This window comes from Orcinus orca, chromosome 7 (assembly GCF_937001465.1).
Source record: "Orcinus orca chromosome 7, mOrcOrc1.1, whole genome shotgun sequence".
In the NCBI taxonomy this organism is placed as follows: domain Eukaryota; kingdom Metazoa; phylum Chordata; class Mammalia; order Artiodactyla; family Delphinidae; genus Orcinus; species Orcinus orca.
In genome coordinates, this window is record NC_064565.1 from 92075799 (window position 1) to 92325345 (window position 249547).

Below are 249547 nucleotides of genomic sequence, written 5' to 3' on the forward strand. Positions count from 1 at the left end.
GTGAATTTATTTACAACTTGTGTTCTCTTCCTCGTGTGTGAACTTTTAGATCGATAAAGGTATGGTAAAGTGTTTTCAATAACCAAAAAATCCTTTCTAAACTCCTGTTTAATCTTGTCATACTTCTTTTCTACCAGTGCACAAAAATATTTTGGAAATGTCTTATCCACATTATACTCTGGTCCTGGTAGGGGTAAAACACAATGGTTGACAGGTCTATGTCCATATTTACAATTGTTAGGGATTCCTGCTGTAATATCGACATTCTCAGCCCTGACTACGGTAGACTATTGCTAGAGACAGACACAATAATTCCCCTCAACTGCATGCTCGTTTTCAATGTGACTCCGCTACTCCTTCCATCAATAAGTGGAGTCTATTTCCTCTCCCTTTGAATCTGGGCTGGCTTTGTGACTTGCTTGACTCACAGAATTTGGCAGAAGGGACTCAGTGTGATTTCTAGGCATCCTCGTGGAGCCCCAAGCCTCCATGTAAGGAAGTCCAAGCTGTACTGCTAGACAGAGTCTCTTAGAGGAGCCCCATGGTGCCCAGCTGACAGCCATCCCCAGACATGTGAGTGAGGCCCTGTTGCATCCTCCAGCCCGAGTCATGACCAGCCAACACATGTAGAGCAGAGGCAAGCCTTTTCCACTGAGTCCTGCTCAAATTGCAGGCCTATAGAATTATAAGCAAATTTCTGCTTTAAGCTACTGTGTTTTGGGGTAATTTGTTACCTACCAGTAGATAACCAAAATACTGACCTTATACAAAAATGACTGAATTGTGTACAGCTACCCAGATTTGGTACACCAGAGATGAAATACTTGGCCTCAGAAAGCATCATCTGTCTCAATACAAAAGTGTAAATGATCAAAGTCCAAATTATGCTCCGAATCAGAAACCACCCTCCCAATATCCATGCTCCGCTTCTTCTACAGCAGTGGCCCTCAAAGTGTGGTCCTGGACCAGCAGTATCAACAACACATGAGAACTTGTTAGAAATGCAGATTCTTGGCCTCCTTCTGAAAGAGAAACTCTGGGGGTGGGGCCCAGCAAGCTGTATTTCAACAAGTCTTACAGGTTGAGTCTGATGCACGCTGAAGTTTGAGAACCACTGTTCTATGGCAATAACACTTCTGATGCTTAACTGGTATACCTGGCCACCTGGATAAAGACTAGGTAAGGAGGCTAGGTAAGGCCACGACTAAGTTCTGACCAGCAAAAAGTAAGCAGAAATGGGAAAGTGGGTGTTCCCTTCTCTGCCTCTTTCACCTTCATGCTAGTTGGAATTCAGATATGATGGCTGCAGCCCTGGAAAATATCTTAGATCATGAGGTGATCCTGGGAAATGAATCCATGCACAGCAGAGAAACAATATGGAAGGAGCCCAGGACCCTGATACTATGCAGCTGCCACATTAGTTCTAGACTGATTCCCTGACTTCCTGAACATGAGAGAGAAATTCCTATCTTAAGCTTCTGTTTTTAAAGTTTTCTGCCCCTCACAGTTAAATCTGCTCCTAACTAATATATAATTCGAATAAAGTAGTCCCCCTTCCCCTCACCAGCTGAGATGTTCTTTAATATAAGAATATTTTTTCTTCACTTGTCACAAGTTATTCTTTAGATTGTTCAATTTTTTAGTTGCCTATTAGCTGTCTCCTTATTTGACTAGAAGCTCCGTGAGGGCAGTTTTGCTTTGTTCATCATTGACTCCCCAGCATCCAACATACTTCTACCCTCACAACAGGGACTTGGTGAATATTTACTGAATCAAATGGACAGATGAAAGAATGGATGTAGGAAAACCACATTTTTTCCAGAGAGCCTTTAAGCACTGATAAAATGACCAAGCCTCAAATAATCTTTCTTTTACGTCCAGCAAAACTATCTCCCCATCACATCCTACCTCTGTTCCACAACATAATCTAAATATGAAGCAACAATAACAATAACTAACACTTTTACATACCTTAAAATGCACCAAAGACAAATTCCAATAGAGGAGCATCCTACAATATAATACCTGAAGTACCTGAATATACTAAAGTACCTTTAGTACTCCTAAAACCTGTCAAAATCATCAAAAACAGGAAAGTCTGAGAAACTGTCACAGGGAACGTAAGAAGACCCAACCAGTAAATGTGACCTAGTATCCTGGATGGGATCCTGGAACAGAAAAGGACATTAGGTAAATGAGACTAAGGAAATCTGAATAAACTACAGACTTTAATTAATAATAAGATGTCAGTATTGGCTCGATAATTGTAACAAATATACCACACTGATGTAAGATGTTAATAATAGGGAAACCAGGCTTGGGATGGGGTGAGGGGAGGAGATGTAGGTATATATTCTCTGTACTATCTGCTCACTTCGGTAAATCTAAACTGTTCTAAAAAATAAAGTCTATTAATAAAAGAAATATGCCAAATACTTACATATATTAACTCTTATTACGTATATTAGTTCTCATGAAGACTCAGATGGGAAGTATGATGAGCCTTATTTTACAGATACAAAAGAGTACATTAAGTTCAGTTTCCCCAAGTCCCTAAGGCTTAGAGTATATGTTTCTTCTGGATCAAAATATATTTGATTCAGTCATTCAAATAATGCATATTGATTACTGTGTGCCACCCAGAGACTGAGCTTAGGTGATTCTATGAAAAGAGTCAAAATTAGGAAGGGAGAAAGAGCTTTGTATCTGTCTACTGAAATTTAAAGGGCACAAGCAAACATTTTAAAGCGTGCACAACTCTAAAATGTGTTATATTTACATGTTGACAGCACATATACTCCTCCAACAGCTAGAAACAACTGAGCTTGACATCTAATTATCAAGAATAATTATTTAAATATGAAGCCACTAGCTGGCATAAATTTTTAAGAACACATAAGTCATACATCAGAAATTACAAAGCTGATTGAGAGTGAATTTGTATCTTAACCCCATGTACCAAAATAGATAAGGCTCTATCTCTGAGGACAATGCCTGGTCTATGCTGAAAGAACACCTCAAATGAGAAAAATCTCTATGTCACTGCATTCCTTTCTAAAGACTGTAAACTTCCTTAACTACTATTTTGGTTAGCAGAACCCTAACATTTTCATTACTGATTACTCTGTTGATCAAAACAAAGATCTGGCAGCTCGATTGATCTAATTCCTGACCCATGCAGTCTGACCATGAAATGTTATCCATGCTCACTATGATAACGTGGTACACCGAGATGAAAATAAGCTTTGTTGAAATTTTTTTGCAAAATGTATTACCTATGGGGATTGACTTTCATGCCCAGAACTGTAATCAACAGGTAGAGTCCAATCTAAATATCCACCTGAAACAATACCTAAAGGAGTATTTTGCATCTGTAACTTCATTGTTTCTCATGATTCCTTTAGCTGCCTCACTGTATTTATCCTTAAAAGTTCAGCTGAGGCATTAGGTCCTTCACAAAGTTTTAGCCTGCTCATGGTGGGCCATGGCACCTTGCATGGACCTCAGTAATAGGATTTATCACCATTCAGTAAAATTCAACAAGCATTGAATGAATGCAGATGAGGTACCATTCTGAGCACCTGGGAAACATCAGTGAACAAATCAAAGTTGCCTACCCTTGTGAGGAGAAATAGATGATACATAAACTATAATACGTAAGTAAATTTTATAGTATGTTATAATGATAAGTGCTATGGAAAAAGAAAACATGGAGTGGGTTAAGGGGTCTGGGGTGGACTAGGGTACAGAGGAAGGTTCAGGTTATAGTATTAATTAGGGTGGCAAGGTAGGCTTCTGTGAGAACAGGAGATTTGAGCGAAGACTCAAAGGAAGTGAGGGAATTATCTCTGTAGATCCCAAAAGAGGAGGCTTCCAGGTAGGGGAAAGAATTAGAGCAAAAACCCTCAGGCAGCTATATGCTTGGTGAGTTTGAGAAAAAGCCTGGAGGCCAGTGAGTCTGGAGCAAAATGCCCCAGAAGGGAGTAGGAGGGGAAGAGAGAAGTGAAGCAGGGAGCATCAATCATGGGGGTTTTGGGGGCCATTACAAACACTGGCTTTTACTCTATGTGAAATGGTGAGCTATTGCTGGGTTTTGAGTAGTGGAGAGACATGATCTGACTTATTTTGCAAGATTCATTCAGGCCATTATGTAGAGAATAAAACTGTAATGGAGCCAAGACAGAAGCAGAAAAACCTATTAGGAGGTAATTATAAGTGAGAGAGGATGATGCCCCAGGCCAGAGAAGTAATGTAGAGAGGGGTAGATGAGACCCAGAGTTTGGATTTAGCGTCATGGTAAAACAGATGTGGGGCATAACAAACAGAGGAGAGCCAAAGATGACTCCAGGGATTTTGTCCTGAGCAACTACTACAATGGAGGTGTCATGAACTAACGTGGGAAGACCATGCTTCCATGGAATTCACGAATAGGAATTTGGTTGTTATCTGAAAATGTGCTGTTGATACTTTCTGGTAAGACGGAATAAGCACAAGAAGAGTGGGTGTCAGTGGTTTGAAAGAAAATCTGGGATTCAGCAGAGGGGCACATTTTAGAAGTGCTCCATTTCAAATTCCCAATACTTGATATCACAGACAACATTGTGAGGAAAAACACAGAAATTAATGTCTCTGAGTCTTAAAGTGATTCTGAAGAGTTAGACTCTGAACATGAAAAAGTTCTAGAAATATCTCAAATAATTTATTTACATTTACCTTTTCATGTATGACCTGAGAGTAAAATATTATTTTAAAAATCCATCTAGATAGACCTAAATTTTCAAGAAATAGAAAATAATTTTGGTGATAAGAAATCACCATGTAACAGTTTAACGGGGAGTGTTTTTCTTAGTGACACAAAAAATATCTTTTAATTGGATACAATGAAATATTATGATAAAAATAACTAATATTTACTAGCCACAATGAGCCAGCGACAGTGCTAAGTGCTATATATGGAAATTTTTATTTCACTTCTCACAACAATCCTATGAAGTCGCTACCAATTTCACCCCGTTTAAGAGAAAGCTCAAAATAGTGAAGAAAACTTACGTGTCTTCTGTATGTCCCATATGATCTTTGTGCTTTGCTGTTTTTTTCCCCTTGGAAAAAATATTATCAGCCTCTTATTTAATAATTCCTCACCTTTAAGAATTTTAAGAATGAAATCTTTAGCATGGGTCTTCCACACATGCTCCACATGTTACCCCAAGCATGGCTGCTCTCTCTGCTACACATAGACCTCTAATTCCAGTCTTTTCTGTCCTGGGTTTTGTGTTTTGTGTTTTGTTTGGTTCCCTCTGATCAGGTCAAAAAACAGGCATAGAAGGAGGTGCAGGGCTAAAGGGATGAGTAAAATTTTGTCCCTGGGCTTGAGGCACTTACAGTCTAAAGGGTGACAATACATGAATGGGTGATTTACTTCCTTTCACGTGCCAGGTGCTCTGCCTCTGTGTGTGCAGCAAGCTCTGACAGTGAAGCTACAACTTAGGGCAAGCCCTAACAGAAAGAAAGAGAGGGTGTTTTCTCAACTCCTTCGGCTTCACGCTGTATTACGGGTAATTCCCATAAACATTCCTGGGCTGCAGTGAGCCACTCAGGGAGTGTTTTGATTATAGCTCTCTCATACCTTGTATCACGTAGGCCACAAGAGCATACGCTGTTTGTTTAACCTTGGACTAAAGATGACACACTAGGTTATACAAAAGTCCTGAAAATGATTCAGTTCCGGCTTCCCAGAAAAAATACGAGAAACTCTGACACACAATTACAAAAGCATTCTACTGGTTGGGCTCAAAATCCACAGTTACAAAAACCATTTAGCAATGTACCATAGAACAGATGTTAGCGACATTTACAGAGTATTAGACAATAATATATTAAACAGTAACATCTGCAGATTCATTATATGAATCTACACAGGGTAACTGTACTGGAGGGTAGGGAGTGGGGGGAAAAGGGATGTAGTCCATCCTGGAAAAGGATCAGTCTAGTTGGGGAGACTCTGTGAACCTAGAATAAGAACCAGGGCTGTAAGCACACCAAATTCTAGTAAATTCAATTCCGTTTCACTGATGTTTATAACCCTCATTCATAGTTTGAGAATACATGTACTAAGGGAGCTCTTAAGAGGATCTCAGAACTGTGACAGTATCTGCTCAAACCAATGGATTACGATGAAACAAAGTTTTTCTTCCTGATCTACAAATGCAAGACCCTAATGATATAAAATCTGCTTGTGCAAGGAGGCATGAGCAAGTGCATCCTCTAAATTCAGTTGGCAAGAAGATATTTCCTGGGAAGAAGTAACACTGTCGTTAATGCAGTTTACAGAAACATAGACCAAATCACTGTCATTTTTGACAGGTCCCTTAAAAAAAAGTGTGTCAAATACTAAAATATAAGAATTTAGCTGACAGGACTAGATTCTTTGCTAAGAACTGTCTACACAAAGAAGGGACACTGGCAATCATGACACTGAGATTTTTAAGGGTTCTTATTCTCATCTGCAGCCTTGGGATGTATACAGATGAAAAGATTTATTCTCTCCTTCCCCACCATCCTTACATATTCAAACAAGTAACTTCTTTCTAAATTCCTTGCAGAAGGAGGGGGGTAAAAGTCTAGCTGGGAGGAACTTTTGAAAATAGACAGTGTCCCTTCTCCCACTCCATCTTTGGATGCTGATGGAAATGTACTGTGTGTGAAAAAGATAGAAAACTTGAGAATCACTCATTAAGTATCTGAACACAAAAATCAGATACCTTGATGCAGTCTTAGGAGATACAGTAACTCCTACCTCACAAGCGAACCTCCAATAGCCTTTCACTATGCAGAGATGGGATGCTTCTTAGAGTGCAGTCTGAACCCCTGTATCCTGTACCTGAGTTAGGAGTAGCAATTCCTGTTAGGGTATGAATCAGCTGTGTTGTTTTCCAGTGTCACCAAGGCAACATACATGACTGAACCACAACTAATACAGAGATCAGAAAAGTTTTATCAAGGTGAACATCAGCATTAAGATTGATAGAATTAATGACCACTTCATTCTTTTTATCCATGTATTGAAAGAAATGTTACTCTTCTGGAGAAGAAATGTGCTCTGGTACTTCTGAAGTACATCCTATGATAAATTATATTTTACTTCAGCACAGTAAGCATCAGTTTTTAAGCCCCAAAAGACATTTAGTGTGGATGTTTTCCTTGCTTTCTTTGAATAAGCATCAGGTAGCAAAGGCATAAATCCTGAAGGGAAAGGACCTAAGAACCTAGTAAGACAGTTAAAAAGGCAAGAGAAACCCTATCTTTTTATGTTATTATTACTAATGCCTTAGATATTTGACTATTAACACTAGTATGAGAGTACTGCAGTCAAAACTGCGGAATTTGGATAGGACTACAAAAAAGAAAGCAGTTGTCCTTAGAAAGTCAAATGTCTCCACCTTCTCGGGGTTACTAATGCTGTTTCCCATGGCTTCTTGGAAAATACCACTGTTTTCTCTGGTCTCTTTCCAGGTGCTTTATTGAGAGAGTAAGATGAAGGAAGAGGAAAATATCATAAACAACTTTATTGTGGAAGGACAGCAAATGCTGACCTCAATATGCTTCTGTTCTTTCTACATAACATTCTCATATTTGTAATTGTGGAGGAAGAAGGATGGTCAGAAAATGTGGCATTGGTCATTTGCGGATTGTTCTAGCACAATAATTCTCAAATATATTCATCCTCAATCCTTCCCTTTATACTCTAAATCAGTGCTTCTAAAACTATCTGTGGTGAAGGACCAAATTTTAAAAATTCCAATCTACTGCAAACTTTTGTAAATTACAATAGAAATGAGTTACTAGAAAAGTAAGTTAAAAAAACCCAAAATATACAAAACATAAACCCCCAAATTTTGTATGATTGATTTCAACAGACACAAAATACTCTGCCGAACTGCTATTAAAGTTTATAAATGCTTATTCTCAACTTCTATACTCACCTTGTGGCAGATGGGTAACAAACTATTCCCAACTACAGTCTGCAAAGGACCATCTTAATCACACACATATCCACAAACACAGGACACATACATCCCAGAAGCACACACAAACACATCAAAGTAAAGCTAAATTTCCATCCATTTAAAAAATAATTCAAATTTATATTAAATTATTATATTACATATTTCTTTAGATCTCACTTCATACAAAAAAAGCCGATGAGAAAACAGCAGTCTCCTACCCCAACTCTGTCTTCCAGTGCCTTCTCAGAGTGGCAGCTATCTAACAATCAAACCTGTCGGAAAAGCTGTTAATGCCAATCTCCCCTCCCCCCAGTCTGACCTTCCTCCTGGGGCTCTCTTCTTCTCACAGCTGCTGACCTGGGTATTCCCTCTGCCTCCTTCTATGCAGGGGTTCCCTTTGAGAAAGACTGTACTACTGTTTGAAATATTTGCAGCTCCTGCCTTGGGGTCGATTATATCAATATGTGCCCCATTGATGTCAGGCTTGGTTATGACTTGTGAGGTTCCATCCTATGGAAGGATTTGACATTTTTGCCTTGTTAAACTCAGAAGTGACCATGTGACTTGTTTGGCCAATGACATGTGACATTCCAAGGTGGAAGCTTAAGAGATCTATCATCTCTTTTCCCTCTGCCACAAGACTAGCAATTTCCCAGATAAAGGATGCTCCATCGGGCTGGGTCCCATTATGAAGGTGACAAGGAGCAGAACTACACGATGGACACATTGGGTGAAAAGAAATAAACCTGTATTGTAAGCCATGGAGAGTTCGGTCTTGTTTGTTACTGCAACATAGCCTAAGCTGACAGGTAACACTCTTGATCCCTAGATCTTCTTGTTTTGGTTTTACCACCTCATTTTGGTAATGAGTATCTTCTAGTAGTTTCCTGAGAAAGTGTTCATGACAAGAAAGATCTAATATGTCTGAAGATAATAGAATACTGAATTTGAAATAATTTTCCCACAGAATCACAAAGCATTAAGACATTGTCTTCTAGTTTCCAATGATGCTGTTGAGAAGACCACTGTTGTTTTTATTTCTAGTCCTTTGTATGTACCTTCATCCCCTGCCAGAGGCTTTTAATAGGTTGTGGTCGTGTGCTCTGATATGGGCCTTTTTCAAGAGATTTGAATATCTTTTTCAATCTTAATTCTCATGTTTTTCAAATCTAGGAAAGAATCTTCAATATTTATTCCCCTTAAGATCATCTTTTAAATAAGAATTTAGTTGTATCAAAGTTATACATGCTCAAAGTTTGCAGAGTCAAAGCTCTCTCAATGAATATTTACCGTTCCCCAGAGACAACCACTGTGAATTTTTTTAGCTAATTCTTTGGAATTCACCTCCACGTCTCTACACACATGTTTTAATTGTGGTAACTTGATATTTCTGTTGTAGGCATTACTTACTGATTTTCACTATGGAAATGAGGATTTACTCTCCTCCTTCTTTGCATGCCCACCATATACGTGCTCCTTTCACTATATATCATAAATTTAATTAGATTAATAATGAGTATTTACATTATTGGGACCTTGTATTCTAGTTAGATTTGAGCCATATGATAACTGTGAATACTTTTCCTCTCCTGCCAAACCTTTTGTTTTCCCTGGAGTTAATAATTGTATTGTTCTCTTCGTTTACTTAGTTTCCTAAGTGCATATCACCAATTCAAAATTCTCTACTACTTGTTTAAATCTCATCTCAATACATTCATACATATCAGACTTTCTGTTTAGTGGTTAGTTGGTTTCTCTCTTTCATGCAGAACAATTTCCTTAAATTCACAGGAGTACCCCCAAATGGAGGTCCTTTCTCCGCATTTCTCAAGATGGAAGGATTGAATATATTTTAGTTAGCAGTTTGTTCGCTGGATTTATAACTTTTAAATATTTGGACAAATGTTCTGTAGGCCTCTCTTGGTACTCTTTTCCCAGGCTCTGCAAATGGGATAAAGCAGGCATGGCCTCTAATTCCTGAACCCTTCTGGATTTCTGTCAGGCAAATTGGCTTCCTTCTCACCGGTCTCTCTTCTGCAGACACTTGGGTACCAGCTTCTCCCACTCTGCCAAGTCAGCTACCCTTCCTCCATCTATCCTGTCTTCTAAGCATGTGCTGAATTCTCTCAACTGCCATTGTCTGCTTTTCTGTTCTTTTTGTCCTTGAGGGCTTGTATAAGTACCTTATTGCTACTGTAACAAATTGCCCCAAACCTACTGTCTTAAAAAGACACAAATTTATTATCTTATAGTTCTGGAGATCTGAAGCCCAAAATCAGCCTCAGTGGGCTAAAATCAAGGTGTTGGCCAGGCCGCATTCCTCGAGGAAACTCTAAGGGAGAATCTGTTTGTCTTTTCTAGTTCCTACAAGATGTCTGCATTTCTTGGCTAGTGATCCCATCCTCCATCATCAAAGCCAGCAGCTGAGCATCTTCCAATTTCTCTCTCTCTAACTCTAACTCTCCTGTCTCCCTCTTTCCTTTATAAGCAGCTTTGTGATTACATTGGCCCACTCACATAATCCAGGATAATCTTCGCAGCTCAAAATCCTTAACTTAATTACGCCTGCAAAGCCCTTTTTTTCAAGTAAGATAACACACTCATAGGTTCCAGGAACTAATACATGAGTATTTATGAGAGGACCATTATTCTATCTATCATAAGGGTTTATACTTTCCTTCCTCCTTTACTGTGGGGTGCCAGGAATAAGCAAAGCAAAAAGTATGTGTTCAATCACCTTGTTTGATCAGGAGCCCAAGTAGTATGTGTCCTGTTTCCAATTCCTGGGATTCTTCTCGTATCTTTTTCTCAAATAGATAATAATAATAGTATAGGAATAATAATAGAAATAACCAAATATCACTAAAGCCCTTAATCCATACATGAGATTAGGACAGGCCCCAGAAATGTTTTCATAAACCCTGAGTGCCACTGTTTGGGAGAGAATTTGGCAGAGTGGGAATGGGAAGAAAATAAATAAAATTGGAAAACAGAACAAAGGAGTGGGGAAAAATATTTTTGAAGGAGGTGCTTATAAGATTATCAAATATGCTTGTCGCTCAGTAATATGGGTGCTAACCAAAGACTAGTAGACAAGAATCAGAGATAGGAACAGAAAGGCAACATCACATATGAAAAAAAGGAAGCTAAATTTAGAATTGGAAGTTCTAAATTCAAACCCCAATTCTCAAACTTACAGTCTGATCTTGCACAAGTCAATCAGGTATCTTGGCTGTGTAGCTGAAGAAGCTGAAACCCAAAGAAATTGTCTTAATTTAAATTAGCAGACATATATGAAAGACCTCAGAGAGACATCTGCTACATTACAGTTGACCGTTAGTTGAATCTGAAGCAGAAACAGTCACTAATTGAAAACTAGCATTATGGCATAAGAAATGCTAACATAAAAACCCAACAGCTGGAAGGCAGACTGAAAGAAAATTATCTTTCGCATTTCTAAAAAGATGGACTAGTCTGGCCATAAGAAAATTCACCTTAATGCATGGGTATGATTGCAGATATTCTATAGAAATATCACTTTTATTCATTAAAAAAACATTTTATTGAACTCCTCCAACATGCCAAACGCCATGCTAGGTATTAAGGATATAGCAGGGAATAAGGCAGATGCAATCTCTGCCCTCACCGAAGTTACAGTCTAGCACAGAACTAGTCATTTAAACAAATAATGACAAGTAGTGTGATAGGTACTTTTTAAAAAAATTTTTTCCTCCACATTTGTTACTTTTTTTTTTTTTTTTTTTTTTGGCCATGCCATGTGGCATGCAGGATCTTAGTTCCCTGACCAGGTATTGAACCCTTGCCCCCTACATTGGGAGCACGGAGTCCTAACCACTGGACTGCCAGGGAAGTGCCAACATTTTTGTAATTTATTTTTTTGGCTGTGCTGCACAGCATGTGGAATCTTAGCTCCCCGACCAGCAATCGAACCCTTGCCCCGTGCAGTGGAAGCACGGAGTCTTAACCACTGGACTGCCAGGGAAGTCCCAAGTGTGATGGGTGCTTTGACAGAAACAAAAATATGGAATTCAGGCACCTAAATCAGACTAGAGTGTTGGTTTGGGGTAGGGAGTTAGGTAGGGTACTCAGAGTTCATGACACACCCTTCAGAGCTCAGCTAAAGACTAGGAATTAGTGAAGCAAAAATGAAAGGGGGTGGCTAGGCAGAGTGTTTCAAGGAGCCTACTCATTCGCTAAGGTATCGTGGAAGCTTTTTAGCCTAATTCTTGTATCATGCATGAAAATGGCGATAGAACTGACGTGAGAAGAAAGTGCTTGTGTTACAATGATGCTTTCAGAATGACAGACTCACATCGATGGAATTATAATTTGCTTTCTTCTCAAAGCAAATTCCCTCTCCCACTTTTCATTCTACAACCAGGCAGTAGAGCACAGTGGCTAAGAGCGCAGGCTCTGGAGCCAGGCTGCCTGTCTGGGTTCACATTCTGACTCTGCCACTTGCTAGCTCTAAGACCTCGGAGACGTTTATCTCATCACCCCTCCATGCTTCAGCTTACTCATCTATAAAATGTTCCTAATGTTAATATTTTCCTCATTGAGTTATTATGGGGATTAAGTTAGTTAATAAATCAAAAGTGTTTAAAACAGTGCCTGGCACAAAGTAAGAGCTCAATAAATCTTCACTTGTTGCTGCTACCAGTTTTATTTGCCAACCACTGGCCTTTTGTAAATTTCCAAGAGGATAAGAGGCCATCTGACTTTGTTTACATGGCACTGCTTTCAGTCACAAGGAAGACAAGAATGCAGCAGTACTAGTAGCTAACCACCTGGTCCTCAGAATAGAAATAAGAAGCAACCAGAATCTTCCCGATCAGTTCTGACTCTGAGACATGGGAAGATCAGAAAGCTTCAAAGAGGTCTTCATCTCTTTCAAGTTCTATGGAACTGAGACAGAGATGGCAGAGAGCGTGGCCATGATGAAATCAAGCCCCACAAGAAGGCAAAACTTTGGTGGACCCACCATGATTCAGGCTGCAATACAGAAACAATATTTATAGATGCATACAGAGATGATCAAACTGAGAGAGACCTGTTTACACAAACCAATGCCGGGAGATTAAGTCCAGAATTTCAACTTCGTTCACGCAACAAACATTTGAGTGCCAGCTATGTACAAGACACTGTTCTAGATGTTAAGAATATAGCAGTGAAAAAAGAGACAAAAGTACCTGCAAACACAATAAATGAGCTAAGTAGATAACATACCAGAAAGTGACAGGTGCTATGGAGGAAAACTAAGTAGCAAAAGGAGATACGCAGAGCAAAAGATCAAAGAGAGAGGTGGGGTGTAGGGTGAACAGTTTTCATCAGGGTAGTAAGGGAAGGCCTCACAGAAATGCGGACGTTTGAGCAAAGACCTAAGGAGATGAAGAGGACATGGAAACGTCTGGAAAGAGCATCCCGAGCAGAGAGAGCAGCAAATGCAAAGTCCCTGAGGGGAGTGGGTCCAAAGTGTTTGAGGAACAGCAAGATGGTCAACAGGCCTCTGAGCAGAGAAAGGTAGGGTAGGAAGAGCAGAAAGTAAAATCAGAGAGGAAATGGGGTCTTGTAGGCCTAACTGTAAGAATCACAGCTTTTTCTGAGTGAGATGGGGAGCTACTGGATAGTTTTGAACAGAATCATGGTGTGGTCAGCTTTAAAGTTTAAAAGGATCACTCTGGCTGCTGGGCTGAGAAAGGAATGAAGGTTAAGGGTGGCTGATGTAGAATCCTAATCAAAGGTAACAGCGGCTTGGACCAAGGTGGTATCAGTGGAGATTGGAAGAGCGGTCACATATTTTGAAGAGATAACAAGAGGATTTGATGACAGATTGGATGTGGGGTGTAAAAGAGCTGCTGAGTCGCCCTCAGCAATGGGAATGATGGAGGTGCCATTAACTGAGATAGAGAAGGTTGTAGGCAGAGGTGGTTTCTGAGGGGAGGCGAGATCTGGAGTTTGGTTTTGGGTTTAGTAAAATGGACAGGTCTATTAAATACCCAAGTAGAGATGCGGAGTTTCTTGGATATACAAGGCTGAATCTGAGACTAGGGAGCTGTGAGCATATTTATCATATCCAATGCCATAAGAATGAATAAGACACTGAGGGAGAGAGTATAGTAACAGAAGAGGTCCAAGGACAGAGACCTGGGACACTCCAATATTGAGAGGTCAGTGAGCAAAGGAGATTGAGAACAATGACCAGGAGTGCACGATGAAAATCAGGAGAGTGAAGTGCCCTGTAACACTGAAGAAACAAGTGTAACAAGAGAAGAAAGTGTTACAGGGAGGAAGTTGCGATCAACTGTGTCAAGTGCTGCTAAGTGAGACCACTGAGAACAGGCCATTGGATTAAGAAATGTGGAAAGCAGTTTTGGTGGAATGCTGAGGGCAAGAGCTAGCTGGAGTGGATTTAACAGAAAATGAGAGAAAAGAAATTGGGACAGTAAATATATAACTCTTTCAGAGATACTTACTGTAAAGAGAGCAAAAAAATGGGACAGTAGCTAGAGGAGAAAGTAGAAATGGAGAGTTTTGTTGTTGCTGTTGTTGAAGATTAATTTTAAGAAGCAACATATTAATTTACATAGGGAACTATAACTGGTAAACAGAACAGAAATAGATGTAACAGATCAGTGCTTTCTCCTCTCTGTTGGAAAACTATTGGGAAAGTACAATTAAAGTCACAGGATTACATCATGCGTGCTGACAACAGCTCCACCTTGCGCTCTTTCCAATTATGAAGACTCTCAAGCATCCATCTACACTGCAGGGGAAGAACTGCTAAGTAGATCAGATGTTTGAATCACTTGGGCAGGGTACCGCTCCCTTGACCAGTGCTGGAAAAACTCTAACCATTCATTCTTTCTTTCATTCAAGAAACATTACTGAGCACCTATTATATGTCAGTTACTAGGGATGCAAGTTCAACAAAACACAACTTTGCCTTTAGGGAGCTCATGGTTCAATAAAGGATGCAGACAAACAAATGAATAGTTCCCATGTAATGTTAAAAGACGTATGAGTACATATAAGGGACAAAAGTTGAATTAAATAGTTAACTGTTTAGTATGGGGACATTTGGGTCATTCCTTGTTTTTTTTTTTTTTTTTTTGCTGTTATAGATAGAGAGGTGTTTGGGATTTCAATTGTTTCCAGGAATTCTTATTGATAACTGTTACATCAAGATTATAGGAAATCTTACCAAATAAGAAGGAAAACTATTATATTCCTGCTCATTACAAAAGCAACCAAGAAAATAAATCTGAACAGTATAAACCACCTGAACACAAGCAAGTTGGGAATTCATTCAACAAACATATATTGAGCACCTATTATATGTCAGGGCATGGTTCCAAGTGTTTGAGATACATCAGTGAACAAAAGAAAGATAATGCTTTTCAGAACGTGTATTTTAGCAAGGGAGCCAGTCAACAATAAACATAAATAGTAGTAAAACAGGGCTTCCCTGGTGGCTCAGTGGTTAAGAATCCGCCTGCCAATGCAGGGGACACGGGTTCGAGGCCTGGTCCAGGAAGATCCCACATGCCGCGGAGCAACTAAGCCTGTGCGCCACAACTACTGAGCCTGCGCTCTAGAGCCCGTGAGCCACAACTACTGAGCCCACGCACCACAACTACTGAGCCCACGTGCCACAACTACTGAAGCCTGCACACCTAGAGCCCGTGCTCCACAATAAGAGAAGCCACTGCAATGAGAAGCCTGCACACCGCAACGAAGAGTAGCCCCTGCTCACCGCAACCAGAGAAAGCCTGCGTGCAGCAACGAAGACCCATCGTAGCCAAAAAATAAATAAATTTATAAAAAAAAAAGTAGTAAAACAGACAGTATATTTGAAGGTAATAAGTGCCATAAGAAAAAATAGGGGTGATTGAGGTGGGTGTCAAATTGTAATTTTAAGTACTATTGTCAAGGCCTCAGTGAGAAAGTGACATTTCAGCAAAGACCTGAAGGAGTGAGGGAGTTAGCTCTCTTGATATTTGGAAAGAGAGCATTTTAAGCACTGAAACAGCCCCCAGGTGCTAAGGCAGAAGAGTGGCTGGTGTACGGCAACGGAAGTAGGGGGAAGTTCTTAAGAAGCAATTGCAGTAATCTAGGTAAGAGATGAAAGTATTATACATCCAGCTCACTTGCGGTGGAGGTGGTAAGTAGTCAGTTTTTGGATATATTTTGAAGGTACAGCCAATAAGATTTCCTACGGGAATAGATGTGGGATGTGAGAGAAAGGAAGGTATTAAGAGTCATTCCAAGATTTCTAACCTCAGCAATTAAGATGGGAAAGACTGCAGGTGCAGATGTGAGGGGGAAAATCAGTTCAGTTTTGGACATACTGAGTTTGAGATGTCTATTAGACACCTCTGTATCACCTAGGATCCTCTTGGCCTCCTTGCCTGTAGGGTCTTCTACCACTTATTTTGTCTTCATTGCCATGGCCAACCAACCTCAGGCAGTAACCACCCAATAGTGCTTTGCCTCATGCTCAGGCCACACATCTCACACAGGGGTCTGTTTGGTGCCCACATGAAACGGAAGTATGTGTATGTTGCAGAGGAGGGTAGTGTTAGCATCCTCTGACTGAATCTCAACCTCCTGTCCTGACTCACTACTTTTCCCTACCCTCACTTCCCCAAGATTGTACTCCCTAATAAAATAAGAGCACAGAAGACTGCCTCAGATTCTGCTTTCTGGGAGAACCAAGGCTAAGACAACATCCAAGTGGAGGTGTGAGTAGGCAGTTGTTTAAATGAGTCTAAACTTTGGGAGAGTGATTTGGGAAGATATAATTTTGAGGGTTGTCAGCATGGGCATTGTATTTACAACCATGACGCTAGATGAGGGCACAAAGGAGTGAACAAAAAAGAGAAATGTCAGAAAGAGGAGAAGTTGAAGATTTTATGCTAGTACCTTTGAGAGCAGAAACAATGTTTTATTTACTGCGATAGCCCCAGTTTTGTAGTACATAGCACAAAATAGGTGCTCAACAGGTATTTTTAGAATAAACAAAATAGGTCACCATGGCCTTGGGGTTAGGTAGAAAAACAAATTAAGTCCTGAGAGGTGATGAACTAGAATAGGCAGTGTTCATGGAACTTGAGTTCACAGTGAGGGTGAAAATTAGGTTCAACAGCGGAAGCAAGAGAGAAAAATAACAGGAAAAGGAAGCCGTGGTTAGAAAAAAGCTCTCAGATACCACTTTCTCCTTGAAGCCTTTTATAATCATCTCTTGAGACCTTCCCCCTTTGCCATCTTATCTACCTTATACTATGTCAACTTACATCCATGTGTTCTTCCCTACTTTCATCTCCCCAATATTGACCCTGTTTTCCAATTGAAAAATTGAGTCAAAAGTGGGAGTAGCTTTCAAGTCCCAGAGATAAAAACGGATGCTAAAGTTTGACATTTCTAGTTCATTTCTATGGTTTATGGAGATGCCAGAGCACATATATGAAACTGGGAGACTACATTTCAAATCTAAAGTATATCCAAAGCATTTAGTAAAATAACTTGCACTTGAATGACTGGATGACTGAATGAGTGAATGAACAAAATTAGGTGAAAACAGAGGCCAGGAGAGCGTAAGTCAAGGAGAAAGTATGACTTAATAACTGTTTGAGGCCCACTGGTCTGAGAGTAGGGCACAAGTGAATAGGAGAAGTGGGCCTGCAGTCCCACTAGCACCTAGGAAGCACCCAGGAAGTCAGCAAAGTAACTAAGGCATGAAGAGGTAGGCCCTAAATGAAGATCAGTGTGAACAGAAAAGAAGAATATACGGAAATTTTTAAATAAAAAATTACTGTATTTGGTGAATGAGAAGCATTGGTTATGAGCAAATAATTCTAATATTTTGATATCATGTATAGGGCCAGGGTAAGAAGAGCAGGAAGATAATAAGCTCAATTTTGCAAATGTATTTGACACAAGGGTGAGATATACAAATAAATCTAGTAATAGGCAACATTTAAATAGACACTTATTACATGTCACTGTGCCAAGTACACTTTCCATGAATGATCTCATTTAATTACCACAGTAACACTATGATATAGGTGCTATTATCATCTTCTCATTTCACAGATGGGAAAACTGAGGCGCAAGAATGAAAAATATGCCCAAGTCACACAGCTAGTAAGTGGCTGAACCAGGATTTGAACCCCAAAATATTAAGGATTTTTTTTCCCAGGACCATAGAGATATTCATTATTTGTTCAATATTTACTGAGCACCACTACATTCTAGACATTGTGCTGGGGATGGGAGGAGAGAAATTCTGGTGGTGAACAAGACAGACATGGTCCCTACCTGCACAGACCACACATGGACATTAAACAAATAATTACAAGTATGATGAATCAGAAAAGAATCTCAGGGGAAGGGAATAGCATGTATAAATTCCTTGAGGTGAGAGTTTACAGTAGGGAACAAGAGAAAAGAGCCTGGAAAAAATAAGAAGACTAACATGGCTGGAGTGCAGAGAGCTAGAGGGACTGCTGGGGAGGCTGGGAAGAAGACGAGCCCAGATAATGGAGGGCCTGGCCTTAATGACAAGGACTTAAGATTGTGTTCAGTAAGCAAAGGGAAGGACTGAAGGAATTCAAGCAGGGTAGTGACTTGATCAGATTTGTATTTGTTAAAATTTGCTCTGGCTGCAGTATGGCAAATGGATTGGAATGAGCCAAGAGCAGTTTTGTAGGACCTCGATGGTAGTTAGTGCAGAACTTCAAGCAAGAGATGAATGTAGCTTAGACTAGAGTGGGATGAGAAGCCACAAATCCTATTTTTTTAAGGCAGGTCTAGGTGATTCTGATGTGTGTCGGAGGTGTCTTAGGTTTCTGAACTGAGTAGATGGACAGGCTGTACTTTACTGATCCGAGGTCTACGGGAAGAGGCTTTTGGAGGGAAGAGGTTGAGTTTGACATCAAGTCATCCAGATGAAAGTGTAGCACAGGCAGTTAGAAATATGAATCTAGAGTTCAAAAGCAAGATCTAGGCTTGAGTTTTGAGCTGGACAGTCTTTGGCAAAGGGTATTTGAAGCCACCGGAAAGAGGATGAGACCACCTAGGAAAATGCACATGGTGGGACTCGAGAAGAGGATGAAGCTCAACAGGATTCCAATATTTAACAGTTGGCTAAAGGAGGAGAAGCTGGTTGTTAAAGAACAACCAGAGAGGTAAAGGAAAACAAGAGCAGAGGGCAGAGAATATTTGGATGAGGCTGTGGGCAATGGTGTAAAATGCCAGAATGAGGTCTTGTAAATGAGGCCTGAAGCTTGTCTGTGACAATTCAGAGCTGATTCAGGTGTGTGGTAAGAACAGAAACTAGACTGGAGAGGGCTGAGGAGACTGGGACATGAACGTCCACGGGGTAAGAGACAATCGCGGTTGGAGAGGGATTTAAAGAGAAAAATGTTTTCCAAAAAATGAGAGACTTAAGAATGTTCAAATACTGGACAGAAACGCCGGTTGAGAAGGAAAGGTTGAAAATAACAGAAGGAAAGAGGGATATTCTTCAGCCCAAAGAGAAAGGACGAGGGGATCTACAGGACCAGGCTAGGGAACTCTTTCTTTTTCAACAGTAAGTCAATAAGGGACGGAGCTCTGTTTTGGACCCTCTCGGCTTCCTAAAACATGTTTGCTTTAAGGGACTGAAAGTGAATTACAATAGACATGAAAGCCTAGGAGAGGACTGTCGAGTTCAATAAAAAGGATAATGGTAAAGTCGGTATCGTGTCTCGGGTGACCTCTGAAAGGGCAGTTTCAGTAGCTTCGAGGCAACGGAAGTCACACTGCGGGTTCACAGGGGGAGCGGGTGGTGAAGAAAAGGGTGCAGCCGCTGCAACCCTATGCTGCAGAAAACGGGCTGTGAAAAGAAACCGACACAGGATGGTGCAAAAAAAAAAAAAAAAAAAGGCGGGCAGGTGGAGGAGGAAGGTAAGACATTTCGAAAGTGTAGAAGAGCAACCTCGGATAGGGCAGGTCACGGCTCGGAGGCCGAAGATGTGCCCCCCAGGCCTGGCCGTCCTCGCTGTTGTACTGAACCCCGCCAAGGTGACCGGAGTCCCAGAGCCTCCGTCCCCCGAAACAGAACGGCCCCGCCGGCGGGCGCCAGGTTTCTCAGCGGATTCTCGAAGCAGAGCCGCCCAGCCCGCCCAGAGGGGCGGAAGACCCTCCCCACAGGGGCCAACGACGCCCCCGGGCCGCGCCGGCGCAGCGCCGCGGCCTACCGTCCCAGAGTCCAGCCCAGGCCCCAGGCCTCGGGGGCGACCGCAGAGCCGCTGCAGGCCTTCCTCCCCAGCTCGCAGTACTCTCGCACTCAGGCGCGGCCCCGACCCAGTGGCGCGTCTCCCCCGTCCCGGCAGCGTTTGAAACTTCCCGGGGCTGGCGGCGCTCGGGGACCCAGACCCGGCACGCCGCAGCCGCCCTAGAGCCCGCCGCTTACCGCCGCAAGGGCAGCCCGCGCGGGGGTTTCCATCGAGCAGTCGACACCCCTCGGGAATTCCCCAACCCGCCACACACAAACCCTAACTCTTCCTGCAAATTTCCGCCGCCGGTTTTATCCGTCGATAAGCGGCAGGGCGGGGGAGGGAGGAGGGGAGGGGGAGGGGGGGCTTAGATCATTCCTCCCCACCCCTGGCCCCAGACCACCTCCGCCTTCCCTCTCCCCGCGGAAGCCCTCCGCCGTGCCCGAAGGAACTCGAAGATCTTCGGCAAGTTCCGCCTCCAGCGCTGAGGGCGGGGCCGCTCGAGCTCCTCCGGGCCGAGCTCGGCTGTTTCCGTGCGCGGCCGCTGCGCACTCGGCACTGGGCGGCGCTGGCTGGCTCCCTGGCTGCGAGTCCTCAGTCGGCGGCGGCTGCTGCTGCCTGTGGCCCGGGCGGCTGGGAGAAGCGGAGTGTTGGTGAGTGACGCGGCGGAGGTGTAGTTTGACGCGGTGTGTTACGTGGGGGAGAGAATAAAACTCCAGCGAGATCCGGGCCGCGAACGAAAGCAGTGACGGAGGAGCTTGTACCACCGGTAAGAGGAGCAGGAGGAGGAGGCAGGAGCCGGAGAGAGCCGGGGGGACGGAGGGGGGACGGGGAGGCGCCGGACACCAGCGCTCGGGGCCTTCCCCTCGCAGGAGGGGCCGTGGTAAAGATGGAGCCTCCGCCCGAGCCCCACACCATCGCCGCCGCTCGCAGCGAACAAAGAATAATGGCGGCGGACTGGAGCCAGCGGCGGCCGGGGCGGCAGCGACTCTGCCTGCAGCCAGCGGCGGCGCTCATGGCGGGGGGCGGCGGGCGGGGTGGGAGCCGGCGGCCGGGGGTGTGTGCGGGCGGCCGGCCGCGGCGAGCTGGCGCCCGCGTTCCCGCCGCCGCCGCCGCCGGGCCGAGCGGGGCCCGGCGCGGAGCCGGGAGCCCAGAGCCCGAAGCCACCCCGGGAGAGGCCGCCCGCCGGCCTGGCCCTGCCGGGCGCTGCCCCCCGCTCCACCCGCCCGGCCCCCGCCGCCCGCCTCGCCCCCGACCCGGCCCGCCGTCCGCCCGGGCAGCGCCGCCGGGGTGCCCGCGGGGGGTGGAGGAGGAAGAAGGCGACAGCTGAGGGCAGAGGAGGTGAAGGTGCCTGCCTTCCCGGTAGCCTCCTTGTCTGCATGCCCGCTTCGCGAGGGGAAGCGCTGCTCCGGCTGACCTACTCTCCTCTCCACTCTCTCTTTGTGCAATAAAGTTCGAAACCCAAGGTTTCCTTTCGTACTGTATTTTATTCACGCCCTTTTCCCCTGCTCCCACCCCGCTGGAAAGATGTTTTCTGTGTTTTTCTACTTACATGAAGGAATGAGAACTCTCGCTTTTTAAAATAATTTTTGACTCTTATCCTCACCCTCTTTTTTTAAAATCAGTAGTCATGGAAATGCATTCTTTCGGGGAGGAAGGGGGTGCTAAGAAAAACATATTGGTAGTAACTTTTTAAAAACTGTTGGGATCTTGTAAAAGGGAAGCTGATGTTTGAAAACAGTTTCGGTTTTAACCCTTTTCAATAAGGGAATAATCACTTGAGAGATTTTGAAACACTTCGTTGAAACATATTAGCCGATGTACTTTTGTTTTACATCACCTTTTTTGGGGGGGGCGGGCAACCGTGGTGTTGGGTCTTCTGGATCTCCCCATGTACCCCCTGCCATGTTTCGCACATCTTTCTGTCTAAATGTAAACAAGAGATTGGTTAATACTAATTCTAAAAATAGGCATTTAAAAGTATCCATTATTAGTCTAGCGTGCGGTAGGTAACCCCAGCCCCAGAGCGACAATAATTTAAGCCGCAAGGTTTATTTTTTCTTTCCCTGTTGGGGAAGAGGGACAGCAGAAAAGTCATTGACACATCAAAGATTAAAAGACAATTTTTAAAGGACCTGGGATATGACCTATTTAAGTTTGTCTTGCTTTCTTCAGAAGTTAGAATTTCATGCTAGCCTTAGCTTGCAACAGTTTTGCCTTCTAAAGGTTTAAGTTAGTATAAAAGATACTTTTGGTTGCCAGCTATTGAAATCTTTTACACTCATTTCCTGAATTAAAAAATAAAGCCAAAATGGTTATTCTAAGTGATGCAAAAGATGAACAGGTTATTTGTTTTTAAAATACTTACCTGTCTCAGGGTGTGATAGAATTGTGATTGATACAGGGTTTCTTGTTAGGAATAAATATTGTTAGTAGAAGCACTGTCTTCTGATTTTCTGTTTGCAAGTCACTTTTCCAAAACCTACTTTGCTGTATTGCAAGTCTTTAAAAAACCACCTTAGCAATTTGTCATTACCAAGAAACAATTAAGAAGATGTAATAAAGAGTTTTTCCATAAGAATTGGGAAGATGATTTTATTTCCAAACACTGAGGAAATTATGGTCTTGATGATACTATAGATTACTGGTTTTCCTTAAGGATTTTCTGCAAACCAGCATAAGTTTAGAATTTTTTTGCCTTACAGACTATATGACAATGACTCTTCCTTTGTTGAATTAGAAAAAAAAGTTTTCTGTTAGGATTTTTCTTCAGTCTTATCCAAAAGATTTTTTAGAAAATTTTATTTATAAATTCATAATCTAATTCTTTTAGTAATCTCAGGTGAAACTTTTTAAACTTTTATATTCATTAATATTTGAATATTCATTTAGAGCTTGTTACTAAATTATACTTTTGCTCCCTCCCAGGGATCAGCAGAAATTACAGTTAAATCTGCTTGAACCTTTTTTTAATGGACATGTATTCAGAAAGCCAATGAGTCTTTGACACAAATTGACTGAAGAATATTAAAAGGACACTTTTTATGGAATTTAAGACTTTAGTGTTACACTTTTCGAATGATTTTTTTTTCCACATAAGGACCTAAGGAAACTTAGAAACCTGATTCATAAAATGGCACCTTCCTTTTTCTGCTTTCTGAAATTCATTTTCATGATTAGATCTGATTAATAGACTTTTTGTTTCTTCATAGAGAAGTAGCTTTATTTTGTTTTTCATTCTAAGACATTGGGTTTTGTTTTGGGGGGTATAATATGGTTGCAGTAAAACCAACTATATATCTCCCACTTCACCTCATTTTAAAAATCTTTTTCCTTTTTTTACACAGTAGAAAAAAATTATTTACTTGTAACCTAATGCTTACAATGTATCACTGAAATTTATAATTTCATTTCAGTATCTTATCAGGAATGGTTATGTAGACTTGTCTATAGCCAGCCTGTGACATAATCTTGTAAGCATATCTTTCTTCATGTTACAGTGTCACCTCCAGTGATGGCTTCTTTATTGAATAGTTAGAGCTCAAATCTGAATTTAAGGATATAGGGAATGGAAAAAATGAAAAGATTGGTTTTTTTCTTACTCATGTATGAACTCATCTCTACATTACCACTTGAGAAACAGTTTGTGGTACTTCAAATATTTAGCATTTACTGTGACAGAGAATGTAGTTAATGGAAAGAGCATGGGGTTTGGGAATCACATGCCAGTTTGAATCCTCCTGTTGCCACTACTATCATGTGCCTACCCTCAAGGAATTTTGTGACCTACAAGAAGTTTCTTGATCTTTCTCAGCCTTAGTTTCCTTATCTGATAAAGCTACTTTATAGCATTGTGAGATAATTATAAAGTACTTCCTTAAGGATTCAATTAATGACAGCTATTTATTTTTAAGGTTTATTTTAACTTCCTAGCTTGGAACCTTGGGCAAGTTTCTTCTCCATACCTCAATTTGCTTGGTCATAAGTGTACAATATCTAGCTCACACAAATGTGGGAATTAAATAAGTTAATGCATATTAAACATGAGGCATGTCACAAGTGCTCAACAAGTGTTTCCTATTATGTTTTAAATTATTCATCATAATTGTTACTGTGTTTTAATACACTGGGCCAGAAGCTGCAGTGAATCCAAAGATGAATTACATTGTCATATCTCTACCCTCAAGGAACTTTTGGGGACATGATGACTAACAATGCAGAGTATATGTCATCAGAAAGCAGTCAAAGGAAAGAGAGATCACACCTGAAGATGGAAGAAAGGATTATGTTTTGTATTTCCAGTTTTATTTTTTTAATAAATAATTCATTCAGATAGTCCGTAATTCAAAACACATAGGATGTAATACAGCAGGGAGTCATGTGTTTTGCCCTCCAGTCACCCAAGTGGCACCAATTTCTTGTTTGTCCTTTCAGAGGTGTTCTGTCCATACACAAGCAAATATGTATGTACTCTCCTCCCCGCCCATCCCTTTTGTACAAATGATAGTATACTATGTACACTCATATATCTTGCTATTTTCACTTAACATGGTTTAGCAGTTGGTTTGTGTCAGGACATAAAGAGCTTCATTCTTTTAATTATGAGGCACCTCATCATCTGGATATACCTGTGTTTGTTAACCGGTTGGTGAGCTGATTTTATTTTTAGCTCTTTTGTGACCATTTAAAGTAAGGAATGCTGTCATTATGCCTTTATTTCTTTAAATGAAAGATTTCGTTTGAATGAGAGATGCCAATTTGGAAATTATTTGAACTGCCTTAATTACCTTTTTAGTTTCAGGGTTTTTTTTTAAGTTTTATTAAAATGATCGCGATGTACATGAAGAGGAAAGCAAGCTGTAGAAGATTTAAGTCTCAAAGTGAATTTAATCTGAATTTAACTCTTGTTGTGGTTCTTATAGCCCTGAACAAACTACTTCCTTCTGTTATTTCAACCAAAAATAGTCTATAGTTTTCTCTCTGAATGAGAAAGAACATCTCATGTAGTCCAGACCTTTTATTAAACAGACTATTCTCATGGACTATTACTACCCAGTAATCCTGATTAGTGTACTAGCTTTCTCTGAGTTAATTTTTTATATACTCATTAACTTATTTTTTGATGATTTTCTAATGTTTCTTAGTGTCATTATCAGTGAGTTTTATATTTGATATCTAAATAAATGGTGAGTTTCTTCTGTATGATTGTCTACTGAGACTTTACTGCTGAGATAATTTTTTTTTTCTTTTTTTTACTGTGAAAGTCCTTGGTCAACCAGTTGACCCAAGTAATACCCATTTCAACTAGAAAACAAAACAAGTTTCTGTACCTCTCTTTCTTTTTTGGACCTTCTAAGCAGCATTTAACTATAGTTCATTTTAAATATACATGCTGTTAGTGTATTTATCTTTAAAATACACATGCTGTAAGTTTTTTAAGTTGATTAAGCTTAGAAAATGATAACTAATACTCTAGCAGCAGGGACACAAAAAAGTCCCTTATCTTTCAAAAAAAATCATTAAATGAAGCTGTTATGGTGTATCTCATTCTTTGTATGCTTACGTTGACAGTTACATATGTTAAAGCTTTTAATGAAAGAATATTGTCTTACGATTATTTTGAGGATTTACTAGTATTTTTATATAAAATACTAATACATGCTATTTTTGCCCACTCAGTGACTAAAATGTTTACAAAGCACTTATCTTTCTAGATTTGGTTGGGGGTTGGGGGGGGGAGTGGATAATTGAAATCTGTAAAGGCAGAAAAGTTTTCTTCTGGAACATATCTGGAGGCTACCAGGGAATTAAATGATTTCTCACAGTGTCATTGTATCAGTGAATTGCCTTTTGGGGTAGAGGTAAAGGTCTAGAACTAGAACAATGGCTACTTGTTTTCCTCTGCCAATTTAATACGTATGCTAACTCAGTCATTATATGTGCTTAGTCTGGTTAAACTTTTTGGAGTTGTAAGAAGAAAGTATGGTTTTAAATTTATTTTGTACTATCAATCTGTAAATGTAGGTTTTTGAGACATATTTGAAACACAGATAAGAATAGCCATTTGTTTCTTTTCTCACCCAGCATGCCCCTCTTTCCTTAGTATATACAAAGTCTTATCTTGCGTCCTGTTTGTTTTATTTTATTTTGTTTTGCATTCTTCTCTTAGCTCTGCCAGTCCTGGCCCTGGAAAGATATGTTTTGTTATTTTACCTAGTTTTGTTCACCTGTCTCCTAGGTTACCAATAAGAAGGGAGGGAGGGGAAGATTTATCATTCATACTTTGGTGTTAATTCCAGCAGATAAGTAGAAGACAGTATTTTACATATCCAGTGATGAAAAATTTACCTTTATGTATTTAATCAATTCTTGAGGCTAGTTACATGAATCTCAACTTAACAATAGTACCCCTTGTTAAACTTTGAAATGCCTGAGTTGCTTTTTCTCAGGGTTGAAGTAAAGTAATAAAAGTTTACCATAAATGAGATGGACTGTCTGAACAAAGTCTTCCTGGCTGGATTAATCTAGACTCTGAATAGTCTATCAACAGTCAAGGTTTGGAGAGTAAGAGGTCTGAGGGATCGATGGTAAGTTTTTTCCTAAAGGAGAGAAGTAATGACTGACATTTGGTTGGAGAAGAGAGAATTAAGTGAGAAGTTAAAATAACTAATGACCTTGGTGTCAGAGTAGAGGGTATGTCTGAGAATTTATTTATACCAATGGTAATAGAAAATGTCTTTCCCAAAGATTAGTGAATCTTGGAAACTAAGATTTCTTCAATTTTTTTTTTTTTTTTTTTTTTGTGGTACGCGGGCCTCTCACTGTTGTGGCCTCTCCCGTTGCGGAGCACAGGCTCCGGACGTGCAGGCTCAGCGGCTGTGGCTCACGGGCCCAGCCGCTCCGCGGCATATGGGATCTTCACGGACCGGGGCACGAACCCGTGTCCCCTGCATCGGAAGGCGGACTCTCAATCACTGCGCTACTGGTGAAGCCCTCTTTCTTCAATTTTAACTCTTTTCCTAATGAGCTGGTTATCTGCATGTGAGTTTCTGGTTATAATTATATGACAGCATAGATGTAACTAAAAGTGTTTGTTATCTAAACAAAGCTGAATAACAATTTTTAGAGTTGTTATCCCTATTTGTGTAAGCGATTAGCAGTAGGAGACTCAGAAATATCTTGTTTTTCATCACTGAAGTGAAAATTATTGCTTGTTCTGAATTCTGTACTCTTAAAGGGGTATCATTTCCTTAAAAGTGTCAGTAGCAGCTTTATTGTTTGCTGTTACGGTTTTACTTCCTGCCATTTATCAATCTAGTCATTTATTCAGTGAATGTTTATTGACCATTAGCTTTTTTGTATTTGGTGGAATAATCACGAGAAAATTTATTAATTTAGGTATTTTTATAGATATTAAATGAAGTATTGTTCTAGTTGCTATAAACAGTAAAGCCTTTGTATGTGGCTTTACTGCCCTCATGGAACTCACAGTATAGTGGAGGTGACAAAAATATAAGAAAGTATGATTTATGTGTGGCAGAGTATCAGTTTTTGCTATCTTGAAGGACTGTTGAGTTTAGAAGAGAAGGCATTCAGTGAGGAAATGTTTTGTGAGAAAGATAGTATTCAAATTGCATATGGAAGAACTTGGAAGGTAGAAGTAAAGGGGAGTATATTGTAAGCAGTGGCATGGACAACAAAAATGAAGACATGGAAGTAGAGTGAACTTGATATGTTCACAAGTTGGTGAGGTGAAGAAAGTGTCACATTAACTATAAATCCACACTACGAGAAACCCTGAGTGTGAGGCAGGAAGCTTTAAGTTATTCATGTAAGAGGAGGAACGACATAAACAGGAATGGTGTGATATTTTGGGCTAAAATATAGATATCCTGACTCTTAATCCTTTCTCCTTCATGATAGATTATATTGCAGTTTAAAAATTGGACATCATTGATTCATTTTTAGCAGCACTGTTGAACTACAGTTGACGTACCATACAGTCTACCCATTTCCAGTGTACAGTTCTGTAGTTATTTAGCATGTTCACAAGGTTGTGCACCTATCACCACAGTCAGTTTTAGGACATTTTTGTTAATCAAAAAAGAAACTCCACATCCCTTAACCATCACGCCTCAATCTGTCCATACCCCGAGCCCTAGGCAACTACTAATGCACTTTCTGTCTCTGGATTTGCCTATTCTGAACATTGCATATCAAAGGACTCTATTGTGATGAGCTTCTTTTACTTAGCATATTAATACTTTCAGGGTTCATCCATGTTGAATCTGTCAGGACTTCATTCCTTTTTATTGCTAAATAATACTCCATTTTATGGATATGCAGTATTTTATTCATGAATTCATGTATATTTGGACTTTGGGGCTGTTGTGAATAATGCTGCCATGAACATTCATTTATTGCACATGTTTTCATTTCTCTTAGGTTTATACCTAGGAGTGGAATTGCTGGATTATATAGTAACTACTTTTAACTATTTGAGGAACTGCCAGACTGTTTGTCAGACCTATGGTGGTATCTTTTTACATTCTCACCAGCAATATATAAGGGTTCTGATTTCTCTGTATCCTCACCAACACTTGTTTTTATTTTTCATTGTAGCCATTTAGTGGGTGTGAAGTAGTATCTCATTGTGATTTAGATTTGCATTTGCCTAATGACTAATGCTGTCTGGCATCTTATTGTGTACTTATTGGCCATTTATATATCTTGGAAGAAGTGTCTGTTCAGATCCTTTGCTCATTTTTAAATTGGGTTATTTGTCTTATTGAGTTGTAATAGTTCTTTATTATTCTAGATACAAACTTCTTAGCAGATATATATGATTTATAAAAATTTCTTTCATTCTGTGGATTGTCTTCACTTTCTTGGCACGAAAGTTTTTAATTTTGACAATTTCCAGTTCTGTTTTTTTCTTCCGTTGCTTGTGCTTTTTGGTGTTATATCATGGACATCATAAATTCTTATTTAATTATAACATTTTCTAAATATCTCTGAAAGCCCAGGCAAACAGGACACCACTATTTAACTAAAAACTAAAATCTAGTTTTAGTTTTTAGTTAGAAAAATAACTAAATCTGCTAATGCATATTTGGAGTTACACCCCACCTGCTCTGGTCTTCTCTTTTATCCTGTGTCCAGATCCCTTAGTTGAGTGACTGACCAAAAGAAGCAAAGATAAAAATCAAGAAATAACAACTTTGAGTGAAACATTTTAGTTCAATATACTATATTTTGCGAATTATTTGTTATGAGAGAATTTATTATGTTTGTGTGGGTGTAGTATATTACTCATAAATTCTGCTATTTGGGGGGGAATTCACACTTAGCAAACTTTTACCATGAAGGCAGTAGTAACTCCTTCATTTTTTGCAGATGACTAAACTGAGCTCTGGAGAATTTAAATTTACATACTGGTAGAGCCTTTTCCCTGGGCAAGAAATAACAGTGAAGCATAGTCTTCATCACTCTGAATATTAACAGCATTATCTCTTTGTGGAGAAAGTTTCCAAGGTTCTAGCTTTATTGATGATTACTAGAAATTTTTGTTCCTCAATAATAGTTAAGTTTTGGTTTATAAAAGTTCACTTGAAGGAAGTAGCCACGGTCTTGAAAAAATATATTGATTTCATTATCTTATTAATTAGGTCAGCATCAACAGAAAGATTACCATAAATAGCCAGCTCTTGCTTTCCTTTTTTCCATAATTCATTGTTTTCCTATCATTTCAAAATAGAAGTTTATGGTTTGAAGTCATTGTTAACTAAATACTTGTTTGGAGGGACTTTATAGGTAAACTGATGGTAGTTTATACTTGCCTAGCTCTTTTATATGTATATAATACATTTTTTCATCTCTTACTATTAGCTTGTGAGCTCTTTGAGAGAAAGGTTCTTGCCTGCTTTAAACTATAGTCCTCATAGTTTTTGGCAGAACACTTATTATGTAATGTGCACAGAAAACTTACTTATAATGAATGAGTCCCTCTTGGAGGGTCACAGATTTAAAAGGCAAGATTAAAACCAATCCCCCTTTAGAGTTGCACAGGTTAAAGGAAGCAGACATAAATGCTTATTAGACAATTAAAACACTGAAATTACAGATTTGTTTTTTAAAAGCCAAGGAAATTAGGTTCGTTTTTCATAGCTTAAAAAGAAAGTTTTCTCCTTTGAGTTTTAGTTAATTCTGATGCTTTACTAATACTTCCCACCTCTGAAACATGAAAAATAGCATGAGATTGTATTAATCAAAGTGATTACCAGAAAAAACTGCCTGATTGGTAAAGAAGTACATTTACCTGGAATGTTGGACTTGATTCAGCATTGATTCTTTCAGGATTAGAGATAAAGATACCTAAACCTGAAGTGAGTCTTTATCAAAACTGTACGTAAAGTCTTTGCTCATCTGCATGTCATTTTTCAACTTTGTAGATTAACCGTGGCTAATTTTTAAGATATAGTTCAATATACCCTTGGTGCTTTGAGTGCTTGGGATTTTTCTGGTAAGCAAGACATAATTAAAATGATTAGCATGTTGCTTAATAGTTCATGCAGTTCTGCTGTCAAATATTTCTTCACTTTTTATAATATTTGAGGCTAGGTGGTATAGCCCTGAACAGTCTTGTGAAGTTCTTACAAATCTCTTAACATCTTTAGTTCTCCATCTGTGAAGTCACAGCTAAAACCAGAATTCCTGTCTTATGACTCCCACCATATAACATGTGCTGTCTCACTTCAGGAAAACTGATTTTCACTCTTTGATGTCTAATTTGTAAATAATTCACCAAGAATAGCATTTTAAAATTTAGCTCAAAACAGAACTGTTAAAATGATAAACGTTAACTTTATAAACTTATTTTTGAAAACACTTGGACATTCATTTTCCATTTCAATGTAAGTTATTTTCACATAGTCCCTGGGGTTTTATTGAGTAAATGGAATAGTAGGCTATAAATTTTTAACTTCAAGGCATAACTTTTGTAGGTCCTTACAGTATTAACCTTGAGCTAGTTTATGAAGCAGAACTTAAAATTTGAAGACAGTTTCACTCTTTAGACAACACGGAAATTGCTTTTCTAAAAGTAACTGTATGTAGGAGGTGCATAATGCCTTTTTCCTTAAAAAATCAGCTTCAAAAATCTATTTAGTAGAACTTCATATATAGAAATTTATATAGGGTCACTTCTTTGAAAGGCTCAAGGTGTGAAAATGGTATCAGATGTGTGTTTGCAAGGAAGGGTTGGGATAAAATGTTATTATCTAAAATAATGCATAGTCATAGTTGCTGCTTTGCTAAGCAACACTGTTTGTCTCTTGGTGACCAGATACGTGAAGGCTCCTTTCAGAGCCATGAGTAGTCTTACCTGAAGGAAAACAAGGCAAATACATTTTGCCAGTACTTAAAAAAATAATAGTAACTTTGATTTGAGAAATCACTAAAGCTTTCTTACTGAAAGATACTGTAGAATTAGTTGCACTAGGATATGAGGATGGCTATATCATAAATCATGCAATACATTTCTATAAATCCTAATTCACTTCTGTTAAGTACTTCCTTTGAGGACAGTATCTTTCTTATAGAGCATGCTACACATTTTTAAATAACTTTACCTATTAAAAATAGCATTAAAATTAAAAATAGCATTTAAATGCTCTGCAAAACTGCAATAAATCATAACATACAAATCTTGAACTTAATTAAAGCAGTTTCTCTGAGTTCAGTCCAATAAACAAATCAGGGAAATAGTCTTATTAAATAACATTGAAAAGATTCCCCATTGTTGTATGCCTTCTTTTTAGGTAGTGGTAGTTGAGTACTGGCATTTACTATTAATACAAAGAATTTATTAAAACATACAAATTTTCAAGCTTTTATTTTTGTCTCATAAATGATTAAATCTCACCAAATTCAGATCACACAAAATTAATTTCATATACAACTTACCTTGCCTTCCTCTAATATCTAGACTGTAGGCTAAAGTATGGATTTGTATTCTAGTTAAGGGAGAAAGACCTTAGTAGGAGCATAGAGGAAACTTTCTGAAAATTATGTCAGAATTTACTTAGCTTTATAAAGATACCAGTTTATTTTAGTTTATCACATTGGCTGTTCTCTTTCCCTAAAAATGTATGTATATAACCTTATTTTGCTAGGGTGTGATCAGTCTAATCTAATAAGGTTCTTACAGTTGAAGTTGATATGTGTGTTGAGAGGGGAGTGTGAATGTGTACATATATACGTACCTACACACATGTATATGTACACATGCAGCATTTGAATATGCTATTTTCCTAGCTGGTTTCAGTGAAAGTATGGTGTATTTAATAGCAAAAGACTATTATTAGCATCAGAAACCTGGACCATTAAATTTCCAGTATTGATTGCATACATCTCAGTTCTGCTAGATAAGACATACGAGATAAAGATAAATGAAGTATTTCAAGGTTAACAACCAAAAAACATACAGGGGAAAAAAAAGTAGAGGAAAAGAGGCAGTGCAACATAGTCATTGAGTGCTGGAAACCTAGAGTCCTTTATGTAGCAGCTGAACATTTTGCCACTCTATTTAGTAAATTAATCATAACACTTATAGAATATTAATCAAGACATGTTGAAGGTGTGAGAATGTGCTAGCAAGGCTTTCAAGCAGTTGTAAAATACTAAAAACAGGTACAAAATAACTGTAGAAAGTATTGTACATCACCCCTAGACGTTTTTAGGTATACTTCTGCAAAATGTTTTTAGTAGTATATCTGCCTATGACAACATACTAGTCATTTAGTTTTAAAATCATGTGCCCAAATGTGACTTTTGCTGTGATCACCCTGGAGACGTTAGACTTCTGCTTATGTGATTTCCTTAAATCCCTGGACTTCCAGATTGATGGGAGAGTTCAGGAGGAGTCGCCCACTTGCTAGGTGCAGGGGAAGTTTTTCTTCTTGCTTATAATTAAGGTCATTTGCATTTTAAAAACCACAGCATATGTTCTATTAATTATGAATATATTATTTCTTCTTCACAGTGCATTTCTCTGAATACTTACCTCTCATCCTAGACTGGATTAAATTTGTCATAGATTTAAGGGATTAAAAAGTAAACTAAGTTGTAAGGGAGATGGATTTATTTTTCATAAACTTGAACTAGAATGTTTAGGACCATAAGGACTTGGGCACTTCTTAAAGGTCAAAATATTTTAGGAAAAAGAACAAAGTGAAGATTTACAGCATTCTCTCCTTTTGCTTAATGGTTGTTAGCAAAAGTGATGATATGGGCTTGCTTTCTTTTTTGATGATGACCTTCAGTTGACTTGACTTGGTAGAGGCAGAAAATACAGAATTAGTGCTGCCAGCAGTTTATCCCTGATTTGGTATAGTTCTATACAGGTGCTGGGTAAGTGAATTTAAATGCTACCTTATCAGTGAGGGCTTTACTGGTCTCCTTTTATAATACTGAAAATCCCTCCAATATCCTTCCTAGCTTTATTTTTTACCCAACACATCTTACCTTCTGATTTGTTACACATTTTACTTGTTTACTTTCTCTCTGCTATTTCCACACATTAGAATATAAATTCCACAATGACAGAGTTCTTTAAAATTTTATTTCTTCATCCCCAGTAACTTGAACAGTTCCTGACATATAAATGCTCAGATATGATACTGTAATACAAGTATAATGTATATAATATAAATTGTTAAAATTGAAGATAGTGTTGGTTTTGGAAAAGTGAGTTATTCACTTGTGGTGAATTACCTCAGGATATATTGCTTTACAAAGTAGAAGTAAAATACATTGCAACATAAAAATTCTACCAATGACTTACTTTAAGAGACATCATTCTCATATTCTCATTTTGCCCAGGTAGTTGCTGATTGGCTTGGGATGACCATTTTTTCTTTATCTTTTATCCTTGCTTCTATGCAAGATCACGCACCAGGCACTGACTCACACATGTCTCTAAAGGCCTACTATAATTTAAGCCTTTGCTTATACCATTTTTCTTATCAGAAAATAAATCCCCAAATTTATCAATACTGTATTTGTCTCTAGTGTTTCTTTGGCGTTCCAGCACTCTTGACTATTGCAGCATACTCTCCTTTTAAATATCATGGAAGCAGTCATTTGACACTTTATTGGGATGTTTATCTAAACTATGTTTTAAACTTTTAAATATCTACTGTCTTTATAAAGGTACAAAAGTGATACAGTCTTAGATAAATTTCTTGAAGCTTTCTAGGATGGAAAGAAAAAGCTGCTTTATCCTCTTTGAAAATTAAGAAAAGGGACTATTAAACTGTTTGATAAATTTTATATATTGTAATATATGTGAATGGTAATATTTTTATATTTGCCCAAGATTGAGAGGCTAGGTGACCTATTCTTAGTCTGTTTTCTTTACTATGAACTATGTACTAAAAGGAAATAATATATAATTTTATTAAGTGGTCTGCATAATTATGTGTGTGTGTGCATATATCTTGTGTTGTCAGTTCCTAAGATCAGAGCACTTAAAAATTGAGAGAGATCTTTTAATTCATCTCTCTTGTTTTCAGATGAGGAAACTGGAACACAAAAAGCTTAATTTCTCCAACGACCACTTGGTGACAGATCCAGCTTTCCACCAAATGTTAGGGTCTTTCCCAACTACTTAGAACAGCATTCTTCGTTTTGCTCAAGATAGGGTGCATAATACTGCAGGATCACTCCCTTTTTATTTTTCATGTTATGAGTTAGAACTCTGAAGACCATTGTAGCAAAATGGCATGTATCTTTTTGTAGCAAAATGGCATGTATCTTTTGGCTGCGTTGGGTCTTTGTTGCTGCGCGGGCTTTCTCTAGTTTCAGCGAGCAGGGGCTCCTCTTCGTTGTGTTGCAGAGCATGGGCTCTAGGTGCACAGGCTTCAGTAGTTGTGACACATGGGCTCAGTAGTTATGGCTTGCGCGCTCTAGAGCGCAGGGTCAGTAGTTGTGGCGCATGGGCTTAGCTGCTCTACAGCATGTGGGATCTTCCCGCACCAGGGCTCAAACCCATGTCACCTGCATTGGCAGGCGGATTCTTAACCACTGTACCACCAGGGAAGTCCCAAAATGGCATGTATCTTTGTGAATTTATTTTTTAAAATTTGTTTTTTTTTAGGAGTGACACTTTTGAAATTTGCTTTAAGTTCATAGTTTTCAAAGAATTACGTAAATTTTTAGGGATAAATTCATTAAAATACCTAAATCTTAAATATCAATCCCAAATAAATTTTGGAATTCAGAATTATTGGAAGAACTCTTAAGAATTCTTCACAAAACTGTCAAGACTAGATCTTTCATGATTTCTAAGATTCATTGTTTCTAATATTCCAGGTCCAATATTTGTACAACATTCCCTCTGAGTTCATATGTACCTGATCTTTTTTTAATTTTACAGTAGTATTCAGTCTTTCTTTGTTTTTGCACTCTCAGAAAGCATTCATTTGTGTAATGAATTAGGAGTCTCCTTTCTTGAGTAATTTTGGAAACCTACATATTGGGTCTAGTAACTGATCCTGTGTCTGAAGTACTGCTCTGCTGGCTAAGACTGCTCCTGGGTTAATAGAAAAATTGAAGACTGTACACATTATACCATAGCATCTCTTCTCTCTCCACCTGAAGATACAAACAAAAAAAGAGTAAAAGCTTTCAAAGTCATAATTAAGGTGCTCATGTTAAATGCTAGTTTAGTTGGAGACTGCTATTTCAGTACTCTCAAGGTGAAAACCAAAAGAATGGTTTCTGTTTTAGTTGAGTCCTTTGAATTTCTTATCTAAAACAAATTGTTTTTCTGTAAGTAATTCTCACCTGTACTTTGAGGAAGGCCTGAATTATCTGATGAGAGACAGTAATTATACTGTTGCCCAAGTGGTTGATATCTACTCAAACTAATTAAGAAGGCTGTACCCCACCTTGAAAAAGGATTGGCAGTCTGCCTGAATGAAATGATAATAAAACACTGGCAGTTTATTCACATGGGGGATGCTAACCATTGGAAATACCACACTTTGTTTTTAGAAGAAAGTAAAAAATAAGTAAAAAGAATATTATCTAGTTGGGGAGGGAAGAAGGATGCAAATCACATTCCTATTTTGAATGTGTCCTTGTAGCTGTAATTACTTATGTTAGCTAATGGTTTTATTCTTTTATTATTATAGAGTCATAAATATTTTAATTTTTGAAACAAAAAGTTGTAATGATACCCTATACCTTAAATGTCAGAAAAAAAGAATTAAGTAGCCCTGACATACTGAAAAGTAAACAAAAACAAAAGAAATATGATCTGTGCTTTGGATTACTTTTAATCAAATGGTGGAGTGAAACTATATGGATGACAGCATAGGTTAAAAAAAATGTGGCTTCGACTAAAGTCTTTCAAAAATGGTTGCATGTTCTCTCTCTACAAAGGAAGTATTATGATGATAAATTTGTATTTATCTTCTCATTCTCATTAAATTGATGACTTAGGGGAGAAGATAGAGAAAAGTTTGCGGGTTTCTGCTCTTATTTAGCTTGACTCAGTACTGTCCTCAAATGGATTCATTTACTTATTTTATTGTTACTAGGATTAGATTTTTTGCTTTCATGTGCCATTTTCTTCCAGAGCAAAAATATGGACAGTATTTAGTATACATAAACTATTTTGCTATTGATGTTGCTTTCTGTTATTTTTGATGTCTTTCTTAAATTTTTTAGTTTAAACGAGCACAGGTTTTAAGTGTACAATTCAGGGAATTATCACAGAGGGTAATAAAGTTATTTGATAATTTTTTTAAATAGTTATTTTTACTCTTTGGAAATGTAGGGTAAACAGTTTAGGTGAATCTTAAACAAAAATACTAATTTCATATAAAAAGTATCAGATTTGAAAAATTTTAGCAGATATCTCAAAATCATGACTGAAGTAAAGCTTTTGGTTCAGAGTTTCAAAATGTTATCTGTCATTTCTGGTATTAAAATTTCTTTAATCGTGCAAGTAATCCTGAATCCATGCTTATGGAAAGAAAGAAAAATAAAAGTAAAGTACTAAAATATGTAAAAAGTAAAAGGTGAAAATCATCCTATACAGTTCTATCAAATCTTTCTCTCTTCAGAGCCACCACTTACTACGATTCAGTTATAACTTCCCATACCTCTTTTCATGCATACACCTTTACAACAATTTGTTTCACTTGTTTTTAACATAAATGGGCTTCTACTTTATAGTATATTCATAACTTGCCATTTCACTCAGTCTGTCTTGGAAAGCTTTATGTGTCTTTACATTATAGATAGACTTCATTATTTTTTATTGCTTTAATTTTTTAATGGTCGTCCTTAATGATGGATACTTGTTTCCAGTTTTCTGCTATTATAAAAAAAAATTCCATCCTTGAAACATATATCTTTGTGAACTAGCCAATAAGAGTTTCTTACTGAATTAGTAGTTTCTCTGTATTCTAGATGTTATTGTGTTGATTTTATGTAGCAGATATTTTCTCCTTGTGTACTTGTCTTGGTGGCTTTTGTCATATTAATGTTTTAAATAATTATGTAGTCGTCTGTTGATCTTTTCCTTTGTCATCTGTTTGGTGGCTTCTGTATTTCTACATTATTTATATTCATTTCTACAGAGATATTTTCATTTTTAACTGTCACTTGTAAAAACACTTTCTTTTTATAGAATCCTGTGAATGATGGCAAAATGTTAGCATGTGAAACATTCTGATGGCATGTAATAATCACATAAGGATCAGTGACTATTTTGATGTCGGAGTTATGAAATAAATGTAATAAATTCTGGAAAAGCATTGAAGTTCTTGTGTTGTTTATGGAATCACCATAGGTAGTCCTCACTATTAAATTTATTTTTGACAGGTAATATGCTAGGTACTGAATGGTAACAGTAGTCCACAAATAAGAAGTAATCCCTTTTATTGTGACTCCTTTAGACACAGTTGCTTTCCCAGTTATATCTGCTATATATAATCAATTTCCCTAACCTCAAGGTAGCAGCTACTGCTGCTAGGAATTTCTCTTCCCTTTTGCTGTCATCCAGTGCCAGATCTAAGAAATATAGTAAACTCTTAGCAAAGCAGGTTCCAAAAAGTAAGAAAGATCAGCCTTGATTAACTTATCCAGAATTTTGCAGTTAAAATTTTAAAAGGTGTTTTATTGTGTGTGTGTGTGTGTGTGTGTGCGCGCGCGCAATGTTGCACACTATATATAGGGTAAGGAGTCAGAACACAAAGTAACCTTTTAAGTTGTTTGAGGTCTGACTCTGTCTATTAATCCCACCTTTCTACCTTGATACCCAATAACTTGGGCTGTTGAAACCTGGGCTATTTTGTCCTACCACCAATAATTTCCCAAGGAAGTAGCTTATAATTCTTCTCTTTCTTCCCTGTAATAGGAGGGAATACCCATATAGGCGGTACCTTGAAGCCAGTATCTCATAGACCCTGTCATCAACTCACTTCTACTCTCTACCCTCCCTCCTTACCTGATTGATACATTTTTGAAAAAATTATAATTATGCTGCTGCCCTTCCTCCCCTTGTTAGTTGGGAAGATTCATGGAAGAGAGGAATCCCGTCTTCTATAATAGATGGAGTAATATCCCATTGGGAAGAAATGGCAAAGGAAAAAGTTCTTTCTTTTTTGAAAAGACTAGAACTTTTTAGCTCAGCATATTTGGACAAGTCTGACAATAATTCAACTACATTATAGTTTAACTAGATTTCTGAGTGCATCTGCTAACCTAACCACCACATATACTTATTTACAACTTGAAAATTGCCTTTAAAACCACAAAAGCACAAAGCACTGTAGTGCTTGTAACACTCTTCCATATTATTGTAGGTAACTAAATGACCATGGAATCTGGAGCAGAGAACCAGCAGAGTGGAGATGCAGCTGTAACAGAAGCTGAAAGCCAGCAAATGACAGTTCAAGCCCAGCCACAGATTGCCACATTAGCCCAGGTATAAAATACATGGAGAGATTCCAAGTTGTCTCTTCTAAGAGGAATATGTTTTAAACAAGAGAACTTAGTTTTTATTACAGAGATATACATAAAATGAGCAGAAACATTCTTAGAATATCAAAATTCCTATTTACTTAGTATTAGCCTAATTTTAGAAATAATAGTATTGATTCAGTAACATAACAGAAAAATGTATTGTTAAACACTAACACACTATTTGTAGTGACATGATTCAGAAATAATTACATTTAAACTGATGGGTAGATTGTCTCTTAAAGGAAGAAAACCTAATATGATAACTGCTTTTTTTCATGTCATATAGATTTATTTGGGAGCATGGGAATGCAGATAATCTGAAAGGCTAAATTTACATGTGCTTAAACTAAAAAATAGGATAAGCAAATAAATTGACACACAAGTAAATTTCAAGGATGATAGTTTTTGTCCCTGTATATTTTAAATATGATTCATGATTCTTTCATTTTGTCTTTGTCTTAAGCATTCTAAGGTTATATTCTCATTTTTGTTCTTGTGTATTTTTTCTTAGATGTTTTATTTTATTAATAATTGTTGGCATATATATGAGTGAGAAAGGTGGTTAATATAAAAACCAAGTAGCAAACAATAACCTGCTAGGTAAGAAAATGTGACATTGCCTCTTTCAGATGAAAGCTCCCAAAAGAAAATAATCCTAGCCAAGGCTCTGGTATGTTGAGCTTCAGCTTCACAGAGTTTAAAAGCTCTCTTAGAGGAGTCATGAGCAACAGTGGGTCTTGGGATATAGAGGGCTAACCACAGGTGGTTACCACACTGAGCTAAAATATGGGCCAAATACTAGACCTCCAGCAGGAATGTAGTCAGAAGCGGTGGGCTGCTTTGTGTTTTCTCCTAAGATCACCTGGACCCACCTCCAGCCCTCAGGTGTAAGGCAAAGCAGAATACATTTAGGGATGAAGTAAAAGTACTCAAGATGAAGCAGGTGCGGGAACGAAGGTAAGAGCATCAGGACTTCATTAGCACATGGTCAAGGCAAATGTGCACAGATAAGAATATGGGCTCATCCAAACATTCAGCGCTGTGGTAAAAAGAAGATATAATACCAGCAGGGATCTTGGTGGTGACAACCTTCAACATATCTATCTCTTGGGACATCATTTTCTGGTCTGGTTGTCCTCCACGTCCACTAAATAATGCCATCCTGGAAATCCCTTTCTTCCTACTGTCTTTCTCTTACGGAGTTTTTGTTTCCAGTGGTCCCTTGAGCAAGTTTGACTGGGTAAAGAAATCATTTTTCTTTCAAATTTTGAAGGCATTGACCACAGTCAACTTCTAGTGTTGCTGTTTGAAAAGACTAAATCCATTTCTTACTTTGTATCTCTGTTATCTTGTAAAAATTTCTCTGTTAGCAGTGCTTCACTATTTCATCATCAAGGCCTTGGTTTGTAGCAGTTTTCATCCATTGTGCAGTTGTATTCAGTGGGCTTTTTTTTTTTTTAGTGGAATCTCGGGTCTTCAATTCTGGGCAGCTTCTTTATTTGGTTGATGATTTTTTTTCTTTCTCCTTTCTCTCTAGGATTCTTGTGATCCAGATATTTCACCTATAGGACTGTTGCTCTGATTTTCTCATCTTTTCTCTCCTGTTTTCTGTCTCTGTCTTTCTGGGAGATTTTCTCAACTTCACATTTCAACCCATCTGTCAGATTTTTTTAATTTCTGCTGTCATGTTTCCAAGAGTTCCCTTTGTTTCTGAATAGTCCTTTTGTGTTTTAATAGCATCCTCTTTATGTTTCACAAAGGCAGTATTTTCTCTTACCTCTGATAATATTCATTAAGTTTTAAGTTTCCTTTCCACATAGATTTTCTTCTGTGTACCTTTTCTCCCTTCTATCTGTTTTGGTCACCATCTTTCCTATCAGAAAATTTCCTTGAGTATTTCATAACTCGAGGTTTTCTGCCTACATTTAAAAGTAGGGAACCAAAAACCTGTATTGGTAGTTCTGTGGCTCTTTTTGCGGCCTAACATCTGAGTTGTGAGCTTCACGGTAGGATGATTGTGGCATCCCACTGTCATTATCTCTTTTTTTTTTTTACCATCTTTATTGTGTCATTATCTCTTAAGTCTTTCTTCTCCCTTTAGTGTTGGTCACATTTGCAGAGAAAAGCTTTACTAATCTTCTGCTTATAGGTAAAGACCTTTGAGCCAGACGAGGGAAGAGGACTGGGACTTAGTACCCACCTCAGCAGTGCCTGGTGTTAGGCAGTCAAGAAACCTTCTATCCAGAAAATAAACCTCCATTTCTCTGTCAGCATAGGGTATAGATTATTCTTCCACAGAGAGTTGAAGAGGGGATCCAATTGCTTTTCAAAGACCTTCGATCAGCCTTCCTTATTTTCAGCCTTTCCTTTCACTCTGCCTTCTGGGGTGCCTTAGATCCTGAGCCTCTTAAGGACTTTGTGGCAGAAATCAGTCTGTCCCTGCCTCTGCCTCATGAGTTGGCCTTCTGAGGTTTTCCAAGTTCATTACCATTCATCCATTTCCAGCCTCCAAAACTCTTACTGTTATCTCCTTTCCCATTCTTCTCTGCTGGTGTGATTATGCCTATAAAAACAAAATCAGTGTCATGAAGCTTAATTGGAAATTCAAGAAAGAACAAAATTATATGCACATGTTCAATTTGCATATAATCACTGATAAGTGGAATGACATGATATTTGAATTTTAGGAAAGCTAGTGTCTGTTCCCATTTATATTTTTTGTTGTTCTTTTTAATACCTAATTACAGAGTTTTTTTTACTTGCTCATCCAAGTTCTTAACACATATATTATACATTTTTGACATTATTTCTCTCAATTCTGATACCAGTTATTTTTTGGTTGTCAGTCTTTAATACTAGAAATATATAATAAAATTTTCAAGTCCAAGACCATTGGGATTTGATCAATGAACAGTAAAAACACAAATTCAGCCTAACTAGTAAAGGAAGAAAGTCGATCTAAAACAATAATGAAATGCCTTATTTTACTTTTAGAATTTACAGAGATTTTTTTTTTAAGTGGAAAAAAAAACAATGTTGGTTTTGAGTATGGGAATGTTAATTTTTATGGATGGTTTTAAGTAAAGAGTTGGGTAAAAGGATGATCGTTGCAATTTTGTTGTAAAATAACTTTCTTGTAATAGGCAAATTTGAAAACCTAAATATTCAATAATAATTTTTTGTATATTCAGTAATTTAATATTTAATAATATTAAGTTAGTGATTTTATTATTGTTTAATTAATTATTACTAATAATTTAATTCCAATAATTTGTTGGGATTTATTAAACAAATTATGTAATTCTTACCATTATACCATTCTTTACCATTAAAGAATACTATTAATGGTATGAAGAGATATTTAGAATGGATTTGAAAGATAAAGTAGATTCTGTGATAGTGTTATGAAAATTGAGTGTATATATGCATCTTTAAAAACACCTATATCTACAGCAGAAATATTAAGTGATTAGCTCCGAGTGGTAGGGATATAAGCAATTTTTTCTTTTTTGGTATATCTGTATTTTATAAACTTACAATGAGAGTAGCCATTATGTAGAATAATTAGGGTAGAAAAGGGATTATTTGTTGAGTGAGCTTGTTATGTTTACCCTAGAGAATACTCAGAGAAGAGGACGTACTAATTGCTTCAAATATTAGAAGAGCTTTCCATTGAGATGGGATACTCTAAATAAATTATGGTTTTGGTTCTCAAACTTTGGCATAGGCGAAAGTGTCCTTGGGTTCATCAGAGATTCTGACTTTATAAACAGGCACCCTATATAACTCTAATGGCGGTCGTCCATGGACCACATTTTGAAAACAAGGTAAAACTAAGATGTATAGTAGCCAGAAAAACGATTGATAAGGAAGGCCTTCCTAACTGTCCAAAGGAGAAGCTCATGGTTTTAGCCTCTACCTTCAGTAGGTATCTCCCCCAAGCTTCATAGTCAAATATTTAACTGCCTGCTAAACATCTCTACAAATTCAGATATCATATCAGTTCCATCATCTTCCACCACTGCCCCAACCACCCATAAGCTTCTTTTTGTGTTCTCTCTCTTTATGGCATAGTCTACTAATTCTCACCCAAACATGAAATATGTGGGTCGTCTTTGATTTCTGTCTCACCTCCTTCAATCAGTCATTCATAAAGCCCTTTCTGGTTTGCCTCCTGAATTTTCATTAAATCACTTCTCTCATTCCCATCCCTACCACAACTCATGCCTAATTTCTGGCCTTTATCATCTCACCCTTACTACTATATATAGACTTTCTCAGTTGGTCTCACCTCCACTTTTTTCTTCCTCTGAGATAAGTGTCTTTCACACTGCCACTAAATTAAAGTGATCTATCTGAAATGCAAGCCTCACCATGATATTCAGGAGTTCAAAAGCCCTTCAGTGCTTTTCCCAATCTCACGGTAAAATGCAAGTTCTTTAACGTAACATATGTAAGATTTTTCATGACTAGCCCATCTGGCCTCTGCCTACCTCTGTTATTCCATCTTTCCACACTTCCTACATCATATAGTAACACACTTATGTGCTCCAGTAGTACTGGCTGCTGGTCATCCCTCTTTGCCATTTACAGACACTGCTGTTTCTCTTTGCTTTTGCCATTGCTACCCTCTGCCTGGAATTCTGTGCCTCCCCCCTGCAAATCATAATAACGTGCCTTACTTGTATTCTTTATTTCAAATTCACATGCTTCCCTGGTAGCCTCCCCTCCTCTTGGGTGGGGCGGGGTAGCTTTCCTCAGTGTGTCCATTCTTCCCTTTGCAAACCTCATTACTTCACTGAATTATATTTATTTGTGTTCTTTTCCCCATTCCTTCATACACATGCCTTAATAATTTCGTTTAGGGCAGGGACCTATGTCTTTCTCATTTCTGTAGTTTCAGTTCTAACATTGTTTCTGACACACATATCCGCAATAACTTTACCAAATGAACAAATAAAATTGCTACCCCCAAACGCATTCAAGCACAGGAACAGTAAATACCATCTGATAGACATGTATGACTTAAGAACCCTTCTAACCTGGGTATTGAGTCGTTAAATCTGCCGCCTTTGTGCCTCAGGAGAAAACTGGTTTCTCATATTCTTTCAGTTCTGCTCCCTTATTTCTTCAAGAGGAAAATAAATCCTTGAAATATCAATTATTATCAGTTCAGTGGGTGGGGTGAGGATAGAAATTTTCAGTTTATAATATCTATTAACACTTTCTCATTAATGAAAGGCATACTTGTAATTAGTTTACAAGAGATAAATATGCTGTATACTGTAAGATATGTATTTGTTCTAGATTTAGTAGCTAAGTTTTGCCCAAGTTTGGGAACAGTTATGTTTTAGAACATGGGTTATTTAACACATGATATTCTGAAGACTTATGTTTCTTCAAAGCTAGCATATCTCTTGACCTTGGGTAAGTGACTTAATCTCTTGGAGCACTTCATATTTCTGTCTCTAAAATGGAGATAACCCTTATTCTAACCAGTCTGATTTCTTCGAAGGGCAAAATGAGAAACTGAATATGAAAGCAGGTGGGAAAATGTAAGGCACTATACAAATAAAGTGGTATTTAGTGTTCAAAGGAAGTCTGTGTTATATATTTTGATGTTACATTAAAATAGTTTTTTGGTTTTTGTCATTTGGGAGGAGTTTAAAAGTAGGGGGCATGGGAAGCATTTGTAGTCTTTCTTCAAAAAGAATATTAAGTTTAATGATTAGTTTCTTTCACACCAATGGAATACTTAACCTAGCAGGAGGGTCATCCTTTTGCTGCCAAAGAGTTGTTTCTTACTAAACATGAGTACTCCCCAGGAGGTATCTGTGATGGTAATTTTTTTCCATGTTCAACACCATAGGTATCTATGCCAGCAGCTCATGCAACATCATCTGCTCCCACCGTAACTTTAGTACAGCTACCCAATGGGCAGACAGTTCAAGTCCATGGAGTTATTCAGGCGGCCCAGCCATCAGTTATTCAGTCTCCACAAGTCCAGACAGTTCAGGTATGTGTATAAAAAGTTCTGCATCTACTTTCATAACTGTTGTTTATAGCCATATCTCTCTCCTTTCATTATGAAAATAGGAACATATCTAGTTCAGAGTTTATTTTACTTTACAGTAATTATGGAATATGCTGCATCTGTAGTCACCTTAAGTATAGGAACATATATACACAAGAACAGACATATAAGAAAAAAATTTTCTTAAACTAAAAAAGGAAAACAATTGAATGGGAAAAATCATAAAGTATATGGGATAAAGTGGAAATGTTGGGAGAGACTATAAGGCTGATGTACCTCAGTTAGGGAAAATTAAGATACAAAAATAATAACTTTGTAATTATTTTCTAAACATGCAATTGGAAAAAATAACCCTTGTCAAAAAGTAATAACCTTACCTAAGATATTATTTGAATGTAGAGAAAACCAGCTATGTTTAGGATTCTAAGTTAGAGTATATAACTTTGAAATGATATATTCAGAAAGTGCACTTTAAGAATCAGGGGTTTTTTCCATGCATGTTATCTTATTCTTTGGAAAGATTGTTCCTTTGGTTTGGATCCAAAGGGAATAAAGGTGTGTAAACCTCTACTTAACTGTAGGGAACCTAGGGCAGTATACATCTTTTCGATGAGCTTATTGGGGAAAAAAAAAGACTTGAACGTTCATTCAAGTAGGCCATAACCCCAGCCTCCCATTTCATATTTTTTGCTTCACAGTCTTCCTGTAAGGACTTAAAAAGACTTTTCTCCGGAACTCAGGTGAGTCCTAGGTCCTAGATTTGGAGAGAACTATTTTTAGAAAGGAAGGTGAGAAATTGTTCTTTATATCTTTGTCCCTCTCTATAAACATAGAACTCAAGGTTTGAATAAAAATCTTAAGAGATCTTCTAGGTCTAGGCCAAACTTGTTACCTACCCAGCCCTTAGTCTGTTGCTTAATTTCCCTATATAATATCCTTCTCTCCTCCTCCAAATGGCAGTCCAGCTTTACTTGAACACTTTCAGAGAAAGGATGCTCTATCTCCAGAGGTAACTGATTTATAATTGGGGGTAATTGCTAAAATATTCTTCCCTGTGGTGAACCAGAATATCTTTCTAAAACTTTTACCTAGTGGTCCCAATTCTATTCTCAGAAACTAGTTAAGCAAATTTAACTTCTTTTTCTATTGGGCTGCTTCCTTTTCCCCATCTTCCACATCCTTCCCATTTAAAAAAAATGTCCAGACTAAGTAAATGCCTGTTTTTCTTCAGCCATTTATATATGACATAGCTTTGATTCCTCTTCACCATCCTTGTTGTCTTCTTGTGGGTGAGAACTGTTGTGTTTTCCTTGAGTTTAGTAGCCAGATTGATTGATACTTGGAGAGGGGAGAAGTCCCTCCTTTGTCCTAGAAGCATTCTATCAGTGTCATCAAAGGATATACCAGATTTTGTCAGCCATATCATACTATTGAGTCATTGAGCCACTGTTAACCCACCTCTGCTTCATTCTGTCCCTGTGCCTTTGGTTTGCTTGGACATTTAAGGCAGGGCGGTGTGGGGGGGTGGAGAAAAAAGAAAGAATATTTTGATATAAAATCATCAAGTTCTGTGCATTTCCATACTGAAAGATACTGGGAATGGAATTTGTTGTTACTGAGTAGGAGACAGTATAGTCCAGGTAAAGACTGAAGAATTTGATTTTTCTGTGGAACCACACTGACTGAACAATAGTCTCCTGTCCTGTGCCTCAGTCTTTATTTCATTGAATGCTTCCTAACTGTTTTTCATACTATGTATGCCATTACTAATTCCCTGCTCTTATCTTCCTCTTGATAATAGTGGAAAGAACCTGACCTGCTAGTCAGGAGACCTAGATTCCAGACCCCACATTAACCTTTACTTTTTCTTTTTCACTTACAGTGGGAGATCTTTCTATAAAGAACACACAAAAATTATCACAAAATTTGCTAAGATTACAAACATTGGTTTTAATATATGATGCCTAATTGTTGATTATATTCTTAATTTTAATCTTTACTTTGTGGTAAGAGTAATAATAATAATTTCGACCTGGAGTTATATGACCATTAACTTTATAGAAATGTGTATTCATCTTTTCAAAAATAGATTTTTTCCGTCAAAGTGAGCTGTGCTTATAATTAAAAGCCTGAATTCTACAAACAGAAACATAAACAGTATTTTTTTCTTTAAAGGCCCTAAACAATGGAGAAGCTATTAAACTTTAATGGTAATGTTAGCTGGTTAACAGTGATTAGCATTAATAAGTAGGAAGTGGTTTATATCAGAAGAGGTGATCAAACAAGGAGAGAGGTGATTCCTCAAACTTCTCGATGGGAGAATATTAGTATTCTAGAACAGCATTTCCAAAATATACAAGGTACATTTCTCTTGATGTGAGAATAAGACTTCTGTTTATCTTTTTTCATCTCAGAGTATTAGAAACTAAACTACTAATATTTCATGTATGGCTTGACATTTGTGCCCTAGCATTATCCTTATGTATATATGTACATCAAATCTCACAGATTATGTAAGAATTCCCACAAAAATAATGGGAGTTACACAAATGTATAGAAGTTAACAGTGGCATCCTCACTTGTTAGTTTTGGATGCATTTTTAATACATTCATTTCCTCAGTAAATTTTTATTGGTCACATGCTATGTGCCAGTCACTGTTCTAGGTGATATGAAAGACAGCAGTGAACAAATAATACTTCTCTATTCTCATGAAGATCACATTTGAGCGAAGAGAGACAATGAAAAAATAAAATGTGTCAGGTGAGGATTAAGTGCTGGGAAGATGATTAAAGCAGGAGAAAGGGATAGAGAATGATGTGGAGGGAAGGGTGTTTTTTTTAGGTAGGGTGGTCAGGGAACACGATGAGCAGTGAAACTATAAACTAGTGAAGGAGGCTAAGCCATACAAATAATGAAAGCAAGTCCAAAGGCTCAGAAGTGAGAGTATGCTTTATGTACCAAAGAATAGCAAGAAGTGGCCTGAATAGAGTGAGCAAGAGGGATAGCGGTTGGAGATGAACTTTCTGATACAGTCTTTACAGTACTTCATGATGTGATGGGAACAACAATAAAAATCTTTTGTGCAAGATAGAGATTCAGTGATTATCATATAGCAAAGTACTTGAGTTGCTTAACATAAGGATGAGTTTACTTGTTTGCTTTTTACATAAGACAAATATTCCAAAGTTTCCGATCTTTTTAACAATGGCAAGCAAGGGATGACTTGCAAGGGATATGTTACCTAACAGATATTTTTGAAAGAAACAAATTCCTTTCAACTGTCCTTTCTGAGAGAAAGTGGCATTTTAACAATGCATGAGAGAATAACTGTATTTTGAAAGAAACTTGTGCTGTGGACAGAGTATTTTGAATATAGAAGTTTGGAAATGTTCCCATACTTTTTTTTTTTTTTTTACCTGCAAACAGTGTAAATTTGTCACCTAAAAACTCAAATCTATATACTTTCAAAACTCTGGAAATAGAGTTTCTAAACTATTCAGAAGTCTTCTAGAGTTTCAGTAGGTGTTGAACTTATTTGTTAAAATATAAAACCTTTTATTAGCATATAATAACTGACCAAGAGCCAGGGAGATGAAAATATACTAGTAAATCTCATCAGAAGTTTGTGTAATTGACAGATGAAAATGAAAAATGATTGTTTTAAACAATAGCAGATGTTAAATCACATTTCAGAAAGTCCAAGCTTAGAATCAGATTTTTGAGTCACTGTTATAAAATACTAAATGATTTTTAATTAATCATATTAAAACACATCATTCTCACTGTTATGAAATATTAAATGATTTATCTTTAAGAAATTAACAGATGTATTTTAATATTTATACCTATCCTCTTTAAAAATTAATTTGTTTTATGATATAGATAAAACTTGTAAATAAATATATATGTTTATATAAAATTTTCTTATAATTAATTTATAATCTTATAATTAATTTATAAGGGAGATCTGCAGATCAGAAGAGTTTGGAGATTATTGCTCTAGACTTTTATTAAACTTCTTGATCCAGTGAGTAAAAACTGTACCTAAACCTGAGTCTGAACTCTACCCAAGAAAAGTGCTTAAGTTTCCAGGGTACCATGTATAGTTTGAGAAAACATCTAATACAACCATTTTTTAAATTTTGTTCTAGTCACTGTATATTTTATTTTGAAATTTCAAATAGCATCAGAATAGGACTTTCCCCCCCTTATAAACAGAATATATGGGTTTTTAACAAACGAAGAGAAAATAGAGAAATATAGATGTAAAACTTTACATGTACAGGTGGTGGTTTGGCTTTTTGAAAATTTCTTAACATATAAGTGGCCATGGTTAAAGACCTATTTAAGGAGCTCAGGAAGGGGTTAATAAGAGGTGACAGGAGGTGAGGACCAGAGGAAGGGTATCTATCGTTGAAATGTCATGGTAGACTGTGATACTTAAAATTGGGATATAATTTTTCATGTGGGTATTTTTAATAACCTATTACATATAAACTATTATTTATTATCAAAGGATTTTTGGCATGATTTTTAATGGTCTTAGAAATGTGGGTTCAGTGGTTTTGGGGTTTTCTTGTTTTTTGATTTGTTTTTGGTTTTGGGGGTGTGGGGTTGGGTTTTTTTTGCTTTTTGGTAGATAGACCATAAGAGTTGACTTCCTAATTCTAAGTTCTCTCTGGATAGTATTCCCCCAAAGAGGAAATGTTACATTCATTATGTAGTACTGAATAGTTCTGAATTCCCTTTACATTTAACAAGTTGCAGAACATAATCACTTATATGTGGAATCTTAAAAATACAAGAAACTAGTGAATATAAAGAAAAAGACTCACAGAGAACAAACTAGTGGTTACCTGCGGGGAGGGGCAATGTAGGAGTAGGGGACTAAGAGGTACAAACTATTATGTATAAAATAAGCTACAAGAATACATTGTACAACACAGGGAATATAGCCAATATTTTTTTTTGCCAATATTTTATAATAACTGTAAGTGGAATATAGCCTTTAAAAATTGCGACTCACTGTACTGTACAACTGTAACTTATATAATATTGTACAGCAATCATACTTCAATTTTTTTTTAAGTTGCAGTCACGACAGTGATAAGTTAATTCCTTTTGTATGAATTGACAAATTCTTTCAGATGAGAGGAATGGGGGGCTTTTCGTTTTACTGGGAGCAATAGATCCATTGAGTTTGGGGGAAAAATTAAGGGCCATATATTTAATAAGCAATGATAATTTATTTCATTTCAAAATTGTCCTATGGGTGGTTTATGTAGCGTGCTTTAAAATTGTTGTTTTAATGACTTTCAACTTGGGAAAGTGTGCCTAAGTCATTATGTATCCTTAAAAGAAGGTTGTAAGAATGAGGGTTAAACAAAAAAAAAGGCAGAAAGAACAATAGAGAAACTAAGGTTCTGAGAAGCATTAATGAGGGTAAACACTTGTCAGGATACTATCCACTTTGAGTTCAGTCTTCTTGTTATTCCTCGAAATTCTGACTCTCTGCTAAGGCTGTTTCACAACTCATCACTCTACATCTATGAGAAAGTATGTGCAGAGACTATGCTGAGTGGGCTAGTTAACAGCAGCTACAGAAGTAGGAAATTGTTCTGGGTGCTCCTTTGGCAGTAACTATAGCATTATTACTCTATAGAGAATCACAGACTAAATTCAGCCTTGTCCATCTTTTTATCAGTCATTTCTGGATTCATTCAGTGTTACCTGTTAATTTTTAGGTCTATAAGACTATACCATTTATACTTTAAAGTGTTTGGAGGGGCACATACATTACTTTATTATAGACATATTTTGTAAAGCATTACTAGATTTAGCAAATTTCATTTTAAAGTGAGTGTCTATCACAAAGCTCTGTGAAAATGAGTACCTGCTGTCCAGAACCCTTAGGCTCAGACCACATACTTGATTTCTCAAGTTCCTCTAAATGTGTTCATTCTTATTGCCATTGCCATAAATTTTGTTCAGGGAGCTAACCTACACAGACCCTTTTGCCTTGGCTAAATCTAATTCTCACTCTTACAGCATGATGCTCACCTAGTTCAGGAAAGAGCAGGAGGCTCCTGCTGATTAGACTAGAGAAACTTGGCAGTATAAATTTGACAGACAAGCTTGCCTAGATGAGTGAACTTCTAGTTTAAAAATGGTCTAAAGACGTTCCTGGGTTGCTGCTTCTGACAAAACTGGTTTGAGATTGGAACCAACAGGATTTTGATGCTGGTAAGGCTGTCTAGGATTGAGATGTCAAGTGTGACAGTGACTCCACTACTTCGTAGCTTTGTGACTTGGGTGAGTTACTTAAACTCTTTGTGCCTCAGTTCTTCCATCTGTAAAGTGGACATAATAATTGTACTTATCTAGCACGTAAAGTTCCTGTAAGTATTAGTGAGTACTAAGTAATGTAATATATGTATATGCTTTAGCGTAGCACCTGGCACATAGTAAGTTCTCAATAAATGCTAGTTGCTGTTATTATCCCATGTAAAATCTGTATTCAACTTACCTTTACTACTTCTCAATCCAAGGATACTTTCCAGAAATGCACAGTCCTTTACCTTGAAGTTTTGCTTAATAAAAATTGTAGAATGCCAACTTTGAAACGTGTCTATATGTAGCAGAGGGCTTCTTCCAAAATTGTTAGGAACAACCATCTGGAACACGGTTGAAGGATCACCGATCTTACTTGTACAATTGTAAATATATTCAAAACTATTTACTCAGTAGTTAAAGGAAAATATTTGTATAGTCACTAGACTTAATGGCCAAATATTTAGTCGTTTATTCTTTCTTTCATGTCAGAAACTTTATTTTACTTGGTAGTTTTGTTCTAACAACTGTAAGAAAACAACTGACAAGTAATATTGATACATTCTGGGCTGATTACAAGAAGTCCTGAAAGAGATTAGGCTGGTTTTGACGAAAAAATTTTAGGTCCTCTGACTTCTGTAGGATGAGTAAAGGGGAGAGGAAAGGGATGGTATGGTTGTCTCCCATAAAAACTGATTTTTTTTCTACCGAATCACATATAAGGTTTATATATGTCCCTTTGTATTTCACTTTTTCTTAAAATTCATAGAAGTTTTATGAGAACTAAATTTGATTATCAAGATAAAGTTCTTCTTTATTTTCAGATTTCAACTATTGCAGAAAGTGAAGATTCACAGGAGTCAGTGGATAGTGTAACCGATTCCCAAAAACGAAGAGAAATTCTTTCAAGGAGGCCTTCCTACAGGTATGGAAAATTAATAGTTAAATGAACTTAGAATCAGAAGTATAAAGGTACCCTTATGTAGTTGCAGATGAAGAGATGTCGGAAGGCCAATGAACTGCTGGATTCAGGACCATACAGAATACTTCTCTTCATCTTGAGTTGCATCTCTCAAATAAGTAGAACCTTACTGTACAGAATAAGAGGACTTCTTACTCTGAACAGTCCTGGATAAACACTGGTTTTTTTTTTTTCTTCTGTTTTTGTAGACTTTGCTGGCTGCTGCTTTTCTGTTAAAAAGATTGGAATACATTTGATAAGGTTATAGCATTTTCTAGCTATATGTCAATTCTGAGGCTACACTACCTACTTCACAACACATTTCTTATGCCATGGTACTTAGCATGATAGCTGCTTGTTAATTTAATAGTTGTTCAGGGTGATGTTTTGCTGTTGTTCCCTAATTTTAGGGGCATCTTACTGTAGTTTTGTGTTCAGCTACAAAAGTTGTGTAAATCCATGCCTTGCCTCCAAGATGGACCAAAACTGTTTCTAATACTACGTAGAAATTGGCTCCATATTAAATATCTCCAGGAAGAGCAGTTCCACAAATCTTCATAAGCTTACTTCAGAGTTTAATGAACTTCAAACTTATTCTTCCCTGCTTTAGCCTGAATTATTTCTATTAATATATATTTCTGTTTTTCAAAGGGATGTTGAAATTTTTTTTCCCACTTTCTCGGCTGCTAAGCTAGCCCTTTTCTCTATCCTTACAAATAAATTAAGGACCCTAAATAAATACCTGTAAATTGACTTTGAGGTCTTAAGAAATTCTTTGTTACCAAGTATGTGTTACCTTTATTTATACTCATAATTTTTTCAAAATATAGCTAGTTTTATCTTTTAACTTCGAAATGTATCTCATGTTAGTATATAAGATATTTGATCCTGAAGCAGATTCAACCTGGTACTAAGAAACAAGCTACATGGCTTCTCTATATATAAATTCTAGGCAAATCTTAGCTGTAGACCTTATATGAGTTTTATGTTGAAAAAAAATCTTTTATTTGCCTTTAATTGGCTTATAGTGTATATCCCAGCAAAAATCATTATATAGCACTTCAGTTACGAATCAAATAAAAGATGCCTGAGACCACACATGTGTAGAGAAAGCGTTACTTTTATGAAAGATGATAATATCTTCCCTTATAATCAAACCTCCATTGTGGAGTATACCATTATTTTGCTTTTGGTTTATGAACTCTTGAAACCTAGCCTCTATGTCTTGATTATAACAAGATCTTTAACAAAATTCTTAGGATGTTTTTGTGAAGTTGGAGAAATGGGAATTAAATAATACACACTGGTTTTTATTGGAACAGCCCAGCTTTATAGTGATCAGTTTTTACCCAGAGGAAATCCTTGAAGGGTTCTCACTTGCTCTCATCTGGCTTGCTATTTTTACCAGCAATTTAGCTGAAAACATAGAGGCCATGCTTATCAGATTTGCAAATGACAGAAACTAAAGGGCTAAGTACCCTAATAGGTGGTAGAATAAGAACCTTGAAAGATCATAGCAGCCAAGGGAAATAGATTGAAACAAATAGGATGAAATGTTGGCGATAACTGTAAAATTTCTGAGCTTGAGTTTAAAATAAAATCGATTATTCAAGTATAGGATTCTGGATTAAGAATTCATCTAAAAAATATAATTATGCTCTTTTAATTATCATTGATTAGATGTGGTTGCCAAAAAAGCCAATATGCTGTAAGGCTACGTTGGTTTAAAAAAAAAAAAAAACCTAGTGTCTAGATTAAGGGAGGGAATTAATCCCACTGCTCAGACCACATTTGGAATACACTTTAAGAGAAAGTGAACTTTCTTGAGCGGAGAATGTCGAGGATGGTCTGGAGCAACAATTTGAAAAACTGGAAAAAAAGACTGAGAATGATTGCTGGCTTCATGCAGAAGAGAAGTAGATTTATTTGTAGGTCTAGAAAAGTAGCTTTTAAACTTTTTTTAAACCACAATAAGGAATATATCTTTACAGTTCTCTCTTTCTTCATTTTATATATAGGTGTGTATGTACACACACACGTATATACCTATATATAGGGATCTGAAGCAAAAATTAATACAAAGCAATACTCATCCTTATCATGTGTGATGCTTAGCTGTTTTTTATTTATTGTTTATGTTGGTTGCAACATGCTTAATTGTTTTCATGGCCCACATAGGGGTTATGACTTGAGTTTGAAAAACATTGCTCTAAAGACCAATACTACTGAAAATATGGTCCACAGCCCAGACTGGTAAATCAGCATCTGGTTAGAAATGCAAATTCTCAGGCCCTTACCCCATATCTAATGAATTAGAATCTCTAGGGAGGGGACCCAGGAATCTGTGTTTTAACATGCTCTTCAAGAGCTTCTTTTGTATACTGAAGTTTGAAAAACAAGTGTTCTAGAACAGTGATACCCAAATCATGATGTATTGACCAGCTGTCAGTTTCCAAGCTGTTTAAAATAGTTTTGTATCTTGTTTGCAAAGAGAGAAAACCATCCTTACAGTAAAAATAGAAGTTTACTAAATAGGAACAGGCAGATGTGGAAAAGAATGAGTAAGAAATCTTACAAATGAGAAATACAATCAGGGGAATTATTTTTTTAAAAAAAAACTGTAAGAATATTTTCTACAGTACCAATAAAGGTAATTACATACATAAATATATAAAAGCCAGTATTATTATAGTTTTACTTTGTAACTCCTCTTTTCTCCCATGATTTGAAAGGCAAATGCATAAAACAATAATTATAAATCTGTTAATGAACACACAAGGCATGAAGATGTAATTTGTTACAATAACTACATAAGGGGGAAATTTTTGGTAGATGGTTAAGGCTAAGTTTCAAACTGGTTTGTTAGAAATTTAAGATTTCAAAAATTACTTGGGTTAGTATTTTTTTCCCCTCTTCTGTGATTATGTTATTCATTTGAAATGTGGTAAGATTCATTTGTTTTTGTTTGTTTTCCATTTTAGAATTCTTCTGCCATCCTTGTTGATAATTAATTTCTTTCTTTGAATATGTAAAACATTAACATGGTTCCAAAAGTCAGAATTGTACATATACACACACACACACTCAGAAGTGTCCCTCCACCCATCCTTTTTTACTTCTTTCCCACCCACCCCCAGTAGATAACTAATCAAATTGAACTCCATCTAGTTTATCCTTTCTGACTTCTTTTCTTGAGCAGATGAACAGATACACAAATATTTTCTTATTTCACCTTCATTCGTATACAAAAGGTACCATGCTATATCCATTATTTGAATGAGCCATAGCTTATTCAACCATTCTAGTATATGTGAGCATGGAGATTGTTTCTAGTCTTTTGCAGTTGCAGTCGGTGCTGCCATGATTAATCCTATGCATATTTATTTTGTACTGTTGGAAGTATATTTTAAGGGTAAATTCCTGGAAGTAAGATTGCTGTGTAAACACATTTGGTTTCCCAAATTCCCTCCGTAAGGGTTGTGCCAGTTTTATACTTCTAACAGCAATATACAAGAGCATGTATTTTCTCACAGCTTTGCTAACAGACTGTATTGTTATACTTTTTTTTATTTTTACCAATCTGAGAGTTGAGAAGTTAAAAATCAGGTTTTTGGTCTTTTTTTCCCCTCAGTTTTCAGGAGTTATTTGTATGTTAGGGATATTGGACCTTTATCTGTAATATATGTGAACATTTTCTCCTAGTATGTTTGATCATCTTTGACTTTATTTTTGGTGTTCTTTGCCATAAAAAAGCGTTTTTTTCCTGTAGTCAGTTTTATTAATCTCTTCTTTAATTGTACCTGGATTTTGAATCATAGTCTTTCTTTATGTTCATTTTAAAGAGAAATGCATCTGTTTTTTCTAGTCCTCATATGGTTTTGACATGTGCATCCCTGATCCATTTTTAGTTTATTGTTGCAAATTTTATTGTTTATTATTGTAAATTTTTTAACTGTAAAATTTAAAAATTCTCTCTTAAGCACTATCAGCTTTCTGCCAGTTTTCTGATCTTTTCCTCTTCTTTGTATTTAGCCAGTAAATGTTACTTTTGTTTTAATTGATATAGTTCTCTATTTTTCTAGGAAAATTTTGAATGACTTATCTTCTGATGCACCAGGAGTGCCAAGGATTGAAGAAGAGAAGTCTGAAGAGGAGACTTCAGCACCTGCCATCACCACTGTAACGGTGCCAACTCCGATTTACCAAACTAGCAGTGGACAGTATAGTGAGTAATAGATATTTCTGTTTTGGAAAGTGCGATGAAAAACTAATGACTGCATTTTCCTTAAAGTAATCTTGTAAGCGCCAGCTCTTTTCTAAATCTTGGTTGTCATTATATTTCCTTTACTTATATGCAAAGTTTTGTAACAGAAGTATTTTCTTTCCTTCAGGGTTTAGTTAGGATTGCTTAGGTATGTAAGACCTTTAAATGGCCCTTTGTTTTGTGCAGATGCATGGAGAGTCTTACAAGTTTTTCAAACCACTGCTTGAAACTCTGTATTTCAGTCCTCATATAGCATATGATGTTAATAGAAAACATGAGTTTTTCAGATAATCATTCTTTGATTATGTTTAAGGCCAAAAATGGTCTCATTATCCATCTATTTTAATAATTCATCTTTCTTTCTAAAAGTAGCATTTTTAAATCATATTGACGTTTCACGGTGGGGTGGAGAGGCTTGTTTGCAGTCTACCAGCACATTTAATTATTATTCCTTTTAAGATAAAAGGTAGTGTAGTGAATTGTAATAATGTGAGCATAAGGACTGCTGAAATTAAGAGGGCACTTTGCTTTTTGTCGCACAGAAAGCAAAGATTTCTTTTGCAGAATTATCAAAGTTTCCATTTCTCTGATGTCTCTGACACTTAGGTCTCTCTTCTTATCTTTCACCTAAATCTGTTATAAAGAACTTTTGAGTTCTGCTTTTGTTTGATCAAAGGCATTTGTGTGAATGGTACCTTTTTCCTCTTTTCCCAATATCTTTCTGCCTCCCAAAGTGCCTCACACATTGATGTCTTCATTTTGATTTGTTCATTAAATCCAGTGCTACCCATTATATAGTTTTCCTCCCTGTCTTCCTTAATTACAAATTAAATGTACACATTGAAACTCTTGCTGCATTGGTTTTCTAATGCCCTGGGGTAGTCTGTGTCAGAAATATGTGTAAAAGTTTGACTCCCAAGTTCATAGTTTTCCATTTACAGCTCAGCCTTGGTTTGTATAACTAATTGCATTCCAACTGAATTAAAAACAAGTAGCAGACTTTTTAGCTCAACCAAAGCTGAAACTTTTAATAGTAAGTAGAAGGCAGGCATTTCTGACTAAGCTTCTTGTCCATTCTGTAAGCTCATTAGAGTTCACTCATTCTTTTCCTTCTTAAGGTTCTTTGTTGGTAGAAATAGATACTATCTATATATATGTGTATGTATGTATTTTTTAGCCTTATATCCAAATAATTTGAGTTATTCAAGGTGTGTGTTCTAAGACCTTGATACGTGAACTTTTTTTTTCTTCAACTTCACCACGCTTGAGGGATACAGCATACTCCTGTTAGTAACAGATTCACTCACCACAGCAATTCTCACTTGAACTAGAAATAGAAAGCATGCTCTTTAGGAAAGAGGCATATCAAAATCTCAAATAGGGAAGTGAAGTTGAGGGAGGTGAAGCTGAGAAAAATAGATGTTTAATTTGGCAACTGACAGTTGCTAGTTTTAAAGGTTAATACTTTGAGATTTTAAAAGCTTTATACATTATCTTTATCCCTTATTCTCTCTGTATGTGCACATAGGAGCTTGATGGAACTGATTTAACATTATGTTCTTGATTGTCGTTAAGAATCAGTATAACGACCACTTACATATACATATTTATTTGTTTCTTAACTTACAAAAGAAATATATGGTTGTAAAAATTCAAATGGTAGAGGTTTTTAGTGTTAATAAAAAGTAAAAACCCTTTCCATCCCTCCCCATTAGAGTTTGGTATATATCCTTCCATTCTTTTTCATTCTGTTTATACATACATGTGTCATGTATTTTTATACAAGTGAGACCTACATTATTTATATACCATAGACAAATATATGCATATATAGTTATGTATGTAGTTTCTTTTAATAGCTACATTGTGTTTCACATTGTGAAACATTGTGTTTAACAATCACACACTGATGAATATTTAGGACATTTCTACTGTTTCAAACAATGCTACCTGAACATTCTTTTATATATGTAGTATCCTGTCCTGTCAGTGGGGATAGCATCTAAAGAGTGGAATTGTTGAAGCCAAGCCAGCCTGCCCAATTACCCTTCCCAGTGGCTATACCAATTTGTACTCCTTCAATAAATTGTTTTTTTTTTTTAACTAATACTATTATTAGTTTTGTCCATTACTTGGTTCACAGTCCCTGATAATAAAGTCTTGTTTGAGAGATTTTATTCTTAGTTAGAAAAACATATTTTACTAACTGAAACTGTTTTCATTGTGGCTCCTCAGAATCTCAGCTGGGTTTGTTTAATTATACTCTTTTCCTTCTAGATTTTGTGGTAGAATCATTATACACACCTAAAGATATATCAGTTGCTTGATTTCTATCTTTTTCTTCTTGTTTTAATGAATTTAGTTTTATTGAAAGCTATCTTAAGTCCTTTTGGAATATGAAGTATATAACTATTAAGAGAAAAACAATGTTTGATAGGCTCAGACTTGAGTTATTCAGAGTACTTTCATATATACATGATCTCATTTGATTTTTATAACAATTGTACTTAGTGGCTAGAACCAGATATTTTTATTTTTACAGAAGAGATAACAGATTCAAATAACAGTTTAGTGATGGAACTTGGACTAGAGCCCAGATCTCCTGATTTCTAGTTTCCTTCTTTCCTCCCACCTTGAGTTCATTGGTATGTAGTCAAGAAGAAAGTTGTGTGCATTGAATACAGTGGAATTTGCTTATTAACTCTATTTGAGAAATTGTGGTTTGATTCTGTTAACCTGATTCTTTCAAGTTATCCTGAAGTATTAATCTCAGAATAGTTTTTACATATTCCTTTTTTTCTCCTTGTCTAAGATAAGTAAAATTTATGGGATTAGCTAATGTGGGTAGATTGTATATGCCAGTATCTTAATTTCCACAAGTATTATTTACTAAACCAAATCACAGCCATTAACTGTTATTTCTTGATTGAACAGTAAATAATCCAGTTTTTCATACATAGATGACTCAGGATATTAGTTACCCAGAGCTAGCTGACAGTTGATCCCAAACTAATTTCCTTCTAACAGACAAAAAGTAACATGCTCAAATCAGACATGTTGACTTAGTTAAAATCCATTATGCAATTTTATATGTAATATTGTGATTTTTAGTCCTTCTCTTTTTGGAAAACTTTTAACAGGGAAAGTATCTTATTAACTTTTTACATGTACTGTAACATAAAGGTTAATTGAGGTTTTTTATAAAGTGAAATGTCTACTAGTATGAGCCAAAGTTGATTCCTTTGTAAAAGATAAACGACAAGTATGATTAATTTGTGAATAATCAACGGATCCTACATGAGAATGCTTGAACTTAGAAATAGCAGTAAAATATTTTTTTCTAAATGATGATCTTGGGCTCTAATTTTAAACTCCACGAGAGGTCTGTGATAATTAAGTTCCATAGGACATTTCCGTTGTTCCATTGAGTGGACTTTTGTTACACTTCATGCATTGCTAACCGAGTTAGAGAATAGAATGCACTACTGAACTGCTTTATTAATTATGAATTAAATAATCATTTATTGGGTGCCTATTAAATGCCCATATCTGTGCTAATAAGTACATGAACGTAGAGAAGGAAAATATTATGTAGTTAATGCCAGAATAAAGGAAGTGTGGGTCACAGAGTGGTACTTCTTGTGAACCAAGTAACTTCAAGTGGAATTTAACATTTTCTCATTTTTTATTTGTTAACTGACATTACTGTAAATTATAATGTTCATAGAGTACGTTTGTGTTCTTGAAATTGGATATAGGTTTCCTGAGCAGAAAGTTACTTGAGTATACAAAATCCTTCTTGGTGATGTTATTTGCTGTAATAATTTCTCCTAGATTATGCCTTGCAAATTACTCTGCTTTGAATTTAGTGTGTGTATAAGACTTACATGGTATTAATTAAACTTGTAATAATAAAATCCATTGGGTTTTAGTTGCCATTACCCAGGGAGGAGCAATACAGCTGGCTAACAATGGTACCGATGGGGTACAGGGCCTGCAGACATTAACCATGACCAATGCAGCTGCCACTCAGCCGGGTACTACCATCCTACAGTATGCACAGACCACTGATGGACAGCAGATCTTAGTGCCCAGCAACCAAGTTGTTGTTCAAGGTAAGAGAATTCAGAATTCACAGGTGTGGTAAATTCTTTGAAAAGTTAAAATTTTATAGACTCAGAAAAAGTAAGTATGATAATGCAAAGCACTATTAAAATATAGTTTATTTTTCTTCATTATAGATACTGTTTTCCATGAACTCTTCTTCCATTATTCCAATTGGACCAAAATGTCATGGCATAAAAACAACTATTTTCAGTTTTAAAAATATAACATCTATCTTTATTGGATATAGGAGAAATGAGGTAGGTTAGAGGGAAAGACAATAAAATTAGGAGTTAAAAAAAGATAGATTCTAAATCTAAATATATATACATTCACTTTGTGACCTTTGTGAGTAAGACCCAGCCTCCCTGGGCCTCATTTTTTTTCATGTGTCAAATGAAAAGTTGTACTAAATCACTGATAAGAATCTTTGGAGGTTCAAAATTCTGTTCCTCTGCTTTTAAGTCAAAAGAAATTTACATCTTCATTTCTAAGATCATCATTTTTTTATTTCAAAGGATAGCATTATATTCTGAAAAATCTTATACCAGTGTGTAAGTCTCCTGGTCTATGAGCAAAAGTAGTTAAATCCATGGTGAATTATAGAAATAGCTTTTTTCTGTTTTGTTTTGTTTTAATTTTTTTGTTTTCTTCCTATTTGTTTCAGAAATCTTTATGGATGGGAGTTGACCATTTTTCTTTGAATTCACTTGAATATTTTAAGAATATGATTTATGCCACATTTAAAATTTGCATATTAAGGAAATAATAATAAATCTGTTTCTAAAATATTTTTATTAAAAATATGTTTTGCCTCTGTTAGGTAATGACAGATGTTCCCCTTCACCATGGATGATTAATTTTGAATAATTCTAAAACACCAACTAGAGAGTCATAATTTATTTAAAGGGCCCTAATGTATTTACAGAATATTTTCTGTTACTAAACAAATAATATTTGAAGAAGATAATATTTTGCTTATTAATGGGAGTAAAACAACTTTTCACTTTACATGCAGGTACTCAAAAATTGTAAAGCAGGATGTCAGTGAATTTGAATTCTGAACGTCAGTTTGAAGATGGTAACATGTTTAGTATATAAATCTTTTCCACTCAAACTACACATTTTAATTGATATTAATAACAAATATGGATGATTTTATAAAGAGCTTCAAATTCTCTCAGATAATGTTAGGTTTCTTATTCCTAGGAGGGCATATTATTAAGCTGTTTTTAGAAGCGATTTGACAAATAGAGACTTTTTCTTTTCACAAATGATGGATCATTTAGTTAGAAAAGTAAAACTTCAATTTGTTCAGCCGTTATCATTTACATTAAAACAATGCTTACAAGTAATATAATTGGCATCAAATGGTACACTTTTTCATACTTTGTTTTGTTACAATTAGGAATTTATAATAGTTGACCATTATGCTTTATTTTCTCTTCCATTTTGCTATTTTATGAAAAATCATGGTCGTTTTTATGTCGTGGCAAGAGTCTACTTGAAATTTTTTAATATGAATTTACCAATATCAAAGGAAGACATTGAGGACTATACTCTATCTAGGAAGATCATCCAGGCTGTGCCCCACTTACCTTTTAGACTTAAGGTTGGTAAGCATGTTAACAACAGAATAGAACTACATTCCAATGAAAGATAAATATAAGACCCAGCAGACATAAGTTAAGACCTCTTTCATCCAAGTGACTATACTAGTAAATACATTAAATTGGGAATTAATTTCTGAGTAATGTCCCAAAGAGTGCTGATTCTTTCAACATTTTAGTCAGAATCATCTGTTCCTTTTTTTCCTTTTAATCCAAAATATATGTTTAGATTGATGATTGACACGTAGTTTTACCAAGTCACAGTGGTTCAGTGTCTTACACCATGCTCACTGTTTTTCTTTTCAGCTGCCTCTGGAGATGTACAAACATACCAGATTCGCACAGCACCCACTAGCACCATTGCCCCTGGAGTTGTTATGGCGTCCTCCCCAGCACTTCCTACACAACCTGCTGAAGAAGCAGCACGAAAGAGAGAGGTTCGCCTCATGAAGAACAGGTACATACATTGCATTTACTTATATTGTTGTAGGTCATGCATATTTTCAGATTCTGCCAGATGTGTGTCTTTAACATCTGCTGACAATAGGATCTTTGCATTGAGATATTTTTCTGGTAAAATTGATGGATCTTGCTAAAACTTCTTTATTTAGCTTCTCATAAGCTGCACTTATGAGATGGCTAATGGGATTATGGGTCCATCTTTGATGATAGAGTAGTTTTCTTTCATGCAATTTCCCCATGGGAGATTTAACACACAACTTTGCTATGTTTTCACTATTGCTTCAACCAACTAACTAGGTTATTTAAAATTGTTTCTTTTCATGAGTAGTATTGTTAAGATTAAGAGTTTTATGTATATATATATTAAAATTAAGTGTTAAGTTTTATTTATATTAAATGTATTTGTAATAGGTAAATGTATGATGGCCAGTCTGTATTATCTTTACTCAAAATAATAACAATTTAACACCTAAAGATTCTTCAAAAATAGATTAATGCCGAGAATATCTTATTATTGACAAAAATCTTAAAATAGAACTAGTCTTCAGCAATGAAAATGCTACATATCAAAAATTTATTAAATGTGAGAAAGTTATTCCCATAAAGTAAATTCATAGCTGTAAATGGCTTTGTCATCAAAAAAACGTAATAAAAAATTTTTTACTTATATTTACCTTAGTATTTTTATTTATTTAGTTTAGGATTTAAATATTTAGCTTAAGATATAGAAATGACCTAAGACAAAACAAAGAAAATGAAAATATTAAAAGTTTGAAACAGTGAAAATATTCCACTGCTTTTCACCTCAAGATTCTTCAACTGCTGTGATAAAGTGAAAGAAACATAGAGGTTGAACTTAGAGGATGTGGATTCAAGTCCTAGATCTACCCCTTTTGCTGTGACTTTAGAAGAACATAACCTTCTAAACTTCAGTTTTCTCCTTTGTAAAACAGGATCCCACTACACACCCAGAGGGTTGCTCTGGGGGTCAAATATGTGGGTCAAGTAAGATAATTCCTTTGAAAGCACTTTGTAACTGCAGTGCTCTGTTGAAGTGTCTGTTTTTGTGCAATTTCATGTTTCAGCTTAGATCAACCTCTTTCATTCCTAAAATATTCCTAGCTGTTATAGAATGTTGGTGAATTACACCTAGGCAGAAGTGGCACAGTTTTTTCCAGATTATTAGGAAAAGAGTTGGAAACAAGCTGAGTAACTTATTTCATTTGTGCTCCATCAATCTGTGATTTTAAGTAAGCTACAATAATAAACAGAAGCATAAAAGCTGTGTTCATATTTAAATGTATTTTAAAATATAAATTAAACTGTGTTTTAAACTTTTTTAATGTTTGTAAGGAAATGTGTAAGTAACCCTTTTGAAAATTAGAAGCAAGTCTGATTAGAAGTCTCAAGTAAAGGCTAGGTTATAAAGTTTAAGACGAGAACATTTACTGAAGAAACCAGTTCTCAGCAGACACAACAGAGCAGTCAGGTAAAAAATACATCTCTTGATTATGAAAGCAACAAAGGACTTCAGATTATGTCTGTGTAGTTTGGCTCTATGGAACAGAAACCTTTCCCCTTACACAGAAATCACTTAAGAAGCAGCTTAATTATAGTGGGTGAGGAGGCAGCACTGCAGCTTCTTGTCTGCTCTGCTGTATAGAGGGCTGCCCATTTATGAAAGCACATTAATTTGACAGGCATACCAAATTCTCCTTTTCCTCTTCGTGCGATTTATGATTCCCCCACACACACACACACCAGCCACATGCACGCCAAGCTGGGGACAGGGAACACATAGCTACAATTCCTAACAACCTCTGCTTGCTTGAGATATTCAGGGAAGCCACCTGACTTACTGTGAACTCTTTAATAAAATACTTTGGCTTGGATTTAATTTCACTATAAGGAAACTTCCCATTGACTCTGGTATAGTTCCTTTTCCCTTTATTCCCAGATATCTGCTGCTTCTACTTTTTCAACTTCCATTCACTAGAATCTGGCTTCTGTGCCCACCATACCACTCCAGTGTCTATAAAAAGGTACAGATACCTTCCCATTTGGCAAATCTAGTATTCTCTTTTCATTTTATTTTACCTTTACTGGGAGTATTTGACACTTTTGACTGCTCATTTCTCTAAACTCTTCTTCGGCTTACTCACCTGGTTTTCTGACTACTTTTCAAATTTTCCCTTGAAACTTTCATCCATACCTATGTATTTCAGGCATCACCTATATGTTGATACCACCTAATATATATTCTGACTTTGACCTTCCCCTTGAGATATTATTTATTTAGGTCCTGGTATGTGCTGGACACGATACCTCATTTCTTTACATATTTTATTAGTTCTGCCCACAATGAGAGAGAAGCTTATGTCCACTTTACAGAGGAGATACGGTTCAGAAAGAAGGTAAATATTTTGCCAAAGGTCACACCTTTTAAAAAATGGGTAGAACTGAGATATGAGCCTTGCTCTGGCACCAAAGCCTGTGCACCTGCTACCTGTCAGATTCAACCATCATCTCCTGCTCTGCCTCTCAGACAAGAACACATGGCAGTGTGCTGGAGGTACGTAGCACCAAGAGGCGAACATGGAATGCTTTCCTTGAATATTAATTTGGCTCAAAAATTTGAGAGAAAAAACATTTTTAAGGTAAACTTAAAGATATAATTCACAACAGCAGCAGTTGCTTTGGACTGTGCTCCCATATTTAGTTTCCTCTGCCATTATGGTTACTTAGGTGGAAAAGTTAGAGAAGCACTCTCCTCCTGAACATATTCACTAGGATAAATGTACCTATGTGCCTCAAACACAGCCTGTCTTCTAAACTTGATAAGAAAAAGTTGTGATTCCCCAAATTCTATAACATTCAAATTGCCATTTACTCAAAAATGAAGATAGGGCTTCCCTGGTGGCGCAGTGGTTGAGAGTCCGCCTGCCGGGCTTCCCTTGTGGCGCGGTGGTTGAGAGTCTGCCTGCTAATGCAGGGGACACGGGTTCGAGCCCTGGTCTGGAGGATCCCACATGCCACGGAGCAACTGGGCCCGTGAGCCACAGCTACTGAGCCTGCGCGTCTGGAGCCTGTGCTCTGCAAAGAGAGGCCGCAATAGTGAGAGGCCCGCGCACCACGATGAAGAGTGGCCCCCGCTTGCACAGCTGGAGAAAGTCCTCACAGAGAAACGAAGACGCAACACAGCAAAAATTAATTAATTAACTCCTACCCCCAACATCTTCTTTAAAAAAAAAAAGAATCCACCTGCCAATGCAAGGGACACGGGTTTGATCCCTGGTCCAGGAAGATCCCACGTGCCGCAGAGCAACTAAGCCCATGTGCCACAGCTACTGGAGCCCGTGCCGTGCAACAAGAGAAGCCACTGCAATGAGAAGCCCGCGTACCTCAACAAAGAGTAGCCCCCGCTCGCCGCAACTAGAGAAAGCCCGCGTGCAGCAACAAAGACCCAATGCAGCCATAAATAAATTTATTTATTTATTTTAAAAAAACCAACAACAACAAAAATTTCTTCCTCACTTATGTTACATTTTGGCAGCTGCAAGTCATGGTATGGCTCTCCTCCACATGCTCCCAGCCAAAGGAGGAGCACCTCTTTGAGTCCTGTCATTATTGTAGCAAAGGGAAAGGGGAAATACTTTTTGAAGCACCTGCTTGATTGTGGTGAACATCTTGTCCACTCGGGTACCATAGGCCAAAGCACAGGCTAGGACAAGCCCAACATCAGTGAAATGGGAATGGTGTGCTCTTCCCACAGGGAGGGAGGAGTAAAAAATTATGGAAGCAATACAACCCAGCACCTCTGTCTTACAATTTTAGAGTGCAGGAAGAATTTAATAGGTTTCCTAAGAGCAGAAGTAATGAAGAAAAAGGTTAAGTAGGCTTGACCATCTAAAAATATGAAACCTCTGATTAGCCACGGAAAAGGTAAAGTAGCAAAGCAAACAATAAACTAGAAACATTTTAACAAAGTCAGGAGACTGATAAGGATATAAATAAGTAGATTCAAAGAAAATGAATTAGAAATGGGGTAAAAAAACCTGAAAATTCAAACCAGTTAAAGTGTATGCTATATAAATTAAGGTACATCCTTTCAACTGTATAAAACCAACTGTTAATAATGCAGATGTGTTTTTATTGAGATGGGAAGATGTTCATAGTGGAAAAGAGCAGGTTACCAAAGAATATGTATTATCCCATTTTTATTTATTTTTATTACAGGAGTAAAACATGCTCATTATAAGCACATTAGAAAACATAAGCTAAAATATTTACTCAACACTAATTGTGCCACCCAAAATGTTAACATTCTGGAGTATAATTTTTTTCCCCTAATATATATGTGCAAAGATAAATAATACGTTTTTAGTATACAGTTTTTATTTTTTTATTTTGAAATAATTTTAGCTTATGGGAACAGTTATAAAAATAGAACAGAGTTCCAGATACTCTCTATCCACCTTTCTATAAGTTTAGCATATTACATAACCAGGCTGTGTTTGTCAAAACTTAAGAAATTAACATTCTGTCATATACTATGTATAGTAATTAACATAGTATTTTTTATAGTGGTATAGTAATATTAACTGCACTGTCCATTTTATTTGAATTTCCTCAGTTATTCCACTTCTATTCCTTTTCTCTTCCAGAATCCAGTACAGGGTACCACATTGCATTTAGTCATCGTGGCTCCTCATCTCCTCCAATCTGTGACAGTTCTTTCCTTGTCTTTCATGGGCTTGCCACTTTTGAAGAGTAGTAGTTAAGTTTCTTTCAGAATATCCCTCACTTTGGGCCTGTGTGATGTTTTTATTATGATTAGATGAAGGTAATGGATTTGGGGGAAGAATACCACAGAGATGTAGTCTGCCCTTCTTGTCACTTCATATCAGGGAGCACATACCAGCATGACTCATTACTGGCAATGTTAACTTTGATCACTTGGTTAAAGTGCTGTCCAAGTGTTCCCGCTGCAGTTATCATTTTTCTCTTTTTACACACTATTCCTTAGAAGCAAGTCACAGATTTAGAAAGGGAGGAGAATTAAACTCCACCTCCTGGAAAGGAGAGTATCAAAGAACTTGTGGTCATAGGTGAAAACCAACATGGTAATTGGTGTTACTTTCGCAGAGTTGCTTGGAGACTATGCAAATATTTTATTTCTCTCTTTCAAGTTTTCCCCACTAATTTTAGTATTCACAGGGGAATCTTTCCTGCAGTAATTATTACTGTGATATTCTAATGAGGATTTTCTATTTCCCCATCCCTTCTACATTTACTAACTGGAATTCTTCTATAAGGAAAATTTGTCCCTTCCCCACATATTTATTTATATCGGTACGGTCTTATAGATACTTACCTTATATTCTTTGGGCTATAATTCAATATTATTATGATAAGATTATTCCAGTTTTGGCCATCGGGAGCTCTTACAAGTTGGTTCCTGTGTCCTTTAGATGGCATCTTATTTTTCTTCAAGCACATCTTTACTTTCTGGCCCTACAAGATCATCTGGGTTCAATTTCTCATCTTGTGTTTTCCCTGCTTTAGCCTTGAAATCAGCCATTTATTCAGTGAGTCCTAGTTTCTTTCATTGGAAAATGGTATTTAGAAATCAGTTAGGCAGTAGTTGTGCTCTTTGCTACTGAGGTTTCACAGGCCCTCTCAAAGGACAGAGCTAGGAAATATACACGTGGGTGTGTGTGTGTGTGTACGTGTACACTGGCCCATGTATGCACACAACTGTATTTCTGTACGTGTACATTACTATAATAAATATGTTGGTACTGATCCCTCTGACTCTATTCTGTAGCCACAGGGCTTATTTTAGCCTTCCCTTCCCCCCTTTGCTTATTTGAACTTCGTTCTCTGACAGAAACTTGGCTTCCCACTAAAGATGGTTTATTTATGTATTTGTTAAACTCTAGTATATAAAATAGTTCCATAATTGCCAACTTGTACCCCTATGAGAAACAAATTTATAATATAGCATTTATGTACAGTTCTTTCTGTTTTTAGCCTTAAAGTACCAGTGAAAGCACTGTTTTCAAAGTTACTTAGCTCTGCTTCTTTTTTCTCCACCCTCTTATGTCATATACATAAACATTTATAGTAAAGTTAGATTTCTCAACATCTACATTCAATTCTGGGATTCCCCGATATCCTGTTTTTTATTTTAAATTTTCATTACTTTTTGTGCTGTATATTTCTGTGGGGTTTAACAGACATAAAATGTTATGTGTCTACCACCACAGTGCCATACAGACATTTACACCACTCTAAAAAGAATCCCTTGTGATACCTCTTGGTAGTCAGCCTCTACCCCCTCCCCCAGCCCCTGGAAACCACTGAACTGTTTTCCATCTTCTTGTTTTGTATTTTCCAGAATCTCATATAAAAACAGTATGTAACCTTTTGGATCTGGCTTCTTTCACTTAGCACAGTGCATTTAAGATTCATTGATAGTGTTGCATGAATCAGGAATTAGTTTTATCCCTGGTATTGTATGGATGTGGTTTATTTATCCATTCACCTTGAAGTTCATCTTAGTTTCCAGTTTTGGAGGATTATGAATAAATTTACTATAAATACTTACATACAGGTTTTTATATGAACTTTCAATTCACTTGAGTAAATATCTAGGAGTGGCCTGGATGGATGGAGTGGTAAGTGTATATTTAACTTTATAAGAAACTGCCAAACTGTTTTCCGGAGTGGCTGTACCATTTTGCATTTCTACCAGCAATGTATGAAAGTTCCAGTTGCTCTGTATCAAATGTTATAGTTTTATGTTTTACATTTAGGTCTGTGATCCCTTTTGAATTAACTTTTTTATAAGGTGTGAAATGTGTAAAAGGTTCACTTTTCTGTATGAACACCTGTTTGTTCCAGCACCATTTGTTAAAAAGACTATCCTTTCTCTGTGGAATTGCCCTGGTACTTTTGTCAAAATCTAATTGACTGTATTTGTATAGGTTTGTTTCTGGGGTGTCTAGCATGCTTCATTGTTCTGTGTATCTGTCCTTTCGCCCATACAGTCCACTAGGAGAATCTTTTCATTCTATCTAAAAATATTTAGATCGAAATTTTTGAGAAACTTTAAGAGGCACTCTCCAAGCTAAAGAGTTCTTTTTATTTTTTATTTAAAGCTCATTTCAATTTTGTATTCTACTCCAAAATATAGTAATTCTTAATTTAGTATGAAAATGCTTGCCACCCTTATGCCCCATCAATTAAAACTGGTGCTTTGAATTTTTTTTTTAATCAACTTTCTATCGTATGTTAAAATTTTACATTAGACAATTTCCAAGTCATTCTGTTTATTTTTCTCAAATGCCTAATCTATAATATATTAAAACATTTGTTGCTTTGAGCTAAATCTTTTATTTTTAATGTAGTCTATCTAATGCAAAATAAATGATACAGAAATGTTGCATAAGTTTTCCTGTCCTTTTTTGCTTGTAGGGAAGCAGCACGAGAGTGTCGTAGAAAGAAGAAAGAATATGTGAAATGTCTAGAAAACAGAGTGGCAGTGCTTGAAAACCAAAACAAGACACTGATTGAGGAGCTAAAAGCACTTAAGGACCTTTACTGCCACAAATCAGATTAATTTGGGATTTAAATTTTCACCTATTATGGTGGAAAAAGGACTGGCTTGGCCATAACCAGAAAGACGAAATAAACATTTATTTTCTAAACATTTCTTTTTTTCTATGCGCAAAACTGCCTGAAAGCAACTACAGAATTTTCATTCATTTGTGCTTTTGCATTAAACTGTGAATGCTCCAACACCTGCCTCCACTTCTCCCCTCAAGAAATTTTCAGCACCACGAATCATGAAGAGACTTCTGCTTTTTATCCCCCGCCCTCTTCAAGAAGTAATAATTTGTTTACTTGTAAATTGATGGGGGAAATGAGGAAAAGAAAATCTTTTTTTAAATGATTTCAAGGTTTGTGCTGAGCTCCTTGATTGCCTTAGGGACAGAATTACCCCAGCCTCTTGAGCTGAAGTAATGTGTGGGCCGCATGCATAAAGTAAGTAGGTGCAATGAAGACGTGTTGATTGCCAAATTGACGTGTTTTCACATTTTCATTGTGAATTATGTAAGATTGTTAAGAGACATACCCTCTAAAAAAAGAATTTTAGGATGGTGTTGAAGAAATTAAGAATGAATTTGGAGTGCTTTCTATGTACATTCTCTTCAATACTGAAAACTTGTCCTTGGTTCTTAAAAATATTCTGTATTAACTACAGCTCTTCCATAGGGCAGTTTGTTGCTTCTTAATTCAATTCTGTATGTGTTCAACATTTTGAATACATTAAAAGAAGTAACCAACTGAATGAAAAAGCATGGTATTTGATTTTAAATTAAATCAAAGTAAGTAAAAGTACAAAGCTTGTTCTAGTTTAGTACTAAATTCTTAGTAAAAAGATGCTCATTAGTAAACCAATCCCTTGAGTTATATAACAAGGTTTTTAAATAAATGTTTTTGTCATCGCCTTCAAAAATATTTATATTGTCACTCATTTACTTTAAAAGGTTTTTCTAATTAAACTGTTCCCCTTTGCACTTATATTATACCACCAACAGGAAAGCCTTCAAGATGTTAAAGCAAAGTGCTGTATTTGTTATAAAGTGTTAACGTGTTGTAGAAAAATACTGATTTTAAATCTTTTCCGTATTAACATACTTTAACAGAGTAGTGAATTTTTTAATGAAAGAAGTTATAAGGATATAGTTCTTTTAAAGTACAGTATTAGATATGCACAAGGAAAATAATTTTCTTCAGACATATTTGAATGACTGCTGTACTACAATATTTGGATTGTCATTCTTGCAAAACATATCTTTGTTGTTTTCTTCTATTGATAAAAAGGATAGCTATGCTTTAGCTTTCCAATATGCTATATATACCCTTTGTTATTCTGTAAAGGAGCTACCTGTTTTAATTCCTTACCTATAACAGTCTGTATTTGTATGTATCACACATTGTTTCCAGTACTACTTTTAATTACCAATACTCATTTTATTCACTAAGCTTGATAAATTTAAAAGTTACCCTTTAAAAAAAAATAAGACTGAGGTGGATTTGAAAAATTGGAGATTGACATAATGTTAGATTATAATTTCTCATTTGAGAAGGTATTCCTTTTTTAAAAGAGAGTCTAGAATTTAATGTTTTATATTTAGTCATGGGTTGTTTTTAAAAGTTAAGTTTGTTAATGTGTTAACAAAATATGCAGATATGGGTGTTAATTATTGAGTCCATTTTGAAAAGTAAGATTTTTAATTAATATTTGTAAATGGTATATTTTTATTTGTAACAAACCGTTGTCTTTTTTCAAGGATGAACAGAGTTTATGAAGGAGCACCATTCTAAGAATTGAGTGATGTAGTCTTATATCTGGACAGTTCGCCAGATTCTCAAGAAGGCTTTCAAACGACTGTAAATTTTGTTGTTTATCCTGCTGAGCTAATGGGGAAAGTTATAGTGTAAAAATTATTTGTATACCTGCATAGATGTGTCATTTTCCAAAACTGGTTTAATAGAAACCAAGCAAAATCACAAATCTGTTCACAAACTAGAAGTCTTTCTTTGAGGCAGAATGTCACACCTGAACATTTTAAAAGTCATAAGCTTTATAAATGAAAATTGCCTAGTATTTAGCAAGTTAAATGTTTTCAAAAGTTGAGGCTTTCTATTTAATTAGAAAGTTGGTGGTCCTCTTAGTCCCTGATAAATCAAGGCAAGTCACATCCATATTAGCTGGCTGAATTTATAAGTTATAAGAGACTGATTGCACTGGTTTGAAGTCAGTTACTTAATGGTGAGGTAAGAAATGTATTCTGTTGCTAAATCTGTTTAGACCCTTGGAGAGATTTGAAGATTTCAGTTTATACAGATAGAAATTAAGCATATTTTGAGCAAACTTTTTTTAAGAGAATTGGGAAAAAGGTGTTTGTTTTTAAGCATGCAACTTTGAGAATCTTTGTTAAGAAAACAGCATAATTTTTAAAAATCTTATAGCCAATAACATGTGGCCACATTATGTTTTTTCTCTTCATTGGCCAAAAGGGAATAAAAATGTCATCATAGGAATCTGTACATATGCTACTGATTTGCCTAGAAAATAGCAAGTTTGGTATTGCTCACTTTGCAAATATAGGGCCATGTGGCACTTTTATCTATAGGACAGATTAACTCTAATAAAAATGAAGTGGGAGGGGTTTATTTTTTATATATTGCTCTTATGAGTTTTCAAGCTTTGATAGTGTTTAACTGAAAAGTGGTTTAGAAAGGGCTAGATCCAATGTGTTCACATTATTAAAAATTGATATCAGATGTAATTTTTAAGTTCATTTTTCAAACTCAAGTACCATATTGGCAACCATAATATTGTCATAGGTGCTCTGTTGATTTAGATATTCCTGGCGGGGGGGGGAATGGCATTTGTATAATATATGTGTACATATATATATATATACATACAGTATATAATCTGAAGCTCTGAGAGCTCTTAAGTCAGGAATGCTGAGTATTATAGTATACTGAGGTCAGATGAAATTTTACATTTTTGTATATTTTATTGCATCACTTTTGGTAGTTTCTTGGACTGAATTACCCCAGCACTCATGATTGATGTTTTTTAATCTCCTGGTTTTTTTTAATTGTCAGTTTTCTTTGGCTTGATACTTTTAAATATGTTACCAGTCACTTGAACCACCACCACCCCCACCCCCCCACAAAAAAGTATTTGGTTTTTGTGCTTTGTCTCTGGCAGCTATAACAGTGGTAAGAACATTTTGAAGATAGCTTCTAAAAGGTACCACTGATTTTTCAAAAATCATCCTGGGGGAGAATTTTTGGTGTTTTCATTGGAGCAGGGATTTTTGTCAGAAAATGTATCTTGATGGCAAGTCAGCAGCAGTGCTAGTATCTGAAAGCACAATGCCAGTCAGGCAGGCTGTCCGATCAGAAGTCATCTGGCTGAAGTTTATCTCTGTCTCTCAGGCCTAATCCCTGATCCTTTTGACCATTTGGGGTGACATGTGGAATCATACAAAGGCTTAGGAAGAAACAAGTTTGTTTAAACCAGGATGCTTTTACTTACTTTAAGTGACTTCAATCTAGATTTCATTTTTAATGTTTTTAGTTCTGTGATCAGCTGTAGTCAGCTATCAGCATATATTGTTCTCTTTATTTTGAAGATCAGAAGCCTGCTTAATTTTGCAGGATTAAAATAAGGCTAATATCTTAAAGTTAAGATTTTGAATCAAAGTGGGTTTTAGAGACAACTGTTAACACACCTTTTCAGTTTTTCCAAGAGGCTTTATTTGTTGCCATTGTAACCCTGAAAGCTGTTGGTAATTGTTTCCCATTGACTTAATACAAAAGTTGTATATTTATTTGGATTATTTTTACATTATATTCTTTGTAAATGTTTGGTGTAACATGCACTTTTAAAAATGACCCTGTTTGGGTATTAGCAAACTTGAGAAATTCCCTCATCAATTAATTGTCATCTGACTTTTTATGTCTTTCTCCTCTCTTCAAATCATGTGGCTTTTTTTATGGCAGCTTTTTTCATTGATTAAAATATTTTAACACCTAAAGGCTAGCCTTATAAATGCTGTAAAAGAAAAATATCAGGAAATTAGATTAGACTAGCCCAGTTAATTAAAAGATGGGTTCAAACCCTATCTTACTGTCTTTCATCATGGATAAAGATAGAAGGAAAAGCAACTCAAGTGAATAAATATTTATTTCCAATTTTAAGACTGTCCACACCCCAACATTAATACTGTTTATAGAATCCCAAGATATCCTTGAATTTACCTAGAACAGTAAAAGACTTCTCAAGGCAATTAATCATTATTATCATGGAGAACACATGTATTAATTTGATTAAATTTTTTCACTTTAAATTGTCTTTGTTAACATCACATTTGACTGATTTCAGATGAGGAGGGGAAAAGTGAGGTATGCTTAAGTAAGCCTGTAGGTGAAGAATTGTGGTACAAATTTGTTCACTCAGTTGTACAAAGCACAACTAGAACTTTTTGTTGGATGGCTTACATACATTTTGAATACTTTTAATGTTGATATGTTGACTTTTTTAAGTTGACTGCACAGTCACTGTATGTACTAGGAACTGGTTTCCTTGACTTTCTAAAATCAACGGCTAAGAGAGGCACTAATCCCTGAGGGGTCGAACATATCATGAAGCTGAGTCAGTATGGAAGAATTTCAAATAAATCAAACAGGGTGCTGAAGTTCCATCTGTCTCATCTGCTTATGATAAGTTCTTATTGATTAGTGAATGTAACTTAAGCCTTTGTATGTGTCCTCGGGGCAAACTTTAAGAGGGACCAGATAACGTTTGAATGGAGGGATTATATTTCAGGTGTTTTAGCTTGAAATTTATTTTTTAAAAAAATTAAAATAGGAAAAAAAATAGAACAAAGCCTGTGAAGCAATTTGATATTATAAACAGGCTGAGTTGTTTAGCACAGAGAGAAAATATTGACCTGTCTGCATTCTGGTACTGTGCACACAGGTCCTAGCTGGGTAAAACACGATCCATTTTGAGTTATTCTGACCAGCAAGTAAAAGGAAAATGAACAGTCTTCAGGAAATGTCTTTTTGAAAGGGTCATACAGTAGGAAATTCAAATTTTACCTACTTTATAGAGGCATTATTTAATACTTGCCTACAGAAGTATGGCATTTCTAAGCTTGTGTCTGAGGAGCATCTCAGAGATGTGAGAGTAAATCTAAAGTAGTTAAAAAATTGGTAGGGAAGGAAGACAATCCCTGCAGATAATGATCTTACGTTAGTTGGCTGAGTGAAATGATCTATCGTTGTGTTTGGGAGGTTTTATTTTCTTATTTTTTTAAAATTGAATTGGTATATGCTTTATAGACATTGTATTTTTATCCAGGTGCCACTCCAATTTGTGTATGTAATAAAATTATTTATATTAAAAGTGGGAAATAATTTGTCAACATTTTTCTGTGAGTATAGGTTAGGATGGCAAAGAAGAGTGCTAGTTTGCCGTTTTCCATGTAAAATCCCTGACTGATTTGTCACGTCAGTTGTCATCCCCCCCAAGAAGAGGAATTATTTCTAACCTAGCTGTATCACTTGAAACTTTAGAAGCAAAATAATCAGGGAAGTTTCTAGAGAGAAAGATGTTTGTTTGGGTTTTTGGTTTTGGTTTTGTTTTTATTTTATTTTTTTGGTTTTTGCTTGAGGATTGGGGTAAAGAATACCTCCCCCCAGAACTATCAGCACAAAACAGGGTATTGATTTTTAACTCTGATGTTGCTATTGGAGTTGAATACTAAATAAGTAACTATAGTGAGGGAAATACATTTCTAATAAAATTCCCTACAATCTAGAAACATCCCTGTTTTAATTTTTTTTTACCTAAATCTTTTTGTGCTTTATCTGTGTAAAAAGAAAAATGTACTGAGCTATAATGGATTTTATTAACACTATGTACATATTAGCTGCTTTGTGTTCAGAATGGTAGCAATTGCTTTGTATATTAAAGTGATCCTTGTGAATTTGTGAAATATTGTCATAAAGTGCTTTTTCTTACTGTAATCTTTGTGGTATCAACTGTCATAATACCCTTTTTACACAAACATTTATGTGCAGTCACATAAACATGCTTTTAAAAACTCCGGAAGTCTCTTTTTTGGGATGGGATCTCTACATTGTGGTTTTCGCTAGTTGTGTCAAGCTGTATTTTGTGGACTTGGTTTATTACTTTTGTTAAAGGGCAAAAGTTATGCTAGAATATATCACAAGCTTGTGGTGCACAGCAACAGAAAACTAACTCAAGCAACAAGAACATATCTTTAGTTACTTAATTTCACTGTATTCCTAGTTTTTAGCACAAGATTTCTTTTTTCAATAAGATTAAACAGTGCCTATCTGAAGATCTGGAGATGTTACTCCCCTGTTGAGACGACCAATGGGAGGAGACATATGGCCAGCTGTCTCTAGTGTCATAAAACGCATCTTTGCATTGGAAGAACTGATAAGGACAGATGACTTCCTGGCTCCCCTTGTAATTCTCAAGTTCTGTGACCATAAAATGGAAGGAAAGGAGAGGAGATATGGTTAATCTGCTCTTTGCTTAAAGCACAAGAATAAAAGATTCTCTCCTGTACTATTGATTCAATTTCTGAAAATAAGCAGTTGCGTTCTAAAGGAATTTTTTTAATTGCGATGTTTATTAAGCCTGTTATCTCTGCCATTGTATTGAAGGAATTACATGAATTGTATTCCTTTTTTTTTCTTCTACAAAGAGTAACACGTAATTTATTGTACAAATAGACATTTTTGAGAGTGAAAGTGTGAGGTGTAAACCAGGATTGTGCTGAGCAAACTGGGACCTGTGTTGACCCTCCTTGCAAACCATGTTCAGGTGCTTGGACCGCCAGTAAAAGCAAAGAGTGCCTATCTTCTCTCCATCCATATCTTTGCTGTCACTTGCTCATTTCACAAATACGTACCTGTTGAGAACGTACTTCTGGGCACAGAAGTTCCTGTCCTCAAGACGCTTTAAGACACACAGCCAAGGAAACAATTCAACACGTTTATACAATTTTCGCCTTGAATTCCAGACTCATATTTGTCATCTCTACTCTTGATTGCAAAACAATAGGTCCAAACTGAACTTTTAATTACTCCTGTAAATCTGTTCTTCCTTTGGCTGGTTCTTCTCCGTCTTGCAGATGCTGCCATTATCCACTAAACGCAAAAACCCAGAAAAGCCCTGCCTTAATCAGTATTATCCTTCCCCTCACTGCATTTTAATTTCTCGACAACTTTCTTAAGTATATTGACCAAACTGGGGCTTAGGATTCTAATGAGGGCCTAACAAGTGAAGAGGAAAGGTAATTTCCAGGCATTTGAATGTAATTTTTATGATCGAGGTGCAATTCACATAACAAAATTTATCATTTTAAAGTGAACAATTAGTGGCGTTTAGTGCATTCGTAATGTTGTATTACTACCACCTATATCTAGTTCCAAAACATTTTCATCACTCCGAAATGAAACGCTGTACTCGGTAAAGAGTCACTCTCAATTTTCTCCTCCAGCCCTTGGCAACCACCAGTCTTTCTGTAGACTCAACCAATTCTGGATATTACACATAATCATGCATTTATCAGTACTTCATTCCTTTTTATGTCTGAATAGTATTCCAGTGTAGGTATATGCCACAATTTATCTGTTCATCTGTTATACGTTGCAGTTATTTCCATGAACATTCATGTGCAAGTTTTTTGCTCTGGGTCTCTGTTTTCAATTCTTTGGGGTATACATCTAGGAGTGGAATTGCTGGGTCATATGATAATTCTGTTTAACTTTTTGAGGAACTGCCAAACTGCCTCATTGGCTGTACCATTTTACATTCCCACCAGTGATGTATGAGTGTTCCAATTTCTCTACATCCTGGCCAACACTTGTTATTTTGCTTTTTTAAAGAAAAATAGTAAAGCCATCCTCATGGATGTGAAGTGGTATCTCATTGGGGTTTTGATTTGTAATTCCTTAATGACTAATGATATTGAGCATCTTTTCATGTGTTTGTTGGCAATTTGTATACTTTGGAGAAGTGTCCAAGTTCATTGCTCAGTTTTTAATGGTTTTTTTGTTGTTGAGTCTTATGAGTTCCGCATATACTCGGCTTATTAGACCCTTAACAGATAATATGATTTGCAAATATTTTCTCCCATCCTGTAAGTTTTCTTTTCACTTTCTTGATAATGTCCTCATATTTTTTAACTTAGTTTTTTTAAGTAATATGTATATTTGGAAAAAAACTAAACAGTACAAATGGGTGAGTTTGTGTATCCTTTTAGTGACAATCTGTGCATATACACACAAATGTAAATGTCTTTTCTCTCCTCCCTCTCCCTTTTTTATATAAATGGTGCTTTTTTTCCACTGAATGTATCTTGGCAATAGTTGTATTTCACTATATGTATATCTACCTCAGTTTAACAGGTGTGAAGTATTCCATTGTATAGATACAGCATAGTTTATTTAACCAATACCCTCTTTTGTGGACATTCAGGTTGCTTGAAACTGCTGACTGTTAATATATGTACAAGTTAGTATAGATATATACAAGTTAGTATATCTCCAGGATAGATGCTGAAAAGTGGAAACTTATTAAGTATGGTTTTCTTCATATTTGGAGATGGTTTCCTAAGCAGTATTAATCTGCTAAATTAATAAAAATGTCATGTTGGTTAGTTTTTTTTATGTTAAACTTCATAGTCTCTCTCTTCATATATATATTATATGAAAAAAAATAGAAGTAGCAGAACCAGCCTTACACAAAGTTATAAAAAAGAAAGCTGGCCCTTCCTTTTCTCAACTCTGTTATACTGTTTTCCCTTCTAATCTCCCTGAGTAACAGTTGTTCTCAGCTAGGAAACAATTTGTCAGTATGCCATACTTTCTAGTGTTAAATTTTAACCCTTCTCTGGTTGTAGAAAGAAAAGCATAACATGATTTTTAGAGCAGAAACTTTTGAGCTAACAAATCCTCAATTTTTAAAGTGCAAAAAAAAGACCCTGAGGACTGCCCTGCTTTTTCTGCAGTTCACGTCAGTGCTAAGAGAGCCCAAGTCTCTAGTTTCCCACAACAGGGAAATAATACTCACTGTAGTGTCTCACCTCATTCTTGTGAAAGAACTTGAAAATGCTACTTCTGTCTTGGTAGAGGTTCTGGGGAGCAGAAAAATTACGACTTTCTCTGACACTAAAATAAATCACACGTCTGTTTCACCAACTATATCTAGGACCTCTAACCAATACTGGTACATGAAAAAGTGATTTTTAAAAGTATCTTAAATTGCTGGAATTCCCCGGCGGTCCAGTGGTTTAAGACTGCACTTTCATTGCTGAGGGTGGGGGTTCGATTCCTGGTCAGGGAACTAAGATCCCACAAGCCGGTGGTGCAGCCAAAACAATAAAAAAAGAGTGCTTGAATTTTTTTAAAGGCATCTTAAACTGTTATTTTTGTTTCTTGATTTCAAAAATGACTGAAAATGCTTCTATCAACCACTATAAAAGCATAGAGATTAAACAAATGATGTTGGAAGTGAATCTTTTATATAAGTTCATAACAATTTTGTTACTGAGAATATGCTTTACATTTTGATATCCCTGAGAATAGGCAATTTAATAAGGTAACTGATCTGTAAAGGAATCTGTATTTTTCATGAGTATATGTTTATTGAACTCCCTTTATGAAGAGGTCACTGTTAACACTTGAAATATAAATATGAGGTACGGTCCTTGTCTTATTGGAGCATAAACTGGTAAGATGAAACATTTCAGACAATGTTACTCTGCCCTCAGTTTTCAATCTAGTGTTCAGTTCACTTAGATAAAGTATTTTGATTGATTATAATTCTGATCCTTTAGTATAAAAGAATAAATGTACCGCTAGAAACTATCTGAAGGTGGTACCATGGATTCAGATGGTTCTATCATGAACTAAAGCAAGATACCCTTAAGAGGTAACTACTTAGAAGACAACGGCGTACTTTGTAGTTTTAGTTCTAAGACTCTGATGTATATTTTAACTTAGCATCTTGGCCATGGTATTTGATTTTAACTGGGAAGAAAGTTACTGATACCCACTGGCTAAGTTAACTGCGTAACAGTTTGAAGAAACTGAGCAATGTGAGGATCAAGGCTTAGTACAGTAGGTCCAGAGACTAGATTTCTATCCTTAACTTGAAGACAAAACAAGCACACTTAAAATGCACATTTATGGGATAAATTAATCCTTTTCTCCTAAGTAACAAGTGTCACAACTTCGTTGACATCTATAGTGGACAATGCGCTACAATATCCAGATATAGTCTCACGTCCCCATCCCCACACACACATCCCTGAAGCACTCATCTCCCAGCTTCTGGGAATGTTCGTGGCTGATGGCTCTCAGCTGAGTCTCTCAGGTGTTGTCTTCACCCCAAGGTTCAGCTCCTTGCATCCAATGACTGACGACACAAGGATGTAAGTTCCACCCCCTGTCTCAATACCCGGCTTCCGGCCACCTCAGCTCTGAATTCCGCTGAGGACTTTCCTGACCGCATCCCAACCCAATATCTTCCTCTTTCCCAGTCCTGCTACTTTTACTCCGTCAGAGGTGTCGCTCTCGAAAGCATTCTCATTTAAACGTTCTGCACCTTAACCTTCACCTCTGAGTCTATTTCCCTAGGGAACTGGACCTGTGGCCACATTTTGAACTCAAAGCCAGGAAAACATCATTTGATTTTCACTTAGACAACCAAGCTATTCCTGCTGAATTTTTCTCACCTCTTCTTCTATTTGTAGGCCAAGGGGAAAGAATTACCTTCAACCTTTTCTGAGTCTTACTGTTTTATGAAAATGTAAAAGAAGCCGATCACTGCTTCCTTCACTTGGTAAAGCATCCAGGCTCCCCGCCCACTCCATGGACACCCCAAGACATTCTAATACCTCTCTCCAAAGTCAGGGATGTTAAAGGAAAGCAGCTGAATTCCAATTAGTATCTTCATTTCTAGTATCATACCTAGATGGGATTAGTCTTTCATTATAGTGTTGTTGATATTGCAGGGCCTTCATTTTACTTTTGTTGAAAGACCTTCCATGCCTATGGTGCAGTACTGGCATTTTATGGATTCAGTAAGCTGTGGGTATTTCAATTTCATGTGCATTTATCAGAATTGGGTTGAACTGGTACATCACAATCTCAGAACTTTAAATTCATCTTTATTAAAGCCAAACCTCTATTTAAAATATGTGTAGAAAACAAAGTATTTGGTGTTTCCACATCCAAAATATTCACTAAAAGGTTAAGAGGGAGGAGGTCTTGTTTCTAAGGGTTTACGAAGGAAATCTATCTCTAGTACCAAATACCATACTGAGGTTATAATATTCTTTGGATCTCAATCTGTTTAAGCTGTTGTTTAAGCTTTTACATTGTGAAAAAAGGGCAGGGTATGTGTGTGACTTCACAAAGTCTATCAAAGATAATCATAAAACAATGTAGCAATCAATTAACCCAGAGATCAATACCCTCTAAATGTAATGTATCTTTTTCAATCAACAAATATTTGGTTATGATATACTAGATACTGGGGAGGCTATAATGAAAGGGGCAGAAGCATTCTGGCCCTCAAGAAGCTCACAGTCTTCTGGGGAGCACAGACACTGAATAAGCAATTACCAGTACAATACAGATGGAGCTTATACTTGGGGAGCTAACCTCCCATGGCGGGATGAGGTTTAAAACTTTTTTTTATTGTAATCCTATGCAGTATAAGGAGGCAGGGAAAGGCTAGGAAAGAAATACAAAAGCAACATTTGACAAAGGGTAAAGCTGAAGGGAGAAACTATAGCTTTTGATTTGAAGATAACCTATTCCCAGCACACAGAGGTCCAAGATTTTAGGTGCTATCAAAAAGTAACTAAAATTTTATTTTGACTTACACCTTTGTTTATATACCTAAATCCGAAATTACGCCAGAAAGCATGTGAGACTTTAGAAAACACATCCTAATCTCAAACAAGCAAAAGTATTTAAGACCTAAATGCAGTAGACAAAAGATTTCAAGAGTATTAACAGCTCAGGGAATGTCCATTAAATCTCGTTTGTTTTTTTGGTTTTTTGTGTTTTTTTTTTCTTGCGGTATGCAGGCCTCTCACTGTTGTGGGCTCTCCTGTTGCAGAGCACAGGCTCCAGACACGCAGGCCCAGCAGCCATGGCTCACGGGCCCAGCCGCTCCGCAGCATGTGGGATCTTCCCGGACCGGGGCACGAACCCGTGTCCCCTGCATCAGCAGGCGGACTCTCAATCACTGTGCCACCAGGGAAGCCCAAACCTCTTGTTTTATACTCAGAAAATTAGAAAACTGGGCTAAACGTATGTCTTACAATGTGTTTTAAATGATTTGCAGGATCTAACCTCACCAAAACAAACTCACTGCTTTGAAGATGCCTTTATACCAACCCTTCATCACAGCATCAGTGAAAATTGTTTATTGAGAGGGAGCATTATGGGATACAGAAACAACATAAACCAAAATCGCACACTTTAATGTTAATTGAATTTCAGAGTGAGTAAAACGTAACTAAAAAGTCACAGCAATGGGACAAAGTGCTTTGTTTTAAAACTGCACATTTGCTTTGCCTTTTGAGAACCTTTGGTTAGACTCTTTGTACAGTAAGCCATTTCATTACATATGGTTATATTCCCAGTCTAAGACCTTAATTGACACACTCAGTGACAACATTCTTATAAATTATAGCCAACTATAAGTCCTCCCTCAGGCTTCTCCTCTGTGCTTTGTAAATATGTACATCTTTTTCAGGATCATAGTGAACCTTCCTCACAGTAAATTGCCTCTCAAGCATCGCTAAGAAGTTGTGATCCCGTTCATAGCGAATTCGGCAAGCTAAAAGAATCACAGAGTGGTTGCTACAGAGATGTTCCAATGTTTGAAGAAGATCTGTGAATGTTTCTTCTAAATATATGATATCAGCTCCAAGTATCAGGTCAAATTCTCCAGGTGAAAAACTCCCCAAATTCTGTCCCCAAGTCAGCTCCTTAACAACAGCTCTGGGCTGGATATGGGGAGGTAAGTTGGCTTGAACGTTTGATTTAAGAAACTCTAATGCTACTTTTCGATCCGTGATAGTCACATGAGCACCTAGAACATGGGACAGAAAGTAATGCACACATCAGTACAACTAATAGGTAGAGGGATCAAGTTAAACAGCGGGGTGAGTGTCTCTAAATATTCCACCTCATAGACACAATATGATGCCTTTGTGGAGAGCTGTGACACGTCAGAACCATGGCCAGATGCTCCTTCTCTACTGCCTGTAGGTAAAAGTGAAACTTGGTTTGCCTCTATGACACACTTGCTGTTTGCTGAAGTTAGGCCTATTAAATACAGGTGATAAGCTAGCTGATGCTTCTGAACTGTGCAGACAGAAGTGGCCCACCCTTCACAGGTATCTACCATTATACTTCATTCATTAGGTCACCATCTTTAAGTCAGTAGGCCTCAGGGTAAAATGGAGTCCAAAGATGAAAAATCTGGGAGCCAACGATTATGAGGATGACAAGATACCATAAACCGGGAAAGGTTCCTTTCTGGGGCTGAAGCTTTAAAAAGAATCAAGGAAAAGATTAACTGGCTACTAAGAAATCTCAGTCTTCCTCTCCTTATGCTGTCATGAAGCAGACCATCTATATGTATTCATGCAATTCATATATAATTATTGAAAAATAGTAGTTAGAAATTACTAGACTGTATTAAAGTACTGTAGGTTAAAATGTGAGGTAATGTTCTCTATGTGCTAAGTTTCTATGTGCAACGTGTAAAATGAATGAGGCAATATTTTATTAATCTGTTTCTTGAGGGTTGTTTACCATGAACCAAGAGATCCAACTCTTTGAACCAATATGACCGAGAGAAGTCTGAACTGGTAGGTATCCTTCAGGAGAAGCCACCACATAAGGTCAGCCCTGAAATACCTCATCTACATTGTAGTAACACTATAGTACACGTAATCCTGCTTGGTTTTGACCCCATAAATTCTGAAACTTAAAAATTATGTTTCACTCTTTCCTAAAATTATTTCTCATCTGCATCCTTCAGTCTGTAATCTTCATGGGTAATCCCCAAGAGGATCCCAGACCATTTCAGTGGCAGCTTATACTGAATGTTTCTTATCTTGACATGTAACATTAGGACAGTATGTAATTCAGTTTGACATCTGACTCAGTCCTGAGTGTGATACTATGAAAATGTGCAAGTTGTTAGATGCATGCACCTACCACTCTGACCGTTTGTTGCTAGACAGAGTGCTGCCCAATGAGCAAAATTCAGTGATACTTTTCATCTCTCCTGATAACAGAAATCACAGACAGCCTTTTCCTGGTTTAACTTAGAACTTTACCTCTGGATTTCCTGACAGTCTACAGAGCACTCTGTTGGGAATACCGGAGTGATCTGGTCTTGTGCATGTCACCTCAGTGTTCCTGTTAATAGCTCTTAGATGGAGACCTCCTCTAACTCCTGTCTCAGGGATTTCTGAGACTACTTCTAACCTGCCAGGTGTTCCAGGAGTTTCAGTAGGATCTTAATGTCAGTTGACCATTCCCCATAATGTCCATCAATTCTACAAACATCCAAGTGTCTACCAGCAGCATGGGAGAAAAACCCCTACCCTCATAGAACTTACATTCAAGTGAGGAGATAGGCAGCAAGAGGTGTTTTTAAAAGTAGGATATCTAGTATGTTAGTTGGAGATACACACTAAGGAAAAAAATAAAGTAGGAAAGAGAGACATAAAACATCAGGAAGTAAGAGAGTTGGGTAGAAAGGGAAGCCCTCACTGAGAAGGTGACTTAGGTGAGGGAATAACCGAATACATATCAGGGGGAAGAACATTCCTAGCAAGTAGAAGAGCAAGTGCAAAGGCCTATAGGGGCAGGCAAGGAGGAGGCCAGAGGGGCTGGAAGGAGGGATAAAGCAGGAGGAGACAAATGAGAGAAGTAACAGGTTAAAGAAGTAACCGGAGGGAGGCAGAGCAGCTGGGGTTCACAGGTTAAGTTCCAAAAAGGCTCTGGCTTTTTCTGAGTGAGATGGGAAGCCATTGGAGAGTGCTGAGCAGAAGTAGTAGTGATCTGACTTAGGTTTTTGTTTTGTTTGTTTTTTTTAACGCGGGCCTCTCACTGTTGTGGCCTCTCCCGTTGCGGAGCACAGGGTCCGGACGCGCAGGCTCAGCAGCCATGGCTCACGGGCCCAGCCGCTCCGCAGCATGTGGGATCTTCCCAGACCGGGGCACGAACCCGTGTCCCCTGCATCGGCAGGCGGACTCTCAACCACTGCGCCACCAGGGAAGCCCCTGACTTAGGTTTTAACAGAATTCCTAGCAGTGGGGCAAGGCCAGAAGCAAGAAGACCTGTGAGGAGGTGGCCACAGTGATGCAGGTGGGCGAGCTGCAGGCTCCCTCCTTGCTGTCACGGCTCCCAGACTCCCACCACAGGCCAAGTCCCAAACACAGGCCACCCAGCAGTAACCACTCTCCTGACTCTGGCAATCACTCCCTCAACCAGTTACTCAATTTTTTTTTTGGCGGTATGTGGACCTCTCCCATTGCGGAGCACAGGCTCCAGACGTGCAGGCTCAGCGGCCATGGCTCACGGGCCCAGCCGCTCCGCAGCACGTGGGATCTTCCCAGACCGCGGCACGAACCCATGTCCCCTGCATCGGCAGGCGGACTCTCAACCACTGCACCACAAGGGAAGCCCTAGTTACTCGATTTTTATCACCCAAATATTCAGCTCACAGAATATTATCATCTTGCCTGTGGTTTTGTTTTGGGAGTTTTTGTTTGTTTATTTGGGTGAAGGGTATGCAGGATGTGTTAAGTTTCTTTTAATCTATCAGTTTCCTGTATTTATTTATTTTTTTTTTTTTCTCCTGCAATTTAGGGAAGAAGCAAATCATCTGTCCTGTAGTTTCCCACAATTTAGATTTGGCTGATTATGCCATTTGTATAGTTTGACATGTTCCTCTGTGCTCTGTATCTCCTGTAAATTTGTTTGACTTGAGTCTGATTTTTTGAACAAGAGTATTTCAGAGGTGGTGGTGGTATTTTTCATCAAGAGGATGTAATATCTGGTAGGCTCTATTTTTGTGATGTGAGCAACCACAAATACTCAATGCCCAGATCCTTAATTTATTAGATTCGTTTTGCATTTATTTGTTGAGTCAGCTTCTTTCCATTACTACTTGGTTATTCATTTTGTAGAGGAATTGTTTGAATAGGAAAGGCGGGATAAATTTTGCTCTCTCCCCTTTTATAACCCAGATTTCAAAGAGTTGGTTTCTAAGTATCCTCCAAAGATGACAGATTGGGTTTACTTTAGTGTTGTTGTATCATGAACTATGCATTAAACATATCTGATGTATTTAAACCCATGCCATCATCATTATCGATGTTCAAATTGTCTATCTTTTGCCAATGGACTTTTGACACAAACCCAGTCATCCTCGATAGCTTCCTTGCTATCTGGTACGACAAGATATTCCAGGGTCAACTTATACATTTCCTGCTACAGAACTATAATCAGCCACTTATTAAGTTTTATTTTTTACTTTTTGGATGGGAGGAATAACAGCAAGTTTGTATGCTGATTAGAATGATCAGGTAGAAAGAGGGAAAAGTGATAATGCAGGAAAGAGAACCACCAGAACAACACCCTTGAACAGGCAAGAGAGGGCTGGCCCTGGGGAGGAGACACAGTCCACCTGCATACAGCATCAGGAACAAAGGCAGACGGTGGATGCAGACGCAGGGGGTGGTTAGAGACAGTGCCGGGATGTTACAGAAGTTCTCTTGATTGCTTCAATCTTCTCAGTAAAATAAGGAGAAATGTCATCAGCTCAGAGTGAAAGTGGAGAAAGGAGGACTGGAGGTCAGCAGAGAGGGAGCAGAGCTGGACTCCTCAGCAGCACGAAGAGCCCCCCAGAGGGTCCTGACCAGGAATTTAAAATGAGACCCAGAAGTAATCTGTTTCCTCCAGCCACATTCAGCTACCTGGGTGCAGGCCTGGAACAAGTGGAGAGCTGCACGTAACCTTGTTTTGAGCCCAGTGAAGAGGATGAAGCAAGGAAGTGCAGGGTATTGATGGTACGTGAAGATGGTAATAAAATGACTGCCCGTGAGATTTATGCTGGGTAAGGAGGGAGATGAGACAATATTTAGTTCATGAAAAACTAATGGAAACTGACCCAATAAGACAACATAGCCTACTGTCACTCACTTGGTAATGGAAAAAGAACATGTAAACATTTGTCATTACTTTTAGTTTTTAGTTTTGTAAGCAACGCCTTAATTTATTCAAATGTTGGAGCACAGAGCGTGCGCTAAAGATACAGAGATGGGTAAGAAAGTCCTTGCCCTCTAGGAACTGAGAGTCTCATGAGAGAGATAAATGTAATTATGAAGCAGTGTAGGGAGTAAAATATAGGAACATGGGTGTGCTAGGAAATTATGTGGTCACAAAGGAAAAATGCTTCGAGAGGAGCAGAGGTCGAAGAAAGATTTCGGAAGGAAAGGAAATCTGAGTTTACACTTGAAAGATGCGGCATTAACCAGAGGAAAGAGGTGAAGAGGGGAATTCAAGGCAGAAGGGACAGGCCAGAGGCAGGGTGTGTGTCACTGGAACTTCACTCAGTGCAATTGTGCTGAGAAAGTCAGCAAAGTGAGATTACAGAGCCTCACTAAGAAGCCTGGGATTTGGCCTGCAGGCAATGGGAAGGCACAGGGTCACCCCATCACTTCTGCGTTTTACATGGGCCACCCTGACAGCTGTTGGGAAAAGTGGGTTTGATAAGACAGAGGTAGAAAGGTTAGGTGGGAATGTGGATAGAATCTTGCAAGAGATGATGAGCACTCCAGCCAGACAGTGGGCATGGAAAGGGAGAAATGGAATCAAGAAATAGTTAAAAGACCCAGCAGGGCTCAAGGGCCGGGTGGGCAGCAGGGAGGGCAGGTCAAGGAGTTGGCCTGAGTGACTACTTGGATAGTGATGCTAACTCAGAACAAAAGAGAAAGGACAAGTTTGGAAAGGGAATTAGAGTTCAAGTTTAAACACGTGCTGACAAATAGCCACGTAGAGACATCAACAGCTTTCATTTAAACGTACACGTTGAAAGTTCAGTGGAGACTTGCACTGGAATTACCAGGGCACGAACCCGTGTCCCCAGGCGGACTCTCAACCACTGCGCCACCAGGGAAGCCCCTAAAAGACAATTTCTTGCTGAGCATTATATTTAAGACAGCGGTCCTTAGACTTGGTTGGGCATCAAATCGCCTGGGAAGCTTTTAAAATCCAGATTCCTGACCCCAACCCAACTTACAGAACCCTGTCTTAAAGATGTGATTTTTTTTTTCTTAAGAATAGTTTTCAAGTAGTATAAAGGCTGAAGAGGTTTTTAAACGAAGAACCAGGATTTGAGAGTCAGAATTGGATTCAAATTCTAACTCCACAATCCATTAGCTTGTGACCTTGGGCAAGTTACTTGACATCTATTAAGCCTCCATTTCGCCACTTTGAAAAGAGCTCCAAGTAGACCTACTATGCCGGGTTGTGGTGAGGATGAAGGCCATAAAGACACAACACCCAGAACACAGGAACCGCCCAGGAATTAGCAGCTGTTTTTTCTTTTAACAAGAAAATCTCATCACCCTAGATTAACAGTCTGCATATCACTGACCATTTGAGGGGGAGGCTTTTTATTTTATTTTATTTTTTTAAATTTTTTTGCGGTATGTGGGCCTCTCACTGTTGTGGCCTCTCCTGTCGCGCAGCACAGGCTCTGGACACACAGGCTCAGTGGCCATGGCTCACGGGCCCAGCCACTCCGTGGCATGTGGGATCTTCCCGAACTGGGGCACGAACCCGTGTCCCCTGCATCCGCAGGCAGACTCTCAACCACTGCGCCACCAGGGAAGCCCAGGGGGAGGCTTTTTAATGTAATTTGTCTTTTCCCCCCTCTCGCTCCAGTTAGAGTCAGAATGGATGCTTCCTGAGAGCAGTGACCTGCTGCTCTAAAACCATGACAGGCACGCCGTGGGTGTTCCCCAGAGTCGGGAATCAATGAGTAAGGTTACAAAAAATGAAAATAGCTTAAAAAGGGGAACAATCAGGGCTTCCCTGGTGGGTTTTGGTGGGTTTTTCCTTTTTTTTAGACTGCTTCTAGGGCTATTTTTGTAATAGAGTTTTATCATTTTTATAACAGAAACAATAATTTTCATGATTTTCTAGTTCATCTCTTATTCCAGAACTATTTGGGTATCTACTGTGTGCCAGCTGCTGTACTAGGGCCAAGGACACACAGAATGAGACATGGCCCCATTCCTCAGGAGCCTCAGCCTGCCAGGAGAGACAGACACATGAAACAACTGCCTAAAGTGAAATGTGACAGAGCTGGGGCGGAGAACACCGAGCGCTGTGGGGAAGAGAAATAAGGGAGCAATTAATTCTGCTTTGGGGCAACCACAAGAACACCGTCTGCCATTCTGCTGTTCTCGCCCCTCCCAAAGTCCCCATCTTTTGTGGCAACAATTAACTAGTCCTTCGCTCTGTGATGGTCTTTGAAGAACCTTATGCTGGCTTTCCCAAGCCCACAGATCCAGATTTCTAGATCAGAAATGAAAATGCAGAGAACACTTGCTGAGCATTTACTTTGGGCCAGTCAGTGAGCTAACAGATTTCTATGCATGCTCTCATTTGATCCTTGTTGGTCAGTCACTATGGTTATTATCCCCAGTTTATTGGGAAACTGAAGTTTAGAGATTCAGCAACTTGCCCAAGGTGACATAGCTAGTAAGAATTAAAGGTGGTCAGAGCCTGCGGAGAGTGGACTTGTGGTTGGGGGATTTGAGGGCGTGGTGGTGGGGAAGAAAGTATTGGGAGTTTGGGATTGGCAGATGTCAAACTATTGTATGTGGAATGGATGGACAGCAGAGTCCTACTGTGTAGCACAGGGAGCTAACTGTATTCAGCATCCTGTGATGGACCATAACAGAAAATGCGTGTATGCATGGCTGGGTCGCCTTGCTATGCAGCAGAAGTGGGCACGGCACTGCGAACCAACTATGCTTTGATAAAATTAAATTGAAACAAAAAAGGTCAGAGCCAAGTGGGCCTCTAACCCTTTGCAGGTCACCACGCTCTGCTGTCTCGACAGCAGTGAGGAGACCCTGTTCTCGGGGGAGACAGAAGAAACCTCATTTCCCCTTCCAGCTAAGTCCTCTCAAACGTCACAGAGACGGGACTTAGTGCCATGGAAAGAAAAGAACCTGGGCCTCTGTGTCTGACAAGCCTGGTTTGAGTCTCAGGTCACCATTGACCAGGACTTCAGAAAGTGGCTTAATCTCCCGGAATCCCAGCTTCACTGGAAAAATGAAAATTAAAAATATACCTAACATACACAGGGACGATATAAGGTCAACCTGAGGAGATCAAAAGGTGGTGTATCGGCTAGGGCCTCCTCAGTGGCTGAAAGTGCTGTGGTGTCAGACAGATGGACCTGCATCAGTTTCTATGTTCACACGTCCACCCATCGCTCCTGCCCATGTTCCCCATCAAATCCCAGGAGGCACAATCTAAACAGAGAAAGGAATACTGAAAAAGATATGTTACCAGAAAAAGGACAGGACAAAAGTGGGGCTTTAGTGGGTGCTCAAGTACCTGTACACACTTCATGGAACTCTAGATCCTGACCACCCAAGTGTGGTCTGAGGACCAGCAGTTACGGCATCATCATCATCACCTGGGAGCTTGTTAGAAATGCAGGCTCTCAGGCCCCACCCCAGACCTACAGAAGCAGAAACTGCATTTTAACAAGAGCTCCAGGTGACAACACTGAAGTGGGGAATATTATACATTGTATCTCAGAGGCTGGTCTATCCAATCAAGGCACAGCTTGAAATGTATGAGCAGGAAGCTGTAGAAAAGAGTCATCAATGAATTATAAAATAGAAATGAAGCTTAAAAATACTCTAGGCCTAAACTAATGTCTGTATGCCAAGCAAAAAACGACAGACCTTGGTATCATTTCAGAACTGCACACTGTTTAATAGATGTCAGTACAAACTGCAGGGGGGGCCAGCCCTCCCTAAAAGAAAAAAACTAGCAAAGCTTCCTCAGCAATGAAGTAACAGACTATCTGCTCTCCCGACCTCCTAGGGTTAAATCCAAGAGTACAGAGACAGCACCTAAACAGTAAAAAGCTATGTACACAAATAAGATAATTCTCTTTGAACTCAGTTGCCTTAAGCTCATATTATGGGCATCACAGAAGTGAAGTGGGCAAAGCACTCTCCCGTGAGAAGTATAAATAATAGGATGAGAGAGGGAGAAGGAATTAGCCTTCCTGGAGTTGAGAGCACTGCAGTTGGCCTGTGACTCATAATAAGTACAGGGGAAAAAAAGTAACACAGTAAGAGGGAAACTAACAATGAGCTCTGAGTCAGGAAAAGGTGCCCCTCCATGAGTTCCACTCACACAGGAGTGAGCCATGAGTCACACTCACCCAGCAGGGCAGCCACCATGCCCACCAGCCCCGTGCCAGCACCCAGCTCCACGGCAGAGCAGCCCCTGAGCTCCACAGCTCCCATCTCCAGATATGTGGCCAGAATGATAGCCTGAGTCAAAACACAGCATGACAATTTAGGTCAACAAGCGCTTTAGGGCCTGAAGGGTTTCAAGCAGGCTACATACTCCAAGAAGACATCACATACCCCCCTCCCACCGCAAGGTTCATTCCCAGTGTAACAGCTCACACAGGAACTCAGCTGCTGCTGGGAGGTCACCTGGAGCAAGCACAGACACCGAGCTCCCCAGAACAGCTGCCCCAGGCCCCACCAGAGGCCCTTACGGGGGACAGCAGTGGTCAGTGATACTGACCACCCAGGATAGGATCCTGCTGAATCTGGGAAGGCTAATTTCTTACTGTGTCACAGCATTTTTACACTCAAGGTTTATAAAATCACTCTGGTAGAGCTGACATGAACAGTCTCTGTGATTCTGCTTAAAGGAATGTCTAGTTCCTAAACCAAGTTCAAGTCAGCAAGGCCACAACCAAAGGGAAAAAGCAGAGCAGCACCAAGGCTCCTGGAGTTTCCTCCCTCTCTCCTACTCTCCTGCGTCCCTAACGCTCGTCACCCCAGAGGAGCTGGGCATCAAAAGGGAAGTTTGAGCCAAAGGTTTGGACTTGATGTGTGAGTTAGCATTTGCATATAACTCTATAAATCACTGTATACTGTTAACGTGATTTTAAAATATAATTTGTTCTTTATGGCCACATACTATTAGCATACTTAGCAATTCCTCTTCTTGGTGAGAATGTAGGAGATTTGCCCATTTCTCACTGTTATGTATCTTTATTACTCTTTCTGAGAAAACTTTTCTTGTAGTTACCCTGGACTAGATTCCTAGAAGTGGTATTACTGGGTTACGATATATCAAGACTTTTATTCCTAAGTGTTTCTCTAACACCCCTGATACAATATTAAGATTGTAAAATTGTATCTACACCAATCATTTATCCAACATTCACTGAGCTCCCACCGAATCCCAGGTGTGGCTAGATGCTTAGGGCAAGTCTCTGGCACAAGCAGCTGAAAAAACAGTGCTGGGAGAGAAAAAAGTAAAGCAGCAATTATAGTATAATTTTTGATCATTACAACTATGGAAAACTTAAAGAAAACACATGATCTTCATTTTTGGCTTTGTCAGTTTACAATATTCTTTGTGCAATGTTAAACTTAAAAACTAACTGAATAATTGTCCAAAACAGCTAGGGGCCCCAGTCCTCCCTCTTCCGTGCTGGGTAAATGACTGGTAAGTCATTTAATTTCTTTCAGTTTTCTTCATTCACCCTTAAAATGCAATCTATTTGGTGGCGAGGGAGCAGGGAAGTGATTCTAATGGGTAGGACTTTTTTTTTGGAAGGGGTGGAGTGATGCAATGTATTAAAATTGAGTAGTGATAGACAGTTGCACCACTCTGAACTTACTTAAAAAACACACACACACACTTTAAATAGGTGAAATGTACGGTATATGAATTACAACCCAATAAAGCTGTTACTTTTTTAAAATAGAGACCAGTCTTATAATCAATGGCTGATGCTAAGAGGCCCCCGGGGCTTACTTACCGCGTCCCAAACCACCGCTGCGACTCCCAGTTGCTTCCAGTCCTGCCGGATCTGTATCGTGTGGTTTGCCAAGGAGAAGGTGGCAAGAGGCTTGTGAAATCTCTGCAGCCCCTTTTCCGCGGTCTCTTCATAGGGCACCAGGGCCATCTCGCCCGCGCCCAGCTCTCTGCTCGCTCAAAGCTGTGAGGCAAAAGAATCCTGAGTGAGGTTCTAGCCAGAAAATGCATTATCTCTCTAGTAGCTCCAAATGCTTCTTAAGGCCGTTTTACAAGTTCAAAACAAACGGTTGCGGGAAGCCTTTGTCTAATTCCTTTTGCCTGGCTCTCCTGGGAAGTGAGATTTCGCTGGGAATTCATGCCAAAGGTGCGGGATGGCTATGCACTCAGCTGTAACCACTCAGGGAATTTGCAGCGTGGTAAGAGTGAGCGAGGCGGAGGTGACAGCCCGGGGCCGCAGAGAAAGTACCGCTTCCTAAACTGCCCGGGCCCGCGTGGACTGAGGCTGCAACCCGCTGCGGTCTGCAGGGCATTTTTTCGTGTTTTGTTCTTCCCTCACTCCCTCTAAATCGGTGCGTTCAATTGCGACCACCACGGACTCGAACCTAAACTTAAACTGGGGGTTAACTGTATGATTATCCTGCTTTACGACACCGGCTGGAGATACACGGTCGACGCAGTTCCATTTCCTGGAGACTGAAAGTGAAAGACACTCGTGGATTCCGAGTCGCTCGCGGGTAGCGAGACCCCGGGTCCGCGTGGACTCGGGCATCCGCGGCTCGGAGGCCTCCCCAGAGTCGCCCAACCTGCCCCCCCCCCGCCTGCCCCACTGAAGGGCCGACAGGTACGCACGTCCTTCCCGCGGGCCCGCAGCTGCGGGAACAGGCGAGGTAGGGGCGGGAGCTTGGAGAGGAGCCCCCCCTCCAGCGGCGCTGGCCCGCCACACCCTACGGTCCGCGGCACTGCGTCGCCTCCACTTACGGCTCGGGAGACGGCCCCCGCCTGGTGCGCGCGACGCTTTCCCCGCCCCCAGGTCGACGGCGGAAAAATCCGCCTTAAAGGGCCAGAGAGCCGGTAGACCGGCGTGCGTGCGGGCGTGCGGGCGGCCCGCGCCGGGGTCACGCGTTTCCGGTCCCCCGCCTTCCCACGACAAGCGCTCCCTGAGCGCCGGGGGCACGGAGTGGCGGATGTGGGGCAGGGCCCCGGAACGGGGATGCCGCGGTGGGGCGGAGGCGGTGTTCCCTCCGCGTGTGTCCCCAAGGTATTTGGGCCCCCAAGTCAGTTTCTCTGGCTGCCGAGGGCAGAGCTGGCCGGGAGAGCTAGGTGCGGAGGCGCGGGGGGTGGGTGGTGAGCGGAGGCCGTGGGTGCCATGGCGACCGGGAACCCGGAAGCCACCTGCCTGGCGTTGGACAGGCGCTGGGTCCACTTGTATGTGTGCTCGTTCTCGCGCGCGCGCCTTTTTTGTGTGTGTTTTTCACTGTGTGTGCTTGCTTGTTTTTAGTTTTAACGGTGGTCAGTTAGGAGGTATAGGAGAAAACTCCCGCCGAAGAATACGTGGTCACACCCATCTGTATTCGTGTCACCAAAGTGAAGTCCGAATTGGTGTAATCGCGCGCTCCGCGCCAATAGAGTGGGAAACGTGACCAAGCCCTTCGCGGAGCCCGCACGTGGCTCCCGGGACTGGATTGTTATACGGGGCGGGGCGCGCTGTCGGCCCCAGTCACGGACTGGGTCTCCCGCCTCCCGGGGCAGAAGGTGAGCGCACCTGCCCTGGGGACACCTGTTCTTGAGGTGAGAGCTGCTGAGAGTGTGGCATCTGGCCGCAGGCCCCTGGGAAGCGCGCGGCTGGAGTGAACATCCAAGAATGTGACCGCGCTTGGGGACGGGGCGGGGGGCTCATCCTTCTCCCAGGAAGGTTTCTTTTTCCTCTCGGACCTTGACCCGCGACCCCACCGGCCGCCGCTCTCTCATGGCGATTCTCAGCTCCGCCTGCACGTTAGGATGAACTGGAGCGCTTTTCAACTCCGCAGAGCTGGACGCTGCCACCGGAAAGGCTCAGCTGGTGCGCTGTGGGGCCCGAGCATTCCTGTTTTTCAGAGCTTCGCGGGTGATTCCCGCCAGCCACCGGTAAGAGGCTCAGGCCAGGCCTAGACCACCCCCTCTCCTCGCCTCTCGCATCCCGCTGGGGGCGTGCCCCGCTCTCTGTCCAGGTCTTAGAAGACTGGGACCTGGGGCTGCAAAGATGGTTTGAAGTGAACTTTGAAGGTCACCAGTGAAGGTCTTTTACTTTTTTTTTCTTTCTTTGCTTTACTCAATTATTCATTTTTAAGTTTTTTTTAATGTATTTTTGAGAGCAGTTTTAAGTTCACAGCAAAATTGGCAGAGATTTGTACAGAGATTTCCCAAACACTCCCTGCCCCATACACAGCCTCCCCCTTCTCAACATCTCCCACCAGAATGGTACATTTATTACCATTGATGAACCTACACTGACACATTATTAGAACCCAAAGGCCACAGTTTACACATGGGGGTTCACTGTTGGTGGTGTACACCTTATGAGCTTGGACAAACGCAGAAGATATGTATCCAGCATTATAGTATCATACAGAGTAGTTGCACTTCCTACAAATCCTCGGTCCTCTACACATCCGTCCTTCCTCCATAACCTTTGGCAACCACTGACTTTTTTTTTTTAACTCTCCATAGTTTTGCCTTTTACAGAATGTGATGTAGTTAGAATGATACAGTATGTAGCCTTTTCAGATTGGCTTCCTTTGCTTAGTGTGCATTTAAGATTCTTCCACGTCTTTTCATTGTTTGGTAGTCATTTCTTTTTAGTGCTGAATGACAAACATTCCATTGTATAGATTTAGTACAGTTTATCCATTTACCCAGTAAAGGACGTCTTGGTTGCTTCCAGGTTTTGGCAATTATGAATAAAGCTGCTATAAACATTCCTGTACGGGCTTCTTTGTGGACATAAGTTTTCAGCTCCTTTGGGTAGATACCAAGGAGCATCATTGCTGAGTCATATGGTAAGAGTGTGTTTAGTTTTATAAGAAACTGCCAACTGTCTTCCAAAGTGACTGTACGATTTTGCAGTCCCACCAGAAATGAGAGTTCCTGTTGCTTCACACCCTTACCAGCATTTGGTGTCGTCAGTGTTTTGGATTTTGGCTATTCTAATGGGCTTGTAGTGGTACCTTGCTGTTGTTTTAATCTGCAGTTCCCTAATGACATATGATGTAGAGCATCTTTTTTTTCCAGTTCTGTTGAGATGTAATTGATATACAACATTGTATTAGTTTATGGTATACAACATAATGACTTGATATATGTAAATACTGCAAAATGATTACCACAATAAGCTTAGTTAATATCCCTCATCTTACATAGTTACAATTTATTTCCTTGTGATGAGAACTTTTAAGATCTACTCTCTTATCAAATTTCAAATATACAAAACAGTATTGTTAACTACAGTTACCATTCTGTACATTACATCCCCAGAACTTATAACTGGAAGTTCGTGCCTTTTGATCACCTACACCCATTTCCCCCCCCTCCCATCCTCTGCTTCTGGCCACCACCAATCTGTTCTGTATCTCTATGAGTCCTTTTTTTTTTTTTTAGATTCCACATTTAAGTGAGTATTTGTATCATATAGTATTTGTCTGTCTGACTTATTTCACTTACCATAATACCCCCGGGGTCATCCATGTTGTTGAAAATGGCAGGATTTCCTTCTTTTTTATGGCCAAATAATATTCCCTGTGGGGAGGTGTGTGTATACACACACACCACATTTTCTTCATTCATTCATCTGATGATGAAACTTACGTGGCTCCCACGTCTTGGCTATTGTGAATAATGCTGCATTGAAAACGAGAATGCTGATATCTCTTGAAGACAGTGATTTCATTTCCTTCAGAGATATATGTACCCAGAAGTGAGATTGCTGCATTATATGGTAATTCTGTTCTACTTTTTAATTTTTAGAGGAACATCCATACTGTTTTTCATAGTGGTTGTACCAATTTACATTCCTGCCAACATTGCACAAGGGTTTCCTTTTCTCCACATTCTCACCAACACTTATTATCTCTTACCTTTTTGATAATAGCCATTCAGCAGGTATGAGGTGATATCTCATTGTGGCATTGATTTGCATTCCTGTGATGATTAGTGATGCTGAGCACATTTTCATGTACCTGTTATTTGGACATTTTAAAATATGATTGTTTTCTTATTGTTCAGTTTTAAGAGTTCTTTGTATATTTTAGATAACAGTCCTTTATTAGATGTGTCTTTTGCAAATATTTTCTCCCAGTCTGTGGCTTGTCTTCTTATTCTCTTGACAGTTTCTTTCACAGAGCAGAGGTGTTTAATTTTGTTTCACTTCTTCTCATTTTTGTGTCTCATTAGGCTTCCAGCCCTGATTTATTTTATTTATTTTTTTGGCCACACCACATGGCATGTGGGATCTTAGTTACCCCACCAGGGATCAAACCACGCCCCCTGCAGTGGAAGCGCAGGGTCTTAACCACTGGACTACCAGGGAAGTCCCCAGAAATGTTTAATTTTAATGGAAGTTCAGCTTATCAGTTATTTCTTTCATGGATCATGCCTTTGGTATTATACCTAAAACAGCATCACTTTACGCAAGGTCATCTAGGTTTTCTCCTATGTTATCTTCTAGGAGTTTTATAGTTTTACATTTTGATTTAAGTCTGTGATCCATAGCCAGTTAACTTTTGTGAAGGGTGTAGGTCTGTGTCTAGATTTATTTTTTGCATGTGAATGTCCAGTTGTTCCAGCACCGTTTGTTGAAAAGACTATCTTTTTCTCCCTTGCATTGCCTTTGCCACTTTGTCAAAAATCTCTTGACTGTATTTATATGAGTCAATTCCTGGGCTCTCTATTCTCCTCCATCTATTTGTCTGTTCCTTCACCCCAATACTACACTGTCTTCATTACTACATTTTTACAGTAAGTCTGAAGTCAGATGGTATCAGTCCTCCAACTTTATTCTTCTCCTTCAATATTATTATTCATTTTTTCCTTTTTTATTTTGTATTTTTTTGGTCTTCTCTCCCTCTCCTTTCTTCTCTCCTAGTATCTCCTTTCTTTCTTACCTCCTCTACCTCTCTGTGTTGCTTCTCCCTCTCAACTTTCCTTTTTTTAAACCTCCCGTCTCCTTATTTTCTCTTTTCCTCTTTGTTCCTTTCCTTTGGGGAGCCATCACTGGGCACAAGAAAAAGGATGTGCTTTGGAGCCAGAGGAACTATGAAAATTTAAATTCTGCCTCTGACAGTTTAATTGGTATGACCTTGAGTAATTACAATTGACCCTTGAACAGCATGGGTTTGTACCATGCCAGTCCACTTATAGTCAGATTTTTTCCAATAGTAAATACTTCAGTACTACGTGACCTGCAGTTTGTTGAACCTGAGAATACAGGGGAACTGTGGATAGGAAGGGCTGACTATAAGTTATATGCAGATTTTTGATTGCACAGAGGGTCAGCACCCCTAACCCTCTTGTTGCTTAAGGGTTACCTGTACTATAAACATCCCAAGATCCCAGGTTCCTCATCCATAAAGCCTGTCACAGATTGTGCCCCTTCCCCATTCCTTCTCCCCGCTCTCCATGGTTTCTGCTGAAATCATACATAGGACTTTACGAAACAAAACCAAACCTCCCAACCTCTCCAGCACTCCACTAAACTGACATAGGACATCTGCCTCATTATATTTACTCACAGTTTATCTAGAAAGTTTTCATTTGCTTTTCCTTGTTAGTATTAGACAAGAGTGTCCTTTAGCCCAGCCAGTGTTCTGATTGGTAGCATTTGGCTCAGGGAGCACCAGAAAGAATGTTTAGGAACATATGCAACTCATGTAGACACTTAGTGTCTACTTGTTCCGTAAACATTAAGTGCAGCTCTATTTTTCTTTTAATTTATTTGTTTTATTTATTTATTTTTGGCTGCATTGGGTCTTTGTTGCTGGGTGCGGGCTTTCTCTAGTTGTGGCGAGCGGGGGCTACTCTTCGTTGCGGTGTGCGGGCTTCTCATTGCGGTGGCTTCTCTTGTTGCAGAGCACGGGCTCTAGGCACATGGTTCAGTAGTTGTGGCTCACGGCCTCAGTAGTTGTGGCTCACAGGCTCAGTAGTTGTGGCTCACGGGCTCTAGAGCGCAGGCTCAGTAGTTGTGGCGCATGGGCCCCGTTGCTCCGCAGCATGTGGTATCTTCCTGGACCAGGGCTCGAACCCGTTTCCCCTGCATTAGCAGGCGGGTTCTTAACCACTGCACCACCAGGGAAGCCCTCTATTTTTTTTTTAATGCAGCTCTGTTTTTATCAGAATAAACCAAAACAGCCAGTGGTTCCCCGTGAATACTTGCAAATAAATTTTTAATCCTTGAAAACAAATTGGGCATGTGGTAGACTGCATTATTTTTAATACCCAGTCTGCCTTCTACAGACCTGTCCTAGTTGACCCTTCCCAAAGGAGGGATGTCTCCCCACCCTGTTGAAGTCAGGCTTGGCCACATGACTTGCTTTGGCCAATAGAAAGTGGGCGGAAATGACATTTGCCACCTATGAGCCACAGCAGGATTGCGCCTTTTCCCTTTGCTAAAGACCTGCAGGCCCCAGATGGGGGCACTCCCTAACCCCATCCCCAGGTGGAGCAGAACCACAAACGACCCATAAAATATGTGAGCCACGAATGAGAAATAAACCTTTGTTGAGCTAACCATTGAGACTGGGGTTTGTTACGTAGTATAACTCAGCAGAAGCTGTCAGAACACAGGTGTGAAAGGGACGGAAATTTCAAAACAGGTAGGAGCATTTAATGCGGGTGACTTAGTTTCAGTAAAGTCATCCTTTTTTGGAGCTCCCCCCTAGCTCATGATGACACCTTAATTGCCCCACACCTGTCCCCCTCCCCCTTGTCAGCATCACCTGAAACTACTGACCGCCTTTATCCAACTGTGATTCTAAGGCTTGAAGAATGTTTTCCCACTTAGGACAGTCTTGTGGGAGATGTGCAAACAAGTCTTGCGGGAATTGTTTGTTAAAGACGGTAAGCTGAGTCTTGTGGGGCTTTTGTGTCACTTTGGATTATCTGTAAATCCACAACGTGGCTCAATCATAATATAACAATCTGTAAATCTATGTGCTTTTTCTTTTTTTTTTTTTTTTGGCGGTACGCGGGCCTCTCACTGTTGTGGCCTCTCCTGTTGTGGAGCACAGGCTCCGGACACGGAGGCTCAGCGGCCATGGCTCACGGGCCCAGCCGCTCCGCGGCATGTGGGATCTTCCTGGACCGGGGCACGAACCCGTGTCCCCTGCATCGGAGGTGGACTCTCAACCACTGCGCCACCAGGGAACCCTATGTGCTTTTTCTTTATAGCAGTCGGGACTGGGCTTCATTCCCTGGTCCTCTCCTGCACCCAGACAACTGAAACGGACCATGCTTGGGCATCCCCTCCAGCTCCACAGTTCCCCCAGGTACCTGCAGGCTTTTGGACCCTTCTTACCCACTCACCCGTTGCGGGGAGCAGAATTTAGGGGTAGAATAACTATGCCCAGGGTCTTTTAGTTGATAGCTTTTTATTTTTATCCCTGTGACTACAATTGCCTTTCCCCAATCATATGACACCTTACTAGAGAATGGTAGTGGTAGAAGGGAGCTTATTCTTTTATCCCTCCTGTTTTCTGGAACTAGTCCATGTACAAGGTCACAGTAAATGCAGCCACCTTGGTACAGTGTGATCCTGCCCTGGGCCAAGGTGGATACCCAACTCGGGCTGGACAAATAATTCCCTCTGCAGAGCTAGAGTTCAGGGTGGCTATTGGACATCTCTTGTTATTATCTCTGTTAGCTCAATATCAATTTCCCATTTTGTTGGTAGCAGTCCCCTTTTGCTAATGGTCAAGAGCCCAGCTTCTGGGGCCCAAGAGTCTGGGTCAAATCCCAGCTCTGCGTCTTAGCTGCAACTAGCTGTGAGACCTTGGCTAAGACACGTTCACCTGCACCTCAATTTCCCCAGCTATAAAAAGGGGGATAATGTGCTGATTAAATTAGTAAACAAAGACGGTAAGCTGAGGTTGAAATGAGTTATCTAAAGCACTTAAAACCGTGCCCAGCAAAACAGTGAACTTCCTGTAGCGTTTGCTCTTACTGTTCTGTGTCTGGGGTGGGACTGACCTCAGCTGTGGCTCTAGGACCAGGCACGTGTCCCAGGTCTGGCCAATGAACATTTCCTTCCATCTGGACATGAGTGGGTCAGAAGTGGGCATGTGACCAACGCTGGGCTTACCCACAGTCCATCCTGAGACTTGCTGGGACTCTCGGAGAACCAGAGTTCCTGTTAGTCATCTGGTCCCAAGAGGGCTGAGCCAGCAGAGATTGGAGCCAGTACAGGTACCAGTGGAGGGAGAGGTGCCTCCTGTGGTGCCGTGTGACCTCCTGGATCCAGTGGGCCGGGAATTGTTTGTTATTTGAGCCGCTAAATTCCCTAATTACCTGAAGCCAGTTTGAACTGCTTTTTTCTTTTTTGTTCCCTGAAGAAGAAAAACAATACTGATACTTTCAGTCTGGGCTGGTTCCTTGAACAAAAGAGAGTAAAGTCGTGCCCGTGCAGGGTCCTTCTCAGTGTGCTATGTGTGGAGAAGTTTCTCCTGTCATGCCCAGGACAGGAGAACCATCATGTCTGGTTCCTGGCTGCACTTGGGCTCCCAGGGCCTATAGATGCCGGTGTAACCTGAAAATAAATTTCCCTTTTTCACTTTAGCTGGTATATTTTCTGTTGTGTGTTTTTAGGAAGTAATGTAAACAGAATATAAACGTTCTATAAGGTCCTCATATATAATAACTTGCTGTTGTATTTGCCAAACAACAACTGTGATCCTAATCTTTAAATGAACTTGTGTTTGAAAGACAAAAATGTCCTCTCTACACTCACAGTCAGCAGGTGACTTGATAAATGTTCGCGAAAGAGAAGCGTGATCTCTGGCTGCACCTTTCTTGTCCATCCTACGATGAAAAGGTGTCCGCTCCCCACCCGGCCCTAAGAATTCTGTCACCTCTCCAGTTCTGGGGAGCCTTGCTCCCCAACTTGTTCCACCAACGGCCTATCCTTTTTGCCTTCAAACAAGTCCAAGAGTCCCATTATCTAAAAATTCAAGATTATAAGAGCGATGCAGGCTTGCCCTTGCCCTTGGCTGCTCTCCGCGCCCAACCGACATGTTCTGTTCTCTCTGAGCGACGCTGGCCAGCGCCAGATTGTTGCCTTTCTCCTGGACACCAGACTTCACTGGGCATTGGACTTAAATAGGCCTTTCTGTCTGGGCCACCAGGGCACCAGTCTCTGGTCTCGCCCCTTCCCCACCACCTCCACTCAGCCACCAGGCTCCCAGGCTGCTGCAGCTTCTCAGAAAACTGGCCTTTCTTTCTTCCTATGCTCTTGCCTACTTAACAGCTTTACTGCAACTTCGGGTTCAGTTTACTCGAAAGTACCACTTCTGCACAAGCCCAGTGTTCTGCTCTGCAGCACGGCGGGGCAGGGGAAGAGTGGGGTGTTGGGGTTGCAGGATGTGGACTCGAGTCCCAGTTGCACTAGTCCCCAGTCACGGGGCCTTGGGCAAGTCACTGCCATGCCTTGAGCTTCGGTTTCCTCATCTGTAAATGGGGTTGATGACAATGCCCACCGCACAGGGCTGCCGTGGGCACCAAAGGAGGAGATGTATGGAGGAGCTCACTGAACACTGCAATGGATATTACTGAGTATCCTTAGAGCGAAGAATTAAGAAAACAGGCTTGGAGTCAAAGGTCTGGATTTAACTCCTGACTGTGTCCTTTCTAGCTGCATGACCTTGACCAATGAACTAGCATTTTTGTGCCTCATTTTCCTCATCTGCAAAATGGGCATCTTACCATGACCCTGCCCACTTGATATGAGGAGGAAGGTGGTTACCCCATACTCAGGGCTTAGACCAGTACTTTGCACACAGGAAGCATTTACTAACTTTGCTATTACCTATTTCCTCACTGTTGTCCCCTCCCAGAGAGGGGAAGGAACACTGCTCACTGGCCTGGCCCTCAGGGCACTGAGGCTGAGGAAGGCTGGAGGAAGGAGGTTTCCAGAACATGCCTGGCCAGGAACACCCGTCTCCTCCAGTGGTTGTGGTGATTTCTTCAAGGGGCTTTTAGCTCTAGGTAAATAAATATGGTAACATTCAGCAAAGATGGAAACAAAGTATCTAGAAAGGAAGAAGCAGAAACCACTGTCTACTGGTGTCAATTGGAATGAATCAACTGGGTCAAACTGGAATCAAAGCAGCTGGCGTGAGGGACTTCCCTGGTGGTCCAGTGCAGGCGATGCAGGTTCAATTCGATCCCTGATCCCTGGTCGGGGAACTAAGATCCCACATGCCGCGGGGCAACTAAGCCTGCGCGCAGCAACTACTGAGATCACGTGCTCCGAAACCCGCGCGCCACAACTAGAGAGAAGCCTGCGTGCTGCAACGAAAGATCCCATGTGCCACAACTAAGACCAGATGTAGCCAAATAAATAAATTAATCATAGGGACTTCCCTGGTGGCACAGTGGTTAAGACTCTATGCTCCCAATGCAGGGGGCCCGGGTTCGCTCCCTGGTCAGGGAACTAGATCCCACATGCATGCCGCAACTCAGAGTTCGAATATGACAACTAAGGACCCTGCCTGCCGTGACCAAGACCTGGTGCAACCAAATAAATAAGTAAATAAATATTTTAAAAATTAATTAATCATAAATTTTAAAAAGCAACTGGAATGAAAAGAACTGAAAATGAAGGCAAAAGAATAAAGACAAAGGACTGAAAGGGAATCCAAGATGTGCTGATGAGATAGGTGTCGAGCAAGTTTATAGGCACCATTTTTCCAACAGCATTTGCTCACTGTCTCTGTGTCACGCTTCGGTAATTCTTGCAATATTTCACACTTTTTCATTATTATTATACTTGTTATAGTGATCTGTGCTATTTGATGTTATTATTATAATAGTTTTGGGGCACCACGAACCTCAACCGTATAAGACAGCAAACTTAATCCATAAGTATTGTGTGTGTTCTGACTGCTCCACTGACCAGCCATTCCCCCATCTCTCTCCCTCTCTTGGGGCCTCCCTATTCCCTGAGAAATAACTATATTGAAATTAGGCCAATTAATAACCCTACAGTGGCCTCTAAGTTTTCAAGTTAAAGGAAGAGTCGCCATCTCTCACTTTAAATCAAAAGCTAGAAACAAGCTTAGTGAGGAAGGCATGTCAAAAGCTGAGAGAGGCCAAGAAGCTAGGCCTCTTGCACCAGTTAGCCCGGTTATACAGGCAAAGGAAAAGTTCTTGAAGGAAGTGAAAAGTGCTACTCCAGTGAGCACCTGGGTGGTAAGAAAATGAAACAGCCTTATTGCTGGTGTAGAGAAAGTTTGAATGGTCTGGATAGAGGATCAAAGCAGCCACAACATTCCTTAAACCAAAGCCTAATCCAGAGCATGGCCCTAACTCTCTTCAATTCTGTGAATGCTGAGAGAGGTGAGGGAGCTGCGGAGGTTGTTCGTGAGGTTTAAGGAAAGAAACTGTCTGCATGACATAAAAGTGCAAGGTGAAGCAGCAAGTGCTGATGTAGAAGCTGCAGCAAGTCATCCAGGAGATCTAGCTACGATTACGAAGGTGGCTACACTAAACCACAGATTTTCTGTGTGTATGGAAGGAACAGCCATATATTGGAAGAAGATGCCGTCTAGAAGTTTCATACCTAGAGAGAAGTCAATATCTGGCTTCAAAGGACAGACTGACACTCTTGTTAGGGGCTACTGCAGCTGATGACTTGAAGTTGAAGCCAATGCTCATTTACCATTTCGAAAATCCTATAAGCTCATTTACCATTTCGAAAATCCTATAAGCCAATGCTCATTTACCATTTCGAAAATCTATAAGAATGATGCTAAATCTACTCTGTGCTCTGTAAATGGAAAAACAAAGCCTGGATGACAGCACATCTGTTTACAACATGGTTTACTAAATATTTTAAGCCCACTGTCGAGGCCTACTGCTCAGAAAAAAAGATTCCTTTCAAATTATTATTGCTCATTGACAAAGTACCTGGTCACCCAAGAGCTCTGATGGGGATGTACAATGAGATTAATGATGTTTTCATGCCTGCTAACATAGCAGCCACTCTGCAGCCCATGGATCAAGGAGCAATTTCAACTTTCAGGTCTTATTTAAGAAATTTCCTAAGGCTACAGCTGCCAGAGGTAGTGATTCCTCTGATGGATCTTGGCAAAGTCAATTGAAAACCTTTTGGAAAGGCTTCACCATTCTAGAGGCCATGAAGGACGTTAGTGATTCATAGGAAGAGGCCAAGATATCAACATCAGCAGGAGTCAGGAAGAAGTTGATTCCAGCCCTCCTGGATGACTTTGAGGGGTTCAAGACTTCAGTGGAGGAAGTAACCGCAGATGTGGTGGAAATAGCGAGAGAACTAGAATTAGAAGTGCGGCCTGAGGATGATACTGAATTGCTGCAATCTCCTGATAAAACTTTAACGGCTGAGGAGTTGCTTCTGATGGATGAGCAAAGAAAGTGATTTCTTGAAGTGGAGTCAACTCCTGGTGAAGATGCTGTGAAGATTGTTGAAATGACAACAAAAGATTTAGAATATTACATGAACTCAGTTGATAAAGCAGTGGTAGGGTTTGAGAGGATTGACTCAAATGTTGAAGTTCTACTGTGGGTAAAATGCCATCAGACAGCACCGCGTGCTACAGAGAAATCGTTCATGAAAGGAAGTCAGTCGATGTGTCAAACATCCCTGTTTTATCTAAGAAACGTCCACAGCCAGCCCAGCCTTCAGCAACCATCACCCTGATCCGTCAGCAGCCATCAGCACAAGGCAAGACCCTCCACAGGCAAAAAGATTACAACTTGCTGAAGGCTCAGATGATGGGTATCCTTTTTCTTTAGCAATAAAGGTTTGTTTTTTTTTGGGGGGGGGGGCGAACTATGCACAGCATGCGGGATTTTAGTTCCTGGACCAGGGAGATCAACCGTACCCCCTGCAGTGGAAGAACGAAGCCCTAACCACTGAAGCACCAGGGAAGTCCAGCAATAAAGTTTTTTTAAATTAAGGTATGTACATTGTTTTTTCAGACATAATGCTATTGCACATCCATAGACTCCAGTGTCATGTAAACATAACTTTTATATGCACTGGGAAACCGAAAAAATTCACGCGAGTTGCTTTATTGCAGTACACGCGTACCTTGGAGATATTACGGGTTCAGTGCCAGACCACCGCAGTAGAGCACATATGAGTCATGCACTGTATGCTCTTTAGAGATGAGGAAACCAAGGCCCAGAGTGATTCCAAAGGCCCAGTGGAAGGACTCCAAGGCTAGTCTCAGCGGCTTCAAAACCCTTCCCCTCGCTCCTCCTGTCCTTTAGGCCAAGCGTAAATGGTTGCCCTGAGAACAGACAGCCAGGGTCATCTCCCTTAGAGGACCTCAGTCTGGAGTCAGGGCCCAGACTGGGAAGTCCCTGCCCACCCTGAACCTGGGCAGGTAGGCATGCTGGCCTCTCCCTGCCAATAGGTTGGCTACCTCTCGTCTGTGGTGCTGGGACTCCACCTTTCCCATCCTCTGGCTGTCCACTCACCCTCCCCACAGAGTGGAGAACATGGGCAAAGGGAAGTGACACTGACCCCGCACACACCGTGTTTGACCCTCTCTGGTCATCAGCAGTAAGTTTTCCGGAAAAACGGGAGAGCTGTGGGCCAGAACTTTCCCTGAGGGGCTTCCTTGATTCATGGTTTGGTCGGGATGCCACCTGCGGACAAACCTCACTCACACCTACCCCGGGTCATGTTCACTCAGTAGTTCTCCAAGAGATCAGCCATTGAAAAGTCCTTAATAGGAAATGTTTTTAGAAGGAACATATGGAGAATCAAAAGGGGGCTAAATATAAACCTGTATTTGCAGAACTGAAGAAGGAACACAGAAAAGCTGAACAGAAAGAGCTGGGTGGAGAAGCACTCTCCTAAAACAGGGGTTTTTCAGTGGGTGTGGGTGTGCGTTTTGCTGGATATGTGAATTTCTAGAACACTAGAGTTACCTATAATTAAAAAAAGAAAAAAAATCAGCTTATGAGGCTAAAAGTAATTCTGATGCCAATTGCATTATGGAAGTAGCTGAGTGCAGATGCACTAACTTTCATCAGAATAAACCCACGTGTTTGCATTTTACAGACTTAGAAATGGTCAAATAGAACAGAGACGTTTAAAATAGAAGTTTCAAATTTAAGACATTTTTAAAGTAGTTAAAGCAGCTCTAGGAAAAATGTGCTACATCATTAATGCTGAAATAAAAAAGAGGCAAACTTTGAAGTTAGGGCATAAGCAGGCATGAAAGAAATTTCCATGGTCTAAAAAAGGTGAGGAGGGGCTTCCCTGGTGGCACAGTGGTTGGGAGTCCGCCTGCCGATGCAGGGGACACGGGTTCTTGCCCTGGTCTGGGAAGAGCCCACATGCCGCGGAGCGGCTGGGCCTGTGAGCCATGGCTGCTGAGCCTGTGCGTCTGGAGCCTGTGCTCCGCAACGGGAGGGGCCACAACAGTGAGAGGCCCGCGTACCACAAAAAAAAAAGAAAAAACAATAAAAAAGGTGAGGAAAGAATAAACAAGCAGGGACTTGCCTGGTGGTCCAGCGGTTAAGACTCCGTGCTTTCTGTGCTTCCACTGCAGGGGATGTGGGTTTGATCCCTGGTCAGGGAACTATCCCACATTCTGCATGGTCTGGCAAAAAAAAACAAAAAACAAAAAAAAACACCAAAATTTATCGAGCAATACCATAAGCAAAATGGTTGGTGGACATTCTCTCATTTAATTTTCATAATATTGCAAGGTAAGGGGATTATTATCTCCTCTTATTAAAAGAAAAATCTCAATGTCAAAGGTCACACTGTAACCCACAGCAAGCTTGGGGTCTAGACCTAGTTCAAATCCAGTTGTCCGTCTCCAGAGCTCCTTGGTCTTTCAAATACATCAGCCTTCTCGCTGCACTGCTCCGCGCCCCACACCAAAGTTTTCAACTAAAGTCTATTAGAGGATTTTTCTTCTTTCTTTGGGGAAAGGTACTTCCATGAAAGCATTTGGTGGTAAATTTTACTACAAAGAAATTGTCTCATAATATTTATTTGCATATTGTTTCCTTTATTAGTTCAGTTGAATTTTTTTTGCATGTGTATTTCTCTGTACAGAGACATTACATGTTTACACAGTATGATGTGATATAAATATTTTGCTCAGTTCCATCACTGTAATGCAAAATCTAACAGCAAAGCGTAGGTCCTGACTAGGCTCCCGCTGCTGCCTTCCTTTACTCAAATGTCATGGTCTTCTTTGAATAAGCAGATTAGCTGCTGATTGCAAGGCAGCCAGATAATGAGGAGAGTGGGAAAGACAGCCAGTACTGTCACTTGGCCCTCATAAAATGTTTGCATCAGAGGGCACTGGGCAGTTGACGGAACAGTAATTAAAGTGCCCTTCTACAGCACCCCATAAAAAGTGCTGGTCTATATAGCCAACTGGACAGTGGCGAAGGAAGTCTAGCTCCCTAAGAATTGTGTAAGCAACTCACCTGCTCAGACAGGAGACAACCCACCTTCCCACAAATACCCCAGAGCACTGGACTCCAGAGTCGGGGAGCCCAAAGGGAAATATCACTGAGCAAGAAGGAACATTGGAACTGCTGGTTCTATAGATCTTTTTAATCTCACCCTTTAAAATGTTAAGTTTCATGTGATAGCTTTATATGTATTTAATACATTAACATTACTGGACATATATAGACTTTATTAGTTAACAGACATATATTGGAAAGGCATGCTTAAAAATTGTTTGCCAACATGGGTGCCAAACCCAAAAAGCTTGGAGACTGTCTGCCCAGAGGAAGGTGAACGTCAGTGGAGGTGGTGGCAGTGAGAGCCCTCCCCCTAAGTTCCTAAGATCCAAAAGGTAAACCAGAATTGCCCAGGTCGTGGTGCCAGAAGCAAGGTACAATGAGACCTCTCCCTGCTTTTCTTCCTATCAATGAGGATGACACCCTATGAGATTGCCTGAGAAGCAAGTGGGTTGGGATGGTCACAGAACAGCCTTCTCATTCCCTGAGCAGCCCAGGTTGTGGCCCCCATGACTCAAAGAGACCAGCCTTCCTCCCAGAGTGATGAGCTCTGCTGGTTAAAGGAGCAAATGGCGAAAGACATTAAAAAGTTCAACATCACTTGTCCTAAAAGAAGTGCACATTAAAACTGTTAAGAATACCTTGTTCTTCAACCATCAGTTGCATAGATTTAAACAAACGAGTAGTTGGCCAGAGTAGAGAAACAGGTGTTCTCTTATATACCAATGGGTGTGTAAATTGGCAAAATCTTTTCTGTAGGCAATTTGAAAACATTGGCTAAGGGCTTAAAAACTATAGATCTACCCACCCATCAATTTCTCCTCTGGGTTATTTTTTTGAAGGAAATAATCACATTTGTATTGTTACATATAATACATACATAAGAGCTTGTTATTCAACCACTTATTCATTCTACACACACTTATTAGTGTCTTTTATAAGGCAGACTCTGTGCTAGATGCTGCAACACAGCAAAGAATAAAATAGACAGGGCTCCAGCTCGCCTGGAGGTTACTGATAATCATTGCTGTGTTATTTATTACAGGGAAGAATCAGAAACTAACAAAACGAGCAATATTAGTGTTTCTTTTTGCAGTTATGAATGACTGTAGCCATTATAAATTGTAGAATTCACTGGAAAATATTCACATGAGGTGGTTGAGTGGGAAAAAAGCAGTTAACAAAACTGTGTTTATAATATAAGCCTCCTCGTGGCCTTGAGGGCTCAGAGAAAGGCCACAGCTCTGCCTAGCATTTGAGAGAGATGTAATTTAGAACAAATAGACTTCTCTTTAGTGAGAAATAAAACTAGACAGAACAAAAAAGCATTGGGAAATATGCCCATCATTTCTTCTTCATGAATGTTTTCTGAGGATGATTCTAGAAGGAACTAGAAATAATAGCACCATTGATAAAAAGATTCTGAGAGGCAGTAAGATACAGCTAAGGAACTACAGCCCAACTGAAAATAAGCACCTCATCCAATAATTTTAAAAAACCTCCAATCAATAAAACGTCCCTAAGAGAAATGGGCTTGCTCATACGTTGCTGATATACAGTGCCTTGTTATAAACTTTTGAGAAGGCAAATAGTGATAGCTATCAAAGTTCTTAATGTCACTACCATAACGTAGCAGTTTCACCTACAGGAGTATACCTATAGGAGTACTTATGCCTGCATTTAAAAATCTGAATAAGGAAATGAAAATTAACCAGAACATGCATAATGGGAGTCCCATAAGGAGAAAAGAGAGAAAAGAGGCAGAAAGACTATTTGGAGAAATAATGGCCAAAAATTTCCCAAACTTGATGGAAAAGATCAATCTGCACATCCTAGAAACTCAGCAAACTCCAGTGGGATCAACTCGAAGAGATCCACACTGAAATACATATAGTCAAGCTGTCTAAAGCCAAAGATGAAGAGAGAATCTTGAAAGTAGCAAGAGAACAATGACACATCATGTGCAAGAGATCCTTGGTGAAATTAATGGCTGACTTCTCATCTGAAATTATGGAGTCCAGCAGTCAGTGGGATAACTTATTTCAAGTGCTGAAACAAAAAAACAGAATTGCACATCCAGCAAAATATCCTTTCAAAATGGAGAAGACATTCAAATAAATATAAGCAAAACCTGAGAGAATCTGTCACTAGTAGATCTGCCCCACAAGAAATAATAAAGGGCTTCAGACTACATGAAAAGACACTAGACAGTAATTGAATCCACATAAAAAGATAAAGATCTCACCTTTGACCATACTGAGTACCAAGAATATGGAGTAAAAGGCCAGACATACCACACATTTAGGGAAGCTCTACCAAGGACTTTCTACTTCTGCCTTCTAGATCAATAGCACGGTATAGGGAGGAACATTTGGTTTTTCTTATTGGTTCTCACTTCTGGGCTTCCCCTATTTTCTCAGGAATGCATCTACTCACAAAAAAAAAAAAAAGAGAGGGATGAAGAACACAAGTAAATACAGCATAGGTGAATATAAATAACAGTATAAATGGGAGTTGTGTGTGTGTGTAACTTTTCCTATATTATTTAAATGACAGCTGCATAAAGCAACAATTATAAAACTATGTTCATGAGCTTATAAAATATAAAGATGTCATTTATATGACCATAATAATACAAAAGAAGATGGAGTGAACAAAGCTATATTGGAACAAAGTTTCTGTATACTATTGAAATTAAGCTGGTATTAATCGAAACTAGATCGTTTCCAGTCAAGATGTTAATTATAATCCCAAGGACAATCACTGAGGAAATAACTGAAAAATATATAGTAAAAGAAATGACAGGGGAATAAAACTGGTACACTAGAAAATATCTAACACAAAAGCAGGCAATAATTGAAGAATAGAGAAATAAAGATATGAACTATATGAAAAACAAATAGTAAACATAGAATAAATGAAACAGAGAATAGAAAAACACAGAAAATCAATGAAGCCAAAAATTGCTCTTCAGAAAGATCAAATTGATCAAAAGATCAAATTGATCAAAAGATCAATTGACAAACTTTTAGTTAGACTGACCAAGAAAAAAAAAAGAGAAGATGCAAATGAAGAAGGGGATATCACCACCAACCTTATAGAAATAAAAAGGATTATAAGGGAATACTATGAATAGCCAACAAACTAGATAACTTAGATGAATTCCTAAGAAGACACAAACTACCTAAACTGACTTAAGAAGAAATAGAAAACCTGAATAAACCTATAACAACTAAAGACTTTGAATTAGTAATTTAAAAATTTCCCACAAAGAAAATCCCAGGCCCAGATTACTTCACTGGTAATTTAAAGAAGAATTAATACCAACCATTCACAAACTCTTTAAAAATGTAGAATAGGAGGGAATACTTCCTCTTCATTCTTTGAGGCCAGAATTACCTTCATACCAAAACCAGACATCTTAAGAAGAGAAAACCACAGATTAATACCCCTCATAAATATAGATGCAAAAATTCTCAATGAAATAAAAGATAAACAATTCCAGAAATGCATAAGAAGAATTACACACTATGACAAAGTGGGATTTATACCAAGAATGCAAAGTTGGTTTAACATCCAAAAATAAATCAACTTAATACACCATATTAATAGAATAAAGGGAAAAAATATGATCCTCTCAATACACACAGAAAAAGCATTTGACAAAATTCAACACCTTTCTGTGATATCAAAAAAAAAAAAAACAACAAACTAGAATAGAAGGGAAACTCTTCACCTAATACAGGGCATTTAAGAAAAAACCACAGGTAACACCATACTTAATGGTCAGAGACAACGCTTTCTCCCTTAGAGCAAAACAAGGATGTCTGCTCTCACTACTTCTGTTCTATATTGTACTGGAGATTCCAGTCAAGACAAGAAAAAGAAAAGGCATTCAGATTGAAAAGAAAAACAAAACTATTTGCAGAAGACATGATCTTGTATATAGAAAATTCTAAAGAATCACACACACACTATTAGAACTAATAAATTCAGCAAGATCGCAGGATACAAAGACATTATACAAAAGACAAATGTATTTCTATACACTATCAATGAACAATCCAAAATGAAATTAAGAAAACTATTGTATTTACAATAGCATCAAAAAGAATAAAATACTTCTGGATAAATTTAACAAAAGAAGTGTAAAATTTGTACACTGAAAACTACAAAATAGTATTTTGTACAAAACTACAAAATAGTATTTTGTACAAAGCTACAAAATAGTATTAGAAAGAAATTTAAAACTTAGGGAATTCCCTGGTGGTTCAGTGGTTAGGACTCCACTCGGTGCTCTCACTGCCGGGGGCCTGGGGAACTAAAATTCCATGAGCCGCAAAGAGCAGCCCAAAAAAGAGAAATTTAGAACTTAAATAAATGGAAAGACATCCAACGTTTGTGGCTCACAAGACAGTATTATTAAAATGGCAATACTTCTCAAATCGATCTACAGATTCAATGCAATACCTATCAAAAATCCAAGCTGGGCTGTTTGGAGAAATTGGCAAGTTGATTCTAAAATTCAAAAGGAAATGGAAGACATCTGTAATAGCTGAAACAATCTTGAAAAAGAACAAAGTTGGAGGACTCACAATCCTCAATATCAAAACTTACTACAAAGCTAGAGTAATCAAGACTTGGTGGTAGTGACACAAAGAGAGTGATATATACCAATGGAATAGAATTGAAATTCCAGAAATGAACACTTATATTTATGGTAAACAGACTGTTGGCAAGAGTGCCAAGATAACTGGATGGGTGAATTAATAGTCTTTTCAACAAATGGTGCCAGAACAACTGGATATCCACATGCAAAAGAATGAAGTTGGATCTTTATCTTACAGCATACACAAAGATTAGCTCAAAATAGATCATAGACCAAAATGTAAGAGCTAAAACTATAAAAATTTTAGAAGAAAACTTAGGAATAAATCTTTGTAAACTTGGGTTAGGCAATGCCTTTTTAGATACAGCGTCAAAAGCGCAAGTAACAAAAGAAAAAACAGAAAATTGGAATTTTTCAAAATTAAAAAGGTTTGTGCTTCAAATGACACCACCAAGAAGTAAACAGGCAATCCATAGGAGAAAATATTTGCAAATCATTTGTGGTAAGAAAATTGTATTCAAAATATATCAAGAGCACTTACAATTTAACAATGAAAAAGATAACCCAATTAAAAAATGTGCCAAGGATTTAAATAGATATTTGTCCAAAGATATACAAATGGCCAATAAGCACAAGAAACTATGCTCAGTATAATTGATCATTAGGGAATTGCAAATCAAAACCATAATATGATGCCATTTCATATCCACTAGGATAGCTATAATAAAAATACAGACAATGACAAGAGTTGGAGAGGATGTGGAGAAACTGGGATCCTCATAAGTTGCTGAGGAATGTAAAATGGTGCAGCCACTTTGGAAGACAGTTTGGTCGTTCCTCAAAATATTAAATATAGAGTTTCTGTATGACTCATTCCACTCCTAGGTATATACCCAAGAGAAATGAAAACATATATCTACACAAAACTTGTACACAAATATTTATAATAGCATTATCGACGACAGCCAAAAGGTGGAAACAACTCAGATGTCCATCAACTGATGAATAGATAAAGAAAATGTGGTATATCTGTACAATGGAATATTATTCAACCATAAAAAAGAATGAAATACTGACACATGTTGCAACATGGATGAGCCTTGAAAACATGCTTGGTGAAAGAAGCCAGCCCCCAAAGACAGTAAGAATGTATGTATATGTGACTGCATGTGTTGTATGGTACCATTTACAGTTGACCCTTGAACAACAGGGGTTTAAACTGTGTGGGTCCACTTATACATGGATTTTTTTCAATAAATTCGTACTACAGTAATACACAATTTGCAATTGATTGAATCCAGGGTTGCGGAAACTTAGATATAGGGAGGGTTGGCTGCAAAGTTATACACGGATTTTCTACTGCAAGGAACGTAGGTGTCCCCAATCCCTACATTGTTCAAGAGTCAACTGTATATGAAATGACCAAAGCAGGCAAATGTATAGAGACAGAAAATAGAATAGTGGCTTCTTAGAGCTGGGGAGGGTGGGGAATTGGGAGTTATTGCTAATGGGTTTGGGCTTTCTTTGGGTGATGATGAAAATATTCTAAAGTTAGGTTGTAGTAATGACTGCACAATTCTTTGAACATACTAAAAACTACTGAGTTGTACACTTTAGTGGGTAAATTTTATAGTATGTGAATTATATCTCAAGAAAGCTGTTTTTAAAAAGTGAGTTCACCTTTAAAGCTAATAATTAAGCAAATTAATGTATTAGTGTAATTTTAGGACAATGTGATCATTTCCTTATGAATTTTATGGATGTTGTAGGAACTAGGCTTCAAAGTTTTTCATTGTAAAAAGAATTACTGAAGTTTTTATTCTATTTCTTCATTGAGGAGTTATCTCTACTTCTTCATTTTACCTTAAGGAGCAATACTAATTATTAAAATCTTGATCCTTCCAGTTTTCCCTCCTCCCTAAGAAACCACAATAATAGGTAGCTAAATTATTAAGACAATAATAACCAGAAAAATATCTGCTAAAGCAATAGGTTTCAGACATTTTTTACTATAGCTCACATTGAGAAATATTTTATCTTGCCTCCTAGTACATGCCAGTATATAAGTAACTTAAATAGAATTTTCATGAATCAGTATTTACCGACTACCATGTATAACACCCTCTAATAGTTTTTCCTATTCTATTTTATTTCATTTTTGGAAATGCTGGTTGTGACTCAGTAAATTGATTTTTATGAACCACTAATGGGCCCCCAAAAGTGGGTCTGAATCATAATTAGTCCACTTGCTATCAGAAAGTGTGGATTCAGCTCTTTGTTTTAGGAAAAAACAAAATTTTGGAAAAAAATTATCAAAAATAAGTGTATATATGTTCATTAATGTTTTTATGGAAAACAATCTGATGGTACAGTAGGCTGGCCAGGCAAATTAAATGGTCTAGGAATACAGATAGATCATAAGAAAATGTATCTGAACAGAGGCAGGAATAGGGCTCCATGTGGATGCTTGTTTATTGAGATAGATGAGAAGGGTGAAGAAGGTTAAAAAAAAAAAGAAGCAGCAGCACACTGTGGGGACTTACCTGGCAGTTCAGTGGTTAAGACTCCACGCTTCCACTGCAGGGGGCGCAGGTTCCATGCCTGGTCGGGGAACTAAGATCCTGCAAGCCACAGCCAAAAACAAAAAAGAAGCACACTGAGAAGAGATTAGAGTAACTCCAAGAAAAGCCATATAGCTGTATGCCAAATTTCTGATTACCTTATCACCTTCCTCTTAGTCAGTCAAGCTTTACATGCTGATTTTCTAATGCAATAATTCAGTCACACTGGATTAGCCTGAAGTTTGATTTGGAGGGCTGACAACCCAATCTTGGTTTTTTTGTTTTATTTTGTTTTGTTTTTGTTTCAGCTGTCACTTTATTTGCAAGATGGTTGAATTAATTCAAATTTAAACTATAACTTGATAATTTTTAGTCAGGTACCAAATTTTATTCAAAGCGAACTGCTTATTCAAAAGTGATCATGGAACAACTCAAAATGCAGAGCAAGAAGGATGAGAGAAACATCTTACTGGCCCATAGATTGTTTTAATTCTCTCATTATATGAAACTCAAACTTTTCATTTTTAGGAAAGGGAAGCTAACTTCAGTAGAGAGCAATATAGAAAGACTTTGTCACATAGACTAATTTCCATTTAGTCAGTCAACTGTTTCTAGCTGTCTCAATTGGGACAGATGCATTTACAGAACTGGCTGTGCTTGAGCCTTCTTTGCAAGCAGCTTTAGGTCTGCAATGCACTTGGCAATTGTCTCCTTCTCCTGCTACACAGAGATGCTCTGTACCACATTCTTCTCCACCCAGTTTATCATGTGCCCTTGTTCCTTTAGACGCATCATATTCTGCACAGAGATGTGGTAGTCCAGGCGATTCTTTACCTCCTTGTATGCACTATGCAGCCGTTCCCAGTAAGTAACCTCCAAGGCCATGGCAATGTTATTCCTCTGGACATCAAAAAGGTAATGGCACTTTTGAACCAGTGCCTGCTGTGACTTCTCCAGATCAACTGCATCCTGGATTTGTTTGATGGAAGCCTGTTTCACTTCTTCGAGTTGGGCAGTTTTTTGCTCATTGAGTTTATCAGCAAATTCCCCAATAGAGGCAGCATATATTTTAATTACATAGACAAGAACCCCTATTGTTGATATGGCAGAGAAGGTCTCTGCAGTTATCACATATATTTCTTTGGAGAGTAAATATAAGATAAGCCCAGTTCCGAGCACGTAGGGTCCTGTTAACACCAGTTTTAGGATAAAGGAACTGGAAAAATTCCTCAGGGATCAGCCCCAAACAAACTTTTCCTCCATATTCAGGAAGAGGTGGTACAGGGGCAAGACTTGGCTGCCCTTTGTGAAAGATCCTTGTTGCCTGCAATACCCCTGGACCAAGGAGGGCTGCATTCTTCAGAGAGGGGGCAGCTGCGGTGGCGGCAGAAAGCACCACCCGGGACAGCATTGTCAGGTAGCGTCCACACAACAGTCCACACTGGGTCTTCACGCCCCAGTGACCGCGACAGGAGATTCTGTGAGGGGCAGAAACAAGGTGGTCCCAATCTCGTTTTGATGATATTTTGGACTTGAAGCCAGTAGAGATCTCTCTTTTGTATAACTTAGCTCAGCCTTGAAAAATTATACCAGCAATAATAGCATCATCATTTTACAATGAAAGTCGAATTGGAATGTGAATAAAAGTGCCACTGGCCAAGGGCCCCTATGCACTAATTATGTCTTATTTGAAAATCTGACCCAAGTATCTGACAATCAAAGAGGATATCTTTCATCTTGCCATTATTTTTCAGTTATGCCATCTGGCTCATATAACCAGAAGAAAACTTGGCACCTATATCCAATGAGAATGACTGTCGGTTCTCAAAACATCTTATTTTCTCTTCCTGAGAATAAGTGACAACTGATCTCAATGTATAAGTACTTATGTAAAACAAGGGACTTGGGGTAAGGGGATTTTTTTTTAAGAAAATAGGGTTGTTGGGGCTTCCCTGGTGGCGCAGTGGTTGAGAGTCCGCCTGCCGATGCAGGGGACGCGGGTTCGTGCCCCGGTCCGGGAGGATCCCACATGCCGTGGAGCGGCTGGGCCCTTGAGCCATGGCCGCTGAGCCTGCGCATCTGGAGCCTGTGCTCCGCAACAGGAGAGGCCACAACAGTGAGAGGTCCGCGTACCGCCAAAAAAAAAAAAAAAATAGAAAATAGGGTTGGAAGAGCATTTTGGTGTCAACAGTAACTATGTTCTAGCAGTATAACCTAATTTATATTTCTTTGTGTTTGTCTCTGAATTTTCAGTTCGGTTTAACAAACACTTTTTGAGCACCTGCTATATGAGATGGAATGAGCCAAGCACTAAATGAATATACCAAGTTGTATTAGTCAGCGAAATGGCTCTAGCTCTGTAAGAAAGAAAACATTGGATTTCAGTGGCTTAATCCCATGGAAGTTAATTTTACCCTCGCTTAATAACTCAGTGATGCTGCTTTAGGTCAGCAGGCAACTTTCTTCCACCTGATGATCCAGGGATTTGGGTTTCACCTATCTTGAGTTCCTGGTATGCTCTAGGGTAACAAAATCTTTGGCTTCAAGCTGCCTAAGAGGAGGAAGAGTGAAGAAGGCAGGCACACTTCTTTTTTTTTAAATTCTTTTCTAAAAATTCTTTTCCATAATGGTTTATCGTAGGATACTGAATACATTTCTCTGTGCTATACAGTAGGACCTTGTTGGTATCCATTGTATATATGTAAAAGCTTACACCTCTTAACCCCAACCTCCCACTCCATCCCTCCCCCAACCCCTCCCCGTTGGCAACCAGCAGTCTGTTCTCTGTGTCCGTGATTCTGTTTCTGTTTCATAGATAGGTTCATTTGTGTCATATTTTAGATTCCACATATAAGTGATATCATATAGTATTTGTCTTTCTCTTTCTGACTTACTTCACTTAGTATGATAATCTCTAGTTGCATGCATGTTGCTGCAAATGGCATTATTTTGTTCTTTTTTATGGCTATTCCATTGTGTGTATATATATATGTACCACATCTTCTTTATCCATTCATCTGTCGATGGATGTTTAGGTTGTTTCTTTGTCTTGACTGTTGTGAATAGTGCTGCTGTGAACATAAGGGTGCATGCATCTTTTTGAATTATACCTCTATTTTTAGTTTTCTGAGGAACCTCCATACTGTTTTCCATAGTGGCTGCACCAACTTACATTCCCACCAACAGTGTAGGGAGATTCGCTTTTCCCCACGCCCTCTCCAGCATTTGTCATCTGTAGACTTTTTTGATGATGGCCATTCTGACCAGTGTGAGGTGGTACCTCACTGTAGCTTTGATTTGCATTTCTCTGATAGTTAGCGACGTTAAGCATCTTTTCACGCAGGCACACTTAAAACTCCCAGCCCAGAAGTGACACCTGTCACTTCCACTTACATTCAACCAGTAAGAACAAGTCATTCAGGCACCCCTGGCTGTACAATACTGACCACTGTAGTTCCTGGTTGGGTAGCCACTTTCCTGCAACAAGTTTACACTCAAGAAGGAAGGGAACAAGTTAAAGGTCTCCGTCATTCAGATTGTGTAAGATGTAGCTTCTTCTACCTTCAAAGAACCTTCCTCGGAGTAGAGAAAAAGGTCAACAAGGGAAATATCGTGGAGGTGATGTTTGAGAAGATGATTCTTGATTGACAGACAGAACTGCCAGATAGCGTTGGTAAGAGGGGCATTCTAGGTGGAGCGACTGACACTAAGAAAGCATGGAGGTGGGGAGAGAATGTTGAGTAACTAGTTTTCCTGGAACAAAGCTTAGCAAAGGAGAGAGATAAGCTTAAAATGTTGGTTAGGTCAACGTTATGTCAGGCCTTGAATGTTGGGAGAAAGAGTTTGAATTCTGTGCTTCCATTATCATGATTATCATGCATTTTTAACACAAGGGCCCCAGAACAATGATAGCATTAATCCCTGATGAATAACAGTCACAGTCCAGACAATACATTCAGTATGAAGGGATTTCGTTTTTTCAGATGGTAACACTAATGACAGCATTGTATTGCATTCACAGGCTATAATAGATTCCAACATTTTGCATTTGTTTCCACGTGTCTTGGTGTTTACGAAATACAATCCAAACATTTCCACTTCACTCTTACTCCTTCTCCCAGGCTTATCTTACATAGTTATCTAGCGATGCCAGGGTAGCCTTACACACTGATAGCACACACTGGCCGTGCCTCCCCACAGGTATGGCAGAGGACCTTCCCAGGGCTGTGAACGCTGAATGCCGACACCAAACACTGCACGTTCCAAAAATGTGGCTGCCCCTCCCCTCCCACCAATGGCTCAGTTACAATATTAAGGTCAACAGTGGTGTGTAATTTATACTGAACATTTAATGGGCATAAATGTTTGTTTTTAAAAATTCAGGTGCAAAGAGACGGGAGGGGCACGTACAACAGCATTGGGGAGCCTTAGGAAAGTAGTAACTGGACTAGAAATTAAACGTTTTCTGAAAGCATTTAGGTTTCTGACTCTAGCGTTCCGTGAATTGTGACTCTGATGTACAGCCCTCCAAATCAACAGTGGCTTCAAAATATACCCAAGTTGAACATTTTAAAAATTCTGATTGCAGGTTGGATCTGACTGTCTGCATTGTGCTGCGTATATCAGTGTATTTGTTGTCTTCCCTCTTTGAAATAGGGTAGGAAGGAAAGAGACGAATTAACAAATAGGTTACAGAGAGATGCTGCCTTCGTCTCTCCCACGGAAGTCTTATTTGAGGCTGTTTGACCTGCCTTACCAGATACTTTCTGGTTCTTTCAATTCCATTTAATATAATGCAGTTTTGCAAACAGGTTTTAAGCCACCGTTACCTTGGTTTAAAATAGTCTAAATAAGTAAGATATAAACTAGAGTTTAGTTGTATAGAGCTCTTAATATTATGTACTTAATCTTTTTTGCTTCATAAAATGAGACAGTTATAAGCAATTGTTTTCACAACCATCAATATTTTTAAAATTCACATTCATAACCATTTTCCCCCACTATAAAATTAGCCACAAAATTTAAAAGATAATATTAGAAGTTGGTGAGGATACTGTGAGATGAACATTTTCATTCACTGATGCTGTTAATTTAAATAAGAACAAACTTTCTGGAAAGTAATTTGGCACAAATGTATCAAGGGCTGAAAATGTCTGTTCCATTTGTCTCTATTATATACACATTCATAAACAGCAAAAAGACACTCTCCCCTCAAATAAAACAAAACCCAGAAAACCCAAAGTGTTAATGGTGGTTATCTCTTGGTGATAGGATAGTAGGTAGTTTTACTTTGGAATTATATATATTTTTTAAATGTCTCCCCAGTGAAAAAATATTATTATTATTATTTATTTATTTATTTATTTATTTTGCGGTACGCGGGCCTCTCAGTGTTGTGGCCTCTCCCGTTGCGGAGCACAGGCTCCGGACGCGCAGGCCCAGCGGCCATGGCCCATGGGCCCAGCCGCTGCGCAGCATGTGGGATCCTCCCGGACCGGGGCACGAACCCGTGTCCCCTGCATCGGCAGGCAGACTCTCAACCACTGCGCCACCAGGGAAGCCCCAGAAATATTATTTTTATGATTATGGTAAAAAATCCTTTCCATCATTTAACAATATTTATAAAGAATTTTAATAAAATCAGAAGCTATTCATAATATTCAGTGAGAATACCATATTTTATAAAGAATATAATATCAACTAATGCTATATGTACGTGTGCATATATGTACAAATATATAACCATTCGCCAAATAAATACATCTGTTTTCTAAGGCCTAAAATGAGATACAAATGAACTAAGTCTAAAACCATGTTTATTAATCTGTTAGGATTGTTGGGATATGAATCATGGATTATTTTTTATTAATTTTATTAATTTTCTGAGCTTGTATTGCTTTCATATTCAGAAAAAAATACTTAAAAATCAAATAGAAAAACTTTACAGAGAATGATTATATCACTCTATTCACTGTATGGTTTATAAATCACGTCAAGTTGTCAGCTTCCTCATTTGTAAATTAAGGAGATTAGACTCGGTGTTTTCTAAGATATCTGCAGGGCCTAAAAGACTCAGTCTATGAAGTATACAGCCCCAATACCTAATATGAAAGCAATGGACCGCGTCTATTGTAAATCTGAAAGGACTCCGACCTTGGGTGTCATGATATAATAATCAGAGCACAGCCTTAGCATTAAAGAAACTTGATTACAATCCTGGTTGGGTCTCATTTTCCTCACTTGAAAAGTGGGGATAATAACAAAGTCCCCAAAGGGTTAAAAAGGGGTTGAAATGTGTGAAATGTGGTAACAAATCTGAAGGCCTTCGCATGTTGGCTAGCATGGAGTAGGTGCTTCCTAGATGATAGTTTTCTCAATAATCCGAGACCTGATCAGTATATTTGCCAGATGGCACGGGACTGCCGTGTGCAGTCCCTGGATCTAAACTCCCATTTTGAACCCTGCAGCTGGAAGTGGAGGGTGACCTTTGTGAGGACTAAGCCATTTCAGCTTGGGGAAGTTGAGACGGGGGTGCGGGTGGGACCTGAGTGCACAGCCCGGGTGACCAGGTCTTCGGGGTTCTCTAGTCCTGGGCGAGGAAAACTGGGCAGCACAGGGCACAGAGGCAAAGCCTGGCCCTGTGTTTCCCTTTGCTCCTGCTTGCTCACCTGCCCACCAGTCTTTCTTCCTCCTCCCCTCCCTTTCTTCAGAAAAAATGTAACATTATAGATTCCGTGGCAGTCTCCCTGCTTGGCACCAGAGCTTGAATATTAAGTAAGATTGGTGCTGACCTTAAAGGAGCTTATCATCTCATCTGGGAGCAGAAAATAATAAAAAAATTGCCAGCCCACATGATCAGCCCTGAACACAGGGTAGACTGATGGTGACAACAGAAGCGGGCTGGTTTCTAGCAGGCCTTGCCTGAGGCCTCTGAGCTCCACTTCAGCCTGAGCAGCACCTAGGGTTTCAACATGGCACCAAAATTCAAGCAGCCTTCTAATTGGTCTTATACATTCCGTGATAGACCATGATAACAAAATCTATCTTTGTGGCAGGAAAGAATTTCAGAAATTCTTTGACAGAATTTACATTGCAGAGACATTTTTTGGAAATGCTATGTGGACTATTATTCTGTCACAATGGTCCATATCAATGACATTTTAAAAAGTATGCTCATGGGCTTCCCTGGTGGCGCAGTGGTTGAGAGTCCGCCTGCCGATGCAGGGGACGCGGGTTCTTGCCCCGGTCCGGGAAGATCCCACATGTCATGGAGCAGCTAGGCCCGTGAGCCATGGCCGCTGAGCCTGCGCGTCCGGAGCCTGTGCTCCGCAACGGGAGAGGTCACAACAGTGAGAGGCCCGCGTACCGCAAAAAAAAAAAAAAAAAAAAAAAAAAAGTATGCTCACCTGTTAACTAGATTGGTTTCCATTTCTGGATATATTCCAGAATGCCTCAGATAAAATTCCTGTGTATAATTACTGCTGACCTTATCAAGTATGATAGGTTTAGTCACTCCATGGGAAGTGCAAAGAGAAAATACAACAGACATCAACAAAAAGCCTTTGCTATGAAGAGTATTCACTGCTTTTAGTATCTGTTTAGTAGTGGAAATGTTTTATTAGATCCACCATAAAAATTTGGAAGGGATAGTAGGTGGGCTACAGGACATGGTGAGAGAAGACTTCTCAAAGGTAATTCCCCCTAGGTAATTTTTCTTTCTGACAGAAGTAGATTTTGCTCCAGCGGTCAAAATGCGTTTGGGGTAGAGAGGGGGGCACCCCATCAGGAACTACACGTGGAGATATCAATAGCCTGGCTCCTCCAGTAAAGAACTTCTAGGAACCAAGCTTGCCAATGAGAAGTGTGTGAGGTAAGGAGAGGACGGAAATGAGGCTTACGACCAGGTCAGGAAGGGTGTAGACCATGCTTAAGAATTAGGAACAGCAACTTGACAACAGAAAAACAAAACAAACAAAAAAAGCAGATTAAAAACAAAGGACTTGACATTTCTCCAAAAAAAGATGTACAAATGGCCAACAAACATGAAAAGATGCTCAATTTCACTAATCACCAGGGGATGGCCACTGTAAAATAATAATAATAATACAATAGTCTCTGCCAGCATCACTACTCTTACACTTTGGGGCCATTATTAAGTAAAATAAAGGTTACTTGAGCACAGACACTGAGATATCATGACAGATGAGCTGATAACCAAGACGGCTGCTAAGTGACGAAGGGGTGGATTCGCTGGACAAAGGGAGGATACACATCCTGTGTGGGTTGGAGTGTGATGGCTTGAGATTTCATCACGCTACTCAGAATGGCCCGCAATCTAAAACTTATGAATTGTTTATTTCTAGAATTTTTCCATGTAATATTTTTGGACCGCAGCTAACTGAAACCACAGAAAGTGAAACCACAGATAAGGGGTGGGGGGAACTAATGCAATAAGTATCAGCGAAGATGTGGAAAAATTAGAACCCTTGTGCACTGTTGGGAATGTGAAATAGTATAGCCACTATGGAAGACAGTATGGAAGTTTCTCAAAAATAGAATCATCATGTGATCCAGTAATCCCACTTCTTGGTATTTATCCAAAAGAACAGAAAGCAGGATCTCGAAGAGGTATTTGTACACTTTTGCTCAAAGCAGCATTATTCACAATAGCCAAGAGATGGCAGCAACCCAAATGCCCATCAATGGATGAATGGAGGAACAAAATGTGGTGATATATACATGCAGTGGAATATTATTCAGTCTTAAAAAGGAAGTCCTGTCACCTGCTACAGCATGGATGAACCTTGAGGACATTATGCTAAGTGAAATAAGCCCGTCACAAGAGGACAAATGCTGCATGATTCCACTTACATGAGGTATCTAAAGTTGCTAACTCATAGACACAAAGTAGAAGAGTGATTATCAAGGACTGGGGGCAGGGGAAATGGGGAGTTGTTCAATGGGTATAGGGTTTCAGTTCTGCAAGATGAAAAACTTCAAGAGATCCATTGCACAACAATGTGCTTATAGTTAATTAACACTCCAGTTGTAAATTTTGTGTTATTTTTATTTAATTAATAAAACTTTATTATAAAGGAATATCACACGAAGTGTGGTGTAATAAAAAAAAAACCTGGAAATTTTCCCAAAAGACTGGTAAATGTGAGTTCAGACATGTGATTAAAAGCTGCATTTGAAAATTCATAAAACTCTTCCTGACTAATTTCAAATGACTTATTGACACATCCAAGGCAAACAATAACTACGATTTGCCACTTTTAAACCACAATAAAAAAAAAAAAAGAAAAGAAAGAACTGGGAAGTCTCTTGAAGGCAATGGGCCATTCCCTGAAGCATTTTAAAGCTGGGGGGGACAAGCCACACTTGCATTTGTCATAGCAACCTCTTGGGAATGTGTTTGATGCATTGGTCATGGAACGGGCTGGAGCCTGGAGAGACCAGCTGCGGGCCTGCCATGTTCCAGATATGGGTTAATGATAGTGTGACCAGCTCAGAGAGAAACAGGAAGGAGATGTGACAGCACGCAGGAATGCAGGTGTGGCTGGGAACCGCTATTGTCGTTCCTGAGGTGTGTAACCTTCAACGCTGTTCACCTGGGCACTGTTCACTGTTCACTGTTCACACTGTTAACCTGTGTTGTTAATATTGCCTGGAGAGATCATTTGATTCAAGAGGGCTCGCTGTCAGAAATCACATTAACTTCTTGTGATTGTTGTTCTGCGTGACTGGGACAAGGGTCCTTAGTGTGTGTGTCTTTTTTTTTTCTTCTTTTTCCTTTCTTTTTTTTTAACAGTAACATTAATTGATTCACTTGAATACTGTCATTCATATTCAAAGTTGCAATTTTCCTAAAGCCAATTAGAGAGAGCCCTGATTCAGGCAGTAATCTCTAGAAATTCAGCAACTTTCCATTGATCTTTCTGTTATCTCCATTCTATGGAATTTCCCAGCAATGATATCATTCTCCAGAAATGTATCCTAAGTGAAACCTTTTTGAATCTCCACATTTGAGAAAAACCGTTTCAGTGAATGCAATGGTTCCTTTGTGCAAATACATGTGACTTCTGGAGAGAAGTGTGTCACACACAACAAGCAGGTGAGAAGGACAACGTCACCTTGCAATTCAGGTACTGGGGGTCAGATAGGGTACTTTCAAGTAAGGGACTCTGTCAGGCATACCACGCTCTTGGCATAATTCAAATTTTGACTCAAAGTAACATAGTTCTCCATATCACTGGCTTTTGGGATTACTTGTGGACATCACTGAATGCCAGAGGCCAAGAATAATTTCTTCTAAATTAATCATGAACGACCTTTGGTAAAATAATGCTGCTTGTTAAAATCATCTTTAATATTACAAGTTACAAATCATCAAATCTCTTGTGTTTGTCCTTTGATATTTCATTTACCATTTCCAAGCTTGGATAAGTTATAATTCCTCTAAAGATATCATAACTGTTCGTTTCTGTTTTCTGCTACTTTGGTATGACTTGATTTATATGTTTAATTGTTAAATCTATCTAAAGACTTTTCTGTATAATGTAAATTAAATTATTTTTCAATATTGCTAGCATCAAGAAATAAATCCAGAAGGGGTTTTACTTTTCCATAAAGCAGACGATTTGCATGTTTTGTAAAGTGCTTAGCACAGTGTAAATGTGAGGTAATCTAAGCCAGAGGAAACAATTTTTTTCACTCCACCTCTCCCCTGGAAAATATTTGAAGTGCAGTAGTCACATATCTAATTTTCTTTGAAGGTACTTTTGGAGAGAATCCAGGAAAAACACCCTTTGTGTAACAGCTGAATGTTTCATCTGAAAACTTGGTCCACTTAAAAACAAATTAACTACCAAGCATGTTTAAGTGTCTATGTTAGTTACTGTGGTACAAATTATATTCAATAGAAGTTTCCTGCTGAGAAAAACCATGAAGTACATAAGATGAATGACTTCACTGGGATTATTCTCTTCAGGAGCTAGAAAATAACTACTTAGAAAGATTATACATGAGGGTAATTGCTGTTGAATGGAGAAAAACTGAGGAAAATAATTATAAGAGTGAGAAGATATTTCCTAACCATCTGCCATTTAAAAATAAGAAACAAAAAAGAAGACATAGTATGTTTTTCAGAAAGACTTGGAATTGATGCCAAAAGGCGATACACTAGTGGGATACACACAAAAGAACTTTCCACGAAGGAATCTGAGATTACTATGTGTAAAAGGTCTTTGCAGAGCCATCACTATAACATTCAGTCACCTTTATTTGACATCTTTCCATAGCTGAGGTGGAAGAACACACCCAACTGAGATGTCAGTCATTGGAAGCAGGAGGTCCGAGTAGAAAGATATTTCCTCCCACCAGGGGGGAAAAAAACAGGTGGCCATGGAGAAAAGCAATCTTTTAGTCTCCTGTTCAGTGCATTGAAGAAATATTAGTAAGCTAATAAAGGCCTAAGTTTCTGAGCATGTATGTAGACTTTATTCAGATAGCATCTCATTGATGTTCTCTTCTGTTGGAGCCGCCATATTAGCCCCTGCAACATGCCTGTCAGAGTTCTCCAGCCCTGCCTCGGAGGAGCTCATGATCTGGATGCAGAGGAAGGAGCAGCCCCGTGAATTATTCAGTGTGACTGGTTTGCTGTTGTTCAACAATGTAGGAGTTAATAACCAGACAAGACAACAGTACAAGAGATGTGAGGCAGTATGTGATTAAGGGCGCAGCTGGAAGTTATCTCCCTCTCCTCTAAACTTCCAGAGCACTTTATCTGTGCCTCTTATGGCATCTCCTCTTTTGTCTCTGATGTTACTGTTGTTCCTCAGTTATCCCCCTACTCCAGAGAGGACAACTGGTGGGCAAGCTCCGGGGCTGATTCTTCTTTGATCCCCAGCGCAGAGCCTAGCCTAGGCCTGCCTAGCATTGCTGCAGGCAAACATTTGTTATCTGAATAAAAGGAGAGACACAGACAATAAGTTTGGGTGTAAAAGGGAGGGAGGGGCATGGGTTTGTGTGAAGATTCTCACGCTGGACAAAAATAGGTTTAAAACAAATGTCTGAAGCGGACATTGTTTTCACCTGTGTAGCACCCAGTCATCTTTTTTTGTAGTAAGGACTACATGATTTTCTTTTGGGGAGCTACGACTCCCCTCTTGCATGTCCCCTTGGCCTAGACAGTCACACTCTCATGGAGACAGAACTCAGGCAGAACAAGGACAAAAATTGCCAGTGATTCATCCCAGTGGATTCATCCCAGTGGTAGCCTGACTGGGATAATGGAGATTATCCATTTGGTTGGCCATCCTTTGGCAGATTAAAGATGGCTACCCATTCTTGGTCACGCCTCCCTTCAAATTAGGAATTTGGGAGTAACACATACACACTACTATAGACAAAATAGATAAACAACAAGAACCTACTGTACAGCACAGGGAACTATACCCAATATTTTGTAATAACCTAAATGGGGAAAGAACCTGAAAAAGAATATATGTGTGAACTTGAAAAAGAATGTACCGAATCACCTTGCTGTACATCTGAAACTAACACAATGTTGTAAATCAACTATACTTCAATTTTAAATTAATTAATTAATTTAAAAAAGAAGTGGAGCCTATGACCCTTCCTTTCAGTCTGGGTAGGTTCTGCAACTGCCTTGATCAATAGAATAAAGGAGGGTGACTGTGCCAGTTTCAGTGCACAGCTCTTCATAGACTGGCCTCTTCCACTTCTTGTCTCTTGGAGCCCTGAGACACAATTTAAGTCAACTACCCTGAGGCCACCATGCTGTAAGGAAGCCAAAGCTAGCCACGTGGAAAGGTCCTGTGGAGAAACACATACCCAACCAACACCCAGCATTTCCAGCCATCCTGACCCTATGAATGTGTTTGTAAAATGAGGATAGGCCAAGATGTTTTTAAATATTATCTTAAAAAAAATTCTTTCTACGGCAAGTTCTGATTTAAATTACTTAGCTCTCCTTTGCAATCTTACTTTTCTGTGTGGTCTCCATCAGTTTTTTTTGTTGTTGGGTTTTTTACCCCTGCAGAACTAGGATTGCCGTCTTTTTAGACAGGGAGTCTGTTTTAAGGGATTCTGTACTCTTCCCGTAACTAAAATCCTTCTAGGGTCCTTTGACTTGCTGCTTTGTCCTAAATTATTGGAGCTATTCAACTTTCACATTTCATCCCAAGGGGGGCTGTAGTTACCCTCATCTACAATGGCACAATATGACTTCAAAGATGCTCTGTCTTCCATGTGAGTGTGTTCTGTCTCCCCTCTCCCCTCTCCCCTCCCAGTTCAGAGTGAGCCTGGCTGTCACCTTGGAGCTGACTTTCCCTCCAAGCCAAGACCTCAACCTAATCTACTGACATGAGAACACCGTGGGACAAAAGAAGGAACCTGTGTTTTCTTTGGGGTTCTACTGGGTGCCTCCCTGGTCCAAAAGGGAGAGAGACCAGTTTATAACATATTTAACAATCTGCCAATCCGTCATCACCTAGGGAAGATGCAGGAACATTAAAGCAGTTTGTGTAAAGGTTATTATTAAAGTAATAGAAACACAAAGAAAAATTAGAGAATAAGAATAATAGAAAGAAAAATCACCTATGGTCTCACCATCGAGAAAATAATCAGGTTTAACATTTTGATGTAGTTCCTGCAAAGCTTTTTTCTTACAAATTCTAGCAATCATAGTGAATAATTTTGAATTTTGGTCTTTTCACTTGACATGCCCTGGCAAGCATTTTCCCCTGTTACCTATCCTTTGTAATGGCTACAAGATTTTTCAAGAGAATATATCATAATTTGGGGAATTATTTTCTTAATAACTGTACATTTAATTTGTTTTCAATCTTTTTTTATAAAATAAATAACATGCTATGAACATCATTGTACATAAAGTTTTTCATATACTTAGGATCATATCCATATGCTAGATCCTTAGAAATGGAATTACTGAGTCAAAAAACATGGAAAATTTTATGATTTTTGATGGATATTATTAAATTGATTTCCAAAATGTTTTAAACAATTTAGACTGCCACCCCAAAGGGAAGGAATGTGTTATCTCCTTACCAACCATGGGTACAATCAGGTTTTTAAATCTTAAATTGGTAAGCATGGTATTTCACAATTTTGACTCTACTCAGAATGAATGTTCTTCTATTTGTAAAGTACTTGTTTTTTCTTTATGTTGGATGTCATTCAATGTCTTTTGTGTACTTACGTATTAACATTTTAGTGTTTTTCTTATCTTTCATTCTGGGCTTTTTATATAAAGTGACATTAATTGGCAGTTATCTTTGTTGGAAATATATTTTTTCAGGTGGTTCAAATTCTAAAAAATATTATTAGTATTTTGCAAACATAAAGAAACATTTAGAGAATAATATAGCAAACACTCATGAACCTACATCCAGCTTTATCAAATAATGTTTTGCCATAATTTCAAAAATCTTTCAAGAAGAAAAAGTTACAAATTACAAAAAATATATATAATCTGAATGATACTGATTGCTTGAAATTTGGTGAGACTTACTTTGTGACCTCGTATGGTATCAGTTTTTATAATTGTTTTATGTGTTTGTGAAAAGAAAAAACATTGTTACAACTTGCAGGATTCTCTATATCTCTATTAGATCAAACTAGTTAGTTTTGGGGGTTTTGTTTGTTTGTTTTTTAATATTTATTTATGTATTTATTTGGCTGTATCCGGTCTTAGTTGCAGCATGCGGGATCTTTCCTTGCGGTGCGCAGCTTCTCTCTACTTGTGGCACACAGGCTCTCAAGTTGTGGTGAGCAGGCTCTGGAGCGCTCAGACTTAGTTGCTCCGCGGCTTGTGGGATCTTAGTTCCCCGACCAGGGATCAAACCCACATCTCCTGCATTGGAAGGCGGATTCTTAACCACTGGACCACCAGGGAAGCCTCCAAACTACTTAGTTTTACTTTCTAAATATTCTATATCTTTCTTAAAGTTTTTTTGTCTTCTTGATCTAATAGTTTCTAATAAAGGTGTTAAAAATTTCTCACCATGATTTTGAATTTGTAAGTATCTCCTTGTCATTCTGTCAGTTTTTGCCTCATATATTTTGTAACTGTGGTTTTGGTACATACGAATTCATGATCGTATATGATTCTTCCCTTGATTATTATGTAGCATCTCTTGTTATCTAAGTTTTCTGCTTTACATTATATTTTGTCTAATACGATAACAACTACACTGGCTTTTTGGGACAGTATTACCTCTGTTTCTGTATTTGCCTTATACCTCTCTTTCCAAACACTCTTTCCCATCCTCTTTTCTTTTTTTTTTCTTTCAGATTTCATATGGTTTTCTTTTAGGCATAAGTCAGTGGTTTTCACCTTGGCTGCACATTAGAAATCATCTGGGGAAAAAATTAAAATAAAATAAAAATCAACTGGGAAGTTTAAGAAAATACCTTCTGCCTGTGCTCCATGCATTTTGCTGCCCCTACAGAGAAATTAATGTGGCATTGCTGGGAGCCTGAGCGTGATATTTTTTTTCCATTGTGGTAAGAAACATATAACATAAAAGTTACCATTCTAATCGTTTTAAAGTACACAGTGAAGTAGTGTTAAGTATATTCACACTGTTGTGTAATGGAGCTCCACTCTGCTTACACCACCAGTGTCACAGTGGGTAAGTATCAGCCACAGTCTGTAGGTGGCTAAACTCTTGGTCTTATGCTCTGCTATTTGAAAATGGATTCATTTTGCATCTACATTGCAAAAGTTTCGCAGTGTAGATATCTATTTTTCCCTCAGCATTTTGAAGACATTACTTCACTGGCTTCTTTGTAGCATCTAATATTTCTGATGGGAAGACTGTTGCTTAGCTGCACATAATCTGTCTTTTATCTATGATAGCTCTTAAGATTTTCTTTTGATTCTTGATGTTTTGCACTCACCCTGTAATGATTTAACTTTGTATCCTTTTGGTATGTAGAACACATTTGATATGAGGATTCAACTTTTTCTCTTCATTTTCTTCTTTTGGGATCCTCACCATCTAACCTTAGTAGCCTTTAGTTATTTACCCATATTTTTCTTTCCTTTGACCATGAACTGGGTGAATTTCTCCCTCCAGTTCAGTACGCCTCTCTTCAAATATTTCCAGCCTAAAGTTCATTCTGTCTATTGATTTTTAAATTTTAATGTCTATTTTTTTTATTTATATTTGTTTCTTTTTCAGATCCACCTGTTTTTTGTTTCACTGTTGATTTTTTTGGCTTCATTTTTTTTGTTCTTTTTTAATGGAAGTGTTATATTCATTGATTTCTTTGAGCATCATCAGAACATTTACTTTCCAGTTCCTTATCAAACAGTTCCAGAAAATTAATTTTATCTGAAGTGAATTCATGTTCCAACTGGAGAGGTGGGGTTCAAACTCTTTTTTGTTGTTGTTGTTAGATATTTTAATGTGGTATTGGAATTCTATTTTGCAGAAGGCTCATTTTTAGTAGAAAGTTTTTTAGTCTTTTAATTATTTCTTCTCTTTGCCTTTCCCTCCATGTTCACCCCTTCCCAACAACGTATGTTTTTGGCACATAGCACCCACTGGAGTCCCCAGTTTAGAACTGGATACGTAGTAGTATTTTGGTATTCCTGACTTACTTTGATATTGTGGGTATCAGTCTATGGCCATACCACCCTGAACACGCCTGATCTCGTCTGATCTCGGACGCTAAGCAGGGTCGGGTCTGGTTAGCACTTGGATGGGAGGCATTGTAGACATCACAGATTTCTTCACTGCCTCATGTTGTGTCTTTGAATTCCTGCTTCCCAACATGTGCAATTTTCTGTGAACCCATACCTCTCAGCAATGGGTGAGCCAACTTTTTCTATCAGTTTCCTATGACTAGAGAGAGCCCCAGCCCTAATCCTTGTCCTCAGTGTTCCCTGTATGAAGCTGTACCTAAGGGAGCTGAAGCCTTGGACATAGGAATGGAAGACCGGTAGGTATACAGCTGCAATTCTGCTCTCTTCACTGTGGCATTTTTTGTTTGTTTCAGTTCCATGGTGGTATTTATATTTATGTTTTTTAAATTTGTTTATTGAGGTATAGTTACATTATATTAGTTTCAGGTGTACAACATAGTGATTCAAAACTTTTATAGATTATACTCCATTTAAAGTTTTTATATAATACTGGCTATATTCCTTGTGCTGTACACTATATCTTTGTACCTCATTTATTTTATACATAATAATTGTACTCCTTAATCCCCTACGTCTATCTTGCTACAAACCCTTCCCCTCTCCCCACTAGTAACCACTAGTTTGTTCTTTATAACTGGGAGTCTTTTTCTGTTTTGCTCTATATGTTTCTTTTATTTTTAGATTCCACATATCAGTGATAACATAAAATATTTGTCTTTCTTTGTGTGACTTATTTCACTAAGCATAATACCCTCCAGGCCCGTCCATGTTATTGCAAAAGGCAAAATTTCATTCTTCTTTATGGCTGAGTAGTATTCCATTGTTTATATATACCACATCTTCATTATTCATTCATCTGTTGGTGGACCTTAGGTTGCTTCCATGTCTTAGCTATTATAAATAATGCTGCTATGAACACTGGGGTGCATGTATCTTTTCAAATTAGAGTTTTTGTTTTTTTCAGATGTATTCCCAGGAGTGGAATTGCTGGGTCAAATGGTAGTTCTATTTTTAGTTTTTTGAGGAACCTCCATACTCTTTTCCACAGTGGCTATACTAATTTACATTCCCACCAACAGTGTACAGGAGTTCCCTTTTCTTCAGATCCTCGCCAAAATTTATTTGTGGTCTTTTTGATGATAGACTTTCTGACAGGTGTGAGGTGATATCTCATTGTGGTTTTGACTCACATTTCTCTGATGACTAGCAATGTTGAACATCTTTTCATGTGCCTGTTGACCATCTGTATGTCTTCTTTGGAAAAATGTCTAGTCAGGTCTTCTGCCCTTTTTAAAATTGGGTTGTTTGGGTTTTTTTATATTGAGTTGCATGAGCTGTTTATATATTTTGGCTGTTAACTCCTTATCAGTCATATCATTTGCAAATATTTTCTCCCATTCAGTAGATTGCCTTTTTTAATTTTTTCAACAGTTTTCTTTGCTGTACAAAAAAGATTTTGAGTTTAATTAGGTCCCATTTGTTTATTTTTTGCTTTTGTTTCCTTTTTTGAACTCAGTTATATCGTTTTGATTTTCCCTTTTCATATCCTATTTATTATTACTGTGTTTGGGACAGGTGTGGGCACTAAAGGTGGGAGGGTTTTATCAGAACCTGAAGCTGCTTCACCACTTGACCAGACATCAGTCGTTTACTTCTTTGGGACTTATGTGATCAAATATTACTTCATTCCTCTTTTGATTCCTCTTCATACTTCAAACCTCAAAGAACTCTCTCCTCCAGACATTGAATAAATATTCTACTTTGTCTGAAGATTTTACTCTTTTATTTTAATCATTTGTTTTAAAATTCTACTTAGAACACATTTTATTATAAAGTATGGAACGAGGAACTTCTTAAAGAGCTAAAATCTTCTCAAAACCATTTATTGGAAAGTCCCTTCTTTTCTCATTATCATTTCCTAAAGTATTATATATAAGATTTATTTCTAAACTATCTTTTCTGTTCCATTAATTTACCTCTCTAGTCATCTTCCAATAGCATTCTGATTTAATTATTGCAGCTTTTATATGTTTTAGTATATCAGACAGACCTAATCCCACTGCATTATTCTTTCTTTTTACAAAATATGTTTTAATTCATGTCTCAATAAACTTTACTTCCTTTTTTTTTTTTTTTTTGCTCCGCGGCACACGGGATCCTCCCGGACCGGGGCAGGAGACCACGTCCCCGGCATCAGCAGGCGGACTCCCAACCACTGCGCCACCAGGGAAGCCCTACTTCCTTTTTTTAATTAAAAAATCACATTGGAGGGGCTTCCCTGGTGGCGCAGTGGTTGAGAGTCCGCCTGCCGATGCAGGGCACACAGGTTCGTGCCCCGGTCCAGGAGGATCCTGCCGCGGAGCGGCTGGGCCCGTGAAAAAAATCACATTGGAATTTTTAATTAGTATTTGCATTAAACCCACATATTAATTTGAAGAAATTTTGCAGAAGTATGCATGCATTAATTTATCATTTTTTAAATCTCCCATTAAAATGTTTTTTCATGTCATATTCATTTTTTAAGGTAATTCTAGTTTTTTAATTGCTTTCTCTCCCTTTTCCATTATTTTTAAAAATAGTAATTCGTGGTCCATAGGACAACTCTATCTTGTTGCTGCTTCCTATGTTGGCTGGCATTTCTATCTCTTTTTTCTTACTAGTGAACGCATTTACAGGCATGAATGTAACTGATTCTGAAAGAGTTCCTTGCCCTTTTCAAAAAACTGTGTTCAAGTTTTATTTGATAAGCTGTTAATAGTTTTTAGTTAAGTAGTTTTTAAGTTTTTATTCCTCATTACAAAAGCTGTAACCCTTAATTACAGGAAATTATGAAAACCCAAGAGAGGGAAATTTCAACTTGGAGATTATGTACAGGTTGCTTTATAGATGCCTTTTCTTTGAAGATGTACCTTGAAAAATAGATAATTTGACAGTGGGACTGGGAGAAGAGGAAAGATAGAAGGGCAGTCTAGAGGGCAAAAAAGGTTTGGAGATAAAAACCTTCAGCATGGTTCACAGGACATTGCTGGGTTCATGGAGTAAGGATGGACATAGATAAGACTGGAGGTGAGCTGGGATGAGATTTTGGAGATCTTGAATGTTAGGCTAAGGAGTTTGGCATTTATATTCTGCAGGAAGTGAAAAAAATCCAAGTCCCACCTTTGTCCTTAAAAAATCTCAACTTCCGGAACACAAAATTCCTGTAAAGCTCTTTTTGTACTACAGCACATAGAAGTACAATGTTATATTTGAGAATCACTATTTGTTCATTTCCTGCAAGACATGTTTGAATGTAAAATGGGAGGAAAAGCCTTGTATTTAAGTTCCTTCCTGATTTTTTTTCCCCAAAGGGAACGGGGAAAGTTACAAATTCATCCTCTACGATTGAACACAAGCAAAACTCCACCTCTGTGCCCAGCTGTAAAACACAGTCACAGAAATGGCACAATAACTATGAAGTCAGAAAAAGTAGTATATTGCTGGGAGAGCAAATTTCTAATCAGTAAAGATTCTTTGTAATGTTATCTGAAACCTGAGAGGTCTGCAGTTTTGGCTGTTTGCCCAGTAAATTGAAAGGACTTTTTTTTTTTTTTAATCTGGGGTTTAATTTTTCTTGGTCTAAGGCCCTCTCTGTCACTAGTGGTGAGTCAGAAGGAATGCCTGAAATAGTTCATGTGCAGCTTTTTACGTTCATGTCTGATCTTCCTTGGATGGCCAGAACTGTTTATTGTTCATCTATTTATTTCACAAAAACCAGCAAAGTGTTCATATATTAATAGTTTGCTGAATTGTATAAAAAGATTTCAACTCATCTGTCAAAAATGTGAGACAACAAATAGCATTGTGTGATGTGTATTTTGATGTGAACTTTAGTCTGGTAGTTAGAATCGTAAGTACAAAAGTAACCAAGAAGTTTTCTTATCCCTTTTCCTTGACTGGGAAGAACTGCCCAGTGATTGCTATTAGCCAATGAAGAAAGTTCTGATAAAGATATTTTTTCAAAATAGTAATAGAAAGTAAAAACACTTACTTACAGAAAGTGGTCATCATAAACTAAAAAGACAGAATTACACATGGAATAGTGATATCCATCTTTGGGCATAAGATAGAATAACAGAAGCCCCGTCTCCAAAACTCTTAAAAGAATGAAAAATGTCAGGCAGTAAATAATGCGCTAGTGGTGTGCAAACTAAGGCAGATCACAGATTCTGAAGAATATCCTGAGGTAGAATGAGAGGGTTTTCCCACTTCTCACTTCTACCCTACCCTCTGTAGACCATTGTGGCCTCTGGAGCACTCCTCAGAGGTGCCGTTTGTGTTTCTGGAAGAGCTTCTATTGTCCATACACACAGGTACCAAATCAAGAGAGCATGAGAAGCTGGGCAGAAAGAGTCCAGGAAAAAATGTTGCTAAAGTTATCATTGACACCAGCCCAAAGAGAATACGTAAAGACCCCTTGCCCTAGATGTGTTTGTAGGAAGTAAGTTGGTATTGCTCTAAACTAAAGAAACAGATGGGGCTCTGGAACATTTCCTCCCTGGAGCTCCTGGACATGCTTTATCTTTTCATCATTGCCATATATCTCGCCTCAACCATTGTTCAGTGCTGGATTAGAAAGTAGCTTAAGACACAGTTCTTAAAGTTAGATTGGTGATTGCCAGGGGCTGGGGGGTGGGGGAAATGGGGAGATGTTGGTCAAAGGATACAAACTTCCAGTTATAGGTGAATAAGTTCTGGGGAACTAATGTCCCAGTTAGCAATACTGTATTGTGTACTTGAAAATTGCTAAGAGAGTAGATCTTAAATGTTTGCACACCAAATAAATGGTAATCATGTTAGACGATGGATGTGTTAATTAACCTTATTATGGTGATCATTTTGCAATATATATATATATATGTATATCATATAATCATATTGTACACAAACTAACACAATGTTATATGTTAATTATATCTCAATAAAGCTAAAAAAAATGACATGGCTGTCAATTTCTTATGGTCTTGTGGCGATTCATTTATTCATTCAATGTATATGCAGCACCTGTGTGCCATGAATGTATGACCAGAAGGCAGAGTGTTTGCCAAATGAGAGGCGCAGCTACTATATGCAATGGGATTTAGGAAGCTATCTTTATAAGCCGATGGCCTGGGAAGGCTTTACCAAAGGACTCATGATTTGACTGGGACTTGTGGAATGGGTAGGGTTTGAACTGGAAGAGAAGGAGAAAGTTATAGCTGGAAGTGTGGAGGCATGAGTAGGAGACCTGAGAGAACTCAAGCAAGGAAGTGAGGTTTAGGCCAGGTTGGGAATACCTGGGAGTTAAGAAATAAGGGAGGAAAGGGAAAGTGTGGTAGGCAGAATAATGCATGCTGACCCCAGAGATATCCATGACCAAGTATGTCAACTTACACGGCAAAAGGGACTTTGCAGATGTGAGTTACGGAACTTGAGATGGGGAGTTTATCCTGGATTATGTGGGTGGGCACAATGGAATCACAAGGGTCCTTAGATATAAGAGGAAGGCAAGAGGGTCAAAGAAGGAGATGTGACCACGGAAGCAGAGCTTGGAGGGATGGAAAGAAGGGGGCCACGAGCCGTGGACGGCAGGTAGCCTCCAGAAGCTGAAAAGGCAAGGAAATTGATTCTCCCCTGGAGCCTCCAGAGGGAATACAGTCCTGCCAACACCTTGATCTTAGCCCAGTGAGACCCATGTTAGACTCCTAACCTTCACAACTGTAAGCTATCACAGTGTGTTGTTTCAGACCACTGTGTGTGGTAATTTGTTACAGCAATGACAGGAAACTAATACAAAAGAAAAGTAACGTTAAAGAATTAATGTAAAGCACTTCATATTAATCCTTTAAAAAATATTCACAGGGGCTTCCCTGGTGGCACAGTGGTTGGGAGTCCGCCTGCCGATGCAGGGGACAAGGGTTCGCGCCCCGGTCCGGGGCGGGGGTCGGGGTCGGGGTCGGGGTCGGGGTCGGGGAGGGGGCGGTCCCGGGGTCCCACATGCCGCGGAGCGGCTGGGCCCGTGAGCCATGGCCGCTGAGCCTGAGCGTCCGGAACCTGTGCTCCGCAACGGGAGAGGCCACAACAGTGAGAGGCCCGCGTACCGCAAAAAAAAAAAAAAAAAGAAAAAAAATTCACAATATCGTAACAAAGCTGGAACTACTCTTACAGCCATTTTACCAGGAAGAAAGTGAGGCTTGGAGAAGTTGTGAAATTGCCCATGGCCTCACACATAGTAAACTGCAACTTCTCCCTGTAGTGGATCCTGAGTGGGGAAAGGGAGTTTGTCCAGAGGTAGGGCAAAAAGAAGTGAGGGGGGAAAAGTGCCAAAGAGAGAGAGAAGGACAAAGAAAAGTGTGTGTGTGTGTGTGTGTGTGTGTGTGTGTGTGTGTTGCGAGGGTGACAATAAGGATAAACTTTGTTTACTTCTATCAATACTTCGGCTACGATGTCCAGGCTCAGTTGAGTCCCCACCTTGGTTGTTTTTAATGAAGGGGCCAGTCAAACGTTTTTCCCATTGATTTGATCTAATCACTTTTCTTTCCAAATGTTAAAATTTGAATTTCCATTTCTTTTAAACAAATCTGTAGAATAATTTAAAACGAAAATTCTTTTTTCACTGTGGATTTCCTGCACCATGTTAAAAATGGATCATTAAAACAAAAATTTTATGCTATGTGAATTATATCTCAATTTTTAAAAAATTTAGACTATGTAGTTAAGATCCCTAGAAGGAATTAAAGTAAATGTTAAAATTTAACCTAAGGTCAAAGCTAGAGTCACTTTTTAACCAAAGGTTACCTCCTACACAGCATGTCAAGTGAAAATTATCCTGGAAAAGGTGTTGAATTGCCCAGAGTACAGCAATAATCAAGATTAGTCTAGTCTTTACCATTTCTTAGTGAATTCAGTGCAGCCAGTTCTTCCTACAGCATTGGAGTCCATCACCGTTTCTATTGTTAGGCAACAGATGAGGTTGTTGGGCTTGCATTTCAGCTCTAGGTTGTAGGAAAAATACAATTTGAGTGTGCACAGTTGACTTGGCAGAAATTAAAGACATATATGTGCAATTTCTCTGTATGATTCAATTCTACTATCTACTTCATACAATTTCATCTAATCCCTTTCCTCACTTCTATTTACTTTATAATTAAATTTTACTATCTAGTCCTAGTGAACCATAACATTCCTTCTGTACATAATACATGCCCCTGCAAAAACACAAAATCATAGTTCTTCCACATAGATAATACATAACCTTAACATTTTCATATATTTCTTTATAATCATTTTTCCATATTTTAAAACACACTTGAGATCATCATGTACAAATTGTTACACATTTTCAAAGTTTTTAGTTTTCTGATATTATAGCTAATGCTGCAGTGGACATATATGAACACACTTCTTGGCCTTTCTGACTGTACTTGTTCATTTTTTAAAATTTTGAAATAACAGGTTTAAATTTTGAAACAATTACAGAAAGGTTGAAAGTACAATTCAAAGAATTTTATTTTCTTTAGTCATTTGAGAGTAAGTTATCAATGCCACACCAGCCCTGAATATTTCTCTGTGTGCTTTCCTACAAATAACACTCTCCCACTTAACCATAGAATAACAGCCCGAATCCAGAACTTAACATTGATACACTACTACCGTCTAATAATTTATAGTCTCCATTCAAGTTTGGCCAATTGTTCCAATAATTCCTTTATAGCAAAAGCATCCAATTCAGAGTCAGGTATTATATGCAGTTGTCATGTCTCTGTATAGTTTTCCTATATATTGGAACATTGGTTCAGTCTTTTCTTGATCTCATGGTCTTGACACTCTGGAAGAGTACAGGCCTGTTATTTTTTTATTTTATCAATTTGGGTTTAATTTATATTTCCTCATGATTAAGTCGAAATTTATTATGAACATTTGGCAAGAAAAACAGAACTAATGCTGAGTTTTCCTCTTTGCAGTCTACCAGGTCGTATGTGATTTACATTTGTCCCATACTGATGATGTTCACTTTGACCATTTGATCAAGGTGGTATCTGCCAGGCTTCTTCACTGTAAAATTATTCTTTTCCCCTTTGTAATTAATAAATACTTTGTGGGGAGGTACTTTGGAACTATGAAAATATTCTGTTTCTCATCAAACTTTTAATTTACTCACTCATTCATTTAGATCAGTATGGACTCATAGATTCATGTTTTATTCATGGATTATAATCCATTGTTATCATTATTTATGTCCACGTTCAGTTTGTCCCCGATTTGGCAACTGGGAGCCTGTTCAAGTTGGTTTGTGTCCTTTTGACATGTCTTCTTTATTTTTTGAAAACCTCTTTGTTTTCTGGTACAACAAAATATTCTAGGATTGCCTTGTACTTTTCTTGCACCGGCCCTGGAATCAGCCTCTTCTCCAAGGAAACTTGATTCCCTTTAGTGGAAAATGGTATTTAGAAGCCAAGACCTGGGTGCTAGATGTATTCATTGCTATTGGGATGTTGCTGGCCAGTAGACAGCATACAGGTATACACACAGGCAGACATTTCCATCTAGAATTATTTCTCTAGTTATATATTAAAAAGTATAAGTTCGCACTGACACACCTAATTCCAATCCAATATCTTTTTATATTGTTCTCCACTAGGAAAAACCAGGCTTCTATTATCTTTAAAACATTTGCTTATTTGATCAATTTTCTATATATAACTATAAGTGGATTGAATGGTGGTCCCCAAAATTATATGTCCACATCCTAGCCCCTGGAACCTATGAATGTGACCTTACTTGAAAAAGGGGTCTTTGCACATGTAATTAAGATCTTAAGGTGGGATCATCTTGGATTATCTGGGTGGAACTTAAATCCAATGGCAGGTGTCTTTATGAAAAACACACACAGAGAAGAGAGACACACAGGGAGAAGAGGGGAAGGCCATACAAGGACAGAGGCAGAGATTGGACTTCTGCAGCCACAAGCCATCTGACGCTGGAAGGATTCTCCCCTAGAGCCTTTGGAGCTAGCACCGCCCTGCAGACACCTTGATTTTCTAAGAACCTCACGCCTCCTCTGCTGCCCCATCTCCCGTGCTAGTGCCCTCTTTCTCTGCTCCAGCTCTGACTCCCCAGCTCAAGCCACTTCCCACCTTCTTCATGGATGCCCTTCTCACCCACTGGAACTCCACACCCAACAGCAGGCCACCCTCTGTGTGGAAGCCCTCCTCGTAATGTTGCCAGATAAAATACAGGATGTCCAGTTAAATTTGAATTTCAGATAAACTACAAACAATTCATGCAAGATTTGAGACATATTTATACTAAAAAATTATTCATTGTTTATCTTAAATTCAAATTTAATAGGGTGTCAAGTTTTGTTTTATTGTTTTTTTTTTCCCCTTGGCTAAATCTGGCAACCCTACCTCCTTACCCTAAGACTTCCACCTCCAATGGAATGGCCTCTATACTCCACTGGGACTCTGCATTTGCACAGGGCTGCCCCTCTGATGGGCACCCTTTCCCCTGTGCTCCGACTCTGGTGCCCCATGCCGGACCATCATGGCTCCCCACACTCCACCCCTACTACCACAGACACATGCCTTGCTTTGTCCCACCTAATAGCTTTAGGACTGAATTGTTTAGGAAGAGAAGAGAAAGGAAGGGAAGGGAATGGAATAGAAGAGGAAGAGAAGTCTGATTATACTTTTCAGTCTGCTTCATATTCTCCCTATAACAGAATACTTTTTATGTGAAGAAATGGGCTGTATTAGGGTTCTCCAAAGAGAGAGAACCAATAGGATGGATGGATGGATTGATAGATGGATGGTTAGATAGATAGATAGATGATAGATATACTGAAGATATTTATTATATGAATTGGCTCACACAGTTTTGGTGGCTGAGAAGTCCCGCAGTCTGTCCTCTGCAAGCTGGAGAACCAGGAAAGCTGGTGGAATAATTCAGTTTGAGTCCAAAGGCCTGCAAAGTGGAAGGGGGTGTGGGTGGGATGGAAGGGTAGGAGTGGGCACTGCTGTAAGTCCTGGAATGTGAAGGCCCAAGAAGCAGGAGCTTTAATGTCTGGGGTCAGGAGAAGACGGGCATTCAAGCTCAAAAAGAGAAAGCTGAGATTTTGCCCTTCCTTTGCCTTTTTTATCCTGTTCGGACCCTCAGTGGATTGGATGATGCCCACCCACAATGGTGAGGGCAGATCTTTACTCAGTCTACTCAACCAAATGCTAATCTCTTTCGGAGACATTCTCACAGACACACCCAGAAATAGTGTTTTACCAGCTACCTGGGCATCCATTAGCCCAGTCTAACATTTCATGATCTAACATAAAATTAATCATCACATTGCCTACGTGAAGAATTGATAGCCCTTTGTCAGTCACTAAATGGAAAATAAACTGTGTTTTTTAAGGATTACTTGAGGACAGTGAGATTTTAAAAGACTCAAATGCTAGGAGAAATAGCATTTGAAGGGTGTCCAGTGTCTTGTCTTTTGATCTCCTCATCATTTTTCAGATGCTGTCTTTGTTGATGCCTCTCATCTCTTTATATTGTGTCTACTCTGGATTTTTATGAGATTTCTGAATAAGAACCCATAAGCACCAAACTCTAAAGTTCCCACTTTTTCTCACAACTGTCATTGCCTCAGCCTCAACCAATCCTTTGATTTTAAACAAAAAGTGGGGAAGATTTAAAAGAGTTCTAGCAAGCAAAATAAAAATAAATAAGGAAACACAAGCTTTAAATGATACATTAAACAAGATGGACTTAATTGATACTAATAGACATTCCATCCAAAAACAACAGAATACACTTTCTCCTCAAGTGCTCATGGAACATTCTCCAGGATAGATCATATCTTGGGTCACAAATCAAGCCTTGCTAAATTTAAGAAAATTGCATTCGTACCAAGTATCTTTTCCGACCACAACGCTATGAGACTAGATGTCAATTACAGGAAAAAATCTGTAAAAAATACAAACACGGGCTTCCCTGGTGGCGCAGTGGTTGAGAGTCCGCCTGCCGATGCAGGGGACACGGGTTCGTGCCCCAGTCTGGGAAGAACCCACATGCCATGGAGCTGCTGGGCCTGTGAGCCATGGCCACTGAGGCTGCGTGTCCGGAGCCTGTGCTCCGCAACAGGAGAGGCCACAACAGTGAGAGGCCTGTGTACCGAAAAAATAAATAAATAAATTTAAAAAATACAAACACATGGAAGCTAAACAATACACTACTAAATAACCAAGAGATCACTGAAGAAATCAAAAAGGAAATCAAAAAATACCTAGAAACAAATTACAATGAAAACAAGACAACCCAAAACCTATGGGATGCAGCAAAAGCAGTTCTAAGAGGGAAGTATATAGCAATACAATCCTACCTCAAGAAACAAGAGACATCTCAAATAAACAACCTAAACTTACACCTAAAGCAATTAGAGAAAGAAGAACAAAAATCCCCCAAAGTTAGCAGAAGAAAAGAAATCATAAAGATCAGATCAGAAATAAATGGAAAAGAAATGAAGGAAAAAAAATAGCAAAGATCAATAAAACTAAAGGTGGTTCTTTGAGAAGATAAACAAAATTGATAAACCATTAATTAGCCAGAGTCATCAAGAAAAAAGGGGAGAAGACTCACATCAATAGAATTAGAAATGAAAAAGGAGAAGTAACAACTGACACTGCAGAAATACAAAGGATCATGAGAGATTACTACAAGCAACTATATGCCAATCAAATGGACAAGCTGGAAGAAACGGACAAATTCTTAGAAAAGCACAGCCTTCTGAGACTGAACCAGGAAGAAATAGAAAATATAAATAGACCAATATGAAATTGAAACTGTGATTAAAAATCTTCCAACAGACAAAAGCCCAGGACCAGATGGCTTCACAGGCGAATTCTATCAAACATTTAGGGAAGAGCTAACACCTATCCTCCTCAAACTCTTCCAAAATATAGCAGAGGGAGGAAAACTCCCAAACTCATTCTACGAGGCCACCATCACCCTGATACCAAAAGCAGACAAAGATGTCACAAAGAAAGAAAACTACAGGCCAATATCACTGATGAACATAGATGCAAAAATCCTCAACAAAACACTAGCAAACAAAATCCAACAACACATTAAAAGGATCATACACCATGATCAAGTGGGGTTTATCCCAGGAATGCAAGGATTCTTCAATATACGCAAATCAATCAATGTGATACACCATATTAACAAATTGAAGAATAAAAACCATATGATCATCTCAATAGATGCAGAAAAAGCTTTCGACAAAATTCAACACCCATTTATGAAAAAACTCTCCAGAAAGTAGGCATAGAGGGAACTTACCTCAACATAATAAAGGCCATAGATGACAAACCCACAGCCAACATTGTTCTCAATGGTGAAAAACTGAAACCATTTCATCTAAGATCAGGAAAAAGACAAGGTTGTCCACTCTCACCACTATTAATCAACATTGTTTTGGAAGTTTTAGCCACAGCAGTCAGAGAAGAGAAAGAAAAAATAGGAATACAAATCGGAAAAGAAGTAAAGCTGTCACTGTTTGCAGATGACATGATCCTATGCATAGAGAATCCTAAAGATGCTACCAGAAAACTACTAGAGCTAATCAATGAATTTGGAAAAGTAGCAGGATACAAAATTAATGCACAGAAATCTCTTGCATTCCTATACACTAATGGTGAAAAATCTGAAAGAGAAATTAAGGAAACACTCCCATTTACCACTGCAACAAAAAGAATAAAATATCTAGGAATAAACCTACCTAAGGAGACAAAAGACCTGTATGTAGAAAACTATAAGACACTGATGAAAGAAATTAAAGATGATGCAAACAGATGGAGAGATATACCATGTTCTTGGATTGGAAGAATCAATATTGTGAAAATGACTATACTACCCAAAGCAATCTACACATTCAATGCAATCCCTATCAAACTACCAATGGCATTTTTCACAGAACTAGAACAAAAAATTTCACAATTTGTATGGAAACACAAAAGACCCTGAATAGCCAAAGCAATCTTGAGAAAGAGAAACAGAGCTGGAGGAATCAGGCTCCCGGACTTCAGACTATACTACAAAAGCTACAGTAATCGAGACAGTATGGTACGGGCACATAAACAGAAATATAGATCAATGGAACGGGTAGAAAGCCCAGAGATAAACCCATGCACATATGGTCACCTTATTTTTGATAAAGGAGGCAAGAATATACAATGGAGAAAAGACAGCCTCTTCAATAAGTGGTGCTGGGAAAACTGGACAGCTATATGTAAAAGAATGAAATTAGAACACTCCCTAACACCATACACAAAAATAAACTCAAAACGGATTAAAGACCTAAATGTAAGGCCAGACATTAAAAACTCTTAGAGGAAAACATAGGCAGAACACTCTATGACATACATCACAGCAAGATCCTTTTGACCCACTTCCTAGAGAAAGGGAAATAAAAACAAAAATAAACAAATGGGACCTAGTGAAACTTAAAAGCTTTTGCACAGCAAAGGAAACTATAAACAAAAGGAAAAGGCAACCCTCAGAATGGGAGAAAATATTTGCAAATGAAGCAACTGACAAAGGATTAATCTCCAAAATTTACAAGCAGCTCATGCAGGTCAATATCGAAAAAGCAGACAACCCAATCCCAAAGTGGGCAGAAGACCTAAATAGACATTTCTCACAAGAAGAAATACAGATTGCCAACAAACACGTGAAAGGATGCTCAACATCACTAATCATTAGAGAAATGCAGATCAAAACTACAATGAGGTATCACCTCACACCAGTCAGAATGGCCATCATCAAAAAGTCTACAAACAATAAATGTTGGAGAGGGTGTGGAGAAAAGGGAACCCTCTTGCACTGTTGGTGGGAATGTAAATTGATACAGCCACTATGGAGAACAGTATGGAGGTTCCTTAAAAAACTACAAATAGAACTACCATATGACCCAGCAATCTCACTACTGGGCATATACCCTGAGAAAACCATAATTCAAAAAGAGTCATGTACCACAATGTTCATTGCAGCTCTGTTTACAATAGCCAGGACATGGAAGCAACCTAAGTGTCCATTGACAGATGAATGGATAAAGAAGATGTGGCACATATATACAATGGAATATTACTCAGCCATAAAAAGAAATGAAATTGAATTATTTGTAGTGAGGTGGATGAACCTAGAGTCTGTCATACAGAGTGAAGTAAGTCAGAAAGAGAAAACAAATACCGTATGCTAACACATATATATGGAATCTAAAAAAAAAAAAATGGTTCTGAAGAACCTAGGGGCAGGACAGGTATAAAGACGCAGACGTAGAGAATGGACTTCAGGACACAGAGGGGGGAAGGGTAAGCTGGGACGAAGTGAGAGAGTGGCATGGACATATATACACTACCAAATGTAAAACAGATAGCTAGTGGGAAGCAGCCATATAGCACAGGGAGATCAGCTCGGTGCTTTGTGATCACCTAGAGGGGTGGGATAGGGAGGGTGGGAGGGAGACGCAAGAGGGAGGAGATATGGGGATATATGTATATGTATAGCTGATTCACTTTGTTATAAAGCAGAAACTAACACACCATTGTAAAGCAATTATACTCCAATAAAGACGTTAAAAATAAAATAAAAATTAAAAGATAAAAGAGATCCAGTATATCTGCTAAATACTGAAAATAAATCAATAATCCCACCCACAGTTATTCTTTCTGGCAAGTTCAGGTGTTCTCTTCTTTAGTCTACCCCAGACCATCCTTATCAACATTATATGCCAGCCACTCATCAGAGTCATGACCTTGGAGATCTGCTTTTCTATTTTTTTTTTAAAATTTATTTTATTGGGGAGCAGCTGATGAGGAGAGAGCCGGCCGGCGATGTGTGACGGTAAGAGAACCCCTGGGGGCATGGCATCGGGCCCCCAAGTGTGGCGGGAGCCTTGAAGAAGCCTGGTTCCACGCCTCTGAAGCGACTCTTTCGCGACTGCCGCAAGTCCCAAGTGCCAAAGAGATGGATGAAACTGTTTCCGAGTTTTTCAGGAGGACCATCTTGAAAATCCTAATGACTGAAATGATGACAATACTAAAACTTGGAATTTTTTGTCTGAAAATCAACTGCAGACTGAAAACTTCCGGCAGAGAAAGGAATCTCTTGTTCAGGACTTGGTTCTGCCTTGTGAGGAGAATCGTGCAAGTCTCAATGATGCAGCCCTTTTAGACATCATTTATACTCAATTTCATCGGCATCAGAAAGTTTGGGATGTTTTTCAGATGAGTAAAGGACCAGGTGAAGACATTGACCTTTTTGATATGGAACAATTCAAAATTCTTAAGAAAAATTCTTAAGAGAGCATTAAAAAATGTGACAGTCAGCTTCAGAGGTGCCGAGGAGAATGCAGTATGGATTCGAATTGCCTGAGGAACACAGTATAGAAAGCCAAACCAGTACAAACCTGCTTACGTGGTGTATTATTCCCAAACTCCATATGCCTTCACTTCTTCCTCCCAACTGAAAAGCAATCTACCCTTTCTGGGTCAGGCACTGACAATTGCTAGCAAACACCATCAGACTGTGAAAATGGACCTCAGAAGCCAGTATCTGGACGCTTTTAAGGCTAATGTTTTTAAACAGTATAATCAGACCTTTGAAACTCAACTCTACTACACCTCTACAAGATAGAAGCCTTGAGCTAGATATAAATACGGATTCAAGGATCATTCATGAAAGCAAAATAGAAAAAGAGAGAGTCCAGAGAGTGACTCAAGAAATTTTTGGAGACCATCCACAACCAAGACTAGAATTTGCACAATACAAGCTTGAAACGAAATTCAAAAGTGACTAAATGGGGGCATCCTGGCTGAGAGAGAAGAACCCCTCCAGTGCCTGGTTAAGTTCTCTAGCCCCCATCTTCTGGAAGCACTGAAATCCTTAGCGCCAGCCAGTATCGCAGATGCACAACTTTCTCCAATGCTCACTTGCATACCCAATAAGACAATGAATTATTTTAAAATTAGAGATAAATAAGATGTATGTGGTTCTGTAAGCACAGCATCCTTGACTGTATTGCATATGCATTTTAGTTCATGACTAGCTGGAGAGCTTCTATCTGCAAACTTGTTTTAGAGATTCATCCTTGATATTGATGTTTGAGAAATGTTCAGTATAATTCTTGGGACTGATTCTTTCCTCCTCTTGCAAAGCATAGCAGTTGTAGGACTTTAAGATGTGACAGGATGTCTTTTTTTCTCACTCCTGTCTCTCCTCAGTCCTGGAGAGGCCTGGTTCCAGTTGCTGGTTTCCAGGGATTTTCTCTTAAGCCTTGGATCACAGAAAGAAGCACCAAGAAACTATACCCAACTCAAAACTTTCTAGGAGAATCGTAAAATTGGTCCATTCGAAAGGTAGAATTGGACCCATTAAGTTATTATTGCAGGAGGTAGCCTATCAGTTGGTTCAGCTATATAAAGTAATGATTTCATTGTAAATATGATACTTCTTATAATCTATTTTATCATACATATGGCATTTGAACTGACCAATAATAACAGGTTTGTGAATAAAGATATTTGAAAACGAGTAACAAAAAAAATAAACAAACAAAAAATTTATTTTATTGAAATATAGTTGATTTATAAAGCTGTGCTAATTTCTACTGTACAGCAAAGTGATTCAGTTATACATGTATATATTCCTTTCCATATTCTTTTCCATTATGGTTTATCACAGGATATTGACTATAGTTCCCTGTGCTCCACAGTAGGACCTTGTTGTTTATCCATTCTATATATAATAGTTTGCATCCGCTAATCCCAAACTCCCAATCCATTTCTTCCCCACTCCCCCTCCCCTTCGGCAACCACAAGTCTGTTCTCTGTGTCTGTGAGTCTGTTTCTGGGAGATCTGTTTTTCTTACGTCCTCTGCACACTAATGCTGCACCACTGTTTCTGTGCCCAGGCACGGGGCAGAGCCGAGCACCAGGCCTCTCTCCTCTCTGTTCACGTTCTGTCCCTGCCACAGGTGTTTTCATCTTTGCACCACAGACTTGTAGCTCCCAGCACTTCCCTTTCATCTCCCTGCTGTTTCCTGCTCCTCACATACAAAAGTGTGACACTGGACAGACAGATCTCCCTCTTCAGGCTGAAGCAATGTAAGGAGACTTCACGGCCTTGTCATCACCTAGTTAGCCCTTCTGACTTATCCATATCACTTTTATAAATTTACGGGGCAAAAATCAGAACTCAAGCAGCGTTGGGGCCTAAAATGATGACCAAATTAGAAACTGTAATTTACGATTTCCTAAGTGCTCTCTACTTATGTTTTTTCATCTACTGTCCAACCAACTGCAACCATAAATTGAAGTGCTGTGGTTAGAGAGCACATTTCTGATCAAATAAATCACAAATCTAAGTCAGCCGGTCAAGGCATAACATGCTCTTTTCTCTTTTTACAGTCATAGGAAGCAATAAACGACAAAGGCTTGCATGCAATAAAGCTGTTATCAGACTGTGAGAAAAAAAAAATCCCATACATTAGTGGTTACATTATAGCTACACCAAGCTAATAAATTCAGATGCCTTTTACATGCTAGAGTATTTTCCCATCACAAATGACGTACCAAGTCATGTTTGTCTTTCCAAAGATTTGTCACAGTCATTCCTACCATTCCTGCGTGAATCATCCGGGCTCATCTGTTACGACTTAGAAGATTGTGGCCAATGGTCAATACAATTGAAGTGATAAATGTACAGTTGGCTCATGTGAAAGCCCCGGGGGAAGATTTATGGTGGGAGGGCAGTGATATGCGTGGGAATTTCAGTAAGTGGTGGAGCTGAGATACAGAGGGATCAGAATGAGAGGGTGAGACCCAACTGTTGAGCTAAGAGAAGCAAAGTTTAGAAAGAACCACTGAATCAAGATCATGGCTGCAAAGGGAAACTTGACTCAAGGAAGGTTTCAGGTCAGTGCTAACCCAGATGCCCCAGGTTTGCCCAGGGGACACCTGAGAGCCTTTAGCACTGACAGCTTCTGCTGTGAGATGAGTAATAATTCCCTCTCCTTTTCTTAGAGGACTCTCTTAAAGCCAATGAGATGACGGGTGACAAAAAAGCTTACAAAAATCTTGGTGATGTCCTACATGACTGGAAACAAATGTCGCTCCGCGGCACGTGGGATCCTCCCGGACCGGGGCACGAACCCACGTCCCCTGCATCAGCAGGCGGACTCCCAACCACTGCGCCACCAGGGAAGCCCGATGTTATGTCTTTTTAAAAAAGATAATTCCTACCATTACTCTCTTTTGATGCATCATATAATTAAGGAACACTCATTTTAGTGGTGTAGCTAAAAATCGAACCTACCAATCAATTGCCTTTGGGTTCTGCTTATCTGTATCCAGACCTCTCCTTAAATTTTTCATCAACAGTAGGGAGAAAGTGGGTGCAAATGGCAGAGATCTCAGGAGCAAGAGTGGCCACTGGCATGGACAAGAGGCAAAAGGTGAGAGGTGCCGCATTAAGGTAGCTTTCATTTTTCCTCTATTGAGCTCTTTGCCTAAGTTCAGGACTGGACTTGCTGTGGGGGGAAAAGCCCACATCATTTCCCTATTATGGTAACTGAGCAACTACAGCACATACTTTATCAATTATGTTTCATTTGGGTGAAACTTCACTTTGGAATTTATCATAAGAAAAATCTTGGGAAAGATGCAGAAAGTAAATCTAGTTTTCTTCTTGTCGTTATGTTTATTTTTAAAGAATTAATTTGATCATGGTTTGGTGTTGAGGATGTCTTCAGATGATGCCTAAAAGGGTGGTGAACACAGTCCAGAGTAACTTCTTAGCTTTTTTGCCTACCTCAACGTACACAAAAGATGACATTCTTAGAGCATTTCTACCTACTAAAGAATTTAAGGAAATGAAGGTCATTGTTATCATACAGGAAGAGTCTTGAATTTGTTTTAAAAGGTGAAAAATTGAAAGAGTTAGATGCTCTAACTGTTGTTAATGACTAATCTCTTGTGACTCCCTCAAAATGGATGGCAACACCCGAGGTGTGCTAATAATATAGTCTGAGATGCTCTTGTCCACAAACCCTCTTGAGGACTCGAGATCCAGCTGAGACAACTCTTCCCACTCCAGAGTTCCAAGAATTCCACAGAACTCCTCTCACTCCAAACCATAGGATTTCTGGATAAGATGCAAAAACTTTTAAAATATATGTATAGCTTGAAAGGAAATACCTAGGCACCAGAACAGAAGATGGAACTCAAAACTAGAGCAATATGTGTATGAGATGACATCAAAGTCCTGGGGACACTGGGCCCAGTCACAGGCTGTGTATGGCTGTGTATCCATATAGGGATGAAGGCCATGACTGAGGGCTCACACCAGGTGGGGAACTAGAACCAAGACCTCTGCTTAAGAGCAGAGTCCTGGAGGTCTGGCCTACTGTGAAGAGAGCATCAGACACACCACACTGGTTGCATAAAGGAAGCTTGTGCCCTTGGCACTTTGTGCATAAGAAGGAGTCTCCTCTGAGAACTTAAAACTCCATGCAGGGGTTTCCCTGATGATGCAGTGGTTGAGAATCCACCTGCCAATGCAGGGGACACGGGTTCGATCCCTGGTCCGGGAAGATCCCACATGCCGTGGAGCACCTAAGTCCGTGTGCTACAACTACTGAGCCTGTGCTCTAGAGCCCGTGCTCCACAACAAGAGAAGCCACCGCAATGAGAAGCCCACGCACTGCAACGAAGAGTAGCCCCCACTCGCCACAACTAGAGAAAGCCCACGTGCAGCAATGAAGACCCAACACAGCCAAAATTAAATAAATAAAATAAATTTCTAAAAACAAAAACCTATGCAGAGGTATAAGATCTGAATTAATACCATCCACATGGTATGAGAATCCCAAGCCCAGAAGTTAGTATGAAAATGGGTCCTGAACGGGGTGGAATCCCCGAGAGCTGGGCTGGAAGCAAACACAAAATCTTTTTTTGAGGACACTTTTATAATGCAAAGCACCTGGAATATCTAAAGAAACAATGTACCTGCTAAAGATATGCTCACAATTAAAACTTACGGACTACATGAGGAAATGATCCACCATGAGGGAGAGTCGGGAGACAATAAATGAGAGAATTAGCACCCCAGGAACTTGAGATAATACAGAATAAAATAAAACAATTAAGAGACAATAAGGGCTTCCCTGGTGGCGCAGTGGTTGAGAGTCTGCCTGCCGATGCAGGGGACACGGGTTCATGCCCCGGTCCGGGAAGATCCCACATGCTGCAGAGCGGCTGGGCCCGTGAGCCATGGCCACTGAGCCTGCGCGTCCGGAGCCTGTGCTCCGCAACGGGAGAGGCCACAACAGTGAGAGGTCCACATACCCCCCCAAAAAAAAAAAAAAAAGAGAGACAATAAAATAAGAAAATGCAAGGAAGAGAAGATGAAACGAATAGATTATTTAGTAAAAGAAAGATGTTAGAATGTGATATAAGCGCACATATTCCCACAAAATCACTGAGTCATAATGGATCCAAATAGAAACGAAAGAATTGAAGGTAAACTTGACATTTTTTGATTGTTATACTTTGGAACAGATTACCTGCAGGGATAATGGAAACTCAATTATGTGACTCTCATAGCATTATAATTAAAACCATCTGATGGTTTTAGTTTATATTATAAATGCATAAACTTTTCATTGATTTTGAGCTGCTACATGAAAAAATTCTCTTCCATAGAAACATTTTTCTAGTTTTTAACTCTTTTATCATCATCAGAATAATGCATCTTTATTATTTGAGACAAATTCTGAAATATGGTAAAGAGGCAAAAAAAACTCAATAGTCTCACTACCCTGAAACACTATTAACATTTTAGTATATTCCCTTCCAGTTCTTCTTTCTGTGCACTGTGTCCTTACAGAGCTAAACTTGTACTGAAATGCAACTTAGTAGGCCCTTGATTTTATAAATTTAACATTATGTCATGAGTAGTTACCCATGTCCTTTAAAGTTGTTATAAATATAGCTTAAAGGATTGCATAATATTTCCTCATGGATATAGCATTTATCTCATAATTCTTTTATTATTGCCTATTCAGATTGCTTCCATTTTTTTCATTTCTATAACTCTGAAATAAATATTTGTGCATAAATCTTTGTTCACAGGGTTGATTATGCCCTGAGACTGTATCTATGATTTTTTAAATAAATTTATTTATTTATTTATTTTTGGCTGTGTTGGGCCTTCATTGCTGCTCATGGGCTTTCTTAGTTGCGGTAAGCGGGGGCTACTCTTCATTGCAGTGTGAAGGCTTCTCATTGTGGTGGCTTCTCTTGTTGCAGAGCACAGGCCCTAGGTGCGTGGGCTTCAGTAGTTGTGGCTCGCAGCCTTCTGTAGTTGTGGCTTACAGGCTTCCTTAGTCGTGGTGCACAGGCCTAGTTGCTCCAGGGCATGTGGGATCTTCCTGAACCAGGGCTCAAACCCATGTCCCCTGCATTGGTAGGCAGATTCTCAACCACTGCGCCACCAGGGAAGCCCATAGAATTTTTTTTAAATCAAGGGACAAGACTTGATTTTATAATTCATGTTTTCAAATGTATTTTTTCACATTCAACAAAATTTATTGAGTATGTACTATGTGCTATATACACTTATTATTGTGTGTTTTTTTCCTCTGATTGTCAAAATCACATGCACTGTAGAAAATCTGGCAACCATACACACATGTGCAAGTGTGTGTGTGTGTGTGTGTGTGTGTAAAAGGAAAAAGTAAGAAAGAAGAAGCATGAGGGAATTCACCTACCTTCTTTGTATAGGATCTAAGTCAGTAAAGAGAAAACTCGAGTTTATTTCATTTGATCTTTAGAATATATCTGCACTAAAACAGGTGAATTAGATTACTTCCTTCCCAGACTTTCTTCCATTATAATTCTAGGATTTGATGACAACTTTTGTAGCTACATTCAAAAATGGTGTTAATAGGGAGGGTGGGAGGGAGGGAGACGCAAGAGGGAAGAGATAGGGGAACGTATGTATATGTATAACTGATTCACTTTGTTATAAAGCAGTAACTAACACACGATTGTAAAGCAATTATACTCTAATAAAGATGTAAAAGAAAAAATGGTGTTAGCTTACCAAAATGTCCATTCAACTAGAGCTTGTACCCATTGGAGCCACGTTTATAAACTCTAGCTCTTCATTTTGTTTCATCTAAGAGAAGTAACACTAACCCGATGTGGTCAACTGTATCAAATTTACCCCACAATAACAACTTCCTAAAAAATCCAAATTAAAAAAAATTAAGTTGAACCTATTTCAAGTAGGCCAACAACTGATTTTCTGTCTTACACACTAGATATGTTGTTTTGCTTGTCTATTTAGGTTCTGCATTTCAGAGAAAAGAATTTAAAAGTCATAATGCTAAAATCTGGAAATAATATACAGCGGGGGGAAAAAAATCAAAGGACAGCAAATTCCTGTTGAATTCTCTGCTCTAAGTGCTGGATTCTTCTAGCACAGAGCTCTTAACTTCAAGGGCACTGTGTGTGGTTATGCGTTTATACACTGACTAGTCCTAGAGGGTGACATTCACAGTGAGCCCTGGTTGAGGACTCAAGCTTTGTAAGTCAGTTTGTGAATATATATATATATATATGTTTATTTATTTATATATAAAATAAGATAGACTGAGATGACTTCAGAAAGAAGAAATGACGATTTATTGTATGAAGGGACTCATTTCTGAAGCAACAAAGAAAAGTGACAATCCTGTACACAGTTCAGGAAAATGAAACACCATTTTGCAGAGGAAATGTCTTTTGCACAGGGTGCCAGGCTGGGATAGCACCATCACCAAATTTTTGAAAGGTGGCTGTCAAATGCTGAAGCTATGTATCAAAATATGGATTTTGTATCTTTATGTGTGTGATTTTGTGTACTGGGATTGTAGTTACTTGCCCTTTAGGATAGTTTTAGGTGCTATCATTAAGTGCCAAATATACTGCCTATGAAGTTGATTAATTTACCAAATATTTCGCAAACACCCACGTTATGCAATATAAGATGTGAGGTCCTATAAGGATTAAAAAGATGAGTAAGATATAGCCCTTGACTTCATGTAGCTTGGACTTAATTTGGAATATAAGCATATAAGAATACATACGGTAGAGAAATACAAGATTTAAAATAAAAAGCTGAGGCTACAAGTGTATGTCAGAAAGAAATTTAAGAAAATAGAAATTTAAGGAAATAGAAATTACTGTAATTTAGTACTGAAATAATTCCTTAAACAATGTTCAGTGGTAAGGAAGAGGAAGCTCAAAATGAATAACAGGAAAAACTACAAGCTGGTTTTCACTCTGCAAGAATAGTTTCTCTTGTGCTTATACTCCCCGTCTGTGACTTTTTCAAACCACTGGCCTAAACAAATGACTCAAAAATCTAAGAAACGGGTGGACCCAGGCGGATAGATTCTGACTCTCCCAGCCTGAGCAAGCCCATAAAGTCAGGCTTGCCACAAGACTGATAATGGGTGCTGTCTAGAACTGGCTTTTGAAGACGGCAGCTTCTTGACTTTCTGTCTCTGTGGCCAGCACTTTCCTCGGGAGTCAGGTAAGACTGGGTTTAGAACCCGGAGCAAGTGGCCTGTGCCTTCCTTTTCCTCATCTGAAAAATGGGAAAACAGTGAGCTCCTCAAGGAGGGATAATTAACATATGAAGACCATTTGCTACAGTGCCTGGCACACAGAAATTTCAAAGAAAATATAGCAGGTGTTGAGCAGCTGTTTAGTAAGGAAAGATTGAGCTTGGAGCCAGACAGATGGAGTTTGGGTGTTGGCTATGTCACTTACAGCTTAGTAGCCCTGGGCGGGTCACTTCAACTCTGTACCTCAGTTTCCTCATGCCTAAAATGGGAATAACGAGAGCACCTGCTTTGTGGAGAGTTGTGAGGAATGAATGAGTTAATACATGTACAGTGCCTGACACACAGAAAATTCTCAATAAAAGTCTTAGCCATTCATTAGAATAGGAAATAGCAAATTATTTTACCTATCTCACAAGGTTGTTGGGAGGTTAATATAAAACAATCCATAAAGGTACTTAGTGAAGCTTCTAGCTCATATTAAGTACTCAGTCAGAGTTACATATTACTTTGGTGATTATTATTACTATGATTATTGGTATTTTACTATATTGAATAGTTCTGTAGTATAAAACAGATTTCTACATTTGTAACGATGATTTATTATTCATAATTAATTAGATGCTATCATAAGTTGGTAAAAAACAGGTTTTCACATATGGCTGAGAAAAGATGTGAATTAAAAAGGGTTCCAATAATATAATTAAAGAAAACACTAAATTGATTAGCCTTTCTGGAAATGTCTTACTTTACTACTTTCCAGCTCTTTGTAATACAGATTTTCTGAGTTTTCAACATTTTGCCATCTGAGTTAGTTAAAGATATATTTATTTCTCCTGCAGTCATTTGAGTCAGTCCCCTGGTATTCAGCTAAATTGAACTCCGGTATTTTGGAACAGTATCTGTTGACACAAATACATTTGGCATCACTAGGGAATTTAAAACTACATACAGACAGTGTCATGATCCCTCACACTCAAGATGACCCAGTATTATTATGAAGTACAAGGAGTTGCTAAAAAGTTTCATGCCATCATTTCTATACTGAGCATATGGGCATGTTAGTGTCTGGTTAGCAATGGCAGTTACAAAGATTAAATTATAGTATTGCAAACATACTTAATGACCTATATTAGGTGCTTTGCTATTTTGCTCAAAAAAAAAAAAATAGAAATGGGAATCTGGTAAGATATGCAGCAAGATGTGTAACTATTTAACTCACCCTGTATCTGATTTTGCGGTGATTGTGTGGGGTGAGAACAGTTCCCTCACTCACTTCCTCGCAGAGGCATATCTGATTCTAACTCACCTGGAAGAGACAGATGCCCACTTAAGATTTTGTTTTGGTCTTGCCTAGATATTTCCAGTCTACACAATTCCCTGATGGCTAAATTAAACTAAAAATCTAAGAATTCTGGAAACTGATTCACTTGGGAAGAACATTTGTGGCTCTGGGTCTTCTGCAACAACATTTTATTTTTCTAAGTAAAGAAGTAACATGAGGAGGCCCTTAGTGCTGAAGGACCAGACTTTGTCACCTTGCCTCGGTTTCAGGTTTTCATGGGGCCTGTCAGAGGTCAAGAGAGGCCCAGGCCAGTCCTATATTAAACCAAAACAAAATAAAAAAGAAAGAAAAAGAAGGAAAAGAAGTGCAAAATAGAAATGAAAGTTACAAAATATGCGGTATATTTTCAATGTCAATATCTAAGGAGTAAACTGTTTCAACCTACACATGTACACGTGTATTTATCCAGTTCAATATAATTATGCCATTCCCAAAATGATTAAAGGAGTCATTAGGGGATTTATTAAAAATATTGGTACATCATACACAACAGATGTGGCCCAGTAATGAGACCCAGAATTAAGTTGGGTGGTGATATCTTCTTTCTTCAAACCTGCCAATGCTTCTCTGTAATTATAGGTATAACCTGATGGCCTTGAGGCCCTTTGTGACAGAGGACCGGGGCCAGTGGCCCTCGTGGTGTTCCCCTTTGTAGGCCCAGGGCATCTGCACATGGGAATATCCAGCTTATATAGGTACCACTGCCTGTTTCTTTTAATGTCAACTCTCTCCTGCGGTCAAAGAGTGGATTAGCCTGTTAGTCTGGGCTGAACTGGCACACTTACTAATGGAATCCATTTGTTTTTTTCTGCTTCTATGTGTTTATTGCTCTTTGAGAAAGAAGATCAGTTTGATCCCTTGTTTTCAGTGAATAACAGTCAAAGTGCAGCCTAGGAGCTTCCCTGGTGGCGCAGTGATTGAGAGTCCACCTGCCGATGCAGGGGACACGGGTTCATGCCCTGGTCCGGGAAGATCCCACATGCCGCGGAGCGGTTGGGCCCGTGAGCCATGGCCGCTGAGCCTGCGCGTCCGGAGCCTGTGCTCTGCACCGGGAGAGGCCACAACAGTGAGAGGCCCGCGTACCGCAAAAAGAAACAAAAACAAACAAAAATAAAAGTACAGCCTAGAATAGAATGACAAGTGTACAGTGATAGAATCAATAGGCCTTGGGTGGGAGGCAATGGAGGACAGATTTTGAGCAGGAGACAAAAATAAGCGCACACATTCTTAAAGGAGGCTACTGATGAGGGCTCTTTCTACAAGAGAGGACCTCTCAGTAGCCTAAGAGGAGCCTGGAAACTAATGAAAGCCTCCTAACAGGAGCACGCTGGTCAAAGCTCGGTCCAGCCCTGGGCTGTTATTGCCCTTGCAGCCATTATCTCTGACTTGTTAGGAAGGCATGAGGTTTCCAACTGGGCTGAGTAACCGTGAGTTCACATGGGGATTGTCCACTTCCGTGAAATGTCATTTTCAGATATCAGAGGAGGCTTCCATGTCTCCATTTCCTAGGAAAAGCTAGGAATGAGGGAAAGGAGGAGGGACAGAGGGAGAGAGAAGAGTAAGATGGAATCTTGGCAGATGGCAGTCGGTGCCAGTGAGTTAAGAAGGCTTGAGCTGGGTGGAGGGAACCTGAGGATTGGGAACCTTGGTGTGAGACCCAGGGAGAGGGAACAGACATAAGCGAAGGGAGGGATAACAACCAGCTGGCCTCAGCCTGGGGGAGGAGAGGTCCCACTGTATGACCCTGTGGAGAAGGACTCATGAAAAAGTCTGAAGCTGGTTTAAAATGACAGTTTATACAGTTTGTCAGATCGGGGAGTGGGATGGCCAGTTGGGATGGTGGGGATACAAAGAAGGCTTAAGGCTTGGGGCCAGTGTCCCAGAAACCCCTCTCCCTGCTTCTCATTCCTTTCACTAAGATGCACTGCTAAATAATTTAATTGATGAATAAAAGGGTTACAAACTTTTTGATACATCTTATCTGGCTGCCATGCAGAAGCTGAGGGCCTTTGTTAAAGTATGTCAGGTCCAACTGTTCTCCAGTGGTTTCCTGTCTCCCCAGAGTACAATCTGAAGTTCTTTCCAAGGCCTGCAGGGTGCTTGAGGACCCAGCGGTGCCCTGCTGCCTCTTCTGACTTCTCTGCTTCCTTTCTCCCCTCAGCCACCCTTCCAGGCCCCAGACCCCTTTGCTTTCCTCTAATGCAAACGACCAAGCCTTGGCCCTCCCTGGTCCCCAGACTCCATAGGGCTGGTACCTTCTCACTTCATAAAGACCTCTTTCTCTGAATTTATTAGTTTCCTGGGGCAGCCATAACAAAGTACTATAGACTGGGTAGGCTTAAACAATGGAAATTAATTTTCTCACCGCTCTGGAGGCTGAAAGCCTAAGATCAAGGTGCTAGTAAGGTTGGTTTCCTCTGAGAGGTGTGAGGGAAGGATCAGTTCCAGGTCTCTCTCCTTGGGTTACAGGTGGCCGACTTCTCCCTGTGTCTTCGCATGGTCTTCCTTCTATGTGTCTGTGTCCAAATTTCCTCTTCTTAAAAGGATCCCAGTCATAATAGATTAGGGGTTATCCTAATGATCTCACTGTAGCTTATTACCACTTTAAAGACCCTATCTCCAAATATGGTCACATTTTGAGGTACTGGGGGTTAGGACTTCAACATATAAATTTTAAGGGGGACAGTTTTATGGGACAGTTAAGCCCGTGTTAGCCTCTTATCAAAGAAGACTCCCTGACACATCCAAAGTAGTGTCCCTGTTAACTGACACACATTTATTCTTTTTGTGTGTGTGTGTGTGTGTGTGTGTGTGTGTGTGTGTGTGGTACACGGGCCTCTCACTGTTGTGGCCTCTCCCGTTGCGGACCACAGGCTCCGGACGCACAGGCTCAGCGACCATGGCTCATGGGCCCAGCCACTCCGCGGCATGTGGGATCTTCCCAGACCGGGGCACAAACCCGCGTCCCCTGCATCGGCAGGCGGACTCTCAATCACTGCACCACCAGGGAAGCCCTATTTATTCATTTTTGAAGGTCTCCTACTTCAGTGTCAACCCTAGAGGGCCAAATTCTTTGTTTTGTTAACCAATGTATCTCTAGTGCCTAGCTGATGCCTGGAAAGTAGCAGGCGCTCAATAAATATTCATGAAAGGGTGAATGCATATTATGAAACCATTACAAATTACTCTGCAAAAAGCAATGACAGAGAAAGATGTTCAAGGTATACTGTTAGGTGAAGAAAGCACATTTAAAAAAACTGCATGTGTAGCATAGTTTCATTTTAAAGTCATATACATATAATTTATCTTTATTAAAATACGACTTAGAGAACAAAACAAAAAATAAAATACAGCTTGGAGAGATATGCAAAAAAATGGTAATAGTGGGTGGCTCTGGGGGTGGGATTTTGATTTCTCATTTATGTGTATTTTCTAATTTCTCTTTAGTGAATATATATTACTTCTGTAAGAGTAAAAAGACAATAAATTTATTAAAAGTTAATAGAAGATATTTACTCATAACTCGTAACTGGCTGTTACGTTAAGAGAGAAAAAATACGTTATTTGTCTTTTTCACTGGGGAACGGTAGGAAACAGTACATGGGCAGTCCCTTGGAGCCCAGTGGCTGAGAACACAGCCCACGGAATCCACGTAGCCTGGATTCAAGTCTTCATGTTCCACCTTCTAGATTTGTCATCTAGGTATACCTGTCAATTGTACTGAGTCTCAGTTTCTCATCTATAAAATGGGGTAATAGTGGTACACTCAAGACTTGGGGCTGCCTTCCATCTCTGGCCCAGACTGGAATTTGATTCTTTTGAGCTCAATGATTTAGAAATTTTAGGACACAGAAAGTCAGGGGTTTGAGTCTCCCTTTATTCTCTGTCAAGGGCAGACCAAGCAATATCAAAAGTACCCCTCGGGCTTCCCTGGTGGCGCAGTGGTTGAGAGTCCGCCTGCCGATGCAGGAGACACGGGTTCGTGCCCCCGTCCGGGAAGATCCCACGTGCCGCGGAGCGGTTGGGCCCGTGAGCCATGGCCGCTGAGCCTGCGCGTCCGGAGCCTGTGCTCCGCAACGGGAGAGGCCGCAGCAGTGAGAGGCCCGCGTACCGCAAAAAAAAAAAAAAAAAAGTACCCCTCACATTGCTTCCGGGTACAGGGCCTGGGATGAGGGGAATAATGAGGCACTTGCTGCCAGTGCCAAGTTTTTAAGGGGACAGCAAAACAATGATCAAGATAAACAATATTTTAATGGAATATTTTTAATGAAAATATGTTTAAAAATCTATAATGAACAAAATATCAGCAATTTTAATAGAGCCAGATAAGTATCACTAATTTCTCCTTTGTTTCAGGCTCCATTATGGCTCAGCGTGGCACTGCTCCCAGCCCACAGACTGAAGGTGGGGAACTTTCAATTATTCAAATCATTATTAATAGCTACTTAATTATAATTAATTATCCAAATTATCCTGAGCCTCAGAAGTGGCATTGCTCTCTCTGTGATGATTTGGCCCTCAGTCAAGGCCCTGTAAGGATACCTGTAGGGAATGTATATTTTTCTGATCCGGTTTATGTCTTTCTCCTCAGCAGACACCTAATCACAATTGCTACCTAACCACGACCTTCTTATCTCATTGAGGACTCTGAGAGGCAAGTTTCTCCCTATTCTTTTATAGAAACATAAAATGCCAGCAAAGCATGATTTCTACCCAAAAGAGCGCTAAACAGAGTTTGCAGATGTTTCAGGCCTCTCCCCTGATACTTCAGGGGAGAAGGGCACACAGACCTTGGCATACCTTGCTTCAAAAACAGGCAATAGCAAACAGCGTGTTCATTCCACCTACTTCCCAGAAGGGAAGATCCTTATGTAATGGGTCAGATGGGCCTTTGGTCCCATGTGGAGAGTCTCCCTGAGGGACTTTTATATTACTGTATCATGGGGGTTTTGTGGGTATTCGTTTCTGCATGTCAAGCACTTCACAGTACACATTCACATGGAAATTACTAATTAAAAGTAGCAGTGATAATAACATTTAGAGTGCTGTTTTCATCAATGGTTTCATTTTACATAGGACACCTCCTTTGCTGAAACCATAGATTCTAATTTGCTCTGTCAAAGTTATCACTAGAAAAATAAGATATTCTTAGCATGTAAACTATAGGAAATTTCCTCTATTACTCTTCTCCATTTGATTTAATGGACTATATGTTACTTTCAACATATAAGTTGGGACATCACAAAATAAACTGAACCTATGGCAAATTTGTTTCTGCAGAAATCTGTATTCTTTCTAGTTACCAAAAAACTCAAGAGACCAAGGGGGGAAAGGAATTATTTGAATGGTGGATAGTGCATAAGACTTAGATATGGTTGCAGTAATTTAGCATAATCCATTGTAAGGTGATGGTCTGGACGAACTTCATAACAGTGAAAAAGTTAGCTTTGAGGTTTTTCCTCTAATTGAAGGAATGCTGCTTACTACACCTCCCCCATATTGTTATTTATTTATTTATTTTAATTTTTAATTTTTTGGCCTCACCGTGCGGCATGTGGGATCTTAGTTCCCCATCCAGGGATCGAACCTGCGCCCCCTGCATTGGAAGCACAGAGTCTTAACCACTGGACTACCAGGGAAGTCCCTTCCCCATATTTTTAGATTAATGTCTTTACCAGAGAAGTGAAACACACTGGGATTACATATCCTTGTCTAGTAAGAAGTCTGACTACTCCAAGACCACCATGTGGTGAGGGATGTCTAGCCAGACCCAGATGTTCCAGCCTTTGCAGACCAGGCACCTGACATAGGAGTGAAGAAGCCACTGTGGACATTCCAGCCTCAGGAGACGTGACATGGAGAGGAGCCCATCCAGCAGCCAGGACAGACACTCCAGCTGTGTGGCCCTGTGTGAGCCATCTTGGCCATGTCCAGTTGCTAGATCCACTCCCGCTGAGGCCCCAGCTGTCCTGGAAAAGGGATGAGCAGTCCCCACTGTGCCCTGCCTCACCCATAAAATTGTGAGTGTTAGAAAATGACTGTTGTTGTTTAAAAATGCTGCAGGGGAACAGAAACTAGAAGCAGAGGCATAAAAGAGAATAGAGAAGACTGAAAAATAAAAAATAATTATAACAGTTTTCAAATTGTGATTGTTGGTGCTCTCAATTCAACTTTTTCATTCATTTATCTGTTCATTCAAGAAAAGTGTATCGAGACCGCCACAAGCTAGGTATTATACTTAGTGCCAGGGATACCAAAAAGCTGAATAAAATAGCTCTGTCCTCAGGGGAGTGGCTAGCTTAATGAGGGTGTCAAACAATCGCCACACAATGTGATACAAGGCTGCTTTACAGAAGGAACTCATGCACTGAAGATGTAGGATCTCACAGCCTTGAGGGAGTCAGAGAATCAGTGCCCAGGAGGACATGCTTGAGTTAAGCCTCAAAGAATGAGTAGAGGTTTACCAGAGGGCCAAGGTGGGACAGAGCAAACCGGTTGCAAAGAACAGGGTAGACTCATTTTGGACATTGGCTTCAGCTGCTTCTGTGGTCTCAGCTTTTCTTTGCCTCTCCTGGGCAAAGCATTGATTGCATAAACAAAGTATTATTTTCAGAGGAGTATTTGATTTTATCTACGTAGTAAGTACAACTGGAATGAAACAACTCATGGGGTGTATGGCATTACTCAACCTAGGCTCATCAAATGAGCACCCTACAGAGGCCAGGTCTAGTCGCTAGAAGGGACAAGGCCTTACCCGCCCCCCAAATGTAACCTAAGTCGTTGGGTTTTTCTCCAAGTGTTCTTTCTATTCAAATATAACTCTTAAGGCAAGTTCCCTGGCCCCTACCTCCATCCAGTTTGCTGTCCTAATCCCTTCTGATAGAAAAGTTCTAGAGGTACTTCAGGGTGGATGCCATGCTATGTGTATAAAAATCGATTTGTCTCCAGAACAGGATAATAGGGCCATCATGAGAAAAAATTCATGTCCTAAAGTCTATGATCTTTGTTTCTAGGAGGCAAACCTGGTTAAAAAGACATTTTCAAACTTTTCCGTGCTGTCAAGTTTAATGAAACTCCTCCTTCTAATATCAACTTCATTTGAGGAAGCTGCTGTCAAAAAGGCTACTAGGAGATACTGAGGGGAACACGTTAAATCATTGCAAGAAAATGGTTCTAACTTCAGTAAGGCAACTTTAAGAGAATAAAACTGAAATATCTTAAATGTACCAAGATGTCACACAAGGGAAACAAATGGAAATATGGAAATGCTGGGAGGAAAGGCACATTGGCATGATTAAGAAAAATACAATTGAAAGCATCTAATGTGTTTTTTTTTAAACACTCTGCCTTGTTCTGAGTGGATTTGGCAGTGAGTTATTTCCTGGGCAAGTGTAGAGGGGAGCTCTCTTATGAAACTAGTTAAGTGCAGACCACATGCTTTTACAGTCTTTGGAGCTGGGAGTAGAGCTGGCATCTGCTTTAGAAAACCAGGAGAGAAAGGCACTTCCACCCCCACTTGGAGGTGATTGAAGGAAGCACTAACAGTGGGCTGAGAAAGATTTTAGATTTCCTGTAACACTTAGACAAATGGAAGTAAATAAACCATTAAATGGCAGAGAAAAATAACCGTCCCAAGAAGGCAAAAGGAAACCCCTAGTCTCTCTTAAAACTGCAGCCTTTTTCCTAGAACTTGTCTCAGAAAGTTTGTCTCTGATGTTTGCTTTGGAATTGTAGCCACAGGGGACGTTTGGGGCCAGAACTGACCTGTCCAGTGAGCATTAATTGCCCTGATGGTATGGTAAATTAACACCTTTTCAGGTTTTTTTTAGAGCATTATTTCAACTAAATTCGCATTCTCATCTCAACGGACTTACTTGGCAGAAAGAAACCTAGATGTTGTGAGAAGAGAGAAGATGGGAGAAGAGTTCAGAAGGAGTAGAAAAAGACACATAGAAGAGACACTGGGTAGTTTACTACAATGGTACTGACTATACCAGTACCATTGAATGCTCTACTTACTAAAAAAATCCGGATTATAATGTTCTGAAGTTGGGAATGAGAGAAGTCAAGTTGTTCCACATCAAATCAGGTATAATAGTTATTCTTAACTTTTTTTGTTTACATACATCATTGAGAATATGATGATAAGGGTAGACTCTATGTCCAGAAAAAATGTACATATTACTTACACACAGAATCCTCTTCTATAAGAACTAGTCGTAATACTCAAGATAGAATCCAATTAGTTACAACACACAAATATATGATCCTGTTCACTTGACCATCATAGACTTTCTTGTATCTAACCTAGTTTCATTCTAGAGTTTAAGCCTCTCTCCACTTTTTCTGTCCTCTTAGCTTAAGACAAGATCATTACAGAACTCCTTGTATAAAATTTTCATACGTGCTCGCAAAGGGCTATGAAATTTTATCATGATCATTCTTGAAGTTGAAACTTCTCTAATCTTTTCTTACAGATTGTTCGTTACAGAGAGTGCTTTCAATATCCAGTTTCAATATCTAGTTCTTCCTTCTGCATTAGTCACTCAGCTATACGATTACATTTTCTGAGCCTCCCTTGCAGCTCTGTGTGGCCATGTGACTAAGCTTTAAACCAATGATATGTAAGCACTGTACTATGTGGATCTTCTGAAAAATCTCCCTTCTCCTCCTTCACCCTACTGTCTGGAATGAAGTCACAATAGCTGGAGACCAATAACCATCCTGGGCCGTGAGTTTGAGATGTGATGGAGAAGACTGTCTGTTGACTCCCCTATTAGAAGATAAATTTCATGAGAACAGGGACCTTGTTTTTCTTGGTCAAAGCAACATTCTCTGAACCTAAAAAGTGTGGCCTGTGGTAAGGGCTCGGGTATTGAACAGCTACTGAATGAATAAGATGAATGAATGAAGTTTACTCCAGATCCGTGTAAAACACTAATCATAAAGTTCTCCCAGGGAATGTTCAGCCATCAGTAGGCATATGCAAGGTGTCAGATTCTATCACAGAATCAAACTCTTGCTTAATTCAAACCACATTACTTCTCTTTGCTTCCTTTTGCTCTCCCAGACTTGCCACTGTCATAAAAGGATAGTTTTTTCTTACTGCCTTCCAGTGTTCTATTAAAACAAAATATTTTCAAATCTGTTTTCATAACGATGCTTCCTAGTATTTTTTTCTGCTTAGCAAGTTAAAAATTCTTTAATTTTCAAGGTCACACCTACCTATTTTTGTATGCGTCTGCCGTTAAATGCAGACACTATTTTGAAACGATCTTAGGCGTTGTCTCAAGTCTACAAGAATCATCCAAAATGGCATCTAATGACATTCCTAGGACTTCAGACAATATTATTATTGTCATGGAATGTAGTCACTACGTCCTAAGGATTTAACAAGATGTTGTTTACTGAAACTGAACTTCATTGAATCCTTTCCCCTTCCACCGTGGTTTCCCACATTTCAATCTGTTGCCTGTTTTTGTCCCCAAACCTTACTTACATCTTTTAAACAACTAAATTAATCATCCTTGCTTCCCTGATATTCGAGGTGACCTTTTCCTCCTGGTATCCTTTTAATAAAGAAGAGTATTCCCTGTGGTCTTTTTTTGGTCCCTTATGTGCTTAAAGCGTTTGTAGAGTTCCCACTTTTTGCAATTACATGTCATTTTCTCTTAATTTTTTAAACTCCTCCCCCCAAAGTTGTTGCTGTGTCTTTTAACTATTTGGAGGAGCACAGAGTTCACACCCTCCGCTTTTGCGACACACCTATTTATACCTGAGCTCCTTGCTTTTTGCTCAGATTTCTTTGCAATTTTCCAACTTTGAGGGAAGATACTGTTTCTTTTTTTGTTAGGTGTATTGAGCTTTTCTGATGTTAGGTGTATTAAACTTCTCTACACATTATCCTCTCTTTCCCAGAGTAGCTTTCCAAACAGAAGCCTATTATAATAGAGAAGAGTAGAGGTCGTCAGATGAGCTCTTCCTAAACCTGTCCTCTATCAGTAATGTCTCAATTCTGACAGACCCAGAATGGAGGTCTGTCACCCAGGTCCTCTCTCCTCGCTTTTCTCTCAGGCCAAAGCTAATCTATGCCTGCCCTGGAATGCATCCAGTGCTGCCTTCTTGGGGACCTCGCTCTGACAATTCTGCCGTCTCCTCTAACCTCAAACTCCTTTTTTCTCTATCAGCTCTCACCCTTTAACATATAAATATACTCACATTTTTTCCCATCTTAAAAAAAAAAAGCATTCTTAACTGTATATCTCCTTCTAATGACTACCACATCTCTCTTCTCAACCAAATGTTTGGGAAGAGAATCCTTGTCTCCATTTTCTCACCTCCTATTCATTTCTCCTTTTTTTTTTAGAGGGGATCACATAAAGTTCTTTATTACAGACCTACAAAAAATGAGGGAATTATGTATATTACTCTCACTTGTTTGGGTTTCGTTTTTCCTTTTTTTTTTTTTTTTTTTTACAAAACAGCAGCAGGAAAGAAAAATGCAGGAGGCAGATGAGCCAGGCACTGGGGTTCAGATCACAAGGGAGCAGGGAGACCAAGCTGTTACTGCAGGCTGGCCCCAGGACTCTGTCCCAGCATCCTGGGAGCACGGCGACAAGCCCTAGAGGGAGCAGAGAGTGGGTGGGGCGACGGCTGTCCCGGCTCGGAGGTGGCACCGCCCCTTGGGCGGCCACCCTGGCGGTCAGCCAGGTTGGGAGCACTTGAGGCTCCTGTGTTTGGAGGCCTGGTCTCCAAAGCACAGACCCACAGGGGCCAGGCAGAGGGAGGAGGTGGAAAGGGCCAGGACAGAAGGGCTGTGGGTTCTATCTGGGTCCCCCGGGACCACGGGGTCCAGGTGGGCGGGGGCAGTCAGGACGCTTCCCTGCTTGTCAGACAATCAGCTTCTTCAGGAAGGGCTCCAGCTGGTCCTCATCCTTGATGCCCACAAACTTGTCCACCACATCCCCATTCTTTTGTCCACCACATCCCCATTCTTTTTTTTTTTTTTTTTTTTTTTTTTTTTTTTTTTTGCGGTACGTGGGCCTCTCACTGCTGTGGCCTCTCCCGTTGCGGAGCACAGGCTCCAGACGCGCAGGCTCAGCAGCCATGGCTCACGGGCCCAGCCGCTCCGCGGCATGTGGGATCTTCCCGGACCGGGGCACGAACCCGTGTCCCCTACATCGGCAGGCGGACTCTCAACCACTGCGCCACCAGGGAAGCCCCACATCCCCATTCTTGACGGCCGGCACGGTGGGCACAGCTGACACCTCAGACTCTATGGCGAGGTCTGTGTGGTCATCAGTATCCGGCTTGGCCATCACCACCTTTCCATGCTGCTTGGCCACCACCTTCTCTAACCTTGGCCCCAGGATCTTGCAGGGACCACACCACTGTGCATGGAGATCCACAACCACTGGTGTCTCACTGTTGACAACTCAGTCTTGAAAGTCTGGTCCATCCTGGATGTTAAAGGTCGTTGTACAGACTCCGGTGGTGTATATTGACTGGGCTTGGCTGGGTGTTACTGTCAGGTTGTTAGGACTGTGGGGTCTGCAGGGCCCTGGAGGCAAGGGGCGCCCACTGACTCTGAGAGGGCTTCCTGCAGATTATGGAGGCCAGGAAGCTCCTCAGGAGAAGTTGCTGAGCCATCTCCCTGCAGCGAGAGCAGAGGGATGCACGGCACGGCCCTCCCCACCGGTCAAGGGCACTTCTGTTCCCTATTCATTTCTTTACTCACTGCCTGCCATCCAACTTGCACACATCCCCAGTCACCCAGTTGCGACAGCCAATGGTATTTGTAGCTTTCCTGCCCCACGGACAACACTGGACAATTACGAATGGAGCATCTACTGGCCAGGCACTGTGCCAGGTGCTCTGCTCCAGAAATGAGAAGCAGATGTGATCCCTACCCTCATGGGACTCACGTGATCAGTCGTTCCTGATTAATACTCAGGTCCCTTGATTGCCACTGCGCCCTTTGGCAGGTTTACTTAGATGCCACTTAAATCTCCCTATTTTCGAAGACCCCTTCTTTCCTTCCCTTCCTTCTCTTCCTTCCTTCTCGCTTTCCTTCCTTTCTTCCTTTCCTTATTATACATGTCTTCTCAAGGCAATCACTTCTATACCTACAGCTTCAATTACTTTGTGCATACTCTAATGACAACACAATTTTAAATGTTGTTTTCATTTACGTTTTATTTACATAGGATGCCTCATTTACTAAAACCATAGATTCCAAGTTGCTCCATGAAAAATGTGATATTCTTAGCTGTCAACATTAGGGAATTTCCCCAATCACATTTTTTAATTGATTTAATGTGTTATTTTTGAAAACATAAGCTGGGATATCACAAAATGGACGTAGCCTGCAGAGCTTTACTTTCAACCAGAGAGCTCCATTTCCATGCTCCACTTAACAGAACCTAAAATGATCTTCCTTCCCAAACCTCTTCCTTTTCCTGCACTATCTAAGAAAAAGTAACCACACCCTACGTAGTTCCCTAAGCCAGAATCGTAGCAGCCATTTTTGCTTCTCTTTTCCCCTTCTCGCTCTGTATCTAGCCCCTAAGCACTTCTATTCTACCTCCCAAATGACCTCAGATCCTTTCCCTCCACTCCAATCTCTGCCACTGCCTTTAGTTTGAACCCTCACTCCTCTCTTGGATGAATATAAAGTCTCTTATTGGGTCTTGTTGCTTCCATCAGTTCCTACTTATTGTCGAGTGACCGCACTACAAACCACCTGACAGTGACTCCTTAACTTCACAACATTCAATGGCTCTCATGTTTCTGGGAAAAAAAACCAAGCTCTTTACCCCAGCATCTACTTGGGGTTAATAGACCTAGGTTTGAATTTCAGGTTTAAGTACTTTGCAGCAGTGTGACCTCAGACAATTGGGCTTTCTAAGCCTTTGTCTTCTCACCGTGCCTGAGGTCATTGAGGGCAGGACTATTTCCCACAGACGGTAGGCATGTAGGCCTGGCATGTAGGAGGGACTAATCAATGTTGAATGGAGGGAAAGTATTTTAAAATCCACATCAAAAAATTGTTCCTCCTTAAAAAAAGAAAATCCTGATACACTATGCCACTTCCAACCAAATTTGACTTCTACCTTTATTTTCTGATAATCACAATAAGGTGCCTTTGGGGATCCACACAATCAGGGATCAAATCCTGGCCACACCCCTGATCAATCGTGTGCCCTTGGGAACGTTACTTAGTTTCTGTAAAATCTGTAAAATGAAGGTTTCTGAGGATTTTGTTCCCGAGGGTTAAATGAGTACCTCACTTGGAACGGGGTCGGGCGCATAGTGTTTGCCAAACGTTAACTATCGTTATAATCTTCATCAAATCAAGACCGTGGTACTCCACTTTGTGACTCTCAAGTTTGTATGAGAAAATCGAGCTTTAATGCGTTGTTGTTGGCTAAAGTAGGGAAACCTGGAAACTCCTGCCGTGGAAGAGAGAAACGGGCGAGAAAAGCGAATTGCTGAATCCCAGCGTCTCAGAGGTGGGAGGGAGGAGTTCGGTACCTAATTTACCGATAAGGAAGTGGAGGGGTGACGTGTCCTCGAGTCTCATTCAACACACAGCCACAGCTCTTTATTGAGAGTAGGACCAGGGCCCCGGTGGTTGCTATGGTTAAACTGCAGGCGGAAACTAACACTCTTTGGAAGGCAAGACAGGAGGAGCATTCAGTTACAAAAAACGGTCAAAAATTGGGGTGTAACTAAGTTCGTTGAGCAATACATCAAATGAGTCAATTGTCCAGCCGGTGAAACCGAGTTGCTAACTGAACTGGCATTTTACGAACAGGGGCTTTCTACAGAGCCCACTCACTGACTCAGGACGGCTTCGATTAACAAACTCCCGCGGCGCTTCCCGCAGGATCGGAAAGCTCGGAGCGCGAGAGATGAATGGAAACCGGAGTCCGGGGCGCGCCGCTCGGGGGGCGGAGCAGCCGCGGGCGGGGGCGGGGCATTGTGAGTCACATGCCTGCGCGCTGAGGGGGGCGCGTGGAGGGAACTCTGGTCGTGATTGGTCCGTCGTAACCAGGTGACCGAAGGACACGTTCCGGTAGGCAAGGGCCGGCCAGGCTAGCTACTTTCAGTCGGGAGGCGGCGGCGGAAGGAGGAGGAGCTCCGGCTGCGCTCTCTCCCGGCAGTGGCTGTGCGTCTCAGCGCTTGTCTGGTCCCCACCCCTTTTAAATAAGCCGGTCTGGTCGCCGCCCTCACAGACTAGTTGGCTGCGGGGAGGCGGGGGCGGCGGGGGTGCGGCCGGGGCCGGAGCCCTGCCCGGGGCCCGGCGGCTGGGCGGACTGGCGAGCGGCGGGCGAGGTCGCGCCTGCATGCGTGGCGCAGCCCCGGCATAGCCCGGGGCTGCCAGTGCCCGCCGCGCCATTGTTGGGGGAGGGGGCGGCTGCTGAGCGCGGCGGAGTCGGGGGGCGAGCGGAGGCGGAGGCGGCGAGGAGTGGAGGCGCCCCATGGGGAACTCGCTGTCTTGTTGCGTGTCCCCTAATGCCAGCCCCAAGTTGGGCCGGCGCACGGGGTCAGCGGAGCCGGACTACGAGTCTGAGGTCTACGAGGCGGCGGCCGGGGACGCGGTGGCAGTAGCTCCGGCGCCGGCTGCCGTGGAACCCGCCGAGTTGGATTTCGGAGGTGGCGAAGGCCACCACCTGCAGCACATCAGCGACCGGGAGATGCCCGAAGGTAAGAAGCAGCGGGCGCGCCTCGCTCCTCGCGGGGTCGGCGCCGTCTGCTCTCGGGCTTACATCTGGCTTCCGCCGCCCCCAGGGTCCCCCGGGAGGGAGCCGCCGCCTAGGGCTCCTTCTTGCCCGGAGTTGGCTCTCCCAGGGCTGGACACCGGGCACGAAGGCTGGCTCTGCCTGGTGTCCCCACCCCTTATTCTTTACCCGTCGCGTCCGGCCAGTCTCCTTTCCTCTTCCCTACCCGAATGCCCAATTCTTTCCCCCGTTCCCATTTCCCAGCCCGGCCTGAGACCCTCCAGTCCGCGGCCCTTCCTGTTCGTGGTTCTATTTAACATCTCGTGGGACTTAGCAAAGACTTTCTGGTGTATTCTCTCTTTTCTTAATGAAAACTTAAATACTCTAACTTCGGCGTATCCATCCCGTCTCCCTATCCAGATGGCACCTAACCGAAGGAACTAGGTAAGGGCCTGATGATAGACTTCATTCGTTAAGGTAGTTGATACTCGAGACAATTAAGACAAACATTATAGGATTTGTCATTTAAATTCAAAATAGATCTGGACAGAGTCAATGTGGTGTTCTTAAGTAAAATTCTTTGGATTTTAATGTTTTCAGTCGCCCTGATAGAAGCTATTTTATCCCTTGTAACTATAATTTGAACACGATAGGAAAGAAAATGGTGGGAGGGGGCTTAAAATAACTGTGAACGGTGTGAAACGTTAATGCCACGGCTGCAGAGAATAGATTTGTTTTTTTTTTTTCTTTACCAAAGGAGACCCCATGGAGTTCTGATTACTTTAAAATTCCCACTTTGACACAAGTATGTCTTCAGCTGCACAACCTTAACCGACTTCATTTACCCGTTCTAAGGGGGGGGCGACGTGGTTCCTGAGACTGCTGGACAAAAGTTTCAAAGGAGAAAAAACATTCAGATTGTAATTTGTAATGTACAGGTTTGGGAGTTAACATGCCACATCCATTAAGCAGAAAAGTGTCTCCATGGCTCCCTCCCCCGCTCCCCCCACCAGTAGAATCCTATTCAACTTAAGAATACTCAGGTAAAATTCTGAAGACTAAATGGCTGGGGGGGGTGTTGTCGGGGAGGAGAGGAGAGAAAGAAGAGAGGAAATGTTTGATTTTTGCCTCTAGAATTTCGGAAAGGGATGGCTCTAGGTTAAAAAAAAATTTCTGGGTAGCATAGTGGCACTTTAATAAAGATTGTGTTCTTTGAAGTATAAAACATTGTATCATAAAGGTGTTAAAGCCCCACTGGCCCATTTGTTTCATTTAAATGCCAGAGATTATTTCATTATTTCATAGACGAAATGTCTTACAGCTCTTCTGTTTAAATTTTAGTTGGGTTTACTTAATTTCCTTAGAAGTTAGAATAATTAAGCCTGTGGATTCACCCTTATGATGGACGTGGCTTTGTAAGTGGAAACTACTCCCTTTTCAGAATAGTTAGATATTGTGAAAAAATGAACAAATTATGTGAATTAATTGTAGCTTTAAACACAAAGCATGTAAGTACTTGTGAAAACTGCTCTGCTTGTTGCTGTAAGGTAAGCCTCTAAAAGATTTTAAAAAGCAGTGAGTAGTTGGCTAGTGTAGGATGAGAGACGAAAATTGGACCTTTATAGAATTCTTTTAAGATTTACAACGCATTTTCATGTGTATTTCACTTGGCCCTTCCATCTACAAATAAGGCCCATGTATATTCTCCCTCTATTGCCGATGAAGAAGCCAAGACTTAGAGATCTGAAATGACTGTGTAACACAGCTACTGAACAAAAGAGACAGACTTGGGAGGTGGTAGATATGCCAAATTCAGTTCTTGGGATGCTTAAGAAACTGTTTAGAGCGCACCTTATATTTTATAATTTATCCATAAGTTAGGCCTATCTCAGCATACTCCAGTTTTGATTATTGCCATTCCAGTTTACTGTACACAACTCAGAAGCAACATTTACCTCTCCATTCTATGTCTGTACATTCATTGCAATGGATATGAATAAAAGTAGAAGTCATGAAGTAGCCTAAATTTACCAGTCAGGTAAACACGTTGATATATTTTAAAGAGTTTGTTTTGGTGAAATCCAATTGAAGCCGAGAATGCCCTGGACAGAGGGACATAAGGGAAGCTGGTAAGCGGGCAGGTAAGGTACTAAGCATTTAGCATACGACTATGTATGATAAGGAAGGAGTGCTAAATCAGGAACTGGAAAAATAGAGTTCAGAGTACAGAATTTACCTTTTTATGTTTAACATGATTGTTAAAATTTCATTTCAATTTGTCTTTTTTGGGGGGGCATTCAATAAAGTGATAAGAGAAACCTCAATTTCAGCATTTGCCTATTAATTAAGTTTCCATAGAAACAAGGTCAGAACGCCAAATATAAAGTACAGGCACATTGGAAGTTTGCTCTTAATGTCTTTATTTCAGACAATTTTATATCAGTTTCCCTGGAAACTGAGAAATACCTACTCAGATATGAAACATTTTGGCTTTTCTATAGTGGAGAATTATTTGGTTACTTAGAGAAAATCGTACATAAATGATGCTCTGTCTTGTTCTTCAGAAACATTGGAGAAGAACAACATTTCTTCAAGCCATTTCAAAAAAGTAACTCCTAAGAACGTAGTATAGATTTCAGATAGTCTCAAAAGAATTTTTTTTACTTCTTTGTCTTTAACAGTATATCTAATATAACTGATGGTAGTGTCATAATAGAAAATAAGATGCTACGGTCGTATTATCTGATTTTATTTTTATTCATCAACTTTTCATACAGCCTTTATGTTGTGACCTTAGGAGCTTTGCTAATTTTCTGGTGAAAGGTGCTCTCTCAAGTGACCCCTCCCTCCCATTCCCCTGAAGAGTGGGTAGGGAAGGAATTGGCAATACGACGTGGAAAAACCTCTGAGCAACAGATCTTTCCTCTCTCCAGTAGCTATTTTAAACACTTTTTTTTTTTTTTACTTTTTTTGGTGACAGTATTAATAAACATTTGATGTAAAAGATTTAGAAAACACAGAAAAGTCCTTCACTCACACTCAGAATATCCAGAATTTTTATGAATATTTTGGTGTTGATTCTTCCTGAACCTTTTGTATGCATATAAACATAACACTGTGTTTATTTTACAAAGATGAGATTGTTCTTTATGTGCCACTTTGTAATGAAAAGTAATGACATGAAGCTCCTGGAACTGTGCTGACACCTAGAGAGTGCTCCAGGATGATGTATTTCCATGCAGCTGCACATAGCTCTACAGCCTGCCTTTTACCAACTGTTTACTGGGCCATCGAATGGTTGGAGCATAATTCATTTACCCAGCCTTTATGGTTGAGCATCTTTTATAATCCCATTATAATGCTTTATTCAGGGGACACAGATAAAAACTGACGCATTGTATTGATACTTCCCTATAGCATTCTGATTGTACACTTTGTCTTACGACTTAATTAAATTCATAGGGTGAGTCATTTTGTAGTTAAAGTATTTTAACATTAAATGTTCTTTTCCCAAATTAAAGTTACCATTGGTTTTTCACTGAACATTAGATTTCCTCTTTTAGGTTTTGGTGGTTCTTGGTAACCTGTCTTGTGTCTTTGATTCTGAGTAACTAAACTACTACTCTAAGAGATCTGAAAATAACTCTGGTCTTAGGTGACAGACACATCAAAAGACAGCATTAGAAGAAATCTTAGATGATGTGGGAAAATTGGGAGAAACTTAATTGGTTTTGGATACACTGAAACATGATTATTAGGCACCAGTCCAGAGGCAGGACAGACAGTGGTTAGACAAGACAAAGCCTGTACCCTAACTCAGGTCCTTACTTTCTAGAGATGCCTGGGGGCTGACAACACAAGAATAATGTCAGGTAGTGAGACACTGAGAAGAAAGAAAATGAAGGTAATGGGCTGGGGAGGAGGACAGTTTTACAAGGGGTGGTTAAAGACAGCTTCTCTCCTTAAGCAACCCATGAGCAGTCCTGAGAGAGCCATGTGAGGATGTGGGAGAAGAGGCTTCTGTGCAGTTCCTAAGAAGGGAATATGTTTGATGCGTGCAAAGGACAGAAGGATGGGTGGCTGCAGCTGAGTGAATGAATGCCAGGAGGAATATAGGGGATTAAGACCTTGTATGCCTAGTGGGCCTTGACAAAAAAATATGAATTTTAGTCTAATTGTAATGGGAAACCATTGAAGGGTTATATGCAAGGGAATGATGTTAATTCTTAGAAAAAGGGAAGGGGGGTAGAGAGGGTGGAGGGAGATGAGACCAGCTACTGTGTGAGAATAGACTGTAAGGGCGGAAGGAAGCAGGGAGGGAGACCAGTTAGGAGGCTGGTGCAGTAGCTCAGGTGAGAGCCAACAGTGGCTCGAACAAAAAAGCGATATTAATCAGGGCCTAAAATAGGCTGTAGTATATAGATTGCTCTTGCATTTCATTTGATTCTCACCATGTTCTGAGTTAGGTAGTGTAGTAATTTTTCTCTTAGGTATAAATTGAGTTGTCCAAGGTTTTAAAAATGAATATTGTTAGTAGGACTGTAAATTCCAAATGCATGGCATATAGGAACAGAATTTATTGATGACATTATGTGAGCTTCTTTAGAATACTACCTTTTTTTTTTTTTTTTTTTTGCTGTACGCGGGCCTCTCACTGTTGTGGCCTCTCCCGTTGCGGAGCACAGGCTCCGGTCGCGCAGGCTCAGCGGCCATGGCTCATGGGCCCAGCCGCTCCGCAGCATGTGGGATCTTCCCGGACCGGGGCACGAACCCATGTCCCCTGCATCAGCAGGCGGACTCTCAACCGCTGCGCCACCAGGGAAGCCCAATACTGCCTTTTTTCTCACCCTTTTGTTGTTGTTGTTTTAGCGTATTAAAGTAATAAAACCTTAGAGTTAAAACAGTAACACTGCATAATGTGAAATGAAATGAAGGTAACTTGCAACCCAGAAAGTTTCTTAAAAGTCCAAGAAACTGAGTAAAGTACTCTTTAGCAATATATAAAGCCAGGTGTACCTACCTATATGTCACCTCTCAGTCATGATCACTGTAAAACTGATTGAGGATTAAAATAAGGCAAAACTGAGAACCAAGGTAGAGGCAGGTACAGAAGCAGTTGGAAACCAGAGTTGGGAAGTTTGGAAGCCAGGATTGTCAGAAGCTAGGAAAGCAGGATCAAGGCTTGGGTGAGCAGTAGACTGGCAGGTGCAGAGCCTGCTGTGTACCCTCTGGTGAGGCAGCCCAGCTCAGGGCTGGCTGGCAGGGACTCCCTGACTGGGGTGGAAAGTGTGGACTCAAGGAGATGAAATCATCAGTTTACATGGTAATTGTAAGAATTGTAATATTTGTGTTATGAGCCATAAAACTAATACACTGTACAGTATAGGGATGCTAGGGCAGTTCAGTAAATGCAGTGGTTACCTTTAAGTAAACTGGTGCTCAGCAGTTAGCCCAGAAGCTGCTGACATCTCCTGTTTATTTGGAATATATCGAAATCAATATGTTGATATTAATCTTTCTGAAATATGCTGCTTCTGTTAGATGCTTTCTTGGTCACTTCCCTCTCCCTCTAATATTTTAACAAGGAAAAATCATTTATTGACAGTTTGATAGCATAGCTTTAACACTTTTAGCCTTCAGTAATGCATTTCATTTGTTCTAAGTTGCCTATATTTTCACATTTTTAACAACTGCAATTGAGATGGATCTTAACAACTGGTAGAATCTTAGATTGGAGGAAAAACAGTATTCAGTGTCGGTGGTGTTTTACAGGTTTCCTCTGAGGAATGTTTACATTAAGACCTGAATTTAATTTCTTTTTAATCATACTTTTTCTACATCGACCTATCATGCTGTCAAATAAGTTGCAATTTAAATTGATAATACTAAAGTGATGGGTCTTAAAATACAATTTTAATCATAACCCCTAATCATGAGCTCAAGAATATTTCTCCTGGGTAAAACATTCTCAGAGGTTTCTAAAGAAATAACTTTAGGAAGAATCCATGTAATTTCCTGAATGCACAGTAATTTCCTGAAGTCTCTAAGTTACTGTGTGTGCATGTGGTGGGGAGAGGGATGAGTGGGGTGGTGGGCGGTAAAGCTTTGCTTAATAGTTGGCAGTCTTACCTTTGTGATGGTGAAGAGTGTGGTAGGTTTTAACGTAGTCTCCTTAGGCTCTTGGGAAGACAGTTAATGGAAAGTGCAGAAATATTGTGTGTATGTATGAGTTTACTGTCTAATGGCTCACAAGTCCATTCTATAAAATAGTGATGTGGTATTTTTCATTAGCAAAAAGTGCAAGTTATATAGAAAATTGTTAGTTATATAGGCTATAAACAGAAGATTAATATTTTCTGAAAACCTCATGCAAACTGACAGCAGTAGGGCCCTGGTGTTTACAGTACATTCAAATGATAGGCCAGTTCACCAAAGTGGAAATAACACTGATAACTGTGGGAACATGGTCAAACTGTGTAACCAAAGAAATACAAATTAGATCTACGGTGAGTTTCCTCATTCATATCAGTAGGAATTTTTTTTTTTCAAGTATCCAAAGCAAGGGTAGGAACTCAAAATGTCATGATTGGTAGCATTATACCCTAATGTGCCCCCCACCTTCTTAGGAAGCAATTTAGCATCGTACATGGAGCCGTGAAAGTGATCTAACCTTTTGGCTTGGTCATCCCACTTCCAAAGATCTTTGCTAAGGAGATAAAACCATTATTTTAAAAAACTATATACATGAAGATTTTCCTCATAATATTTTAAGAATAGAACTTTGTAAGCAATAGGGGATTGGCTAAGTCCAGTATAGGAATAACACTTGATGGGCCAGTGTGTATTCATTAAACAATAAATATGCAACAGTGGGGTGGAGAGCGCTTGTTAGTAACAAGAAGACATAAATTGTACACTAATTAGAGCTTTTTTTAACGTATAAGAAAAGCAACTAAAAGTAATGGTTGTGAATCACTGTGTTAATGATTGTGAATAATTTTTAAACAGAGCATTGTTTTGGCTCATGCAGATTTTTATTCATGATATTTGTTAAAGGAATGAGCAAGTGACTTTTACCTTTCCCCACCTTTAGTGTGATCATCAATACTGCTGATAAACCAGGTCTCCTTCAGTTGCAATTAAATTAAAAGAAATTCACAGAGTTAAGCACTACTTGACCCAGGAGTTAAATGATCTCCTCAGTTCTGCTCTCCTCTGTTGATGTCTCCTGAAAAGCCTTTCCCCTCATGATAGCAAGAGGAGTGTCCAGCAGCTGAAGACAAGCTAAGGATCCTAGAGTACAGTTCTGCCTTTCTCTTTTCTTGGGAAGTCCCAGGACAGCTGTGATTGACTGGCCAGTCCTAGGTCCTGTGCCCACCTTTGAATCCCCTAGGACAGAGTAGGGAGAGTGCCAGCTTTTTTCTGGTCACTTGGGCTGAGTTTACTTTTTTTTGCATGTTGTCATTTCTTTTCTCCCAGCCTTCTTGATTTTTGTATTTAGATCTGTAGTGGCACATCTTGGTTTGGCGGGTGTGTGTGTGGGGGGGGGGGGGGGCGGGTGTGTGTGTGTGTGTGTGTGTGTGTGTGTGTGTGTGTGTTAAAGCTTCTCTTTGATTCTGGCACTTACTTTTCCTGGACTTCCATTGAAAATTGTTAAGTTTTACCATGCCATAGACAGTGGTAAATAATACAGCTACTTTGCAAACATTTCTGCTTATGTTTTAGATTCAAATGTAGTCTATTTACTTTCTTTTTTGGTATAGGTAAGTAGTCATGAATCCTTTCGGAAGCCATAGGTTAGAGGCAGCTGTGAAAGCCTCTGCCTGTCATTTTGTGTACAGCTGAAATAATTTATTTTCCCATTGTTTAATTTTTCAAATATGTAGGAGAAAAAAACTTTAAAATAATTGTATGGGTCTTTTACATAAAAATGTTGAATAGAATATTTTCTCCAAAAGCAGCTTGATAAACTTCAAATTCAGTGAAGGAATTTTCATGAAGAACAAAGCAGTTGGTTTAGCTATGTAAATTACTAGTGCTGGCAGTAACATTAAAATGGATGGCTCAGATTCCTGTTAAAATGGGAAGTCCAAAATTACTGTTCGTGCAAAATTCTTTGTGGGCGGGAAAAGGGGATTCTAGGTAGATACATTTGTGAAATGCTGGGTTAGACAGAATTCACTACTAGACTAATTAGTTTTTAATATATCAATGTGTGTATTCTTTTGATTCTCTAAGAGGCAGGGATATATTTGTATTTCACTTTGACCATCAAACCCCTCTTTCAAAAATAGATCAGTTATTATGTGGTTTGGGAAATAATTGCCTTAACCATTATGCTTTATCTGAATCGTGGTCCAGTTTCTTAAAAGATTGGTTAATTGGTTTGAGATGGACTTTGCTGAGGAAGTGTCATAGGGCTTCTATGTTTGTTTGTTTTAAACAACAACCTTATTATCCTATGTGGTAGCTTGTGCTTGTTTTGTATTTCTGCCTAAATAGAAGACACTATCCCACCTTGGTGCGAGGTGGACTACAGGCAGACCCACCTTTTTATGTAGGTGTGGCCAGAAGTGTTTTTCAAGTAGCCCTATGATCTGCTCCAGGAAGTACTCTTATTGAAGCCCCAAATTAATCATGCAGCGTGGAATGAAGAAGTGAAAGTTCAGCTTTGGAAATAGAGGGCAAAGTTAAAAATCACTATCACGGAAGTGTTCCTGTAGATTAGAACATTGAACTTTTATGTAGTCCTCTTAAATCTGCCATGATGAATAGCCCCCAGATAAACCACAGCCAGTTAAATGAGTTCATTTGTTGAATGGAGTTAGAATTAGCCATTTGATTGTCTGAAGAACATTTGCCAAAAGCAACTCACTTGGTTTTGGCATATTTGATACGTTGAGCTGGTATCTGACAGTAGTTGGCCACAGCATAACTTGCTTCTTGAGACTGTTCCTGGAATGTGCTAGTAATATCAGCTTTAAAGGAGGGTGACTGAATTTTTAATTGATAAGTAGGAGGGGAGTCACATATATGATTCATCTAAAAATGGCATCGATTATGTAGGTGCAAGTTAAAGAAGTCTAAGACATAGCCGTGGTTTTATTCCACATGTATGGAGAGTTTCTACAATTTCGCTGTTTCCCAATAGAATTTTTATATTGTGCCTTTACTAAAATTGCCTTTTTGTCATTACTAAAAGCTCTTCTCAAGGCTATTAAAACTGATTTATATCAATGTGTTGCTATCTTTAAAATCACGTATTTTTCTACTCAACTAAATCACCACACCTTTTTCTCTTCTTCCTTTACAGACTTAGCTTTGGAATCAAACCCTTCTGACCACCCAAGGGCAAGCACAATTTTCCTGAGCAAATCTCAAACGGATGGTAAGACAATGTTTTTTTTTTTCCCCCTGAGAAAAAGAGTGAAAACTGTTTTTGTTTTGTGCATTATAGGAAGTATTTAGAAAAACTCTTACAGTGGTTTAAATGTTTCACTTTTTCATGTATTCACTTGTCTTATTTTAATATGTTGATGATACACTTTCCTTTAGTTGTCAGTGTTTTAGTGAGGAGAACACTTAGACTGTTTATACGTTTTGCCACCTCTTTATCAACATAGTCAACTGGCCACATGATTTAGATGTGGTCTATTTCTCTGTGCTACTTTGTCCTTTTCCGCTTGCTCCAAAGAGCACATATGTTAAAGATGAATGATAGGGTTTAGGTCACAGTTAGGTTTTCATTTGATCAAATCAGAAAAATCAGTTGTTATATATGGGAATTGAGCCTTGTGATTTTGGCCCTGTTTTACCCAGTGTTCAACCAGACGAGCCTATCTCACATCCAGATTTATGCTACTCAGAACTTTTAAGCTATTCAAAACTTTCTCATCCTAATGTAGTGGTGTGCCAGGGTAATGAGAGCAACATGCCTTATGGGGTTTCCCAGAAGATTATCCTCAGCATGTGAAACTCATATAAATTTCCTCTGTCCTCCTTGTTTTAAGATGGGAATCAGAACTGTAGAATTTTTTGCACTCCTGCTTGCCTGCTTGTCTTCCTTAATGTTATGTTAAATCCTAGTTTATTTGCTAAAAAGCCATACATGACCAAGTTTTTCAGTTGATAACGAGAGCAGGAATACAAGAAGTGAACATTCCACAATATTTAAAGTGATGCAGCACAATAAAAAACGGAGGTTTGTTTTTTTGTTGTTGTTGTTTTTTGTTTTTTTCCATTAGATCACTGGTTTTTATAAAAGGATATAACTCAGGAACAGCCAGATGGAAGAGATGCAAAGGGCCAGGCATGGGGACAGGGCATAGAGCTTTGATGCCCTCTGCAAGGGTACTACATGTTCACCAACCTGGAAGCTCCCGGGGTTTCTAACTTGCATTTTTCTAGTGTGTGTACTTGAGCCACTCATTTCTGGTTAGGATTGCTCTGTTTCTCAGTTTCTTCCAGAGCCATGAGCTGCTCACATGTAGAGGGGCTCTGGAGACAGTAAAAGAAAAGCTGCCCCATGCCTGTCTCTCTCCAGCCTTAAGGAATCTGTGCCTGTGATGCCCGTCTGGAGTTAAAGGAGGCAATGTGAGCAAGAGTGTGGCCTGAGACCCTCTTCAAGCTTTTATTTTTCTGGCCTTTGTTGGAGCAAAACAGTTTTGTGTGCTGTAGATGTGTTCATTTAGGTTGGCACACTCATTTTAAAATTTACCTTTAACATAGATTACTTTCCAGTTGTGTATTTTTTCAGTAAGGTATTTGAGTAGGTTACCATTAAGTGGTTCAGGATGCTTCCAGAGACGAGTGCCTGTCCAGAAACTAGTTCTTAGGGTCGTCATCTGTAGATTGTGGTAATTAAAGTAAGCTGTGTGTAAATGAAGAATTAGAAAATACTACTGGCTAGTAGTTCAGCTAGGCAGCAGGTACATTTTTTTATTAGCTAAGTTTCTCACCTGGCCTAATGTGCTTTGTCCTTTTCTTTTGTAAATGGGGAGTCCTTCATTTGTGCCTAATACAGAATATCTATTAGGTCAAAAAAGTAAAACTAAGTTTTTAGATTTTATTTATAGGATTCATCTTGCTGGGTGATTTAAATTATATATTTTGTTGGAAATTATTTTAAAAAATAGAATGGAATTTTATCTCGTGTTATTGGTAACCCATCAAATAATTTTAGTGACTACTTTTATTTTTCTATGGCATTTGTATCAGAATTCATCAGTTAATTTTTTTTATTCTTAGTGCGAGAAAAGAGGAAGAGCAACCATTTAAACCATGTAAGTAAACAGTTGAAAAGTTAAGAAATTAATAGTTTGAATTAAAAATATGTCTGCCATGATTCCTAAAAAATATGATGGATCCAATACTGTAGAATCTTTTTTGTAGATTTTCTAAATCTCTATTTTCCTAATTATCAAATGTATTCAGGAAAGTCTTTGACTTAATAGTGCCCATTTTTAAGGGTTCTGACATTTAAGTTAAATTTCAATAATACGGTTGTAGTATAAAGATCTGCCTTAAATTCTTTTGCCTTATTTTTTTGATCTTATTTTTTAACCAAAGTAATAAAAGTATAATAGGTAAGTTAATTTTTAGCACTGTCCATTGACTTCTTGTCATAGCAGGTGAAAGCTTAGCTTCTTCACTCCACCATGACGTTATTTCCCTCCCTCTGTTCCCTCAACATGTATCAGTTTTTATTAAATCAGAATCAATGTTTACATTACTACGACTCTGCAAATTTGTGTGTGCATTGCTGAGCCATATAGTTCTCTGACTGTGCCTCATCCTTGTACACCCTTCATTCTTTTTCTTAAATATTAATGACATTGGAGCACTTCTGCACTTCTCTAGGATAATCCAATCCCCCTTTTCCTAGCCAACGTGATCTCACACAGCCAGATACAGTAAGTAGCTCCCTGCCCAGTCTCCCTGCTTTCACATTCTTCATTTTTTCTGTGGAATTAATTTCCTGACTATATTCACTTGCCTGTTTTCTAACAGCTATTTTTTTCCCCAAATGTTTTACCATTTGTCACATGCCTATCAAAAATATTTTCCATCTACTAAGCCACATCTGTTCCATTTTTTTCTTGGAGACACTTTTCCCCAATCTTTTGTCTTCCTACTCCCATATAGACTGGTGTTCCCCTAGGCCTGCTCTGTGCCTCTTTTCCTGGGATATCTGTGTGAAGTCATCTGGGATCTCACATAACTCTGCTCTCTTGTGTTGGATCCCCTATGTCCTAGATTCTGTTTCCCTCTTGTTATACTTCCTTGTTTTACTGGAGCACATTTTCCTGAGAAAAGGGCACATGGGCAGAAAGTTTATAGAGATCTAGCCTCTCTGAAACTCATTCTATTTGATAAAGTATAGAATCCTAGGTTGAAGCTAATTTTTGCAGTTCTAAAGACATTTCCCTCTCATCTTCTCATTTACAATGTTGCTCTTAAACCTGTTGACATTGTATGATACATTGTTCATTACCGATTTTAGTCATTTTCCCCCATCCCTTCCTTCTCTGGAACCTTTTAGTACCTTCTGTCTCCCTGGGATTTTGAAATTTCATAATTTGGTTTGGTATAGACCTTTTTTGTGTGTTTCTTTGATATTCTGTTTTTTTCTTCCAGGTTCCTATTATTCAGATGTTGGAAGTCTTAGACTTACCAGATCGCTAACTTTTTTCCCCTCCTGCTTTGCATTTTCTTTTTGTCCTGCTTCCTGGAGATTTCCTTGACTATGCTCTAATCCTTCTATTGGATATATTGTTTTGTCTACCTTATTTTCAATTTATAGAGTTCTCTTATATCCTGTCATTCTTTTTTTCACTGATTCAATTTCAAGTTTTCATTTGCTCCTGAGTTTTATCACTCCCATCAATTCCTTCTTCCTGTTTTGTTTTTTTTGTTTTTTTTTAAAGCATCCTTATATTTTATTTTATTTATTTATTTTTTGGCTGCATTGGGTCTTGGTTTCTGCGTGCGGGCTTTCTCTAGTTGCGGTGAGCTGGGGCTACTCTTTGTTGCCGTGCGTGGGCTTCTCATTGCGGTGGCTTCTCTTGTTGTGGAGCACGGGCTCTAGGGTGTGCGGGCTTCAGTAGCTGTGGCTCATGGGCTCTAGACTGCAGGCTCAGTAGTTGTGGCACATGGGCTTAGTTGCTCTGTGGTATGTGGGATCTTCCTGGGCCAGGGCTCGAACCCGTGTCCCCTGCATTGGCAGGTGGATTCTTAACCACTGCACCACCAGGGAAGTCCCATTCCTTCTTCCTGTTTTGATCTCTTACTTGGGGGCTTCCCTCAAACGTGTGATGGTCCCTGGCTGGCTGTTAAGATCTAATTGGAAGCATCACTTGGACAACTCGTTAACTGATGGGCCTCACTGCAAGGATTTGGGGACCACGCCTCTGAACTCTGAGCCTGCCTTGGGTTCTGTAAGACAAACTGGTTTCTTGTTCCTGTCTTAGTCACTCTCTGTAGGTACCGAGGTTGTGCTTCCTCTGTTCTGCCATGTCAGTTACCACTCCTTTATCTAGTCTTTTCACCTTTCAAACATTAAAAATCATCTGCTGTTTATCCTGTCTTATGTATAGCCTTTTTAAAAAATGCCTTTAATTCTAATGAGATGATATCTCTGAAAGAAGGGGGAGAGGAAATAGATTTGTGGTCAGTCTACTCAAACTTAGATTTATTCTTTGACTATAGGTTCTAAGTTTGAAGTTTTAATTCAATATAATTAACGATATTCATTCAGACAATATTTTTGATTATACCTATAATTAGAATATTATACTTTTCTACTAAGGCCTTGAGTATGAATTCTGTTCAAACCACTCACCCTACCATATTGTCCATTAATGTGCAACATAGATGGAGTATTACAAATTTTTCAGTTAAAGTCATTGATTCTTAATAAACATCCAAAACTTGTGAAAAGGGGGAGGAAAAAAGTGAACTTCAGCTTTATTCTTTTAATGGGTTAAAATCAGAGGCAGTAGGCACAATGGGAAGATTCATTGGGTGGGGGCAGGATTTCAACCATGATAAGTTTTGGGGGTTGTTACTTACTAGCCTCCTAGGTGTGATTATTTTCTAGTCTTCACCACTAAACCTGAAGTCTACTAAGCAACCTTTCCCCTTGTAAAGATTGTAAAAGTCCATCTATTCTGTCCTTAGTGCTGAATGAAGATAAATACTCTTCTTCAGTGACCAATTGAAATAATACCTATGAACATTAAACTGTCAGTAGTGTTTTTTGCTACTTGACTTTTTTTGTATTTGCATTTTATACCCTTATGTGTGCCAGTGTAGTTTATTGAGGTTGTGAGCCAGCAATGGTAAGGCTTTAATCATAAAGGACAGTTATCTTAAATTTTCAAGCAAGATGAGAGGAAAGTAATCTGCTGGCAGCTAATATATCTAGGCTTTGCTCAGAGGCTTCAATTCTGCCATCCTTTAGTGAATACTAGATGCTGGAAAGTTTGAATAGTTTCAGGAGTAGGCCTGTGGAAGTGTTTCTTTTGTAGGATCGAGCCACTAGACTGTAAGTTGCTGATACATTAAATGAGTCCCCATAGGACTATAGACCACATCTAATTAAAAATTTTTAATGTTTTAGCACTAATATTTCCAAAGACAAATCGATATACTTTCATAATAGAAAAAAAAAATTTTAATAGAGGAAAACAGGATAAATAGCACCCGGAGCTCTACCAACTAGTCTATATTTTGGTACATTTCCTTACTATTTTTACTCCCCTCATATATATAGATTTTTGGTCAGAATTGACTTTTATTACGTGTAGTGTATGTCTTATTATACCCTAATAGTAGTGACCTTAAAAGATGACCTGCTTCGTTTAGAATCAAAGTATTTGAATGAGTGAATTTTCATTTTTCATGCTGTATCTGTTTTTTGAGATTCTAAAATTAAACATTAACCAAATAACTTAAGGGCCATATCAGAGTTTTAGTTTAAAACATTTCTAGCTTGAAGGAGAAATTAGTCTTCCAAATAGTGGTACTTTTCAAATACGTTACATCTAGAACTTTTTGTTAATAAGGAATAAGTGGCCTTGCATAAAGCATCTGAAGCAAGCAGAATGGTGTTTTATGTACCATTTGGGTATTTCTGATTATTGGATACTGGCAATTTTTATTTAAATGCTCTGTATTTTAAAAAGCATCAACTAGATTTTCTCCCTGCCTCACCTTTCATGTATTTGTGGAGGACGCCGATGGGAGAGTGTGACAGCATGGTGAAGACTGTTTTATATTAGTAGGAGGAAGGAAGGCTCATCTGAATTAGTAAACAAATGAAAACCGAAAACAAAACCCAGCTTTAAAATCGTTTGTATTCTGTGGTATTAAAGGATGCTACTATTCCTTCCAGTTGCTTTCAGTGATTGGGATTTGGTTATTGGCCTTACTTAAGGAAGAGAATTGTCCTAACATAGTTTAGGCCATTTTAGTATTTGACTATTGCCGTGTTCATGGGCTCTTCACAAATAAATGGATACTTCTAAAGTGTTTTAAAGATAGTTCATTCTCTAGAGGGTCTCAAAAAATTCTTTGTCACCTATCCAATACCACTGTAGATAAACTCTCACGAATTTGTATCTTTAGTAAGATTTACCTTCTAGTTGTAACTGATCTTAAATAATTTCTCAAACCCTTGTTGAATCCTAATTTGTTCCAGATTCTGTGCTCAGTAGCTGGAGGTAGGAGAAGAATCTTCCTAACCTGGAGAAGCTTGTTTACTTAAGAGAGTAGTACTATGCAAGCAGCTGAGACCATGGAACAGTTGGTAAATTAGATGTGTGAGTGTGCAGAAAGTGAGAAGTTTTGTGGTATGCCTGCTGGCAAAGGGATCCTAGAGGAAGATGGGGTCAAGCTTGCTGGGACAGGAGGAAGAAAAAGGCATTGCAGGCAGAGAGCAGCATGGGTGAGGCAGGAGTGTCAGATAACACAGAACAGAATTAGTACAATTTTGAAATGAATGGAAAGTATTCTCTGAGGTTCTCACTTGAGTAATGTAATGGCAGTCTTACTTAAACATGAAGTGAGAAGTTAAATTCTCCGAGTTGTTTTATCCGTTTTTTTGGATGCGAGAGAATCTTTAAGCAATACCTTTTTGTCCTCCCGATAAGGGAATTGAGGCCCAGAGAGACTTACGGCCCCCAGCTTTTTAGTGATAGAGCAGCTCTGGCATGCCCAGCCTCTGATTCGAAAACGTTTGTTTCGTCACGCTGTCTCCTGAAGTAATACATTTATTACTGGTGTTCATTTACTGCAGTGAAATACTCCTATGTCGATATTATATAAAGCATTACGTTTTATTGTAGTAAATGAATAGAAATAGGAAATCTCAGCTGCATTTCATTGCTTAAGGAAAAAACCCTGAAATCTTATTCTAAACTTTTTACATTATTATAAAAGGTAATTTATAATAGGTGCTTGCCAGGTTTGATTATAGGTACTATATCAAGGCAGCATTTTATAACTCATTTCTCAAAGCTCGTCTGTGGAAGTCAGAGTATAGAGGTTTCCCATAGAGCTGCACATGATATCACACTCAGGGAGTTCATGGAGTGTAAGAAAAATCTTAATGCTTTATCGTTTGACATTTTAACCAAGGAAAAAAACACACTTTTATAGGTTTAACTTACTGTGACATTTTCTTCTATTTCCCTTCCCCTTCAGGTATCTCCAGGGCAGCTTACTAAAAAGTATAGCTCATGCTCAACAATATTTCTAGATGACAGCACAGTCAGCCAGCCTAATCTTAGAACCACAATAAAATGGTGAGTACAACTAGGTTGCCAAGGGCTGAGTGACAGACCCCCTTATCGCTAAAAGCATCCTAGCCATACATAATTTCATTCATTTGAATTGTCCTTTTCAGTGATCAGGTTAAAAAACTGGTGTCAACTATATATTGATTTCAAGGACCTAAATATGAATTTTCAGTTTCCATTGTAATCTTAGAGTGCATGATAGAAGGGAAAGCCAGTTAGCAAATAAGAAATCCCAGAAAAAGTATAAATCTTTATATGACGCATTTCTGTTGTTAAGACGTTGTTGAACATAATGAGAAAGAGAGGTACTTTTTATTGGCTATTTCTAGAAAAAGTTATTTCTTTATGAGCTGTAGTCCTAAAACAACGTATACTACTTTGGAAGCTACTCTTAGAAGAAGGAACAGATTGTCCCCTACTGGCACCAAAGTGAATCTGCATTTAAATTTAATTGGATTTTGTCAGATTTATCCCACTGTGCATTTTTTTTCCTGCACTATTTCTGTATGAAATTTTACTTCTCCTTCCTGTCCCCCAAAGAGGGGGAAAATATATCAAACCAGTCTTAAGAAATACACACTCAAGCTTAATTTCTTTGTAGATGAAATTTGTTCAACTGAGGTTTTAACTTAATAGATAGATTTAATTTTTGTTTATATATATAAATATATCTCCAACACACAACTGTATCAATCACAGCAGAGAACAATAAAAGAGATGAGGTTTCAGAAACATGGCTGTGGTCAGGCTTATACTTAAGAAGACACGAACAGTGTCATGATGACGAAAACTATTCCTTAATTTCTGGGAGCACTTCATAGTCCACAATTGGAGACGCACTTTCAAAACACCCTAATGATGAACCTTTCAAGTTTATTTAAGAGAAAAAAGCCAAACGGGATGCAGCGCTTCTTGCCTCCTCCCTCGCAGTTGTCCACGAAACATTAACATCTCCTTAGGATATGAACGTTGATTTTCCAGGACACAGTTTGGGAAATGCTATTTGAAAATATTAATATCCTTATCCTTAATTTTATTTTTCGTCTTAAGTTTATATGCTAATTATATTTTTAATTGGTTTTTAATGTGCCAGCTTTTTTTTTAGCTATTTAAATTATCAGTAACTCCTACTTTAATTAAAGACAGCAGGTTCACAGTCATAATAATGTAACTTTCCTCTCTTGCTTACAATAATAGTTGCAGTCAAATCATGTTTCAGCAAAAACTGAGCCCCATCTCTCTCTGAAGTCCTGAGTTTGGGCACTTATCACATGATCACTGAATGTTTTTATTCAGCCAAGACACTGAATCTGTGGGTACAAAAACCACTCTACTTTGGCTAGAGTCACAGCTTCTTTTGAATTCGAAAGAGTCTGATGTCCAGTATATAATTCAAAAGTACTTTGAAGATTAACCTTGCTCAGGGACTTCCCGGGTGGTGTAGTGGCTAAGAATCCACCTGCCAACGCGGGGGACACGGGTTCGAGCCCTGGTCTGGGAAGATCCCACATGCCGCAGAGCAATTAAACCCGTGCGCCACAACTACTGAGCCTGCGCCATAGAGCCCGCGAGCCACAACTACTGAGCCCGCGAGCCACAACTACTGAAGCCCATGCGCCTAGAGCCCATGCTCTGCAACAAGAGAAGCCACCACAGTGAGAAGCCCGCGCGCCGCAATGAAGAGCAGCCCCCGCTCGCCGCAACTAGAGAAAGCCCGCGCGCAGCAGCCAAGACCTCACGCAGCCAAAAATAAATAAAATTAAATAAAATTTAAAAAAAAAAAAAGATTAACCTTGCTCAGACAAGGAGGTTTCATCCTTTTTTTTTCCAACCTAGTCTAATTTTTGGAAGTATAGTAAATTTTAATTTGCTCTCATTAAGTTTTAAAAATGATCATTCATCACATATATTATTGGTGAAATAAAGGTTTACTGAGAAAATAAATAGGGCCAGTTGGCTTTTAGGAATGATCTTGAAAATGTTTATCATGGGGTTAGTTTTCAGTGGGGTAGTTGTTCTCAGTGGGGTAGGTGAGCCTTATTAGAATCACTTATGCAACTTTTCAAGATATATGTTTCAGGATGCACAAAGTCCACCCGCCTGCCCCTGCCTCCAAGACACAGTGTCTGCCTGTCTGTCTGTCTGTCTCTCTCTCACCCATGCACACACACCTTTGGACAGGATGGGGAATGATGTGAAGCATGATCATATGGACAAAAGCATCCCGAGTGATTCTCTGATCTTAACCCTAACTCATTCATTCCTAAACTTTGCTGCACACCGCAGTCATCTGGGGATCTTTAAAAACAATCCTGATGCCCAGGTCATACCCAGTGCTGGTTAAATCAGAACATCTTGAAGCAGAAGCCAGGCAGTTTTTAAAGCTGCTCAGATGATCCCAGTGTGCAGCTGAGCTTGGGAGCCACTATTTGGTTAGAGGGCAGGAGAAAGAGAACTGCTTCTGATAATTGGTGGGACCTTGGGTAAGTCAGTTTTAAGCCTTGGTTCCCTTATCTGTAAAATGGGTTGTTTAATTAAATGTCATCTACGGTTCAGTGGTCCTTTCCATCGTAAAACTTCTAATTCTGTGATTTTAAAATCAATTTGAAGATGAAACTTTGAAGCACTATAGAAGTATCCATCTTTGATGCTAACAGTGTTACAGGCCTTAATACAAGTGCTAAGATTCTATAGACCTATTATAAAATTCAGATTTGCCTTCCCTCAGTTATTTTGAGTTTCCTTTTAGACACTGAGAACAAAGGGGAGCATAAAACTTAACCAGAGAACCCCTTTGTTGCCTAATATACAACATCTGTGAATAACTTAGGAATATAGTAACTTAAAAAAGAGTACTTAAGGGGCTTCCCTGGTGGCGCAGTGGTTGAGAGTCCGCCTGCCGATGCAGGGGACACGGGTTCGTGCCCCGGTCCGGGAAGATCCCACATGCCGCGGAGCGGCTGGGCCCGTGAGCCGTGGCCACTGAGCCTGCGTGTCTGGAGCCTGTGGTCCGCAATGGGAGAGGCTACAACAGTGAGAGGCCCGCGTACTGCAAAAAAAAAAAAAAAAAAAAGAGTACCTAAGGACTTGTATCTATCTGTTCGTTAATACTTTATTTAAAATAATTTGGAAATACCTGTCATTAATAGTATACTGTGCAGTATTATGCTGTATTATTAGCACTGCTTATTTCAGGATAGCTAGACCTATCATCAGTTTTGTGGCTATAAAATTTTGCTATTAAATTTTCTAATAATTATGTAAAAGTGATTTTAAGTCATTTTGGTATATTTATTATTTACTTTTAGGGAAATAATGGAAAACGGATGGGTAGGTGGATAGCGAACTAAATCAACTGAAATGCAGGGGCTAACAAAAAAAACCACACACACACACACACACATACAAACTACTATATGGCTTAAATTTAAGCATGTGTCTAGATAGATATAACTTGTACATGACAGAAAGTTTTGTGGGTAGAAGGACAAATGATGGGAAATATGTAATAATTTATATATTATAATAATCAACCAAACATGCCTTCTAACAGCATATCTAGCATTTTGGGTCTCCTAATTTTGCTAAAAGCCGAAGAACCTAAAACAAGGGGGAAAGCACCCATGTGGTACTGTTCTGAATTAGAGGATTTCAGGGCCACTGGGCCTCTGGAAGGTCTTCCCTCCTTGCTAACCCCTTTTTAAAAATGTCTTCAGGCCTGATATGATAAAAATCAGTTATTACAATGTATTTTTTTCCCTCCACAGTGTGACCTTAGCAATATATTACCACATAAAGAACAGGTGAGCTCTTTTAAAACCTATCTTGTTATTCCAGCTAATTAATTTACAAGGTATCAAGTTTAGTGTTAGGTAATAACTGTAGGCGTTACTGGCATAAGCTTTTATTATTAGAGTGCTTTTATTACAATATTGAAGTGAATCATTTTTATCTTAGGACTCTTAATTCTTAAGTTACCGAGCATCCCAGAGTGTTTGTTTATATGGGTTATATTGATAATTTACTGTAATAGAAATTGAAATTGAGAATTTAAAAAATTAAATCCATTGTATGTTAAAACAGAGTTTTCCTTAGCACTATGGAAATTTTGAGCTAGATAATGCTTTGTTGTGGGGTGTTGTCCTGTGTGTTATAGGATATATAGCAGCACCCTTGGCCTCTGCTCACTAGTTGCCAGTAGCACTTTCTTCCCTCCACATTACGAAAACCAAAACTGTCTCCAGCCATGGCCAGAAGTCCCCGGGGGGGACGAAATCACCCCTGATTGGGAACCCCAGTGTTTAACATAAGTCATTTTTTTTTAATGAAAAATAACTATTTTCCACGACAAAAAATGTTGAGAGAAAAGTATCTCCTTAATAGAAGACAGCTGATTCTCATATCTATTCTGTCTTCAGTCATTTGTTTTGAAGAAACAATATGAAGAAGATCCAGCCACGTGCAGATATATAGTTGGAAAAGGTGTATTTTTAAAGCCTTCAGATAATTTGGTATATTCTTTGATACTGTACCAAAAGTCTGCATGTGCTAGTTTCTTAAATTAGTTAAAATGGAATTCTAAATCATATCAATGAACTTGTAGTAAATACTATGTTAAATTAATACCCATTGATCTGTCATGCATACTGAGTAGATCTTTTTACCTGTACGTGACTTTATAATATTATACGTTGGTCATTTGGAAAGTATTGGTTCACATTTCTTTAGACAGTGTCAAAAACTCACTTTTGTTAGTATCACCACCAGTCTTACCAGAAAAGTCTTTTAAGTATTGAGAAGTTGTCAAGTTCACAATAGAAGGTACAAGTTTTCCAAAAATCCTGATATTCTTAGCTTGATGGCTTGAATTTTATCATTGGCAACAAGTAACTTTAGAGTTATTTTCCTTGAAGTGACAGGCTCACTTTGTTCATATTTGAAAGAATAACTGTCAGTTGTACATTCAAATAACGATGGTGTTCGATGAAAAAAGTGTTTCAAATAAAGATGGTGTTCTATGAAAAAAATGACTTACCACTAAGTCACAAGTGCTTTTCCTTAACACAGCCATATTTCAGTATGTAAAAGTGCTTAATGCATACTTTCCACTTATTCAGAATATTAAAAAGAAGGACCAAGGTTTAAGAACACTATTAATTTTTACTCTTTTATCAAGGATGTTCTTAAAGCAGAGTTTTAACTGCAAGTGGCAGTGAATAATTGAATGACTTCTAATTCAGTTTGGTACCACTGCCTTGATTCATGCTCAGAAACCAGCAGTTTTACCCACTTTTGCTTTTATACATCCATAGCAAATGTCACACAGTGTGAAGGGCAGGTGGTGTCTTAGTATTCTTATAAAAGCAGTTTTGACCTCTTGGGCCTCCCGAAGAGGGGATAGGGGAGAATCCCAGAGGTCTGCAGACCACATTTAGAGAACCGCTGTTTAAATGAGCACAATGTATTAGTGTGGTGAAATTTTAAATAAAAAGCCTGGTTTCTTTTAAAATAAAAAGACAATTACATTTTTAACTCAAACTATTTAAGAGACAGGAAGAAATACACAATAAGAATATAAAGAACTAAAGAGAAAAAAAACGGGAAAAAACCATGAATGGCATATTCACATTCATTGAAGTTAGAAGAATTTATTGCCCACCACCACTGCTTTATAAGATGTTCTTGCATATTCCAGTGTGAGGTTAGAGGAGTGAAAATATATTGGCTTACTAGCATTGCCTGTTAGGGAGGGTCAGTGCTTATTAAGGCAACTCTGGCTGGTTGTTGTAGAAAAGATTTCACGGAACTTGATGTGCTGAGTAAAAATAGGTCAGGAAACCTTTCTAAGGGCGGAATCCAGGAGAAGAGTTTATACTATACTGTTTGCTTTGTTGAAGGTTAAGCTTCCTCTACCCCTCTCTCTACTCCTAGCAGATATTTTACTAAGATAGTAACTCCCGAATTAATTTTTTAAACGCACATTCTTATTTTATAGAGATGCAGATAGATCCTTGGATATTTTTGATGAGAGATCACATCCACTCACAGTAAGTGTCAGTTTTATTGAAGTTGTACTTTTCTCTTATACAGTTGTGTTTATTTCATGCTGATTTGCTTTGAAATTAATTACTAGAAGAAAATTACTTCCTCCAGCTCGAAGTCAGATTCATCTTCCTTTAAGTCTTCTTCCCCCCGCCATGTTGTGTCTAGTCATTTTACCGAAGGCATGTTGTATAAGGGGTTGATGGATAAGAACCGAGTTGCACTTTGTATGAATAGTGAGCAGGTAAGTAAACATACCCAAGTAACAGAAAATGTATCTTTTGAAAGGATGATTTTCCATAGCATCAAACAATATAAATATTTGTAAATAAACCTAATATGGTAAGACCTTTAAGAAGAACATTAGAAAACTGTTTAAATTTTAAACCAATTAAAATGACCAAGTTTTAAAATTCACTTCTTCGGGTGCTGTGTGGCCATATGTGGCTGGTGACTGCTGTATAGGACAGCACATTCTTAGAGCCTTATGGTTGCAGGACACTGGAAATGTGTGACAGAAAATGTGACATATGGTGATCAGCAAGACTTTTGAGCCTAAAAATATTGGGTTGGCCAAAAAATTTGTTCGGTTAGTGAATATATTGTCCAATAAAATTCTTGGTGAAAATGAAAGCTGTGTCTTTTATTTTTACTTAAAACCAGTTGAACTTTTTGGCCAACCCAGTAGTTTACATTTGGTTAGAATTCTGTGGGGAGGAAGGTGGAAATACATAAATTTTCTGAGGTTGTGCCTGTATTTTTCTTTAATGAATGGTGGTGAGTATTGGATCTCTGTGGTATTTTAGGATCCCATTGTTTATATTTAAAAGGCTACAAGACATGTCACCCAATCAAAATTCTTTTAAGGGGCACGTGGGCCCAAGTGTGAAGACTGCTATCTTAAGGGTACTTTTAAGTATTTTTCTTCAATGGACACTTATATTGCATGTTTTCTCCTTTTCAGCGAGAAAAGGTTCCAGAGGAATACTTTAAGCATGATCCTGAACACAAATTCATTTACAGATTTGTTCGTACTCTTTTTAGTGCCGCACAACTAACTGCTGAATGTGCAATAGTAACTTTGGTAAGATTTTTTCTTTCATAAAGCATCTGTAGAAATTTCTGTCTTGTACACATGGTATGGTCCTGTTTTTCCCAAATGAAAGTAGGTTCCTGAAATGGTCATTAGAACTTTATTAAGAGAAACCTATCAAAAGAAAGTAAAGTATACACATTTGAGCTTTAATAATCATTATGATTTTAAATGTTGCCATTGCTTTTCTCATCACAAAACAATTGCTATTAAAGGCAGCAGGAGAGATTTCTGGCTTCTCCTTCCACACCTGAGGACACACATGCACGTGCAGTGCACACACGCACACACAGACGACGCATGCTGTGGTGGTAGGGTGGGGCGATAACTGAACTATCTGGTCCACAGGCAGAAACAGGTTCCGTGTAGTTTGAAGCTGAGTCCCAGACTGTACTTACTGCCTAGGCAGTTCTGATGTGTGTCCTGATTGAGAACTACTGCCCTCAATTCTCTGTTCCTCGGATAATGGTGTTAACCATCCCTGCTGTCCTCTTATTGCCTGCATGTGAAGTTGCCCAGGATTAGGGTGCCAGTAGTGCTTCAAAAGGCTTTACTCTAGTTAGCCTGCTAAGCTACAGCTGTAAGGACCTTTTTGTCATCCATTCTGAATTCCTATGGTAAGATTTTATCATTTGAATAATAAATCATATTCAAGTGAGAGGTAGTTGGGATTGTTTTACTCCTCCCTATAGCAAACCTGTAGGGGGGAAAGTCAGCTGCATGGCCTGCAGGGAAAGAATACTTAGGCCATTCACTGCCTGCTCCTGTCAAGGCAGAATTTAGGAGAGAAGGCTTGTCCTTTTGAAGAGAGACCCCTCAGTGGGTACTGGATCAGACACAGGCCTTTTCTTGGAGCTACAGGCCACTTGGAGTGCTTAGCACATGCTTGAGAGAGGCAGGAATGGTGCTTGCATGTGGAGAGCTAGGAAATGCAGGAAGGAGAGCATTTGGGTTGGAAGAGGGGCATTTCTTTGTAGCCAAGTTAAGCTTGCTGTACCTGCGAGACAGCAGAATGGCAGTGTCTAGTAATCATTTGAATATATAGCATTGGAGCATGACTCTGAGTTAGAGGGAGGGAATTAAGTGTAGCTGTTCAAATGCAGAGAAAGTATGTACAATAAAAAGTGGGTGGGCTTCCCTGGTGGCGCAGTGGTTGGGAGTCCACCTGCCGATGCGGGGGACACGGGTTTGTGCCCCGGTCCAGGAAGATCCCACATGCCGCGGAGCGGCTGGGCCCGTGAGCCATGGCCGCTGAGCCTGCGCATCCGGAGCCTGTGCTCTGCAACGGGAGAGGCCACGGCAGCGAGACGCCCGCGTACCGCAAAAAAAAAAAAAAAAAAAAAAAGTGGGTAGAAGATAGATCTGTAGGGACTATCAGCACTTAAGGGACAAATCCCCAGAGGAGCCGCTACAGTGGTAGGAAACCCAGCAGAAAATCATAAGAGACACCAGGAGAGGTTCAAGGAGAATGTGGTCCAAACGCTAAATGCTACCAAGAAGTTGCTCATGTCATAAATACCCACCAAACACCTACTCTGTGTCACTTTTCTACATGTGGGGGGTGGAGGAGAGAATAGGTTGGATAAATAAAGTTCTTGCCTTTATGGAGCAACTGTGGAAGACGTAAATGTTTTCTTTTTTAATTGGAGTACAATTGATTTACAGTGTTGTGTTAGTTTCAGGTGTATAGCAAACTATGTTTTTTTTAATGAGTATTTTTAATTTTTATTTATTTTTATTTATTTTTTTTTTGGCGGTACACGGGCCTCTCACTGTTGTGGCCTCTCCTGTTGCGGAGCACAGGCTCCGGACGCGCAGGCTCAGCGGCCATGGCTGATGGGCCCAGCCGCTCCGCGGCATGTGGGATCCTCCCGGACCGGGGCACGAACCCGTGTCCCCTGCATCGGCAGGCGGACCCTCAACCACTGTGCCACCAGGGAAGCCCCAATGAGTATTTTTTAAAAGATGACTATTTCAAGTAGTGGTAAAAACCATGAAGAGAAAGCAAGGTAAAGAGATAAAGTGATTAGAGGGGCTTCCTAGAAAGATCAGGAAGAGCCTCTCTGAAGAGGTGATGTTTGAACCCAGCACCTGGCTGAACTGAGGAAGAGCAGGAACGCTGGCATGACGGGCAGAGGGGACGAGGGCAAGGCTCTGAGACAGGAACATGCTGTGTGTTCAAGAAAAAGCAAGGTGGCCATTGTGATCAGAGTGAGGAACGAGGGAAAGAACATAGGTGATGAGGTCACAGAAGGACAATGCCGTACCGCACAGGGCCTCGTAACTTGCAGGCCACGGGAAGGAGGTATTTGTTTGATGGGAAACCTCTGGCAGATCTGGAGCAGCCGCATAAAGTACTCTTCATTTAAGAGGCTCTCCTGGCTGCTTTGGGGAGAACAGACTGTACTCTGTTGGGAGGCAGAGTGGAGGCAGAGAAGTTAGGCAGTGGCAGCGATACAAGTCAGAAGTGACAGACAGAAAAGCGGTCAGGGTACCAGTGAAGGCAGAGATAACAAGAAGTTCTAACAGATTGGAGCAGGATAACTCAAGTGCAGGTTTTTGGTCCCAGCGACTGGGCGTGTGGCAGTGCTCTTTCAGTATGAGGGAAGGCCTGGGGAGTGGAGCTCTGGGATGAAGAGCTCTGGGTTGTTTGTGTGAAGGCACCGGTGACCATGGCAAGAGTAGCCTCTGTAGAGTGGTAGCGGCAGGAGGCTGACTGAAGTGGGTTAAGGAGAGGATGGGAGATGAGGACGCCGTCTGGGGGACAGGCGGGGGACAGGCTGGGGACATGTAAGCATTCACACTGGAGGAAGCCTCTGACAGAGAGGGAGAAGTTGTTCAAAAAGAGACTAACTGTGCGAACAGTGTTCTGCGGAAGCGAGATGGGATCAACTTCATTCAGAGAAGAGTTAGCTTCAGTGAAAAGAAAGAAATCTCGCTTCCTCCGAGACAGGAGGGCAAGTGGGATAAATGAATATCGGCACGTGTACCAAGTTTGCCAGTATAAAGGTGAGAGGAAGTTGAGAGATTGCCAGTGTCGTTTCAGTGCCTCTGATTAGTCCCATAAAGTAGAGAGTTGAAGCTTGCAGGGAGAGTCGTTCTTAGGGTACTAGAGAGTGCTGAGTTCTCTGGGGAATGGGAGCAGAATTTCACTAAGAACATATAATCTCAATACCCGTGTTTGAAAACACAGTAGAGTTTGGGGAGCGTTGGCGAATCTGAGCTGTCAATCTGATAACCCTTCAGAGAGTAAACATACTCTTTAAAACTGGACATTTTTCTTTTTGTCAAATGGCATATATACTCTTCTGTAGAGGTAACAACAAAACACAGCTTACCTCTATAATCTTTACTCAGCTGTTAACTCCATCCAGTTCTTTGTAGGATAGACATTTGATACATGTAAAAGAAACCATGAAATCATCTCACAAACCAGCAGGGTTAGAGGAGCCCCAGGGATACAGACACAGGCAGCTCTTCCCACCTTAAAACCAAAAGAATTGACTAAGCTGCAGATTATGGAAGACAGAAATGAATAATGAAATGATAATGGAGATGTGAAAAATAGGGGATATGAAAAGGACTACCCTTTGTATGCATGTGTGTTCCTTAAAAAGGCACTAAAATATGGGAATACTCCACAGTTGTAAAGCCCCTTTGTACTGCCTGTCCTGCTGTGCCACACAGCAGCCACTGGGAGGCTCTCTTGACCACCAGTTTTTATCTTCAAGTTCATGCCACAAAAGGACTGGTTACTCTGAAGAGAAGATAAAGATGTGCTCAGTCTTACCAGAATTTTACACACTCAAGCATTATGTAAAATCGTCATGCAGCCACCACCAGTCTGGTAGGTACATTGCACGTGGTAGGCACTCAAGCATTTACTGAACAGTTGAAATCGACCCTGGGCTGTATGTGCTGCCTTTTACAAGTGGGTAGGTAATAATACAATGCGTGGCTTTAGAATGCCCTTTGCCGAGATGTCCTTTCATTCCTGTGACCAAAATTGGGTTGGAAATTCACACGGGCAGAGTAGAAATATCAGACTAACAGAAACATCTGACTTACAACCGTGACCTGGCCTCTGGCCTTGGCTTGTCTGAGCAAAGTCTTTGCAGAACCTAGGAATAAAAGGCATGTCAAAAAGAGATGAAATCTGTCATTCCTAACAGTTCTTATCACAGCACTTAAACTGAACTAAAATCAAAGATCAGTGCTCTACTTTTGCAGGTTTACTTAGAAAGGCTTTTAACTTATGCTGAGATCGACATTTGCCCCACTAACTGGAAAAGAATTGTTTTGGGAGCCATTCTTCTTGCCTCCAAGGTTTGGGACGATCAGGCTGTATGGAATGTGGACTACTGCCAGATCCTCAAGGACATTACAGTTGAGGACATGTGAGTTTGTAAGGTTACGGTGAACTTTGTAACCATTTTCCAATGCCTCATTTGCTCCCATAAAGTTTACATTTTAAGAAATGTTACATTGTGCAGAGAGCTGAAATAGACATAAAATTACAGCCTTCCTTCTATCTAGCTGTAGTATAACAACTTGTATTTCCCCTCATTAATTGGTAGGTCTTGATGTGTTATTGTTGTAATATTCTGCTTGATAAATTGAAATTATTTTTCTGGTGGTTTTTGCCAAACATTTTACAAGCTCACTACCAGAACAACATGGTACAGCAAGTAACTTCACAGCTTTCTTAAAGCTGTCTACCAGGTCCAGTCCATTTTTAAGGGGCACATGCCTGGTCTTTGAAGCAAGTGGCTACTGTTAAGGTCTTAGGGCCTCTAGACTACTGACAGGTTATAATTTCAACCTGAGTCACACATTGTGTATTTGCTTTTGCTGGTCTTTTCCTCCTTTTTATCTGAGGTTCTGTTGTTACAGAAACTATGATGTACAGGTAGCCACATATAAAGGTTTCAGATCCCTGTGTTCCTGTCTCCTCCCCTAAAGTCTGCTGAGTTAGGAAACACCTGCCTCTCAGGTAGGCCGGGAAGCATCACTGGGGCCTCACCCAGGGCACTCAGCAAACACAGCAGCAGCACTTTGTGGGGCCTTGAGTTAACTAGGCAGGTTCTCCTCACAGATGGCACGCTCACATTGGCATGAAACACCAGGCTTCCAATCTGGCTCTGGTGAAGGGCCCCAAGGGTGGGAAGCAGGATGAGCCAGAGAGGTAATTCCAGCAGACTCTCGAAGTGCCCGCTTGACAGTGAAAATGTCTTTGTGGGTGGCATTCAGGGAAATGTGAAAGGACACCTGTTGATTATATTGGACAGCAGAGGCCGATCAAGATGGCAGGCAGGGGCAAGAGTTTGTTTTTGTTACCTTTGCCCCTTACTCTAGATAATTCAGAATTACCAAAGTGCATATTTACAGCTGAAGCGAGGAAAGTTGTGACTAAGAGATGGGATCAGTGACTGTCAGTAGCTGTCAAAGTGGCTTTTGGTGAAAATGTCCACTTCGGTGATAATGTAGACCGGGTGGTCATGGTGATATTGCTGGTAGCAATCTTAGCAAACAGTGTAACAGCAGATAATGAATTTGAAATGAATAGAAGTACTTTTGGAAGTTGCAGAAACTAAAGTGACGTTGACCAACACTATCATCAGTCTTTAAACTGGTCCCTTGAAGGAAGGAAAATTTGTAATCGTGAACACCATCCCTGCCATGATGGCAGCTGAAATTTTCTCAGAGTCTGCAACTGAGCTGACTGGGGCTCTGGTTCCAGGTACAACATCAGAGAACATGCAGGGAAATGTGTGGGTGTTCATAGATGTGAGCCCAGGAGCATTGGCGGCAGTGTCCAGCTATGAAGAAACTACTTCTAAACAACGCTTTTCTGTGTAGAACAGAGAATCACCAGGAGTTATGTTTATAATAGGCTGCTTTTGTTTATGATCTTTGGAAGTCGGAAAGCATTACAGCAAAGTGTTTAATACACATTTGTTTCATCCCTCTGCTGTTGACCACTATTTGTAATGGTCTCATTTTGAGTCTGAATTGAAAAATTGCTGCCTATCTGCTTTTCTTTAAAACTGTCTAACATCTATGTGTCTTGTTAAATATATATTTCCCTTCAAAAGAGTAAGTTAAACTGAGCAGCTGCTGTTCAGAAAATTTGCTGCGCCTGTAAATGGTATGCTCTTCAGCCATCTAGCCATTTAAAAAACAACAAAAAACACAGAAGATGCATATTCTATAGGCATAATGCTTTTCTTCAGTGATTAAAGCTCTATTAATAGACATGTTAATCCTATGAAGTACTGTATTTCCACACAATTAAAATGTATTAGTGGAGAAAATATAAAAGGGATAGTGAAGTGCATTTATTCCTGTAGTAAATTAAGTCCTGATTAGCTGATTATCAAAACATTATCTGATTTACATTTCTATAGACTTCTGGCCGTATGAACAGGAAATTAATTTTGGAAGTAGGTTCAGTTAGGTTTAAAGTTCAACAAATGAGAAACCTCATTTCTGCTCATACTCTGCTCTCCATACAGGAGAACATGGAGCATTTGTTGATTTATCCAATGGATAAAATATTAACACTTTAAAACCAAGAAACCAAATGTATTGTAAAATAAGCCACTCGCATGTTTGTTTGGGTATTTATCATTTTTATATAATCAACTCTCTAAAGTGATTGCTGTGAAAAGTGGTAAGATTTACTCTAATTTTATAGTTATTTACTTAAACATTTGGCAAGCAAATGGCTGGATATGGTCATATAGCAGAAGCCTGCTCCCAACACTCTGCTTTCCCACTTCATTGAATTCGCTCCCTGTGGGCGTGTGCAGTCTGTCCTGGCACCTGGCAGGGGGCGGTAGGTCTGAACATCCTGGGCTGCCCTCCTAACACCGGGGGAAAACAACTGCTCTATCAGAGGTCCTATCGTAAAGTGGGTTTAGTCTAGCTGAGACATAATCTTACTGCCTTCCTAAGCTTAAAAAGTGCATCCTGTCCTGTCATGGTGACAACAACTCACCCTAGTAAGGTTAAGGTGAACAGAAACTTGCATTATGTCCTTTGACACAGCCCCATGCATTGTGGCGGGGGCGGGGGGGGGGATTCCCTTTCCCATCGAATGTAGCTTATTTATTTATTTACTTGAGATGAATCCTTGTTGCCTCAAGAGTTTTCCCCCCTCAGAGATAATAGCAGTGGCTCCCGATGGATCCATTTGTTGCCGTGGTGATGTGCCCACTCCTTTTGTTGGCTCGCCTCTACTTCAATAAGCCCCTTCCTGTCATCAGCCCGGTGAAAATGTCTGCAAGTTCTTCAGAGCTAATAAACAGCATACATCATTCCTTTCATCTGATCACTATAGTGGGGCCTTGTGAGTGAGTGTGGAGCATGAATCGTACAGCTGCACTAATGGAACTCTGAAGAATGAGCCCCTGAGTCAGCAGCATGAGTGCATAAGAGGGCCATAACCTCTTCCCCCTTGTCCCAAACTCAAAGTGCTGGGACGCAGAAAGGACCACAAATAGCAGTACCTTGTTTGAACATTAGGGTATTAATCCAGCTGGGTAGCCATTATTTGTTTCAAAACAGTATTTAGAGCCATCCTAGTAGCTCAGAATGGTATTTTTGAAGATAGCCCAGTTGACTAAAATTGTCCTGTGTTGGTTTTGTCTTCTTCTCCCCCAGGAATGAGATGGAAAGGCACTTCCTGGAGCTACTTCAGTTTAATATTAATGTTCCCGCCAGTGTGTATGCCAAATACTACTTTGACCTTCGCTCCTTAGCAGATGACAACAACCTGAATTTTCTATTCACTCCTCTTAGCAAAGAAAGAGCACAGAACTTAGAGGTAAGGCTGTGAAATCACTAACTGGGGTTTTCTGTCAGCCACCGAAGCCACATCTGTAGCTAAATTATATTAAGCAGTGATTAGGAAAATGGAAAGCTGTTAACAGTTTGAAGAGCTTATTAACCCGTTGGCATCATATTTCCTGTGTCTTTTATGGTTTATACAGGGAGCTCACATTATAAAAAAAAAATTGTCTCTTCTGTAACCATAATTTAGAATACTTTAAATCATATTTAATCTGTTCTTAATGGTTTTCCATTTGAACCTCTACACTTAACATATAACCATACATTAATAATTTCTTAAAATTGTATCCCTAATCATATGTACCTACATAATCTACTTACCACTCTTAACTGTCTTTTTTTTTATATATATAATTGATGTTTTGGACTATTTCTACTATTTCTACTGTCTTGATTTTTTAAATAAATAAATTTATTTATTTATGGCTGCATTGGGTCTTCGCTGCTGCACGCGGGCTTTCTCTAGCTGCGGCGAGCGGGGTCTACTCTTCATTGCGGTGCGCGGGCTTCTCATTGCAGTGGCTGCCCTTGTTGCAGAGCACGGGCTCTACAGCCCAGGCTCAGTAGTTGTGGCGCACGGGCTTAGTTGCTCCTCAGCATGTGGGATCTTCCCGGACCAGGGCACAAACCCGCGTCCCCCACATTGGCAGGCAGATTCTTAACCACTGTGCCACCAGGGAAGTCCCTCTTAACTGTTTTTTACGCAGCTTGCAGTTCGTGTGTGTGTGTGTGTGTGTGTGTGTGTGTGTGTGTGTGTGTGTGTATCACAGTTCAGTCCCATGAGTTTATTAGACAAAGCATCGGTGGCTAACCTGAGAGACCTATACTTGGAAGGTATAATGTGGGTTCAGATACTGGATGTAGAAAGTACATGAGTTTTTAATGTAAATGGTAACGTACATGGAACAAAGTAATATTTATGGCTTATGATTTTTGGTGGGTATACAGCAAAATTCACAACTGAAATGAACACATTTAAAATTGATACTTTCTGTGGTACCTTGGTGGTACTTTAGAATAAGATGTTTTTCTACCATAATTTATGTGCAAGTGAAATAGCACCTTTCAGCGCTTGAGTCATTAGACCTCTCCTACCTTCAGCACATACCTGCCTCATTAAAATTTTCTTAGAGTATGTAATAACTAATGAAAATTGAATAGAAGTTGAATAGCTGAGTAAACACTGATTTTGCCCAAGTGTATGTCCATTACGTTTAAGGATCAAGTGTGTAGGTAACAGATGATATTGCTATTAGGAGCCTATCATTAGGAACCCAATTTTTAAGTAACTCCAAGTTATTAGGGCAAGTTATCCCTTGCCCCAGCAATCTAATCATAGCCCTTAAAGGTTATTACCTTAGGGAATTGTCAGTTAGTGTAGATATCAGCTATCCAAAGTAGCAGTAACTATGAACTATCTAAACGAATGTAGATGTGTGCCTCATCAATGATGCTTTTTTGTTTTTTTAAGGTCCGAACATTTTTTTTCCCCCTAATTGTACCTATGTTCTACCTGATTGACTTTCCTAGGCCATTTCCAGATTGTGTGAAGACAAATACAAAGACTTGTGTAGAGCTGCTATGAGAAGGTCTTTCAGCGCTGATAATTTCATTGGTATTCAGCGCTCCAATGCCATCCTCTCTTAAGGGAGAAGTGAGGGGTTGTAACATCATAAACCCCTCGTAACAAGGACTGGAGAAATATCACCTCTCCTGCTCAGAAACCAGCAAAGTTAGTATTTTCACCTTAAAGAAAGACATTGAATTCAAGAGACTCATGGACAAGCGAAGATTATGCTGTAGGAAAGAACGGGACCTCGTCAATGTAACACACTCTTCTGTCCTTTTTAATGTAAACAGAGTTACAAAAACCACTCCAAAGCGAAAAGCTCCCAATCCACGCACAAATATCTGCTTACCGTGTAGGCCGATAGCTGTGAACTGTGTGAGGTTTTTTAATTAATAGTTTAAATTTTTAGACTTTAAAGACACTAACTATATAATTTTTCCTGTTTTTCTTGCCTCACTGTCCCATACTGCTGCATATTCCTTTAGAATCAGTGCAGTATTACCATTAAAAAATGTGACTCCTAACAACTCATAAAGCCAAACTTAGGAACAGACTGTTGTAGCATCGTTAGGTTTTGAAGGGTTCTTCCTCCCTACTATACCACTGAAGCTGCTAGTCATTATTGGCAATCAGTTTAAACCAAAAAGCTGCTGAATAACACTTGTCATCCACATTCTTTGCAGGCAGTACTTATTAGCATATTAGCATGTTTGGGATCATAAACAGAGAAAGTAGGTTATTTACTTCTATTGGGTCCGTGCTGCATTTCTTGTTAACTATGATGGTGCTTCTGATTTTGTGATGATTTTCCTCTTTGTTACATACTTGTATTAAAGGATATTTTCATAATTCCAGCCAACATGGTGGTCCAGTAATTAACAAGCCGGCAGTGAACTAGAAGGTGTCCCAGAAGTCTCAGTGAAATTGCAAGCCTGAATATAGTGTGCTTGGGTACTCCAGAACACTGTTGCAGAATTATAAATGCTACAGACTGGCAAAACGTCACTTGCAAGTTTAATCGAATTTCTTCTAAACTCATTTAGGTTTGTAAATTTTAAACATTAAGCTTTTAATATTAATGTTCTGTTTCAGCCCCTCTTGAGGATAGCAAACAATGGGCTGAAATAAAAAATTAAGAGCTTAAGGTCAGAATGGCCATCATCAAAAAATCTACAAACGTGCTTGCTTCGGCAGCACATATACTAAAATTGGAACGATACAGAGAAGATTAGCACGGCCCATGCACGAGGATGACACGCAAATTCGTGAAGCGTTCCATATTAAAAAAATAAAAATCTACAAACTATAAATGGAGAGGGTGTGGAGAAAAGGGAACCCTCTTGCACTGTTGGTGGGAATGTAAACTGATACAGCCACTATGGAGAACAGTATGGAGGTTCCTTAAAAAACTAAAAATAGAACTACCCTACGACCCAGCAATCCCGCTACTGGGCATATACCCTGAGAAAACCATAATTTGAAAAGAGTCATGTACCACAATGTTCATTGCAGCTCTATTTACAATAGCCAGGACACGGAAGCAACCTAAGTGTCCATTGACAGATGAATGGATAAAGAAGATGTGGCACAGATATACAATGCAATATTACTCTGCCATAAAAGAAACGAAATTGAGTTATTTGTAGTGAGGTCATACAGAGTGAAGTAAGTCAGAAAAACAAATACCGTATGCTAACACATACATATGGAATCTAAAAAAGAAAAAAAGGTTGTGAAGAACCTAGGGGCAGGACAGGAATAAAGATGCAGACAGAGAGAATGGACTTGAGAACACGGGGAGGGGGAAGGGTAAGCTGGGACGGAGTGAGAGAGTGGCATGGACATATACACACTACCAAATGTAAAACAGATAGCTAGTGGGAAGCAGCCGCATAGCACAGGGAGATCAGCTGGGTGCTTTGTGACCACCTAGAGGGGTGGAATAGGGAGGGTGGGAGGGAGACGCAAGAGGGAGGAGATATGGGGATATATGTATACGTACAGCTGATTCACTTTGTTACAAAGCAGAAACTAACACACCACTGTAAAGCAATATTATACTCCAATAAAGATGTTAAAAAAATGAGTTTAGAAGAAATTCAATTAAACTTTCAAATGATGTTTTGTAAGTTTGTGGCATTTACACTTCTACAAGTTTCAAAGCTTAAAATTGCACTAAGACTTAAGGGGATACCTTGTATCTTCATAGACCTGCCCATCTCTTTCTAAAGTAGTCCTTTGCAAGGCTGGGCCGCTTACCTGCTTGATCACCTAAGTTTCTTTTTTCTAGATTTGGTAAAGGAATTATGAACAACAGTGTTAATTCACATGTAATAAATTGAAAGGAACTGGACCCTAATAGTAGTGATAGAGTAAGTGATACGAAACAGCTTTTCTATCCTATGTGTTAACCTGGCTGTAGGTGTCTCACTTCAAGTTCTGCTATTGAAGAGGAATCATGTAAAACCTTAGGAACCCTTACCTCAGGCTTTAAAAGGCAGGGAGGTCCAGTAATCAGTCTTTTAGAAGATGGGTAACGATGTCACCTAAACTTGAAATGTTAAAAAAGAAAAGTGTTCTCAAGTATGTGAAATCTTTCTCCTCCTACCTTCTCAAATGTAATCCTAGGAATTTTGCCTGTAAACAAAGCATTTCTGGGCCAGAAATACTTTCTCTCTTTATAGCAAGGCTTCACATTATATTGAGTGCTGCAGGTTCCATCATTTTTAAAGGACAGAGACATAAATGATAAATTACGGTATATAAAATATTACAATCTACCACCTCAAAAAATATTGTTTATGGAGTTTGGAGCTTCAAATACTGATTGCAGTTTTATTTTGAAAAGAATGCTACAACTTATGTGGTTTTTCTTCCTCATGTTTATATTAAAAGAAAAGCTAATAAACTCTATTTTAATTAAAATATATGGCTACTGTGTTTGTAACACTTCTCACTATTCACATAACAACTCTGTCTAACTCAAATGTTTTCAATCAGCTCTGATAGTCGGGCCTTAAAGCATTTTCAAACTAACCATAAGTTGTTTTGACCCCTGCCTTTAGTTAAGAGGTAGTCATTTATATCTTCAGCTTACGCTCTTTTCAACCTGAAGATAATGTAACTTAAAATCACTGGCTACAGTGCTCGGTGGCATAATGCATTAGATGGCATTTTTTAATTGTTTGTTATGGTGCCAAGATGGAAATGCACATTGAAAGATAAAAGTGGGTAAATACACAGAGAAAGGAATTACAGGGATACTGTAGAATCAGAACTTGAGTTGTTTGAGGGCTTCAAGCGATTGAACAGGAAAGAAAATGGAAGAACAGGAAGCAGTAGAATTGTGGTTGCTGTTAAGAGGGTGACTTTTTTTTTTTGGCGGTACGCGGGCCTCTCACTGTTGTGGCCTCTCCCGCTGCGGAGCACAGGCTCCGGACGCGCAGGCCCAGCGGCCATGGCTTACGGGCCCAGCCGCTCTGCGGCATGTAGGGATCCTCCCAGACTGGGGCACGAACCCATGTCTCCTGCATCGGCAGGCGAACTCTCAACCACTGCGCCACCAGGGAAGCCCCTAAGAGGGTGACTTTTAAACAAACCACGTAATTTGACTTTAACATGCTATTTCACTTACATTCAGTTGGAAACATACCAGATCTCTAAAGTTTCTTTTAGACCCTAGCCACTGCACTTGAGCAATATTCCATCAGTCCTGATAGTATTGCCATGTTTTCATCCACCTTAATTACCTTCCTAAGGTCAGATCTTTAACTTTGTTCTTGTTCAGTTGCTGACTAGGAGAAATGATCTTATTTAGTACAGAAGGGAAAAAAATCTATCACAAGTCACTGTTTATATCAATAGTTTGCACCGCATAATAATATGCCAGTTACTAAGCAGAAATGCTGACATATCTCGAGTGGTCGAAGGTTTAAAACAAAAAAAATTGGGGGTAGGAACATTGGACATGAGTAGCTTCAAGAACAAGTTGGTAGAATAAGGAGAATCACTAAAAATTGCTTTTTCCCTTCAGCTTTAATTCTAGAGGCAATACAGCCATTTTAATAAATGGGAAATTGAGGCAAATTAAGGTAAAAATTTAAACCACTGAAAGTAGGTTCTCCAACAAATATGGGGCATGGAAACTAGTTACTAATAGGGTGGCAACTATGGCATTTTTTCCCAGGATTTTATACTTAGGAAGGGTTTGTTCCCTAAAGTAGTAAGACTATAAAAGAATATCTGACTACCTGAACTCAAATTTTATTTTTTCGCTTTTAAAAAAAAATTTTTTTCTCTAGTGGAATACTGACACGTGCAATTTTAACTCTGGTATATCGTGAACTGAACCTTATTCTTTACAAGGAAAAGACAGAGGTTTGAAATGTATGTTTGAACCAAATTAAATTGCCGTTTTTGTATGTTAAATTCATATGGTTGACCCTAAGACCACTTCTTAGGGCCCAGTGTTTCTGGTTAAGAGAAATTTTTTCCACCCTGTATCAGATCCCATCATGACCCTATTCTTTGACATTTACTCCTAATGTACCCTGTATGCCCGTTATTGAAATTCAACAGCACTAAATCCTAGTTTTACAACAGGTCAAGTTTCATTTCTTAGTTTTCCCATTCTATAAAATATACCATTCCTTGATGTTTGAAAAATGCTGAAGCGAGTATTTACTGGAAAACAATTCACTCTGTATTCAGGTTATGCAATGTTTTCGAAAATGTTTACCTATAGCGTGTAGGCTAGCTAAAATCTTTCATCACCCAAGCCTTCTCTCTAACCACATGTAAAATGACTACGACTGTTCCCTCACCCAGAAGCCGCATTCTTGAGTATAGAGCTATTTGGTAAAGCACTGGACAGCTGGTAGGGGCTCTCCCAGAGGTAAGTGCTAATTTCTATGCAGAATCTGTAGATTACACCCAGCATCTATCAATCAAGTTAAGGATTAGATCACCTAAAATCTTAACTGTTAGCCGCTTACCAACCTGGCCAGCCTGACACCTTGCCAGCAAGAATACAAAAGATCTAGGAGCCCTTCAGAGACACCTGGTCCCTTGTACACAGGTGCAACCTGTTTGGCTTCTGAGGCAATTTCCACTAGTCCATTTTAAATGGGTTTGGCAGATGAGATAACATGCACTTCATGTGAAACAAATGTTATGAATACCAGTTTATGGTTTAGGGTCTCTAACATGCAGAAAAAACCAGGAAAGTGAAGTAGTACAGAAATTAGAAATCCAGAGTCAAATGGAAAGAGGTTAATGTTCTTTAAAAAAAAAAGGAACAGGTTAGGTGATGACTAACTGCTGTGAGGGCAGCTAAGTAATTTGAATGTGATTAGAGACAGCCTCAGAACCTAAGGTCCTCAAGAATCTGTCGACCTCTGCTTCAAGACCTCAAATTACTCTGCTAGCTTTTTCTTACAACATCTATTCCTTCATCTTACCATTCTCAATTCTACTGACCTTTACATCTAGCTCCCCAGATGGTGGCCCTTTATCTCCTCACTGGGGGAACCGACTCTTCCAAACACAGGGCGTCAGTGTTTCGTCCACCTCCCGCTGCACTCTCTCAACAAGGTCATCTCAGCTTCACCCTTTGACTTTCTGCTCGTGTCCAATGTGGCAGTGCTTGATGTTGGTTACTACTATGACCCATTTCTAAAACATTATCACCAGGTTCCAGGAAATACAGGATTTATATGTCTCACAGGCTAACTGGCCCCTGGTAATCCCCTTTAATCAACTACTTGAGCCCTCCTGTGTTCCCACAAAGTAGTTGTTCCCAATTTGCTGCCCTCACTCCCCTGATCTGCCCACAACCCTAGATGTATCTCCTCAGGCTAGGCAGCAACCCCACCTTCCGAACTCCAAAACTCATTTCATCTGGCATTAGGAATAGATGCCTCACTTCTTAAGGTAACCCCTCTCATCTAAGGGAGAGGATTCCATCCCGACTCTTCAAGTCAAATTTCTATATCCAACCCCACCACCACCAGGATGGTGGTGAGGATGGGGCAATTTGACCTTCCTCAGCCCTTGACATGTCCTAGTGTTTCTCAAGATGTGGTCTCCAGACCACACCTGCCTCTCATGGGCTGAAAGTCCCTGTAAGAAATGAAGCTTCTCCTCTAAATGCAATGTGGAATCCTAGAACAGATAAAGAACATCAGTGGAAAATCTGGTGAAATCCAAATGAAGTCTGGAGTTAACAGTAGTGCGTTAATGTTGACTTCTTAGTTTAACAAATGTGCTATGATAATGTTAATATTAGGGCAAAATGGATATATCTTTGCAACTTTTCTGTAAGCCTAAAATAATTCTAAAAGTTTACTAAAACAGAACAAAAAGACCTAATTCTTGGATCCCAAATTAATCTCAATTCCTGGAGCTGAAGCCTGGGAATCTACATTTCTAATAGGAACCCCAAATGATTCTTATGCAGACACAAATTTGAAGCCTCATCTTTCAATTCCCTTTCCATTCCACGCCTGAATGGCTGCTTCCTCCTCGTTTTACTTACCTTAACCTGATTTAATCTTTTAGATCCTCTCAACCCTAAAATATAAGTACTATCATTATCCCCCTTTCACAGATGAGAAAGTACTAAGATGAAGTACACAAATGAAGTACTAAGAGCTTAAGTAATTTGTTCAGGATCAACAGCCCATGAATGATGGAGCTGGGAGTTGAATCCCTAATCAGTCTAGCTCCCAAGTCTATGCACAGAACCATTCTACTTCTGCTCATTCTGTTGCACGTAAGAGCTCTGTAACTAAATCACTAAAAGAAGCATTATTACCTATTTCTCCAACTTCCTAAGTCCAACAGTGCCCCCCTTTCCCACTGGGGGGAATGAACAATGAGAAAGCATTGGGAAGATGTGCCAACTAGAGACCTGTACGGGTAAGGCACAGTGGCTCTTGCACCAGGATCCAGCTCAACTGCTGTATTTTCTGTTCTCCCAAATGCCCTAACATGTACCAATCTCATAGTACTCACTTGGATGCTAAATTAATTATCTCAGGTTTACTAAGCATCTGTCCAGATTGTCAGGGAAGTGCCAACTCTAAATCAATTTACAGTTGGCCCTCCGTATCCACAGGTTCTGCATCAGTGGATTCAACCAACCATGGATTGAAAATATTTAGGGAAAAAAATTTCAGAAAGTTACAGAAAGCAAAACCTGAATTGGCTGCACACCACCAACCATTTGCATTATATTTACAACTACTTAGGATTTGTATTTGGTATGATAAGTAATCTAGACATGACTTAAAGTATAAAGGAGGGTGCGGGGGAAGATGGGAGGGTTGTGCGTAGGTTATATGCAAATACTGCACCGTTTTATATAAGGGACTTGAGCATCCATGGATTTTGGTATGGGGCGGCACGGGGGGAGGGAGACTACTGGAACCAATTACCCACAAATACAGAGGGAGAACCATATATCCTCTTATCTTATCTGGGTTCCCTGACTTGTATTTAGACCTTAATACAAAGTTGTGGATCTAACTGCTGAATGATAAAGTTTTGGGGGTTTCTGACTGCAAACCAGACACACACAAGAGCAGCACTTCTATCCAAATTGCTTCAGTACAGAGTATAGATGGAGGGTTGATAAAATAGAACACAATCTCAGGCAATGTCTCTGTTCTTACGTGGATTTTCCTTCATTTCTTCAAGTGCATCATGAAACAATCACAGGATCAACAGGAGAAACCTATGAAGTATATTCAGGTAAAACATGTTTTCATTAGTTCTCCTTCTGGTGATTGGAATTTCCTTGATTTTATTATCAATAAAAACATTGCCACTTATATTCAAAGTACATCTGAGAAATCTGATCATGAAATTAGAATGCACATACCTCCTTCAGATACTCTTAGAAAACAGTGTCTCTCCATAAAAGCATGAGAAAAATACTTGTACAGCATCTTATTTGCTTTACCATTGCTTTAATGCACTTTAAAATTTATCTACATGAATTGGGAACAAAGAAACAAAAATAGACATTTCTTTGTTTTTCATAAATAACTACTCTCCATATTTGATAAAAATCTCAAAGCATTAGTTTAACTTCCCACAAATATAATACATACAATTTTTTTTTTCTGAAATAATAAGGTCAGCAAATTAAGTATCTTGACACTAATATAACCACATACAACTGCTTTTCTACTGACTTCCAGGAACAAAACAAAAACAGAAAACTTCTTATCAAGATGCTCTGGGTTTCCTTTTGCTAGTGTTAGGGACCCTGGAATTATAATCATCTGCCAGTAATAATTTTATAGATTCTAGTTGATTGTCTACAAATAAAATATCGCTGGCTCTGCTTTGAGTTCTGGATTTGACATGACACTGACAATACCGCATGGGACAGGCACTACACATACACGGAAATCAGAAAAAGTATTGAATGCCCTGGACTCGAACTACTGACTCAGTATGTGCCTCATTTGGCTCAGTAATAAATTCACCTGCACCAAACCCGTATCAAAAGTCACTAAATCTCTCATATATATAATATATATTATTTATATACACACCCACAACACATACATACTATACATACAGTTTGTAACAACATGAAGTAATATCGTCTTCAAATGATGTACCACAGACTGAAATAAATCCTGTAATTGTCATCAAGCTGCTAGAAGCTTTTGAGAGTTCTGAGCCAGGTTACTTACTTTCATCCTGCCTACCCTTCATTCACCCTGCTTTAATGTCTTGGTAGCTTTTGCTTTCAAAACCACCCTCCTCAACCTAGGTGTATTTCTTTCCCAGGATCACTTGATTGGACTTTGGAGGCAAGAAAGGGCATGCAGGGGGAGCAGGAAATCCTCAGCCACTGTACCTCACACCTGCCTAGATTTGTGATGTTCTCTATCCTGTTGGCCACATTCGGTGTTAGAAAGCAGTTATTCAAAGCTTTGTCCCTCCTACCCGCCTTGGTCTTTCTGTAGAGCACAAAAGTGAAAGAAGCCTCTTTAGCAGGGGTAGCAGTTCATTAAAATATACAACTACATTTCCTAGCTCTGGGGTTCCCATTCTGTACTTGAGACTGCAGGTCACAGATGCTGTTATTAAGGTGCGGTGTGGGATCCATGAGGTTTTCTCCTGGCAGCCGGTGTCAGGATTAGTGCAGCCCTAGCCCAGGAGGAAACGGCCTAATGAATACCAACTTGGAAACAGTGCTGTCAGCACATTATTTAAGCTTGTACATTGCTCACAATTACACACAACACACACACAGGCTTACCACTGGAAATGTCTACGAGAAAACATGACAAAGGTTTGCAAGGATAAACCAATAAGGCACCGAGAAGACTTATTTTCAGCCAATTTAGACAACTTCAAAGTGTGAGGTTAAGAATATAAATTAGAACGACTTCCTAAGTCTTGTCAACTGATTTACTGAGAAGTCACATATTAGTTCCTTCTAAATCTTTACCCCCTAAAATCTATGACGGGAGACGCTGCTTACAATTGAACCATGAAAGGGACAGCCCAAAACCTGCACCTGTGAAACTAAACTGGGCCTTAAATCCTTCCTAAAATCAGAGCTGGCTGTGAAGAAGTTGCTAAACCAACCCACAACCTTTCATTTTGTAATTGTTTTCATGAGTACGGACTGTTTGCCTAATAAAAATAAAAATCAGAAGAAAACAGCACATGAGATGGAAATAGGGGGTGACCATAAATAGATGGGCTTCTCTGCCCTGGGTAGCAGGAGGGGTGGCTGAGGTAAAACTGGAGGGAAGCAGGTGGGCTTCATCTTTGAGGTAAGGGAGGGGGAGAGCAGCAGTGAAAACAGAGGCTGAAAACAGACGCAGCTCTGAGAGTTGGCCTGGACCGAGATCTCCAAATGCATTACCTGTATTGCCTCTCCTTGGCTTGGTATCCTGTGTCTTCACTGTCTTTTTTTTTTTTAAGTAAATTGGTTGTTCTTTTTAGGTTTGGTATGTTGCCAAAATGAAAAATAGTTGTTTTAAAAGGAAGAATTAAATCACTTCAACCACATCATCCCACAACTTTTAGATACATTCTGCGTCATCTTTACATTCCTCCACAAAAAAAAAAAAAGGAAGAGGAAAAACCCAAATTAGTCACAATGACCTAAGGCAGCAGAATAATCTATGTACTTTCTGGGAAGACCTGTTAACTGAGGGAAGAGGTCAAGGTGATCAGAAAAGTTCCTCATTTGAAAAACAAGAGAGGAACTGGCCCTCAGGCAGGGGATCTATTTCAAGGTTCTAAGAAGCTTCTTCTGAACAAGTAGAGGAATTAGATGTGCAAAAAGTTCTGTAGCTCTGTGTACAAGGTTTTGTCGAATATACTGACATTTTGATTCAGAGGATGAGTGTGTAAGAGCAGTGCATTTTTATAAACGTGAATAGCTTTTGAAAGTCCATGAAAACTATAACACCAGGCTTCTTTCCACCAGCAAAGTGCTTAAATCCACTATGGAAAGTATACACTTGTTTACTTAATATCCATAATGTAAAAACTGGCCTGGGCTTAAATCTGACTTTTCCAACTTTGGTATAAATGAAGCGCAAACCCCTACACTTGTTTCTCTAGGGAGACATTCCCAAATTTTAATTGTTTTTGCCATTTTAGCTTCTTAAATTTAGTTCCCACTCAGTCCTGGTCACTGGTATTCTGCTGGCCAATGCACTGTCACCCCCATCCCCAGTAATGGCCTCACACTCTTCTTGAATGAATGGTTAAATAGATTAGGAAAGCAAACAGGATTTTTAACAGTAAAGTATGTGTGCGTGGTGTGTGTACGTGTATATTCATCAATACATAGGCTTTCATATATAAGTGAGGGAATGGTTCAACAGATTAGAAAAGCAAACAGAATTCTCTCACAGTAAAGTGTGTGCTCATCACTATATAGGCTTTCTCAGAAGAGGAGGAAGAGAAAAATATATTGAGGCGAGGGGGGCAGGGGGAACAGCTTTCCTTTTGCTACACTGATCCATGTTTTAAAAGCTTATGCAAGGGTGTTATGGGTTTCATTTGTTTCCAGAGGCCGCAGAGAGCAGTGTCTCGATGCTTTTGGAATATCTGGCTGTAATCTAGTCCAAAGTCCAGGGACACTTATTTTCCCTCATCGCTGCCAGTGTTTGTTCACAGGTAGCCAGCCTCCCTCCCCCCGTTCAAGCACCTCATTCAAGGGTGGGTGTGGTTTCTAATCACAGCCCTCCAGGAGAGGAGGAATAAGAAAAGCAAAAAGACTGTTTAACATGATAAAGGAGGTGGGATTGGGGGGGGGGGGTGGAGCAGATAAGACAGGTGTTGGAAATTTACTTAATTACAGGAGTTATATCCATTTTAGTCCTTAAATGTAAAAAGGAACCCCCTTCAGCACTATCGCTAAGTCCTTCCAGAAGAAGGAAGTGGGTTTATTTTTACCAAAGTTTTAACACAAGTTTTAAAAAGTGGCATCACCAAAGCCTATTAAGAACCACTCACTATAGATGTTAAAAAAAAAAAAAAAAGAACCACCCACTCCTCGGGCACAAAGCTGCCATCTTAACAGTCTAGAATTCAAGTTCAACCAATCACCATCCCTTAGGTTCGCATTCTTCCAAATATTTATTCCGGACACTGCAATGCTACCTCTAACTTATTCAAGCAAAGCTGGCACTGTTAAGAACGAGAATGATTACAAGTACTATAGAAAAGAAACCGAAGCTTGCTAAACGAAGCTAGGACGGACACATTAGAATCTCTAAACATTGCCTAACCTTGTCACTTTCCGGAGGCCCTAACCACATTATGCTACCCCCCTCCTTGGTATGACTTAGGGTGTCCCCTAACTTAGGAACTATAAACAGGGACAAGCAGCTCACCTTAAAGCATCTTGGACACTTTAAGCAGTGGAAGGAGAAACAACCTGGAAAAGCACACGGAACAACTTCCCAGTCACAGCAACTTTCACTGTTCACATTATTTTTAAAGACAGAAGTATAGGAAATATATTTTCCCAATTTAGACCACCCAGTTCAAAGAAACCTGAACCAAGTGGAACTTCATTATAATGCCAACTTTAGGATTGTAAAGCCCCCAAAGCAAAGGTAAATTTTGTTGCCAAAATGCAACAAAGTTAAAAATTAAGAAAACTACATATAAATTAAAAACAGGGTTCCTCTTGAAAAGGCAGTAAGATAGAACAGACGTGAGCTGAGCCCCTTTGAGAAGTCCTGGGACAGGTACTCCCCTTGAAACGGTCCCTCTCCCCTCTCTCCAAGTTGCCCCGGGAGGGGGCATCAGCACCAAGAAGGTAAACGGAAGTGACCTTGGCAAAGCTACCAAACAAAACAACCCCTCTCCCTCAACTCCCGGCCCCGGTCCCGGTCCCTCGGCCTCGGCCTCCTCCTACACGTGCGACAGGGACACCTGCTTGTGATAGGCGGCGGCGGCGGCGGGGCCCGGCGGCGCGGTCCTGCCCGTGAGCGCTGCGCTCGCCTCGGCGTAGTCCCCCGCGGCCGTGGCGCCGCCGCTCTTGTGGCCCCGCCGCGGGCGGCAGCAGCAGCGGCTGGTGAAGCGCCGCCACGACTCCACAGTCTTGCCGGACCAAATCCAAACGCCCGACGTGATGCCCACCACAAGGCACATGAAGTACTTGAGCATGAGCACCCAGTACTCGGGCTTGGCGCGCGGCTGGCCAGAGTCCGGGCCGGGGCACGCGCAGGTGAGCGCAGCCTCCCAGCTCTCGCGATAGTGCTGTTCGTACAGGTAGCATGCTACCACGATGCTGGCTGGCACAGTGTAGAGCAGCGTGAAGATGCCGATGCGGATCATGAGCTTCTCCAGCTTGTCCGTCTTGGTGCCGCCCTGCTTGATGACGCTGCGGATGCGGAAGAGCGACACGAAGCCCGCCAGGAGGAAGAGCGTGCCCACCAGCAGGTAGAGCACCAGCGGGCCCAGCACGAAGCCGCGCAGCGAGTTCAGGTTCTGGTTCCCCACGTAGCAGATGCCGGCTACCGGGTCCCCGTCCACGGAGCTCAGTGCCAGCGCAGTGATGGACTTGACACTGGGGATGAGCCACGCGGCCAGGTGGAAGTACTGCGCATAGCCCGCAATGGCCTCGTTGCCCCACTTCATGCCAGCCGCCAAGAACCAGGTGAGCGACAGGATGACCCACCAGATGGAACTGGCCATGCCAAAGAAGTAGACCAGCAGGAAGACGACAGTGCACAGCGCAGGGCCCGTTGTCTCGTAGTGGATGTGGCTGTGCTCGCGGCTGCAGGCGACGCTGGCATGGCCCACGACCAGGCGCACCAGGAAGCCCAGAGACACGCACAGGTAGCAGGCTGACAGGAAGATGATGGGGCGCTCAGGGTAGCGGAAGCGTTCCATGTCTATTAAGAAGGTGGCCACCGTGGTGGAGGTGGAGATGAAGCACAGTACAGACCACAGGCCGATCCAGAAGGTGGCGAACGTGCGCTCGTCGGGGCTGAAGGACGGCTGGTAGCAGGGCACCGCGCAGTTGGGTACCTGGCCCGTCCTCACCTTGTTGTAAAGCGGGTGCGACTCCTTGAGAATGGGCACGAAGGGCTCGCGGCACTTGCACACCGACGGGCCCCCGGTGGCGCAGTCGCTCCCCGAGGCCGGCGACCCCGGCAGGCCTGAGTGGGTGGGCTTGGCCGGGAAGGGCCTGGGGGGCGCCGTGGTGGCCTCGCTGCGGTTGTAATCCATGCACAGGACCTCGGCGTCGCGGCCCAGCACCGGGAGGCGGTCGCAGCTCATGCGTTCCGGCCAGGCAAAGCCATACTGGCGCATGAGCGGCGAGCAGCCGGCCTTGGCGCGCTCGCACACCGAGCGGCAGGGCGGCAGCGGCTTGTGGTAGTCGGGCAGGCAGATGGGCGTGTACATGGAGCACAGGAAGAAACGCAGGTCCGGCGAGCAGTGGATCTCCACCAGCGGCCAGAACTGGTGCACCTCCAGACCCGCCTCGTCCTGCGTGTCGTGGTTGAACTGGTTGGGCATGTGCGTCAGGTTGTAGCCGATGCCGCGGCACATGGGCACTGTGATTTCCTGGCACACTGGGGCCTTGGAGGCGGCCGCCGCCCGGCCCGCCAGCTGCGCTAGGAGCAGCAGCAGCAGCGAAGGCGGCGCGGACGGGTCTGGCCGAGCCATAGCCCCCTCCCTCCCCTCGTCTCCCGCAGCCAGCGCGAGGCCAGCTCAGGCAGGGGAAACCGGGATCCGGGCTTCCCTCTCCGCCGACTTGTGTGGCGCCGGGACTGGCAACCTGTTGGTTTCTTTTTCTTTTAAAGAAAACCGTCCAAAGATAAACTGTTTCGGGAGGGCGCTGCCTCCGCAGGGAGCGCTCAGCTCTTCGCTGGAGAGGGCTGGGGAGGGACGGTTAGGGCTCCGATTCCAAGGAAAGTACTCTTTAAAAAAGAAGGTGGAGGAGAAGAAAAATTGCAACCGCTCCCAAATAGAGAGGCGTCAACGGCGCAATCCCCGCAAGCGGTCTCCAAAACTCTAAGTTAACCTCTCTCCCTCCCCTCCCCTCCCACCTCCTGGAACCAAACTACAGACTCCCCGCCCCTCACCCCGCCTCCCTTCTCGCAGGGCCTGCCAGCCTGCACCCCAAGGTCAGAGCGCTCAGCCCCCGGGAAAAGGGCAGAGGGCCGGGAAAAGAACGGGGAGAAGGGGAAGGCGCGGGCTCTCACCTCTGAGGATCCCGAGAGAAGCAGATAGTCCGTAGCCAGCCTGGGCCCTCCGTCTCTGGGACACTTCGCTCAGAAACGCGACTCAGAGACAGGCTGGCATCGGGAAAGTTTGGCGATAGGCTGGGTACCCGAGGAGGCAGCACATGGCAGCAGGTGGGGGCGTCTCAGAGAGGGGGTCGCCCCCTGAACGAGGTCGCCGCAGACCGGTCATTCGCCCTCACCTCCTGCGAGCCCCCCCGCATGATCCGGGCGGGGCAGGACGCGGGGCAGGCCGTGCGTTCCACCAGGGTCCGGGAGCCGGACGAAGGGCGAGCGCGCCTGGCAGCACCTGGGCAAGAGGAAGGCTGTGTGCGGCGACCGGGGGATCCCGCCGCCTCACAGCACGGCGAGCAGCCAGCGCTGGCCCCGCCGGGACTGCATGGTGCGCGCCCGCCGCCGCGTCCCGCCCGCCGCTCTCCTCCTCCCCTGCAGGGGGATCCGCGCTCCAGCGGACTCCTGGGGGCGGTGGCGGTTCTCCCGGGACGCGCCGGGCTCCGCTCCTCCCCCGCGCTCTAGCACCCTTTGGCCCACCTCCGGCGGGTATTGAACTGCGCGCGGCGGCGGCGGCGGCGGCGGCGGCGGCGCTGGCCGCAGCGGAGTCACTGCCTTGAGCTGACTGGCCTCTCCCGCCCAGCCCGGGTCACCTGCTTCTAATGCCCGCCGGGAGGCTCCGCCCCGGCCCCGCCCCTTCGCGCTGGGGCTCGGTTGGTGGGCCGCCCCGCCACGCTCTCCGCGCGTCCCCGCCCACTGCCCCGCGGGCTCGGCCTCTCCCCAGGCGCCCTCCGGCCCCGCCTGGAGCTGGCAGCCGAGGAGCGTGGGCCAATCGCCGGCCGGGAAGCTATGGGGGGCGGGGCTAATGCTAATCACGCCTTCTTGAGACCCGGAGCGGGAAACCCTAGCTAGAAGTCCCTCCTGAGTTCTCTGCTGGCTCCCACTGGTGCGGGGCTCAGTTTCCCGTAATGTTCTCGCTTATGAACCCTAGCTTCCAGGACACCTACCAGGTCTCCTATCTGAAGGTAAGCATCCTTAGAGTCCAGCGCTTGTTTAAAAGAACTGCTCAAAGAATCATTCTTAACCGTGGGACCTGTCTCCTCTCTGCGCTGCCCTCACCAGGTGAGCTCAAATTGAGAGAAGTACAAATGCTTACTGAGCCCCTACTGTGTGTCAGACAGCGCGTTAATCGTTCTCATCTTAATACAGGATGTCTCAGAACCTTACGACAATTCTATGAGGCAGGCACTCCTTATAGGTGAAGAAACAAGAGTTTAGAAGCATACCAAGGCAACCGAGCTAATGATAGTTCCCCCAAGAAAGCCACAACCTAGATAATCTTGTTCAGCGCGGTATTCCGAGCGCCTAACACAGAGTAGGCTCTCAAATGGCAAACCTGGGATTCGAACCGAGATAGTTGGGACGCGACATCCACAATTTTTACCACCTCCTCCCCCGTCCCCCCATATGCGACCGGTTATCTCCCAGGCTTTAACCTTTACTTTTGCATTTCGTAACAAAATCTTACTGTTGCGACAAGAAAGTGATTTTCTTTCCGTCTTTGGAAGACTCCAGACGTGTTAGTCCTTTATCAGTTTATCGGGTTAAAAATCCAGGCAGTTCGAAGTCGCCCGCAGAGAAAAGTAACTTTAGCTCCGGGCTCTGTGATGGGCAGGGGCTGCACCCCCACCCCGGGGCTACCCGCTGCTGAGCCGCGCACCCGCGCGCCGCCGGGGATCCGGGGCGCACGGAGCAGCGGGTAGCCCGCGCGAAGACCTGCTGGGCGCCTCGACCACTGGGACGCACTGTGGCGCTCTCCAGATGGCTTATTATGCTGCAAGTTTTAAATGTCCTGAAAATGCCTCTTTTCTACGTGTTCTAATTAGGTTGGAAGACTGAGGTGTTTAGCATTCTTGAGATTCATTCACACGCTTACAAAGAGGGTTTGAATTGTTTCCCGCTCCCCCCACCCCTTCCTTCTACTGGGAAGAAGGCAGAAAAAAGGCAGGAGGGCCTGAGTTCTTGAGGGACTCAGGACTGCACTTTAGGGCTGAGTCGTTCTTGTGTCCTGGATCCCACTTATACAGACGGGGAGACAAAGTTGCAGAATAGCCCTCTTCCTCCTGCTTATCAGCAAGACTTTGTGAAAAATAATGAGGAATATGTGTATTAATCCCAGCCTCAAAATTCAAAGAAATAAATATAAATCGCTTCACAAACATCAAAACTGTTAATAAATATGTTTAAAATGTACTTTACCTCTTTCATTCCCTGGGATTCTACAGGTGCTCATATTTTTTTTTTGTTTCTTTGGAACTACTTGGCACTCAGTGTCGGCAAACATCCCAGGGTTGAAAGTAGTGGGAGTTGAAAAGCTATGGAATAGCAATCAAAAAGAAAGGGAAACCCTCAGTGGAAAGTATGCACAGATTGTGAACATGCCAAGAGAGGCTGCCTCATTCTGTGGCCTGTATGCAACATGTGTATTATTGGGGATGGACAAGTGTTGGCTAATAATAAAAATTATTTGAAGTTGGAGAATGTTAATCACTCATGCTGGAATTTAGCCAGAATACACGTGTTATTTCACTTGGTTCTGACTCAAAGGATGTTATCTCCTAGTCTGTAAACCTCTCCCTTCTTAATCAACAGGGAGATGTTATTTTTGCTTGGAGATCTCTAATAATAGTAGTAATAATAGCAGGAAAACTTGGCCAGAAGAAACGTATTTTGCATTGTATAGCTTTTTGTATCATTTGAATTTTTGCTTTTCTACATATAGTGTTTCACTTTAAAGGCAGTTTAAAATATGCTGTTTAACATGTATTAGGCAGGGTGCTACATAATTCATTTCAGTTAGCTCATTTGATCCTCACATCAGATGGAACTGGCATCATAATGGCTTCCTTGAAGTTACATATTTAGTCCATGGAAAGGACAGAAATCACAATTTTCTTCTGAGTCATAGTTATTGTTTAACAAACTGGAAAACACTGAATTATTTTTAAAGATGCAATTTTTAAGCAACTAGAACATTGCCAGGCATTCTTAGCTATTAATTCACTCATCTATCCTTCCATCTATCCATCCATCCATCCATCCATCCATCCATCCATCCATCCATCCAAAAACACCAAATTTCTGACTTGAAGACACTACTGCTGTATTAAACATGTTGCTACAAGGTGGAATTCATGAGGTTCAACTTAAATTGTTGTCCAAGGCGTACTTATTAATTGATGAAAATACAGAGGATCATGCTAAACATTCCACCTAGTAAGACTGTGACATTTCGAAAGTTTTGAAGTATTGGTTTTGGATTTTGTAATCAGAGAATAGTTATTGCATTTCTAATCTTAGTAGACGTGTATTTATTATACATGTATAGTCTGTTGAGACACTTGAGAGTTCAATGCTATAGGAATGACTGGACAGGTAGCCTCTGTATACTCTTCAATATCTTGATAATCAAGCCTGGAACAGTATGCTGCCCATAGATGCCTTTGGTAAATATTTGTGAAATAAATGGATGAATAAATGGCAACTGAGATTAACTCTTTAAACTTTAGCAAGTGGCATTGAATCCTTGGATAAAGCTTACCTTATGAGCTATATATCTCTCTGAGGTTGACCATACCCTGTTAAATGCAGCATGAGTCCAAACCTTGGCTCTTCCTTTACTAGCTGCCACTTTGGACAAGTCACACAACAGCTCCAGGTCCTCTTTCCTCATCTGTAAAGTGGAGTTACCCCTCATAGAGTTGTAGTGAGGGGTAAATGAATTTATATGGTAAAGAGCTTAAAACCATGTCTAGCACCTCGTAACTCTATTTAAGTCTGTTATTAGTTTCTACTGGGTTCATGCTATTTTTCTGTTTTCCCACTCTATTTTCTTTTGTGTATCACTTTAATAATGGGAAAAAAGTTACATTTTTTAGATGTACAGGCATACCTCAGAGATATTGTGGGTTGGCTTCCAGACCACTGCAATAAAGGAAATATCACAATAAAGTGAGTCACATGGATTTTTTGGTTTTCCAGTAATGTCTATAAAACTTACGTTTACACTATTCTTCAGTCTATTAAGTGTGCAATAACATTCTGTCTAAAAAAAAGTACATATTTAATTTTAAAATACTTTATTTCTAAAAAATGCTAACCATCATCTGACAACTCAGGGTTGTCACAAACCTTCCATTTGTGAAAAAGCAAATTCTGCAAAGCGCAGTCAAATGAGGTGTCCCTGTCCTTATGTCTGAGCACACTCCCAGCTGTCACCAGCTCTCTCTAGCATTTAGATATTAGCTAGATTTTATGCCAAAGCAGGGATCATTTCACTTGCCCTGGATCAAAGTGCGTACACCTGACATCAGCCCCAGCCCGCAAGTGCGCGAGTGTGCGCAGGGCTGGCACAGGACAGACACCCACAAGCCAACTTGAAATCCCTCACAGGTATTTCCAGACTAGCTTTTTCCATGTCCTAGAGCATTCCTGATAACTCCTCATCAGATCAGACACCTCTAGATGAGAAACCCAGACACTTACCAGAGGGTTACCATGATGAGTCATTCATCCAGGTTCATAATAAGAATGCCTTGTTCACATTATAAGTGGAATCATTCAACTATAATCTTTAGTCCTCTCCCCTCCTGCACTGTGGTGGAGATTATAGAAAAGTAAGAGCTTCTTTCTTCTTTCCCAGAGGCGATGAAGTACTAATCTTTCCCACTCTCAACAATGGCTCTCAGCTGCACGTTACAATCACCTGGGGAGCCTTAAGATACACTGATGCTTGGGCCCTACTGAATCAGAATCTCTGGTTGACGGACCCAGACATTGTTTCTTGGTTTCGTTTTATTTGTTTATTTTTGTTGCCGTTTTGGTTTTAACTCTCCAGGTGATCCTGATTTTCAGCTAGGGTCGAGAGCCACTGACATAGATGGTTTTGTTATTTCCTCAGCACAGCCCCAAACTTGGGCCTAGCTGGATCTTCTGCAGAAACGGGTTAATCACATCATGATGTAAAGTGGAACACCTCGGGAGAAAGTATAGAGAAGCACATTCTAGTCTAATTGCATGTGAGTCTGTTTGGGCTGAAGGAAAGTATATGTATACGAAGTAAAAAATATGTAACAGAATTGTGGTACAGTAATGGCACAGTCAACAACAATGGTGGCCATAACAGTAACTGATGGGTATTAGGCATTTCCAACGTGTATGCACTGTGCTGAGCATTTTACATATATAATCTCTTTTACCCCCAAGAATCCCGTGAGGTTGATATTATCAACCCCATTTTATAGATGAAGAATCTGAGGTTCAGAAAGTAGCTTGCTACACAACAGCACACACCTTCCAACTTGGGTTTTCCTCGCTCCAAAGGCTATGCTGCCATTGATTGCAGGCCTCATTGTAGACCCAGCAGTAGAGGGTCCTGAAAACCACCAGATAGTAACTCTTGAGATAAGCAACTTCCCTTGTTCCTTATCATCCCTTTCCTGGGGACCAGGTCAAATTTTCAATTCTGGTGTGGCCTCTTGTGTGGAGGACTAAAGTACGGAAAAGCTGAGGGCTCTGGATTCATCTAGAATCCAGTATAAGTCTAGAGCCACTTGTTCTTTGGGCTTTGCAGACCAGGCATGAGGTGGGGCACCCTTTAGACTAGATTTCAGGACCTTTCTGGTATCTTGGCAGAGGGAGCTTCAGTTCGGTAAATGTTGATGCTGCACATGCTGTGAGCCAAACACTGGTGCCAGGGGTGCAAAGATGAAGAGGCATGGGCTTACCAGGCAGGACATGGTGGGAGAACCGAGGAAGCACCTGGCCCAACCTGGTGGCTCAGGGAAGGCCCAGGCTGTGCCTGGAAGGCTGAATATGAATTAAGCGATCTATGAGTCAGGGTTTAGTACAGGAAATAGAAACCACTCTAGGTGTTTCAAACAGAGAAATATTTAATACTGAGAATAAAACAGAGGCTTACAAAATTGATGAGCTGGAGGGGCAGAAGTCAGGGGGGTACCCCTGGGCTATTGAGTTCAAGGGCCTACCACAGTAGCTATGTTCCAGAAGTGGGGATGGTGCTGCAGCAAGGGCTCTTCACACCCATGAAACTGGTGACTAGCCACTGAAACAGGACATTGAGTCCAACAGCATTAAATGCCTCTTAACATTATTGCTCAAACCTTGCTGGCCAACAGCAACAGCAACAGAATGATGCCTTCTCCTTGCATCTGCCTCCAAATCTTACACAAGTGCACCTGATTGACTGAACTTACTTCAGATCAAGACCCTAGCTGCAAGGGAGTCCAAAAAAAGTAGTTTTGCAGTTCTCAATCTCTTCAAGCAAATTACTAGGAGGATAGAATGGAGGCTGGAGAGGCAATCCCTAGTATCCACTATAGGTAAGGAAATTGAGAAGGACTTCCTAGACAGAGGAATCAGCACAAGTAACGGGTACAAGGCCATGAAAGAGCATGAGTCAAGTGGTGAACAGCTGGGCATGGCTATGTTATCAGAAGCATATGAATCAAGGTTTTTACCTGAAAGTGCACTCACATCTAATCTACATATTTTTGATTAATTAGATTCATATGTACACTGCACACATGACACTCTTTCCTACTGATACAGCTCTGGATTTATTCAGCTGACTACTAGTGCAGAGGAGAAAGGAAAGGAGCAAAAAGCATGAAAAAGAATAAATAAAAGTGTTAGGTAATATTCATCCACAAAGAAAACAGAACATTAACCTTCTCCAAGCCTAATGTTGCAAACACTGTTGATTACGCGCCGAAGAGTCATCTCCCCTTTTTCCTTCCTAACAAAACCCCCGTTATTTGTTTTGTTTTGTTCTGTTTTCTTGGGGAATCCACCCTTTTCTGCATAGCCCTGTGCTTCAGGAGAGGCAGGAGCTTCAGATCAAACCCCAAGGAGTAACACGTGATTAGTCCAACTGCTCGTGTTTCTCCCCTTCTTCTTATCAGCGTTTAGGTTACATACATGCATGGGACACAGTTCTGGCCAATAAGGCGTGGTGTGGGGGCCAATGTGAGGTAAGTCTGTCAGGGGCTTATGGGAAAGATCTTACTCCAAAGGAGAAATAGTCCTCTCCCCTGCTGGGTATTATTTCGTCTGCCTGTGATGCCTACCACTGTGGGCACCATCTTGCAACCACAAAAGAGCTAAGCTGACCCAGTGAAGAAGGATGGCATTGAGGCGGCCTGAACTGTTGGCCTCCAGACTTCCTGTTATATGATACAATACACTGCTTATTTTTAAATACATTTGAGTCCCTGTTTTCTTGCTCTTGCAACCAAGAGCATTGTAACTACTACATGCAGTCTGTACACTTAGGATGAGGATCTGCCCACTTAAACTTGGCTAATAAAGTCTCTGGAGGAGATTTAAGGAGAAAAATTTATTCCCTCTTTTTTCCACCAGAAAAATTGTTATTTATCCTTCAAGAGCATTCAAGACCCACTCAAATGTCATTTCCATCAAGCTGAGTGCTTTGTTATTGCCTGTACTCCCACAGCCCTCCCACTACTTCTCTATTACAGCACTTTACGAATATACTCTTTCAGCAAATATTTATTGAGTACCTATTTTGGGCTTGGTAGTGTTTTAGGCACAGGGATTACAGTAGGAAACTAAATGCCTGGGGATTCCAATCTAGTGGAAGACAGAAAATGAATGAAAATATTTAAATGTGATGACTCTTATCAAAGGGAAAAAAAAAGAATTCTTGTAAAAGAGGGGGAAATAACTACCTTGAAATTTATTTTATTGTACTGTGATTCTCTGTTCATATGTCCGTTTTCTCCACTAGATTGTGTGTTCTTGTAACCTCACATCACCCACCCCTTCCCTGGGGGATTGCATTTTCCAAAGATGGCTGCAAAAACCTCTCCCATCCCACAGGTTTTTCTGCAATGTGATCTTGCCATTCCCCATAGGGGAGGGATGTAGGAGGTCCTAAGTCTCCTCCTCTTGAATCTCAGTGGGCTTGTGACGGTTTTGACCCATAGACTGTGTTGGAAGTGATGCTCTTAAACTTCCATGGATAGGTCATAAAAGGCCGTGTAGTTTCTACCTGGGTCTCTTGGGACACTTGTTTTTTGGAAGTGCTTTTTCTTGGGACACCTACATATAGATGCTCCACCTGACAGTCCCAGCTGGGTGAGCCTTCAGGTCATCCCAGGTTAGGTAAAGAAGCTTCCAGATGATTCCAACCCCCAACCTCAAGTCACCCCTAGTTGTTCAAGTCTACCCCAGATGTCATGAATCATAGGCAAGCCATCCCTGCTGTGCCCTCTCCAGATTCCTGATGCACAGTATCCGTGTGAATAATAAAATGCCTGTTGGTTCACACCACTACTTTGGAGTGGTTTGTCGCACAGCAGCAATGACTGGAACCCCCCAGATCTGCCTTTCTGTGAAATTTTAACCCAGTAGACAACTTTTTTTCTTTTCACCTGACCCAGTTGGTGATCAACTTATGCACTGAAGCTTGAGAACTTTCATCCATCTTACTTTCATCCTATTGAGTGTCGCTGTTGATGATATGCATGTGAAATGTCTAATCTTTTAAAACACAAATCTTCACCATTGATCTTAATATCCTGCTGCAGTGAGTTCCCCAGTTCAATTGTATGTAGTGGGAAAAAAGTGCCTCCTTTTATCCATTTTAAACATGCTTCCTTTTCATCTCATCTTGTCCTCTTGCTCTTCTCCAAGTAAAGTGATTTCCATTTTGTGGGTACCTAGACACAGAGAACTGAGTTGAGACAATAATCTTCCTTTGGTTACCCAGAAGGCCTCGGGCGTGCTGCGACGGAGAACAGTGGATTTTAGCTGGTGACTTAAAGGTGGTGGAACACTGTATTCTAATTAGTCACAAGTTTAGTTCCAAGCTTTCAAAAAATAGTCTAGATTCTGCAAGACGCAATAGGTGTCCTCTTGTGGTGCTGGGAAGTAGAGCACAGTAGAGAGGGAAGAGCATTGGCCAGTACATGGGCAATCCGGATTCAAGTCTCATCTTGTGAGCCAGCTATGTGCCCTTGGGCATAACACTTAGCCTCTCTGGACCTCATTTTCCTCAACTATAGAGTGAGGAGATTCAACCAGAGGGTCCTGGAGCACCCTTTTGCCTCTAACTTTGTATGAATTCTATGTATTTGCCAGTCATTTTGAAACATCTACTACATAAATCCATGGGAAGAAAAAGTTTGTACTCTAAACAGTTTGCCATGTTAGCTTCAAAGTGGAGTTGGAGAGAACCACCACTCCCTGCTAAAAAATTTTCTAGTTTTTAGGAAACAAATGTTATCATTTTCCAAAAACAATCCAAATTAGGTTTCAATTACCAAAAATATATCCTGCTGTGACTGTTAAGTGACAGATCTTGCAACCTGAGTCCTTTTAGTTTGGGGGTGCACCCCAGGGCTCCCATCAGCCTTGCTTTCATGAGCCTATCAATTCTCACGGTGCCATTGCTCGATGTTTGAATGGGGACAACTCCATTCTAAGTGATGAGAGTGAATGGATGGGGTGAACTGCTGCTGCATATGGCCACCTTGGGGAGGAGAAAGAATATTGTCCCAGTGAGCAGTGCAGTAGGAATTATTCAAGTGAATCTCTAGAAATCTGAAATCTCTTCCCAATTCTTTTTCTCCATACAGAAGAAAAAAAGCAGTTACCATGTGGGACTTGGGGAAAGCATTCAATCTCACTCAACCTGGACTCATTTCACTTATTGTCTGGTCTGCTTAATATTTCTTCAACAGTTGTGATTCTTAGAACTTCGTGGGCTCTAACCCACTTCTTAATCTCTGCATCCTGTTTTGTCTTACTGAATTTTCTCTTTCCAATCCCAGGTGGGTGGGGGAAATGCTTCTCATCTCTGATTTTAAAATTCATTACAGAATCTCCACTATTTTTTTTTTTTTTTTTTTGCAGCTTAGACTTGACCTTGATTTTTTTTTTTTTAACATCTTTATGGGGTATAATTGCTTTACAATGGTGTGTTAGTTTCTGCTTTATAACAAAGTGATACATATACATATACATATACATATACATATACATATGTTCCCATATCTCTTCCCTCTTGTGTCTCCCTCCCTCCCACCCTCCCTATCCCACCCCTCCAGGCTGTCACAAAGCACCGAGCCAATATCCCTGTGCCATGCGGCTGCTTCCCACTAGCTATCTACCTTACTACGTTTGTTAGTGTGTATATGTCCATGACTCTCTCTCGCCCTGTCACAGCTCACCCTTCCCCCTCCCCATAACCTCAAGTCCGTTTTCTAGGCAGAATCTCCACTATTGAGGTGCTACCATGCATTGAGAGGACAGATTGCTTTCACTGCTGGGTTAACAAATTCTATCAATAGCAACAAGTGGCGTGACAAGGTTCTATTTAACAGAAACTTACTTGTAAGGTTAAGAAAACCCCTGCGGTCCTTAGACAAAACTTCAGGTTAACAAGTAGGAGACTAACAGCAGTAAAAGTAATAAAAAATGTATCTAGTGTTTAGAAGAGCTTTTTGAAAATATTCTAAAGAAGAGCCCTCCACACTTTCCTTAATAAGATATCTCATATGTGATCACACATATCCACTTCCTTATCATCAGTATCATATGCGAATATGTTCTGACGTTTTTGTTAAGGCTTTCAGGGAAGGCTTGAAAACAACACAGCAGCATCTGTAATGCATAATACCGTCAGTTTTATCAATGGGAAAACCGAAGATCATGTAGGATGAATCACTTGGTTATTATTTGCTTATTTAAGTTATTTGGGTAAAACAAGTCAGAAGTGTCGGTTGTTTCTTAGAGCAGTGCTACCCCTGCAAGGTTGCCTTCCTGTGCTCAGTGACTTCTTGGTTGTAGCTAAAAGGGGGACCCAGGGTTCCACACACCACATTCTGTTCCCCCTTCTGTCATTCCTGCTCACACTCTAGTGGGGGGATGAGTTTGAAGGTTTGTTGGCTTCAAAACCCTTCTGTCTATGTGGGCTATGCTGCATCATTGCTTGTTGCCCAAAGGCGCTCTGCAAAGATAATTTACTGCCTAAGAAAGTGGTATATACAGAACTGGTCAAGCCATCGGTTGCACTTTTTTAAAAATTAATAAACAATTTTTTAAAGCAGTTTTAGGTTTACAGAAAATTGAGCAGATAGGGCTTCCCTGGTGGCACAGTGGTTAAGAATCCGCCTGCCAATGCAGGGGACACGGGTTCAGTCCCTGGTCCGGGAAGATCCCACATGCTGTGGAGCAACTAAGCCCATGCACCACAACTACTGAGCCTGCACTCTAGAGCCGGTGAGCCACAACTACTGAGCCCACGTGCCACAACTACTGAAGCCTGCGTGCCTAGAGCCCACGCTCCGGAACAAGAGAAGCCACCACAGTGAGAAGCTCGCGCACCACAACGAAGAGTGGGCCGGCTCACCACAGCTAGAGAAAGCCCGCGTGCTGCAACGAAGACCCAACACAGCCAAAAATAAAGAAATAAAGTAAAATAAAATTAGAAAAAGAAAATTGAGCAGATAGTACAGAGAGTTTCCATATATCCTCTCCTTTTCCCACTGACAGTTTCTCCTATTATTAACATCTTGCCTTAGTGCGGTTACAATTGATGAACCAATATTCATATACCATTATTAACTAAAGTCCATAGTTTGCATTAGGATTCGCTCTTTGTGTTACACAGTTCCATAGGTTTTGACAAATAATGTCATGTATCCATCGATACGGTATCCTACAGAGTAGTTTCACTGCCTTAAAAATCTCCTGTGTTTCACCTAATCATCACTTCCTCACCCCGCCTTGACCCTTGACCCCTGACTATCACATCTTTTTACTTTCTTGCCCAGAATGTCATATAGTTGGAGTCATTCAGTATGTAGCCTTTTCAGATTGGCTTCTTTTATTTAGCAATGTGCACTTAAGGTCCCTTCGTGTCTTTTCATGGCTTGATAACTCATTTCTTTTTTTTTTTAATATCCTCTTTTTTTTTAGAAGAAATTACAGATAACAAAACATTAGCAAAATGAGTAGAAAGTACAGAGACTTCTTATATACTCCCCCTGCCCTCACACATGCACAGCCTTCCCCATCATGAACATCCCACACCAGAGTGGTACATTTGTTACAATAAATGGACCTACATTGACACGTCATTATCACCAATGCCCATGGATTGTATTAGGGTCCACTGTTGGTACTATATTCTATGAGTTTTGACAAGTGTATAATAACATGTAACCACCATTATAGTATCATAAGAAATATTTTCACTGCCCTAAAAATCCTCTATGCTCCACCTATTAATCCCTTCCTTCTCCCAACCCCAACAACCATTAATCCCCAGTTTTGCCTTTTTCCAGACTGTCATTTAGTTGGAATCATAGAGTAAGTAGCCTTTTAAGATCGGCTTCTTTCCCTTAGTAGTATGCATTTTATGGTTGCTCCATGTCTGTTCATGATTTGATAGCTCTTTTCTTTTTAGCACTGAATAATATTCCATTGTCTAGATATACCAGGGTTTATTTATCACTTCACCTACTGAAGGACATTTTGGTGGTTTCCAAGTTTTGGTAATCATGAATAAAGCTGCTAAAAATGTCTGTGTTTGGGTTTTATGTGACATAAGTTTTCAACTCCTTTGGGTAAATGCCAAGGAGTGCTGGAATGTATGGTAAGAGTATGTTTACTTTTGTAAGGAACTTCCAGACTGTCTTCCAAAGTAGCTGTACCATTTTCTATTCCCACCAGCAATGAATGAGAGTTTCTGTTCATCTACATCCTAGCCAACATTTGGTGTTGTCAGTGTTTTGGATTTTGGCCATTCTAATAGGCATGTAGTTTTAATTTTATCTTAATTGTTGTTTTAATTTGCAATTGCTCATTGTTGTTTTAATTTGCAATTCCCTAGTGACATATGAAATGAAGCATCTTTTGATATGCTTATTTGCCATCTGTATGTTTTCTCTGGTGAGGTAAGCAGAAGGTGCAGACAAGAGAAATTAGGGTCTTCTCTCAAGGGATGGAACACTGGGTTGACTTAGTTAAGCCCCACCAAAGGGAATACCCAGAGGCAGCCACGCAGGGGCAGAGGCAGCCACGCAACAGCTGCTATCCCATCTACGTGCTCTCGAGTCTGCGGTTGCAAATCAATGTGCAATGAGCAAGTCATTGATTACAACAAAAACCTAAACCAGTACCTCTTCCTTCCTTATTGGTCCAGTACAAGAGGGTGCGCTCACCCTCTTGAGTGGTAGGAGCAATAACAGTGACAATGTAAAAATACTGCCGAGCAGCTCTGCAGGATCTCTGAGGCAAAGACAAAGTGGCTTCTTGTGGGTCACTAGCAAATTCGCAACATCTTACAATAATAGCTCACTTATGGAGCCCTTGAGGTATGGGAAGGAACAGCCACCCAAGGTAAGGAGGAGTCCTAGCGTGAGCTCCAGTTAACAGATGAGGAAGCAGCAATTCTGTGACGTTATCTATGTGACTAGCCCAAAGTCTCTCAATGTCCAGAATGACAGCCGGATATTAAACCTAGATTTCTATCCAGGTCCAAAGCTCTTGCCCCAGTAATACCACCTGGATTTGGGACCTGCCTAAACAAATAGCAGGTCAGCCCCACTGACTCCTGGCTGCTCCAAGGGGCTTGCTGCAACTGGCTTGAATGCCACTTCTGAGATCTGGGCCCACTGTGGTCAGAAGAACCTCTGTAGCAGCTCTCACACTTGGCTACACGTTGCAGTCACCAGGGAAGCTTTACAGAAATGTTGACACCAGGGTCCCACCCATAAAGATTTTGATTTAATTGTTCTTCAGTGCAATTTCAGCATAGGGATTTGTGTTTAACTTTTTATTGAAGTATATTATACACATAGAAACGTGAACATACCTAAGTATACATCACAATTAATTATTAAAAACTGAAGGTACCTGTGTAACCACAACCCAGCTCAAGAATCAGAGCTTCACGAGCACCCTAGAAGTTGGCATCATGCTTCCTTTTAGCCGCTCCCCTTTCCTCCCACCCCCCAGCCACTACTCTAACTTCTAACAGCGTAGATAGTTCGGGTATAGAGATTTTCAAAGCTCCCGAACGATTCTAGTGCGCAGTCACCATTGAAAGCCACTGTCTCACTGGTAGAAAGTAGAGAAGTAGGATGAACCAAACTAAATGCATAGAAACAGATAAACCAAAATGAAAGAAAATAAGAAGAAACCCAGGCTACATTTATGCCTCAACCCAGGCTGCTACTTCCTGTGTTGCATGCATAAGTCTTATTTCACATTAGCAAGTCAATAAGGATGAAAAAATTTTGTTTTTTTAAACAAGATCTTTCATTTATAAACAACTTTTCTCAGCATTCACACCTTAGTGAACGAACACCAGCCATCCCAAGGGGTGCCAAAATCACATTTGCTGATAATAATAAAAAAATGTATGGAGTGCTGTCTGCGGATCAAGTCCCTCATTAATGCCTTGTGCATGACCTCATTCAGTCTTCACACCTCATAACACCCAATGCTAGTAGGTTTTCTTCTTTCCTCCATGTTGCAGATGAGGAAAGCTAGGCGTAAAGAAATGTGGTAACTTGCCCAAGGGTACAAAGTTTGTAACTGGGACAGCTTAAGCTGAAGAGATTTTTCATGCTGTACCACCATGGAGGTTTTAATTTTATTTTATTATTTTTTTTATGTCAATCATGGTTTTTATTTTAGATATGTGTGTCAACTGACTTCTGCTACTAAATACCTGGACAAAGATTAATGCCACACTGATTTCATTCTTTCAATGTACAGTGGAATGAGCTGGGATGGCGGTGGAGAAAAATCACAGCATTACCTATGTGTGCTGAAGTGGACCTTGACGGTCATGTATTTTTGTTGTTGTTGTTGTTGCTGTTTTTGCTGTACGCGGGCCTCTCACTGTTGTGGCCTCTCCCGTTGCGGAGCACAGGCTCCGGACGTGCAGGCTCAGCGGCCATGGCTCATGGGCGCAGCCGCTCCGCGGCATGTGGGGTCTTCCCGGACCAGGGCACGAACCCGTGTCCCCTGCATCGGCAGGCGGACTCCCAACCACTGTGCCACCAGGGAAGCCCGATAGTCATGTATTTTTATTTCCTTCTTTCCCAGGTGAGGAAATGGGCCAAGAAAAAAAGATTTAGGATGGTTTAACAAGCTGAATGAGAGAAAATTAGAGAAAGTCCAAACACTCCTGGGGGAAAGGCTAGGTAAGGCTTTCATCGGGCAGCTAAGGGCACTGAGCTATTCTCCTAACCCACAGATGCACACGTGTGTGGCCTTAGTCAGTACAACTTTGTGGCTAGTGACATTACTATTATTATTTAATTTAACATTCGCAGCATATTCACATGTGAATATTGTTATTTGTATAATTATGAAGGTCTCTGTATAGTGAGCTTCTAATCTAAACCAGACAGAGAACTGATGATCACAAAGTTATCTGAGTGGGAAATTGGATCTTCTCAGGTTTCCCTGAGTTTGTTCAGTTTGTTTGGATTTCATGTCGTAGGTGATCAGCTTCCTAGTGTATTTATTCTGGCAACGGAAAGTGTAGGGTGTGCAAGAAATCTCTTGGAGACGTTTTCCTTAAAAACCTGGTATTACATGTGGAAGTCTTCCTTCTTGAGCCCTTCCAGAAATCAAAACAAATCACAGAAACCGTGAGGCTTGTTGCTTTTCCATATTTCTCCTCTGTAATTATTCCGGACTTTCTTTGTATGGTTCATTGTTCTTCCTGGTTTTAGATCTCTCCCCCGCCTCTTGCTTCTGCCTCCGTAGGGTGCCCACCTACCCTTCCATTTCGCCACATCACTTTTCCTGCTTTGTTCACTTTCCCTGGATTTTTGGTATAAAACTCCCTTCAAGCCAGAGTGTTTGGTCTGTTGCTCTCTAATTTTTTTTTTTCAGAGCAATTTTCCCAATCTAAATTACACTGTCAATTACTTTACTCTTCCTAGAGCAGTGAATCACATTCTAAGAAGCCATTAGGGTGGGCGCAGCTAGATACAGAGCCAGGAGGTTGGAGCCAGTGCCGGCTTGTCACCCTCATACTCTGTTTACCCTGCTGCAGCAGGCCAAAGTGTGGCCTTGTGCTGAAGTTACCAGGAAAGGAAATGCCGTCATAACCCATTCTTGCTACACGCATGTGCTCTGATACCTATGAGAAGGAGAGACCATGCTTTAGAGCATTGGCCTGTGCTTGGAGGTGTGAAGAAAAATTAGCTTAACCTAGGATGGCTTGATATTTGAGAGCTGGTAGATTGTATTAATGCCCCCAATCTTCATCCCTCCCTATATCTCTACCCTCTGCCATGTGACTTTGTAGTTCTTCCCATAAAGAGATAAGTGTCATCTCCAAACCACTGATTCTGACTGTAACACCTGCTTTGGTCAATAGGATATTAGGAAAGGCTTGAAAGCGTGCTTGTGTCATTGGACGTGGTCTCTTGCATCTTTACTATTTCCATGAGAAGAGCATGCCTGGGCTGGTCCACTGGCCCCAGGAGCGGGGTGAGAGATACATGGGGCAGAGTTGCCCCAAGGAAGCTGCCCCAGCCCAGCCCAGCCTAGAACAGAGTCGCCTAGCTGACCCAGAGATGCAGGAACAAACCCAGTCAAGATGGGCAGGTCTGACTATCCAACCTTCACATGAACTGTAGATGCAGGAGCTAGAGTAGGAAGTGCTTTTTGTTTTAAGCCTCTGAATTTTGAGGTGGTTTGCCCCCCAGCAATTGCGATGAGGCCATGCCCTCTGAGACTATTATGATGATTACCTGAGCAACTAGAAACAAAAGCACATCGCAAATGTAAAATTGTGGGGAGTGAGCGTGAGGGAGAGGCTGTTGACCAAGCTCTGGACCTGGAACCTGAGGACCTGAGTTTAAGTCCATCCAGGCCCCCAATTCACTCTGTAAACTTGGGCAGATAATTTAAATTTTCTGGGTCTTACCATCAAATTACAGAGCTGGCTTGCAGACTCAAAACCATGAAAGCTTGAGATAATATCGGAAAATTAATATGGGTCCCAGAACTTCATTGGTGGGGTGTTAAGAAAGGGATAGGGAAGGTGGGACAGAGGTCAGAGAATATTTTATTTGGGTATAAATATAATATTATACCCAAAGGAAAGGGCCAGATACACGGAGTTGGGAATTGGATGATTTTAAAGAACAGGTTTGATCTAAGGCTAAGAGGTAGAGTTGGAGCCCAGATATAAAATCAAGTCTCACTTCTCTAGAGAAAAAAACACTGTCTTGAAAGTATGGGATACATGAATAAGTAAGGGAGGCGAGTGACTCTGAAAAACCTTATAGAAGATGTCTTCCTGACAGCTCTTCACTTGGAATAAAGCAAAGCTGAGGACAGTTATGAAGTCTTTGGTCAGCTAGAGAGATAACAGTCAGATATACCTGTGTGACTCCTGCCTTGGCTACCTTTAAATTTTCTTGGTCGTTTGTTACCTGACCTTGGACAGGTCACTTATCCTGTGGACTAGTGGAAATATGCTTCATTCATCCGCTGCATATTGAGCAGACGCTCCATCCCAGGAGCTGCTCTGGATACAGGGGGTGAAACAGTGAGTAAGACATGGTTCCTCAGCTGCGTATCAGCTCAGCTTAGATGCACTTTCCGCACATTGTCATTCATGTCAAAACACGTAATACTAGGTCCTTTTTCAGAGGGGAAATCATAGCTCATAGAGATTAAGTGGCTTGTCCAAGATCATACAACTTAGAAAGATAAAAAATTACTCCTTTGACCTTAAAATCTGTATTGTTTCTACCGAATTATACTGACTTTTCTTGTTAGTTGTTTGATTTTATTTACAAAAATGTTATTTTTACGTATTGTTTTAGGAGGACATCCCTGCATATGAAGTAGAGCTGGGTGCTTGGGGTTTTTTGTTGCTGTTGTGGTGGTGGTTTTGTGGAGAAGCTGTGTGATTTATAAGTCAAAGGATCAAGTTCTTGATTCCTAGGGCTATGGAAGTAGGTCTCTCTATTGAATAGGGACAGAGCTTAAAGATACAGAAATAAGGGCATGGCTTAATCAAGTATGGGTCTTCTGTTCAACAGAATATTTTGCAAACATTAAATACAACGACTATCTCTCAAACTTTATAGGTGGGAGTGTAAATTGTTATATCCCCTCAAGGAGAGCAATTTGAAAATATATTTCAAAACTACAAATGAACATGCCTTTGTTTTAACAATTTTAACTTAAGGAAATTGTTCTACAGAAATAGTCACAGATTACAAAATTATTCAGAGCAGCATTTATTCATAGTAAAGTGTTGGAAATAATGTAAATGACTATCAATAGGAAACGGTTAAATAAATTACGGTACACCCTTAGAACAGACTAGCATGCAACGATGAGGAAGGTAGAAGCGGAGAAGAAGGAGGGGAAGGAAAAGGCTCTTTAAGTATTCACGTGGAACATTTCCAAGTTCTCCTGCTAAGTGACGGTGGTATCATAGTGCCCATGGAGAGGACGGACGGAGTCTCTGCAATTCCAGGAAGAGAAGATCACATAGCTTGACTTACTGGATCAGAGGTAGTGAGTTTCCTCTTAATCGATCTGTACTGACTTTTACTGACTATGTATCATATGAAATGTGCTGCGATATGTTCTATAGAAGATATAAATGATATGAGAAAGATATAAAATGATATGTACTTTGATCTAGTACAGTCTAGTTGGGGGGGGGTACATGATCTTTATGTATAAAAGATAACAATTGAAACCATCCCATGATCAGAGAATGAACATGGAATCATCCTTATGTTGGGACAAGGGAAACATTTGGGCTTGAGGGAATCAGGAGTCTTCAGGAGAAGTTCATTTGAGTTCGGGAAGATTTAGATAGAACGAGAGGACTGTGGGAGCCAGGCAGGAAACTCAGCAGAGGCAGGGTCTGGAATGAGCACGGTGAGTTGGGGGCAAAGAGGACCACTTTGGCTAGAGGCGAGGAGATGGGTTTAGAGAGCGACTCAGTGCTAAAATCAGAATAATAGCTTGGGGCAACCCTGAGGAGGAACTAGGATGCCAAGATAAAGATCTGGAATTTAGTTCAGGTATTTGGGCCAGGGGCAGTGTTTGGGGGAGTGTAATCTGGCCACCGTATGACAAGTGGATTGTAGCAGAGGAGGTCTGAGTTTAGGAGACTCCTGGAGACTTGGATAGGAGTCCAGGGACAAGGTGAAGGGGCCTAAGCTAGCTCAGTGGCTGGAAAAGTAGAAAAAGAGAGGCAGACACTAAGGCATTATTCTTCAGCCTACCCTGCCTGGACATGACTTTGACATTCCCCTGCCAAGTCATAATTACTGTGACAGTTATTATGTTGGGTTTTACAGGTGTATGATGACACTGTTGATTGTGTAAGTACATCAACAGCCAAAGACAATTGTGTTCCGTCGCATCTCTTCGTCGGCAGGCTGCTGCTGCAGACTGAAAACTGATGTGGAGCCTGTCTTCCAACACATCCAGAGCTGTACCCAGCCTGCTGCTGTGTCCATGGAGAAATCATACACATAATCCATTCCCTGAAAACAAAGGTTACAGGGTAAAAGTGATTCTTAAAAGTTATTTTTCTAGTATTTGGCCAGAACTTTCATTGAGGCTTTCATTTAAAAAGGGGTTATGAATAGAACACGCCACTATTAAAAAACAAAAACCTAAGTAGATTATGAGCGCTATCACGTAAAGGGGTCCATGCTCTGGTGTTAAGTGATAAAAGCAGTTCTCCTGACAGTATCATTATGCACTGCTTCTGCTAAAAGCGTTATATATGCTTTAAGTATGAAGTCTGAGAGGCCACCCTCCAGCTAGGGCACAGGGGATGTGGGGAAGGAGGGTGCTTGGAACGGGAAAGATACTTTTTGCTTTTGAATAGTTGCAGAATTTTGCCAGCAGGTTAATGCTTATAATGAAGAGATTCTTAAAGGCATTTAGCACATCCCAGAGAAGAAGAACACCCACACTGCCTTCCTCAGGCTCAAGCCTATTAATAGGAAAACAGATGAAAATGTTAGTTAGAGAAATAAATAGAGTCAAGGAGAGCGATAATAGAGGTCACCCAGATCGTTTCTCCAGGCTGGCTCCCTGGAAGAGTCCAGTGTGGTTAACAGCTTGCACTTGTTTCATGAGCAAGTTATTTATGTCTGCAGCCTTCAGTTTCCTCAACTGTAAAACGAGGATGTTACGATAAAATGGAATAAGATATAGAAAGTCTTAACTTTGCACATGGTGGCCAACACCTACTAGGTATTGAGTAATCCCTGGTGATTATTATTGTTATTGTCCACTTGACATTCCAACATCTAACAGTGACCTTGTAGTTTCCCTTGACTCTTTAGTTATTTACTTGCTTGACCCCCTACTAGAATGTGCACCCCTCGAAAGAAGGTTTTTGAAGTTATTTTAATTGTTTTTCTCCTCCGCTGATAAAAATAATACATTCATACCAGAAAAAAAATCTAAAAATCTGCTTCATCTCAGCCCCTAAAGATAATCACTGCAGGTTGTGGTTTCTATAGATTCCTGTAAAATAAATGTGGGGGCAACTTTGAGGCCCCTTTTCTGTTATGGGCCAGATAGTAAATATTTTTGGCTTTACAGACATATGGTCTCTGTTACAACTACTCACCTTTGTCTTTATAGCAGGGAAGTAGCCATAGACAACACCTAAACAAATGGGCATGGCTGTGTTCCAATAATGCTTGATTTGCAAAAACAGGCTTCAGCCCAATTTGGCCCCGAGACCATTGTTTGCCGGCTCCTGACCTAGAAATAGTGCTTGATGTCTAATAGAAGTATAATGTGAACCGCATATGTAATGTTACATTTTCTTGTAAATACACTAAAAAAAATCCAGTGTTTTTAAAAACTAAAATCAGTTTCAATATTATGTTTTATTTAATTCCATATATCCCAATGTTATCATTTCAACATGTAATCAAAATAAATAATGATTGAAATAGTTTCCATTCTTGTTTTCATACTAAGTGTTTGAAATTGGCTGTGAATTTTGCACCGCTAGGTTAATTCAGATTAGCCACATTTCAAGTGTTTAATAGCCACATGTGGCTACTGGCTACAGGTTGAACAGCTGAGCTGCAGAATCTAGAGAGACTTTGTATACGTCTAAGTACACAAATTTTAAAAAGCGAAAGTGGTATATAATATACATGCTTCTTTACTGAATAATCTTTCTTGGCTATCTTTCCTTCTCATTCCATAAAATGTATCCTTTTTTTTTTTGACAGTTACTGTATTTCATTGTTTAGATTTCTCACCATCTATTTTATCAGTTCCCTACTAGTGGGTGTTTGCATCGTTCCTAATGTTGAGTTGTTATTTCAAACGGTTCAGGGATTATCTTTTTACATATAAGTGTTGACATCTGTGGGTATATGTCTTTAAAATATATTCTTGGGAGTTGAGCTGCTGAATCAAAGACTGTGATGACATTTAACTTTTTAATAACTATTGCCAAGCTAGAGAGCCGGAATTCTAACTTGTTTTCATCTCCAGCGTGTTGGCACTCAATGGATAATTAACTATTAAATGAACGGATAAATACAAATCTCACACGATTGATAGAGAGAGAGAGAGGCAAAGAGAGAAAGAGACAGAGATGGAGAGACAGAGGGGGAGAAATTATATGGAATAAAGTGGGAACAGTTAATTGCACATTAAGGAGGCACAGATGGAAACACCCTGAGTTAGTATAGTGAAAGGTGTTTGCTTAATAATCAGTTAAGCGCCTCCTGAACTCAGCCCAAACTCCTATCCCTCTCAGAAAGTCTCCAGGCTTTGGTCTCAGACTATGGCATTTTGTGTTATGCTGGGAAATTGTTCTCTACATTTGCTGTGGGCAGGACAGAGTTTCTAGTTAAGGTGGGGTTGGTTGCTGCCTTCTCCCGGGGGCAATGGGAAGTCCCCTGCTTTCCAGGTTCAGATAAGCTTCTGGAATTCCGGGTCCGTGGGAGTCTCTGACACCAAACCTGCTGCCTTTCTGGGAGGAGAGGAGGCGTCCTCCCCCCAGGTCAAGCAATCTGTCACTATGGGGCAAATGAGGTCTCACTTTCCCATGGCCAAGTACAGGGAGAGAAAATATGACTACAAAAATTTGACTTCAGGCTTCCCTGGTGGTTCAGTGGTTGAGAGTCCGCCTGCCGATGCAGGGGACACGGGTTCGTGCCCCGGTCCGGGAAGATCCCACATGCCGCGGAGCGGCTGGGCCCGTGAGCCATGGCCGCTGAGCCTGCGCGTCCGGAGCCTGTGCTCCGCAACGGGAGAGGCCACAACAGTGAGAGGCCCGCGTACCGCAAAAAAAAAAAAAATTTGACTTCACCCTAGGTCTTGCCTGTCCCCTCACCTGCTAAGTGTTCTCCCCTTTTTATCTCCCACACCAGCGCCTCTGGCACGCTCACAGCCCTGCTGGGCCCTAGCAGGCCAGCCTCCCATCCCTCAGCCTCCTCCATCCTTCTTCTCCAGCTCATCCAACGCTCATCCCTGCTCCTGCCACCAACTGGATCCTAAGCCCTGGCTTTTCTGGGCAGAGCCTGCCTTCTTTTCCCCCCAGAAGCTGCCTGGCATATAGTCGGCACTTAATAAATGTTAGTTAAGTAAAGACACAAAGTAATCCCCGGATTTTTTAGTGTGCCCTCCACGGCTTTCCCTATGTAATAACTCATTGGACGAGCACCAATCAAGTGCCAGCTGTATGCCAGGCACCGTGTCAGGTAAATAAGACAGATGTGGTTCCTAAGTTCACAGAGCTCATGATCTCAGATCCTCTTCATATCCAAGACTTCACGGCTCCCCAAACACCCATGGGTCATTCTGTACGGTTATTCACTTAAATATTTATTTGAGCGCCTATTATGTGCTGGCAGTATGCTAAATATACACCCTCTAATTTAGCCCTCACAATACCCCTTAAAGGAAGGTAATACTGGCTCCATTCACACACAGGGAAAGTAAGATTAAGTAACTCGCTCAGATCACATAGGCCTAGTAGTGAGTGGGGCTGGCCTTCCACCCCAGGCCTGTCTACATCCTGTTCATCCTGGAGCTCCAGGGCCTGGCTGGGAAGCCTTCAACCCTGCAGGGGTGAGGGAAGAGCATTCCAGACCAAGTGCACCTGGAGCCCAGTGGGAAATCACTGCGTGTGTGCTTGTGTGTGTGTGTGTGTGTGTGTGTGTGTGTGTGTGTGGCCAGGGGGCTGTTCTAGTTGGCTGGGGAACAAGAAGGCTGGTGAGAGAGAAGATGGGAAGAGACAGGAAGTAGCTGAGTGCAGGGTTTCACGAGTTGCTTTTCTCTGCGGCCCTAAACCTCAGTCCTCAGTGCCTCTCATTGTGACCTCTGAGGACAAACTTCTCCATCTGTGTCATCGTGCTGCTCTCCTCGGGTTTCTGAAGGAAAGCTCCCTGCGGCGCCTGGACGTGAAGTGGCTTGTCCAGGCTACCCCGGTTAGTGCTGGCCAGGACTGCAATCCAAAGAACCTGAGATTACTTTTCAGGCTAGGTTGATTTTTTCTTTTTTTGAAACAAAATCTAAGTCCATGGTGCCATTGCTCCTTGGGGACTGTAATCAGAGGGCCTCAGTATTCACGCAGGAGCTGCGGCGGGCGTTACCATCAGGCCTCTGCCTTCCCTCCCGCTCCTGCGCTTCTCACAGCTGCCAAACTGGCTCCCTCCCAAGGCCATGCCTTCAGGAGCAAGGAAAGAAAAGCAAGAGCGAGTCATTTTGACAAAATAAGAGCTAATAGATCCAGGAGAAATGACCGCGATCAGAGCCACAGACATACCACTGGCCAGGTGGGTAAATCTGTAAAATCCTAACGCTCACATCCTCTTCCCTTTTCCCCACCCTCCTGCCCAAAGTTCTGATTTGAGTGTGTACTTTTCTGCCCTGATGATGTTTAAGATCTTGCCAGAGGCAGGAACACAGAGGGAAAATATTCCTGCCTATAAACAAAGGGGAAATTTTCATGGAAGGGACTTAGAACTTTGAGACTTATATTGGAATGGGCGGTAGGAAAATCTAACACTCGGGAAATAACGTTCCCAGCATTAGCTCACCTGGGCAGGGCAGCCATCATGCATGGCTTGAAAAATGTTGCCTCGGCCAAAGGATGGTTCACTCACTTATTCAATAGTCAGTGGACCCTCACTATTTCCAGGGAACTTGACGAGATATGAAAGGCAAACACAGCTCTCTGGACCTCTAGGAGATCATAGTGCAGCAGGGAAGACCAAACATGTGCAAGAGTAACTACAGGACCTGGGAGATAGTGATCAATGACCCACCAGGGATCCTCTCACAGCTTCTGCTGTGCTGCGTGCCTGGGATCCAGGGCTGAAGTCTCACTGGCAGTGCTCTCCTCGACAGCACTAAAGGGCATCCCTGAGCCTTCCTCGACCATCCACACAGCACGCCCCACTCCAGCACCAAGTTCATCCCCTGGAGAATTTAGATATTTGCATGTGAAATCTGGGCTTGGATCCCCTGCTCTGCTGGGTTGCCAAGGAAGGAAAAAGAGGTGCAGAAGATAGGAAACTGGCTCTGGCAAGCTGTGCGCTGGAGACCCCACAGAACTGGATTCATCTCTCATTCATTTCTTCCCTGGCCACATCCAGAAAGCCATGATGAACAGCATCTGTTCCTCACTTATGCTCAGTGTTGGAGACGCTGACCATGTTTTCCCACCTCAGAAGGTAAGAGGTCTGATAATGACCCCTCCCCACATTCTTGGTATGTCTACCTGAAAACGTCTGCTCCTACCTTCCATCTCTAACATTACTGCTCCTCTTTTCCAGATGAGAAAGTTGGAACCCTGAGGAATTAATTATTTCTTTATTTTTGGCCGTGCTGTGCGGCAGGCGGGATCTTAGTTCCCCAACCAGGGGTCAAACCTGTGACCCCTGCAGTGGAAGTGTGGAGTCCTAACCACTGGACCGCCAGGGAATTCCCCCTGAGTAATTGATTTGCCCAAAGACAAAGAGCCAGTTTGAGGCTGAGGTCTCCCAAATCACCATCTATGGTATCTTCTGCCTTAAAATGCCACATCCTCCTCGTTTCAGATTTACATTTTCCCCCCAGCTCTCTTTGCCTCCATTTCATCCTGGCAGTGGCCTATGAGTCCCTGAGGAGGAATGCATAAAGCAGTCAACTTTAATCCAGCAATTCCACTCCTAGGTATTTGCCTAAGAGACAGAAAACATGCCCTCAAAAAGGCTTGGATGTGAATTTTTTTTGTGCCTTTATTCATAATAATCAAAAACTGAAAACAACAACCCAGGTGTCCATTGACAGATGGCTACATAAAGTGTGGTTTATGCCATGGAATATTACTCACCAATAAAAAGGAATAAATTACTGATAAATGTGACCACGCAGATGAATCTCTCAGACATTATGATGAGTGAAAGAAGCCAGACACGTGGGCTTCCCTGGTGGCGCAGTGGTTAAGAATCCGCCTGCCAATGCAGGCGACACGGGTTCAAGCCCTGGTCCGGGAAGATCCCACATCCTGCGGAGCGACTAACCCTGTGTGCCACAACTACTGAGCCTGTGCTCTAGAGCCCGCGAGCCACAACTCCTGAGCCCCCATGCCACAGCGACTGAAGCCCGCAAATCTAGAGCCCGTGCTGCACAACAGGCGAAGCCACCACAATGAGAAGCCAACACACCACAACGAAGAGTGGCTCCCACTCTCCACAACTAGAGAAAGCCCGTGCGCAGCAACGAAGACCCAACGCAGCCAAAAAATAAATTAATTAAAAAAATACTTTTCTTCTAAAATAAAAAGAAAGAAGCCAGACACAAGAGTACATACTGTATGGTTCTGCTTATGTGAAGTGCAAACAGTGTTTGCTTGGAGGGGCTGGAAGAATGGGGGGATATAAGGGGTATAGAGGAGAAGAGGATTAACTGGGATGGGACGTGAGGGAACTTTCTGGGGTGATGAAAATGTTCTGTATCTTGATGGGGGTGTGGATTATGTGGATATATGCATTTTTAAAAACTGATCAGTCTGTATATCTGTGCATGTTCATATTATATCTAAATTTAAAAAAATAGAAAAAAATATGTTGTCCATGATGGTTGCAAAACTTTATACTGAAGTAATGAAGTAAGCAAAAATTATTATTTTCTTACATTCAAATTTTGCACCTCTGAGCCAACTGCTGTTAGCTATTTCATGCAGTAACTTGCCAGAGACCCTTTCTAGGCATACACTTCCACATAAATGGGTTCACCCTATCCACGGGGTTGTACCCTGCTTCACGACAATGCACAGAGCCAAAGGAGGGCTTTTTGTGCCTTAAACACCCAGATAGAGATGGCCATTTCTGAGTCAACAATTTCCTGTTTTCATGTTAAATATTAATTGTTTTTCCATGTTAGAGTGCTTAGAAAGAGTTCGTGGACATCACTAAGGGGTAAAAGGATGCTCTGATGACATCATGTTTTTCTAAATACACACTGTAGTCAGTTTTTCTCTTAAGGGAGGTAGATCTTCCCATTCCACCTCACCCCAGACTCTCTGTTCTCCACATCTAAGGTCATGCTGTTTGATCCCTATTGCATTTTTTTTTTTCCATTTCAGCTGTGTAAAACACTGTCGCCTTTTATGGGCTTGAGACCTCTTGAGGTGCATGGAGAAAGCGCTGCTCTCCCAGAGGCTAGATCAGTGGTTCCCCAGGAATGAGGACCAAGTCTAAACACCCCAAAGACATTCCCTATGACACATTTAATATCTATTGAATGAGAAAGTACATGGAAAGGGAAAGCTACTTTTAATTAAATGTAATGTCTTTTATTTATTTATTTATTTATGGCTGTGTTGGATCTTCATTGCTGCACGCAGGCTTTTTCTCTAGTTATGGCGAGTGGGGGCTACTCTTCGTTGAGGTGCGCAGGCTTTTCATTGCGGTGGCTTCTCGTTGCGGAGCACGGGATCTAGGTGCATGGGCTTCAGTAGTTGTGGCTCGCGGGCTTCAGTAGTTGTGGCTTGCGGGTTCTGGAGCGCAAGCTCAATAGTTGGGGTGCACGGGCTTAGTTGCTCCGCGGCATGTGGGATCTTCCCGGACCAGGGATCGAACCTGTGTCCCCTGCATTGGCAGGCAGATTCTTAACCACTGCACCACCAGGGAAGTTCCAAATTAAATGTAATGTCTTTAAATTGATTTGCATCTTATTAACTATGACAGAATCTACAAGTGTTAAAATAATAATAGCAGCTACTATTTTTATTTTGGCCGCACCTTGCGGCATGTGGGATCCCAACCAGGGGTTGAACTCGTGCCCCCTGCAGTGGAAGCATGGAGTCTTAACCGCTGGACCACCAGGGAAGTCCCTAGCAGCTACTATTTCTTGTGTACTTATTATGTGCTGGGTATTTGGCTAAGTGCTCTACGCATGTTATCTTTCATTCACCCCACAACTCTACAGAGTGGAAACCGCTGTTATCCCCATTGTATAGATGAGGAAATGGAGGCTCAGAGAGGTTCAGTAACTTGTCCAAGCTCACACTGAAGGGAAGTAGTGGCCTGAAAACTACAAGTCTGACAGGCGTGAAAGATTTAGTGCCACTCCCTCCTGCCTCTTTTATTTACTTATTCTGTGGACAGTGATTGGTCTGCCTATGAATTCTCCAGCCCCTGGCTTAAACTTAGGGCCTCCTAGGGATCTGAGACCTCCAGGAGTGGGCCACAGGCTGTCTGGGGAACTATGGAAGCACTAAGCACTCATCTTGGAGTTGAGCTAGCAATGGGCCCTCCTATGTCCAGCCTTATTCTTTTAGCATCTCGCAACCCCTGAGCCCCTGGCACTTGTGTTTGCTTCTGCCCAGGCCGGCTTGGCCCAGTGTCCCCAGAGGATGGAGGGGTTAACCGTTGAGAACCTGTTTGCAGACCATTAGAAGCAATAATCACCTTGCTGGGTAACCTGATCTACCTCAAAAGAAGGGTCTTGATTTTAGCAAACAGTTTAAGTGGCCTCTGTGTAAAGTGGAGGGGTGGAGCGGGCCTGAATCACCTCACTGCAAGTGCATTTCTTCTGGGCAGATGGAATTTGTGTGGTGATCAAGGCAGGGCCAAGGGCCACTTCCTGGGCCTAGGTGACCAAGCTCCCACCTTTCTGGCTGCTGCTTCCCCTGGAATT

The 249547-nt window shown here is 40.2% G+C and overlaps 5 protein-coding genes, 3 long non-coding RNA genes, 1 other non-coding gene and 2 pseudogenes across 25 annotated transcripts; 5 read left to right on the forward strand and 6 right to left on the reverse strand.

Annotated features, from left to right (window-relative positions):
* The first annotated feature begins 20650 nt into the window (after positions 1–20650).
* CREB1 (cAMP responsive element binding protein 1) lies at positions 20651–76795 on the forward strand. 11 transcript variants are annotated; one of them, XR_004483538.2, is made up of 10 exons: positions 20781–21053; positions 39163–39284; positions 45192–45338; positions 46055–46096; positions 52513–52613; positions 56732–56874; positions 60846–61028; positions 62934–63084; positions 70569–71138; positions 72452–76795. XR_004483538.2 is itself a non-coding variant. In XM_033428952.2 (9 exons), exons 2-9 carry the CDS (start codon positions 39171–39173, stop codon positions 63934–63936), a joined length of 918 nt encoding a protein of 305 aa, XP_033284843.1. In that variant the 5' UTR covers positions 20775–21053; positions 39163–39170; the 3' UTR covers positions 63937–64260. The 11 variants fall into 11 exon arrangements, 10 of the variants coding, with proteins under 10 accessions (XP_049567884.1, XP_033284843.1, XP_033284850.1 ...); XM_033428952.2 differs by lacking the exons at positions 70569–71138; positions 72452–76795 and adding an exon at positions 63900–64260 and having other exon boundaries at positions 20775–21053; XM_049711926.1 differs by having other exon boundaries at positions 20779–20937; positions 70569–76795.
* LOC125964936 (uncharacterized) lies at positions 40814–45184 on the reverse strand. Its single transcript, XR_007478254.1, has 2 exons — positions 44365–45184; positions 40814–41885 (listed from the first exon to the last, which is right to left on the reverse strand). It is a non-coding gene; the product is annotated as an uncharacterized LOC125964936 (long non-coding RNA).
* On the reverse strand, positions 52608–95175 carry METTL21A (methyltransferase 21A, HSPA lysine). Of its 3 annotated transcripts, none has more exons than XM_049711936.1 (4): positions 94854–95175; positions 93877–94056; positions 92251–92362; positions 52608–52879 (listed from the first exon to the last, which is right to left on the reverse strand). In XM_049711936.1, the coding sequence occupies exons 2-4, from the start codon at positions 94021–94023 to the stop codon at positions 52761–52763; spliced, it is 378 nt and encodes a 125-aa protein (XP_049567893.1). In that variant the 5' UTR covers positions 94024–94056; positions 94854–95175; the 3' UTR covers positions 52608–52760. The 3 variants fall into 3 exon arrangements, with proteins under 3 accessions (XP_049567893.1, XP_049567892.1, XP_004262843.1); XM_049711935.1 differs by lacking the exon at positions 52608–52879 and adding an exon at positions 83154–83838 and having other exon boundaries at positions 94854–94872; XM_004262795.4 differs by lacking the exon at positions 52608–52879 and adding an exon at positions 83154–83838 and having other exon boundaries at positions 94725–94867.
* LOC117201503 (uncharacterized) lies at positions 94131–167983 on the forward strand. Of its 2 annotated transcripts, XR_007478255.1 has the most exons (4): positions 156449–157116; positions 162849–162896; positions 163084–166581; positions 166970–167983. It is a non-coding gene; the product is annotated as an uncharacterized LOC117201503 (long non-coding RNA). The 2 variants fall into 2 exon arrangements; XR_004483562.2 differs by lacking the exons at positions 156449–157116; positions 166970–167983 and adding an exon at positions 94131–94716 and having other exon boundaries at positions 163084–166265.
* Positions 117081–118196, reverse strand: LOC101287179 (ATP synthase F(0) complex subunit B1, mitochondrial-like). Its single transcript, XM_033429129.2, is given in 2 exon segments — positions 117081–117956; positions 117958–118196. Coding segments are annotated over 2 exon segments (771 nt in total). The 5' UTR covers positions 118177–118196; the 3' UTR covers positions 117081–117404.
* Positions 147466–149459, forward strand: LOC101286921 (centromere protein N-like; annotated as a pseudogene).
* LOC125964937 (uncharacterized) lies at positions 157198–166317 on the reverse strand. Its single transcript, XR_007478256.1, has 3 exons — positions 166257–166317; positions 165515–165627; positions 157198–158456 (listed from the first exon to the last, which is right to left on the reverse strand). It is a non-coding gene; the product is annotated as an uncharacterized LOC125964937 (long non-coding RNA).
* A 992-nt stretch (positions 167984–168975) lies between the features above and the next one.
* LOC101286652 (thioredoxin, mitochondrial-like) lies at positions 168976–170201 on the reverse strand (annotated as a pseudogene).
* A 2555-nt stretch (positions 170202–172756) lies between these two features.
* CCNYL1 (cyclin Y like 1) lies at positions 172757–215516 on the forward strand. Of its 4 annotated transcripts, none has more exons than XM_033428908.2 (11): positions 172757–173201; positions 182529–182603; positions 184463–184497; positions 189920–190020; positions 193782–193817; positions 196010–196061; positions 197021–197140; positions 201380–201546; positions 204815–204977; positions 214272–214325; positions 215379–215516. In XM_033428908.2, exons 1-11 carry the CDS (start codon positions 172976–172978, stop codon positions 215469–215471), a joined length of 1122 nt encoding a protein of 373 aa, XP_033284799.1. In that variant the 5' UTR covers positions 172757–172975; the 3' UTR covers positions 215472–215516. The 4 variants fall into 4 exon arrangements, with proteins under 4 accessions (XP_033284799.1, XP_033284812.1, XP_004262840.1 ...); XM_033428921.2 differs by having other exon boundaries at positions 201476–201546; XM_004262792.4 differs by lacking the exons at positions 214272–214325; positions 215379–215516 and adding an exon at positions 206534–209498.
* Positions 207752–207858, forward strand: LOC117201867 (U6 spliceosomal RNA). Its single transcript, XR_004483991.1, has one exon. It is a non-coding gene; the product is annotated as a U6 spliceosomal RNA (small nuclear RNA).
* On the reverse strand, positions 214352–220745 carry FZD5 (frizzled class receptor 5). The gene has a single exon (XM_033428896.2). It carries the CDS (start codon positions 220743–220745, stop codon positions 218982–218984), a length of 1764 nt encoding a protein of 587 aa, XP_033284787.1. The 3' UTR covers positions 214352–218981.
* Between the last annotated feature and the right edge of the window lie 28802 nt (positions 220746–249547).

Coding starts and splice junctions, on each gene's coding strand:
- CREB1 (XM_049711926.1), top strand. CDS start 39,171: ATGACCATGGAATCTGGAGCAGAGAACCAGCAGAGTGGAGATGCAGCT. Junction 52,614..56,731: donor TCAAGGAGGCCTTCCTACAG/GTATGGAAAATT, acceptor CTATTTTTCTAG/GAAAATTTTGAATGACTTAT. Junction 61,029..62,933: donor CAACCAAGTTGTTGTTCAAG/GTAAGAGAATTC, acceptor TTTTCTTTTCAG/CTGCCTCTGGAGATGTACAA.
- FZD5 (XM_033428896.2), bottom strand. CDS start 220,745: ATGGCTCGGCCAGACCCGTCCGCGCCGCCTTCGCTGCTGCTGCTGCTC.
- CCNYL1 (XM_033428908.2), top strand. CDS start 172,976: ATGGGGAACTCGCTGTCTTGTTGCGTGTCCCCTAATGCCAGCCCCAAG. Junction 184,498..189,919: donor AGAGCAACCATTTAAACCAT/GTAAGTAAACAG, acceptor CTTCCCCTTCAG/GTATCTCCAGGGCAGCTTAC. Junction 201,547..204,814: donor GACATTACAGTTGAGGACAT/GTGAGTTTGTAA, acceptor CTTCTCCCCCAG/GAATGAGATGGAAAGGCACT.
- METTL21A (XM_049711935.1), bottom strand. CDS start 94,023: ATGGCCCTGGTGCCCTATGAAGAGACCGCGGAAAAGGGGCTGCAGAGA. Junction 92,363..93,876: donor CAGCGGTGGTTTGGGACGCG/GTAAGTAAGCCC, acceptor GTTTTGACTCAG/GCTATCATTCTGGCCACATA. Junction 83,839..92,250: donor CATGGTGGCTGCCCTGCTGG/GTGAGTGTGACT, acceptor CCCATGTTCTAG/GTGCTCATGTGACTATCACG.